This window comes from Acanthochromis polyacanthus, chromosome 5 (assembly GCF_021347895.1).
Source record: "Acanthochromis polyacanthus isolate Apoly-LR-REF ecotype Palm Island chromosome 5, KAUST_Apoly_ChrSc, whole genome shotgun sequence".
Lineage (NCBI taxonomy): Eukaryota > Metazoa > Chordata > Actinopteri > Pomacentridae > Acanthochromis > Acanthochromis polyacanthus.
The window spans coordinates 24,491,085-24,779,442 of NC_067117.1; the positions used below are offsets into that span (position 1 = coordinate 24,491,085).

At 40.0% G+C, this 288,358-nt stretch overlaps 6 protein-coding genes and 1 long non-coding RNA gene across 7 annotated transcripts; 1 reads left to right on the plus strand and 6 right to left on the minus strand.

The window, feature by feature from the left end:
- Window positions 1-30,069: 30,069 nt before the first annotated feature.
- arl8bb (ADP-ribosylation factor-like 8Bb) lies at window positions 30,070-37,579 on the minus strand. The gene is made up of 7 exons (XM_022188714.2): window positions 37,354-37,579; window positions 34,525-34,605; window positions 34,253-34,326; window positions 34,008-34,101; window positions 33,496-33,563; window positions 33,082-33,152; window positions 30,070-31,952 (listed from the first exon to the last, which is right to left on the minus strand). The coding sequence occupies exons 1-7, from the start codon at window positions 37,474-37,476 to the stop codon at window positions 31,903-31,905; spliced, it is 561 nt and encodes a 186-aa protein (XP_022044406.1). The 5' UTR covers window positions 37,477-37,579; the 3' UTR covers window positions 30,070-31,902.
- A 1,933-nt stretch (window positions 37,580-39,512) lies between these two features.
- LOC110947139 (N-acylethanolamine-hydrolyzing acid amidase) lies at window positions 39,513-49,733 on the minus strand. The gene is made up of 11 exons (XM_022188624.2): window positions 49,462-49,733; window positions 44,288-44,452; window positions 44,044-44,167; window positions 43,790-43,880; window positions 43,614-43,699; window positions 43,354-43,526; window positions 41,555-41,617; window positions 41,404-41,470; window positions 41,287-41,315; window positions 40,912-40,981; window positions 39,513-40,411 (listed from the first exon to the last, which is right to left on the minus strand). The coding sequence occupies exons 1-11, from the start codon at window positions 49,638-49,640 to the stop codon at window positions 40,376-40,378; spliced, it is 1,083 nt and encodes a 360-aa protein (XP_022044316.2). The 5' UTR covers window positions 49,641-49,733; the 3' UTR covers window positions 39,513-40,375.
- A 6,712-nt stretch (window positions 49,734-56,445) lies between these two features.
- bhlhe40 (basic helix-loop-helix family, member e40) lies at window positions 56,446-60,106 on the minus strand. The gene is made up of 5 exons (XM_022188530.2): window positions 59,644-60,106; window positions 59,468-59,531; window positions 59,267-59,374; window positions 58,762-58,885; window positions 56,446-58,605 (listed from the first exon to the last, which is right to left on the minus strand). The coding sequence occupies exons 1-5, from the start codon at window positions 59,721-59,723 to the stop codon at window positions 57,749-57,751; spliced, it is 1,233 nt and encodes a 410-aa protein (XP_022044222.2). The 5' UTR covers window positions 59,724-60,106; the 3' UTR covers window positions 56,446-57,748.
- Window positions 60,107-63,476: 3,370 nt separating this feature from the next.
- Window positions 63,477-151,729, minus strand: itpr1b (inositol 1,4,5-trisphosphate receptor, type 1b). The gene is given in 73 exon segments (XM_051947784.1): window positions 63,477-64,762; window positions 66,168-66,329; window positions 72,221-72,381; window positions 73,440-73,605; window positions 75,008-75,156; window positions 76,102-76,194; window positions 76,534-76,723; window positions 76,964-77,128; window positions 77,940-78,115; window positions 83,584-83,706; window positions 87,727-87,919; window positions 88,416-88,523; window positions 89,016-89,150; window positions 89,223-89,318; window positions 89,928-90,038; window positions 91,072-91,272; window positions 92,040-92,302; window positions 92,911-93,094; window positions 100,068-100,252; window positions 102,922-103,051; window positions 103,861-103,908; window positions 104,923-104,958; window positions 112,687-112,722; window positions 114,792-114,903; window positions 115,544-115,692; window positions 117,693-117,877; window positions 117,977-118,097; window positions 119,179-119,307; window positions 119,500-119,625; window positions 120,436-120,687; window positions 120,880-121,080; window positions 121,200-121,325; window positions 121,452-121,589; window positions 121,670-121,741; window positions 121,833-121,872; window positions 121,874-121,947; window positions 121,950-121,981; window positions 121,984-121,999; window positions 122,413-122,462; window positions 122,465-122,546; window positions 122,548-122,578; window positions 122,689-122,743; window positions 122,862-122,966; window positions 122,969-122,999; window positions 123,078-123,271; window positions 123,533-123,570; window positions 123,572-123,650; window positions 123,653-123,683; window positions 123,782-123,843; window positions 123,846-123,922; window positions 124,016-124,076; window positions 124,079-124,232; window positions 124,234-124,264; window positions 124,431-124,623; window positions 124,706-124,795; window positions 124,798-124,823; window positions 125,270-125,442; window positions 125,864-126,022; window positions 126,112-126,253; window positions 126,454-126,614; window positions 126,698-126,797; window positions 129,425-129,579; window positions 130,314-130,358; window positions 130,570-130,674; window positions 130,897-131,043; window positions 131,262-131,345; window positions 131,495-131,593; window positions 133,768-133,926; window positions 134,763-134,849; window positions 134,974-135,089; window positions 145,716-145,786; window positions 150,201-150,314; window positions 151,521-151,729. Coding segments are annotated over 72 exon segments (8,256 nt in total). The 5' UTR covers window positions 150,293-150,314; window positions 151,521-151,729; the 3' UTR covers window positions 63,477-64,675.
- A 10,842-nt stretch (window positions 151,730-162,571) lies between these two features.
- On the minus strand, window positions 162,572-168,192 carry setmar (SET domain and mariner transposase fusion gene). Its single transcript, XM_022188085.2, has 2 exons — window positions 168,023-168,192; window positions 162,572-163,453 (listed from the first exon to the last, which is right to left on the minus strand). Exons 1-2 carry the CDS (start codon window positions 168,113-168,115, stop codon window positions 162,656-162,658), a joined length of 891 nt encoding a protein of 296 aa, XP_022043777.1. The 5' UTR covers window positions 168,116-168,192; the 3' UTR covers window positions 162,572-162,655.
- A 16,798-nt stretch (window positions 168,193-184,990) lies between these two features.
- Window positions 184,991-198,594, minus strand: lrrn1 (leucine rich repeat neuronal 1). Its single transcript, XM_022187999.2, has 2 exons — window positions 198,125-198,594; window positions 184,991-188,145 (listed from the first exon to the last, which is right to left on the minus strand). The coding sequence occupies exon 2, from the start codon at window positions 187,979-187,981 to the stop codon at window positions 185,828-185,830; it is 2,154 nt and encodes a 717-aa protein (XP_022043691.2). The 5' UTR covers window positions 187,982-188,145; window positions 198,125-198,594; the 3' UTR covers window positions 184,991-185,827.
- A 78,533-nt stretch (window positions 198,595-277,127) lies between these two features.
- On the plus strand, window positions 277,128-278,554 carry LOC127534234 (uncharacterized). Its single transcript, XR_007942275.1, has 3 exons — window positions 277,128-277,347; window positions 278,076-278,184; window positions 278,344-278,554. It is a non-coding gene; the product is annotated as an uncharacterized LOC127534234 (long non-coding RNA).
- The last annotated feature ends 9,804 nt before the right edge of the window (window positions 278,555-288,358 follow it).

The following is a 288,358-nucleotide window of genomic DNA, read 5'->3' on the forward strand; positions in this document are numbered from 1 at the left end:
GTGATGTTATCAGCTGCTCCAACAGGAAACTGCTCCAAGCCCCTGGTCCCTGATATATATATATTTTACTTCAATAAATCTGCATAAATCCTCATGTCTCAGCTCTGATCTGAACTTAATGTCAAGCAGGGCTCGCTAAAATCAGAGCGATCTGCTGACATATGGTGAGCCTCCCCTCCGCATAATCTCTTACTTGGTGATGTTTAGTGGCCCAAATTCCACTTTCACACAATCAATATGTGTCAAATTTATTTATCTTTTACCAAGACCGCATTTCTTCCGATTACAGCGCGACAAACAGTGGTGCTTGAGTAGCGTTTTCAGCAATTCAACTGAACAGTTTTCCATGAGACGTGGTCAAACAGTAGAGTTTGATCAGAAACTGGGCTGTTTATTTGACAAACACAGCAAGTTTCAGATACTTCAAATGTTTTTACTTCTGTATCTCGATCAGCACCGTCTGTCAGGAATTGGGTGCATGTGGATCACTAATTTGAACTAAAAACTCTAATTCAATCAGCCACCTGCCCTGAATTTTGCCTGTGTACAACAGTAGTGTTCACTGTTTTGGTTCCATCCTCATCTCTCTCCAAATGTAAACACCAAACCTCAGCACAGTAAAGCCTTAGGAGTGACTGTAATAACCTCCCTTCTTGGAAGATATAGACTCCTACAGGTGGGAGTTTGGAATTAGGTGTTTAAATTTGTTCTAAAATAGCCTACTAAATGGACAGCAATGGTGGCAGAAGTAGCAGCAGAGCTTTCGCGTGAGCAGTGAGGCAGCAAAATAACAACTACAGAGGGCTTACTGCTTGAATATGGTGCCATAAAGCAAATGGTGTGTTGAAAATGAGTTGCAATGTAAAGATTACAGCTAAACAGTGGGGCTGATGTATCATTTCAGAGCTTAACACTGACCCAACAAGGGATCTAATGGTCCTCTTTGCAATATTTCTGTAATTCCCATGGCTTAAACTGGTGATGACTGCCAATGCATGGTTAAGCTCCTCTCTTCTCTGGATTGTTTGCGGACTGTCATCACATCAGCCTAATTTCACCATGTACAACAACATATAAAAAGATGTTCGGTGAACTTGTGGTCATGCTGCAACTTAATAATGATAAATACAGTGTGACTGTATTCTCATCATTTATCTCCATTGTTGCCCTGATGTTTCATTTAGTGATGATAGAAAGGTCGATTTCTTGCCAACTTTTACAAAATGCAGATAATTGTGAGGCAGTTTTTGTAAACACAGTTCGAAAATCCGTCCAAACAACGATGACATAACATCAGTTTGATGCACAAGCTCTCCTCTTTCAGAACAGCGTTCTCTCCTCTTCAGTCAGAGCCGGGTCTTTCCCTGATGATTCTGAACACCACTTGTGTGCACTGACATATTTACAACTGTTGTGGTAAAAGTTGTTTGAAGTGTTCTTGGAAGTTTGAAAGCGAAGGATTTTTTGGGACAAGGTGGAGTCTCTTCATAACTGGTTGTCAGCTGTCCCAAGCGGAAACACAAATCAAGCTTTCGCTCTCTGACCCGTGTTGAATTCTGCTCAACGGTTATGCAACATAGTTTGTGTCATGTTGGTGGCAGATATTGACTCCAGTTGGACTGTTCGCTTTCAAAGGCTGACCTCCAATTTTACTGCTTCATAGGAACAAATTTACATGCAGTTTGAATAAAGGTGCTTCTAATGCTTTTCTAATGACTCCCATGTGCTCTACAAACCCGAAACTAAATGGAAAAGCTTCCAACTCAATCATGCACACAGTGAGAATCTCCAAGAGTGTCAAGGACATATTTGCAAACATGTAAGCTACATTACAGGAGGAATATAACACTTAGTCCAGCGTGAATCCACTCAGTCGAACGGAAATTAATGTACGGAGGGACCTGAAAAGCTTTTTGCAGTTAGCTGTTGGGTCTCGGAGCAGCTGGAGACTTTCAGGGTAGATTAGTGTCAGCAGGTAACAGAGTGTGGAGCATCGAAACCTCCTGGGACTGACATCTGGAGGACGGACAGCAGTGGGCAATGAAACAAAAGGAAATACGGGAGAGAAAACATGCTAAACAGGAAGTGTAGTGGTAAAAAGACGTGGAAAATCCTGGTGCTTAACACTGGGTGGATCTCAAGAATGGATCTTTTTGTGGCTAATCTGAGATTAAGATCCAGAGCTTGGTCGCCAAAGATAAACAGGATTATATGTCCTGGAAAAAGAGCTAGCCACATTCCACTGCTCTCCTTATTTAAAACTGAAGTGTGCAGAAAGCCATGTATCCTAACAAGGAGAAGTCTGGAGGGCAGAAGGCGTGACTCCGTCCTGTCAATCACTCCGAGCCTATTAGCTGACCAGCAGGGGGCTGGGAGGGGAAGGCTTGGTTTGAATTTCTGGAAATTTAATTTCTCGTCCTCACAAACATTCTTTAAGCAGCTTTGAAAGGCAAAGAAAAATCTACTATCACAAAAGACCAAATCAAAGACTTGAATCAAGTCATAAATCCATCCTTTGTTGATGCTAGGAAGTTGTAATGCCATGTAAATTAGTAGATGTCAGATTAGCCCCAAAAACAGTGAGGCTGAAAGACCTAGCCAGTTTGAAAAGGTCAAGGTGACTTTTGTTTTGTATCAGAGAAATGAAAAATATTCTTTATCTTACAGTGACTGTTTTTTTAAACAAGCCTAATTTGGGTTTCAAAGAGAACACAAGTGCTTTGAGTTAGTAGAAGTAACACTGCCCTTGTGTGTGTGCATGCAACTTGTAGCATGTGCCAGACTGTACATGCCTACATGAGTGCGTATGTATGCTGAGCCAAATTCTAAAATGACCCTGTTAGTCATGCATGGAACTAAGAGGGAAATACTATCCGTCTTCTTCTCTAACTTTGAGGTTTAATAAAGGAAAATTGCAGTGGTCCTGTAGGTAATGAAAACAGGTCCTGTTCAGTGCCTCGCTCTGGAGTACATAATCACAGGTTACAAGGAACAAACAAAATAGCTTTTCATGTACCAAACTCTTAGCTTTTTGTCTTTGCTGGGGGATATTTCCTACTGAGACTCACATCACGGTGACTGGAGAGAAATAGTATGTCTCCTAACTACAATGGATTTTACTGCAACACTTTTTGGAGACTGAGATATTTCAACTACTATTGGTTCAAACTTTAAATTCTGCCAGGACGTTCATGGTTCTCAGGCTTTAAATGTTACTGACTGTCAGTTTGAGGACTATACAATATTGGTATGAAAACAGCTCAACCTCAAAGATAGAGTGAACATCCAGCAGAACAATTGAGTTTTGTATCTAGACCAGCAACAGCCAACAGCGCAACTGGAATATCCCAGTGAAAAGATTATCACCTCAGTTTTTTATTTCGTTTTCCCCTTCTGGCCTGCAGTGTGAGAGCTTCACAGTGTGTGTGAAGTTGACCAGCAGGAGCCCAAAAGCACTCATTTGTATGTAGCATGGCAAAGTGAGAAAGACAATCTACAGTGTAACCAATGCAAACTGCTCTCTAGGTCCATCCAGCAGTCATAAAACACAAAACGGCCAGTTTTATTCACGTCATTGTTGTTAATTTACGTTCTCATTTTTGGTAGTTATTCTCAATGACATCATGCAGGTTGTGAAAGACGGCAACCTATGGCTGGTTGTTAAAGAAGTTCCAGTGTTCCAAGAGTTTCTGACTCTCTTATTGCCTATTCTGACACAGTGACCTCCTTATCAGGATACATTGTGTAGCCTGAACCTTTATCCCTAACACAGTTATTAGGTTTACATTTGACAAATGTCATACCCGCTGTCATGACATTCCACATCCATGTTGGCCACATGATAAGTTTAATGACTTCGGTGATTCCCTCACTGTTCTAGTGCTTTTAGAAGGTCAAAGGCTTCACTAATCCTCTCAGATATCTCTGCATCTACATGGCGGATTGGCACTTCCCACGTGAAAAATCCTCCTGATCTCTTGACTTTTCCTATCGTTACACCATCAGGTTAGCATTTGTGGTTTGGAGAGAAATGTCCCAGCAATCACAGTGCAGATTAACATGAACTACAGTACTGATATGACAACCCTGTCTCTCCCAAAAAAGATGTTCCTATAAAACTAAGCAGCATTCTCATTTCCGTTTTGAAAGAAACCTATTTTTCTCCATGAAAGATAATATTGTGATGTATAAGCAAAGACATCCAGTTTGAAGGAGCCACAAAGTCCATGTAATCAGGTAGGATGGCAGCATAAGTCAGAAACGGGAATTTTACACAGGAAATGGTGGTGTGTCCTTTGTGGGACATTTATTCTTGAACTTTCAGTTTTAGCTTACTGTTTGGTTAGATTTAAGGACCAGAATGTTGTATTTTTCTATAGAATAGTATGCTTTCATTCACATTTTCTCAAGGATAGCTACTTTTTAGAAGCTTAGTTAGATTTTGGCAGCAAAACTGCTTGGTTAGGTTCAGGAAAATATCATTCATATCAAAATACAATGTTGTCACAACATGTTTGAAGCTTCTCCATTTTTTGAGTTATCAGGGAGGGTGAGCCTTATCCTATTTAATATCTGATTGGTTGGGGGGAAAGGAGCAACGATAAAGCAATAAAAAAAATAGCAAAGAGATGATGATTAGAACAAATTTGGGATGCATCACAAACAAAGACAATCAGGTAGAAAGCATGTCTCCATCAAAAACACAATTGAGAATACAGTTAAGTCAGTCTGCTATAAGTCTAGAAGGAGAGAAATCATGCACATTTTCATTATACACTGTAAAATGCCAATAAAACTGATCCTAATTCTGATTCTGAGTTATATATGATGTGGGAGACAGAACTGGACATTTTTGTGCCCCACAAGATCAGTTATAATAAATTTGAGGTTCACCATCATCAAGCCAACATGTCATCTTATCCAGTACTTTGGTTTGTAACACAAACTGGGCCATTAGTCTCAGTTTAACTTATATCTCCTGCTAATTACCATATTTGATGGTACATGGTCAACGTTACACTGGGCCTGCTTAACTTTAACAAGTTAATCCTTGTGGGTATCTTAGCATGCTGTTGTTAGCATTTAAGTCAAACTGTGCCCAGTGGCCTCACAGACCAGTCTGAGACAACACCGTATTATTTATTTATTATTATTTAATATTGGCAGTATTACATGTTTTTGTGCTTTATTTATCAAAACACCATAGTTTGAGAATGCCATAGGCCTACTATTTCTAACTATTCTTAAGCAGAACAAATGTCAAGCTCCATGTGTATGCAGAGACCATCGCTCAGACGCTACGTAACTCAGAGTTATTTGTTAAAACGTATCTTGTATTTTATCTGCATCCACTCCAAAGTGGTGACACGTTTAATCAGCAGTGGCGATCCAGAGAGCTATACAGTGTCGTGTAACGCACTCGACTGCTATGAGGGCAAGAGACGGAGAGATAAAATTTTAGTTAAACACACAAACACAAACACATTCAAACAGACAGGGTGAAACCTCCAGACCACTAGGGAGACCCTGATGATTTCAGCTCACGGTCTGTCATCACGCAACGCTGCCTGCTTCATATCAAAAACATGAAAAGGCTGAATTCTTCCTGTTTGTAATCAAGATCCACACTGAGATTTAAAATACATAACTTTTCTGTCTCCAGTGAGAAACTGAACAAAGTGGAGAGGTGTAATCAGCTTAGACTGCGATGAGATCATGAGAAGAAGATACGCATCTTTTGTTTTGTCTTATGAAAACAAACATGTTGAGTGAAAGCATCAGACAAAGTTGGATGGATGGGTCGGCGAGATGCTGGAACCAATTTAGGTGAATTCTGTATCTCACAATGGCACAACAAAAGCAGCAAGAGGCCCTTGAGCAGCTCTTTGTCCCGCCCTGATACCGTACACCAAAAATAAGCAGTTACACTACTGAGGTAAATGGATTAAAACAATGCTATTTGTGCTCATGTAATGCAAACTTAGTTAGGAGACACCAACATGGCGGCATTACATCGTCACGGTTGGCTTCCATGTGGTTGATGACATAATGTGCGCAGCATGTAGCACTGAAGAGAGACAAAGAAACATCTTAAACCACAATCTGATTACTGAGAGACAGACTGACATGGTGTAGCAATGCTGAAAAGCCCCTCTAAGAATCCACAGAGATAGAGTGGGTGGTCTTCTAAAACTTCATATCATCATAATGTCATGTTAAAGAGTGTCATTTTAGCTGTTTTGAACCACGGGGGGGTTCAGGCAGCAGCACAGAGTATCAACACTAGTAAAGCTGGAATGGTGCATTTAGGAATAAGCAGTTGCACTAAGGGCCCCACGTGAAGAAAGGCCCAAAGAACAAGGGACCTCTGGCATGTAATGCAACTCTTGGGTTCCAATAGTGATCCTGCAGCACATAATGGATGTACAGTAAGTACTCACATGCCACTAAGAGGGTAGAATTAGTGCCCCTAGGTCAGATCACCCACTGGGACCTCTTACAATTACAGGCTTATATTTCATGGGAAATGGCACTAAAAGATTTCATCAGCTTTATGACTATAAGATATATGAGGCTCCCGGTTCAAAGATATGAGGTTGTATTACACTCAGGTTAAATGCAGGTGATTCATACAGGCATTAGTTCATACACCCACTCCCTTCTCTGAGCTGTTTTTGTTTCACTACGTGGTGAGCGGCCTTTGCTCATGAGTCATGTGTAGGGTTTTCACTTAGTTTACTGTGTACATGTGAACATGTAGGTTGGACTCATATTCAAAAGGAATTCATTCTTTTTAATGATTTAGTTTGCATCAGCACTTTTCAGCAGATTGCATCACCATCAGAGACTGGACATGAAGACGGATAAGCTCTCTGTGGCGCACTCATAGGTTTCCTGAACTGTAGGTTTAAAGCTCAGTGTGGTGGCTCCTAACATTGACATCCTGGCAGCATGTGACTTCTCCTAACCTCAGCTAATCAAAAAATGAGCAAAGAGGTGCAGCATGCAGGCGTCTCTGGTTTCTTGTCCTTGTGATAGCACTCACCTGTCTATCAAAGCAGCCACAGCCTTAATAATGCAGAATTTTACACCTTAATACAAGTTAAACAGGCGAGTTATACAAAAATGTAGTCCTGTACAGTTATGTATAGGAACATTAGCCATAGAGGTCAGAACAATTCTTTATAGCAGACTAGAAGCAAGGCTATTTCTGCTGGAAAGTTGACTGACTTGCTTGGTTATATCTTTTGAAGCCAGCCTCAAATGGACATTCACGGAACTGCAAGTTTTGGATTGCTGCGTGATCACAGATAATTGGAAGAAAACCTTTTGATTTGAATTTTGAAAAGTTTAATTATTTATTTTTCTGCCTTTTTATTTTAGATATAACCAATGTAGATAGACAGGAAAAGTGAGGAAAGAAAGTTAGGGAATAACATGCATGAAAGATCTAGTAGGTCCAGCAGTCAAACTGGAAATCAACAGCTAAAGGCATTTTATAACAATCAGCCATCAGGTCGCTCTCTATTTTACAGTTATGACCATCACTGTTACAGGTAATAATATCACTGTACTTGCGAGGTTACTAAATGAAATTTTGGAACGTGAAGAGTTTACTTGGCGGAAAAATGATTGCATTGGTTTGAAAAAAAAACCCCTATATTAGCTAAACTAATATATTCAAAATTAAGGAATATTTCCAACAATTTTGGTGAGCTTACTTTTGGTTAGACCTCAGATAAAGACTAAACTGTTGGCTTGTTTGCAGTCTGTTGGGTCATCTGACATGTTGAGTTTAGTTCAATCAGAGGAGACTCCAGTAAGAGAGAGAGTCATCTTTCAACATTAAATGAACAGGTTTAGTGTTACAAAGCTTAAGATCTATGCGGAGAGATGAGAAGACTGACATTTAAAACATCTTGTTGCCCTTTTTTCTTCTGGTTTAATGACACCTGATGGGGGATAAAGCTCATCCTGATGAGCCTACAGCCCAGTATTCACTGAACAGTGGTGGATATAAGTGCAGATGAAGTATAAATAGTTCCACCAGTTTCTGTATGGCTTTTATCAGCATGTAGCATCTTACATTTAGCTTCCGTGATTTCCCTGACAACAGGTCTGACTTCAGCTCCACCCAGACACACCTAAAAGCCCACACAGGGCCCCAAACAGATTTTAACACAACTCAGCTTCAAATTCAACACTGTTTATCCACGGGGCCCCAGATATAAAAGCACCAGTTCTGAAGTAGATCAGATGTACAGTTTTCAGGATATATGAAGAACAGAAAGACAAACACACAGAGACAGAGATTTGAATTTATTAGTGAGATTTTCTTTCGCAGATTTCCAGGAAATTTGGTTGAAAATGTCCACTTTTCCATTTTCAAGAAAGATCAGATTATAGTACATGTGTAATTAAAGTGTCATGTACAATATGTTTGACGTTACAGTAACCAGGGGAATAAACACAGGCCCAGACTACTAGAGTTATGACCATCTGTGCTCCTGACATGAGAAAAAACTGACGAAATTCACATGATGACCACTGACTTATCCAACCCCTAATCATAACCACTACTTACCAATCCTAACCTTAAAGCAAGTCTTCACCCTGAAATTTAATAATTCACATTATGGGGACTTGCCTTTTGTCCCCAAAAGGGAGTCAGATACCCACAACATGCCTGCGCCCTCAGTCCTGACTTCTAGCAGCTACAGATCTGAACAGTATGCTCAGGCATCCTCTGGGGTCCACTTACTTTCATTGCTCTGCGCTCCAGTTACCTTTCTTCACTCCATAGACGCTCTCGGTCAGACGGCTGACTGCTGCCGGACCCTCACCCTGCCTTGCTCTGACCCCTCTTTCTCTGGACAATCCATTACTCACCTTTCTGCCTGCACACACGTTCACTCCCACCGTCTGACAGGCCTCGGGGCCCCAGATCACAACCTCCGTCTAATTTATGCTCAACTTTGCCGCGAGGCCACGTGCCTGTTCATGATGTTTATGTGGAAGCTGCCGACAAGAACCTCTTGGCTCTGAGGTCCTGCCTAGTGCAAGTTCAATTCTTAGAAAATAAAATAAAAGGTGTTTTGAACATCCTCCAGAACACAAATAGAAGCTAAGCGTAAAAGTTTGAGGTGTGTGTTACACAGAGAATAATTGAAGCAATGTTACTGATGGGTCATTCCGTGTGGTTTCACCAGATGGTGGTTGCCGCACCATTTTCAAATTAGTCCTAAATTTGTATGCCATTAGATAGTCACAAAAGTACTTTCTATGCAAAATTGTAGGCTTGTAGCTCAAATAGTTTCTGAGTTGTGGGGGTCTGAAATTTTCAGAATTTGGGCTATAAAAAGCCTCGCCTGCATTTTTTGCATCTTTAAGTGGTTATTTCTCAGCCTCTAGACATACCAGAGAGCTGTGAGTTGGTAAACAAGGCCTCTGCATGTAGCTAGTGCCCCACAAATATCCCCAGGTGTTTCCCTACACTCTGCAGGCCATGGGGGCTTGCTAAAAATGCAAAATGTCATTACACTTTTTGAAGGTACTCACCTTTAACAAGTAACATTTCAAAAAGAACAAAACATACATAATACTACCATTGGAATGACTACTAATACTTGTATCCCAATTTAAAGTACTGAAAAGCAAAAAAGTGTAATGCCCTTTTTGTGTCACAAGGTCTAGTTTAGAGCCATACCTGTAGATATCATGACATGTTGACACCCATTTGCAATGCATACATGTAATTATAACATACACATACAAATTACATGTACTAACTTGAATTCAGGGAGCTCTGTAGTAGTTTATGGTTGATTAATTTAAAAATACAACAATAATGTTGAATTTTACAGTATTAGTGCGGTGGGATTAAACATGTTAAGTTTAATTGTACAATGTCATGTTACAAGCAAAAGAACCTATACCTAAGTTATAAATTAGGTATACCTAAGTTATACCATTACACTTTTTGAAGGTAGTCACCTTTAACAACCAACATTTCAAAAATAACAAAACATACATAATACTACCATTGGAATGACTACTAATTCTTGTATCCCAATTTAAAGTACTGAAAAGCAATAAACGATTTAGACATTACCAATGCCATTTTGAGTAAGAATATCTCAGTAACTACAAATATAACCTTGCTGCTTTTTTGTACAGTGATAGACGACAGATAGAACTGTCTTGTAGAAAAATTTGGGGTCTCTGGTACCTGTCCCACATTGAGATTTTTGCCCCCCAAAATAGCCAATTTAAAATCTCGTCCAACTTTGGGAGCTCATATTTTCCAAACTGAGGTACCTAGAAAGCTCCAGTTTGCTAAGTTATCACACAAGTTTGTGTAGAATGGAACCCATGGGTGTTAGAACACTTCTGTGCAGTATTTCTAGTACTTTTAAGGTCCCAAACTCCACTCGTGAGTAGGTGTCTCTTAATTTTTTGCATTTTTAGCAAGCCCCCATGGCCTGCAGAGTGTAGGGAAACACCTGGGGATGTTTGTGGGGCACTAGCTACATGCAGAGGCCTTGTTTACCAACTCACAGCTCTCTGGTATGTCTAGAGGCTGAGAAATAACCACTTAAAGATGCAAAAAACGCTGGCAAGGCTTTTTATAGCCCAAATTCTGAAAATCTCAGACCCCCACAACTCAGAAACTATTTGAGCTACAGACCTACAATTTTGCATAGAAAGTACTTTTGTGACTATCTAATGGCATACAAATTTAGGACTAATTTGAAGATGGTGCAGCAACACCCCAAAGGAATATCTGGTCATTTCACCTGGAAAGACCCTGACATTAATTAGCACGGGATAACATTTTAAATGAGTTCAAATGTTTGTTCCAATGGGAAGAGGTTTGCAGAAAAGCAGTAAGACACTGGCTATAACTCATTGATACAAGGGCTTCTTGAGGCACATACCATAACTGTCATACGCCTCTATGTTTTATGTCTAAATATGACTCCTGGGCCCTTCGCTCTCTCTTGCTCACTTTTCTGTCCCATTCTGTCTTTTCAAGAGCCATAATTGCCTTCGACAGCAGCTGGAAAACTTGGAAGACAATTCAGAAAAAAAAATAAAATCTCTGTTTTGACATAATTACCTCTGTACAAAGAGCAACTCGGACCCCCTTTGAGACTCCCTCTCTACGTACACTTCCTGCTCTAGTAAACAAGCTCTTTCTGAAATTGCTGCGTGGAACATTTCAGCATCAAGTTGCAACATTTAGAAGAAGAAAAAAAAAATCAAAGTGTGAAAAGAAAATTGGAGTGACATCAACTTCTCAGTGAGGGATGTCAAAGCGGAGAACGGAAACTTCAGGGAGAAGTAGATGTCTGTTGAAATGACAATTATTCTGTCAAGTTTTTGTTACAAGATGGGTGTAGGGATTAAAATTAAATAAACAATGCATTGTTTGGGCTGTTCAGTGCTTTGGAATTTTAACTTGAAATACAGAAAATGAATTAAAGCCCAAAGAGCACACAGAATACATAACCACAGCTGTTTATTACTGTTTCTTTGTGAGCTTTCTAACTCTTATGACACATGATCATTACTATCAGTCTTCTCGATTTAGCACCGAGTGAAGCGCCACCCTCTGTCCCTACGCACATGCATAAGCAGTGATGATATTTTCATAACCCGGTTATGGTGAGGTAATCAGCTAAAAAGGAAGGCCTCCACCAACAGCTGCAGTGAGGATGACATTGGCCACAGATCCTGGAATTTAAAAAGGACTGCACCCTTTTCCTCTCACCTAAGCATTTTTTTTTTTTTTTTAACATGACCAGTAACCACAGAAGAGGGACAGAATTAATGCACCACTGTGACAGCAGCAAATAGTCTGGTTTAAAAGTTTTTGCACACAGGATAAACATCTGGCAACTGTCACCTGCAAAAATAGGAACCTTTTACCTGCTCATGATGTACAGAAAGTTGCCGATGTACAAAGAAAGGAACAAGGTGTGGTGGTTTAGAAAATGTGGTTTCATTTCCTCCTTAATAATACTTTCCAGAGAGACCCGTACACAGAAAAGAGCAGCGATGACAGAAAGATTAAATACATTGCCTTCTATGAAAAACGCACAGACTAATTATTCATTAAACTTGTAAGTGACTTTAAACTGGAAAAACAGCCAAACGGTCAGCCAACAATACACCCATAATTGAATTTGACAAACAGCTTAATGACACTGAGGCAATAAATAACAAAAGTCACTCAGGAAATCCGGCTTTGGTCTCCAGTCAGTCATCAAAATATACATTACTCAGGAGTGACGCTATAATCAGCCATCATGCATAAAATAAACACAGTGCACAGGCTTTATTTTGAAATGGAAACAATTGAGGTGTAGCTTCAGTGGCCTGAGGTTCTGCCTGCATCTCTATGTTGTCACGACTATAAAACAGGATTAGTACATGTGTGTTTATGTGTGTGTATACTGTCCCAGCCAGTCTATACTGTCGGACAAGAAGTATCAAAATCAACCCAGGACCACAGCTTTATCTTTTTATCCCATGCATTCTTCTTCCTTATTAACCCTCATGTTGTCCTTACCAAAAATGTTGTTGCCTTGTCTGAAAAAAAGTCCAAAAATTCAGAAAAAAAATCTCCCCAAATTTATAAAAATTTGCAAAATCTTTAGGAAGAAAACTCCTGAAAAGTTTCCCTCAAACGTTTTATTTTATTTTTTTTTTAAATCAAAAATGCTCAAATCTGAGAGCAAAATTCACTGGATATTGGTTGATTTTTTAAAAATGTTCTTGAACATTTTTTATTCGCTTTTTTCCACCCAAAAATGTTCAAAAACTTTCTAATATATATATACTTTTTTTTTTTTTTTTTCCCCACACATTTTTAAAACGGGTCAATTTGACCCGCAGGATGACAGGAAGGTTAAAGTCTAGCTTCTAAATCTACATAGAAATATATTCTGCATATCCTGATAAAAATATATCCATTCATAATAAAAGTAATCTCAACACACTGATCTTTCAACCAGTTTTGTGGCTGCTGTTGATTTGATATGCACGTTATGTATCAGTGTATTAGACTACTTTGTTAGATTTTCAATCCTCAAATACTTTAATTTCAGCATTTCTAATACTAGTCACAAAAATGTATTTGTTAGTCTCATAATACTCAATAGGCTCCTAATTAATGTGTAAATATATTTAGTTTTGCTGCACAGTAAAAAACCACTTTCACTATATATTTAGATTCATAATTTGAAAACACATGCAGGCTTAATAATAATTTAGACAATATTTTAGGGGGTTGCTCTAGGTGACTTTTGATATTTTTGGGGGTGGGAGAAGGTCATTTGAGGCACTGGCAATCATTAACAGAGGCAAAATTTTAAAAAATGAACAAAAATGTATTTTGATTTAGGAAACCAACTAAACTCAGACATCTTGCAATATCAAACCCACACTGAGTGAAAATCTACAACCTGAGGTCTACAGTGAACCACAGTGGTGTGTTCATTTTGTTTTGCTGCTCCTGTCAGTGTGTGTCTGTGGAAGTTGTGGTAGGAATGGGGGTCCTTGGGGACATTCGAGGCAGTCATCCCAGACCAGAAGGGAACAGGTGGCTATTTCTGTAGCCAGGCCTTTCTCTAATACCAGTTCTCCAAGTAAGCATGGTGTTAACACTTTTACAGCTCCCCTGGGCGACGCGAGCCCCATGGCAGGCCTGTGTAAAAGCCTGTGGTGACAGGTCACCTTGGCAGAGGGTGGCACTGTCTTCCTGGGCACTCAGCCAGGTCACACGGGTCAAATCTGTGGGCAGGCATGTAACCTCAGCGACGTGATGCTGCTGGAGAGAAACATACAAACAGGTGGTGTGTGTGTGTGTGTGTGTGTGTGTGTGTCTGGGGTTGTATACATTTCCACACACATTAAAAATTATTTGGCTCCTTGTTCAGTTTACTTATATTTTAGATAGCATGGACAGGCAGAAATGGAGCTCTGAAAAAATGGACAATCACTTTGCATTTAACTATAAATTAATATGAGTGATTCTTACAGTATCTGTTAACCACAGCTGCTTAAACTGAAAAGCTTCCTCTTTTATTCATTGCATTCATGCCGTCATCAAAGCAGCCGGATAGATATGTTGTCATATCATGTTTGGCCAAAAGCACCATATCAGTGCAAAAATCATAATGAACCAAATTGGTTTCTTTGATACAAACAATAAATAAATCAGTCAAAAAAGCAGACAAAGCTTCATATCCTTATCTTAAAGCACCTGCAGCTGCTTAAAAGCCTGACCTCATCCGTAAGGTGAATAAAATTAGCTTTGCTTCTATATTTCAGCCAAACTAATCCATCACCCCGAGGTGATCGATGTTTGTCCGTCATCATGAGGTTTGCGTTAAGAGCGACATTAAAGGCATTACAGGTTTAGAAATGCCGTTGCCTGCACCATTAATCCAATAACCCTTTAGCTCATCAGGACCGTGTTGCTTTCACAAGATAAAACCATCCTTGATTTATGTATCAGCCATAATCAAGAGAGGTTAGGATTTCACAGGGAAACACCATTAAGAACAAGCCGAAGCACAGAACACAGCAGTTAATGTTACAGGTCCAGAGATGCAGTGATGTATATGGGCTGTCACATGACATTACATGAAACATTCTCCTGGCTGCGCTCAACAGGCTGGCTTGGATTAAGTATGTTAAGTGCTTCATTTGTTCTTCTGAGAAAGCCAAGACCAGCTTGATCAAAGAAAGATACTGCAGCTTGCACATGCCAAGAAGAAGAAAATGAAAAACGGCTATCAGTGTATGGTAGCAACAGGGAGTGGACAAATTAACAGAAACACCGTTTTGATAAAACACTTGTTTAAAGCTAATTTGGTACAGATATTTGTATCCACCTCAGGATGGATTCACTTTGGAGACTGCCTTACTTCTCATGCAGCTGCATCATGTGGCAATTAAAAAAACAAAAACAATTGTCTGTACTTTGGCTAATGACCAAATACTTAAAGTTAACAGGCCTTCATCTGTAATTCTATTTAATGCTGAATGCTACATGTTAGCATGATAACACGTTACAATTAAACAGTGAATATGGTAAACATTAAAACTGATAAACATCAACATTTTAACAATAAGATTGCAAGCATAGTGACTGGCAATTTTTCTGTATAGCCAATATTTTTGGGTAAATTTACACCATAAACAGCACTGTGGGGTCTTAACGTAAATATTTAAACTTCTTTGGTTAATTTGTAAAGCCATCTAGAAAGCACTTTGGTGCTGCACCTTTTGCTTTAAATGTGTATATATAAACAATGACTGGACTTGACTGTTATTCTATTTTTCAAAATTTAAATTTGCCAAGTTCAGTTTTTGTAGGTACACTTAATTCTACATGTCTCATACCAATAAGATATTGAACTGTTTGCTTGGTTTATATTTGATTTTAAATCCCAGAGCTAATATGTGTGTTCACCCTGAGGCTGCGGTGACAAGGCAGCTTATTGAGGAACCGGCCAGTCTATCAAAATTATGAGCAATATCGACCCACCGGGGAGAGATATCATACATCAGCAGGCACATCGCCCTTTCACAAGTTTAACAAATGTGTATTGTCTCCGCACAAATTCCATCATCTAACACAATACCAAGTTTCACAGAACCATCACAGCAACAATTACAGGGAACAAAGTGGCACAATACAGCTATTGAGAATGGTTATATAAGCCGCAGGCTGATGGCCAAGCTATCCACATCTGGTACATTTTCTTTTTACCTGCGTAGTGTTATTTATAATCTGAAGGTCTTGGGGCAGGACATAAAAAACAGGAGAGGAAAAATGAAAAATGAGTTCACTTTAGAATCCTTACTAAATACAGCATATTAGTATAGAGGACATGTAGAACTATAAGTGCTTTGCTTTAAGTCTTTCTCACAAATTTAAAGAAGGTTGATCATTTCTTCCCGTAGGAGCATTTGCTCAGTCTTCCCAAATATCCCTGGCCCCGGCTCTTAGAGAAGGAGGACATAAATCTCACCCCTTAAGAGATTACACACTATTAAAGGCATATGATCCAGACTGGATGGAAAGCAGAGCTGTGGACGAGAGCCACAGGAAAGACTCCAGCTTGCCTGGAATGACTCTGGCTGACACACTGGCCCCATTCTGCACCCCATTCTCTGCCCTGTAGGCAGGTTTATTACCGAAGGCCTGTTAGTGCGTTTGATTGCTGATGGTCAAAATCCAATCCAATGTTGTGTATCAAATTTAATGGAAGAGTCATAGTGCATCTATAAATGTATGATAATGTAATGGCCCACTGACCCACATAGTGAGACAAGATTTAACACGAGAGGCAGTTTCTGTATCTGTGTTCTCAAATATCAGACACAAGTTGGATATATGGTATATCATTGTGCCAGTTGATAAAACAGCAACACAACTATGACCATGATTATAAATAGATTTAACACAGTTTGTTGCCCAAAAAAGCTTTTGTCATTACAGTTCGTACAACCTGCACTCATTTTCACTCTCAAAGGGGAAACCTCTTGGGGAAATTATAGTGAATGCATTTTGATGAGACGACATCTGGATAGACGATGCTGAGTGGTCCTAACGAGTCCCTTTTGTCTCAGTTTTGATGTAGTACTGATAAGCAGTGAGCTGCAGCCCCACAGCAGCAGAATAGTAAAGTGCTTGTAAGTTTAACTGTTTACTGGCTCTCTGCATGTCAAGCTCATAAACAAAACTACGGCTGTGAAATCCCTCAATTGTTTAAAGGATTACACCTTAATACAAAATCAAATGAAAATTTTAAATATGGCACAATATATTGTGAGATTTTATGTTTCATTGTGGAAGTTTTTAGGGCACTTGTTATGACCCAGCCTCTAGGGTCAGCTGGATGCAACAAAAACAAATGATGCTATTGGTTAGAGTAAAGCTATTTATGGCTTAGTGACAAAAATAACACAAAAGAATGGTGATAATACAAAGAAAACAGGACTGGTGAACACTACTAAATCAAAGAACCAAATAAAACCAAACAACGGCTAACAGCTGTGGAACTAGCAAAGCAAAAACAAGACAACTGAATTCCTTAGCTAAACATGTACATAATAGCAGCACCCACCCTCCCCCAAAAAAAGTATCAAACAAGGATTGAGCGCACAGAACTAACTAAATCAAAACAAGTCCCTCTAAACACACATTACGGAATACACGGTACGCAAATCACCACCCCTCAGTGGCTACAAAAGACACTAGTAACCTCTCACCAACCTATGCAGCCGCTAACTGAAGTTACAGTCTTCACCAAGACTTGGGTAACTTCTACACTAAGCTAACAGCAGCCAACAGAAGTTACAAATAACACACACAAGTAGCTTCTTCACAAAGTCAACAGAAGTTACCTTTTAGCAATAACACCAAGACAGGAGGCACCAGGGTAAACTGCACACAGCAACTCCCATCCCTCACTGTGAGGCAGGTTGTGGATTTATACTCTCCCTGTGATGATGACGACTGCAGGTGATTGGATGAAGGTAGAGGGAACCGGGCAGTGACCCAATCAAACAGGTCAGGAGGCGGGGAGAACAAGGGCTGGAGTGCAGGCTAATCAGCAGAGATGACTGGCAGCTGGAGTTCTGGAGCAAACTCTCAAAACCACCCCCAGCTGTGGATACACAGAGAATCTCTCTACACAAAGTCCATCAAAGTCCACCACAACAGACACCGCACAATCACTAGGGGCCTCAGCAGCACTTTATACAGTATAAATTTCATAGTGTAGTGTATATTGACTGTGTTAGAATGGAATAACGGTCTGACTGGACCTCATTTTCTTTCTACTAAAGGGGTACAAAAACACCTCAATGTTTTTAAACCAATCAAAATATTTTTGAGCAGTGCCAAAGACTTTTGTTCCAGGATGCAGCATTGGTGCTCCTGCAAAATAGTGATGGTGGAACATCTGCATGCAGGGAAGTGTTCAGTGTAATTAAATGGCTAATTGGCTGAAAAACCAAGCAGGCCTGAACTATTGCAAAAACCAGATATTGGACAAAATGTAAAATGTCGTTGTTGTCTCCCATAGCAAAAGGGATTTTGAAAACATATGCACACAGACAACAGAAAGGGAAGAAAGGTCAGGCTTAAAGTCAAGGTCAGGTTAAGTTAGTCAGACTACTACATAGTAAATGGGTAGTGAGTTTAATTATGTTACTTTGTGCTTTAAGCTAAATGAATGCTAACACGCTCACAGACGCAAGCCTACTGATGTTTAGCCAGTATACTGAACAGTTTTGGCTCAGAGACTGTTAAAAATGTGCTATATGAATAATATTCATTCTGTTCACATCATAGTATAGCATTGTAGCATAATAGCAGTTGTTTATTACCACAAAACATAAAAAAGTTGTTAGAAATCTGATTAATTTTGTAAGTATTTTGTCATAAACAAGAGTATTGGAAAAACTGAAAGTTTGATTTGACGATGGTGTTGCACAGGAAGAATGTAGTGCATGTAGCAGATTTCATGGCAGTCCATCAGAAAACTACAAATAGCAACCTAATAGTGGCATCATTAAAGTAAGTCATCATCTGGAGATAATGTCTGTGCATAATTCAATCCAGTCCATTGAAGTGTTAAGATTTTTCAGCTGAAAAGTGGTGGATAGACCACCTAACCAAATAATATCACCATTCTTAGCGTATAAGTTATCCACCACTGTGAAGAGATATGTCTATTGTATGGCTTTGTCTTAAAAGTATTACCCACGGGGTGTTGAATTTTGTTGACAGACAGAAGTCAAAGGTGAGATCTGAAGATGATAATCTCCAGTTGATCTTTAACCTCTAGCACATCCCTAAAGCCTGATGATAACTCTTTCATCTTAATCATACTTATTGGATACAGACATGGACATACACACATCTAAAAGCATCTATATAACCATGGTAAAATGTTAAAAAGAAAAATAAACACATGCCGTGTGTTTGTGGTTACTAAACACACTCCGACACACTGTCAATCCCTCCCTTTCCGACAGTTGAACAAAAGCTGCTCTGTTTGAAAAAAAGACTTCAGAATGTGCATGAGGCCCAGACTTCACTTGGCTTTCCCCCAAGCTCTCCAATGGCTCATCAAAGTGAGAATAAGGAAGGAACTCCACTGTGGTTTCATGGCAAGCTCAAACAAGGACTTAGCTTTTGAGAATATGTTTGAAAAATTGCCATCCTTTTCTCTTTTTTTCATCCAGGGTTTGTAGTGTGAACAGTAGATAAAGAGGCGTATCTGCTGTACTGTTGAAATGTGTTTGAAAATCGTGTGTTTTGAGCATGTAAGACGAGGACGATGCAACAAGGGTAAATGTCTGGTTAAATTGCATTGAAAGCAACTTGGACCTACACCCGAGGAATATCTATATCTAAAATATAAACATCCACGCCTCATCTGGAGTTAATACCACTTGGCAAAAGAGAGGCTGTTACAACAGGCTGTCCAACACCAGAAGGGTGGAGCTGATGGATCAAGACAAGTTTGTTAATGTATCTGTCCCTGGGTGGATGGGAGGCAGGCATAAGGCCAGGGAAGCAGGCAGTCATGCGGGCCAAGGTCTCTGGGTGGCAGCGTGACAGACAGGAGGGGGGAATGGCTGGACGAGGTGCCTGGGAACCTTGCTCTAAGAGGATGACAGCTCTATAAGTCAGGCCCTGATAAAGCAGTCAGGAGTGACAATCTCTGGGCCCCAGCCAACGCAGCGTCCGTCCTGCACAGATAAAGTCAGACAGGCCATCCATCAGTCCAGAGACAGAGAGCTCTCCCATGCTCTCCCGCCTCAATGGAAACGACTCAATGACCAGCCGCTGCAGGAATGCACGGAACCTCTTGCTCTCGAGAGGCAGCAGTGGGAGGAAACAAAGATGGCTGTGAACCCTCTCCGGAGGAATCGCGCATAGAGATTAGTGGGAGTGTGTGAAGCGTAGCCTGTTGAGAGGTAGAGGTGCCATGTCTCCGGGTGAAAGGGTGGAGATGGTGTTTGACAATGGCGGGGACACGACACGTCTTTAGCCGAGTAGACCACCACGGCTGCAGAGAGCGGGCCGACTCTGGAGAGCCTTCATACCATAATGAGAAAGCAATAAGCCATGGAAAACTGCAAATGTCGCACAATACATTCCACACGTCAAGCCTGCGCAAAGGCAGACAAAGCCAGTGTCACAGGGAAATTAAAGAAAATACCATCACTGAGTCCCCCTTTCAAAGCATGAACGGATACAACTGGATCTGAAATTTCAGATATAAAGGAAGATGCACTTTGAGATAAAAGACACAGGAATGGATGCATAAAGCATCTCTATTAAAATTAGAAACAGCCAAGAACACACTACTGTAAATGTAATTATTGAGTGCAAACATCCTCACATATAAAAGGCCTTTCTTTGGCTCTTCTGTATGGACGACCTCTCTCCTTCCCTCTGCTCTGTCTATACCCACACAGCCTTGTATTGTGGTCTCAAGCCAGGAACTTGTCTGTGTGTCGCTCCAAAGAAAATATAACCAATTTCAGAAGAACAAACAATAATTTCCCTCTCCTGTTTACTCAGAATTAGCTTCTTGCAGTTGCACGTGACAAGAGTAGAACAGGAGGTGTGCAGTGGTTAAGAACTAGTTCAGTTTTAATGCAGTCTTAAGATTTTCCATGCGTTAAATTAATTTGCATGCATCAAACATATTACAAAATATACCAATACTAATATTAAAAAATAATGTGTCTTCTTTGAGCCAGAGAGGAAGTGTTCCAATAAATGAGCTCATTGTTTGCCTCTGTGTTTGCAGTGGCTGGCTAGTGTTTCTGATAAGTTATGGAAGTATGAGCTAGGAGCTGGAAATGGCCTTTACAGTAACATCTGGAGTGTGTCATTGTGACTGTACTGAAAAATGATATTACACTGTTTTTCTACCATTATTTACATAATAAAGGAATAATTTAATATTTTAAAGGATGTGTGTTCGTCTCTCACAACGATTTAAATGAGAAAATTGATGCAACTTTCATGTCAGTGCATTAAAGCCAACAAGCTAAATATGGACATATAGCCAGTGCCTGGCTAGCTTTGGACAGAACAGGTAATTCTTTGTGCTAGCCTTAGCTGACCAGACACTTGTACTCAGATACAGGCAGTAATTACCTAACCAGTGCCTGGTTAGCCAGCCAAGCCGTACACCATATGCCTCGTTAGCTAAGGTTAACACAACCAGTCAGTGCATGGTTAGCTAAGGCTAGCACAAAGAACAAAATAGGCTATTTTTTGAGCTAACATTAGCAAAGCAGGCTAAACTAGGGTTAGTATAGCTAAGTTAAATTCATTTTCTATGTTTTGTTTAATCCCTTCAGATACTAAAGTGTAGGAACAACAAGTTTTGTGTTACAAATTGTAATTTCTACACAGTTTTTGCCTAGAACGGAGAGATAATTTGTCAATTAATATGCTTAATAATAAAGTTGCTATATATGTGAACTAGCTGTATCCCTGTATCCAGTATTTATCCCAAGCTAAGCTAGCCACCTGCTTGTTGTAGCTTCATATTTATTGGACATTTATCAGAGCAGTCTTGCCATCTAACTAACGGCAAGAATGTAAATGTTTCTCTAGATGAGAGCTTACTTCTCAAACAATTATATCAGAATACACAAATCAGCACAAAAACCCATCTGTGGTTTGAAGTTTAAGCTGGCTTTGACTTCTTTGTTATAACTGGCATCAAGGTTTAAGCTTTCCCATTGAGTCTCTGGCTTGCATAGCCAAGGACAGCAGGTTTTTGTTTACCACCAACCTCTATGAGGTGTCACCTTCAGAGGAGATTGTGCTCATTGTGGTCTGGCACAATGACTTGGAGTCATTCTCCACCAGAAATAGCAACTCGTCCTCATTTCAGAGTCAAATGCCAACAGCAAGGAAAGAACATTCCAGAAAAACAATAGCATTCCAGTCCTACTTCATCATGCTTCTTTGAGGAAGGACTCGGGGTTTGAAGACATACATATGCTGTGCTCCAGTGTTGTTCTGTGCACAAACTTTAATCGAGCACTCAGAAATGCTTTTAACCTGGCAGCAGAGTGGGTGTGAAGGACATGCTAACTATGTCAAAGAATGTTATTCTTTCTTCAGCAGTGATTGCCATGCCTCATCTCCTTTCCTGTGTACCTTTTCTTCAATCTTCTTTAATTACACCATAACACAGTGAGGTGGCTGGATAGGCAATCCTTCACACAGAGCATAGCAACAGAATTAATGACTGGAAAGTTTGCTTTGGAAATGTCTCAATGACAACATGCAAAACTGCCACTTGGAAACCAGTGCAGGCAAGTCAGTGAAATTAAAATGGACAATCCATTAAAGTCACACACTCAGAATACAGTGCGGAAAACATGAATGATTATAGTAAGGAAAAAAGACGTCATAAAGAAACTCAGTATCTAGTACTGTGTGTATCAATGAGCCTTCGCTGTCAAACTGCACACATTTCTGTGTTACTCTCTGCAGGCTGCTTGTAGCTAAAAATTATGTATGTTGAGGCAGGTGGTTGAAAGTTGCCAAGTTGCTCTTTTTCCTATTCCTTCCTGGGTCTGTGGAAGTTTATTCTACAGCTGTTTCTCATCAGCAAAACTTCAGCCTCTTTGCCGTTTATAATGGAGCACAAATCCACGGGGAAAACTGTTGCTTGTACTATATGAGCAAGAGTAAATCATGTTGCTCAAGACACGACACTGCAGATATTTCCCTCATGTAATAATAAAAAAAAAGAAAGAATTCAAACTAATGCAGCCAAGAGAATCAACCCCCGAAGAAGAGCCGCAGATCAGGGCCGGACTCTGAACATACTGGAGGCCTCTTCACAAGTCACTTTACATCTGGAGCTATGCTGCATATGCAACTAGATGTGCAATAAGGATGAATATGCAATAACCGTGTGTCTGCTCAGACTGTGGCAGAGTTGCAGGAGGTGTCCTGGCAGGGGATCAGACCAAGGTAAAGGCTGTTCCTCCATCTGATCGGCCGCATGTTGTCTGCCAAGGCCATCTACCTGCAGTCAAAAGGTTCTGCCAATATCAAAGGCAGGTTACCTGGTTCAAATCCAGCTGAGACAGGGTTTCCAAATCATCCGGCCTGAGGGAACATCTGTCCCTCTCATTGAACTGAGTCCAAAGTATCATCAAGGCCTTATTTAGATGAGTGGAGGTGGTAGAAATAACTCTTTCTAGCAGCCAGTCTCATCGCTTATAGGAAGACAGACATGGAAGTAATATACACTCTGTCTGTCTTTCAAAGTTTGAAAACAAAATACAAAACAATTCCTATCATATGAAAACGACATTCAAAACTGTGCTTTATGTTGCTCGTTGTCTGCACTACATTATTTTGCCCACCATTGTTAATCTTTTTTTCCCCAACATTCCTGCCTGAAGTACACCATTTGTCCTGTCAGATGCTCTATTCACAATCCACAGGGGTTTTCTGCCATTGTCAACCTGAAGCTACGGTGACTGGAGGACAAAGGATCTGCACGGCCCCTGAAAAAGTCCTCTTAACGCACTCATACCTGATGCCGCAAGCGAACAAAGAGCAGCAGATTCTTCGAGCCTCCAGCTATGAAAGCTGTGAGCACACAGTGAAGACATCCTTTGTAGGGATTTGGACAACATTTATCAGAAAAGACACATTTTAGTGACATGTTGCTTTTTTTCGCTCTTTAAGACTGTCTTTTGTAGTTTAAAGACCTCCCAGGGTCCAGTACGCATGTTAATGAATAATCCAGTCTAATTACACTGAATATGAGGGTCAGTTTTAGAGAATAATGATCCAGTCATCTTGTTGAATTGAGTGATTTTAGACAACATAAAGAAATGAAAGTTAATTGTTTCTACAAGATAAAGAATGCACACGATGTGTCCTTTATGAGCAATGCTGTAAGGTTTCTGATAGTGGACAAATAATTTAGTTACAGTACATATCATGATTTTTGCAATTATAAATCTGTCATTAGTGGTGTGTTTCATGTGGTCGTCTCCTCCTCAAATTCCCCCTAAGTCTGGGAAACAACAACAAACTCCAGTCTAGCAACCTTCCACTTTTGCAGAGATTTTGGATCACAATTTTTCAGTGAATTAGCCATTTTCACCTCCCCTTCATACAAATTTTCCACCAAGATATTTTGCCCGTCACTCTTTTAACCCATAAGAACCCACGGTGACACCAGTGTAACAAGCACGTTGAGTGCCCCAGTCTCTTCCTTGTAAAGCTTTATGTCTGACCTTAACCCATTAAGTCCTTTAAGGAAAATGGGTCTGGGTTCTTATGGGTTAAGGGGACACGTTGTTGTTTAGCTCCACCCACTACAATTACAATTGGTTTAAAGAAATTCTAGTAAGCCACAATATGTCTCCTCTATAGCAGAAGGATAATGAGGTGCTAAAGTCATTCTGGGCTGCAGAATGATCTGGCTATACAAGATTAATTTGTACATTAAGAAAACAGTTCATCCCTTTCTTGCAGAAGAAAAGTGAGCTCTTGAGTGCTTAAGTTTGTGAAATATGACTCTACGACCCTAGAGACCAGGAAGAGGGGAAAACAGTTAGCCTGGCTCTTTCCAAATGCAGTAAAATTAGCATACACAATTAACACATCTTTTTATATATACCATATATAGGTGGAAAGAGCAAACAATGTACGAAATCAGCAATAACAACATTTTTTTCGCAGTGTGTTATCCTCAAGAGTACTTCTTGACAAAGCACAACCAATTTAAACTAAAATCACAAAGAATTTTGTACTGTATGGGCAGTTTTTGTTCTATTTAGATAAAGGCAGAATTGATGTTCATGTATTCCTGGTCTATTTGCCATACTAAGCTAACTCCTTCCTGGTCATAGTTTTGTGACTGGCAAACAGAAAGGAAAGTGGGATTGATTGTTTAATCTGACTCTCAGCAAGAAAGATAATAAACATATTTCCTACCTGTTTGTGTTTCTGGAGGGACAACAACATCGCAAGTGAACTCAGGGAGACCAAAACAGCTCCAGCTTACATGGCTAATGACCCATTTTGCTTTATCCTGTTTGGACATCAGAATAAAGACATTGGAGACGGCAATTTTGCTTTCTTAATCACGTCATGTTGGTGGAACATGTTCATGTGCAGCTACTGAAAGCAGAGATGCAAAATAGACGATCATGTGAAACTGATCAAGCCTCACCAAAAAAATTTAAAGACTCAGATCCAAAGTTCAGTTGTGCACAGCCCATGCATTACTATTCACCACACATGCCAAGTATACTCCCTTGTTCAAAGAATTACACTCCCTACATCAACTTTTCATTAAATATACATAAATCCAACATGGTTTAATAAAGTGGACTACAGTGAATTTGCCTCAAAATGCAGACTGATAAATACTCAATCTATATGTAAATATGAGGTACATTGGAAAAAAAATCAAAACGCAGGGAAAATGCATTAGCTGCCCTATTTGATCAGAGCCCCAGGAGCTGAAGTTATGATTTTTAATGGAATATGAGGAGGGGAGAGTGTCAGAGCCGAGGCAGGGAGGTGAGAGTATGAAAGCGTTCACAGGGGAGCTGGCTATCTGAGAGGACACCGGATAACAGAATGGACCGCAAAGATTACTCTCACTGAGTGGAAATGGAATTATTGCATTTGGAGGTCTCAGCAGCTTTTCTGCACGGCCACAATCACAAAAAAGAAGAGAAAGTCATGGATTACGTCAAATCAAAAATAACTTTCTCATTTGCCGCTCAAGCAGCAGCTCACAACACTCAAGCTAGAGCTGTGACCAGCGACTATCTCAGTGTTCAAAGTACAAAACATGATTGGTATGAGTAGTTTCAACTACTTTAGGTACTACTATGTTTTTACTTAAGTAATTGATAAAAAAACATATAGTTGCTTCACCAAACTTCCTTAACCAGTATGTGACCAATACCATCCTTTAATTAGTTTATTTCAGCTGTACTTAAGCATAGCAGTGCTTGGCTCAGTGCTAATATTAGCATGCTAACATGGTTCCAATAAAAAATGCTAACATGCTAATGCTAAATAAATATAACTTTCATCTATGCATGCAGCAGTCTCATCAATAAGCTGCATCTCTGCAAGCCCTGGCCCCCACCATGTTGTCGTGATGTTCCTTCTGGTTTAATAGCAGAAAATGCTTAAATTTAGTTCTACTTTTGTTTGTACCACGAAAGCTGTCAAAACTAATTAGCAGTAAACAATTTTTCACAGCTGAAAAGTTGTGTCACATCATTTTGCATGTCAAATTTGATACATCACAGTAGATCTTTGCTTTAAAGTAATATGAATGAAGTCCTGGTGCATACTACGCTAAGTTAAGCTTACTATCGCATTAAGAGAAAATGCCATACATTTATCATTTTTGACTTCCTAGGTGGGCTATTGCTATTTAATCTTCTGAACTCTAAGCAGGTTCTGGGTTTGTTTTTTTTTTTTGTATTTTTCTTCTGTCAGGTTTTTGTTCACTGTAAGTTTATTTTTCACTGCAATATCCTGCAGCAGCACAACCTTTGCTAAAAGTAGAGAAAACTCAAAAAATGAATTCTGTGCACTGTGACAATTATAATGCCTTTCAAACCAGAATATATTTAAATTTTGGAATAACAACAAATCATAATTATGTAATCATGTTGAAAGTGCATCTTTAATGTTGTATTACAAAAAACTTTGCTATGTCTAAATATTTTTGGAATGAAAATCCACGTTTTTACTTTAAGTATCTGTTTCACTGATGCATAGGATAAAAATGGGATTTAGAATTATTTTAGTGGTAAATGGAACTGGTGCCCTTATAGACATACCATAGACCGTATACAGACAGATTTCCCAATACTAACAGAATTATCTACATGTATTTATCAGTGCTATGTAAGTGTAATATTTTTTTATGTTGGCATGAGCTATCCTCGAACAGCTTAGTTTCATTATTACATGTTTACCAAATGAAAGTTTTGACCTGATGATGGCACGAGGAAAAGACTGCATGGAGTCCTTATATAGTGACCATGAATGTCTTCAGAAAATTTCACAGATGTAATTGATGTCTCAGTCTGAACAAAAGTAAGGGACCAACCAAGAAAGACCTTAAATGACCATCCACAGTGCAGTGATGCCGGTACTATCTGCTGACCCTCAATGCAACGCTGCTTATCTTTAAAAGAGGATAAACAATAAGCACCAAACTAGACACAATTCTAATTGATTAAACACCGCTAGATTGAAATAACATTAACCCAAACACCCACTTGTGTGTCTGCACTAATAGCATCAGTAATGAATGGGGTACGCCAGTTAAATGGAGGAACATATTCATCCGTGGAGCCCCATTAAGCTGTGTTACTACAGGGTGTGTATGCACATAAACATCTGTCTTTTACAGGGTGTAGAGTACTAAAGGATGCTGATATGTGCCATGCAGCTCTGTATGAATCATGTGACATTCCACACATAGTGATTACTGCCAAATTATGGTCCGCACAGGGAACTGAATGAAGTGATTGCAGATGCCTGTCAATGCCGGGGCTCCAAACCTCTAATCCCAACTCTGTAGTTTAACAGCTTTGGAACACATTATTTATGTATCATAAAACAAGACGTTTTAGATCCCTGGACAAATTACCCCACAGTTAGCTCAGCTAAACACAGCAGTGCTCTGATGTCATCGCTGCCACGGGAACAAAGAGGATGTAGTGACAAACAGCTGAAAGTAAATAAAAGACAATGTGAAGTCATGTCTTAACTATGAATGGCTGCCTACAGGTCTGCCCAGTCAAAGAGGTGCTTCTCTCACAGGCTCACTCAATATGTGCCATTTGAATCTTGGTTGATTTATTTTGTCATTTTCATGCTGCACATTTTGAAATGAATTCTCTGCTGAATTTCAGATTTCATTTCTGACTGTTTAAAACCCAGGTGCTGTAAATCAGATATGAAGTGGCCTTCACCTGTGGAGCCACATGCTCTGAGCTTGGAGATTTACTGAGACGCTCCGTGGGCGCACTGCAAATGCTGTATATTGTAAACATTATGAGCTAAAAGTTCAAATGCTCTAAGTGAACTAAATATTATTTCAGGCCTGCCTGGAAGACATAAAAACTGTTTATAATGACGCCACAAAAGATCAAGCGGAGGAGGGAAATGAGGATGCTTTTGCCTTGATAGGGATAGCACAGCAGTCTCTAATGATTCCATGGTTCCTGCTAAATAAACTCAAAAGCACACACACCACGACATGAGATCATATGGCAGGAGGTGGCCGTTTTGGAATGGACAGAGATTTTCTCACTTCAGAAAATATATTTCTTAAGTTCCAAAGATAACAAAGTGACCTCTCCCTGTTTTCTCTGTGTAAAAAAAAAAAAAAAAAAAAAATTCTGTTGGATTCTCAACTAGGTGTGATGTGTTGCTCACTACAGCGCTGTCAGATGACTGAGTGAAAGTAAAGTGCAGGCTTCCTTCAACTACGGCGCTGAGTGAGACTGTCCAGGGCTGTTAGCTGCAAAGACAGAAGTGAAGCAGCTCGAATGAGTGGCAGCAGCTTCAATCTGGAAGCGTTTTTGTGCAGGGAGGCGTTTTATGGACAGACAGCTGTTTTATTTTGCTGTGGTTCGATATTCATTTAGACTGTGCTCAAACTTTGACATTACTTGGACCACAGTGGATTAGAATACTGAGCAGTATTCATAGTGCTATGCAGATGTGCGCATGATTATATCACGATGAGCAGTTTTGTTGAAAGTGGAGCTCCATCCTTATTATTTAAGACATCCATCAAGGTTTGAGAGGGAGGATATGTTAAGAGCTCAGGCTTGTAGCAGCTAAGTGGAGTGAAAGCTATGAGGGAGTGAATCACGTCTGGAGCGTTACTGAATAATTCAGCTCTTAAGAAACCCCGTAATTTTAGTAATGAATAGTCATTCATGGGACAGGCTGACGAGCTTGGACGCTTTACAAATGCAAACAGCGCAGTTGTGACAGGTGGTAGGCGTGAAGCATGTTGTATTATATAATGAGCGCATTGGTAATGGAGTGTAACTACATTAATAGTATGTTACGCCTTTGGGTCGTCTCCATGACCTTCTCTCTACATAAATCCCTATGGCGGGTTTGTAACCACTTCTTAATCGCACGTAGTCGCTGCACTTGTAAACCACACACACACACTCAAGGGCCCACATATTTAAGTTCCCATGTGGACGCACACATACTACGCTCTCCGCTGACCCATGGAATCCATCGGAAAACGCCTGGACCTGTCCACACCTTCTTACCACTGCCCCAGCATACAATAAATGCCAGCAGCTGTTCATTAAATGCTGCGTTTAAGAAATGAGATTAATTAAGGTGTTCCCGTTTAAACAGCACAGGTCTGCTCTGCAGCAGCTCTGTGCAGCTTCGGCCCACTTTATTGCCCCCCAGTTTGCACCACACTCCCTGCGTTTGCCTCGACACTCAGTGTGTTGCATTTCTGCATAATTGTCATTTCTCTGCCAAGAAACACTGAGAGGTGTTAGTCATCTATTAGGGGATCTGTAGGTAACAATAGCTGCTTAATGGGAAATACAGAACCAGATCTATCCACAAAGGTAGCACCGAGTTAAGTTTGTGTGATGAAAATTATGAGAACCAAGTGTTTTGGGAGTACCTGCCTTCCATATTCACTGTGGATGAAGGTGGTGTTTTTAAATGAGAACTCGAGCCAAAAACTGCTGGAATTAATGATCCTGCTAATATGCAATCTGTGCAATTCTAAATCTTGAAGAGAAATCCTGACTTCCAGTAATCACTCTGTAGACAGAAGAAAGCAGGTTCACGATGCACCAAAGCAACTTGAGATCAATCTGAGTCTGTACAGACCTCAAGCTGCTCTCTCTACTATTAGCTTTCCATAGTACTCTGCTTCCATCTAGTGGCGATAACCTGCACTGACATTCACAAAACATTTGATGCCAGACTTGGAATCCTTAAAAATAAAAACAAATTTATTAGCAATCACAGGGAGAGAATGCATGACATCTACAGGAGCATTTGTTGGAATAAAAATGCTAACTTTCTTATTTACAAAGTCTGCAATTGAATGTGAATAAGTTGAGCACATGCACATACAAATTGCAAATAGGCTATATTATTACACAGGTAACAAAGCTTTCCCCAAATTACCCACACAGTCACTCAATTATACAGCCCCTCACTGCTGCTGTGGTCCCAACAATCGACATTTATGATCACGACGATCACCCACAGACACAGAACAACGTGTGAGAGAGCAGGGATGGATCTGTGGACAGTATTATGCAGAAGTCATGTAGGCCTACATACAGTATTGGAGCAGAAGTGATAATTCACCCCGATCTGGGGTCACGCAAACAACCAAAAGAGAAAAAAGATACTCCATCGAGATGCGATTGGCCAAGCGAAGGGCAGATCGATATACAGTGGTCAAACCTGTGAGAAATCATTGTCTTTTCGCTGAAAGGGAATGGCATGTCAATCAATACGTCGTTTTTAGAGTAGACAGCTTCGACCTTGGACTATTACAAAAAGACATCCGGATTCAGATAAGGGTGTGGCAAAGCACAGATGACATCAGGCATCCAGCGCTTTAAACTAACCGACTGTCCTCTGTAAGCTCATTCATCATGACCAACACTGGCTTCCCGTTATCCAACTCAAGCAAACACAAAACGACTATGAGACACTTGGACACACTCATACCGCTTTCAGACTATTTTCTTTTTTAAATCCCTTCAAGCAGAAGTTATCCAAAGAGCTACATAGAGAAGAAGTCACAAGCTACAAAGTGAAACACCATTCAAATTACCCAGCAACCAAACACAATGTAACATTTTCTCATTCATCATCCATTTCTTCATTGCTCATTCTTCATCGTTGGTACAGTACTGTCTTTACCGTTTCTCAGATATAATAATGCATTTACATGATTACAAAGCATAACATGAGATTGTCAAGAGGTGGTGTTCAGTATAGTCAAAGGATTTATGCCGTGACTGTACCAAGAGTTTATTTAAAATAGTGGGATACAAACTGCGTTGGGCCATAACTGTCTGATTGGGACGCTCTCTTAGCCGAAGGCACTTAAAACTTTGCTTAGGATTTTTGCCTCAGACGCAACAGCCACTCAAAGTCTTACCTTCTATTGATCTTTGTGTTTTGTGTAAACTTTGATTCAAGTCACTTAATAAAACAGACACTTCCATACGCCAGCAAATAAAATGCAGGCTACATTGCTAAGAGTTTATCAGGAATTGAAGGCATTAGCACAAGCAACCATCGTCATTTGGCAAATAACTGTTAAAAATTACAATCACACAATGCCACGTAAACACCAAATGTTGACAGGCAACAGAACAGACGTTTGACTGTGGGATTAGAGGAGCTCCGTCCTAGTGTAGCTGGGGAACAGTACACCGCAATAGCATTAGATCCTGGAAACCAAAAAAGAAAAGAAAAAAGAAAAAAACTCCATGATGTACACAGACGCAGAGCGTGTCCGTAATGATGAGCGATAAGGCATGATGGGTATGGACAATCCACCTTCTAGCACAGTAGTGAGACAACTTTTCAAGACTCCAGATTGTTGGGGGTGGTGGTAGTGCTGTACAGGGGCTACACATCTATGGTAGTGTACTGGGTGGTGCAGGTGGCGACGGTAGTGAGCAGAGAGAGCTGGATTACTTCACAGAGGCAGTGGAAGGGATGACTGTCGAGGACCCATGACCGTAAGGGGGCTGAGGCCAGAGCTGCGACCAGGGGAGGAGGGCAGGGCTTCACTTTCAGCTTCTCCGAGACTTTGAATGCTGGATGAGCCACTGCAGTGTGATATCTGCAGGTGGGGAGAAACATTTAACATATCTAGAATCTCAACAGGTTCACATGGTTTTGTTTCCCTTCATGTCCGTGTCAGAAACTGTAGAACGCAGTTCTTTCTTCCAATGTAGGGTTTCTGCAGAAATCAGCCGGTCATATTTAATGTTTTTGAATGCCATTTTAATGCTATACTGTAAAAATTTGAACGCCATGAACGTGAACTCAACAAATTACACAGGTTTGCTTTTTTTTTAAAAGATGATTTTAATATGAAAACTGTCCCTACATTTCACTATTTTTGCGGCGGGGTGCGGCGAATTCCAATCACTGGTCTGTTTACAATCGTCGTTAACAAGCTATCGTTAACGTCGTTACCATTAACAAGCTATCGTTAACGTCGTTACCATCGCGTGGGAGTATCAGCGACAATAAAGTGTTCAAACTTGAAATGAAATCAGCGGATCCGCGGTAACTTCCCATCCCTGAAAAAAAGCGGAATTCCGCGAATTCGCGGAAAAATCACATCCCTGCACTGAGAATCAAATGTAATGATTTTTGATGCCATTTAAGGCCTTAATTTTCCCTGCAGAAACCCTACAATGTGAATTTAGCTCAGTTTGTTACAGAGCTCTGCAGCAATGTTGTCCTGGCTCAAGTCTGAATTTTCTTTGCCTTGTCAAGTTATTTTACTGGTCTTACAAGTTCTCAAAGGTCAAATAACATGTACAAAATGGAAGAAAATGAACACATGCTACAACATGACATTAAATAACAACTTAGAATGGTGGAATAAGGGCCTGTATTTTATAGCATGTTGCACAGGATTTGCATGTGCAACATGCTATAAAATACAGTAAAACAGCAGTATGCTCATCTTGATTTATATGCATTTACATCTTTTTTGTATTAAGCATACTTTAAATTAAAACCACACAAGTCGTGTGCAACACTGTGCTAATACTACAGTTTGGTTGATTAATCACAACACTGCTGAACCCTGGAAACTGGCCTGACTGGTTGTTGGCTGGTCTAGGTGGATGAGTTATCATGGTCATGATGCAACAACAGACTTTCCTGATTTACTGAAGTTATCCCGGCCTGACTTGTAATTTTGCTCTATTAAGCACCATTCAGATATTATTTACCTATGTTGTCTTTCTCTTTGCAGGAGACAGAGTAGCAGCAGATCTCTCGGTCCTGAATGGCAGATAGGTTCCTGCAAAGGGGAGTGGAAAACATTTATTGTGTAAGTAAGTATAGGCCTCCTATTTTTAAAAACATTACATCCACTCATAATGTCAGACTGTTGTATAACTACCAGCCAAGGGTTAACACTGCAGATTTAAATATTCAGATACTTCTGGGAACATATTGTGTAAGAAGACACATTATTCAAACATTCCTTATGTCAAATGGATGCTTCTTATCTAATAAACAAACCAGCCACAGGAAAAGCTGCTTGCTGTATCATATAAAGTAGGTTAGCTTTATGCAATCACCAAGTGTTTGTTTGAACGGGATTATTAATCAACAACAGAAGAAACAACAACATTCCTCACATTTTCTCAATGAGCTGCTTCTCATCGAGTGCGTTGGGTAGGTCTCGTTTGTTTCCAAGGACTAGAACCTAAAAAATGAGGAAAGAAATAGACAGGGCCGATCGATATCCAGTGCAGCAATGTATCAGCATTATCACGATACGATTAAACATTTTAAAGGATTCCTTTCAACCGCATTCCTGACAAATCCCAGAGTTCTTACAATTCGGACAAAATAAACTGCTTGTGTGTGTGGTGTCAAGGCAGAGCAGGAGAAAGCCCATCAATTTAGCACGTCAGACTCTGTCAAGTCAATTATCCTGTCAGCTCATTAAAAAACGTCCTGGCTTGGGTTCAAATGACCACTTAGTGGAACGTCATCAAGCCTGACTCACTGCAGCTAATGGGCTGGAGTGATCGCTAATTAGGAGTTTAATCACGGTTTGCGACCGGAATCACTGGACCCTCAGAAATCAATACCATGATCAGGTAGATGCTGTAAAAAGATTTCAAGATCACAAGCGGCTTCTTACAGGAATTCCTTGTAGTTGTGGTTTGTCTAAAAGGTTGTGCAGTTCGTTTCTGGAAGCTTCTATCTTCTCCCGGTCTGCTGCATCCACCATGTAACTACACAGAGAAGCGAAAAAAAAAGGACTTAATGTCGACTGAAAATCCACCACAAATGCTTTATTACGTGTAAGTGGTGTAAATTTAGTTTGGCTTTTCCAGTTTTCAGCCACAAAGGCAACATGCTGTACTCTTACGTCAGCACACTTACACAATAGCATTGACTCCTCTACAGTAGCGCTCCCACATGCTTCTGAAGCGGGGCTGTCCACCTATGTCCCATATCTGAGGGCAAGAGAGCACACAATCAAGTCAGAAGCAAAGAAAAAAAAAATAAAAACCTCTGTAACGTTTAACTTCCTTCATAAACGAATCACTGTGCCATTACTGCTGTGGAGCGCGGAGCATACAGCGCTGGGCAGTGCACAATTGATTTTGGTGAGAATGAAAGCAAGCAGCTACTAAGCCTCGTTGCTGGCTTACCTTTATTGTCACATTGCCTTTAGTGACCTTCCGCATGTTGAACCCCACTGTAGGAATCATGTCCTCACTGAACTGCCCTGACTGCACATGACAAATGTAAGACAAAAGGCGGCATGTTAGCAAATTAATTTCATCTGATACAACAGTCACATGAAAAGCACTGTGGATGTGAATCATTTGTGCGCTTGAGTAAATTAAGACATGATTTGATTACAAGGTTGTTGCTGAATATTTGTCCTTTTACTTCATGAATCATGTTCAGATGAGACCATGAATGCGTCAGAACACACATTTTTTGTTTTCCAAAATCTGTGCCTCATCACAGTCAACATGAAATACAGCAACGGATGCTACATTAAAGTGCAAAGTCTCAGGTGTAATTTGAGTGGGTCTACATGAATATAGAAAGAACTGTGTGGGAGGTGTAGCCTGTGTAATACAACGAGAACAAAGCTTAGGGGTTCAAAAGTGATCGTACAGACACACATGAAGTCACACAAATTCAATATATTTAATATTTTTGGAACAACCTTTTGCACTCGATGACTGCTTTAGGTCCTTTACTCATCGCTGACAGTAAATGCTTTGTGTGTTCCCTGGTGATGCTCACACCCACACCTTCACTGCAGTCACCTTCATCTCGTGATTGTTACTCAGATTGAGATCAGGTTAGTGACTCAGCCAGTCGAGGATATTCCACCTCCCTCACCATGAAAAGCTCTGTGGTTGCTTCGGCCGCATGCGTCGGAGCACTGTCTTGTCGAATGGTGAAATGTGGTCGAGTGAGTTTTGATAAATCTGGTTAAATCTGAGCTCCTGCAAACTGCAGCCGTCATGCTGCATCTGTCAGTGCTGAAATCATCAATAGATGCCAGTGGGTCAGTTCCATCGGCAGTCATAAATGTGCGAGACATGACAGCACCATGTTTGACAGATGAGGTGATGTCCTTTGGCTCATGACCTGTTGCTTTTGTTTCTCCACACTTTGCATCGTTGTGACAGAGGTTGGTTTTTCTCTGTTGAACTTTGTCCTACAGCTCCGCCTGGCCTTTCAGTTTTGAAAGGTTACCACAGTTTTGTACGTGACTTTGAGTCGTCTAATCTCGGGTGAGGAAATCCTCCTTCGTCATTGATAAGGAGACATGTACGCCTGCATCCTGGACAGTATAGTCTTGATTTGCTCTGCAGTAAATGGTGTAGCAGTCACAAATTGATATCTCTCTGAAAAATGTATGCTTTTTGAAAATCATTATCTTCCTCACTTGCATCATCACCTCTTTACTTCTCATACTGGCAGGCGAGAACCAGCTTTACTGGACGAGTACATGTACACATACAAGAAATCACTCAGTTTTATGTTCTTTCAGTACTTAGACACACCCAAAAAAAGCTAACAATAATGATCATCGGCAAATGCAACAGTTTAAAGAGGGGAAAATAAGCATGTTACAGTCTGAAAGTGAATCAGAAGTGTAGAGTAAATTGTGTCGATTCCAATGAAGCAACTCTGCTGAAATGAAAAATTCAACAGGTATGTAATTATACAGTATAGACAGGGGCTCAGGGCTAGTGACTGAGTTGTAGTGGTTGTTCAGTGACACAGCTTTAACATCCATCTAAGCGGTAATACTCAACTTAGTAGGCAAGTGTCTGATTACTTGTGAACCTACAAGCTCTGAGCACTGCTATGACTTGGCACTTTGATATAGCATCCATTAAATCACTGTAAACTGAGTGTGCCGGAAAACAGACCCTCTCAAACAAAAAAGCTTAACTATGTACTAATACACTTACACTTAGGGTCATAATCAAGCTTTCTGCTAGCAAGTGTGTCGTAACCAAACATTCCACAAGCTTAAATGGTTCCCATAGGCACAAAATATCTGAAAAACTAAAACATGCCAGATATTCCCTGCTTAACTGTCCTGCCCTGATTGTCTGATGGGGAAGGCTGCTTTGGTCAAACTTCAAAACAGATCACTTGACATAATCTCAACAGGAAAAAAAACATTCTCTTGTGTGAGAATGGGGAACTTGAAGAACTGAGGCTGTGGACGTGACCCTGTCATCTTAAAAATACAATATGGCCTATCACCTAGATTTCCCACATACACAGTCAAAGCGAAAACACTAAACAAGCTAAACAGCAACACACAGCTCCAATAAAAAGGGCAATCAGCATGAACCATTACAACTTTGACAGTGGAGGTTGGATGACATGTCATAAATCTAGACGTAAACAGAGGAGGATTTGGGTCAGAAGGAAACATAAACAGAGGCCAGTAACAACACTGCACTCAGTGCTATGAGTTGGGTACACAATAGGAAATCTATCTTCATTTATTATGAATTCTAGTGGTATCGAGAACTAGCAGCCTATGACTGCTCCAGGCGTCGTCTCCTCCAGTACACCCCACTAGCTATAAGAAGCAGACGACATGCCTGTTTTTAAAATGAAGCAGTGGCCTGTGCTTTCGACATATCGTTCATGTTGACACACCGGTAGCTATTACAAAGGACCAACAAGTCCGTTCACATGACCGGTTTCACAAGTAAGCGCACAGTCATACCAAGAACTCCGTCATTCCTGCTAGCTAAACAACAACTAAGTAAAATCACTACAGGCCTTAGCCCCGCGGGGATACTTGCACTTTTTATGCCATCGAAACAACCCATGTGTGCAGTCATGTCGCTTAACATTTACGACATTAGCAGGGAAAGGTTGCTGCGACTGGACCTAATCTGTCAGACACCTCCGTCCACAACCTCTCCCAGGTAGTAGCCGGGGCCCGCACTGACTGTGCGTCTTTGCTAACGTTGGCTACTTACTGCAATCACGTTGACGAATGTGGTTTTTCCGGAGTACTGAAGCCCCACTAATGTCAGCTCCATCTCCTCCTTCCAAAAGAGGGACCTGAACCAGTCCAGGAGCCTGTTTATGAGGGCCAGCATCTTGGATGACACGGTAGTCTCAGTCTGTGCAGCCGTCTGGATGTGACTAGGTTAGCAGTCTACAGGAAGCAGCTAGCTGCTTTGTCATATCATGTGATCTGCTGACAAGTGTTGCTGCTGCTGCGCGGCCCCGAGGAGCGCGTGAGCCGCACGGGAGCGCGCCCAGTGAAAGCAGAACCAAGAAGCTGACTGTTTTAGCTTCAGGGGGGCAATATGTTTTTAAACAATTACTTCATCAGTTTTTAGGTTCTTAAACTCGACAAGCAGCATAGGAAATTGTGCATCGTTCATTCCAGTCTTGTGATTCATAAATACTACAAATAAATCAAACACAGCAGCATGTGATCTTTGTCATTCACGTGAGATTGGACAGTGCATCAAGTGATGCATAATACGAAATAATGCAGTAATGAACAACGACTCCTACAAACAACAGGAAGCAACAAACTTTTAACAGGAAATTTTAATTTCCTCATTAGACTGTATATTTTTTTACTACAGTAAATTTGAGCATAGGTCTACTTGACACTTTACATGCATTTTTTGTTTTACTTTTGTACATTTTTACTCGCAGTATATTTTTACACGATTGTGCATTTTGAACTTTATTTTTTATTACCCTTACTTTATTGCATGTTCTTTTGTGCATTTTTTTGTACATTAACTGCAGACTCCTTTGTACATTTTCCCCTTATTTATCTTGAATTTAACATGTGTAAGATACTGGATACCCTGAATTTTCCCAAGGGAATGAATAAAGTATCTGTCTATACCTATCTTTACTAAATTCTTCTGCCAGTTTATGTGTATTTTGTTTTTATTTGTATCTGTGGTCATGGTCACTTCACTCTTTCTGCTTGCTACTGTAACAACAGAATTTCCCTTTGGGGATCTATTCTATTCTATTCTATTCTATTCTATTCTATTCTATTCTATGAACTTCAACTTCTCTTAAGATATTGTAAAAAAAATGATTGCATTTATTAGTGAGAAGTATTTATCAAGTATTTTTTATGACCTTTCATTTTATGGCCTAACAGATGCTAAACTGTAAAGCAAAGTGAAGGCGTTTTGTGATATTTCATACTTGTGTCGTGTTAAAAGTGAAGTGCTGATTGCTGCAGCAGCTTGTGCAAAAGAAAAAAGTGACCCCTGTGCTCATTTGGAAATGACACTGACAAGTTCAGATGCAACAAGATGCAACAAGTCTCATCGGGGTTATGCTTTTGCAATGTAGTCCTTAAACCCTAGCACATTTACTTTTAAATGCTCTTGGTATGTATACCATTGTGAATGTAAACAGGATCAATACATCTTTGAATAATACGGAATTTCATTCAAAATTCTAAACCATTAAACATAAGAAGCAACAATTATGTAACAGTCAAACCTAGTAATGAGAGTGCAAGACATAATTCTAGAATATGTCAGCCACAACATTAACCTTTGACAGGCGAAGTACATGTCGAAACACTGATCATCTCATTGCAAAGCTATAGTCTGCTGGAAAATCGTGGGTTCTGGTGGTCATGTGAACAAAGACCTACCACACACCTGAGGGCAATTCTTGCTTTCCACATTTGTATCCACAGACTGATGCAGAGTTTGAAAGTGTGAAGCTGTGACTTTGCACTTTTCACAGGATGTAGTGGAGAAATTGTCCCTGTTTCTACTTTTTGCAGTAAAATCTTTGAGTTTAAGGATGGAAAAAATGCTAAAGATGGAAAAATACAGTAGCTACTTCAATATGAATATTTAACGGCACATTAACTTACGAATGTGAAATCCTACTACCAGCTCTTGCTAATGTTTAAACGCTAATGATGTTGCACGTCTTTAATAAAAGATAAACCTCCATTAAACAGACATGAAAATGACATGAGCACACAACATCAAATTACCAATATTCATCCTAACATCTGCTCCGTTCCCCTCGACATCCATTGCTTTTGACAGTGAACTACTTGCTGTACAATTTCTGTTAAACTGCCACATCCCGGCTCTGCTGGGGCAAAAGGAAGAACATAAACCCACTGTTCTTGATTTGATAAAGTCATTTATTGCTCAGTGACATGATTATAAAAGAAAGGAGATAAAACTGCAAAGAAACAGTGCTGGTGGGTATTACAAAATCAACATACCAAATAAAAACAGTTTCAATCTAGATAAAACAAAATAGAAAAAGACTAAACTCCTTAGCCAAACTTAAAGCCAAGGTAGTAACATTCATGGCTAACAAAAGCAATTAAGAAACATGTGCAAGGTGCAAAGAATGAGTCAAACATACAAGTGCCTCAGAGTGAGTAACCATTTTTCATCGGCTACAAAAAACACAGAAGACGAGTAACATCGAACTCAGTCACAGAGCTGTTAGCAGGAGCTATCTATTACCACAAAGCACAAAAGACATGAGAGGCACAAAGGCAATCTGGTCATGTTAAATCCCAGCTGTCCTGACTGCGAGAGGAAGCGGGGCTGGAGTGCAGGACCGGAGCTCCAGACCAACCAGCTGAGATGACAGACAGGTGGGATCTGGAGCTCCTCTCAGAGACTTCAAAGAGTCTACCACAATAAAAGCACACAGGCACCTGGAACCATAACATCAACTCTCAAGTAAGATTTAATGACTCATATTTACAAAGTGATAGTGATATGAATTAGTCAGATTACAGCTGAGTCTCTTAGGTAATCAAAACATTTACTGAGCTTAAAATGCAAATTGCAGGTACATGATAAAAATTATTATAACACATTTTCTTGTCATAGAAGCACCGCTATCCCAAAAACTTTCTAATTCCCTTGTAAATCTCATTAATTCCACAATTTCCACATGGTCATGAATCCGTGTAAAACCATTGTGTGAAGTTCAAACAACGAGCAGGAGAAATCTGTGCGCTGTTTAGTGCTTCGTGTCTGTCAGTTGTTCTTCGCAGCCCTTGAAAAAGAACAGAATGTGAATATGAATGAGTGAGGGTTTCATGTTGTCTTCATTACTTCATTCTAGTAGAGCATGTATGTTGAAGATTGTTGAAGAAAATAGTACAAAGTGTGGCTGCATGCGATTTATAACGAGCAGGACATTTCTGGAGACACCCCAAAGTGTCAGTCCTTCACTCCATCACTCATTGTTATTGATAACTCCTTCCCCTTATGTTGTCTACCAGATCCATCAATTCAACTACCTTTTGTTATTGACAACTGTCTGAAAGAGCCCCGGTTTTCTTACCTTCTGTCGCTGATTAGCTACTATATGTAAACCACCCATTATCATCTGCATTTACTCCCAACTGTGTGACCATCGGGATAAAATGTTGTCCTTTGTAAATGCTTGGGCCGACTTACCTACACGGACTCATGTTCTGTGTTGGTAAGCCCACTCTATACCAGAATAGAGGACTTTGGGTACATTTCTTCAACAAGACGTCATTGAATTACCTGTGGCCTGACAAGTGTGCTGTACTTCTCGGGGGCTGCTGCACTCATTAGCGTCGTGTACACAGTAATGCTGGAGGGTTATCGAGAGAAGGGAAAATGTCAGATGAGACGAACGACATTAACTGTATTAAAGCAAGCTGAGTAATTCCTTAAAATATAAATGTAGTCAGCAGAATGTGTAAAACCCAGTCGGTGCTGGTTCATAGTCACTCTGTGCTGAAGTCTGGTGTCAAACAAGGACCTATTGGCATTCTTGCTGAATTGAGGCAAAGGGAACTGAAACTGGTATGCAAACAACAACCTCATCTGCAAGAACAGTCATGTCATGTGTTGAAAAAATAATGAGTGATAGCGCTCACGTATCTTCCTCCTTACCTATTACACACTGGAGGCAGCGACAGAACCTGCAAGACAAGACTTGGTTATAAGTCCATATGTTGTCGCTGGCTGACAGTTTCTCTCAGAATCACACGCACTTTGGTCCACACTTGCCTGATAGAGGGTCTCCATGTTGATGTGATCTTGGCCCGTAGCATTTAGTGCTTTGTTGGCTGCCTCTCTAAGAAGTGAACACAGCAGCAGCATAAGAATAGCAAGGACAACAAGATCATTATGGATGTGTTCATCATGCGAGATGAGTCACCTTCGATGATCTCTGGCTGGAGGAGGAAGCCAGTGGTCAAAGTTCGTCTCCACTCTGTACCAACTAAAACAGGAACACACGTTTACATGTTGGTTGAGCTGCATAAACGCACAACACACACTTTAATGCACCAGATTCTGCTCAAACTATTTGTGTGCACCAAAAAAAGTGCACCACTCCCTAAAACCAAATGAGAGTGAGGTTACAGGGAGAAGAGATCAAGAAGGTGGAGGATTTTAAGTACTTAGGGTCAACAGTACATTGGTAGAAGGATGCTGAGTTTCCCACTGCCAGGCAGGAGGCCTAGAGGAAGACCAAAGAGGAGGTTTATGGATGTGGTTAAAGAGGACATGAAGGTAGTTGGTGTGAGAGAACGGGATGCAGAAGACAGGGTTAGATGGAGGCAATTGATTCGCTGTGGCGACCCCTGAAGGGAAAAGCCGAAAGGAAAAGAAGAAGACTCCCTAAAACCAAATAAACAGCAATATTTCTTGCAGACTGTGTCAAACAATACTGAGATGGGCAGTGGCGATGTATTAAAGCATCAGCGGGTATTTTCAACTTCTAATTTGATTTTTCTCTTAAAATGATAAAGTGAAGCAACTTGTGGATTTCTGAAGAGATTTAAGTTAAAAATGTTCAGCAAACCTGTTGTATAAACATTGCAAATGTCACTTTTCAAATATTTCAAAAGCAACTGTGAATATTAGAGAGTTTTGCCCTCGGTGGCACCTCTAGAAATTTTTGATAGGGGTGGCCAGATGGAGTGACTGAAAATCTTGGGACAGCACATATAAATAAAATGCCATAACTGGATTTTAGGAATTCTACTTTGTTGTTATATAGAGAATAGTTGAAATGCGAATATAAATTAATATGAGAGTAAAGAAACCATGTACTTTGGTGTCCTATTTCTCAGTTAAAGCTACTGAGATAATTGACTAATACAGGTACAGTTTCATAGCATTTTAGTTATTAGGGTGACTACCGTCCAAATTAGCTCATGAGAAGAGAGGGTGGGAAGTATTCCAGGGAAAACGTTCACATGTAGGCATGATGTCTACAGTTTCTGATTTCAAAATCGAAATCTTTGTCCATGTGTGATGATAGTTTATTAAACTAAAGCAACTTATGGTATAAGAAATGTGATTTATTTGGATTTTAGTAAAAAGACCAGACTTTAGTATCTATATGTGAAGGAGTTCAGGACTCTATTGTGTAGCAGAAGATTTAAGTACAGCTGATAAACTGTGACTTGTCTGAGATGAGGAAACTTACAGTGTAATTTACCATTCGATCCTGATTGGTCCTGTCTCCATGACAGATACTTTATCATTCTAAATTAATTTAAAAAGTTAGCTGTGTTGTGTTGTTTGTGTGAATGCACACCACTTTCTCCTATGGATACCCGCTACTGTCCAATGCTGCAAATATTCAATAAAGTCAGAGGAAAGACTCCTACAAACAGCTGGTAAAAACAAACTGAACTGTGTGATGTTTATGCCAACTGACTGCTGCTAAATGTTGTATCTAACACTGCTTTCACTTACTTTTAGATACTGTACTTAGATGAACTGAAACTTGGACATTGACGTTACAGTGAATAAAGTTGGCATATGTTGGTGAATGAGATATCAGAGGTGGCTGTGGCCCCCTCTCGGCCCCCTTTTGGAGGCACCACTGTTAGCATTAACTTTACATTTCTATTTGAGATCCCAGTAATTAATGTGGCATACTGTGAAAAATGGTCAGATGAGAAAGTCAAGCATTTTCTTTGAACAGCAGTGGCTTTTGCTTACTTTCCATTCACAGGGTCGAGTGGCCAGATATCGGCGGGGCCTTCTCGATCTCTGGTGATCACGACACCTTCCCCTGCACGCACCCCGCCCACGATGTAATACACCTCAGCGATGAGGGGAGTTTTTGACAAACGCATCACTGCATCCTGAAAGTCCTTTGCTTCCTCCAGTGTCTGCATAGGTTACACACAATTACCTTAAGCTTTCATTTCCTCAAACGGTAACTTTCGGTATTATACTGACTTCTGTAACAGACTCACCTCCCTGAACAGCCAGCTGACTGGAGATCTCCGATACAGGAAAGCAGACACAAAATTCTTCCACCAGTTCCACCAATGTTCGGTGCCTGATGAATGCAAACAAATGGAGAAGCAAAAAAAAAAAAAAAAAAACCAAGAAGAAAGTAAAATCTTTCTACAACCATGAGCGCCCTTACCTCGCTGGTCACCTGAGATAGTGAACTTATGAGGGCTCTGTCCAGTCCACAAGCCAACGTAGCCAGCAAATGTTGTTCCAGTGTATGCCACCTGAAAGCACAGTTCAACGAGAAATTATTTTACTCTGATCATCATATCAACATAGCAGGACCACTGTGCAACTGATCAGGGTAAAGTGCGGCTAATGATTCTGCATAAACGATGGTGTACTTTAAGGAGGTACAATAATACATGCTTTGAATACATACTGTACCTTTCCATTCTTGAGGAACACTACGTTGACAGTCATATTCCTCAGAACAGGATGTGGATAATCAAGATTCCTGCCATGGTACAGGAGGCCATCTTTGTCCTGAGCTATGATGCTAGTGCAAAATCTAGAAATGCATAGAGTTTGTTGGCATGCATTAGCGGAGTTTCACCTTATTCCTGCGAGCTTGTTCAACATTGTGGGTCCCTGCATATGAACATCTACATAGAATAAAAGTCATACGTACGCAGACACTTCATAGGCAAAGTTGAGCATGACCGTATCGGCCAGACTTCCTCCCATGTGTGATGCTAAGCCGCGGATCTCCCCGGCATAAGGCTGAGGAATGTACTTCTCCAAGGACTTCACAATAGGTATGACTGCATGATGCACCCATTTGGGAATTGTAGAACTGAAGAAAAAGAAAGAAAAGATGATGACGCGCAATCTCTGTCAGCACAACAGAAGCCCACCATAATACGAACCACAGTGTACTTACTAAGCAAGGCTGGCACTGTCTGCTCACGTTAAGTTACCTATTTGTGTGCAGCTTGAACTCCTCCTCCATAAAACATTACACTACATTATACATTAAATGAATAACAAACTGTACTTGATAATAATTGTCAAAGATAAACAAAATAAGGCAAATAAACAATGCACATAAAATAAAAACCAAAGCTTGTTCATAGAGGATCCAGCAAATCCCTTGATTTGTTGGTTTTTCAAGCTTATTGTTTTTTTTAGAATACATTTTTTGGCCTTTATTATAGTGCACAGAGGAGAGAGAGACAGGTAACGTGGAGACAAGAAAGGGGAAAAGACATGCAGCAAATGGCCATAGGTCAGACTGGAACCCATAACCGCTGCATTGCGGACTATAGCCCCTGTTAATGAGTGACCCACTCAACCTGTTGAGCTACAGGGGAATCTGCAAGTTCATTTTTGTAGGGGCACAGCTTCAGTTCAATCTCTAAAATTGCTAATGCTGTAGGGTCTCAGCCTGAATATTTAAATTATTTAGGTTACGCTCCATAATTAATAATGCTAAAGTATCTCAGCTGTATTATTAAATTAATCAGGTTAATTTCCATAATTAATTAAACACTGCAGTATCTGAGCCTTAACATTTTATACTATAACACTATAGTCAGGTAAAGTATTGTATATCATTTTTGTAGGGTTTAAATCCCTAACACGTAAATCACTTTGATAAAAAAAAATAGCTGTATGGTCACAAAACCAATCTCTAAACCTGTTTTGTTAATTCATTAGACCAATTCTTTGTTTATTTTTTTTATTTTTTGCATCAAATCATTTTGACTCATCTGCTGTGGTTTTACATGTGCTATATATAAACTTTGACTTAACTTAATATTTGTGCAGTGCCCCTGTCACAGGCTTGGTAGCATCAGCAAAGGCATAAGTCACAGTCAGATGATGATGATGATAAAGATGGTGGGAGGGGTGATCCACAGGCAGCCGAAACTCAGGTCAAGGAGACCAAAAAAACACCAAAAATGGTGCCCTATGGTAGACTGATTTAATATATAATAGCAGAGATAGTCAACTGTTGATTGACTATCAACAATTATAATTACAGGTATCAACAAAGTCATTATTAGTCGTAATTACCCTGTGATTAGTCAGCTTTTTATTCCTAATATCTGTACTGTCATGCTCATTACTCAGAATGACAGAGAAATCTATCATTCTGTTTGATTTGTCAAAATAATAGTTGTAGATATTTGTAGCATCATTATGACGAGGCAGAATTATTGTGCATGGTGTTACTAATGTGAGGCCTCACATTGAATATAAATTCAGCAAAGCATGTGAACAGTATCAAGTGGTGACTGACCCATTTTATATAGTTTCTTTTAATTTTGGCAGACCATATTCACACAGACAGACACACTGATAGAAAATTTGTGGTTTAAATTTATTACAACTTTGGCTTTAGGCTGCTCTGACATGGTGGCAAAGAAATAGTTAAATGCAGTTGCAGTGCTACTGTATGTTTAAAAAGCAAGTGTACTAACTACAGATGTTGGCATTGCCGAGTCAAAACTCAAATTTTAGAGAACTGTAATTCCATCTGAACTAGGCAGAATTCCAGTTCAAGGTATTATTTTAACTCGCTCACAAATCATTGAAGATATCTAGAAAGAACAATGTAGTAAAATAATTCGACTACAATTAACAAAAGAAACTAAGCAAACAAGTGCCTCAAAATACATACCAGTGAGAGAAAGTAACTTCTAAACTAAGTTAATCAGCTCCTAACAGAAGTTACAGTTTGCACAAAACACAAAGATAACGTGATGCACCAAGCTGAACTTTTACATGAAATCACAGCCGCCCCAACTGAGAGGTTGGCTGTAAATTTCTACACTACAGGTGTGGTGATCAGCTGGATGGAGGAAGGGGGCCTGGGTAGTGGGCCAGTCAGACAGGTTGGAAGGCAGGGAGAACGAGAAGTGGAGTGCAGACTAATGAACAGAGAAGACTGGCAGCACTTTTGGAGCAAGCGTTCAAACCCGCCACAGCTGGGTCTACACAGGCCATCTCCCTACACAAAAGCCACAAAAGTCCACCACAACAGCAAGATGACACCCAAGCCCCAGTGGCTGTAGCAATATCTTGAACTGTGGGGAATTAAGAACATTCGGGGTCAGGTCACAGAAGCAGAGGTTCAGATATTTTTATCCTGAGCAACTCTTTCCAGTTCCTTCTGGGATCCCGAGGTGTTCCCAAACCAGAAGGAAGAGATGTATAATCCCTGCAGCAAGTTCTAGGTGTACCAGGGTCTCTTTCCAGACAGACATGTTCAGAAAACCTCTAAAGGAAGCTGTCCAGGAGGCATGAATCTGGACAGTGCTTTGTACTTCCTACTGGGAGAATCCTGAGGTGTTCCCTGGCCACATGAGATATATAGTCCCTCCAGTGAGTTCAGAGTCTACTCTGGGTCTCCTCACTGGCAGACGCGCTCAGAAAACCTCCACAGGAAGTTGATCAGGAGGCGTCTGAATCAGATGTACAAACCATCTCAACTCTACTCAAGCTAACTCAGGATGTCCATGCTCCTCACCCTATCTAAGGCTGAGTCCAGTCTCCCTAGAGACTCTTTACTCATTACTGCCACTTGTATCCGCAGTCTCTTTTAGTTCTTAGTATACAAATTACTCAGGTACAACCACACTGTAATTAAAATTATAGGGACGAAATCCAAAGGATGAAACTCACTTCTGCTGTTTGTACTGATCTCATTCTTTCAGTCACAACCCAGAGCTCATTAAAGTTGTAATGCAGATAGACTGGTAATTCAAGAGTGTCACCTTTCAAATCAGCTTACTTCTCACCATCATCTCCAGTACAACATCTATATTCCTGCTGATACTGCGCCAAGTAGCTTGTCCTTCTCACGCTACATTTTCCTGCCACTCATGAACAAAATCCAGAGTGACAAGAAAATGGAGATGGACAAGTGGACAAAATCAAGACTAGTCCAAAGTAAACTCCAGATATTCAAAACTGGAATCACAGCTGGTCATAATTCAGCTGGAAATATCTGTAACAACAATCCCCAAACACTTGAATGTTAAAAGTGATGGGGATGTCTGACATGTTCTTCATGACCAGGAAGAACTAAATCAGCAATACAAAGGACTGCACAGTGTCTAGTTGTTAGCGCCGTCACCTGACAGCTAAAAGATCCCCAGTTTGGATCTTTCTGCATGGAGTTTGCATGTTCTGCTTGTGCATGCATGAGGTTTTCTCTCGGTACTCCAGCTTCCTCCCACAGTCCAAACACATATCGAGGTTAACTGGTAATGTTCGTAGGTGTGAAAGTGAGTGTGCTTGTTTGCCTGTTTCTATGTGTAGCTCTGTGAGAGACTGGCGACCTGTCTAGGGTGTCCACTGCCTTCGCCCTGAGCCGGTTATGATAGGCTCTGGCCACCCTGCGACCCTGCAGAGGATTAAGCGGTGTATAGATAATGGATGGCTGGCTATACAGTCTAGCTATTAAATGTTAAAGATCCTTGCCATGGTCACTTCTCATCTGATATGGGCGACACTTCACTTCCTTGTTTGTGCTTTGTCATTAACTATGTGGTAAAAACAAGAAGTTTTCAGATCCTTAACTTATAAAGATCAATGACACTATGAAAATACTCAGAAATATCCATAACTGAAAGTATATATGAATCAGTAGCAAAATGATATGATTATTAAAGTACCATAAGTAAAATGCTCTCTGTCAGCTTTACTACCATGTTTTTGGCATATTCCATTAATAGATGTCTGAGTTTGACATAATTGTAACTATTTTATACACAGATGGGTGGTTTGATCACTAGAAATGCTTCTAGTGAGCTTGACCTTAAACACATACAGCAGTAAAATGCAACACTGATGCACATGCACATTAATGCAGAAGTAATATCAATCTAAAAACATCACAGTAAAACACCAACATAGACCATGTTACTGCAGAATAAGCACTTCTATTTTTGATATTTCCAGTACATGAAAATATCCAGAAATATCCATAACTAAATGTACACACGAATGACTAGCAAAATGATATGATCATTAAAGTACCATAAGTAAAATGCTCTCTGTCAGTTTTACTATTAAATATGATGTTTTTGACATATTCCTTCAATAGATGTTTAAGTTTGACTTTATTGTAACTACTTTATACACTGATGGGTAGTTTGATCACTAGAAATGCTTAATATTCCATAAGATTATCATATGATTGCAGTATTACTGTCGACTGAGAACCATTTACCTCTATAAAGTCAGCTAATACCAAGCACAGAAAAAGAGCCTTGCGTTCAGCTCTGTCATGATGCATTTTGTAGTCGATCCAAGAGAGTTATCAAACAGTTTATGTAAGTTCATGAAGGGATAGGTAACCACAAACTTCCAAAATCTCCACATTTATATAGAAAACAGTGAAAAAGACTATGTTGTTGCCAACAGTATATAGAGTGCTTAAAATTAGCTTGACCTTAAACACATATAGCAGTAAAAATGCAACATTAATGCATATGCACATTAATGCAGAAGTAATATCAATCCAAAAACATCACATTAACACCAAAATAGACCACGTTACTGCAAAAGAAGCACTTTTATTTTTGATATTTTAAGTACGTTTTACTGATAAGGCATGCATATTTTAAAATATGCAAGGTTTTCACTGGACAGAAAGGATATAATAAATTGTAATTTTGAGAAGTAACTAAAGCTGTGAGACAAATCCAGTGGAGAAGTGAGTAAAGTGGAGCAAAAGTATCAAGTTGCGTAACGTGGAAATAAAGTCCTGGAAGTGCCCCGAATTTGCAGTTCTTGGGTAACTGTACTTTGCTATATTCCGAGAAACGAGAGAGAGAAAGAAGGAAAACTTACTCTATGACCTCTGCGGCAGCTTTTTTCAGGTAGTCCAAGTCGAAGACGGTCAGAAGCGGCTTCCAGCGCACTTCTGCATCCTCATCCAGGTTGATGTTGACCGTAGGAGGGTGAAACTCTGCCCGGCACCACGCTGTCAGCCCGGGCAGCAGCAGCAGCAGCACCGCGCTACGCACCATCACGACCGCTCCCGTCCGAGAGAGCCGCAGCCTGACACCGGACACACCAGCGACACCGGAGAGACTCCACGACAATCACAGCCAGTCACACAACTGCTTCCGGTGTGTCACAATAAAAGCCTCGCCCAGCTCACCTCACACACATGTGGAAGCTTTAATAAAACAAACCGATGGATTTGAACTCGTTCATAACAATATTAACGTCAGCAATTATGACAGCTGGTTTATGCAGTGGTACAAATTTTTAGATCAGTTTACCAAGTAATGGAAGTCAGTTACGCAATAGATTAATGTCACTGCAGACACTGTGACTTGACACAAACACAGAAGTAAATGTAGGACTTCCCCCTCAGGAAATACCCTCATTCGTTCCTAGTGAGACAAGTCAAAATGTCTCCTGTGCAACTGGGCTGTTTACTACTAACATTACTAAAGCAAAACTGTAGATTTATTCTTTTTTTTCCTGTTTTTTTTTTCTTCTTAGCAAAATGTAGGCTACAAGTAGCTACAGTACAGAGAGTACAATATTCTCTGGTACAGAGTCTTACTGCAGCCTGGTGCTGTCAGGTGAATTTATTTTCAACTTTTTAATATGCAGAGTGACAGTTTATTCGATAACATTGTGCCGTTTGTGTTCCATATTTAAACTCTTTTCAAAACACTAAAGTTGCCACTACTGAATAACTAATAATTCTACTACTACTACTGTTGTTGCCAATACAGCATTTTCTAGTATTACTACTATTACTACTAATACTAATACTTTTACTGTTCCAAGTATTACTTCTACTATGACTACTGCTACTATTACTCTTACTTATACTAGTACTACTATTACTGCTACCAGTCTTACTTGTGTTACCACTCCTCCTCCTCCTCCTCCTACTGCTCCTTCTACTACTACTACTACTACTAATACTAATTTTTTTTCCAAAAAAATACCTCAGAGAGAACCATACTCCACCACGGCATTGTTAGAAGTACAGCATTTTATTTTATAGAAATGCAGCCTTTGTTTATTTGTTATTGATGATCAGAAATCCCAGAAACATAGAGCGTTCCCATTTAATACAGATGTACCCACAGACAAAATGACCTTGCACTAAGCACAGGTGTGTGAATCGCGTGACCTAAACGTGTACCTGGCGGCAGGAATTGATGGGACTCAGAAACACTCCCGCAATTTAATCAATTGTGCCTTGTGGGAGCCATGCCTTGGGGCGGCATGGCTCAGTGGGTAGAGTGGCCGTCTTGCAACCGAAAGGTTGCTGGTTCGATCCTCGCCCCATCGTGTTCAAGGTGTCCCTGAGCAAGACACCTAACCCTGAATTGCTCCTGATGGGGTCGTGGTTAGCGCCTTGCATGGCAGCTTCCGCCATCAGTGTGTGAATGTGTGTGTGTGAATGGGTGAATGTGATGTATCATGAAAAGCGCTTTGGGTACCTTGCAGGTATAGTAAAGCGCTATATAAAATACAGACCATTTGTATCTTTTATGACAGATAAGTCCCGGTAAGTTCGCATTTGTAGTAGGATTGCAATCATGTGATCGTCAGCAGGCAGCTGACATAGTGTTCACTTATCAGTGACGCCGTGCCACTATCTTGCACTGATACGGAAATCTTTAACAAATCCATGGATCCAGACTATAAGCTGCATCACTGCCTAAATCTAATCACTTGGTGCCTGTGTCATTTCTGACCTTCCCTGAAAATGTCATCGAAATCTAATCTAAGAAATGTTGAGAACACGAAGACAAACAGACAAATCAGTGCCGGTCGTCACATAACTCCGCCGCATTCATTGGTGGAGTAATAAAATACAATGTCAATGGTGAAACTGAAGAAGATAGAGGAACTTTTGTCTGCTTTGTTTATTCTACAGTTTTTGAGAGCATCATTGTTCTGCAGCTATCAGGTCTCTCTATAAGTGGGCTATTCCTGACAGTTCTTTCAAGTGTCAGTCAAAGTTGTACTTTGTTTTGTGATTTCCAGAAAGCATACTTTTATTATGGCAAATATCAGACCTAAAATCCAGTATGTTGAAGCATCTCTTTCAATGACATTGCTAAAATCTTATTACTGTTTTTGCCAGTGGAATGTGGTAAAACCAGTGTTCTAATCTTCAGGTCAGATATTTTTTTTCATGAGGTTGCTAGGACTACCATCTCAGTTTTAGTCAGCTTAACATTTTCATAGAACAGTAAAACTACACAAGTATGTTGGGAGAACATCAGAACCCTACAGTAAATTGACTTAATAAATAAAATTATCAACAGATTTGCAATAAATCAATGAGACTTGTGTTAATGTTCAGTATTAAGAGACACAGTCTTTGTATGGTTCAACCTTCCCCTTTAAAACAAAGTGACATTTGCTCCTAAGTTCAAAGATGAGCTGAGAATGTGGTGCTGCAAATTTTTTTTTTATCTCATCGCATGATCAATGATAGAGCAGGCAGAAGTCCAAAGTGTTCAAATAAAGTCATGTGATGCAGGATAACTAGAGTTTTATTTATTTTAAATGACTGTAGGCTTGTGTTGTTTTGAAAATGCTGAACTTGCCAGACTGACGACATTTACCACCTCTGTGGCAGTTTGATGCAAAGGTCACAGCATTAAAAACGTAATCTACAGTTTATTTTACCTCAGGTGAAAACCTTTAAATGAAAACTGTCCTTACTCCTTCTTGAAAATATATACAGTCAGAATAAATATGCTCAAGGTGCTCACTTAGTCTTTAGTACAAGACAATGTAAAAAAAAAAAAAGGTTGAAATTTTGAGACAAATATTCCTGTTTACTGAAGTAGTACAAAAATATGCACATGATCTGAAACTTTTGCTTGTAAATCTTCCTTTATGCCAAGTATTATATTCAGCTTTGGAAAGTCCCAGATCAGTGCCCCCTATAAAGATAATAAGGATATATGTGATTAGCTTTTACTGCCAATAAGACCATAAAATGTGGCTTATGAGTGAAACAATCTAAATTGCAATACGTCTCTACAGGCCATATATTTGAATGATGTCAAAGTATTTACTATAGGCAAAATCCATTCCCCAAAATTACTCATTTCTCCGATATACAGGTGGCAATATAATTACAAGAAATAAACATGTATCTCAAATTGACTCACAGTTTTTATAATTTTATATTTGATATACAATGTGACAGCTCGTGGGGTTTTTGCTGCTGCATCAGGTTCTTCTAAAAGCTTGTTGCTCTCATCTAGTCCATCATTTGTTTGGATGAAAGGATGTTTTTCAGACATTGCTATAAGGTAATCCTTGTCTGATATGACTGTTCATTATTAAATGCTGTTTTTTTTTTCAGCCCTTTGGCCATGACAGTCCTCTCAGCTGCCTCATTCACACAGCACACACTGTTCTCAGCGGTAATCACCACGGACACCACGAACCTTCAGTTCCACGGTTGTGTCATCGTACCAGCAGATTTCCAAGCTAAACATTTAACAGTCAGCTTCTCAATGACAAGGCAGTTGTTTGGATGTTATCTTTGCAGTCTCATGACAGTCTTAATATTGAGATTACTGTTGTCTGCATGACCTATAGGGTTTCCCATTTCAGGCAGCAAAAAATCAAAAGAGACCACATCTCACTGTGGCTAAGTTATGAATTTCCTTCCACAGTCAGATGAAATACATTCAGATAAGATTGTAAGCCAACTGAGGATGACAGGAAGCAAACAATAAATATATATATAGTTATAAAAAGAGAATTATTCAAGTATTGTTATGGGTGCAATCAGCATTGCCATTTGAGTTATGATTCCCACTGCTGCGGTCAAATGTTAAATTAAATAAATGATGACAACAAGGAACTGGAACACAGAACAGAGGCTTCCACAGGTCGTGTTCACGTAATCAGGCTCATCGGTGGATATAGTTAACCACGCCTGACGTACGTCAGCGGGGTTACTGCATTCGCTTCAGTATCTGGCTGGGTAAGTATGTATGTATGTGTGTGGGTATGTCCGGTCAGATATCGCTGCAACTGCTGAAGTCAGGATAATCAAACTTGGCACTGAACATCAGTCTAAGGTCCCCTGCTCAGTTGTGGAGTTAGAGGTCAGCAGATCAAGTAGGAAGGGATATACGTAGGATGATCAAAATTGATACAGAGTATCATGCATGGGCGTGGTTCTGCCCTCTACTGGGGGCTCGTCTAGTTTCCTCCTCTATCATGTTTTTCTGACCCAGAGGCAGTATAAAACAAATTTCTGGCCACTAGGAGGCAGAGAAAACATTTTATTAATATAACTGCTAAGAGTTGCTAATTTATACATCTAGCTGACACAAACAACAGTAGTTTCAATATGTATGAGAATGTCACTCACTGCCCTCTGTTTGGGAGCAGGTGTCCCACAAGGAGCGCTTTCAGGCCCATTGCTTTTTACATTATATATCAATCATTTCTATTTCTGCCAGTGTCTTGATGGCACATACACAATGTGAGGTCACCACATTACAATATACATTTTGCTGATTATGTTGCCTAGCAACAGCAGCGACTTCGGCTTTACCACAGGCCAAAGGTCAACTGAGGACCCTAAATATTGCCACTGCTCATCAAAATGACTTCAGAATTACTAAGCTTTAACCCAGATGTTAAGGTTGCACAAAAATTGAACTTTATCTCAGTTTGTATTGGAGAACTGGACACATATTATTAAGTAGTACCTTGCTGTTCACTGTTGCCTGTTGCCATCTTGTTGTTTCCAGTCTGTCCTCATGCCTGTCTTTACTTCGTCAGAGTGATTTGTACATTCAGTGTACTCTTTGTGCCACTTATGTCTGAATGTCTGACATGCGTTTTTGAGTTAGTGCCTAATGATGCAGGTTTTTTTAATCTACACTTCTATTTCTCCTCTCATTCTTTATTTTTTTTTGTTGCATAGTGTTGATAATGTAGCATCGAGGTACCTTGCACGATGTTTGTTTTTTCCAGGTTTGTTTCTACAAACCTTGAATTTTTTTGGGATAAATAACAGTAATAAAAACAGTGTCATTGCTCTACATTACATTTCTTATTATTCTGTCTTTCATGGTGATGTGGTAACGTCTGCCCAAGAACAGATGCCTTCAAAACTGCACCTTTAATTAAACCAGTATAATAAATATAATAAAACACCGTGGTAATTGCTGTTTGCTCTCTCTCTCTCTTTTTTTAACCTCTGGTGTTGTTCCCACCAATTGGATGTGTAGCTGCCAAACCAGCTAGTTGCAGTAACATCATTTATTTATTAGGATCCTTTTCACTTGAAACAGCTATCTGGTGTTGCTGGGAATTAGACTACTGGGAGGAGGAAGAGTGAAATAAAAACAATAAAGTCCTGGACAGAGGACCAAAACAATGAACTGAAAGATGCAGTTCGAGCTCAGAGGAACTGAGGAGTTTGGTGGAAATTTTCTGTGGATTATTTACTGCTAGCAACAGCTTTCACTTTACATGAAATAATCTTGTGTTGTTAATTTCATATTACTAGTTAATGCAGCTTTAAAATCTGCTTCAAATTCACGCAACAATGACCACAACAGTATTTCTTTTGAGAAAGCATTATGTTTTATGCGGCATAGCTCAGTGGGTAGAGTGGCCGTCTCACAACCAGAGGGTTGCGGTTCGATCCCCCGGCCTGTCGTGCTCATGTCGAGGTGTCCCTGAGCAAGACACCTAACCCCTAATTGCTCCTGGTGGGTCGTGGTTAGCACCTTGCATGGCAGCTCCCGCCATCAGTGTGTGAATGGGTGAATGTGATGTATCATGTCAAGCGCTTTGGATAAAAGCGCTATATAAATACAGCCATCTACCATTCTGACAGACTGCCTGTTACTGGCATATTCTCAGTTCCTTGAGGTGGTATCATACCAACTGTGATCTAATAAAGGTTTATGTCAGGTGTGAAAATGGAAGTCAGCATGGTGTGAAGCAGCAATTCCACAAGGTGGCGCTAGTGTTGCATGTCTGGACTGTCAGCAGACATGTGAAGAGTCTCTCTCAGACAGCTGGGATTATTTCACTGTTCAGCAGACCAAATTACAAAACTCTGTTGTGATTACAAGAAAAGCAAAATTGTCATTCCCACACATCGCAGGGAAACAGTGTAGGTGGTACGCAGTTCACAATACAGGCCTTTTTATTTTCACTATTACTACAGCAACACTAGTGTTACCACCCAGGAAACAGCGCCCAAACAAGCAGCAAAAGGTCGCTGGAGACTTGCATTCCATATAATTAAACAAGAAAGTAAATCAAAGACTTAAAAGTCATCTGCCCCGCAATCTCAAACACCATTTCCACTGCGGTGTTCTCAAGTTGCCAGACACATCTTATCTCAGGTGTGAATTATTAGACCAGTTTCATTGCTAAAACCACAAAAGCAAACTTCCGATAACCTAATGAATTTATAGTTTGCTTCTTCATTTCTACAGAAGTGACTATCAATGGTTTTTAAACTAATTCTGTAGTGAATATTTACGATACTGTAACATAAGCAAGGACTTCCCTTCTACTGAGACTAAACTATTATTGAGCAACAAGTTATACAGTTAAATAAAGCAAGCTGATTTGTAATAAATAAATGATATATATTTATAATATCTTGTGCAAAGTTACTTAGGAATCCCTTAGAATCTTAAATGTTTACAGCCTGTAATCTAAGACATGCTATTGATTTACAGAGGCTGCGCTGCTTTATGGGTTATGTAAGTGTTATGTAAGTATGTGTTGTTATGAGGAGCTGTCAGGTTGGCTGGCTAAAACATGTTTAAGTCAACAGTCAGACACCAATTCCACAGGGGGAAAAAAGCTTTATTAATATTTTAATATATATCAATAATACTTTATATACAAAATATGTACAACCTTGTGTTACATTTCAAAATAAAAATCCCAAGTACCTCTTTCTATACAAAACTATTATTTTTGTTTGAATTTTACATTCACTCTCTTTGCCACAGACTCAACATTTAAAGCAAATACATTGAACCACCTGCTATTGTTGTGTCTGCATTAAAACGAGTAAAGGCAACAGCATGAGAGCTAAGATCAGGCCTTAACTTGATCGGGAATTTGTGGGTAAGATGCAAATCTGGTTGATGCTAATATACTGTACACGGTCTGTCGGCATACAGCAAATCGCTACCTCAACCGTCCCCTGGCAACAAAACAAATACACTCAGTGGGTCATGTATCAAAAATAGAGATGTACAAGTAGCATAAGCAAAAAAAACAAATAATAGTTACATGACATTACTTCACAGGAACTCCATCTAAATACACAAATAGTCATGAATCACAAATGAAATTGTAAAAGCACGTACGGCCACCTCACTCTTCAAAAGAACTGAGTGACACACCTCGTACAGTGACAACGCCCTGAATTCTCTCAATGTCGTGAACTCCTGCGTTCATTTAGCTCTCGCATAACTGAAGGGTAAAAGGAGCAATGTCGTTCTGTGACGCGTATATATATATATATTTATATATATATAAATAGAATTTTTTGTTTTTGGTAACATTCTAGTCTACACGATGGTTTGTTGCAGTTACAAGAGCGACAAACACTGAAAGGTAGATCCCCCGTTCACAGATCTACAGCAGGTAATAATAATAATTCAAGCAGCATCTACAAGGGGCTTATGATAAATCTCTACATTCAATACAGACTGGTGTATGTGTGCAAAATGGTAGGTCCAAATCATTATGGGAAGGGGGAATGGGGGGTATCTGTGCCTTACATTCTGGATTTATCTCTGACATTCAATACCGAGTGCGAAGAACATCGCAGAAAAACCTTCTCGCGACCCTCTTGTGCATGCTATAAACTGACCATCTTCACAGTGTTTCAGAGCAACGCAACAGGTGTAATATGAGCCTTCACATGGTCCAAGTTACCCACAAAAGTCCTGCTTCAGACAAGCAGCTAGACACTGGTGACCATTTGGGGCCAATATGTCGTTGGGCCAAACTACCACTATGGTTTGAAGGGGTACTGGTGCGTTTTTTTCTTGTTTTGTCTTGTTTCAACCCTCTTCTTTATTAAACCGCATTGAACATTCAGAGGGCAGGATTTTGACAGAAACACAACTGCTCAGTCTTTGGTTTCCAAGTTCAAAGGGGGGACCTGCTTTAAAGCTTTGTGAAGAGTTGAGGAGTCCATGGGGGAGTGGTGGGGTACTGGGGACCCTGCCCTGGGGGACATCACCAGAGATGGGGGCAGTGTCTCTAGGGGAAGGCTCGCCGCAGAGCTGTTCATGCCGGGGTACATGACCGGCATGCCCCCGGGATACCAGCATTTCTCCAGCATGGGCAGATACGCTGCCGCCGCCGCTGCGGCTGTGGGAGGGATGAGGTAGAAGGGGAGGCAAAACGGGGGCTGGTTGGGGGAGAAGCTCATGTAGCTGCCAGGACCTCCTGCCGCGTGAAGCTCATCCTCCGAGGAGTCCGACCTCGACTTCTTGGCCCGAGGTTCGTCACCTTCCTGCTTGATGGCACCAGTCATCCGCTCGGACGTGGCATGCTTCAGGTCCCCCTCTCTTGTGTGATTTTCTGACCACTGAGCTTTGGGGTCACGCTTGTCCTGTTCTCCCCCATAGCCGCTGTCAGTGTCCGTGTCACTGCCGCTCTGCTCCCCAATCCCGTGTGGGTAAGTCCTCTGAATGACTGGGACACAGTTCTTAGCGGGACCCTCGGAGGCCCTCGGGGGCTGTCCGGCAGGTTTCTTCGCTTTCTCCGAAGCTTGGTGGGTGGACTCGTCTGGCTGTTGACTGCTTTGGTGCTGCAGGACTTCAGCTGCTACCTTTTGGATGTGACTGATGACGTGGGAAGGAGAGAGGTCCCTGCTGCTTTCTTGGGTGGCCAGATAATGCAGAACCTCTTTTGCGCACAAATGAAAGCCGGAGCGGAACATTTCCTCGCTGTTCTCTGCGTTGTCACCTCCACGATCACCTGGTGAATGAGAACCACAATATTAAAAATAAATCCATCTTTACTGCACATTTTCCTTGATAAATACAACAAAAACCCAAGTCCACAGACACGATGAAAAGCAGCTGTGGGTATTTCTTGCCTACACAACACTACGGCCCATAAAGTCAAACTTACTGATCTGCAGGTCCTTCTGCAGTGCGATGATTTTCTGTTGCTGCTGCTCCAGGACAGCACTCAGGGCTTTCACATGCTTCAGAGTGAGTTCCAGCACCACGGCTTTCTCCAAATGACCCAGCGTCTAAAACAGGAAGACCTTCGATAAGCATGTTGATCTTTCTTATGTAACACATTCTGCAGCTGAACAGAGGACAAGCCTCAAACGCCCGGGAAGTCGTGCAAATGTACGTAGATGCGCTCAATTCTTGACAACGAATTAAAATCCTGAAAAGAAAATGTCCAGAATTTGAAACCGCATAAATTGTAAAATTTAAAAGAAAATGCACTTTTTTCCCCAATAAGCTTTACTCTTTTAAAATCCCAAAATATTATTATAATTATTTTTTAAGACTTTCAAACTGAATCCAAAGTCTGAAGCAAACAAAATGCTCAGCAGAACCATGTGGTGTCTCAGATTCCCTGGCCGTTTGCAGACTTGCCATATGTAGAAGATAATACTCACTGTCAGCTTAAGATGTTCTGGCAGCAAGTCCTTCAGCTGGGCGATGCATTCGTTGATTCTATCGCGTCTTTTCTTTTCGATCAGTCGGTGTGGCAACTTGTACGTCTCCTGGAGAGGGTTGCAATGTTGTCAGTGAAATCGATGCTGCTCAGTTTTAAAGTGATTCATGTGGGAACATTGTGCATTTTAGCCTGAATTTACCTTGCTCTCATCCCCGCGCTTCATTCCCCTTCTGGGTTTGTACATATAAATGGGAAAATCCATTCTTTGGAGACAAAATTACTTTGATTAGAGTTCTGTTTAAAGTGATTTAAATAGCAGAACACCATAGAACAAAGCAGAATAAAGTTAAAAACGAGAGAAAAAGCTCCATTTACCCTTGCATGTCAGCTAGGTTATCCACTGACGCGTGTTTTGGCACACAGGGAGGTGGTTGCGCACTGGTAATCCTCTCCATATCGCTCAAATGTAAAGCCCGAAGAAATTACTTTTTCAAAGAGAAAAAAGCCTTCAAAACGATCCAAATGTGTCTCTGCAGTCGCGCGTCAAAACACAGGAAAAAATCACTTGAAAATGAGAAAAATAAAGTAAAAGTAATCTCCTGTTATCCAGTGTGAGAGTGTGATCTGCAGCTGAGCACGGCTGGAGTGTTGTCACCCTGAGGTCCGGACTCGGTAGTGTGCCTAGGGAGGCTCCACGCCCGACTCAATGTGTGAGAGCTGGGTGGGTTTGTGACTACGTGTTAAATAAACCCTGTGACTGCAGGCACGTCTCTCGGCTAGAGAGAGACTCACATGAGCCTCACGTGTTGGACGGCGCTTTCAACTCCTCACCCTCCCTGCACATACACACACACAGAGACACACACCGCCTCCCTCCCTCCCTCCCTGCTGTTCAGAGTACAACCCATTCGTGTAGTACTCCTCCACCGGGGCCGAGTCTCGTGTACCACCATGCTGCGGCTGTCGAGGCTTGCAAGAGCCGAGCGTGTTTACAAAGACAGAAAGTAGAGCAACAGTTCCCCCGTCGGCAGTTACGAAGAGGTGAATTATTATATATTAAACTGCAAATATGGCAGCGTTCATACCACACATTGGTTACAACAATACCGCACAGTGTAGTGACTGGAGTGACGCCTGTAACTTTAGTAGTGTAGCTAGCTTCTTTCATACACAACCCATAGTGTTTCACAGAGCGAGTTTAAAACAGCACAGATACAATGTAAAAATAGAATTTCAACAGAAGTTAAAGTATACAATTAAAACAACAGTATGTTTTAAAATATGGTAGTCTACAGAAAAAAAAATTGTGGGATACTTTTTTGTCGCAAGCTGCTAGCTTAAGGTCCCTGTGATTGGATTAAACTGCAACATAAATGCCGCACACCATACAGAAATTATCTTTAGTTTATTTTGAAAACGATTTCATTATTGCCTTTTAAATTAGAATTAATGGACTCAAGATTCTAATGTTGTTAGCACCATCATTTAAATTACTGCCAAAATCAATGTCACGTCACACAGGAAGTTACCTATGCTAGCGTTGGAGCTTAAAACAGCCAGCTAGTTAGCTGGTTGCTAGCTAATATGCTAACTTTCTCCGACACAGTCCCACCCACACCATCCCTACCACAACAACACTGCACACGCTTGCTTGTGTACACGGGCAATGGTTTGTGACTTCACTACGGACAAGCCTACACTAGCAAACAACTGAAACTAGTTAGCTGCAGCTACAGCAAACTAACATAAAGCCCTAGCTTCAAGCTAGCTAGGCTACTTGCAAGTTCATATTGCTAACTTCCCCCTACACACACACACACACACACGCACGATTGTGTACACAAGTAACAATTTGTCACAGTTCATCACTAGGGATGCTTAACCTACATGATCAAATAATTGAAGCTAAGTACCTAGTACTACAGCAAGCTAGTATAGCATAATGTTATTAGGTGAACATACAATTAGCTAGTTAGCTATTCTGACAGATTAATCTTGGACTGTTTTTACTGTTAGTTAGCTATTATTTATTGTATTACGTGATGCATGACTTATCAGAAATCTTACATCAGGAGGGCTAAAGTGCAAAAAAGTCCTATTCTCAAACTTTCACATACTACCAAGTATTAGTTATTTATTGCTCAATTTAATTGATCACCCTCTATATAATTCTAATGTTTAAATTTTAAAAATGTGTTTTATATTGTCAAAATTATGCATCAACTCACTTCCAAACCATTTTTCTTTTGATTTCCTCCCATCAGTAAAAGGTTATTTGAACATGAGCAAGTTTCTAAGAAAACACCGGAAATACAAACTGACTTTATCTAGTGGTCAGGAAGGAAATTATGTAAGCTGTATTTAAAATGTTTTTATAATTATTATTATTAATTAGACATATTAAGTAAGACATATTCTCTGTTAGCTATGAGAACTGAGGAGTAATGGCCAGTTAGTCAATTTTATTACACAAATTGTAATGTGCTTAACAATTAGTTAGACCTATATTACACTGGCATGTTCCCAGCCCGGTGTCACGCTCATCGTGGACATCGTGGTAATTTCACAGTGTACCCGTTGGCTGCGCGGCACGTGCACCTGCGGCAGGATGACACAGTGGCTGCAGTTGTGTTTTCTTGTTTATTCCTGCCGCCGCGCTGATACTGTGTATTCAGCCGCCTGTACCCAGCGCGCTGTCACGTTGAGCTCCTCATGGCCGGAGAGAGCCGAGCGGCACATCTCTGTCGCTGACGTCAGGCGCGCAGACAACCGAGTGTGCCCGACTGGTCGGTCGGTTCCACCCGCCGACGTCCCGAAGCAGACACGCTAAATATAGCAAGAGCTTGAAAACAACGGAGCGCCGGGCGGGAAAGAGGGTCTCTGTCAACAACTGGAGTTCGTGGAGAAAACGAAACTGGTGTCTGACACACATTTCTGCTTTTACTGTTGCTTCTGTGAAAATTAAACCAACATGTCGACAAAGTGTCAGTAATAATAATAATAATATGCATATGTGCTGAGGCTCCATTTCCCTCACAGCCTGCAATGTGTATCAATATTTTATACAAATGAGGACACTATTAACTCTACAAATGCCCTCTTTGTCCTGATAACATTAAGTAAGAATGCTGTTAAATCTGCTGTCTGCACCTCACAATTAAGCAGCAGTAGGATTGGATAATTAATCTACATAATAGCATACGGTCTAATGTTATTAGCTGATATTATGTGATTAAATGTTTAGGATATATATAAATGTATGAGCGTGTGGGGAAAATATTTTTGTAGAAACTGATGTTTAAATAGTTAGTGGAAGACTAAAAAAATCCCCCACCTCTTGAGTCATGCACTGGCTTTCTATATTGTAACACTGTTTCTGGTTTATTCTCATTTCATTTTAATCTTTTTAATGGCCCTTGCATGCTTCAGTGCTTAGTCTTAACTGTTGCATTTTGTTTTAATAGGATTTTGCCCAAAACTAAAATCTCAAACAATAATAAATAATAGACTAAAAACTAAATGTTGAGATGATCAAGTAGAAGAAAACACTAAACTAAAACTACTCTAAGTGGGACAGTGATTTTGACTGCACGTTATTTCACCGTCTGCGCTGAGAGTCGACGGCAGATCAAGAGGAGTGGAGCTTGATGAATACTTGGCTTGCAGAGAATCTTTCAGGAAAGTCCCTGATTAATGAGGATATATGCAATCTAAAACACACCCAATTACACACATTCCTGTCACAACTGCACACATCTGCTGCTTTCAGACAACAGAGGGTCTCATTTACATTTTACAAAGATAGTATCTCTAAAAGTCTAAAAAATAATTAAATTCATGTGCAACCCATTTCAGATTGTTAGCAAGTGGTATTTGTAGCTGCAACTATACTGCCTTTCAAGCTGTTCCCTCAATTTTCCTACATTAGAATGTGATCAACTTATACACACACAGACATATATATATATATATATATATATATATATATATATATATATATGTATATATATAAAATTAAATCAGTTATATTTACGTGCGGTATATGACTTGCTGATGACTTTTACTGCATTACCGAACAGAAAATGGTGAGTCATCTTAGAGTGCTCATCTGAGTGGAACACGTTTTTGAACAAAAAGCACATTAACTGTTTTCTTAGTGTAACCCTCTAACATCACACCAACAATAAACAAACACAGAATGCATCAAGTAAAGGATAATTACATCAATTTTAATAAATAATTCTAATTCAATATACAAATTGACAGTGCTTAGATTTGTATCTAATCTTAACATTCGGGATTTTTCCCCCTCATTTTTCTATACAAAAGCAAAGGTAAGCAACAAACTTTATGTACACATAGTAGTCCAAAAAAAAAAGAGAGATAAGTCTAAAAGTAGTGTGAAAACCAACTAATATGTTTGAGTGAGCATGAACATGAAAGTCAGTGACTTTAATTGAGGAGAAAAACAGGCAGAAATGGAACAAGTTTGCTGCAAAAAGAGATAAATTATATAGGCGGTGATTATTACGGTATAAATTACACAACTCCTGAGCAAACTGTAATAGCATGAGTGATGCTGAGGACAATTTAAACACTTTTCTAAATGTCCTTTACAACCCAGTTAAATAAGAAAGCAAAGTTATCATAAAATAAGTTAGCACTGAGATATGACACCATTGGATTTACAGAGGTGAAGGTAAACTATCTGTATATATTGCTCTCGCACAATATTCTATCTCTATTGAGTTGTCACTCAAGAAATATGCACATTTTCAAGAAATAAAAGAAAGTATAATTAAGAAGGCCAGCTTATTAAATATTTTATCTACGTAAATACAGATAGCCAACAACTCCCTAATTTATCCAGTGACAACAAAGTACAAACAAAAACATTGGCCCACGCTGTTAAATAAGACATAACTGATGGAACTTAAATGTACACACCAATGAGGTTGCATATTTAAGTTAAAATATTGCACAACATACAAAAATAAGACATTTAATACTGCCCATTATGCCAGTAATATGAATATAAAACATTAAAATTAAATAAAAAAAACAAGGAACAACAAAAAAGGGACTAATTCCTCCTGTCCAGTCAGCTTTGTCATGTTTCAAGTTCAACCAGTGAAGGCCATGTGTTGAGAAATGCAATTCATTTCTATACAGAGAACATTTGGCACCAATTCCGACTGGACTGAAACAGAACGAGGTGGGTGAGTGTTACAGTCTGGAGTAACACGTGCGTGGGGCAGAGCTACACATCGCCTTATGACTACCTATGTTACAGTGTTTCCCTACCGTTTTAAGATTCACTCAGTGCAGTTTACATCATGTGCAACCTCGGCTTGAGCACTTTGCGCTCCGTCCAGACGCAAAGCTGATGCTGAGCTGCCGGTCGACCTCACGCTGGCTGCTGAGGGTTGACGTTCATGTGCTGAGGGTGTCCCAACAGGCCGATCCGTTGCTTCTGCTTCCTCTGTTCTGTCATCTGAAGAACCACAGAAAGTAGAGATTTTTAAAGATCAATCCACCTGCTGGCATCGTCTTCTGCTGAATAACCTCTCAGGTCCTCCAATCTATCGTGGATTTCATCTTTTCTCTCACTTCACAGAAACAAATGCTGCAAAAACTGCACGCCGCTCCACTGAGAAAAAGATTCTTTTGAAATCCTGCGAGCCTCGTCATCCACTTTGCTGTGTTCTGACGAAAGCAGCAGAATACAAACTACTAATATGGAAACTCGGTCGATAGAAATTTCAGAGATCAAGCAAAGCGCGTGAGTCATAACATAAACGCTAACCTTTATACTAGAAGGAACAAGAATGGCTTTTCTGTGAAGAATTAAGTTTAAGTAACATAAGGGAGTGATTTGCACCTCAGCACTGAAACACTACAATATTAAAAGTGAGAAGACAAAGTGGTCTTGTAATGAGTGTTTCAGGAGAAATAATTGTGCGTAGATGGACGTGTTAGAGAAATATACCATTTCAGTGAAAGGTTAAACTCAGTTAGCAGGAGAATGCTGCCCTTTTTTTGAACTGTAATTTTCCAATAAAGCCAATTTTCTTTGGAATTACACATTATAGAAAATTCTTGTAACATAATTTTGCTATTTGCGCTTCCCTGTGAAAAGTAGAGCATTTATAATCATCAAGTGACGCTGAAATATATCTGAACAATCGTGCTTTTCGAGCTAAACGGAATAAAAGGCATTGTAAATGTTGACTCTGCAGTGAAATGTGACTGATGCCCTTCACAACATTCAACAACACTATAATCATTTCCCCCTGTCTGGGTCAAAATGTCATGGAAGCATTCACTTCCTCACACATACTTCTCATTTCAGGAGTAAAGACATTCTTACAATTGTGTTTACTAGAAACAGTCCACTGCAGCAATTGCACAATTTTATTCGGCTTTATATGCCATATCGGCAGAATGTATTCTTGCACAAGCACGAAGCACTGAAGTGTTTATTTATTGCAAAAGTACCAGTTTCATCCAAAGCAATCACTACGGAGAAAGGTACTTTTTTAAGTTAGAGCATTCTGATTTGTTTTGAATACTGAGAGAGATCAATAAGTAGACAAAAAGATTGTCAAAGTAGACTAATGGATGATAATTAAATTCACAGAAACTAAAGATAGATTGCTCTAAATGATGACAATAAAATCACCCCATAGTGAGCTGTGTTGTGAACTATGACTCATTGCCTTTTGCAGTTAGTAAGCTCTTCATCTAAAGGGCAACGAGCGGCAAACAAACAAACCTCAAGCAACGTCAGCTGTCCACATCTTTCAAACAAATGTCTCTTGCTCTTCATGTTTTCTCCCTGATGAAGTGACAGACATCAAAGGCCAATAATTCTTTGTCTCACACAAATTTGAACCCACCTGTTCTTTGAGCTCTGTTAGCTGCCCCGACAGGTTGGACACCAGCTTCATGGTGGACTCAAGCTTCTCCTGCAGGTTTCTGATCTCGTTCTGCTCCCCGTCTGCATCGCTGCTGACCAAGGACATGGCCCTCATCCGTGGAAACCAGTCCAAGTTGTGGTCCTGGTAAACAGAAGTCTGGATGTTAGATACATGAAAACATAATGAAATAGATTCATCACATTCTCTGTGGCACTCTGTTCAATGTCCAGTTTTCTAGGAAGTTACTAATTCACGTGTCTAAACTTAATCAGTTTAGCACGGTACAACACAAATGGCATCAATTCATATTTCAGTTTGTGTGTCATCTCAGACCCAGTTTTCTCTCTTTGGCTCTACGCAGCAATTTAAGGCTTATACTAGAAGCAGAATAAAGCTATTCATGATGGGACTTTCCATATTAGAATCACATGGGATATGCAGGCATTCTTGAAATCACTCATAAAAGGCCGCACACTTATCGGTGATATGTTTCCGTCACGCCTCGTCTCACCATACAGGCGACAGAACTGGCCGCCTTACAGAAATCTATAAGCTGACACGGAAAAACTTCCTTGTTTGATTCTACATGCATCGCCTGACGTGCAGTGCAGTCATAAACATAACTCTTGTATACTCTGTCAGTCACAGGCGATAAGCTGCTTCACCGAGCACTGAAATCAAATGTAGCATTCACAGCAGCTGGAGTCGAAGGACTGAGTCACTGGAGTTGCGTGTGTGATGACATTTTTTTAAAGTGGGGGCTTAGAATTTGTTTAACTTCAGAGTTCCTTCTGGAAAATTAGCCAGAGCAACGATGTTTACTGAAAACATGGTGTCATGAATGAGACTTTTGATACCGCTACTGGCACATTGCAACTACCGAGAATCATCCGGGTTTTATCAGTTCTTTCATACCTCAGAAGTAATTGTTGCAAAAAAATCTAAGAAGGCACCGGTGACTCTTAAACGGTAAATGTGTTTTCAAGGGCAGTCTGTTTATTGGGTTGTTTGGCTATTTGAAAACCACTACTGAGGACATTTTTGACTGAAATTTGAAGTTTTAATATTGCTGACAGATGGGTAAGCATATCAGTGATTATAGCAGTTGTGCATAGTGGGAAGTCTGGGTTTATTAAAAAATATCTGATTATTGCTTGATTTTTTTATGTATGTCAAATAAAGTAATAAAGTAATATGACTACACATGGTACTTTTCTTTAGCCACAGCAATATAACATACAGGACTGATATTTTAAGAACTTTAACTTTAAGGAAAGTGATACAAATTTGTAAAAATATCGTAAAATAAAAGTGATTTATAGAGTAAAGGTAAATATATTTCAATATACTTTTATGCACTTGATTTCACAAAGCAAAAGCTACCCAGCAGCCACCTTCGAGGCTGTTGTGCTCGACACATCCGAGGACACTGGGTTGCATTCTTTCACGCCTCTATCTCCTTTGGCACTCGACTCCGACATGCCACCGTTACTGTGCGCTCTCCAAAACAGGAGAAAGTCATGTGTTCATATTTACATTTTATTCTTCAGAAATAATGTATATAATAATATATTCATGTTGCCGCCATGTGCGTAAAATCAGAACAACTGTCCTCCCTGCATGAATGAAAAGGGAGGATGCTGGCTTAAAACGGCGCAGTGCCAAAGGAACAGGCAGAAAAAAGTCCCCAGGTTTCAGTGGTTTGTTCAGAGATGAAGGGCTGAGTGAGGTGGCCGTGCGCACCACAAACCAGTCCTGGGTCAGACGACAGGCCGAGGGGAATCACACAACACTAAGATAATGAGCAGCACACACTCATTCTGAAAGGAGGAGAGGACGGCTGTGAACAAGTTCCACTTCCTGAATGCAAAGAGGCAGGCTGTGTTTACCTAGTTCACCTGCCTGCACACCCCCCCATAGCACAACTTCTATATCTGATATATCTGAGTCTGTATTTTTTATTTTTTTTCCCTTTTTAAAGATTTTTTTACATGTAAAATGGAGCGAGAATGTGTTTTTATCGTTACGCTAGAAATAATTACAGATGTGATGTTTTGAACAACACGTTCTACCAACACCATTTCCCACAAGCAGTTCTGTTCACAACCAAGAAAAAAAGAAAAAAAAAAGCGAAACATGACAGAGGTCATTTCCCCATTCTGGATCCTGCCTGTCGGCCAAAGGCACACGAGTGTTTGACGCCTTTGTCACCTCTTTCCATCCCCAGTGTTTACAAATGAAAGCACTTCCAGTAAACTGATAAGCGCTGGCAGGGCTTCAGACTCTACAACACGCGCATTCAATGGTAATGACGGAAGTACATTTTTCATTATTAAAACCGCACGGGCCATGACAGAGAAACAGGATGCTCTGTGGTTAAAACAGCAACAGAAAACGTCACAGTCATGCCACAAACCACCTGACGAGCTGGTGGCCCCCTAACTCTACAAATATGCAAATAAGTGCCAAAAAGTATCTGAACGACCACAGACAGATCTGCACTCAGATAGCTGCTGTTTTGAATGCTTATTGGCTGTGGATGTTTGAAATCTGCTGGGGCTTTTTTTTTTTGAGTGCTGGACACAGTAACCCAGCCTCATCTTTTTACACCTTTGACGTGACATTTCACCCAGAGCCCTCCACTATTGACGTCAGTCCCAGTCATTGTCAGAGTTGTCTGAGTTCTACACCCCCTTCTGTCCTGTTGCGTCTTCTGTGTTACTGTAGCATCAAATAAATCGAAACACAGTGGGAGAGAGGCTGTACAGACTGAAAAAAAAATAGCCTCACACATTACATTTCTGATGCAAATCAGTGGTAACTACTGGGAAGTAAATCTGTAATAAAGTGTGTAACATACAACAGCAAGGTCTAACAACAAAAAAGTAATGTGGGTATTTATTAATAATTGATTGTCATATAATTAAGTCCTAATATTGGGAGAAATTATTTGTTGAAAAACTATTTCAGTAGTGTTTTGGTTTGTTTTATATCAACATTTTGCTCAAGTCAAACTCAAGCTGCAAATTTGAGGACGTGAAACTCACTTGACTAACACTGATAAAAAGACTAGAGTTGACTTAGTATTCATGACTTTAGACTTGACTAAGACTTGACAAAAATGACTAAAATGATTTAAAATGCCTGCAGTTGTTTTATATTCTAGGGGTCAGTTTATAGCCTACCAATGAATATGAGTTTGTAAACATTTATTTTGAATGTGTGGTATTCTTATAGCATTAGCTGCTATTACTTACTGTTAGTCACGACTAACCATCCTTAACTCAGTATTTTTAAGAGACACTTCAAGTGCAACTTTTCAAAAAATTGTGTGTCATGGTGAGCATCTGAATTGCTGTGAGCTCTGTAACCATCTTTAGATACCATTTTAGACAAATGCGTTGATAGGCCAATATGGTGTGATTCTCCTGAGAGGGAAGCTGAGCATTGGGGTGTTTTTTTTTGTATCCGTTTTGGCTTTAAAGCCATTTAGAGCTGTACTACAATATTATCATTTCAGAACCTGGCTCTCAGTAGTGTTCATTATTATTTTTTGTTACGAAATACCAGAAAGATTCATAAGTTGTAAGCATCCTGCAATGTGTCTGTTAAATTTAAAACTAATGTCTATCTTAATAATAATGTAAACATAAAACTGGGGCAGACAATCAGAATTGTGTATGATCTGACTTGTGACTGTCTTGACCTGAGCAGTGACTCAACTTGCTGATTTTCACAACGATAACTTGGGACGTGCTCGAGACTTGATGGTTAAGACTTGTGATTTAAACATGCACGACTTACTTCCACCTAAAATTAGTTACAAATGCTACTGTATGTTTTACTATTATGTTGTCTTGATCTGTCACTTTGCCACGCATTATATATGTACTACTTTATTTTGTAAATAAATAAATAAATCATGTATTATACACGTAGCCCTGCGACAGACTGGTGACCTGTCCTGGGTGTCCCTTGCCTTTGCCCGAGTCAGCTGGGATAGACTCCAGCACCCCCTGCGACCCCAGTGAGGATAAAGTGGTGTATAGAGAATGGATGGATGGATGGATGGATGTATTATACACTTTTGCATGCATTGTGTGTGGGTTTTTTATATCCTACAAAATAATCCTTCATTCTCCCTGTATTTTGGTCTGCATTTTCATCAAAATCTCCCAAAAAAAAAAACCTTTAAAAAAATGAAAGAGATTCCTTCCAAACACTCATCTTAACCTAAACCTTAATGTGACCTCCATGAAAACATGTTTATTGAGAGAAGCTCTCTGAACACTGATCTTTGAGGACAACTGAGACAACAACATGCGAAGGCTCTGCATTAAACACTTGCATGTGAAGCCGAGAGTGAATGTTAAGGATGACTGAGTCAGCTGATGGGTCATTGGGGTTATTCAGATAATGCGCACTTTCTTTGCTGGTCAGTATGCGCCCCTGACAAATAAATTTTGGCTTGGCAGGGTGCAAGGTTAATAGGAGACAGGATGGGGGTTAATCCCAAATCAGGTGGTTCCTCACAAGACTAAGTGTAGCAGATAAAGGCAATAGGCAGGAAAGTGGGCTAAATGGCACCTATTAAGAAACTGTGTCAGAAACTGACAGCAGCACAAGTGCGTCAGGGAAGCAACCACTTCAGAAGAAGGGGCTTTCCTTTGGCAGTTAAAATGCTTTCTAATTGCTCACAAGTTATGAGTGTGATGCGACAATCAAAACAATCAATTTTCGATCAGTTTTCTTGTTTTAATGTTTTCCACAGATGTATTTGGTTGAATCATTCTGGCCTAAAAAACTAGATGTGCAACACATCAGATGCAGGTTTTGCATCTGATGTGTTGCTCTGTTACACATTTGCAATGGCTGACATCCGTATTCATAAGTTGCCGTTTCAACATTTTCTTAAGATGGTAGAGCCTTTGTTAGATCTTGGAACACAAACAATCACGAGTATAAGACAGTTTTTAAACGGTTCCATGTCCTGGAACCTAAGTGCCAATTATGAGGAGATATGTAGGTTGAGACCTGTGTCTGTGTGTTTAATGATTAAAGCACAGCATGGCTGCTTCAGGGGATTAACACATTTTATGCCAATGGCAGACTCTGTCTGAATGTTAATTCTCCATTCACAAAGCTGACTGATGTGATAACACTTTGGAAGGATTCAAGGTCACGGAGGCAGGGATTACATAACACAGTCCTGGTACTTTGGTGCAAATGAGGTAAAAAAAAAAGAAAAAGAAAGAAGTGCAGGACACAAAAAGGCTGAAACGATCAGTTCTGTCCAAGCCCATATAAACCAGAACACCAGAGTGACAAAGTGCCTGCAGTGCTCTTCACGAGTGACAACAGTAGCTGGTATAATGTACAGTGCTTCTGATTGTGTAATCTTTGAGTCACATGTAGATACCTGTCACCTGTACTCGGAAAGGAATTGGGGAAGAGCTGTGTTTTGAAAGGAAGGGAGCTAGAATAAAGTTTCAGAGTTTCTGCAGTGTTTATCACATTATTTTTAATAGCAATGTATTTTAATGTAAAAATCGGCATGAATTTGTTGACATTTAACAGAAATATACAAGTGTATGTATGAAAAACTTGCATCATACCTTTAATATATTCAATGAATATCTGCTATCCAGACATGTGGCTGTAAATTGATGGATTTTTTTTTTATTTCATTTTTAAAAAAAAAAGAAGCTTCAAGTGTTATTTAACATCGACACTACCCACTATGAGTCACACATCCTCATATAATTACTGCTTCTATATCAGGCGAGATAGAGACTAAAGACCTTTGCTAATTGAAATTAAATACTTGCTAATATCTTTTACGGCTTTGTTTTGGGTAAGTAAATTCAAAGCCTCTCAGGGCTGCAGATGGCCTGGTGTTTGTTTTTTTTCTAACATGACCTTCTTTAGGTTTACATAAAATTCCCTGCTGTGTAAATGTAAGAGAAAAAATACGATTGTGGAAAGTGTGAGCAGTTAAAGAGAAAAATGTATGTGCGTGACAATAGCCTTACCCTGATCATTTCAGCCACATAGCTCTCTGGACCTGTGTACTCTGTTGAGTCCTTGACCTTCACCAGGACAATGAAGAACAAGTAGTGCCACATGTTGTGCTCAACTTTGATGTGCTCTTCAAAGGTAACCGTCTTATTGTCAAACTTGTCTCTCTCCAAACCTGAGAATGAAAAGCACACAACCCCCACATGTCAGGTGCGTGTGGGCACACACACACACACACACACACACACACACACACACACACACACACGACCCCAAATAAACACTATTCTCATTTCTAAAGAAGTGTGAGGAAATGGACTTTGTGTTGCAAGATGACATAATCATTCTTGTGACCTAAATGAGCATGACTGACTGAAAAAAAAAAAACGAGAAGAAAACAGGTCATGAGGGAATGGGCAGACAAAACGTCAGAAGTGGGATTTGCTATAAATGTTCACGTACTGCTTGTCACATCAAATCCCTGTAATCCTTGCACATTCTTGCATTGCAGTTGCAAAAGGGGAATAACCCTTAATAGTGTTTCACAACAGAAAGCTGACCAGAATTGACCACGGATTATTCAGATGAAATGCCCAAAAAGTGACTGTTCTGTAACAGATGAGGCCACCGTTTAAGTGTGTGTACAGTCTAACATGGTCAAGACCCATGTGGCAACAGGAAGAAACACTCCTCCTCCACAGCAGCACCTGCCATGACTAACTGTTCATTCTGGGAAGAGGAGGCGTTTGGTTGTTTACCCAGAAAAACAGCCCCCATTTTGCAAACAGCCCTGATGTGAATGTGCATCACAGCAGTCTCATGTTCGTACAAGAGCAGGCTGAGAGCAGACCACTCGTTTAATTTCTCCAAATTTCATCATCATCTGCAAGCATTGGCATTCACACCTGCTGATTTTGCCGCTCGGCTAAGTTTGCAGCGTGTGAAGTATCGATTGCAGCTTCGACTCAAATGAACCGAAAGGTTATTTTAAATTCTAAAAAGGGAGTATGAAAACTACATAGCAAAGATGGGAAAAGATAAGTCAAAGGTCATGAGTCAAATTCCCATAAGGCTGACAAACCATTGTGTCTGCTGAGCAGGCAAAATGATTAAATGGAAAGAAAAAATAAGCAGTGAACAGCCCACAATTTTGCATTTCCTCATGCTTTCTCTGAATTTTCTCAATTATCACACAGAACACCAATGAAAACATGTCCTAATTTATTTTCTCACCGCAGATAAAGCATGTTGTCTTCAGGATTTCCTCTTTCTTCTGCTTCTCACTCCTCAGGTCGGCAAAGGTATCAATGATGACACCAAAGATAAGGTTGAGGACAATAATGATGACCATGAAGAAGAAGAGCAGGTCGTAGATAACTCTGGCTGCAAACAGGGGCTCCTGTCAAGCCAAAGAGGGGAAATGTAGTCTGAGCTCATGAGCTGGTGTCACACTTAGTAGGAAGTCTGTTTTGAAGTTCAAGACACAGCAGGTTGCAGAGAGCACAAACCTCCAGATCAAGATTTAGAACTTTGTCAACTCATCGTACACGAATACAGACTTATTAAAATCTTGTAAGAACATATGAAAATATCTGTTTTCATACATATACGTCTATTCTTTCTCCTTGTTTCAAAAAATAAGAATCGATGAATACACTAACAATGTACTGCTGAGCACAGGTCTTTAGTGCATGCATAACAGAGATTTCAATTTCTTACATCATACCTAAAGGTGTTGCACGCTATACCACAAATCATGCTTGTTGGTGCATACTGAGATTTAAGCTAAGTTCTGCAAATTCATCATCATGCACAGCGAACCTAAGAATCCATGTGACGTAACAGTACGTAAAACATGTTTGAGTAGACAGGACTTCAAATTTTTTTGGCAAATCCGACAATGGAGCTCTAAACTGTTGAGTTTCATTGCTGCAATATATCAGATGTCACGTTCTATTTAAAAGTAGAACATGTCTAAATTATCCTATAGAGAAAAAGCTATATTTATGTAAATTCACTTTATATCTGTTTTTTTTTTTTTTGCACTCACTAGGATAACACGTAAAGCGCACTCTTTGAACGCAGGGTAGCATCCAGCTGTATATAAGTCATCCTTCTGTCAAACGTGAAAATTCATATGAATTTGAAGCTAAGTGAAGTTTATATAAGCATGTATGAGTCATGCCCTCATTCTGTGGGTCAAGCTGCAGATCTAAAGCATGTTGTGGCAGTGTACAAACTTGTCTTCATCCTGGATAAGCACCATTGATGCTTTTTCTGGCATATTTGGAGTTATGAAACTCCTCCATGCAACCTCTTTAACCTATGAGCAGGGCACAACTTTCAGTCACACAGAGCTTCTTCAAACATACTGTAACCTTTGCGCCATTTCTTAAATGGAATCTCACGGACAAGATATTAAATTTGCCAACAGTTCTATTTTTTGTTCACTGAGTCATATGTGTTTAGAACTTTTTGAAGTTGAAGAAAATCAAATAGCGGAGCCATTCATTGCCCCATTAAAACATAAATGCTCTTTTAAAAGCTCCTACCATTTTTCTAAATGTACTTTAATTTAATTTGACTAAATTTAATCTTCGTGTGAGTGATAAGGGGATGTGTTTGATGTATGACATGTGTTGGGGTCTGTTGTTATCAGTGTAAGGGCTTGAAGCAATTGCTATAATATAACAGACTATAAATAGTAGATTTTAAAAATGACTATTTTAGACATTTATTGAAAGTGACCTGAACACTATCAGAAGCATAGGTGTGATTTCTTCCATCGTTGCTCTTTGTACCTCTTTGGATGGCTTTCGCAGGACGTCCCCAACACCTCCTCCACTCCTGAGGCCGTGACTCAGTACTGTGACAATGCACATGAGTAGGGAGTCACACGTTCGCTCTTTGTCTTCAATCACCACCGCTGATGGCTGGATAGCAAGGGAAGCTATGGAGACATACCAAAAAGTTAACCATCAGATCTTGTTTAGGCTGAATGTAAACCTTTGTCTGCTCAACCAGCTGCATTGCCATGATTTGTCAATGATAACTTCAAAGACATTAATTTAAAACAGGAGGCCACGAACAGGAAAGCTACATTATAAACAGATTAATTTAAATACAATATATGCATTCAACCAATATTTTTGTATGTGAACACATAGTCTGTAATTGGCCTATTGACTCAGCCCCATCAGGGCTTTGTGAGACTTTAATGGAACTGGGAATTTTCTCAAACTATCCACACGAAAACAAGTCACCAGACTGCCATAATTAACCAGCCTGGTGATAATGGATCAGGAAGCCCAGACGAGGTCAGGCCCCAGGCAGTTTGAGGATTTAACATGGCTGGCTGATCAAATTTTGGGTGGTGCATGTATTCTTCTTTGAATGGTGGCTTTTCACATCAAGGTCAGTCGGTTTGCAGGAGCTCTTTGTTTTCAGTGAGAGGCTCTCTGCGCCATCACTGAGTGGACCCATTGACCTGCTTGTACCTGATGGTAATTAATCCTCGACCTTTAAACCCAGGGCCTCTACCACATCGGGTCTTAGGGTCAGTCCCCCGAGACCACAATGAGTCTAAACCCCTGGCATTTCACCCTGCTCCCTGAAAGCCCCGAGTTGGCCGAGCCGGTTTAAATCCCATGACCACCCAGCAGCCCACATGTGCAGCTCACTGGGATGAATCTACTGTGGGTGAGGCAGAAAAACCTTCACACACAGACACGACATTGGCACACAGTCGCACACAAACACCTGGGAATCCTTTCAGAAACATGTACGCACAAGCAAGTGATTTAAAACTTCGACTGAACTCTTCGACCCCGTCACCCCGCCCCCACACATGTGCTGTACATGTAAACACATTTCCCTTTCGCTTTCGTCAACCTACCATCCATCATGGCCTCTGCTGAACAGTTTTCTCCATTTTCTTTTTGACACGCTCCACCAGTAAAGAACTCTCCGACCATGCTGGCTCCGTGTTCTATGCAGTCAGAAACACAAGACATTATAACTGAACAAATTGTACACATTTGTGAATCAAACACTATGTTTTTCACAATGCATATTGATAGAGACAACCTTCATGTATTACACAGTGGAAGTGAGTAGTCTTAAAGTAAATGTATGTAAATAAACACTAAAAACTAGACTCACTTCTTGTATTCCTGAGATACAGTAGTGTCTTTCAGATATTCAGTGTGTATTTGTGATACAGGAAAACATTCCATGTTTTAGTCTCTTGAGTTTCTGGGTCAGAAAGGGCAAGAAATGTGTTTTTGTTCCAGTGAGAGAATGAGAAGACACCTGTATTTCAGCATACCGAGTGTTTTGTTGGGGATCCTGTCAACAGCCAAGATGAAGTCGTCTTTGAAGAAGATATAGCCCACAATGGAGAAGAGGTAGACGAGGATAAGAGCCAACACGGCTGTCAGAACAATGGAGCGACCATTGCGGGTGACGCTCTTTATTACGTTCAGCAAAGTTTCCTCTCGGTAAACCAGATCAAAGAGCTGGAAAGCGGAAAGACTGATGTTTGTAGAGTATTTGTTTGTGGAACATGTGCATTTAAATTAGAACATGTAGGCTAGTAAATCTTACATTTCTCTGGCTAACAATGCAAATGAACAACTGTACACTACACTGTCTTTATTTTCATTATGGAGAAGTTAAAATTAGTTTGTATTATTAGTATTATTATTTCAGTGCTAGTATATAGGGTTAACATATGTTTTGTGTGTGCGCTCACATACTAGCAGGCTGTAAAAGAAGACATGGACAAAGACCCCCAGGGAGCAGATAATCAGATAGAGCAGGTGGTAAAGGAACTCCACATCCATGATCATGGCTTTGTATCCACGCGTGAAGGTTCCTCGATTCCCGACAAAGCTCATCAGGAAGATGACCTTATTACATAACTGAGGAACATCAGAAAGCACACAGCATGTAGAAATATTATACAGCATGGTCAAAGTGAGCTTACTTGGGATCAATCAATCCATCGGACCTTATTTATACAGCACTTCTCATACAAATACAATGCAACACAAAGTGCTGTACAGAAATAAAAATGAAATAAATCAGTACAAGTAACCTCCCACCCCCATCCCCAAAGTCATGTTAGAAATAAAGGACCCTAAAACACAGAGACTAAGGAACTAAGGAAATGCTATAGTATTTAACACGAAATGAGCAAACATCAGATGAAATAAAATAAAAACAAGAAAGGTAAATAAAATGAAAAGAAAATATGTATTATTAAAATAGAGATAGATTGAAATAGAAGTCAAAGATTCTAAAAAACAGAATAAGAAATGATAAGAATGAAGTAATAAACAGATAAAACAGATTAAAATATGTGAATAAGCAAATAAATAAAAAGTAGTAAGATTTCCAAGTGGTCATTGTTGTGACTACTAAATGTAAAAGGGATGTGGTTGACTGCCAGAGTAGTGTGGAATCTCCCAGGGTTATGCATCAACACCTAATCACAATGAGTGACATTTCTATTAGCAAGCATAATGTTACATCAGAAACCAGTAAGTCTGCAAATCCACTAGAAGGCAATTGAATGATTTGATGTTGCAAACTGTGTTCACATTATTACTGCATGACAAAGTTTAATTATAGGTTAATTTTTGCCACGTGACTGTGTCAGTCGATCATATACTGGGAAGTATGGACTGTATGTTCTTACTATTTTTCTAAAACACACTGACGCATACTTACATTAAAACCCCCCAGCAGGAGCAACGTGGGCTCCAAGCCTACAGAGAAGATCAGGCGCAGGATGGTGGAGGCAATGAGGGCCCTGATGCCATGAGGCTGAGGCAAGACTATGACAATTGCCAGAGACACCAGCATGGCTATCCACAGCAGGGCAGACAGATGAGGCTCCAGAGTGCCTGAGGACAGAGGAGGTCCCGTTATAGAAAGACATGACACTTTCCATTCAGCCATTTCTATCGCTGCCAACTACTGTAAGTAAACACATTTTATTTCCTTTCTGTCATGCTGACCCAGTTACTCAGGAGAGATTTATGCCTCAGTCCTCTACACAGCACACTTCCCCAAGTCTTAAATATCAGAAGATTTATCAGTTTATCTTCTGTGACGACAATATGAATAAAACAGTTTCACAGATGCAGTAATGACTCTGTTCAGCCAGCAAACACATTCTTTCCATGAGGCACGCTTTTTTCAGAGAAGGAACAAGATTTGCTCTTTAGTTCTCCAGCTTCTCCACCTTTGATGTCAGCACAAATACACTTTAAACAATATATTTGTGTCACTACATGTTGTCATTAAGCAGAACCACACAGAACAAAGTGGATATCAAATGGATTGGCTGAAGTTCGCTTATTTACCATTTGTGAATATGATTGACTGGATCCAGATATCCCATCTTATCTTCATCCTTTATCTGTCTGTGTGTGTGTGTGTTTTTTTTTTACAAAACAGTTACGTACTCCACATCAATCATTGTAGGTCAGCAAAGCATTATCGTGAGCTCACCAGGCACAAGTTCAGTGCCAAGTCCTGACGAGCAGAGAAGCTGCATAACTTTGTTAATGCTAATGTAACGCAAAAATGCATTTATCAAGTTGAACGGGAGGACAGTTCGGCTCTCTTTTGTCTGAGTCACCAAGAAGACCACTGTCGATGTCTCCCTCCACTCTCCTCCATTCTGAGGCTTCCTTCTGCTTGACTCTCTATGTACAGATCACATGACAGGTACTTGTTACATAACGGCCTGTTGGCTAAAAATACACTCGGCTCGGGCCAAATTCATCAGGGATGGTCCTAGGTACTGCATCGTAACAGGTCGCCTGGGGCCTCGGATTTGGCAGCAAACCCAGACACAATAGCTCGGACGTCACACACCTACTGTCTAAGGCCATTCATCTCTCGCATTTGCTTACTCTGCAGCTATAAGAAGATAAAGAGATTGGCCTTTAAACTATCGACACTACACTTCACATACGGGCGACTGAGCTGAAGCTTCAGTGTCTACTTTGACTTGCATGGTCATATTTGAGCAGTGCCTCTGACAGCCTGGAAGCTCTGGCACTACAACTGGTCCACACAAACAACCCCATGTCCGGAACCACAGCACAAACCTGCACAAGATGTACAGCCTGGAGTTGTTTATTTCTAAGACTCTCACACTGCTACTGGAAAAAGTTTCCAACCGCAGTTTCACTTCAAACAAACCCCCTACAGGAAACCATCCATTGACAGAAATGTGAACAAGGTGTGAACTGATGTTTAGGGGGATTTTATGACTTTTATGTTGTCTATAAAATCTGCAAGTGAGGCTCACTGTGCCTCCATGTCACACTTGCAGTGAATGCCAGTCACGTCCTTGGAGTAGTTTGGTTATTTGAGAGTTGCAAGCAGTTGGCTTCAATATTACTAAGACACACATGAGCTCATATGAATACAAAACAGTTTGTGCACTTGCCTGTATGCAGCTGAACAGATTTATCTTTACATTTGATAACTGGCTCCACTCTAAAACAAAACCACTTAGCCTATCCTGCAGTGACTGGTGTGTCCAGGATGGACCTTCTAAGCCCTAGGAAGACCTTTAACACTGAAAACCCCATGGAGTTTCTAAAGCTATGCTAACAATCTCTTGGTTTTTTTTTTGTCTCTTTTATACCAATCCGAGGAAGTTCAAACAAAAGGGACCTCGCCGTTTGACCCCAGACAGAACAATTGAAAGTTTATGCGACTCACAATGTGTGTCTTCTCTTTGCACTAGAACAATGGAGGCCTTAATGGCTGCGGCTTTTCACATCCCTACAAATAGTGCCCTCAAGGAGAACTGAGAAAATAGGCGAGGAATACGGGACGGCAAAACAAAAAAAAAGAAAACTGAAACTGCACTTCAAAACCTGCTCAGATCTGTCACTTGTTCAGCTGATTTAGGTGAATTGTCTGTTATGTAGAAACTGGTATCACTTAGACATCTCTATTTGAATGAATAGGCTATCTCGAAGGTAATCTTGTGGCTTAGTGTTGCACAAATTTTGCCAACCAGAATCTGTAAATTAAGTCGACATGACAGAACCTGGCTAAAAAAAGCGTTCATATGATTGGTAACAAGGTCAAATACATAGATCCCATCAAAAAGATGAATTATTTGCTTTTTCCTCTTTCTCATTCATGGAAAAAAGGAAATTATAGATGAAGAATTCTTAGGTTTGCTTCTACGTTCTTTACACATACACAGTAAACTATACTTGGTAAAATATTGACATCAGATATGATTAACTCAATTACTAAAAATGTTATTTGTTCAAAATGGTATGATAAAAATCCAAAAATGAAAGCTGATCACATATCATAGTTAAACCAATTAATCCAGTATAGATTAGATTTTCTGTAGAGTTCTTAGGATTTTCAGATCGAGTATGTAGCTTCATGCCACATTCAAGCGAGACTGATTCTTGTGCTTTACAACTTATGGATGTTCACTAAAGTGGTAAGATGTACTGGACCCATGTGAGTGTTAAAAACACTGTGTACTGAAAGTGACATGCAGCATCGGAATAAAATGTAAATATGAGTAATTTTTTCAAAATTCAATTGCAAGTTAAGATGCCTAAGTTCTTTCAGCGATAGCAAACACAGCAGTAGGACTGAGAGGAGGATGGGACACAAGAAATACTGCAGTTAAGCAATGAATAATACTGCATGTAGTTAGTATTGAAATGAGCGGGAGTTCCTCAAATCAGGATAACCTGAATCGTAATATGTCTTGTCATTGTTTCAAAACATTAAGAAAGTTTAGATTTGAAACTGTGGAGTAATCTGCAGAAGCTCGGACAAAAAAATATTAAGGGATGCAATGTCTTGAAGAATTACACGGGAGCAAAGGGAAGTAAAGTAAGAGGTCTGACATCTGAATTCTTGCTGCATGTGCATTTGCCTCTTATCAGTTAGGTATCATTTTTAATGGTGTCTTGAGCACAGTCTGTGCTGTAGCATGGTATTGTGTTCCCTGCAAGACATGATGACCTTATGGGGTGATGACAGTAGTTACAGTAGTTACAGTCTGCTTGCACACAAACCCACACAGACCCACATCTAATTACAAGAAGTGACTACTCATTTAACATCAACAGTGTGAAAATGAGACCAGGAATTTGATAACATGTGAAGTCATGGTCGTTCCACGCTCAGTAAAGGTACTGCATCAACAAAGAGGTTAGGACCTAGTTAATGACAAATCTGTCTTGGTCTTTAGGGACAACAACGTAGTTCAAGGTCCAAATCTTCATCTAGGATTACATTCTCATCACACCTCCATTTGTGGTGAAACTTTCTTTGGTTAACGGAGGTGTGAGGCTACACCCAAACCACAGACAAATCCTAGAGAAGCTTTACACTAAAAATGCAGCTTAATGAATGTGACCTGATCACAATCACCAACTGCTTTAAATAAATATAAAAAGATTTTTCAAAAAAATTGCAACTGTTAGGGAAGATGACAGAAGTGTAACTGTGAGCCCCTAACCTCAAACAGAGATCAGGTGTCAGCACCAGTAACTGCAAAGATCAGTTCTTTTTACACTAAGATTGCTTTAAATTTGTATTCTTCAGCTCCAACAGACACAAACTTTTGGAACATCACTTGAGTTTGTAATCTGTAGAAGTGCAGGCCAGTTTTAATTTTACTATTACATTTTCAGGCAGGGGCAGAAGAGAAATAAGGCCTGTTAGAGATGAGTCAGACCAGTGATCACCACATAATGCATGCCAGCAAGATTTCTGGTCGACATAATCCAAATTTCTTCCTATGTCAAGCATATGTATGCAACAACAAAATGATGAGCTCTGGGAGGCTGCAGTCTACAGTGACTACACGGCCTCAGGGCATGATGAGAAATACCTGGTCCTCATCTGATCTAACAGCCGATTGGTTCAGATGATGGCTCGACAATATGAGTTTTTTCCACATTTACTTGTCTGATTTTAAATGTTTATTCTATGCATGGCATGAAGTTGTTGGTGATGTTTATTAGTCAGAGCACCTTCAGGTTACACATCATAAACTGAATACAATATGCAGTTCTTTTCTATTGCATATCAACACTGGGCTGATTTATTTCTAGAAGCATTTAGCAACATCATCTCCATCTTCACTGTCGACTTTCAACTCCACCCCTACTGCTGCCACCTTTTCTCGCCCATTTTTCTGGTGAGGCACAATTCATATCAAACGAGCCTCTATGCTGTAATAAGACTGCTCATTTACAGTAAACTGGTAAATACTGCGGAAAATGGGCGTGGTTGCTAATTTACTGTCTTCAAAAACTTACAAAAACTGGCTGACACAATATAATTTCCTCTGTAAATATCAGCAGGAAGCTTTCCGTGTCTTTTAGATGAATCTGAACTCCTGAAAGAGGGTACTTTGCTTTAACTCCTCATTCACCCTGGGGAAGAGAACTTCCAATGATCCAAACAGAGCTGACTGATGTTTCTTTTTACCTGGCAGCAGGAAGCTGCACCTGGTAGGTGTAAATGTGTTAAGGTGTCACAAACAACCCCTCAGACCCCAAAACTATGAGCTTAACAAGCCATAAACCAACATGTTTTCATGTTCACCACTGCCATTTAAGTTTCTGGTAATGCACAATACACACTATAGGCGTCCTGCCCCACCCCTGACCTCAGCAGTTAATGTTTGTGCCACTAACTCCCATTTCCTGTGTTGTAATAGTCACACTCAGTGTGTTAACCACAGCACACATATACACACATGTAGATCATAATCAGGGCTCTGTCGAACAATCTGTTGTTCTCCAAGTGTTAAACGGTAAAAGGAAAGGGAAGGGGTCGGTCCAATACCTGCACTTGCGGACTTGAGCACTTAAGCATGAACTCATGAGTATATAGGCAGTGCAGAAAAGAGTTCCACATCAGACAAACCCACAGTTCATTCAATCCCAACTTGGTGCACTCTTCTCCTAATACTGCTTAAAAGGGGCATTTAGAGCTATATGTATGTTACAGTTCACCTCAGACAGCTCTGCTGCGCCGGTTTCAGGATCTGTGAAATTTGAATAATATTTTCCATTCTTAACTGTTTTATCAGGCAGACACTATTCCAAAGTTAAATACAGAAACTGTTCTTCTTGATACCTAAATTTATTGTCTGTATTAAATGCATTTCTCTTGAATATGTCTTTCTGATTACATCCATTACTTATCACTCCAAGTATGCCCCAGAGAGCATTTTTTTTAACCACCACACACTTGTGATCTTAATAGGAACTTGGGCACTGTGGCAGTTACCACCCCAACAGTGAGTATTAGGATGAAACCAGAGTTTAAAGGATGAAGACCGGATGTGACTGACCTCCACGGACACCTTCCAGAGGGTAGAAGAAGGCCACGAGCAGGTTCATGAGCACAGCAAGGTTGAAGGAGATGCTGCTCCAGAAAGACATATTCCTGGAGCACCAGTACAGGATGGGCTGAGCTGGTGGACAGGGTAAGGAATCAAATCAACACAGGTCATTGTACTGCAGAGAGGAATTACAGCAAAATCCAAACATAATGCAGACATCTCTACAACTGTGCTACACACCAAATGCAGTTTAGCTAATGAAGCACGTCAGTACACAGCAAAATGACTAATCAGTGTTTCACACCAAGGACTATCTCAATGCACAGAACTTGTGCCATTGTTTCATGTTGAAGAAATATTCATCAAAGCTGCAACAACTATAGTAAAGATATACTTTATATAAAAGATACTGAACTCTACTGCCTGACAAAAACATCAATGTTGCTTAAAAAAAAACAAATTACATTCAGGGACAGCAATTTTTGACATCCATTGTCAACAGTTTGGAAATTCTCATTTTCTGCAAAAATTGAGCATTGCAGCTATAAAACTGTGCCCTGAACAATGCCAGCTTTAAAACACAGTCTCACGTGCTAAGGTTCTTTGCAGCAATAGATCATTTTAACATGTTTTTTCGTCAACAGATGTTAATATGAAATTTCCATCAATCAGTATTAGATTATTTTGGAACGTTTACAAATGTAGTAAACTTGGAATGAAACACATTAATCAAGCACATAAGAGTGGTTGTATTGCAAATATGAGTATCAAAAACTGTAAATAAAGGAATCTACACTACTAGTCAAAAAATGTGGACACACCTTCTCATTCAATGTTCTTTTTTATTTAATTATTTTGTAAATCACAGATTAATACTGAAGACATCAAAAGTATAAAAGAATACATATGGAATTATGTTATAAACAAAAAAGTGTTGATCTTCAGTATTAATCTAAAATGTATAAAATAATACAAATAAATTAAAAGCATTGAAAGAGAAGGCGTGTCCAAACTTTTGACTGGTAGTGTATGTGGGGGGAGTAAATAAGGAAAAGCTTAAATCCATTCAATTAGGCTGTAGCTATTGTCCTACATGTTTTACACACACAAAATGACTTTCTACTTCTAAAAGAGAGAATAACACATAACTTTGCATTCATATATCGCTCATGTACACACAGACACATTCATAAACTCAAATACGCCTACATAAACGTTGGTCAGGAGATCAGTGTCCATGACCAAAGCTATTTTGAGCCCAGTTGTTCATTAGAAAAGAACTGTGGGTGGGGATTTTTGGCAACAGAAGTCACTAAATTCACGGCAAGTGGTTAGCACCTGCGTAACAACATGGTCTCCATCTGTGCCAGTTCATTTACATAGGCAGTTCTCTTCACTTGTTGTGACGTTATAGACAAACCATACTCTTTCAGGCCTGGCCATGGGACAGGCCAGAACATGCTCCTCAACCAGAGGAGGAGAGAAATAAACAAAGCAAAAGCTGACATTAGTCAGAAGGTCAACAGAGAACTGCCCTCACCTCAAAGGGTGTTCTGGATGGGACAATTATGGTATTTAACATTAATGAAAAAGAAAAATACTATGAAGAGGACAAGACCGCTCATTACAACATATTCCAGCTTCTTGTGACTCAGCATCCTGTTCCTGATCTCGTCTATGCCGACGTGTTCTTTATAGTGCCTAAAAAAAGAATGAACCCACCTTGGAAGTTTTCCCCTTTAATTGCTTAAACACTGAATCACAGTGAATGTAATTTGTCTATCTGACAAGAATCTACAAAAAAGACTAACATGTCAAAGTGAAAACAGACTTCTACAAAGGAATTTTCATCAGCATTGAGCCTGTGTGAATAGTTCTAGTTCTATCAGCCTTGCACATCTGGACGCTGCAATTTTACCCCTTTCATCTTTGCAAAACTGTCAGGTTGCAAGAGGATCGCGCATTAACAATCCTTTTCAAGTCCAACCACAAATGCTCAGTTGAACTGAGATCTGGCCTCTGACATGGCCACTCCAGAACAATCACTTTGTACTTTATAAACCATTTCTGTGGAGCTGTGGTTTTATGCTTCGGGTCACTGTCTTGCTGAAAAAAAAGTGCCAAGTTGCAGTTCTCTGCAGACATATCATGACACCAGGTTGCTTCATGGTAGAGATGGTGTGTTTGTGATGATGTGCAGTGTTTGGTTCCCGCCAAACACAGCGTCTAATCTGATTGCCTAAAAGCTCAATTTTGGTCAAAGAAGAGTCTTCAAGTTTCCACATGCTGTCTGGTGAACTCTGGTGGACTTTTTTCAACATTGGCTTTCTCTTTGCCACTTTCCTAGAAAGCTTTGACTGATGAAGAACCCAGGAAGGAGTTATTGTATGCAATATCTCTTCAATCAGAACTGCTGAAGCCTTTAATCCCTTCAGAGGAATCATAGGTGTCTTGGTGGGTTCTGTCACTGGTCACTCTTTTACATAGTCTCTCACATTCTGAGACAGGGGGTGAATATGCAATCACTTTTTTTCACTTGTTTACATTTTCACTTTTTAAGAATTAAAATAATAATTATTCTCAAAATCCATTTTCACTTGGACATGAAAGAGTGCATTTGTGTAAATTATTGACAAACAGTAAAATAAAAAGAAGAAAACTTCCAAGGAGAGGGAATGTTTTTTATAGACTCTGTGCCCTGCTTTGGCTGGAGGGTTCTGGCTACTATGAGGTTGTGCCATGTCACAAGTAAAGAATCTCTGAGCAAGACCTCAAACTGGAAGGTAGATGAAGCAGGTGAACCCATTAATCCCATTAAGATGGAGAATCCTGCTAACTCGGTAGAGTTAAATCTAGCCAAATCCAGCTGTAATGTTTGCAGTACAACAAAGACACAGCAACTTGGCACTGTAATCTCATTACAATATATTGTATATGGAGGAAAACAATGAAAGAACCACATGTACATTCCAAAGTGAATTCCCATTTCTGTGAATGGGCTTGACACTTTCTCAAAAACGTTCATTATGTCTTCTTGTTAGTACACTGGTTATGTCTATGTCATAACCAGGGCTTGACACTTGTTTATCATCCACCGCGTCACATTGACAGAGCCAGCATCACTCTCTCATGGGTGAAAATCATCATTTTAAAACTTTACAACATATTTTTTTAATCCCATCTCAACCTTAAATAAATTACAAATACAATTTATTATTATTATCACTTAATTACTATACTGTAATGAGAATATAAACAACTTATCAAGATTTACAAGCTCTTTCCAATTTCATCTCTCCAGGGTTCAGTGGTAAGGGACCAGAGTGCAGCTTCTCTTAAAACATGAAGCCTGAAACATTTTTAAGTTGACATATGACAGTGAGTTAGTGGACTTTGCTTTTATACTACCAACAAAGTTGTGTAATAATTTCACCACTTTTCTGAGAAAAAAAACATTCTCATTGTTAATAAAACACATGTAGTATGTATTTGTGAAGCATGTCTATTGCACAACCAGTTATGCTTACAAGCTGTTGATTTTGAAATAAATGCCCTTAAGTTTTGTGGTTGACGCAACTTAAACTTGAAGCTCCAGGTTTGACCTGTCAGAGTACCTGATCTATCTGTGTGTGGTGTTTCTGTTCCATTCATGCCAACATCTGTTTGGCTGTGGCTGCTCTTGTTGCTGAGTTTTCAGTTTGTTATATTTAATTACAGCCAGCTGTCCATATTACTTTCAGTGTTGACATGTTTAATCCCACAGAAATAGCTTCAATGCACAGTGATTTAAATTTGCCGTCTGAAAGTTATTAAAAAAAATTCTTGAAATGTCAGAGACAGACTTGCCTTGGAGGCTGAGGTGTTGAGATGTAGGTTTTGATCACATTAGAGGTATGGAGGAACACGGGAAGGTGTAAGGAAATCTTAACTAAATACTGAGTTGGAAAAATGCCAGAATAAGACTCAGGGAAATTCTGCTCCTGCCAACATGTAAAATTCACCCAATGTTGAGGGAGTGAATATGGGAGAAAGAGGTTTGGGGCCTGGAGGGATGCAATAGGAAAGAATGTAAACCAGTCACTAGGAGATAAAGAGTTGAGGAGAAAAACGCACAGGGAACGGTGTTTGTGTTACCAGTGGCCTCTTGAGTACCTCGCAGCTTCTTCTGCCAATTCATTTCATTGAAGAGGTCCTCAGAGCGCAGGAAGAAGTCATTGATTTTGCTGCCTTGCTCATCTCGCTCTGTAGTGTAGTAGACACGCAGCTTCGACTCTTGGGTGAGGAACTCGCAGATGTTGGGCACAGGAAAGACTATCTGCTCCATAGTGCGGTCCAGCCGTACAATCTGGACACGACAACAGCAGCAGCAACCAATCACAAACTCTGTCACTGTCGTAGGCAAAGAATCCACCACTCACCCAAAAAGCACAGTGTTTATAGGTTGTTCCACCGATTCAAATGGCCTGATAGTTATATAAATTTTACTTTGCTGCAGAAATACAAGGAAATAAAATGATTTGTGTGTTTGCTTGTTTGTTCTTTTGTTTTGTTTTCATAACTTAGGTAATAAACTGAACCAACAACTTGAGCGTGGAACACTGCCAGCAGTCAGCATTCCTTCTGCTCACGGAGCGGAAACAAGAAAACGAGCCAACATACCAACGGTGCTCGTCATTCTGTCACGGGACACAATGGAGCTCAAAACACACAATCACAATAGTCTCAAACTAACACAGACATCTTGCATTAGACGTCAAAACAATGGACAGCATCAAAAATGAAAATACTAAAATTACACTGGCATCTGCAAAATAGTACAGTTAGGCTGAGACACGACTGACCTCAATCTGAGCCGTGTGTTTGGCATAGAACTCCAGGGCCTCGTCCCCCTCTCCATACGTGCCCCCTGGTTTCAACATAGCCTGCAGTTCCTTGTTGTGACGGGCTAACTGAAACAGATCAATGACAGATAATTACCACTGTTTGTACTATTACCAGGAAGGTTTGCCAATAAAGTGTAAATGCACCGATTTAGCATGTGCTCCACTTCTCTACCAAAATTACGGCCATTAGCAAGGTACAGTACATACTTTTTTTTTTTCCTTTCTGTGAAAGTAACATATTCCATCTATTCAACCACAAAGCTGCAGGGTGGAGACTGACAGTGGTTGTTGCATAACTATAATTATTGTTGTTAAATTGATGGTATGAACAGACTCTCTGCTATCGAGCAGTGCACAGCCTGAGGGCTTCTCAAGAGGACATGAGTGTAAATGACACTTATCACGTTATTAGTAGCGACAAGAAATGACAAAGACACACAGTAACTATAAGGTCGCTGATATTTCATATTTTATTTTGTGGCCATGCATGTGCCACAGCATTTGCTCACGGGTCTGTCTCTCTGTCCACACTGATTTTCTAGAAATTTAGTAGCTTACTTGATGTGCCAAGATGTAGATATTATGACCAACGTTGCGTGGAGATGCAGAATGTTCTTCCTCTCCATCCTCACCCTCCTGTGGCTCCTCCACCTCTATCTCACCCTGCATGTAGGCCTTTTTTATCACTTCCACCTGCAGTAACACAGACCGTCATAACAACATCCTCTTAACACCATGTGATGATTTTTATGGTGCCATACACACCAGCTCTTTAGGCCTCATATTATACAGTATCCTCTCAGCATTCTCACTGTCATGGCGACTCTCCATAATTGCAAGAAGAAGTTTGGAGGCATTATTCTGTGAAAAAAAAGAGAAAATAACATTAAGTAATCAAGTTAATTTAGTCGACCTGATATTCAGCATTCCAGACTGTACACAAGCAGTAAATCAAGACAACTGAGGCGGAAATCCAGCTGTAAAAATACTTACATTGCCAGGCGTCACTGTTATGTAATTTTGTGATGAAGCACTTTATGAGGAAGTGTGGTAACAGCATAATAACTAGTTTTGGTCCCGTCAACATTGCTTTCAAGATTGTTTTGAGATTTTTCTGCAATGACTTGATAATCTCTTGTGAATGGAGTGCCTCAACTTCAGTCAATGATCAGAGTCAACATGCTAGTGGCTGCATTACATTATGATTTTTACAGCTACTGTCACTGATGTATTTGGTACAGGAACTTTGCAGTAAAATTATTAAATTCTTCCTGTATAAATTACAATACCATGTCTAAATTTTTTAACCTTAATATTTTCAAGAAATCCAAATAAGTGGTTGTGTTTCTGACAGTACTGTCATGTGATGTTGTGGTGTATACATGCGACATCTGTATGAGGACCATTAAATCATCCAGCTTGAAATGTTTTCTCTCTTCAGAACCACTAAATAAACCAGTGAAGACTCACTTTGAGCTCCAACACCAGATCCATCCTCTTCTTGCCAAGAGGGTTGATGTCATTGAGGATGAGAGCGATGATGATGTCAATACCATTACATTCATGAGTGGCAATGCAGTTCTGAGAAACAAAGTAAAATAAATGGCAATATTATAGGTTAGAAAAGAAAAGTTATTTTAGGAACGAGGCAGAGCACTGATAGTCAAATATTACAAAAAAGGTACAACTTCTCACATTGACATCACCTCTAAACACAGCAGACCAGTATTTTCAGCTATGATCAGATAAGAAACAATCTGGTCAAGCTCTTCCCCATCACCACGGCGTTTACTGAAATAAAGTTAATAAGTCACAACACAGCTGCTAGCACCACTCAGATGTTTTTTAGGTCTGAAATGCTCCAAGACTATCTTCAGTGGCAAGATGAGTAAGGGGTTCTTCAATAGAGAGTGTCGTGTTCGCAGAATCATTAATTCAAAATCATGGAGTCAGAGACTGCATGAAAAAACAGAAGAACTGCAGTAAGTTCTCCAAGATGCTTGAAACAAGCTACCTATAAAGCACCTTCAAAACTAAGTGCAACTACCAAGCTGGTGCTATTGAAAAGGAAAAGTGCATTAACACCAAACATGCACTTGCTTTATTTTTTTTTCTGTTGACTGCATGCTGTATGAAGTTAATGGTCTGGAATGCCAAGATAGAATTTAACAAACAGAACCTATAACACACAAACAACAAGTCTTCCAGCACTTGCCCCTTTCCTTTCCCTCTCAGTAGATATGAACAAAGCTGTGTTTAGTCTGGCAATCCCCCTTCTAGCAATGTTCGAAGGAATTGAAATCGGTTCAGACAGTGAGTGCATTTAGCCAGTTGCTTGTTTAGTCATGCCAGTTTCACACTCGGCAGAAAATGACCCCACAGCAGCAGGAACAGAGGACGCCACAATCATGTGAGAAGAGCAAGCAATGCTAATCTATGCTAACTAACAAACGCAGGCACATTGCCCAGAGAAGGCTAGTGTTTGATTGTTGAAGGAAGATGAGAAACTAGACAGGTTTAGGCTAATTAGAATACTTCCTACAGAAAACCAACTGTATGATGACAGAAATGAAACATCATTCCAACTTTTGTCTCAGTGTGTGCATGTTATCACCTGATTCTCATGACATGGACCTTGGCAGTACTCAGTGAGGCTCTCCACAGTCTGGTTGATGAGTCCTACGTTCTTCTCATTGATGTAGAGTCCCAGTAATCCCAGTCCTCCGGTGGTGCTGCCACAGATACAGTCCAGGAACTGAAGAGTCTCACACACTAGATTATAGTTGTTCTTGTTATTCTGGTTGCGCAGAAAGTTCTGGAGGACAGGGAGAAAAAACAAAAATTCAACATGTCTCTTTATTTAGACTCATGAAATTACCATGAATGTGTCACCAAGAGAGTACCTTGTTTTAAACTATCAATTAGAAACTGTTAGATGAGACCTTGAGCAAAAGTCTTATGGAGTTAACACAAGCTGTTTTATCACCAAATGTCTCTGAGGAGACATTTGGTGGCAGAAACAATCTATAGGCTTCAACTAAAGTCATCCAAAATATTTTCTTTTTCTGAAGTAAAAATAACTGCAGATGGCAGTGAAACAATCACTGCAGCGATGTTGTAAGAAACAGGAACATCTCAATGAATTGATCGCCCGTGTAAGCATGTTTAGCAGCAAGTCACTATCTTGCACCCACATAGGGTGAGGATGGGTAAGATCCACTGATTTAGCACGTAGCCAAGTATCATTTAATGAAAGCTTGCCCTACTTTGAGGTGTAAACAGAATCAGTGCGAGAAGGAAGTCATCTGTCTGGGTTGCTGGAGCTTGCCATGACTAAACACTAACACACTCCTCATAGTGAAACCAGACCAAGACACACAAGATATGGAAACAGCTGCATCAGGAAGTTCTGCAACTGGTGCCTATTTTCAACATGGTTTCGTTTCTGTATAACTGAGCGTGGTGATTGAAATTCAGAACACAGGTCAGGAAACGTTAGCATGACATGGGCTGATGACAGGGCGGGACAATTCAGGCAAAACAAAAGCCCCACAGTCACAACAAGCTAGTTTAATGGCCGACCTGCAGATCTCTGTTGTGGTTCTCACAGAGCAGCTGCATGAGGCGTAGGATGGGCTGCATGATGGTGATAATAACGCTCATCTCGCCTTCTTCCTGGCTCTTATCTGCAGTCGGGACGGGAGTACCGTCAGCAGCCGCCTGGTGCTCTTCAGCTTCAGCCTCACGACGGTAGGTTGTGTAGGCCTTCTTGGTGACGGCAGAAGCCTCGACCAGCTGCTCCTTCACCTCCTCAGTCACTGTCGCCACCACTGGCACATCTTTCACTAACCACAGGTATAGAGGAGTGAGTCAAACACAGACCATTGGTGACAAAACAAATGTAACAGAGAATGTTAGTTTGAGAAACATCATGCACAGACTTTGTCCAAGGAAATATTATTCATTATCATTAATATTTATGTGTATAGAGACTTGTTCTACATGTGATTCAGTTTTGAACCTAAATATGAAAAATTAGATTGTATGACTAAATACTGCATTAAATAATAAATTAATGCCTACAAACAGTACAAAAATAAAAAAGAAAATAAGTGACATGGCAATTTGTGTTTCAATACATAATTTTTTGCAGTTGCTATGTATTTTGCACCTCCTCTGACACTATTTTTTGCTTTTTGTTATTGCTTATTTACAATAACATTACTAATATTGTAAAAAAAAAATAATACTAATAATAATGACAACTATGACAATAAAAACATCTTACATTTGAAGGCTGGATATTGAGACAGACTGAATATCATGTGCGCAGAAAGTTTACTTCTTGTTTGAATGTGTCACATGTGATTCTTGTGAGTAAGAGGTGCAGGATTTTTCCCTTCAGCTTGTTGTGCTCATGTTGTGTTGGTGACCTTAACTCCTGACCCCTAACCTTTCTTGCGCGCTGGCGTGTCTTTGTCAGGTGGTTCTTCATCCTTCTTCTTGCTGCCCAGGTCACTAGTATTGACTGTCACAGTGGCTTTGATCTCCTGCTGGGCCAACTTCATGCGCTCATAAAACACCTTGAAGAATTTCTCTGACTTGTTGTCCCCCGTTAACCGATGATAGAACGACCGCTGGGGAAAATCAATGAATGGCTAAGTGTCAGAAGGTCAAGATGGACGAGGTTACACATCACTTTGTGTTCTCTTCATGTGTTACAAACTAATGGTTAACCTCAATGCTGATTTAAGATGACTGCGCTTCAACTTAGCATCATAGTTTAAAACAAAATCTTAGTAGCATTGTTTCTTTTAAAAAAATCTACATACTCAAGGTGAAACTACATTTGTAATTTCTTGCAGCCACCTCTTACTACTGTCTCTTGTCGAGTTTCTGTGCGGTGTTGCGAGCCAAAGGTTTGGTTAGAAGCAGTTACATAAGCCTCCTCTCCCACAGTGGCAGGAAAGCACGCTCTAAGGTTTTCCCATGCTCACCTGATTTTACACTGTCTGCTCTTGGGCCCCTGAACACAAACAGATTCTGACCTCCTGTGGACTACGCTGGCTCTTAACACTTACAGACACACAGGCAAGAGCAAAAACAAAGACAAAATCTGGGACTATCATGCAGCCACATTCAAAAGCATGCATACACAAAGACACAGCCACATAATCAGTCTCCCAATCTGCTGAGGCCACATTTCGTTCATGTAAATCTATTTCAGAAGTGAGCACGCATATGTGTTACACATGCAAGCAAACACACACAGCTGTAGAAACTTGTTACCAGCCACGATAGTGAAGCTGGATTGTTTTCACCTTGTGACTGTCTGTCCATACACATGTCATCATTGTAAAACGTGGTCCTGGACACACCTTTTATAGCAGCAACTAACACAAAGTTAGTTTTGAGTGCTGTGGCAGGTGTTTAAGTCCGTCTGTGAACAGATTTTGTCAGTGTGAAACAACTATGCAAGACGCAGTCACGGAACTTTACAGGTGTGTAGTTCAGATAAAAAAAAAGGCTGAGCTCAAAGAAAGGTGTGGTCCAAGGGCTCACTGGGTATTCATCGGTCAGAATGTCAACATGCTGATGGGTGTCACAGCTGGTGTGATCCCATTGCTAGTTCATACAGTTAGGCTCACTGGTGCGGCAATAAAAACTACATTTCTGGGATGACAAATCTTTGCTTTTATGAGCTTTTCAGCTATGCAACAAAGAAGTTTGTTCCAGTATTTGTAAGCAGTTTATGAAGTCAGGGTGAGGGAGGAAATGCTCTGCCTGTAACCTAACTACACAAAGGGCAATCTTGTTTGAAAGCAGTCCATGCATGGGGCTGTTGTTTTTCTGCAACAGGCTCATATGTTCTGTCCCATTTTCCTCTCAACAATTCCTCCTTACATAAGACCTGTAATCAGCTGAGTGGTTACAGTGAGGGCACACAGCGCCTCGGCTCTAACACTGTTACATCAGCCCACAGAGGGTGAGCAGTGGAGGGAGAGAGAGAGGGAGTGGGAGAGGGAGAGAGGAAAACCCTGCCCTAGTTTTCACTGCCAGAACGGCACGAAGTGAGCGTGTGGTGTGAGAGAGAGGAGGACGGGTTCGAAAGTAGGAGGAGAGGTGGGGGATTCAATGCAAACAGGAGTTATCGCATACAGAGATTCTAGGGCAGTTTTGGAAGCCTGTTACATAAGACTCTTTCCAGGTTTCACTTAACTCAGTTACGTTTCTCAGAGGGGAAAGAAACATGTAAACGGTGAATCAACATACAAGTGCAGTGCATGGCGCTGAAGTAACAGATCTGTGCAGAAAATCTTAGAAAATATGATACAGTGAAGCCTATTGAATGAAAATCTCTGCAGAATCACCTGACTGAAGTCCTGAGGGAAGCAGAGCACTTAATATATTAAGTTGTTTTCCTTCTCCTTTATGCAACAGTTTTTTTCCTGCTTGTTTTTCAAGATGTTAACATCATGCTGTCTACAAGACTGGGTAATTCATTGATAGTGATCTGATTAACAGTCAGACTTATGCAAGCAGGCATACTTCTTCAGCCAGAAATAACAGCACCAGGACAGCAGCTTTACAAGATTAATATATTAAAACAGACCTCATGACCGCGGACATGAAATTCAGTTTCTTCACCAATGTGAAGGGGATAATATTGTCAACACTTTTCAGTCATATACGACAAAGGCAAAAAGAGCAACAGGCAACAACTGCTTGCTTAAAGTACTTACTGAGAGTGGTTCATTACAGGTTTAAATCACAGGTGTCCCAGTTTTAACTGAATATTTACCCTTTTACAAGTTTGACCGTTTTGCTGTTTGAGCAAGGCATTGAGAAAAAAAAATAGAATCCACATCAGCATCAGTATAAAATAACAAACTACAGTCATCTCTATTGCTGATATGAAAATACAATATTAGGTCTACTCATAGAACATGAGAATATAACTTTTTGGTAAGTCACTCAATGAGTTAATCTAATTTCCTTCACCATTTTTGGATCTCAAGCCTGAATTGAATTTATTATTAATGACATTAATAATCATGCAACAACAGTACATGACAAAGTCTGAGATATAACTTGATAGTCGGAGTGTTGAATGTGGGAGAAAAGGGGAGGATCCTTATCATTCCTTGTATTTGTATTTTCTGTGAAGTTTTACTGGAAAAGCTACGATCCCGGGTTACCTTGAAAACAATCAAATATACGCATTGGATGTGGAAAAAATGTACTTTACAAAGAGTGTTGTCTGGGTCCAGAACGTTCTGACCAGACAAATAAGTAGAAGGATCACTAAAATGGGTGGGTTTGCATGTGGTCAGCAGCAGATGCAGCAACTTACACAAGTCCAGACAACAACTTTGATACGAACCCCTTCGAACAATGCGTTTAACACCTGCTTCTCCTTATTAACTGCTGAGTCATTCTTTAAAGAAAATGGTCAGTCAGCCAATCAGCCTCAGCTTTTCCCCCTGAGGCAGATTAGCTCTCTATGTGTCCCACTATACAGCCATTAAGCCTCCTGGGAGCTGTGCTGATCCTGCTGCTGCCGTCATGTTCGGCGCAGCAGGTTTAAGTTGCCTCGTAATTCTGTCTCCTATTCTCCAGGATCAACATGGTGGCACAGCGGGGCCTCCTTTCTGATTATTCTGCACTTCTACTTTCTCTCCATTTCCCGTCAGCTGCCACCCCGGCTCCTGGCATAAACACGGGCCAGTTATGTAAGGCCTGTTTATACCACCAGCTCTCTCGTTCTTTTTATCCGTCTCCTGCCTTTGCAGCCTGACACCTTGGTGAGCGACAAAGCCATCTCTGTGCTTATTGGAGGGCTTCGGTTGCGCACTCTGCCACCGCCCAGCTGGCATCCACAGAGATCTACTCTTTGCTGCCTTGATGAGACTGGCAGATAGTAAGTTTAAATCAGAGCCAACTACACGTGAGTGGGTTTTCTCAGAATTCTGGAAGGGCAAACAGCCAAGCAAAAATGTATCAAGTGACAACTAAAATGAAACGCACTGATCTGACTAAAAAGGCGCACATGACAGGACTGAAATGAATAAACTTCCATAAACTGGGATGTAAAAACAAGAATCTCTTGCCCACTCTGTAGTTAAGAGAGCTGGCATGTTGATGGTGCCGATGCCTGGAAACTCACTTTGCAGAATCTTTTTAAAGCTTTCCAAGAGGTAGCTGTAAAGTGAACTTGAACTGAGCAGAGGTGGGGAGGTGGGGGGTAAATCATGCCCGGAAGGGGCTGAGGGTAGCGGCGTGCCACAACAAGCCTATCGAGTAAGAGCAGTGGCACCTGTTCGCTCCTGTGACAGTTGGGGATCTGAGGTCATGAAGCCAGTGTTGAGAAGATGGATGGTGGGCTGGGAGGAGCAGAGATTTTTACACTTCTTCACTTACATAACACATACAAGTGCACACTCTCTCTTTAAGGGCTGTTTTTGGAATAAGCTGTCTTGCCTCTAAGTATATCCTGCAGTGTATGTGCGTGTGTGCATGTGCTGATGGGGTGTACAGATGAGTATGCGGGAGTGCAGTTTCATGCGATGATACAGTGTGTTTGCAACGTGTCTACTTAAGTTACCCCAGAGTGCGCAGTATTTGCTTCTTATTACTAAATAACCTGGAGAGGGTGAGCATACGTGTCGTACAACATGTTACCTTGTCCATGGAGTCCATGTCCATGCAGACTTTGGTTATTTTTGGCAAGTTATGTAGGTCAATAACAACTGTTTGACATGTGTATGTAGCAAAGGATGAGTAGAGGATCATTTATTGTCAAATTTTTTCTTCTTAAAAGTCAAAATTTGCAAACAGGACAATAAATCATCCTAAAATTAATAGACATATTTAAATTTTTGTTGTCACTTTACAAGATCACAAGTGAAGAAATTGTTCTCACTACAGTTAACTATGCTGGGACTGCTATTACGTGACTGCTAGTAAGACTGCATGAGGGGGTCGGTTTTTACTGGTTTTAGCTTCACCCTTTGAATCATGACTGCATTTGAGTTATGATGTGTAAAGCAAACCACAAAAAGTTTCACGGTATCAGCAAATGCCTTACCAAGCAAATAAAAATAAGGCGTTAAATTCAGCTTTAAGTATTGAGATAGCATTGAAAATATTCCCTGTTCACTTATCATTGATTGCATATTAATGAGCTGCATTGATGACATCAGTGAGACTGATTCTTACTGCACAAGGTCAGCGGAAATCCGCACGGTTAGACACGTTTTCATGACTCAGTGAGTGGCATGCTGATTGAAATCTCTGGTTTATGAAACTACATTTTTAGCATTGACTAACATCATATGCACTCAGCCCAGGTGTCACTGTGACTGTTTCGGAAACCTAACGAAGGGTATTTTTAATTTTTTTTTTACACGTAACTGAAAAAGCAAGTCAAAAGTCTGAAAAAGCAAAAGCACAACCTAAATGTTAACACAGCTAAACTGAAGTTGTTGGACAACATGTTTGTAGCTATACAGGATGTCATCAGACAGTCCAACTAAATAAGAAAGGACTAAACATTGAGGTAATTCTGGGAGTCTTTAATATTCTTCACTTGGTGTTGCAGCATGTGGTGAGATGGCTAATTATGTTGTTCAACAGATAATCCTGGCTGGGGAAGAAAGTAGTGGTGGCTTGTTCAAAAACAAACAAACTGGAAAACAAGCTTTTAGGACTGATCTGACCCATTTCTTTTTGTGTTCACTAACACACTTACAATGTCCCTCTGGACTGCCACATCCAGTTCCAAGAGCACGGAGGCCTGGGCCCGGAATGAAATTTTTCAAAAGCCAACTTAGAACTTTCAATTTTCCTTGCCTCTTGCACTTGCTTTTCCCAGAAATTTTGTTGGCTTGGTTACAACTTCGGATTACCTTAAAAACAAACACGCAGACTGCTAGGAGAAATCTGTGGCCATGTTTTTGTCCTGCTTTTCATTTAGGCAACAAGAACTCTTCTGTCCTGAAAGGGGAGCAGGCAACCAATCGTTGTGTAAGACGGGGAAATGTGACGCATCTGCTGATATGTTGAAAATCACTCTGGACCATACGTAACTCTCCAACAAAGCTTACTTGTTCCTGTATCATGCCAAAGGAGCAGAAAAACACCTAACTTTATTTTCTAAGACAAGAAGCTCTTTTATAATAGTGTTCTTGTTAAAACCAATAAGTTTGTTTGCTTGTCAAGGTCAGTTTGAGTTTCTAACCAGCAAATGTAGGAAAATTTCTTGTCATCACAGGTGTCACAGGTAGACATTTACTGTAGATTCTCCATCATTGATGCAAATAACTTTATTACCATTTCCCTGCTTTGCAACATAAGCACACTGTGTTTAATTTGGAAAACCTGTGACTAACACAAGACAAAGGTCTTTACAATGGCTCAGAACAAACTAAAAACATCCACGCCCAGTTCAAAATGCATGCTACAATCAGCAGAATACACTGAAAGGCTTCATTATGCCCGAACCTCAAAAGGGTCATTTGGCACATGAAGTGACAGCTAAGTCAATAAGTTTGATGAGTGTATCTGCCCTATGGGAGGATTATAGGGAGCAGTGTTTCCTCAGGTAGCAGAGAATGTCTCAAATCCACGGGATCTCTCCTGAGGCCTCTGAGAGGTTGTGCCTTTTATTGCCCTCTTTTCACCAGCAAAGCATGACCCAGTTAGGAGTCTGATAGGAATGTTAGGAGGGCTGCAGCTCTGGGTGTGATTCACCCAGGCGGAGAGGCAGGCAGTACCTTATGTAACAGGAGTCATGTGAGCGTCTTTGTGTACACTTTGGGAAGTCAGGCCTTGTCAGGTAACGAACAGTACTATGCAAATAAGAGCCTATTATGCAATGGGCCTGTTTATGCAAGACAACACACAAGAGCACGCATGCACAAACCACAAAACCAGAATAAGCTGATAGATGCCTTACGTGCAGAATACACTCACACACTATGTGGCAAGAAAAAAATGCACACACAGACACACAGGCAACGCTGGAACAATGCAGTACCAAGCAGAGTGGCTCTCTCCCCTCTTAACCTGTGTTCTGTAAGGTTTGCAAGGAGTTACAGTTGCCTTAGCAACCCCTGGCTGCCTGTGGGAAGGTGATGACGTGTTTGGCTGCACAGTTTGGACCTTTCCCAGCAGACTACTGTTCCTCTTCCTTTCTGGTTCACGGACTGAGCTCACTTTCCCTTTTTTCACAACATAAAATGTCAATAAGTTCAAACATGTCAGGATGTTTTCTGCACCTCAGTGTGAAGTCTACCTCACAAAATATGACAAGACTGATACACTGACAACTGAGTATCTTTTCTTTTCCCTGACGACATCTTTGGTCCCTCTTTTTTTTCCTATTGACAGCAGTGTAGCAGATACACAGTGTTAACTCAAATTCTTGACCACAGCTTTGAACTCGGAGATAACATCTCCTTGTTGAGATTCTGCTCATGCCTCCCTAAAGGCAAGGCTTTTAGTACTCCTGTTTAATTGCAGGCTAGACGTGCAAGTGCTGAACCTTCACACCCACCTTCGGCTGCAGTGTTTGTGCTCTGTACTTTTGAACCCAGTAACCCCACTTACCTGGATGACCGTGTTTCCACCCTCCAGCAGTGCGATGGCTAACAATATGCTCTCCTGGAAGATCCGATCACTAGTGGCATTCATGATGAGGTCAATGACCAGATCAGAAGCTCCTTCTTTGTCCAGGTGGCACTGGACCTCTGCCAAACTCAGCTCCCCTCGACCTCCAACCCCCGAGCTGACAACTGGGGTCACAGAAGTGGAAATGATTATCTTCTACATTAATATTGATGCATTCACATTTCAGACAGGTTACATAATGGAACATGGGTCACAATGTATTATCATATTCGATTATCAAATGCATAATTTGATGTCAAACTTTATGCAGCTTGATGGATGTCTTTATCTAGATCCTAATTGAAAAATAAATGAGTGCAAAATGTTAATTGTAGAAATGCGCCAAGTTAGCTTAGCTAACAAAGACAGCAGGACACTAAACATGATGGCTGGGAGGTATTAGTGGTTGTACAATACCAATATTTCACGAGTACGGTGGTCAATATAAAAAAAGCGTCATCTTTTGCTTTTCTGCATCTAGCAAAATTCAATAATCATAACTAATGAGACCCACAACTGAAGAACTTAAATGAGCATTTGCATTATCTTTGTTGTAGCAGATCAGTGCTCCATCTATACACCGTTTGTTTAATTTAAAAAAAAAAAATGTATCATGGAAAACAATCCATTAATTGTCAAACTTAGGAAACCAAACGTAAAAAGTGCCATTTAATCAGGACAAAATCAAACTTCTGCAACTCAATAGCTGTATTTGCACATGGCAAGTATTACCCCCATAGTAATTTGCAATAATTGCAGAAGTCGTCTGTGATTTTAATCCCATTCATATCTGCCAGGTCTGTAATTTGTAAAGAAAGTTTTGTTTTCTTTGCAAAAAATTACAGCGGCTGCAATGGAAATTTGAAGATAAAACACAGGAAGCTCATGTTGCTACATGGCATGGACAACTATTCTCACAAAAGGACAGCCAAAAAACAATTACAAGATTAAAATCTCAAAGAAGGATGAGATGGTTGCAACCTTCTGCCGTCTGTCAATCGTCTCAACAGTTATTATGTGGCAACCTATAAATAGCATTATGTCTGTGAATAATGCCAGCGAATTCCGGTATAACACAGACATGGGTTATTCTGTGTGAATGCACCACATGAAACCTAGGTGTGGGAAAGTCATTCTGAAATCACACACGGTCACAGGTACTCCAGTCTCAAAAGAGCTATAGACTAGTTCAGTTTTGTCCAGAGTTGTTAAAATTTTCAATAAAACAAAGCCATAAGAAAAACCTGAGAAATGCTATGAATATGTTATAATGATACCTATGGTGGCTTTCATTAAAAAGGGTTGTTTAGATCAGGTTTATGTAAGATGCTGTCTGGTTAAGAGAAGGCTATGATGGATACATTGAGCAACCTGTGCCTGTGCTTCTTATACACCCACTGCAAATCATTAATAACACAACATTACATGCATCTCTAATCCCTGAAGGTCCTTTAACTCCTACTGCTACTGCCACTGCTGGCGACCACAGCCAGCCAGGGAAGAATTGGTGAGATTACGGCACCCATCAGAGCCATCGCTGGCTGGCAAGCCACTGAATCAACAACACATCTCATTCTAGATGGAGCTTGGCTCTCTGGTCGCCTGGCAACAACACGGCCGGCGTTATGCTGAGGTGAAGAGCCACTATGCTCAGTGACAGGGCCGAGGTCCAAGGGCTTAATGGTGTACAAGGCCACGACTGTGAATAAGATCTATTTTTTTTCTCTGTTCTAAGGTATTACAGACGAAATATGAGTCATCTCTGTGGTGAGAGACAGAGCGACTCACTGGAATAAATAAATGTCACTTACAAACTATCTATCAGATTTGTGAATGTCAGTCTCAAGTGAGCAAAGATTGAGAAAAGGAAGGATGGCAACATCGCTTTGGTTTGTAATAGCAACTGTTTTCTGTTACGGACTGCAAATGTGCAAATTGTGAAGACAGCACATACACAAAATATGTGTGCCCGACCCACGCTGTGTGTAATGCTACCCACTGGAAACTGTTGGTGACGTCTGACACTGGCTTTTCTTTAGAATCTGTGTAAGTAACAGGCAAACATTTCCAGCACAACAGAAACTTAAAACAATCTAATATCTGATTGGGAAGAGTTCATGAATAAATTTATCATATAAAAACAAATCCTAGATAATAAATAGGTAAACAGGGAAAGATTTTTTTGTGTAAAATTCAGTTCCAATTATTCCACACCATACTGGCATGTATGATCAGTCTGACTAGATTATCATGACATCGCAAAACTTACCAACTACAAAGATTTTTTCTAACTTATGCTAAAAACACATAAGCATTCTGGCAAAATCCAAAACAGATTTTTAAATACTGCTGGTGAATCTTATCCTTAAACTGATTTATAATTTGCAGCGGTCAAAACATTCCCTTCGGCGTGAAGGCAGCTAAAAAAATCCCAAAGCTTCGCAGAACTCACCAGAAGATTATTTCCTGACTGGCTGCTGCAACCATACAATACAACCATTTATGTAGGTTCTTTCATTTCGTTCTAGCTTTTGTAACATTTGAATTGGATGACTAAAGTTGAAAGGCTTCCTTCCTTTTTAAGAACAAAACTAATCTGTTCCTGGATGCTGCATACTCGGAAGCGTCACGTAAATCAAATTATTTTTATTTTGATCTAGTTTTTTGCACATTGTGTCGAGTCTGATGCAGCACTGACCCAGTTTCCCCAGCTTAATCATTTCAAAGTCATCTTACCTTATCTCTACGAGCATAATCATACTGATACAAAGGTACAGTGTTGTCACACACACACCTGTAGGTGATTTTCCCTGCGATCCAGATGTAAGAGGCCCGTTGCTGAAGGCTGTGAGGCTATCTCTCCTCGGGCCAGATTTGATGTTCCCATAGTATCGATTGACCAAAATCTGCCGCAGAGCCTCGCCCTAGCAGGAAAGAAAGATGTTAGGTGATGCAGTCCAGTTCCTGTTCTTACAGATGGAGCTGGAACCCAAAGTTACAATGACATTGATGTAGAACTTTCACGAATAGTTTAACATCATGTGCTCTATGTTGAGGGTTTTTCTAATTGGAATGCATTTATAAAAACCCTCAACACAGAACACACAAGTTTCCAAAGATATACATAATAAACAATAAAAATAAGAAATTATTTTTTGAAATCTTCATTATCACCTCTTAAGATTACAATTGCTTTACTTGAAAGTGTTTTATATTTTTCATCCAATTTTGGTCACTTATGAGTCTAATGAAATAGTTGTACCACAGAGAAATTTTGTATAAATTAAAATAAAGACACACAAAGGAAAAGCTACAAGTGTCTGAGTAATAAAGGCATTGCTTCATCAGATGTATATTTTGGAAGAACAAACAAACACACACAGTCTTCTTATTTGACCTCTGCCCTTCGACCTCAGTGACCAGTGATCAAAGGTGACCTCTCACATCTCAACTAATGCAGATATTCACAGCTGCTCTATGTTGGTTTGGTGTAAATCACAGCTGCACTGTCAACTACATGATCCCTTTTGTGGCAAACACGTCACCAGCCATCAAAGAAGAGATGGAAAACCAAAGTGAACGTCCTCCTGTTGATGTCCCTCACAGGTTACATATCGTATAACTGACGGGGGAGTGAGTGAGTGCCATGCTGTGGAAGCAGTCAGTCAGTTGTCGACCATCAATAAGGACGGAGGCCTGCACCAGACCACAGCAAACCAAACTCTTTACCTACCCTCCTTTGATCCTCCAGTTGCTTCAGTGGCTGGTTGGGATCAAGCTCCTTTAAGGTGAGGTGAGTTAGCAGAAAGCATTAAAATAAGAAAAATAATTAAATAAAAAATAATTAGAAAACAAAACAGGGTGTTAATACAGTGCAAATTAGTTACTTTAATATCATGCAGGAAATTTGGTGCAAATTTGATCGTGCAGTTAAGAGGGAAGTGGTTGTGTTGGGGAGGACGTGAGGTCGAGTCAAAGTCATGCAAAGCTTCATGCAAGGGAGGACTGATTTTTTTCGAGAGCATCTACAGAACAATTAATTTTACTGCTTGTTCGAAACATCTAAAATTTCATATCGCCACCAGGCTCTGCCGAGTCAAACGCCCACCGTCCAACATGGGTAATTTTAAGCTTTGCACTCTTTGGCATGCGGTGACTCCCTCATTACTTTATGCTCACAGCGGCAATAGTCCCTAAATTATTTACATAAGAGGACGACAAGTTGCCGGAGGGGGAGAAACACAAGCCATGAGCAAGAGAGGGGAAGAAAAAATAAAAAGAGTAGGGGTTACATAATGGAGCTGTGAGCTACTGACACACACTGTAAGCACCAATCTGGCATGGAAAAACACCTCAGCCATGACTTCAACCCCCCACCCCCCACTCCCTCACCATCGCCATCATCCCAATAAAAATAAAAATAAAAAAAAAGGTCAGGAAATTGGACTTTGCTCAAAAACCAAAGAGCTGGAAGGAAAGACGAACGAGAGGCAGGAAGGACGGCGAAAGGGAGGGAGGCAGGGATGGATGAGTGAAGAAGTGGGAGGCGGTGTGCAAACAAGGGCACACATGTAGCATAATAGTTCCACAGAGGCAGCATCGATGGGGGGTGATGCATGAAGGAGCCATCGAAAGAGGAAATGCATAACGGTGGGTCAGGACTCTTATCCGTTCAGATAAAGACATGTTAAACACCGAGCACAAATATAGTGGAATGGAGTTAGTGCATGATAATCTGTGATCAACGGTGACCCCATATTAGCGGACAGCGGGCCAATATGGATCTTAAACACACCTCAGCAGGGACATCAGGCTCTGGTGGAGGAGCCAGCTAATTCGGAAATAAAAGGATGGTGTTAGTTAAGGTTAGAAGGTGTTGAATTAGTCGTGTTGCTTCTGCCTCCCTAAAAACTCTATCTAGTCACCTTCTCATCCCTAAAGGCTGCTACTTACTGATGCATCTGTCTGTATCTAGCATTCTACCAAGAGCATGCACAGCTGGACATCATCAATGTGTGTGACTTAAAGAGCCAGAGGCAGAGAGAAAGCAGACAAGGAATGCTGTGGTGATTTGTTAAAATGTGTGTCTCATGTTATTAGTTTCATGGGGCTAGCCTGATGACACAGCACGGACGACAAGCAGCATTAACCTGATGCAGCAAGAAAGCAGAAGCTCTGTGTACTAAATAAAAAAAGAGAAAAAAACTTCTATGTCTTCACTAAACCATAGACGGCAGACTTAAATGCAGCACTGCGGTGTCTTTAGTATTCTGTGGTTCCCTTTTAACCTCCTGCAGCAAAGTGTTGCTGCCTATCCCCTGCATGACACTGCATTTAGTTTAAAAAGCAACAAGGAAAATACAACAGAAAGTTAAATATGCACACTCATTTGAGTACCAATGTGCACATTTGTATTCATAGCTATTTTACAAACGACACACAAGAATTATTTGTAATCCAGCAGCTATTCAACCTGTTTGATCATAGCAAGACAATACAGTTCAGTTTAACCACCGACACACTGCTGCTAATGGAAAGTTTTTGAACAAAAAGGATACAACAGTGTAATTTAAAAAAAAAAATCCTTGGTCATTAAATAACATATGATTTAGCAGCAGAATTCATTATGTCTGAACAGTAAATGTTGACTTTTATAGACAGAGGTGCAGTAAATTGCAAAAACAACTCATTTTCAGTAAATATTCAAAATTAATGGAACCAACAAGACAAAATCCATAGAAAAAATTGCTAGAAGTAAATCAATTGAAGTGGTTTGTTGTGTAGCTTTATTACTGCGAGCAAAGTACAATAAATGTAAATGGATTAAGATTATAATTCACAAAAATCGATTTTCCAAGCTAGTAATAAAATATGAATTAAATGATTTGATAGTTTCTTGGAACAATAATAGAAAGTTAATTCAGGACTACATATTCTAAATGAATTAAGACAGAAATACATTTAATTTGATTATAGCCTATAGTGTACAGAGACATTCATATTCCAGCTGTTTCAGTTAGCAACATCTCATTGAAATTACAAACAATATAAAAAATATCTATACACCCGCACACAAAGCCTCACTGCAAAGAGGGCAGCAAATGTCAGACACTAAATAACAAACATGCAAGCTAACACGGGCATTTGTCTCCCTCTGTTACTCAGTCATGCTGTTTAATGCTGATTAATTGTGCAACTGGACAGGAATTTCCCTCTATCAAGCCTCCTCTAGCGTCAACACATTGATTTCCACAGAAAAATGGTGATGCATCAAGCATGCAGCCGAAGCTATATTCAGCATCCATCACGGAGATCTTCTAATTTAGCACAAAATTTAACCGCCGTTTTGGTCAGTGGAACACAATTACTGTCATCTGTGTAATTTGACCTTGTTTGCTGTGTTAAATACTGTTAAGAGCTCAACTGTCACTTTTTTTTTGTCAGGTGGAAAAAGATGTGTCATGTGAACGGCTTGACCCCATAATTGCCAGCATCGGTTCCACTTGCGATATTTCCCAGAATATGTGATAAAATCTCAGCAGAGGTAACGCCAGACAATTAAACACAATGAGCTTCGGGGCATTTGGAGATACAGTGGCAGTCACACGATCTCAACGACCAAGAAAATGTGTTGTATCTTCTCTGGAAGGGCTGCCAGTAATCAAGCTATTTCTCGACTTAGAATAACACAGCTAAAAGCCTCAACTAATTTCCCCAAAATATAGTGAGCACTGCTTTCTCTACTCTCACCGGGAAGTCACACAAGTAAAGTCAAAGAAAGCCTTTGGGGTGTAGCAGTCTACAGAAAACTGGCCCAGTAACGGAGGCAGACCTCAAACAATCTACAGGTGCAATTTTGGCTTAAGTTCCCATTCACCACCCAAAGTAAATCCTTAATTTTCCCATGACCCTCCTTGTTTGCTCTGTGATGTCTAATTTGAGGTGCACCACTTGCTACTGTCTCCTGGAAGATGTGTCTGCTGCACTTTTATTGCCAATTACCACTGAAGGTCACACATCAGTGGAGAGTTTAAAATTCCAGGAAAACAGAGGGGGAAAAAAAAGGAAAAAAAAAAATGTTGGCTCTTATGTAACGGCTGCCTCAGAGCTGGCTGGAGCCCAAGAATCGTGCAGCATTAAGTTAAGGAAACTGGGACAGCGCTGTGTGTTGCTCAGAAACGTCCGCAGCTCCCCCTGTTGAGGAAAGAAAAACACAGCAGCCAGGATTCTCCAGATATTCACCTACGGTGGCAAAGCAGAAGGATAAACGAGGACATGAGATCTGAGGCAGTTTGGCAGAGGTAATGATGGGAGTGGCACTTAAAGTAAAGAGAAGACTGCAAGAGTTGAAAGCATGGCTGAAAAAGTAAAGGCGGGTTAGACAAAACAAGAATGTTTGCGAAAGGACTGACAGAGATGTGGTGAGAAAAATGCCCCCCAAATGGAGGAAACAGTAATCTAGAAAGCTCAAAGTAAACAAAGAGTAATTGGTCGGGATAATGAAAAGACTATGATGGGCTGAAACAGCACAAAACTTGATAAACAAGTGCACACAGAGAGATCTGCACGCTCTTCTTGCAGAGAATTTTCCCCTTATATAACCTTCACTTCACATATATGTTACATACTTGGTGAACCAGAATAAGACAGACATCATCTCAATCAAAGACACGTAAAGGAAACACAAACACATGAAGCATGATATGATCAGGCCTGACAATGAGTCTAGCAGGCTGGTCTAGTCTTGTTTTCCCCCGCCTTGCATTTTATCACGTTTCTATTTCTGGCAGAGTGAGATAACCTCTTGCTAATGGCTGAAAAGTCATTCCACTTTATCCCGCTCTCTCATCACCCTCACTGGATATGCAAAATCCAGCCCACAGACTGGGCATGCAGCAACAAGAAGCACGGTGGAGTCTGTCAGACAGTAGTGAAACTGACAGCCGCGCTCATTCCCAGAGATCTTTGGGTGAGTGTTTTTTTGGAGGGGTGTCGGGGTAGGTCAGGGAGCAGCAGCAGGCTAAACACTTGGGTTACATAACCGCTATAATGGCAGTTTATCTTGCTGCTGCAGAGGGGAAGTTGGGGTTTTGGCCTGCCTGATCTTCCTGCCATTCGTCTGAATATCCACAGACGGTGCTGCCCGCCTTCGGCCAGGGCGCTGCATGCTACTGTTAATGTGAAGTGTGTGCATGAGTGAGTGACACGCAGCATGTGCTGGTGGGTGAAGGGAGTATGTGCACATTCTTAAGATAGTGCATAAGGGAGGAGCTGATGAGACAAAGTGCTGCTCTGTGAGAACAGCCTCGTTTTTGTGGAAGCCGGGGATTTCCATTGCTTCAGTACCAAGCGGCGTGCACGAGGAGGGAGGGAAAGAGGGAAAATAAAACAGAGACACAACAGAGAAACTGAGAGCATGAAGCTTCCTGGTAACTCTGGAAAGACCCTTTCCGACAATTTCTCCATTTCCCCGCCCATCATCTTATTCACTTCCCCTGCACTCACCACATTCTTTATTAAGTGACTATTGTATCACTGGCCTGTTTTTCCCCCCTCAGTGTTTTTTTCCTGCTGGAACAGATTCGTCTTCTCTTGCGATGTGCAGTTTCACTTTTGATCAACTTAAGGACTTTGAGAGAAGCTACCAAGTAGGTCAAATATTTAATATGAGATCCCATGACAGGGGCAAGTTCCTGTCTACTGACATCTGAACTCACTATTATCTATAAAAAAAGCCACAGAAACAAGCCAAAAACTGGATGTTGAGTTTTCACTCGTTTATCAAACCTTTATTCACAGTCAAGAATCAACTTTTTTTTTATTACTAATAACATAGTTTGATTCACTAGATGTAGATTTTGGGTATAAGTTTGCTATTGGAAGCACTTTGAATGTGACTTTTTCTTCCCTTTCCACAAATTCACATTCTAGTTTTTTCAAAACCCTTTCACTCTGGGCAACTACAACTAAGCTTCAAGTTTAGCTAAGAATTTAGATCATGTAGTAAGGCAACCCTGGTAGCTCTTTGTCAGTGAATTAATTTTTCTAATGACAGTGTTAACCTCCTGTGTAAATGTTTCACCAAAACAGCTCCCTTGCCAGTATTTTAAGACGGTACCATCTCTGCGTCCTGGGCTTAGCAGGACCTAAGATGACTTTGACTGGTTTAAAGAAATACAAACAATCCAGTGGTTTTTACCTGAATTAATATAGCTAAATGATAATGCTGTGCAGTCAATGTGAGACTACTGAAAACATGGATTAGAAGTCCTGATGAAGACTTTTTGATATGGTTCCACAAAAAATAACAAATTTTGCCATAAGTTAAGATTGTTGTGTCAGTTTTTTTACATGAATTTGTAGATTCATTACTAAATAAAGCAACAAAGTGTTTTACAAATGTAAAAAAAAAACACACACATTAAGACAAGGAAAAATAGATCATTTAAAAAGAAAAGCAAAGCTTTAAAAAGTAAAAATGCCATGACTTGACCTAGGTATAAAAACATATTCTTGATTAATGTAAGTTTTAATTTTAAAATGAATCAGTCACATTAACCCAGACTCAAGGTGTTTATTACAGTGGTAATAAAATGAGTTACTAAAACAGCCAAAAGACTCTGGAAAACTTTCATGCCATGCTATGGCACATAAGGAAGCCAAACCATATGGTACCTTTAAATGTATCAATAAAGTTTTGAAACTGATCGTAAAAGTCACACACAGCTGTGATTAGAGCCAAGACTGAGGATAACGTGTTCTTGCCTTCTAGAAACGGTCAAAAGATGAGCAGCTGACTTCAGAGAGCTACAGGTGGGTGGACAGACATCTGGCATGAATAAAGAAAGCTGTAACAGTTCATGAGAAGAGGAAACAAAAGCCTGGACTTTTTGACTATAAAAGATTCGGGGATGTTGGAAGATATTTGGATCTGTTGATAGGAAACTACAAAGACAAAATCCACCAGTAGTTATAAGAATTGTCTGTTAAAAAAATATCCTGCAGAACACACTTAAAAAAAAAAACATTAGAGATAAGCTAAATGCTTCATAAACAAAATCCCTCACAAGCTATAGATTTGGCCTTTCCCATAATATTAGTCAGGAGTGGCATTTGAAACAGGCGTAACTGTAAAGACACTCAGAATCCCTGTGACTGTCAGTCGTTAACAGAAAGGAGAAGCCTGTTTTGTCCTCTTCTTTAAAGGCCACAAGTCAGGACCGCCACACACAGTTCAACCCCGTGTAAAGAGCCCGTTAGATGGAGTATCCCCAGCTATATATACACTCACACCTGCTCTAATGGTAGCAAAAGGCTTAGAGTGAAAATATGCTCCCTTGCCACCATCCATCATTGGGGGACATGCAGACTGAGCGACCGGAAACATAGAAAGAGCTCTATGATGTAACGCAGTGTAACACAATAACCTAAATAAATACCTTGTCCAGTTTTTATGGAGCCTACTTAGCTGTCTGTGTGTTGACTTTGTATGGTTGTGGAGTTGGACCACCACTGCACCAGTGGAGACACAGAGAACACATCCTTTGTATTTATTCTGATCATAAAATTCTAACTACTTCTGGACTAAATTAAAGAGAAAGAAATGTAATATCCGGAATGTGTGCCAATCTAATTAAATATATTAAAGATAAAATATCTAATTAGGCTGCATGATATTGGAAAAACTGTTCTTCTGCAGTACATATTGAGATGTAAAAATACCAGAATATTCCCCAGATAACTTGAATAACCGCATTTGTGGTGATTTTGAAGCACTGATTTAACGGTATTATGGAGGATGGTTGTTTTTTTTTAAATTTGTCTGATTCACATAAAATGAATATACTGACCTTTAGTGGACTTTAGTGGAAAAAAACAAAAAAAAACCAAAAATAACTGTGGACATGGCAGGACCTGAAAAACATCAGCCAATCAACGCGCTCGGACCGAGGCGTTTGGTTTGCTCCCTTTCCTGTCAATCAAAAATCTTCCGGCTCAGGCCTAGTTACGTAGATTACGTACGCCTTGGACTTACGTTTTTTCTGTATGTGTTGCTTTGGTATAGCTTCGTAGTTAGCTGGCGACTTGTTTTGCTCATCTTTTTTTTTACATAATGGCAGATAAAGATCCAGGGGACCCAGCCGTAAAAGACAACTTCACGAGTCCTACGCAAGTTTCTGGAGGGGGGCGTTTCTTCGTAAATGTTAAGAGGGGGGAGGTTAGAGGGGGGTGAGGGAGAGGTTGTATGTGCGCATGCGCATGCTACGTTCAAAGTCGTAGGAAATTAAATCTCCTCTAATGCCTTTAAATAGTCAAACAAACCAGCCACGTTGCTTTGCTTTGGCAACAACTGCAAGGTGCTTCTGGCAGAATAACACCTTTTCTGCGGCTGAAATATTTCCGATGTTGCATTTCTTTTGAGACCAACTCTTCAGTTCCGGTGTTTTTCTTCTGTTCCTCGCTCATTTCACTGTCTGTAAATCAACAAACTTTGTCTTTTAAGTGAAGCTGTCAATCTGAGCATCCTTTAGTCTGAGTAAATTTAGTTTTGTCAAAGAGTCTCTTAAAAAAATAAGAACTGTATGAGTTGTTTTTTTATATCAAGCAGTAAATAAAATTATAGCAAGATGTATTTGAGTTAAGTTGCTTTTCTTCACATTACATTTACTGTGACTATAGAGATGATGCCAATATATTGTGAAGCCCTGTGTTATACAGTTCTCAGCTTTATACAGAACGTGTGCGATTACATATAAATGCAATCCAGTGTCACAACATCCAGGATAAAAGCCTCAAACATGGGTGTTACTTGGTAGAAACAATAATTTAAACATATTGGATTCTGTTTTTTCTGGTCATTCAGTGTACACAGCCTCCTCATTCAATGACCCCCCTGTTTGGTTGTTTTCTCCTCCTGCAATTTCATTCATCTGTATTTGTCCATATCAGATTCAGATCAAGACAGTTAGAATACAGAAAATTAGATGGCTGAGAGGGGTGCAAATATGAACAGACAATGAATGTCAATTTTAAAAAGAAAAGATTACAAGAGATTTTTCTAGTATGAAAAATATGTGTTTGAGTTTAGATAAAAACTACTAATAATCCCCCTTTCACAGAATTGGTACACTAGGAACCCACACAGACAGTGAGAAAAGGCTTCAGCTGCCTAAAACTGCTGTTATAGTCAAGTTGCACAGCTGTCAAATGGAGCCAATAAAAGCAGTAACAGTGATACGTCGAAAATCACCTACAATCACTCAGGACTGTGCATTTCTTCTTAAACCTCGTTTGGTAAAAAAGTGAACTCCAACACACTCCAGCAAATACATACACCACCATGTACAGGCACAACAGACAAGCATTTTGCATAATGTGAGCTAGACATGTTAGCAGTATGCTACATTTCTACATGGACATCTCTAAACACAGCATGGATTAAGCTGCCGACACAGATGGGATTTTGCTGCTAGAAGGTCTACTTGGAGCACAAGCACGTCTACGTTGTTAGTGGGAGACAAATCAAATGGACATCACAATAGTAAGTAAAATGATCAACCTCAGCCACATCCATTTCATCATCAAAGGCAATCAGCTGCAAGAGAAGAAGTATAAGGGGCAGAGAGTTAGTAGAGGCAGATTAGTGAGTTAAAGCTCCGTCATGTCAAGTGTGCAAATGTTAAGCTCGTTGCAAACTCTCACACACGCAGCAAGTTAGTGAAAAAACAGTGGAAGGACAGAATGTAAAAGCTCAAAAACAGAAGGAAGGCATCATAGTAGAAACAAACCTGCACCATCATGTTTCATTGTTTTAGAACACTGAAGCACTGATGATATTAAGCTTGTCGGATCAACAGAAAGAGTTAGTGTTATGAGAAGTTTTTTGCCTTTCTTTGTTTAGCTTTGCACATATTTATTAATGCCTTCTGTCAAACACTAGCTGAGGAGTTCTGTGAGTGAACTCCATGAGATCAGAGGTTTTCACTTTGCCTAAAGCTGAATCAAAAGTCGTAAAATACACAGTATAATATCTCAGACATGGAATCATATAAATCTTATCTTTATAGCCTTCTTCAATAGTGCCTTTCTCACTTGTGTAGGTTTAGTGATCAGAGCCTCAACACATCTTTAACCTAAAATGATTTGCAACAAACATACACATTCATATATTTTAAATCTCATATGTGACTTATAAAACTTACTACACAATTCAGCTGATTAATTAAAAAAAAAATCATCTTTTGTGATTTGAGGTTGCTAAAGGATAAAACATCCAGTCAGTCCATGCAGGTGGATTCTCTTACAAGAAATATACATCAAGTTGAAGATAGAATACAAGCATCTGTCAACCTCCACTTAACTTTACAACAACCCTTTTCTGAACTTCTGTAAAAACAGACAAACATGTGAAACTCATTTTAAAGTGGGCTGAATCTGTGGTAATATGCAAAACAGACCGATAAAGTAATAAAGCAGCTGGAATATACCAACAAAAACCATTAAAGACACATTTTTGCTCTCCTATTGAATTATTGAGTTAGACTTTACATTATATTGACTATGTGGACTGAATTTGGCCTGAAAGCAAACGCTCTAAAATATTCTACCTCTATAAATGAAGTGAGAAGTGCTTTCTGTGTTTGTCACAGTTATCGACCATTCCGCATTTTTGTCTGTAAAGCAGAACAAAAACTAAGTTCCCTGGTTTTGAACTCACCACATGTGGATAATAATCTTTTATTTGTTGAAGTGCCTTCCAATCAGCAACTGGAGTCAAAACATAAAGGCCGATTTATTTTATGTTTTTCCTGGTTCCCACAGCTGCCCTGACCAAGCTGCAGGAGTTACTAGTAAAATGATGAGATGTGATCCCGCACTCGCCTTCCACCTGTGATCAATAGCACAAATGGCTAAAACATGAGTACCATCTCTGAAGAACTGAACTAACATCCCTGCAGTAGCAGCAGTCACACATGTTATGTGTTGATGGAGCGTTGTAGTCTATAATGTAGCTGCTTCCTTGTGGATGTATGTGCAACACAAACACAATGAGAACCTAGTGCTCACAGAAACAGTCCCATATAGTGGTCACAAACTCCACAAGGTAACTTTGAAGCACACTGTCAACCAGCGAATCACAAACAAAATCTTATAGCGTTTCCCAGAAAAGCAGACGTTAGACAGTTAGAAATTAGTTTAACAGATCATTGACAGCTACTGAATGGTGTGTAAAATGAATGACAGTGCTGGATGATGCACGATGTTAATAATGTTAATCTTTTAGATGTATTGTTTGCTCAAGTATTTTGGGAAGAAAGCAATGAGGGAATCTAAGAGTTTCAAAAACCCTACAAATCCATTAAAACTAGGCAAAATGATAGCATTCACAAACTGCTGAGACTCCTGCAATTTCATATGAAAGACTTGATGACAAACATATGGATTATTTCCTTTGAGTGTGCTATACAAGCACCAGAGACAACCAAGTTTCTTATATTATTCCTTTTTGATCTCTTGTCTTCCAGTAAGTTTGGTGCAGTGGGACAGGAACAGTATATCCTGAGATAAATGAAAGCATTTTAACTTGTTTCAACTCATGTGTGGGTGAATCTTGGGCACAGCTACAAACAGATGACGAGAAAGTGGAACACAGAAGGTACATACCTTCTCCCCATAGCCCCTGTCTTTTGTCATCATTTCCCTCAGTGTCTGCAGCACTTTGATGCACAGGCGCTCCTCGTTCTCCTCCAGCAACTGCTTGGTGTGTTTGATCAGTCTGGTCGAAGAGGAAAAAGGAAGAAGAGGAAAAAGTGAGTACATCCACATAAAAGCTGCAGTTCTCAAACCCCCACTACCTCCACAACTGAATACACCTCAAGTCCTGTTACAATCACAGCAAAGTATTTTAGCAGATATTCACCATACTGTGATGAGTCTTTTAGCCTAAAACAACAGATTTGGAAGTGCAGGAGTCCGATTGCATATTTTAGTGTCTTGGACATGAATGAAAACAAAAAAGTTGTTCAGCACTGTGGTATTTCGCCACAACACACAATTGTAGATGTTTAATGTGCTACTATTGTACTCCACAGCGACAATTTTAAATTGTAGGATAAGCTGTGCATTAACAATGTGTCTGTGTCCCGTCAGACTATCTGTAATCCAACCTGGGCTCATTCCAAGCACAACATAGCATTAAATAAATACGTATATATATATATATATATATATATATATATATATATATATATATAAATATGTGGTCGTGTATGTGTGTGTCTAGGTGTGCATATTTTTCTGGATAAAAAACTCCCTAAGTCCCAGCTATGACACAGGGGCAGAGAGAATAATAAAAGAAGCAATTTATGTGTTCAGGAAAATCCCTAACCCACCTTTGTGTGCAAGTTTAGACTCACCTTGATATGAATCCTCCACTTTCACATTTCTTGCGAGCGTCTGTGTTTTCAGGGAAAAGCAACTCCGGACGATGCAGGACATCAACCAGCACAGAGAGCTCAGCTTGGACCAGCGGCCTCAGACGGTCCTCCAGCGCAGACACTATGTCCTAACGAGCAAAGTGACAAAAGCAGAGGATGGGAAGGCTGAAGATTGTTCTTTCAAGATTTCACAGACTTACTTTCAAAAATAAATAAATATCAAAAAAGCAGATGAATGACTGAATCCACTGAAAAAATCAAAAGCGTAGGACATATACCTATCAGATATTTTCACATGATTAAGAAACTATTTAGAGTTTAGTAACACTAGTACAGGAGATTACTGGAAGTTCTAGCGTATGTCACATAGGCTAGACTGTCCTGTAGAGTTAAATGATTACTTTTACTCCTATATTTATCATAATCTGCTGTACATGCATCCAAATTCTATAATCGAAGACATCCAGTTGCAGTCAATCTCAAAATATTGTAAAGGCTGTTTTATGGGATTAATGTTAGAGGAACTGAAGTAGACAGAACCAGTGCATTAGACACATAACCAAATGAAACTATATGTATGATGCAACATCATGTCGTTTTACTATATGAACTTCCTGTCATATCTGGTGACAATGCAAATAAGTGAAGTAGCATCATAAAGCCTGCCAGTGTGGTGGTTATTGCAGAACTGTGTGGGCTGTACAGTGAGTGGCTGGCCAAAAGGGGTTCTTTAGAGGTGAAAAAACATAAGAGACAACAATAGACATTGAATCACGCAGCCTGAGAAATTCTATTCCCGAAATAAAGCCAAGAATAAGTGGGAAGGAAATCATTTTGAGCACCACTCACATTTCTCTGGGAATGGGTCAGTAATTAAAACAACCTTGGAAAACTTTGGCAGTTTTATCATAGATTGGTTTACTAACTGGAAATGCTTATCTCCTTCAAAATAGGATGAAGTTCTTCATCTGACCTTGACAGTGCTTTATACTGTAAGTAGAGATAACAGCTGAGCTGAACCAGCCATGTGAGTAAATTTTCAGACTTCCAGTGAACACTGAGTCACAAGTTACAAGAGAATAGGGCGTAACAGCTTAAGTCTTCTTTTCCTATTAGAAATCACTTCTGCAGTATTTTGTTTACTGTACAGTTACTGAAAGCATTAGGTCACACTTGGCATATTGCCAACTGTTAATGACCTAAATATTCACTCGTGATAGATTCATATAGATGTAATGGTAGACGGAGCTTTCTCTAAACATATTTTCTACCACAACAAGCCCAGACAAGAGTCGGAAATAAAGTGCTGCTCTCCAGCTGCCTGAGAGGTGAAAAATGTGGTTAAGAATTAAAAGACCAGCCAATCAGGTAGGAAAACCTTCAGGCAACTGTTGCTTTGATGGCAACAGAATAATCAGACTGAATGAAGTGGCCAAGGAGGAAAAACATGCCGACCCATTCACAAACATGAGGTGAAATAATAAGAGTAACACTGTCGAATCCTACTATCACTAATGCAATTAGGTTTTTGCAAATCGATTTAACTTGAGGAAAATTTGATTATTTTTAAGTGCTTCTCATTTGAGTCAAACACTAATTATGCCATAAAAGCAAACCTAATGCAACTGGAAAACATAATTATTTTTTAAAGATGTATGTAATTGCATGGCTAAATACAAATGCTCATTTAGCATAAACAAAGGCTAGCAGTCAGCCATTTATCTAAGCAAGCCAGTTGAAAAACAATAAAAACTGCCTGGGCCATTGCAAGTTTAGCAATTCATGGTATTTGCACCTTCTTTAGTCCATTTCCTCTCTGCCAGATTGACTATGGCACACGGTCTTACCACCACTGAAAGAAACTGATGTCCTGCACCACTCTGCTATCAGATGTGAGGTTTATGGATGATATAAAATCCATTACCGCCTTCTGTTCTTCATCATAAACTGGCCTTCTTTATACACACAGGTGACAGAGAATTACAGTACACACAAAAAACAAACAATTAACTGAACCAACAGCATTTTTATTAACATTTACAGCTGCCTTTCAATCATTCAAATCTAACCGGTATTTTTGGTTTTGTCAGCTTTTGTTGCGTTTACTTACTGACTCTGTTGTACTGACCTGTAGCCGCTCAATGATGTTTCTGTAGTCTTTTGAGGTAGTCAAGCCAGAGTCTCGTCTGGAGGTGTTCTTAGCAGATAGTCTCCAGCTGAGGATGCTCTTCTGCACAACATTATTGGACTTTACGAACAAGTTGTTCACCTGACTGTCTAGGTCCACAGGGATGGCAATTGCTCTGCTCTTAGCTAGACAGAGGAGACACAGAAAGTCGATGTAAAATGTGCCACAATGTCCTTTTAATGTCCCGAAATTGGTGGCTGGTGTTCCGTAGTTTAATATCTTACCCACGTCTGAGAGGACTTTAATGCAAGCCTCAACTGATGCCTTCTGAACAGGGTTAAGCCAGTTACAATGGTAAACCCTAAATACTCCCTGAAGCAGTTGGACAAATACTGGCTGACGAGTCTGCAAGACAGTAAAAGAAAATTAAACACAAGAGCTTAATGAAGAGGATAAAGGCGAAAAGGATTACACATACTTTATTAGACAGATTGAGCTGAAAATTGAAATATTATTCAGTAACCAACAGAGTGCCTATTGTGTTCCCTGACTAGGTGGCATTCATTAATGGTACACATGACGTTGAGAGGATACTATGGTCTCTATGGTGGGAGGGTTAACAGCTTCAGGCCTAGTAAACCAGCTGTTCATCATCAGATGCACTCCCAATACCACACACCAAACCAGTGCTCAACAGTGAGTACAACTGAGCTCTATCCGGCCACAGCCCTAAAGTACAATAAATACCTCAGTTATCTTTCCAAAAATGGTTGCCTGTTTCAAGAGAAAAAGCAAAGGGTTGCAGTGTCATCATGCATCGGTAAAACCTCAGCAAAGAATATTCTCAGAAACAATTACATAATGGGAAATCAACTATTTCTACTAAAACCAATTGGAAACAGCTCCACAACACAGACAGCAGGGTATCAAGGGGGGCAGCTGTAAATAATTCAAAAACACAAAGTAACTGTAGAGAGGGTTTTGAAATCTATAGAGGGTAGCGGTCATGATTTATTGGGAAAGTCGTGGGCGACGAGACACGGCTACAACGAGGTCTAGGAAACGGAGTGACCACATTGCATCAGTGCATCATCTGCACCGCGTCCCAGCAAAAGACATTGTGCAACACACCCACAGATCTGGGAAGAACAGAGTCTGTGTGCTGACTAAGCTATGAAAATGTGAAAACCCACACAGTCAATACTTCTTAACATTTGGACTCTGTTGATAAGGAACACACCCAAAGGATGGAAAACAACATTTGAGGGAGAGTCACTATTACTTACATACATGTGACGAGCCATCTATGCAAAGGGAAGAATGTCATATTTTATAGTATACGTGTGTGTGTGTGTGTGTGGACACGAGAAGCTTTCCTTTTTAAAAACTGATAAACTTGAGAATACACGTGATTGATAGACTATACAAAGAAATCACAATTGCAAGCCTGATTGTAACATGCATTTCAATAGCTAGTCATCATTACCTGCAGACTTGTGCTCTGGTCAGAGAAAGGAGAGCTGAAGAAACATGTGACAATGCTCATGACTGTCTCGGTTACATAACGCTCCAGCATGGTATCTGCATGCTTCCTGTCGCTGGTGTTGTTGCACACCTAAAAGAAGGACAAAGAAGCCATTAGCATGACGCACAGCCACTGGCTCACACTTCCTGCATGTGGGCGACAGGTAGTGTGTGTTCACTGCATGCTGGGTTGACAAAATCCTCTGAATACATGACCCAGTACAAAGCAGAACAGCATTTTCCATCAACTGATCAGTCACTTGTTGGATACATTGTGGCTTACCCTACAAATGTCCACCAGGAAGTTCTCAAACAGCTTCCACATGTGGTTGGAAGTATAAATCTCCTTCATCTCCACCTCTGTGTCCACATAACAGTGGTTTAGGAAGTTGATATAGGCAACCTTCACCTGTTAAAGTCCCAAAAAAATTTAATAAGCCACATTTACTAGAAATGGGCTGGCAATCATGGCAGTTTAAAAGAATTTATGTCCAATCCTGTGGAAAAGTAAAAGTGAAAACAGGGATGATCTTAACAAGTAAAACTATACTGTCATCCAGTACAGCTCTCCTCAATGATCTACAATGTTGTTTGTCGTTCTTAAGCTCCTCTTTGGTTTCTTGTTTTAAAAAAATACATGAGGCAGGAAATTTCTACTTATCCAATGACGTATTTTCATCCAATGGCTTCATGCAGGCCTACAGTGCCGTCAGACTCTACAACCAGCGCTGCTCCCAGTTAACCACTCACTGAAATTCTGTTTACAATCTAAATATTTTGCAATAAACAGGTGAAACATCTGTTTTTCTTCACATACGAGAAAATTGGCTATACTGTCAGTTTTCTACTTAGGCACTATCGGTGCATTACAAATACTCTCAGTATTTCTATTCATCAAACAATCCATGCATTATCACTGATATGTGCAATAATGGTATTTTTAGAACTAGTTCTTATGTATATAAATATTTTTGTACTACATTCCTTAAGCACTATTTTTGCTGCTGAAACACTGCAAATTTTCCTGCAGTGGGATAAATAAAGGATTACCTTAAATTATCTGATCTTAGCAAAGTGGCATCAAGTCTGACGCACCCTCAACTTTCACTGCATTTGACCAGTTTCATGTCAGTTAGTTTCAGTACACGACAAACCTGAATTCATCTAGAATATCAACACGCTTTACAATAAAATAGAAAACAGAAAAACCCATTCACACCTCAGGAATACAGTCCTCATGAGTCACGACCCGCACAATATCATCCAGCGGTAACAGTGAGTTGCACTTTATCTCAGTGTAGACGTTCTTGCCCTCAGTGCAGACAGCTAGCAGTTCAACCAGGTGGATGTGGTACATTAGAGGGCTATTTTCATCCATACGATCCCGCTCTGAACGCATCATCTGGACGAGGGTCTGGAAGGAGGCACGATCGTTGTAGAAGACCAGGACATCCTCGCCTGAGTTTACCAGCTGAGTGGGAAACAGTGGCATGTACAGTTTTATTACTGAAAGTTCTTGTAAGTACAGTTTGCTTAGAATCACCACTGATTTATCGATTATCAATATTATGAACACTTTGTCTTCCTGTTTTAATTGGAATCACTGTCTCCTCTGTGAAGTGTTACTATCATTACTAATTTAACTAAAGCTCACAGAACAGACCTCTGCCATGACAATGTCCTGACACTTCTTGATGAACTTGTTCTCAGCCTTGACAATAGTCTGCAGAAACTTCAGATACTGGACATGACGACCGTGTGTCTCGGTACAGTGGACAAAGTGCTGAACTACACGTTCGTTGATCTCACTGCACAGCTGGAAGTTATTCATGAAGATGTGCTGCATGGTGACTGCCTCCAGGATCTGAGTGAGAAAAAAGGAAGGGGAGATTAATTTTCCCAAGAATGGTAGTTTGGAAATTCAACTCTTGATTCATAGAAATCAGTCCCTCGAGGTAACCGTGGGATGCCGGAGATACTCACCCCTGGGTTAAGAAATAAGTTGATATGCTTGTGGAGAAGAGCTTGGTTCTGTTGGTTCCCTGCACAGAAATTCTGCAGAAACTCATGAGCCAACTTCATGATCTCCTGCATTCGAACATCTTCACCCTGATACAGATGATACAGATTTCTGTTAAATTACAATGGGCAACTGCAAACGAGCAGAATCTATGCAGATCTTTAAGCCTCCTAATTATTATACAAGCAATATAAGATTCGGTTTGAGTGTTGCACCTTCTCATAGGGGATCTGTAGTAGTTCCAGCACCACACTGTGAGCTCCCATGTTCCTCAGCAGCCTCTGTTGCTGTTTCTTGCTCTTCTTTCCTGAACTTCCCTCCTGAACGCACAGTTTACTGAGGCGCAGCAAGATCTGAACACAAACAGAAGGATTTCTATAACAAGCATTAAGTCACAGACATGAAACAAATATTTAAATCCAAACAGGTATACCTCTTTAACCACTCTGTAGTTGTAACTGCTGGTACTTTCAGTCTTCTTTTTGTCTGAACCAAGTGAATCTCCCTGTAAAACAGCAAGGATGAGACATTTAAATTGCATCACGTTGCATCTTAGACACATTTCTTCTTGTCAGTACACCAAACTTTCAGCATACCTTCTTTTTGTTGTCAGACTCTGAAGGCCCATCTCCATCATCCAATCTTCTCCTTGCTCTTGTAAACCCAAAGCTCAGACTTCTCCACAATAGAACGCAGCTGGTCCAGAATCTGACTTGGATCTGCTTGTAGTTATCAACATCCTGACTGTAACCAGCAGCTGGACCTACATTTAGGTGAAGGATGGCAGTATTCATGAGCAAGCAAGCTTATCTGTATTGCACATTTGACATAGGGAGGCATTTCAAAATGCAAATGCAAAGAAAGAAATCTGAATAAAATGAAAGAAAAAGTACAGACAGATTTAAATCAGAAATTACAGAATACTTAAAAGTGGCCCATTTCATACAAACTGAATAAAAGGACAGTCTTTACCTTAGTCTTAAAAATGGCTACTATTGAGGAACATCTCATTTCTAAGGGCAACCAATTCAAGCACTGGGCAGCATAAAGGCATTTTGCTTTAGCTTAAGTTTATTTTCAGAAATCCATGAGTTAGTCATTATATGTTGCTACAGTATCGTATTATCCTAGATGCATGTGTGGTCAGATATTAAATGATAATGTGGTATTCCTTACTTGTTTGAAGGCCATGAGGACCTCCTGCCTCTGGCTGAAGTGCCTGAAAGCAGGTGAAGTGCTCCAGACACGAGTGGTGGATAATCATGCATAGTCAGGTGCAGCAGGACCCTCAGGAAGGTGCGACCGCCATGGGTCATCCAGGTTCAGTGGAGTGTTCCTCCCACTAAACAAAAGCACTTTACCTCAGTTTTTCTATATTATAATGTTAACCTGCTTCAAGGTATCAACAGCCAAATAGAAAAGCTTTGAAAAGTTATACATTTATGGACTTACCTTCCTCCAAAGATCCCCTCTGCCTGTTCCTCAATGTTCTCAAAGTCAAAGTTGCCTAAAATAACAATTTAAGAAATATGAAGTTTAAATAAGTCAGACTTATCCTGCATAGGTTACAAAATGTAAATAATGACACATTTCACACGTTATTATTGAATTGTGTGGTTTCATACCTGGCATCTGACTTGTAATATTATTGCTTCCATTCTGACTGGAAGGACTGTCTCCCTGTGGGTTGTTTTCATCAAACTCACGTTTGAAAATGCAGAGTAGGCAGGTATCCTGTAGTCCAGCCGTACATTCAAAATGAACTGAGGAGAAAGAATAAAAAGTTACAGAAGGGACTGAGTGTCAGGCTTCAAGGAAGAACTAGCTTTCTGATGCCCTACCTGCAGAATCTCGATAACTTTCAGCTTTGTGTCCATGACCATAATGTCTTCTCTCTCCGGTTCAATCTGAGTTTTAACCACATCTCCCTCAGGCTCATGAGTTGGTGTGGCAGGCAGCAAGCCACCTCCTCGCAGCACCACCTGGGTCATCAGCTCCCCAACTCCATGGATGGACTTCATCACATTACTGCCAGCTGGAGTGCATGCAGAAACAACCAACGGGTAACACTCAGATCTACAGAAATGAGCAATATTAGTATGAAATGAACTTATTTTCTTTTACAAAGACAGTTAGAAAATCATTTCAAATTTTAAAATGTTTAGTTGTGATTGTGCATTGTGCTTTTTCTCTAAATAACTACTAATGTGTTCCTGCCAAGAAAAGTTTCAGATTAAAGGAAAATGATTCCCCAATGTATAGTAAAGCAAGTTAATTTCAGTGACTGGATGCCTACCTTTGGTTTCTTCTTCCTTCTCTATCTTATTGATGGATAATGGTGTTGACATGCACACAGTCTAAAATGTTCAGTAAGATCTTTGTCAGCCGAAGCAGGTCACTAAAGTTGTAGAACCAAAGTAAATGAGGTTCCTTGCCAGATTCACAACCTGCAACCAAAAAATTTCAGTTCAAGATTTAGAATTGAATAAACCAATGTAACTTCTAAGCTGTTATCTTCATCATACCATGCATAAAGATTCATTACCTCAAAGGTGAGTTTGTTTTTCTCCTTGTCAGAGAAGGGAATATTCTGCGACACCACCTCCTCAGGTAGTTCTCCACAAAGTCCATGGTGAGGCAGAAACGCTCTTTAATCTCATCTCGAGTGGTTCCATCGTTGTCATAGCTGGATAATTAGAGGAGAATCACATCTGAATTTCTGTGGCGCCTTTAGAAAACTTATACAACTCAATTAAAAGGATTCATGACATAAACTCACTCATCAATAGCGATTTTAGAGGAATCTCAGACCACAGGACGAGCATATTTCACAGGTGTGACTGCTCCTGAGGGTCACGATCCACATGCATGTGCAGCATCAGACGGCAGAAAGAAGCTCGCAAGGTCAAAAGGCAAGTCCTCATCGACATACAGCGGAGGATCAAGTCGACATCCAGCTGACCGGAAATCTTGTTTATGGCCAGATACTGACGTCCAGACACATCCGGCAAAGAGGTTCAACTGGCACCTGGGAGGAAATATGCAAGTTTGGAATTATTTCTATTTATAAAAATACAGCTTTACGCATTCATAAGCTTGAATATCTTTTGATGAATCATACTGCTGTTTGCAGGATATGTAAGGGCGTAAGTCTAAAGTAAACTTGTTTAAAAATGTATTCAAAGACATCTCACCTGTAGTAGCTGACCACCTCTTGGTCTTCTTTTTGACCCTCCTTTGCATCTTGAGCCAACTCCCGGACGCTCTTACTCCGGATTTCCTTGCAGTTGTCTTTCCAGAACAACCAAACTTCCTCTTCATCTTCTGCCTCCACTGGATTCTCCCCATTTGCCGACACCTCGACCTCAAACCTCGACAAAACCAATTCTGTTGAACAGAACGAAAGTTAGTTCTGAGGTCTCATTTCAGCTCAGTCAGTTCAAATGACTGATTAAAATGAACAGCTCACTTGGTTTCAATGAGAATGTCAGCGTTGCTGAGTCCAGCACAGCGTTGCAGATGAGCTCTTGCGTCACAGGGATGGATTTGTTCATGGACCACAAAGATCTGACAGGTAGTCCAGAAACCTGGACACAGATGACAATACATTAAATATTTCTGGATAAAAAGATACATGTGTACATTTTGATTAAATACAGAAGTAACCAAAGTAAAAAATTAAAAAGTATATTGAAATACTAATGACCATGGCCCTGTCTCAGTACTCTAACAGTTCAAAATGTGAAGGCCTTCATTATTCAAACTTCTGGATCAACCTGAGTCATATGTCGTAAACCGTATTTGACTTCAGCACAAATGTACACACCAAATGTCAGCAAATTACCTGCAGTGCCAAGGTCGTGCACAAGCAGCTCCAGTCATACTCATACTGCACTCATTTGAATACATTTACATAGATTTACATTCCTTCAGAGTGTTATACAAACAAATCTGACTGAAACTGGCCAGAGTAGCTCCTTTTATATCAGGTTTAAGATAGCAGCCAGGGCCTGTCTCTTCCTGTAAGCCTCACCTCGGCTCCCGGTTCTTCCTCACTAGAGTGACAAACGTGTCTATCTCAGCAGCTGTGATGTGTTTCTCCAGCAGTTTCCGGTTGTTGTGGAGCAGAGCTGTTATTGTGTCTTCTGCCAGCACGTCATATCCTATCTGCTTCTGCATAAAGCGGAATTGTTTGGCGATGTATTCCTGTAAATAGCAGAAAAGAAGGGCTAGTTGCTGGAAAGAAACGCCACAATATTAAGAGTTCAGAGTGCAGCTGTAATGTGAAGGTTGTTGCTAGAGGTACGGACCCGTACCCATAGCCTGTGGATACGGCACTTGCCATTTGCCAATCAGATACGCGAGATCTGGTCACGTGACTCCCTGTAGACGCTAGCGGTACGGACCGTAACATCGATACTACAGGTACGGACCCTAAACCTGACCCTAACACTAACCCTAACCTTAACCTTTGCTTACCTTTCAACAGTTTGCAGTGGTTAGCAGCTTCTTGACTCGCCGAGACTCGCGTACGGGTCCGTATCTGTCTGGCAAATGGAAAGTGCCGTATCCGTAGCCCACAGGCTACGGATCCGTATCTGTAGACACTACCTAATGGGAAACCTACTTGGTTCTTCCTGTAATCTTGCTGAGAATGGCGGAGCACTCTGTAGCAAAGCCTACAAATATGTCTAAACGGTGCGTGGCGCTGGTCTCCAAGCTCCTCCAGTCGTAGCATTGGACCATCACCGCTGTCTGTGAAAGGGGCTTGGAGAAGTTTGAAGATCTGCAAAGGCAACAGAAAATTTTAAAACCTAAAATTTTAGTTAAAAATGAATAGCATTGCAGAACCTGTCTCTGAGGTTTAAGGCCTACCTGTTTGAGGATATTCTGCTCTCTCATGAGTTTCTGTCTTTCTCTGTTCGGTTTGTTAACCATGATCTCCAAAACATCCTGTCCACTGTTGGGAATGTCTACCACAAAGAAAACCAGATCTTCCAAGAGCTTAGTCACAAACCTGGAGAGTGTACATATGAGGGGAAAAAATGTAGAAAAATTAAACAGCAAGACTTAAAAGCAGAATTAATTTGAGAAATTTAGTAAAATTCGTACATCTGGAACAATCATTCACAAACAGATAGTAATAGCAAACTATACATAATATGTGCATAAAAAGTAACAATGTATTTAATAATCCATAGATGATTTTGTGCATACCTCCTCTCATTTTGTGTAATAGTACCCTTTTCCAGCTTGCCAGCAATGGATGCCAACACTTTACTTGCATCATTAGCAAAGTCTAAATCACGCACTTCTGCAGGTGGCACTGGGACAATAGCAAAAGCTTCCTTGTCTTCTTTTACTCCTGATGTTCCAATCTGGAAAAATAAACGATTTACGTGTAAGTATTCAGGAAACTTCTGCCTTGTTGCACACGTTGGCCAACACATCAGCAACTCACCTTTAACATAACAGGCTTCTCCTCCTCTTTGTCAATAGGGTTGTTTGTGCTGTGGACCCATGTGTTTGTGCACAAGTGTCTTAGCCTCACATAGGAGCTCCTAGAAGTAACGGATGGAATTGCAATGAGAAAACAGAAAGAATAATTCAAATAGAAGAGGCTGCAATTGAAACTACAAATCATAATGGGATGTGATAATGCACAAAGGTGTTGTATAGCTTTGAAAATCTGACCAGTTATGGAGAAGTTAGACTGCTTGCCTCTTATTTAAACCTGAATGATGATCAGCATCACTAAAGCGTCTTTTTTTTAAGTAAACCTGCTTTGGACTCGATGTTTTCCTTTATTATTTTTAAACATAAATTTCAATGCCCTATTAGAGCTTTTAGAAAAAGTTTTAAGGAATGAGTTTTAGAAAGATTTCCACCTGTATTTGTAGGGAACAACTCAGAAGACAAATATTAGGGGGCATTGTCAGCTCAAGCTCAAGACTGGCAGCTTCGTTGTAAAGCTTGACACCCCAAACTCAGGATTTCTGCAACCTTTCATCTAAAGCCACTATCAGGCCAAGATATCAACTTCAGCACACGCAGCACATTTCACAATCTAAGGGCCGAAGACCATAAATCGAAATCTCCATGAAACAGTGCCAACGGAAACAGATGAGGATCAAAAGGACACGATTTATTGCAAATTGTCTCGTGATAACGGTTGGTATGTAAACAGGCTGTCTAGGTTTGAGCATGCTGCTTGCTCAGCCAAGTGTGTGGCATTCTTACAGATTAGCCAGTAGTAACCTGTACAGTATCATCTCTCCTCCATTAAGCACTAAACCTTTACACATAGTAAAGTCTGAGCCAACTACGTTGTTCATTCTCTAAGCGTCCAGCCTGCTCCACGTGTGTGTGTGAGTAAGAGTGTGTGTAGTTTGTCAGGCCTTCAGCACAGACAGTAGTCATATTCTCGGCAGGCATTACATAACTGCCTGCTGAACCTAACAGGCTTACCTTTGTGTACCGGTTCTTGCTGGTATTAATTAGTCCCCTGGCTAAAGTTTAAGGGACAGGGTTATTTCAGGTTGGGGCAGGAGGTGCTACCAGTAGGTGCTACCAGCAGTAGCCCGCATCATGCAGACACGCACCTGACGATGTGACACAATAGAGGCTTTTACACCAGGTGGGGAGGCTCTATTCTTATCTGATGGCATGGCAAGGACAATTACACTGTTGTGATTTTAGAACTACTCATTCTCTCTCACACAGGACTGCTAACAAGAATTAAGTAACAAATTGGGGGATGACTACAGACAATACAATCGCTCAGATCAGATAGCAACACCTGACAAAGACTATCTTTTATCTTAGCTTTCATTCACAAGTACTTGAAATATTGCATAATGTGTTGAGTTTTACTGATTTTGCTGCACTAGAACTATAATTCAGAAGGACTCACTTTAATCTAACCTGGGAGTAAAGAGTAGGTTTCCTTACAAAACATTTCTGCCAGATGATGTGTTTTGCGGCTCAAACACATAATAAGGACCTCAAAAAAAATTTTTGAAACTGAAAGTTTTTCCATTTTTGTGCACAAATGCCTGATTGATTTCCTGTTTCACTCCATATTGGGACTTTCCTTGGAAAGTATCACATCATGTTAAATTAACCAGCACACACACACATTCAGATTCTGGAGTCAGTGAAAGCACAATAAAATAAATAAATACTCAACACTCCAGACTTCCTAACAGTGTCTTAAAAATGTGATTCAACCAATGCAAAAGACTGGGAAAAAACTCTGCTGTAAGTGACCAGTCAGAAATTTACCCCTGGCCAAACAGACATAACAAACCACACATAGCAAAACTGGCCCTGGTCCATAATTGTGAAACCAACCACACTCATGACGTCAGAAATTGCCTTTACACTGATGCTCCAAAATTCCCCTTCAACAACACACATGAGTCAAATATTTACTTTTGTCACTGTTTGAACTGTTGCAGTCTTGACATCATTGTGGTCTTTTTGAAAAGACAATGTGATGCTGAGATATTTGCCATTCAACATTTTCCAGACAAATTGGACCTTCCTTCCTAATGTTATTTTTCCACTGAAGGGCTGGGCATGTTTCCACTTTAAAGGTCTCTGACATCAACTGTGTCTCAAATTGTTAACACTTCTTAGCCGTCTTGCTTGTACATCAGTGGTAGGGGCTTTTATTATCTTCTTCTGAATATGTGAACATTTCTATGTTTTGTACAAATATTCTACTTCTGTTTCAATACTGGGCTGCACAGTGACTTGGTGGTTAGCACTGTTGCATCACAGCTAGAAGGTCCCTGGTTGGTGTCCCGGCCTGGGATCTTTCTGCGTGGAGTTTGCATGTTCTCCCTGTGCATGTGTGGGTTTTTACCGGGTACTCCGGCTTCCTCCCACAGTCCAAAAACATGCTGAGTGCATTGGTGATTCTAAATTGTCTGTAGGTGTGAATATAAGTCTGATTTTTTGTCTCTATGTGTAGCCCTGTGATAGACTAGTGTCCAGGTGTCCCCTGCCTTCACCCTAAGTCAGCTGGGATAGGCTCAAGCCCTCCATGACCCTAATGAGGATTAAGTGGTGTATAGATAATGGATGGATGGATGTGTGGATATTATATGAACTGTAATGAATCCAGAAGTTACCGAAAAAGTACATCTGTTATTTGTTATTAGGCAAAGTTTTCTTTTTATACCTGGGCACCATGGAGTCCCCGCCTCTTAGAGTGGTAGGGTCCAGCTCAAAGATGGAGGAGATGTCCATACCATCAGGAACAGGCACCAGAGTGTACATGATTTTCTCCTGTGGAGCTCGCAGGCGGCCTCGCAAAGCTTCGTTATCTGCATCCAGCTAGCAAAAGAAAACATGCCGTAAGAAGGAGCAAACTACTGCTGAAAAACTACAACGAAGGAACAAAAATGTACTTAAACCGCTAACACAATGGGCTCAATCTTCAACCATAATGAGGCACAAGAGTTTCCAGGTTTTCACCATAACCTTTTGGTCATCACTGAAGCTGATTTCACATTTTGTTTTCACATTTACATTCTTGGTGAAAGTTGTACAAATTAGAGAAATCTGCTTCCATTATCACAACAAATTGCTGGAACTTGTTGTGTACTATAGATTCACACAACATCCCTAGTGTCATTGTTAGCAACATTGCCACCTAATGGTGATTTCCTTTGAGACGTGTATCTTGTGCGTAGTTGAGATGATGGCATGGTGACACCCTGTGGTAATGTAGTGCTAGTAAAATGAAAGCAAACACACACACACACACACACACACACACACACACACACACATCCTAAATGAAGAGTACTGTTAATCATTAAAAGTGCCAAAGGAGAGACTGGACAAGAAAGCAGCAAATACTGCCTGATCACATGACAATAGCAGATTTTTTTTAAAGCTACATTGCTGCAGCCAAGTAAAGACTTTATGACAGTACCTGGAAATTAAAGGGTGTAAAGTCCACCACCTAGAGCAGGAAGCAGATTTTAACAGATAAGATCAATCACAGTGAGGCAACTGGCATGACGTTGTGAGGCACTCAGAGGGAGGAGATCAGGCTTACTCACCGAGGACCGCTGTTCAGCACTCTCCTCCTCAAAGTCTTGATTCACCTGATAAATACACGTGACAAACATCCTCCTCAGCATTATTAGTTTCGTATTATGGTCCTTGCAACGTGTATTCATGAAATAATGTCTGTACCACATGGCTGTACACCAACCATGTCAGAGTTTCATGTTAAACATATAAAAGTACATTAACAGTATGCATGGGTACAAAGTGAAAAGTGTCAAATATGAAGTCAAAAATGCTGATACACACCTCACCCATCTCAGCAGCTAAATAACACCCTGTAGCCAAATGCTTAAACCTGAACAGGCTGTTCCAGTAGCCTGCACCTCCCCTGCATGGATCGTGGTGGACAACCTGGTAATGGCAAAAGTCATGGAAAGAATTTACAAATAGGTTGCATTACTAGTAGATATGATAACTCACATTGCACAGAAAGAATGTAAAGAACATTGTGTTCTCACTCCTACAGGGTTACAGCATGGTACTTTTGAGGTGAGTATGCATTTAGTTATTTACTCACTAAACAATGAAAGACAACGTGAATTAGCTTTGATCTGAGGAACATGTTGTACTAACCTCCACTTCCCACAGTGCTTTGCTGCTGGTGGCAGACGTTGCAGACTGCCGGCCGGTCGTTCTGAGAAAGACATATTGCTTCTTCCTGTGGTCGTCACAAGTTAGAAACTTCTCTTGCTCTGCGTGGAACAACCGAACTACATCACCCTGCAATGACATACAAATGCACACATGTATGAACAATGTCTCACACAAGTCAAAATCTGAGTCAAGAGACTAAAAAAACACTTTTTAAAAATCAAATATCACATTTTCAATGTTATAGCTTTAACACATTTACTGCCTAATTTGTCACAAGTCATGAAGTTGTAACAAATTGTGAAAAGTGCTTACTGCCAGTCACACAAAAAAGTGAGAGCACCAACCCCTTTGAGTATAGTTTCCTTGTTGTCACTCCATTTCATGAACAGAACGACTTTCCAACTTGTATTGCAATTCACAGAATTAACCTGGAAGAGACAGGAATGTGTGAGCATTTTAAAAGAACACATACTCTCATTTAGTAACGTTTAACCATGTGTTTTATATGTAATCATTTGAACATGGAATCTGTGTTGTGTCATATGTGCTGCACAGCTCTGTAAGACAGCAGGTTTACCTCGTTACACCCCGGGTTGTCGACTAGCTGGTGGCTGCTGGCATGCAGAGGCTGTCCTGCATTCACAGGGTTAAGGACTACTTTATCTCCAATCACCACCTGCAGGAGTAAAATAAATACACAGAACATGGAGCATTCAGATGAGAATTTGGTTTAGATAAATTCCAGAAATTCAAAAGTAACCTTATAAGTCAATGAAATGCAATGAAACAGAATGCAAATTTCTAACACTGAAACAAATAGCCTTTTTCTAAGGGAATCCCTGTGTGGAAGATGCCAATACAATAGATGATGCCAGCCTCTACATAAGCAGTAGGTGGAGCTGTAGGCTGCAATTTGTTTAAAAGAACTGGATCTGACAGAGACTAACACTGAACCCAGAGCATTTCCCATTTGCCACAAAGAAACATGAGCAGCCAACAACCATCAGTAAAATACATTTAATCTAACCAACATTTTGGTCATAGCGTTTTTGTATTTGCCTCCACAATGGATAAAATGAACTCTATAAGAAATCCACAGTGTGTTGGTTCAGATATTCAAAAAGCAGTGTCACACCAAGTTTCACAGTTTCAGTTTACTCATCTCTCCATTAAATCAATGCACCTGACTTTAAAGATGATGTTAAATGTCACTATGAATATGTGAAAATCAATCACTATTCTCTGTGCAGCAATTATTCCAGCTGACAGGTAGTGAGCAGCCTTCATGTTCCCTCAGAATCACAACACAGCTTATAGATTTAGCCCTTGTCACTGACAAAGACATTAGTGTCAGATTTAGAGTCTACAAACTCTGCACTGAAGCTGCCTCTTGTTCCTACACAGGTAGGATGGATCAAATGCAGAGGACAAATTTCCCCAAAGGGATTAATAAAGTGAAACTTAATTAGTCAATTAACCAGCCTAACTCTATCAGCTCCCATCAGCCACTAGAAGGAAGAAACCACAGCATGAGCACCAGAGGTTATGCCAATGTAGTGTGTGCTCTGTTTAGAGTGTCATCATTTATGACATTGGATAAGTAACATTGCTGGTTTATCAATCTATTAAAGTGACAGCATTCTGGCATTCAGACATAATGACCTTTACAATAATGTTCTTCATAGCTTCAGGCAAACATGGTCACAACAGTGATGGAGAGAGCAGCAGTATATACACCATATTCACCATATGCGGAGACTGAACAGTACTAATAAATGAAAGACTAAACATAAACTAATAGAAAGTTCATCAACACTCAGGACAGGATAATCCAGGATGAAACGGCACATTAAACTACAGACTGTTTTTTCTCTACTTTAGGCAGGTCAGCTGACACACACAAAGTCTCGGTTTATAAGTTATAGTTCATTTATTTGTTAAACAGATCCTGTCCTCAGATTGAGTCATGAGCTCCATGACAGCTTGTTGAATCAGTTAAAGTGACTGCATACAGTTCAGACTTGAGTCATATTGCACGTAATACAAAACTGTTACAAGCCTGTTGTCTTGACGTTTATGGAAAATTGACCAGGGTGATCATTCAGTCATGAATTTTCTGTTTGTCCCTGTTTATAGTCAAGTTAATGCAGCTTCATTTGGCAGCTACAAAAAGCTTTATGCAACCTTTGATATACACTGTAGCACTACCAAATACCTGCCAAGACTCTGATGTTTACAATTAGTAAAATCAAAATTACCTCCATAATAAGTGACCAAAATCAATCAAATCATATATTATTTACTACTACTATTTAATATTTAGTGTCATTTTTAATAAATGTAAATAATTTTTCATTATAGCAAATATGATCTTGATCCTGAAGCCTTATCTATTTATGCAACTGAGCTAGTAACATGGAAGTAACCCATCATGGCACTAACACAGTACTTTGGGTTATTCATAAGTCTGATGTTGCGCAGGTAATGGAAATGGAAGTCAGATTTGTGTATCTAAAAATGCACTTCTGTCTCAAGCAAACTGCTGCATGCTTTGTTGACAGTGAGGACACACTGTATCTTGTCCAACCCCGAAAAACAACTCTCAAACCCAGTCTTGAAAAGACAGATAGCTATCAGTTTGTCTACAGTTCATCATGCTTGGTAAGTGGAGCATTTCTATCTAAATAAAAGGTGCTCAGATGTGGCTATTTGCCCTCTTTTAATGAATCTTTCTTTGTTACATTGGAGTCCACGTGACTTCTGTTTTCAAACCCCCAAAGTCTAAAAATATATCCTTAATTTCTCCTACTGAGCACAATTAACTCCAATCCCACACCCAGCTCTACCCACACTGTCTCCCAGGGATCTGAGCTTGTAGAAAGGCTGGATGTAGAACCAGGATCCCTCGTTTCCTGCCGAGTCCAGAGTCACTCTCATGGCATTCTTCTCCAACAGTGCAGGTAGGCGCTTGTTCACTGTCAGGTATTTATTGCTTTTCAAGTGCAGCAACTGTTGGAAAAACAAGAAACAGAATCACACAATTACAAGCCACACTGCTACTAACAATTACATGAGACAGACAGTGGAAATAATTACAGAGCTTTGAATAAATAAAGAAAGACTGGCACAATGGGCCCCAAGGGAACACTTAAGTAAAAATATACATCTCTGGAAATATTTGCCGTCTTTATGTCTTCATTATATTATATAAGTACTTGACATTTCCTATCCAAAAAAAGGTTGTGGTGGGCACTGTTGCAGTTTATTTTCCCCCAACAATCAACAGTAAACCACATACCTGTTCAATGTAATTTATTACCCTCTAGAGTTCAATCATATAAGTTTATGTATGTACAAATGGGCAACTTGACTAAATCCTCAGCTCAATCCTACAGTGTGATACGCTTCATTTAAACCTCGGAGTTGGCAAAACAGCATAGACCTTTTACTTAAATGTATGCATAAAAATGTTTCCTATACAAACCAGGAGCCAAATACTGCAGACATTATTGCTGGAATGACAGATCACTGCAACTAGGACATCCTACACTGTACATACTGTCTCCCCTGTGCATGTCACAATGCAGGAATGCATTACTATTCTTGGTTTGTATTATCTCATACTTGGGTGCAAAATATTCCCGCACAAAGAGCAAAGCAAGATCAGACTTTATAGCAGATTATTTTATAGCACATCTCTGTGCCGTAGCAATTATTTAAAACTTCTCCCTGATTAAAACCGAATTATGGTCAACTTTATCAAGTGCACTGTGTCACATGTGGTGCTACGTTTTGCACCTGTGCTGTTAAGCAAATCACCTTATCGCACAGGTCCTTGAACATACCTGGATGACATTTCCATACTGGATGACTGTTCCCAGCAGCTTCCGGTTTTCAGACTCATTCTGCTTCTTCTCAAGATCAGCAGCATGCTAATACACAGAGACAGAGATGCTCAAGGAAACATGCATCATATTAGTTTTTTTTCACATTGACATCGGGAAACTTCTTTCGACTACAGCAATTAAGATTTAATTGAGCTTATGTTGGTCTTACATGAAGTTTATTGAGGAGGACTGTGTCCGTGGTGCTGTTGCCTCCTGGTTTTGCCGCCTTCCAGAACTGTTTCTGTGCGGAGTATCTGTTCATAGGACACAGTTTGAAAAGGCAATCTGGGGAAAGACAGCAAGAAAATAGAGAGGTAAAAAGTGAAACCTGATCATTTGGCATTAATTCTAGTCTTCACGCATACCTCTCTGGCTGACCTCAATAAACAAGGGAGTGTCTCAAATAAATAAAGCAGAGTTCTAGACGATGGCAGACTGACTGAAAATAGTGCATGTCATGTTAACAATTTGGCAATTTGACTATGTTTTCAGTAACAGCAGGGCATTAGCTTGATGACAACCCCATGACAAGATGTGAGTGTGGAACTACAATTCATTTTGACAGGCTGGGAATAGAGTACTTGCAACTGCATGCATTTTGATAAAATCAATCACACAGCTGGTTTTAGAAAACTAAATATATTTTACCCTTGACACTGTCTGCATAAATGGTACTGAACACTCCTCTCCAGGGTTTCTGCACAATTTGCTTTTGACGGTATCATACTAACGATACAAGCAGGAATGATAACATGTTTTCTCCACCAGCTGCAAGATTTGAGGATGAATGTTGGACAGTTAACCAACCCGACCTGGCAACTGTTCAGGTTTGCGACAGATATTCATGTTTTGCAGAGGCTAATTCGTTTTATACACTGTTTTCTAACCATGGACTTAACATATACGGTACTACTGTAAGCATATTTACAAAATAAATGAACAGACAACAGAATATCAAGCAAAATTTTGGTAGATTGTCAAGGACAGTTGCATTGCTGATGTTTTCAGACATACCATCTACAGTCAGTCCTCATCTCACCCACACAAACTTTAATGACAAAGAGTTGGTTAGTCAAAAAAAGACATTTGGTAATTTGTTTAACTTGCTCAATCCAACAATATAATGGTTTAAGAGCGTACAGGAATGGCTGGTATTACATACGCTAAAAGATAAAAGCTGCATGTTATGCTTCATCTCTGACAGGTTCAGTGCTTTTAAATGCTTAAAACCAGTCGTATGCGTCTACACTGACATGCTGCATGACAAGCACTCTGACAGCACCAGACAGTGTACAGCAGAAGTGAGCAAACTCCTCTGCAATATCACTTAAATGTCAAATGATTCCAAAGTGTGCTTCCTAACAGTAAGTATTTTTTTTTTCTGAATGGTCAAGCAGAATGTTTTATAGTCCCTAAAGTATAACAAAAGTAATACAACAAAAGTGAATATAAATGTGATCACTAACACACATGCAAGAAGATGAGATCACTCACTGAAATAAAAATCAGCAGATCTGTGATTTCCAATCAGCCTAACTGATTGCACATGACTCTAAAATGATCTGTGAACACCAGAACCTGCTCAGTTTTTGGACCTATTGGCTGTGTCTATCAGCACATCTGCTTCACGGCTCAACATGAAAAAGAATTTTCCCCCCCAAAAAAGAAAAGAAATATCTGATTGAGACTTCACAAAGATGTCAAGTGTACATAAAAATCAGTTGAAACAGTTGACAGTAATGCACACAACTGAAGTGAAGGGCCAGGGCTTCAGACTTGCCACAGGTGTTATCACTGGAATTCTGAGTTTTGTTGACAGCTAAGACATCGTACACTGTACAATGTCAACCTTGTTGTAGGGTATTCAAGAAAAAAAACTTTTGTTGACTCTTTGGCAACAAAATGAAAGATGAAACTTTGCTAAATGACATGAAGAGACACCTGGTGACTATTGGGAGCACATTTCCTTTCAGATGAGACCAAGATAAATTCAGCTTAGATGGAAAAGGTCTGCCACAGTGAACGCATAATCCCAGCAGTGAAGCACGGAGATAGGAGTGTGATAGTATGGGGCTGAATAAGATCAAAAACGTGTTTGGGGAAATGACATTTACAAATGTCGCCATGAACGTTTGTGGATATACTAAAACACTGACTGACAAAATGATTCCCAGTCTGTAGAAGCTGAGCAGATAAGGAACCTTCCAGCATGATAACGATCCAAAGCACACAAGAGTTCTGGCAGAAAAATGTTGCCTGACTTGAATCCAACAGAACCTATTCAGGGTATTTTAAAAAGACAGGTAAAACAACACCACCCTTGAGAAAAAGAACAAATAAGCATTATGGCCTCTAAAGGATGGCAAAACAAACAAAGAAAGTCGAGTATCCTCCCTACAGGGTAGGATTAAACCCGACATCAAAAATAATGGTGGAAAAGACCAGTAATTAGGTGTGTTGTCCTTAGTTGCATTCAGTTCCTACTACTGGGCCTGAATTTTTAATACACTAAATCTAAACTGTTAGTTTCTAATTTTGCAAAAGTGGAAAAACCTGCTGTTTGACTAAGGCTATTTTGATTTGATCTATATGACATTTAAGTGATATATTGCACTGGTTTATACAGTAGTTAATTGTTTCTGCAATGATTATTGAAAGCTAAATTGCCAAACAAAATCAGTTTCTCAAAAACAGAAAGTACTTCCATAATAGTATCTTTAACACGTAAATAAATTCAATTACAATAATAGCTGAGACAAAAATGAAACTCAATGGTTATGTTGAAACTTTAAACAAAGATAATGAATGTTATGGGGTTAGATCAGGTATTGAAACAAATACACTTCATCCTCTAGTATAGTAACTGTACTATATATGTTAGCTAGAACAGAGGACCTGAGGAACTAAAACAGTGATGATTAATTTAAAAAAAAAAACAAAACAAGAAAAAACAGAAAAAGCAAGTCCCTGCCTCTGTTGGAAATATGGGGCACGGAAGATGGAGGACAGGAAGAGGAGGTCAAGGACCAATAAAGAAAATGGGGCACTGGGAAAACATCTGTCTGACAAGGATGAGCAATTAGGGTTATGGAAAAAAAGAAGAAAATAAACTGGAGGACATTCCATGGGATGAGAGGCATTTGGCAGAGGATAAGTCTGTTAAGAGAATCATGTAGGTTAATTGATGTATTTGCTAAATGATGTTTTCCACAGCAAAAACAATTTAAAAAAGGAAAATAAAAACAATGCGTGATGTAAAACATGAACATGAGATACAAAATGCAACCCAATCTTTTAACCTCAAACTCTGTAGTCATTCCAGCACATCTATCATACATTTAACTAATTGATTGTGAAGTAGGCTGTTTTGGGACTGATTGGAATCACGTCCATTTAATACAGTATGTACGGCACTATGCAGTGTCCTGTAATTTATTATAGTGTACAAATTCTGAACAGTATACAAGTGTTTCGACACTTCACATTTTCTGTTTATCTGGATTTCTGCTTTGACACATTTCACTGGAAATTAAATAATGCAATTCGAGTAGTTTTGTGTTAGTATTGAAAGAACTGTGTGGGAGATAGTCCTTTTAACATCTGTTAGTCTCTTTATATGGGTAACTGTACAAATATTTAAGATCTGGTCTATATATAGTGACTTGAAAGATGTCCAACAGTTCTATATTATGCTGCATTTTATAGATGTGAGATTTACTGCCGAGTGTGAGCCAGCACTGGAGTTATTTCAACACAGCCAGGGTTTGTAAATCTAACGGCCAAGGCCCACCTGCCCTGTAAATTCTGACTCACGCTGGACACTTAACTGAAAGGAAGGCTGAGCATTTTGTTGAGTTATCATTACAGGAAAATTGCAGCTGGATCAAATACCAGATTGACTCAATCTACTGAACCATCATCGAGGGATATTATTGTGTTCAGGGCTTTGTAACACCTAAATGGGCAAATGAAATCACCCACTGTGTTAAAGATTCACTCTTATGGGAAAGATCTCATCCTCGTAAACAGATGTCATCACACAAATAATAATATTATAATATAAAACTACCTAATTGTGGAACATGATCTTTATGTTTTTCAAGTTTGACTTTAACCGACAGGTGCCTAGAAAGACAATATAAAAGTTTGTCGTTTCTTTCTTTACAGTGAACTGAGCCAGCGGTCTTCTCAGATTCACAAAAGATACTGTGGTATTTAGCATCATTGTACTATTACTTCAGTGTAATACTTTTTAATGTGGTGTAATAACTAATATACAACACACACTGAACAGCTAAAACATTAAAACCACGGACAGGGGACATTAATGATAGAGGTCATCTCATAACAACGACATGTTCAGCTGGGTAGTCTTGAGGGCTGGCATTCACCCACCCAAACAAAGACAGAACAGAACTCTCTCAGCAGGACAATGCACGATGCTCCAAAACAGCTTGAGAAACATGACAAACAGCTGCTTCCAAAACACCACCTTCAAGAACTGACTGTTTACTTGCTGCTGAATATATCCCACCCTTTGACAAGTGCAACTGAAAACAAGCTAATCAATGTTCTTTGCCTCACTTCTAAGTTGTTTTAAAGTTGTGGCTGATCAATGTAACTTAACCACTGTTCCACAAAAACTGTCTTCACCTCCTTTAGTGGTATGTAGTTATGAGAGTGGTTTGTCTGATTTTGGAGCATCTGTCTTTTATCATTTCTGCTATTACCTTCACAAAATGGAGATGAATAGAATTTTGTTCGCAGTACTAACATATTTATCTCGGAACAAATTGTCTTTCCAACTAATTCATAACAACTCAAAGTCCTCATCTTGTCTTTTTTTTAAAATTAAATCATTATTTCAACATTGTTTGTTAACCATTTCAAGTTGAGAAAAGTTTATTAGGTTTCCTGTTGTGCAAAACAAGCAGTGCACTCCTGCTCAACAACGAAGCAGCAAAGTACAACAATTGCAGTTTCATACACAGACATCACATAGCATTTAAGCAGCTGAATGAATGAATCCCTCAGCCTGTGTGCCTGTCTGTTCTTGGCTTTCTCAAAAAACATTCATGTGATCTACTGGCATGCATGTTTCTGGGGAACAGAAGAAAAACAATGCTGAGTTTTAGGGTATTCTGAAGAGCAGTGGTCATTTCTAGGTCTTTTTGGGGCCCTCAGTTGGCCTTTGGCTACCTGTGGGTGGAGCCTAACTCACCGCTATTGATAGGCGAATGTCTAAATGCACTGTGTGAGCTAATGTGGATACTGTGTTCTTAAATAAAAGTGTTTTTTAAAATATTAGCAAAGTGCCATTTGCAGTTGTGAATACTGTGCATTGTCACACAATAAGAGCTGCCATAGCTTGATATCACTGGCACATTTAGTCAGCGTACTTTAGTCTGTTTTTACTGCACTGTACAGCGTTGGACCACGGATTTGAATATGATTTGACTGGCTCAGTTAGAAGTGAGTAAGTGAGGTCATTTCTTTGCGTCCTCAACTTGAAATGCAGGGCCTTGTCTAAATCTATAGAACATTGCTAGCTATCTGCTGTCTAACCAATTTGTAGAATTTTTCCTGGTACAGGAGAGCCACACCTAACCCTCTGAATGTACAGGACTCCTAAGCAGCATCAACACAGAAAGCCATCAAACAGAATATAAAAACACAAACAGAATATAGATTGTTGATTAATAATGCAAATTCACAAGTAGCCATGGAGGGAGAGAGTAAAAATATCTTAGTTACACTTAATAGGACTTAATTCGTGAACTTGCTGAAATATTAAATGTGACTGGATGGCATGTTCTAGTTTGTACAAAAACCATATAAAGTATAGTATCCCAGAGAGGAAATTTACACTTTTCTATGGCTGTTGTGACTTCAGCAGATGGTCCCCACTAAGTTTTTACATCTTTCTAATAAGCCTCAAATGACAAATGTATGAAGTAGAGTGTGCACTAGTGACTCAGTTATTTTAAACACAAGGATAGATTTCCTTTGTTTTGTTTTTTTTTTTACAATTTTACTGACGCTACATAGCTCCACTGTGCTATTCCTTCAATCAGCTCTTGAATTTGCTGGTTTAGTAAAAATAGGTTACATTATGGATTTGTATAACTCCCTATATAATTGCTGAAAAGAATTGTATTCATATCTTTACAGCCACGCATTGATGAAGCTCCCATAGTGCACAATGTACTATTCAAACATCAGCATCGTATTTTGGTCTGGCGTAGGTCTTGGTATTGTCGCAGTTATAATCCGACTTTCGATGAACAGCCACATTCTGCACTTTGGAAATAATGAGCAATGTATTTGCAACCACATATACAAACATGCTGATATACTGTCTAGTAAACGGCAATACTGGATACAAAACATTCAATATAATAACTGTGCATTAACAACCATTTCTTTCCAGAAACAGACACAAAGACAGCAGAGACATCAGCAACACCTGAGACATGTAATGACATTCAGCGTATTAACTGAAAATAACAAAGCTTCTACAAATGCTCAGCTAATGCTCAGACTTATACAAATTACTTGAGCATTGACTCAGTTCTGTGGGATATTCTAAAGCTGTACATTGTGGTTGTGCTGTATTAAACCGCAGCAGAATGGAAAGCGAAATATAAACACCTTAAAATATGCAGGAATGACATAAAAGTGCAACAGAAATACACAATACAGCCTGCAAAATCAATACATTGATTGTCAAAAACAGTTGAAACCTGTATTGTTTATTGAGTCTTTGCTTTGACCTTGAGTTATGCAAGAGGAACTACTCAATAGGAATTACTTTTTGAATGCAGTAATACAGTCCCAGCTCAGAGTCACATAAGAGTCACATATAGAAAAGGCACTGCTTTGCTATACAGGGTCATGAGGCAAAACAGTTAAGAAACAGTGGTTCAAAGGAAATTTCAAGCAGCTGACATCCAAGCACAGTTTGTAAAGAAGGACATCATTCATTAAGATACACTTTCATTGCCAGCTATTACATTATCGAGTCACCAAGTCCTAAGAATTCACTCCTTTAAATTCGAATCGGTCAAAATATAACAGGACACACATATATCATGGAGTATCACAGTATAAATGCTCAGACAGCCTGAAGTCAAATTAACAATAGAACAACACTTGGGCTTCACAAAAGGAAAACATATTGTATTTTTAGACGCACTGCTGCTAGCTAATCTTTGCACATGTTCATGCTGTCGGGTTATTAGAAGTTAAGCTGCAGTGGCAGGATGATGGGCTTTGTGTTTAACTCAGCTTGGCATTGTGCCTAAAAGAAATTATTCATTCTGAATCAGAATCAGAACAACTTCATTAATCCTCGAAGAAGATCTAACAGCATCACATGTGCTAAACACAAATCTATCACATAAATCCACATAATAACACTGAGTCTTGTCAGTTGGATTGGGTTCCATCCATATAAAACATTCCACATATACAAACAATGTAAAGAAACTGCAGAGGACAAGAAACATATCTAAGAACGCTAGAATGAAATCCAAGGCAAGAATTAAATAGGAAAAAAACTATAATACAGAGATAGCACAGTGTGGTACTGCCACCAGAAAACAGTCAGTCATCAATCAATCAATCAATAAGTGACACATGGTTTCACGTGGTCATCCACTCCTCTTGTGTCAAACTGCATCTTCTCTGTCTTTTTAACATTCACACCAAGCTACAAATGTTTGCATATTCGAAACACAGCCTACAAGAGTACATATTAAAAATATGAGCCCAGTGTTTGGGAAACTGTTAACTCTGAGTATTAAATAAGTGTTCTGCCATTTCTCGCTCCCTGGTACTGACACATGGGTTGAGCAACTGGACAGATTTATATTTAACATACATGACCGGTCGCAACATCAAAAACACAATAAAGTGATTTTGCAGGTAAACACAGGTGAAGTGAATATGATTGACTATCTCATTAAATAACACCTGTCAACTAGTTGGATATACTAGACATGAAATGAAAAGTCACTTCTTGAAGCTGATGTTCTGGAACAAATAATTGGCAGCATAAGGATCTGAGTGACTTTGACTTGGGTCAGAGCCTCTCCAGAACAGCAGGTTGTTTCCAGGAGGCAGGGATTAGTACCAGACAGGGATAGACCGATCATCTGCCTGGCTGATTATTGTGGCCAATATTTGGTGCGTTTTTGATTATCGGTATCTGTATTTTCTAAGCTGTTGCCACAAACCAGGAAATTAGCTACTCTGACAGTGGACAAGGCTATGCTAACTGCTAGCAGCCAAACATCACCCTGAGACAGAGTCTGGTAAACATTAATGTATAGTGGTTTTAGGATATGCACCTTAGTGGACAATAAAAATGATAGAAGAGTGAAAGCTAAAAAAATAATAAATAAAGAAGAACAGCAGACGTAACTGCTGGAATCAGACCGATCAGCCTCAGTCGGTCCCACATAAACAGAGGACAGCGTCCTAATTTATTCACTCCCATTTCTTTTTTACATATTCAGTTATAGTCATGATTAATAATGAAGAAGCCTTGTAATGAATAACAGCTTCTCTGCTATCACATGGTGGTAAAACATTGCATTTAATGTATACAGGGTGACAAAAAAACGGGAACTTTTTAACAATCCAATAAAGCCAAGAGTGATGGAAGAAAAATATTTTATTCACAGTAATTGAAACCTTAAAACATGCCATTTAAGAAACAATGATAGAATTCTTTTTTTTTTTTTTTTTAAATACTTCCTGTAGATGGCGTGCTCCCGTACGAATGAATTCTTGAAATCTACCTGGAGCTATCTCAAGAGTAAAGTGTACACGACTCGACCAAGAACTCTGGATGAGTTAAAACAGAGAATTCAGATGAAATTCACAGTATCCCAGCTGAGATGTTGCAGCGGTCTATGAGGAATCTCAACAGCAGATTTCAAGAATGCATTCGTACAGGAGGACGCCATCTACAGGAAGTAATTACAAAAAATTAAAATTCCATCATTGTTTCTTAAATGGCATGTTTTAAGGTTTCAATTACTATGAAGAAAATATTTTTCTTCCATCACTCTTGGTTTTATTGGATTGTTAAAAAGTTCCCGTTTTTTTGTGTCACCCTGTATCAGTTCCAAATATCGAGTAGCGGCCTTTCTTGACTACGTATATACAGGATCAGGAATTGTCCAAAAAATTTAAAAAAAAAACTAGATTGACCCTAGTGTGGTCCCACTGACGAAACATGGTGTCAGAACTGGACCATAGAGCGCTGGGTGCATGTGCATATTTTACCTGGGGAAAAGACGGCAGCCGGATTCACCATGGGAAGAAAGCAAGCCGGCAGAGCCAGATTGAGGCTCTGGGCAAAGTTCTGTTGAAAAACTCTGGGTTCTCACCTCAGTTTATAGAATTCAAAGCAGCAGATGCTCAAGTGTTGCACTAATCTGATGGAGTGAATGCCAAGATGTGTGTGTGCACTATACTCCTCCTGGTAACTGCCAGTCAAAGATGACATATGACGGCATCAATTGTGACTTTACAGGAACATGTTAGATACGGCTCTGCAAGGCCAATTCAATCAGTTTGCAGGGAACACTATTCTAAGCAAATAGAAATCATTTTGGCAACTCAAGACCTGATTTAGAAGCCTGCCAAAACATCTCAAAGTGTTTTCAATTGCATAAAAGAAGCAGCCAATTTAAAAATACATTTAGTGGGTGAATTAGCGACACGACTTGTCTCCTAGTAAGATGTCCACTTCTGTAGTGACTGATGAGAGGGTCAGAATATGAAATAGAAACTGGACAAATTTATGGATGCATTAGTGTCAAACTGAGTTGGTTGTGTAATGGGGTGTCATGTTTTATTACTCCATAGAGAACATATCTGAATTCACTCTCAGGCACTGCCACAAACAAGGCGCTGGTGGCGACAGTCACTCCTTTTTCACAATTGTTTTTCAACAAGCTACTATACCAGCACATCACATGAACATCTTTGCATTGTTTCATTTCACTTATTTTTAGCCATTTGTGCCTTTATTAGATGGACAGTGGAGACAGACAAAGAACATAAGACAGAGAGGAGGGAAAGCTGGTGGGGAATCGAACTGGAGGCTCACTGGTTACGACATTTGGATTCCTATGATATGCGGCCTCCTCACTTTGCTATCAGGGCATCCCAAAACAAACTCAACTTAATTGAAATTAAGTATCCTAAAGAGCTTCCAAACTGTACTACAGTGCATCATCTATTGGTTGAACTGGAAGGTCACAGACTTAATGTGTGGTTTAAAATCTGTGAGCACGATTAAGTCAGCATGGAGCAATATCACTGCAGAGCATTTTGAATACCGTGTTAATAAAAAAGGCCTCAAAGAATTCAAGCTGTTCTGAACACAAAAGGGGCTATTACACAGCAGAGCCACTCACTCTGCGTCTTTTAAGTTGCTTGTTAGTAAAGATCAAACAGCATGAGAAACCAATACGAAGCAAAAACTTAGAAATACACTTCTTCATCAGGATCTTCTGACCAACCCTCGTTAAGCACAAAACAAATCACCCAAAAATGCTTATCCAAATTAAAAACAATGAACAAAACTATGCACAAACTACAAATGCTTATTGACAAGGGAGCCACAATGCAGTATTTATTTCTTGTGTAGTCATGGTTTGGACGATCATATTACACCCTGACGTGCAACAGGCTGGTGTTAGATTTCTTAAAAATAAAGAATAATGATGCTTATCTAGGTGCGTTCTATGTGTTGATACGGAATTTTTCAAATTTTATCAAAACAGCACTGTGATTAAACTTTCAGTCGTATATTGAATGCAATAGGCAGCAATGATTACAACTGACTTAAGACACCAGTTATCAAAGGAGAAGTGAGAGGTTTTCAGGCCTTACCTCTGAATTTCTTGGGTGGGTTGTTGAGGTCACCAGTGTCTGGTTGTACCACACACCGGTCGTCCACAAGCCTGTGAACACAGTCATCAATTTATTGAATCAATTAGTCAAGTAAATTTGAAACTAAACCTCCATATATGATTTAAAAGCTTCTAGTTTCTATGCATAAATCAAAGTGAAATTGGTGGGATAACAAAATTCAAATGGAATGAGGATGTAAGTTATATAAACAAGCACGCAATCTGGATTTTTTTTTTTTTTTTTTGCCAATTCATGCAGCTTGTGTATTAAATCGGCAAGTTCTTTTTTTTTTTAAATGTCAGTCAGGTTTTGGGTTTCTACCATCATTATATTTCTATAGTCAATAGTGCATTTAGTTACAGAAAAATAAACCGTTTCCAGGGCAGAGTTTGTGTAATAAAATTAAAATTAAATATAATGAATCAATCAAATATCTGCAGCAATGTGTGTGTGTGTGTGTGTGTGTGTGTGTGTGTGTGTCTTTGAACCACATAAATGCTGTATTTTTTCTACTTCACAATTGCCATAGCAAAAGATGTAATAGTTGAAGCTACAATGATGTCAGAGTTATAAAATTTTGTCCAAGTATTTTAGCATGTGACAAGCCTCCAGATTCTACAGGTCTTCTACTCAAACTGGAATTACTGGATCCTATTTCATTGTCTCACCAGCACATAAAACCCACACCAATGCAGACCCCCCTGCACTGTTTTAATACAAGACTTTTGGATTAAGACAGCCTTGTCTTCCCTTCCTTAACAGCATTTGTAACCTGTGACTTTGCAGCTGTGTTCGTTCATTTTCTTCTCTTTTTTTAACGTGAAGGTCAACTGTCATTGAGAAGTAAAGGTTTTAATGATATTTTATGAAACATTATAATGATCTTTAGGTTGAGGTTTGAAATCCGATGACCACACACCATTAGAATAAGCACAATATCTGGTTTAATTATATTAAATTAGTGTGATATATAAGTGATATATGTTTAACGAAATTGAAGACTAAAGACTAAATCTTATTGGCCCAGCCCTCAAAATGATCTGGATAAAGTAAATCTGAAAGCAAAAACATTGACCAAAAGTGCAAGAGTTGACTTAAATTCACCAACAGTGATGTTAACATATGATATTACAAACTCATTTAATCTGACATGTTATGCCCATTCCTCACATACACTTTACTGTAAAACTTAAAACAAACACTAGAGATGCAGGAAGTCTAAACTTCTATATTCCAAAGGATGTGAACAACCACACTGCAGAAAAAAAAAAAAAAAAACTTTCTCAACTTGAATTTAAATGTAGTGATGGCAAAATGACTCTGTTCACTCAACATACTTTATTTTAGCGCCATTATGGAGAATATGTTGATAAAACATTTTTTAAAACTCAAAAGCACTGTAATTTCAAGGAATTCAGGGGAACCTCTGGGAACACAGTGAGGTAGTAGATCAGCACAAAAAAACATTTCTGTATGATGCTATAGCTGGTCCAGTCAGTTCAATCTTTTTATAGCTCATGCAGTATACACAGCACCGCAGGAGCACTGTTATGATGAAGGAAGAAGTCACATGGCTGTGAGAATGTTTTCTGTAGGAAGGAAGAGCTATAGCCTTGATCACATTGATGCACTGATGGGCCAAGGTCCAAAAGGAATGAGAGTTTCATGAGTCATTGTTATCCAAGGTCAAGAAGAAACTTGCTCGTGCATTCAGGGACAGAAAACCACGGTTGCGTTCAGATGTTGGTTGCCAGCTGCTCTGTGCCAGCGGTGGTCCAGGTGCTTCCAACTGTCACTTAGGGGTCATTCAGGATGCTGACAGCAAAAGCAACACCCAATACAACGATGCTATTTATAGGAACGTCCTCTAAGCTCTCCTCTTTACCAGGGAGCGTTCACAGCAGTCGTGGGGGTGGGAGGGGGTGATTACTCGGCATGACAGCACAAGATGGGGAACTTGACAAATGAGCTCTGTCATGGTGGTAGCCTGTAAAGCTGCATACACCTTTGTATTCTGTGGTGTGTGATGCACAACACTAAACTGTGAAAGAGCTCAGTCTGAGAAAGCTGACAGAGAAGAGGGCTCGGCACAGCATCTGGTGAGTTGTAAATGGAGTGGTGACATGGCAAAAGGAGGGAGATTGCAGCACTTTAAAAGAAGAGGGAGGACAGGTAAATACAGATGCTGCACTAATTTTCACCTTAGGAGAAGAAAAATAAACTCCCTCGGGAAGAAAAAGAAGGGAAGCAAGGGGTAGAGAGAGAGGCTAAGTCTGGAATACAGAACCTAAAATGCCAGATTAACTAGGAAAGGACATCCACATCAGTGATCACCGTCTACTCTTCTTCTTTTAGCCCTCTCTTATTTCTGTGATTGTCTATTGTAAGTCAGGAATTGCTCACTTTTACATAATAAGATACACTTTTAACTCCTTGCCTACAATTAGGGAGGAGGAGAGATGTCAACTGCTTAAATAAATGCATGCAGCTGGAAGAGACCGAGTAAGTCAAGGCGCACGACACCAAGGAAATTAAAGGAAAGAGGCAGCTACAGGATCCAGCACTTCTCAAGTAATAACATTTGGCAGACATTGTTATTTAGATTCAGTACACTGCTGTGCAACCAAAAACAACAAAAAACACTTCAGATTAACTGATGTGTGTAGAATTTAAGGAACGACCAGTCGAATTAGAGCATAGTAGTAATCAACATGATTCCATTAATGCATTTTTTTCTGTTAGCTTAGAGTGAGCGCTTCATATCTGCACTATCAGAAATACTTTACTGATCCAGGAGGGGAAATTGCTTAAGAAAAGAACGTGTCCTCTTCCACTGAGCTCACCCCGTTCATCTCCACTCTCACCCCAACCAGTCAAGGCAGATGGCCGCCTTCCCTAAGCCTGGTTCTGTCAGACTTTTTCTTTTTCTCCCCGTTAAAGGGCTTCTTTTTTTGTTTGTTTGTTCCTTTCCACTTTCACCGACAGCTTGCTCATAGGGAATCCCAAGGTTCTCTGTTCAATATTCACAAGGTCGATGAGATGACATATGCTGTGAATTGGCGCTGTTTAAATAAAATGGGATTGAATCGAACTGAAGTGCACTGATACATTTCTGCAGTAGCCTAGAATGGATGAACTAAACCATGGCTCTTCAGAGGGACATTTTTGCATTGAGGTGAAAGCCACTGTACATTCCCCTGAACAGTTGTTAGCAATCTGCAGCCTTATTGCTAAGTGTCACAACATCCTACACACAGTTTTGTTTTGTTTTTCAAATGAAACTAGACATTTGAAGGCAAACAATCTTCTTCAGTCTGGACTGCGGTGACCATAACTGCAACCGGTACAGAAGTGGGTGTAAATAAATTTAAAGTAAAAAGGCAAAACAAACAAACAGACAAACAATCTGACCACCAACATAGAAATACAGCTAAAAATTGTATTCCTACTTAAAAAAAAAACAGTGAGACTTTGAAAAGCTGTTAAATGCAAAACTACAACAGAGCAAATACAGTAAGCTCTGCCTATTATACTGTTGTTACTTACACTTAAGTAGCTGATGGTCTCTAATAAAGGTCAGCTGATTATCAGCCTGGCTGATTATCAGATCTGACATTCAGCATTCTTCTGATTATCTGTATTGTTTATTTTGTTCTTTTTAAAGCACCAACGAGTATTGCCCTGCTGACAGCAGTATGTGAAGTCACAAGTGACAGGATATCAGCACTGCAGGATAAGTGTTGAAAAGAGAGTCTGTGTTGGTGCTGTTCCAAATTTTGACAACAAGATTTTCATTTCCCTGTAAATGTATATCGGTTCCAATCGGTTACTAATATTCAGCATTAATAATACTCTGCCGGAAGAAGAAAACATGTCGACCGCTCGTTACCACTGTAACTAAACAATGAGATATTTGAAAGTCTTAAGGGAGCTCAGGTCCACATAGCTTTTGGGGGTGGTGGGTTTTCAGTCTAATTAAAGATTGTCTGCAATCCTTCATTTCTCTCTCTAGTACAATTGTTATTTCTCTGCATACCTCATCTTATTTGGAAGCACCTAAAAACAACTTCTGTTTTTGCTAGAAATATTCTAAAAGATTCATGTGTTTCACTAAAATCACTTTATCACCAAAGAAATCCAAAGTGCTTATGTGGACAGTAACTGACACCAACCAAACATGGACATTAAATCCTTCCATTACATGAATCTATCCATCATGCTAGCCTGTCTGCACAACCATCCCTTTGGCTCCAAACAACAACTGTGTAAATCATTACATGGGTCACTGTGTTTGTTTTGTAGCCTGTACTCTGCAATAGCTGTGTGTTTTGCACACTGGGACAATGTTGTCTGAAGCTTCATCTAACCAGCAATCTAACCAGGAACGTTTCAAAATGAGGAAAGTGGAGAGTGGAGGTGGTGAGAGTCATGAAAACCCACATAAAAACCTAAAAGCAGACTTACCCTAAAGTGCTGATAAATCCACTGGTGGAGCCCTCCGCATAAAGGGAACAAATGTCCCCAATATGGAGGAAACTGGACATTTTGTCCGACATGGTCTCTCAGGGTTTACGGCACCTGCAAAAGATTTACAATAAAAGTTGTTTAAGTATCATTACATTTAGTAGAGCACAATCAAATCCTTGGATCATTATGAATTATTTGCCAAGCTGCTCTGAAATGACAAGCTGAATAACTGATCAACACAGAATTCAGCAATAGCACCGTGGAAATGTATTATGTTGTATGCCTCATTAATCAAGTAAAACTACATTTGGCTGATGATTTAGGTGAACAGCAGTGGATATAATCTCCAGATGAACCTCTGTGACTCTCCTAACACTGACTTTGCTACTGCTGCTCGTTTGTAAGTTCAGACTAGATGATTTTTTTAACCCATCCTCAGAGCACCACCTACTGTAAGATCGGTAACAATAGTCCAAAGTCAAAATTGTATACATGGCTGAGTAATAAAGCTAATCACTCTCCATTCTTCCTTTTTAATTTATATTTTAGATTTAAAACACATGCAGGATGACTCATAAGCTTTCCTGTACAACCAATTCGAGTCTGATACCTGATGAGGTGAAACGAAACAATGAGAAATACCTGAGATGAAAGAAAAATAAAGTTTCTGTGTGCACTGTGCTATAGTTAGCTGTGTGAAACCAAAACATCTTAAATTTAGGTCACAAATCTGTTTCCAGGTTGTAAAAATACCAGTCTGTGTGAAGGAAACACCACTGAGAAAGGGTAAAGTTGACTAATAGGTGTCTGTGTGTGGGTTTTTTTTTTTTTTTAGCTAGGAAGGAAGTTATTTTGGAAAAATAGACAACTAAACTCAATTTCACTGTTGTTTTATAGTGGAATGTGATACAAACTCAGTGTATGTAGCATTGTAGGATTTAACAATACTATATATATATATAATAACTATAGGTACAACACGAAGCTAAAGGTTCAGATGAGCCTCTCTTCTCCACACAGATACAAACTTTCCATTTTATTGTGTGCAGCATAATTTCAAACTATGACAAGTAATTTAATCGTCTAGTGGCGCTGTCTTCTGAGATACAAGCATTGCAGCTTAATTAAATATATCAAATATTTTCCATATTTTTCGCTTTTGTTTTTTTTTTCTCTTTTTTTAACCGCACGAGCTGCAGCAAAACAACAGAAACAAATGAGCGCGTGGGCTACTTCCTTGACAGGGATGCTCAGTGACAAAACGAACAAAGCTCGAGCTGAAAAAAACAAAACTACACACAGACACAAGGACTTTACCTGGCAGAAATGGAAAGAAGGCGTCAAAAGACACGCAGAGAGAGAAAGAAACGCGTGAAGAAGTGGGTCAGCACAGGATAATTTCCACAGCGCTATCCTCGGTTAAGTCCATGGCAGTGAAACTCCAGGTAAGAGCAGCCTGAGCGGCGTTATCTCTGACAGCTGAATGCGTCCTCGGCAACAATCCTCTTCTTACCTCCTCCACATGTCACTGCGGGAACGCCCATTTCGTTACTATTTATACTGCAGCAAAGCTCTCTGGGTAATGTAGTCCTTTAGGCATTGGATTCAAGATTTAAGAATTATTGTTTGCCAACATGCTCACACAGTATTGAAATGAAATGTAAAGTTGCCGTTCCTAAATGCGGTGCAAAACCAATCCGACAGTATAAACTCAGATTCTTTAACCCTTAGATACACAAGTGATTGGACCCCACACTCTTCTCTAAGTGGGTCAAAAATGACCCCTACATGAATCAATGAGCTTTTATGCTATTTTTTGTCATTATGGTTAAGAATAATAATTTGTACTATTGTTTGTATTATATTTTTGTTCCTCCAAGTTTGTGCACCTCCCCATTTCTTGTATATTATCAGTGATAAAGAGCTTGAGACAGTAATGCAAATATTACTTTGAAAGTATAACAGGTAACTTGGAAATTTAAATGGAATGATACTAAAAACATGTTTTTTGAGGAATATGCTGCAATATGAAAAGATAAAAATACACAAGAGACCACACACATGTAGTAAAATGGTAATATTTATAATATTTTTTATGTATTTACCACAGTAGAGTTTGCAAAATATTTCACAGGCAGGGTTAGGGTTAATCATAATTATTGCAATAGTAAATACATAAATACGCAAATAAATAAATGGTAAAAAGTATAATAAATGTTCTACTCATTTGTAGTAAGTTTTTAAAATCATAATAAAAAGAATAGAATTCTGCATTTTTATTTGACCCTCATTAGCTGACACTGTTCAGTAATTATAATGAAAATATAGTGAAATTATGATGAAAAGTGTTCATTACATTCTCATACCCACACACTCTAACTTTTACTGCTTACTTTTTTTTTTTACAAAGCTGACTTAAAGAAATGCACAAATAATTTCAATGTGCCAATATAATAAATATATAGAATTATACTGTTCATACTGTCATTTGTCTCCATATTTATATTTACATTTATGTATCTTTATACTGTTTTTATTTAATACATCTATATTATCTACACCTTATTGTATTCATATGCTTGGCATGTCCAGATCACTGTTTATACTCCTCATTCTGTTAATACTGCATCACATTGCATATACCTATGCTCTTTTACTCTATGCAGTGACAATAAAGTTGAATTAAATGTAATCCACTCTTATGTATGAATAGCATGTTGTGGTCTCTGAGTGATCAAATCCATGTGACTGCAGGTTTTTTGTCAGTGTCTACATTATTTCATGTATGTGATGTCAAAAACAGAAGCACACATACAGCCTTACAAACAGGGGAGTCGTGCTGTGCATGTCAAAGTGTGAAAGGACATGAGATAAAGACATCGGTTGTGTGGGCAGCGTCCTGTCAGAAACACTGATTCGGTCAGGGCACTCAGATTCCTGGGTTTGTAATGTATTTATTTATTTTACAGAGAGACTTTTGTCAGATTCTACGATCAATGCTCGGTGCTCATTCACACAGACATTATCTTTTTCTGATAGACCACCGGGTTTCCATATTTGTAAACTTCAGAAACCTTAATCTCACAACTTTGAGTGATCTGGTTTATTTGCAGTTGACCTATTAAAACCACAGAGTGACATTTTCAGCTACTAGAACTGGAACAGACTCTTCTGTGTATTGGATTCACAAACACCCCATCATTTTAAAAAAGGGACCGTAGGAGGGCAGTCCCCTTCTTCCAAAACAGTAAAGAAGCCTGCATGCAGTAGATGGTTACATTTTAAAATGTGTAAAAGTTTGATTATCCATATTTATTCCTCATTTCAATATGAATGGGGGACAGAGAGGCACATGGAGCGAAAGAGCACTTTCATCCCTAAATTGGGCCCACTGGCATTAAGCAAACCCATCGATTAGCTTTTAATTTGGTTTCTTAGCTGCAGGATCTACAGATAGCGAGAGTGGACTAAGTGGGGGGAGACAAGTGTCCATTACCATGAAAGAGCTTCTTTTCTGTTTCTGCATTCCACATCTGCTTTTCACCATGCTCATTCAGGTCTTTGAGATGTAAATGGACACAGATTGCTATGTTGTAGAGCACTGGGAGGCCAAAAAAAAAGTGTGATTCATGTTTTAATGATCGACACTCCTGGTGCTGACATGAAACACACGGCTGGCATGATGCAGAGGAAAAGCACTTAGCATGCATGTAAGCAAGGTCACTTTCTGTGCGGCTAGACACTCTAATTGGTTATGCAATCCATCATCATTATTGAATTATAAAACCAATTCTATCGGAAGTACATTCAAAACCACTTATGTAAAAACAGATGGTGCTAATTCATTCGCTAAAGGAAGGATCAAAGTCGGGTTTATGGCTCCGAGCATCATTGTCTGTGTGTCTGAATGTGATGATGTCAAATTCATGACATCACAGCGTTTGAGAGCTCACCCTTCTTTCCACTGAAAGTATCACCAGGCTCCGGTTAAATTTGACATTAAGTGAAGTTGAATACAAATCACCGAGTACTCAGTTGTCATGGTTACAGTGTACAGACGACTGGCTACCATTCTACCACAGAGAGAGAGAGAGAGAGAGGAGAAAAAGAAGGGTTATAAATATAAAACTGGACACAACTGCTGCTGTGTTTGTGAATTGCAGCAAGTCGGATGTCAGAAATGGTGATTTTGTAGCTCGGTGAACGTAATGCTCTCTTTATTCTCTCGGTAGTTTGGTTTTATTTTAGAACCCCTCTTTCACCTGAAGAGCTCATCTGCTGCCAGAAGGCTTTTTCCCCACACGATGCCTGAGCACAATAGAACCAGCGGTGTAGATAGAGATGAGAAGGGATGGGTGTAGAGATAAATTGATTTCTCGTGTTCTGCAGGGGTCATGAACAAGAGCCCAAGTTAGGTGGGAGGGAGAGGTGATGCATCTCGATCGGTAGTCTGACTTGCAGCCGCTGTGGAAACATTGGGCTGCTTTTTTTTTTTGTCAACCAAATACACAAATGACTAACAAATTAACGAATGCAACATCTGCATGCTTGGAATGCACCGGAGACAGTGGGATGACAAAATGCAGAGACCATCTGTGTGGGAGCACAGATTGTGAGATTCATCATTGTGCATGTGTTACAGCGAGTATTCTCATGTGCAGATTCAGGCCTTCCCTTAGCAGCGATGTGTGGGCACAATGGTTGGTGGCTCTCTTGTCTGAGGCGCAGATAGTCCTCTGTGTGGGCCAAGGCCTACAAAAAACTGAGCCTCACATTCATTACAAGTGTCAAAGTGGAGCAAAACGTATCGATTCCATATCAGAGATTAAGTTCATAAGTCTAGAAAAAGTCTAGCCGTGTTAAAGGGAGAAATGAAGGTCTCTTTAAACCTATAACTCTCAAACTTCTGTTGTGGATCTGGGACAGCAAACCGCTGAGGACATTAAGCCGCTGGGAGCAAGTACCATAGATAATGGCTTATTAGCAATTTCAAGTTAAATGTAGAATACTGATAGAACTTCTTGTAATTTCACAACCATTCTGACAGATTTGCTCTGTAAACTATTAGTGGATTAACTAAACCAATGAGTCATCTCAAGATCTGCATGCACAACTGCAGGACAGAGCTACATGGTGTGAACAAACGTGGCAAAAAAAAAAAACAAACAACACACACTTTGCTGTGACTAACTGAGCTCAGGATCTTCTGGCGCAGGGTGAAAAGAAACAACATTTCTCTCGCTGCTTTCCAGCCTTTTTCAATCAGTGACGTATACAGACAGCGAATGACATCACACTCCACTGCTGAGTCGAGTCTATCTGACGGATTACACACACAAAACCAGACGACGACAAGTGGATAGAGCATAGTTATCTGTCCCCTCCTCATAAACTTTGCATGAAAGCAGGCTGTTGGAAAGCAGCTGGACGAGAGAACATTTGCTGAGCCATCGTGCATAAGATAACACTGCGTTATGACCTTGCAGCCTTTTTAATTATTTGTGTCAAAGCTAACTCCCTGAAAAACAGAGATCTCCCATATTTTCTCGCCTTAAAGACAACAGGTATTGCTACGGCACCCTAGCATAAGGAAGAGATGTACCTCACTAAAAATAAAAGACAATTATGCTGGTATAATGGCCTGCATATCCCCAACGGAAATAGTCTGATTAGAGCAGCTGCAGAGATATTCTAATTAGGCCTTGTGATTTTGTCGTATAACTCGTTTCCAACGTAGGAAAAATAAGGTTCACATTTCATGCTGCATCTATATATTCAATACATACTACACGCCAGTCTACATAAAGAAGGGTTTTATGGTAATAGTGATAATTAGTGTGCATATTTTTCATGCCCAAGCAGAAATATTGAAATAGTCAGCTGCAGTCAGCTAATCTCCTCTTCATAAACACCATGCACAGAGCAGAGGACCACTTCACCACATCCCCTTAGTTACAGAATAATCAATATGACAGACTATATACATATGCCAGAGGGAACTGTCTGCCAAGTGTCTGATTTAAGCAGACAGACCTGAGTATATTTTTGCACACTGGTTTACAGACAAGACATTTTCCCATTTGAGCTAATCCCGCCGAAGGGAAACAATGTCCAAGTAGGCAGCGGTCTGAAGCCACCTATTTAACCTGTAGAACATGTTCTGTAAGCTGCTTTAACTGCAGGTAATCCAGGATCAGTAGGAAGGGTGGATTTCTCACCTCACTTTCACTGCATGTCATAAACTAGCTGGCCTGGCTAACTAAACAAGTCTGTGTGGATGTGTTCTAGTTACATTACAACTAGCAGACTCAATATGACAAACGTAGCTGCACTGTTGACATTAAAAGAGTAACACTACAATGACTAACACAAAATCTCTGCAAAACAAAGGTGGTACTGACCTTGATTTGGGATTGGGTGCCATTATTTGTCATTGCACTGTTGCACATTATTTAAAAATCTTCAAGTATAACTTTGCACATGATTAGTCTCAGTCTGACACTAGAGTCACACATTTACTGACTGCATGCCCAGCTGAGCATGAAGACTCTATGGGCTCATTTACTGTGAGACTGAGTCCTTGTTCTAGATTGTGATTGCAGTATATGTGTATTATATTCATGCTTACCAGAGTTTCTCTTTAAATTATGCCTTGCAATTTGCTTCTGAGTTCCAATCAGAAGGCTGAAGTAAACACACTCCAAAAAAATGCTTAGTTAGGAATTTGTCTGCTGTAAAACACAGTGTGGAGGTAGTTAAGATGCGCATGTATGTGCAGCTCTTGTCGTTATTGACAGCAGCTGTGGCGGCTGTGGAGGGCTCCAAAACTTCCTGCTGAGGCAGCTGCAGGTGTCTTGGGCTAAATTTAACTTAACATCTGTGACGGGAAGAGTCAACGTGAAAAAAAACTCCCAAAACTCTCCAGCAACCTTCCCCTTTATACAGACATTACATCACAACGAGACATACTGCACTGGGCAAAAACAGATTTGGTGTGAAGAGTATGTCGCTGTGGAAGCCATTTAAAAGCCACATGATGTTTAATCAGTGCATTTTTCATCAGTGTGACAGAAGCGGGAACAGATTTCAACTTGCATGACACCATGCGGTTCAAACTATTGATTTCATACATTTGCTGAGGTCATTATTTAAGCAGAAACATCTAATTAATGAGAGCAATGTTTTACACATTCTGCTCCAAACTGAGATCCTAATATATTCCCTGTCGTCAGGGTCTTCTCATATCAGAACCTTTAAACCATTGTTACCACCAGAAACAGCAACTTAGACCAGCCAACATCACAACAAAAGTCAAGAGTTCGAAGGAATGCTTCAAATTGGACTTTGAAATGTGTTTCCCAGCTGAGGCCCAGCAGATAGCTGCCATGTTTTCTCTTTTTTTCCTCATGATTTGGCTGCAGGATTCAAGGCAAGGACATCTGCTCCCTCATCAGAGAGGTGCTCCAGTTTTGTACAAATGGACTGCCAGTTGTAATTTCTCCACTGGTCACTCACCCTGAAATAGTGTCTCACTCTTTTATCAATGTGATGCATGGTTCTCATAAGCATCAAGGTGTATCTCATCTCTTGTCCTTTCAAGCTCCACTTGGCAAGGCGTTTAGGTACCAGACGAATTAGCCTAAATCAATTTGGGGCTGCAAAGAAGGGCAATGTGCAATGTTAATAACACACTCTATTTATAAGAACCAAAATCTGTCCTAAAGGGAGACTGTGTAACTTTGGTGGCAGCTATACGTGACACTTATAGGAAACACTACATTGTTTTCCCTTCAGTGTCAAGGTTATGACTCATTTCCTTTAGAGGATTAGTTCAACATTTGAAAATAGTTGTGAGAGCTGATTTAGAGGATAAATGCCATTGTATAGTAAATATGAAGCAGCTTGGCCTAAAGACTTGCAACGGAAGAAAACAGACAACTGTTTGTTCAAAGGGAACAAAAGTCCACCTACCAGCATCTAAACTACCAAGAAGATAACACAAACTATTAATCACAATAAAAAATTGACAACTTTTGTTTCATAAATGAGTTGGGAATTTACAGTGTAGTCTAGCATGTTAATACACACAATTAAGGATCAATCAAAACGACAGAATTCCTTAAATATTTAGGGAATTATACTGCAAATAAAGTACACAATTATTGAGTTTTAGAGGGGCTGGTAGGTGGTTCAGTCACCTCTTAGTATCTGTTTCCCTGCTTTCAGTCTATATTGCTGGTTGGGCTCTTATTCAACAGACAGATAAGTGGCCAAACTTGTCACCTAACTTTACATTTAAAAAAAAAAAGAAAACCTGAGAAGAAGTGGAGTAAAACCACAAGCAGGAAATAGCAATCATTTACTTTACATGCCTGCTTTAAAATATCTAAACTCCTTAGGCAATTTAGGTTCCTACTGTTTTTTTATAATTATATTTGATATATGAAATAATGTGTCATACCAAACCTACATATCAGTTTAGAGGACGTAATCAAGAAGCTAAATTAAAAAAAAGAATAAGTCTTGTATAAAAACAAGCAGGCCCTAAGCTGCACTGATCCAATCAGGTAGACAGGTGGGACATAATTGGGTGCCTAATCAATCAAACAGAACAATCAAATTAGAGGTCTTTAGAAGAGTTTGAGCAGCACTGATTAAGAGAGGGAAGAAACCAGGTCTTACCAAAGCGATCCATACAGAGAGGAGCCTTTAGAGGAGGTCAGGATGAGGGTAGTAAGAGCACATCATCCCAAACTAAACATCCAGAGATTTGCAGACTCGTTTTCCTGCATGCAGGACACAAATGCATGCTTCAACAATCTGAAGAAAACTGAATAGGAATGACATTCATGAGAGACTTTACTTTGCTCTCAGGGAACAAAACTAATTTCCGTCCCAACTTTTCCAAACAGCACCTGGACAAACTCAAATGTCACTTGAAGCACATTCTGTGGACAGGTGTGACATGGCAGCTCAGTCAAAGCCGCCATGTTTGGTGAGAAGACAATACCTGCACATCACCAAAAGACCCTTCACCTGGCAGTGAAGCATGACGGTAAGAATGTGAAGATCTGGGTCCAGTTTTCTTCCTTTGGACTCCACGTAATCAAGGGAACTGTTAATTCTGAGGCCTTTCAAGAAATTCTTCATGCAGGACCACACATGGGTCATACGATAGAATAATGATCAAAGCATTCCAGCAAAACCAACAAGAAATGCTGCGAGGAAAACTGTTTTGGTCAAGTCAGAGTTTGGGCCCGAGTCTGATCGAAATGTTGTGACTGGACTTGAATCACGCAGTTCATGCTGCACATACTGCGCATACTCCAACTTCACTAAATTGAGTTTTTCAAGGATTTGGCAAAAGTCCCCCAAAGAAGATGAGGATAGCCGATTAGCTGCTGTAGAAGACATTTGATTGAAGTAAATGCTGCTAAAGGAAGCCACAAGCTACTGACTGGAGGAGGTGGCATATTTTTGCATGTGCTGGAGTTTAAAGAAAAAAAAAACAACCTAAAGGAATATTTTTAAATCACATTTTTTTTACTGCATCCATAAATTGGAATTTCAGTTTCTATGATTAAAGTTATTTCAATATTTTTTATAAGAATAATGAGTATATCTGTAGGATTCTCAAATGACTTTTTGTTTTACTATAGTGATAACTCCTGCAATATTTACCAGTGACAGGCCAAATCAGCAGATACATAAAACAATCATAAAGTCTAAGAACTGGTTAATTTAACTGAAATAAAGGTGAGGTTTAAGAATAAAAGACTAAAGCTCAGTGAGCTCTGCCTGAAGAGGAGTGCCATTTTGTCCCTTTGGTATGAAACATCACATGATACATTTTTTTGGCTATTCCAATTGTTCAAACATTTTGGTATTGATTCAAGCTCTTGCACAAACAAATAAAACTCCACCACTACCAAACAATGAAGACAAACCATTTCCCTGCAGAGTGTTATTTTTGAAATGCATGACACACAGACTGCTGCCAACTCCAAAAATACACAACATGATACAGCAGCCTCCTGCATTGTAAAGCATCCTTCATGTGGTTGTTTTTCTGCTTGTGGTGGTGCTGTTGAGGGGGTTCGGCGGGGAAGTTCACCTCATGTGATTAACTGCTGGTTGCTAGGTGACGATCCTGGAAAGGAGCCATTCATTCGCAGCCCGGCTCTCCAACAGCCAGGATTTGAGATCAGCCGTCGTGCACCCCTGAACCAACCGCTGCTGTCCAAATCACCTCCTGTACACACAGCCGGTTGCCATAGGGACTCCAGGGACATCTGACTCAAAAATGACATGAGTCACGAATTCAAAGAAAGACTGTTTTTCTCGTTATACTCGCAGTAGATGAGTTGAATGGACAGTGGAATCTCTTTTATCAAATCAGTAGAATCTACTGTTAACAGAGGTAAAATACCACACTACTGTACAGATAAGAAGAAACCCAGATGTACCACTTCCTGTACATTTTTGTCCTTTTGGGGCATTTTTTCCTGTATAATCTCTGTCCTAGTTTTCTCCAAGGCCACAAGCAAGGCTAGTATCCAGCCATGTTTTGCCACATGGCTGTGCAGTATTTCTGACCATATATTATCCACTGGAAAATACTGCAGATGTCTACACCTGTTCTTCTATTCAAGGCATTTCAGTTTGGCTTATTGTTATAATACTGCTGTATGGTTTAGTAACGATGAGATTTGCTCAGCATAAAGAAATGTTTGGCACCATCTAAAGGTGCCAAACACTTAGACCCAAAATGATAAGAATTTTGAATTTGAAAATATAATTGTTTTGGAACCTTTGCTGTTAACTGGGGTTTCATGTACTCAAGCAAAATTTACATTTTGGATGAACAAATTGTCCAAAATAGTCACACAAGAAGGCACAGATTCATGTCAAATACGGTAAGACAGACTCATCGTGTTTATGATGTGCAGACTGATTATGCCTACTATTGTGCATATTTATCACTCCTCAAAGGTCAATTTTGAGTCAGGAAAAACCCACTATGCAGCTCTAAAGGTTGTTTTTGTTACCTCTGGACAGACCCACACAAGCCGTTTTACCTTCTTTTCAGTCTTTATGCTACATGATGCTAAGTGGTTGCTTCATATTTACATTGCACACCAGAGAAGTCACTACTCTTCTCGTTTAACCCTGGGAAAGAAAGTTAATACACACATTAACCAAAATGCCAAACTATTCCTTTGAGTTAAGATTTAAATCCTCAATGTGGACTAAATTGGGAGCAAAGAACTTCTCATCCTGAACAGAAACAATCTCAGGTAACCCTTCCAGAGGAGAAAATATAGGTTGATACAACACTCGCCTCTCCACCGGGTGACACAAAAAACCAATCAACTTGACAGCCATCTCCGATCAGCAGGAGGCTTCCATCTCCTCCCTCCTCCCATCCCCACCACCATTTAGTCTCTCTCAGCCCCAGTGTGGCTCGAGCACTGGTCCCATTTCTGGATGAAACATGGTCTCCATCCTAATTAACCCAGATGTGGATATTAATAAGATGAAAGCAGGTCTAGACTAGAAACGGGGCAGATTGAGTGGAGAAGGTCCTGATTTCAGAATGGTCACACTAAAGTGGGACACCTTCGCCCCTCCTTTGACAGGGGAATAAAGTCTGTTTCTATATAAACTATACCCCTTGGCCCTTTTTAATTGGTCCCACCTCTCTTGAGGTTTGAGTGCGATGAGAAGCCGAGAATATCTAAAAGAGGGGGCCGCATTGCATTCCAACAACAAAGTAATGTCAAGCTGACGGTGACATGACAGTTATTACTTTTTATATGAATTTTTCCTATTCCAGTGACATCAACATTCCCCTGAAAAGAGTTTGAGCAACTGTAAGGGTGTAAAGACCAATTTTGTCCTACGTGGCTATTAAAAGAAACCCATTAAACGTCCTTCCTTTCACATCTGCCTGTGCAAATGATTTTCCTTCTCTTTCCAGATTCATGTGTGATGTGAGAAATGGGACTGAACTGTGCCAGGGCGAGATGATAGCTGTAAACCCAGCGGGACACGTCCTATACAGAACAGACAAGAATGTCAACAAGTTTGCTCCCTCAGAAAAACAAAACTTGCGACTCTCCTTTTCATTGCATCATCTTACAGTGAGTGGGAGACGGCATTAAGACAGTGGCAGATCAAGAGACACTCGGGGGACCAAACAGGAAACAATGATGAGCGCAGACATGACTCATGCAGCTAATTGTCCTCATGGAGCCACCAACGTGTTGCATTGTTGTGTTCTAATGAGCGGCTGAATTAACCAAGATTTCAAGGAAACTGAAAACAGACCAACAGATAACTGAATAAAGAAAAACCACAGAAAAGGATTCAGGTTTGAGAAAAATCTTTAGAAACTAATCCATTCCTCAACATTTAGATAAAAAGAAACATGAAACGGAATGTATTTTAGATCAGTTGAGAATGGATAAATCAAGAGGAAGGAACTGTGTGCACTTCTTGGCACCACAGTGACATGCTTTCCTCTGGAGTCCATCTGTCCTACTGGCCTGTACGGCAGCGTCGCTCTGCGTGGACAGCAGCTCTGCAGGATTTTGGCTTGTGTGTCCTCCTGAATAGTCGAATGTCAACTCCTCTTGAGCATCAATGTCCCGTCCAGCGAACAGTGCCAGTCTGGGGATTACAGAGTGCACACGTACTGGCAACATGAACAGGTTGGGCAGGCAGGAGTGGTTGAGGAAGCGGCCTACGTTTCCCACCTGGGCCGGGTCCACAAACGTCTCAGTGATGGAGGCTGTCCCTGCATGCTCCCGTACGGCAATGATGTAATTATTTTCTTCAGATTTCTGGCCAAGTTGTCTGCGTCTGGCCTCCCCAAAGCTGATCACCTCCCCTGCATACTCGCACACAAATGTCCCACGAGGGATTTCCTCAAGGGTGCGAACTCCCCAGCCCCTGTTGCGGGTGTGAAAGACCTCCAATTTGAGGCGTAACCCTCTTTGCACCACTCGGTTAGAGCAGGTGTCACTGCAGGCGCAAAGGGCATTACATTCAAACACAGGTGAGCAGCAACCAAAGTCTGTTCTGCTGAGCTCCAGCAGCGTGCCGGTGCGGCTGTATGAATGGCCATGAGTCTGCAGGCAGGAGCAGCTCTCTGAGGAGCAGGAGTGTGAAAGGCAGGAGCATCCAGGCAGGGTGACTTCACTGGGGTCAACGGTGCATCCCAGTCCCTGAACATTATCTGGGGAATACTGTAAAACGACAGAGAAGTATAAGAAAACTGTGCGAGTCAAAAAGAAATTTAAAATAATTGAAATTCAACATAATTGTCAGTTCATCTCCTCTGCCATTTTCTTTCAGCAAAAATCAAATAATCACTTTTTTTCTGGCCTTCATTTGAGAGGTTTTACAACTTTTAAAATTTTTATTTTACATTAAAAAAAATTGAGTATATTTGGGCTTTGGACTGTTAGTCAGACAAAACATCTGAACACGTCACCTAGAGTTTTTGGAAATTCTGACAGGCTTTTTGCAAACTGTTGAATTTATCATGAAAATAAAGATGCACATGAATTGCCCATCAGTATTTGGAGCTGCAGCTCAAATTCCGATTGATCTAAGCAATTTCATAGGACATTTGCACCTGATTACGAGAAACTCATCTGTCTACATTACACAAGCAACCACAGTCTCATCACAGTCAGCGATGCCTGAATTATATGTTCTCGTCCTTCTAAAAAAAAATGTTGTCATGATATTGCGGTCAAGAAAGTCTTCTACAGCATCGCAGGAAATGAGTGTAAAGTAGGACGACTCCTTTGGTTCAAGAGAGGTGGCTATTTTTTGATTCCCTGCACTGCAGGGAGACGCTGGGGCTGTGATGATTTGCTGCTATCTGCTGGAAAGACTATGCATTTCTTTTAACAAAGGTGAGAACCACAAAACAGCAGTTTACAGGATTGTATTCTGATTTGTAGAACTTTTAGATTAATCCTTCAAAACAGCAATATATATACCGGGCTTTGCAAAAGTTCTGTTACACGGTTTCATGATCTTTAGAGACGTTTACATGTCGGAGTGAAAAATTCCATTAAATAAACTGAAAGTTCTACCTTATAGGCAGGTGTCATTACCACAAATTTGTTCTCCGGTGAAGTTGTATCAAGATGGAAGTCAAAGGAGTTGAGATATCTGCTCTCCTTCATGCTGGCCACAACAAGTCTGATAGAGCCAAGAAGCTGAACATCAGCCGGATGACCGTCCACAGAGTCGCGGAGAGGCTCAAGAATGGTGAAGATCTTTCAGTGATCTTTTAAGAATGGTGAAGACCTGAAACATCTTCACCATTCTTTAGCCTCTCCGCGACTCTGTGGACGGTCATCCGGCTGATGTTCAGCATAAAGGAGAGCAGATATCTCAACTCTTTTGACTTCCATCTTGATACAACTTCACCGGACAAAAAAATTTGTATTAAGGACACCTGCCTATAAGGTAGAACTTTCAGTTTATTTAATGGAATTTTTCACTTCAACATGTAAACGTCTCTAAAGATCATGAAACCGAGTGTAACAGAACTTTTGCAAAGCCCGGTATAATAAAATGTGCTTAATTATTAGCATGATTTCCTTTTTAAACAGAATTTCTCAAAATGCTTCCATTGAATCTTGTGCTGCACTGAATTTATGACATCCTTAAAGCTAAGGAATATGTGGCTGCTTGCATAGTGTTCGAACAATAAAGTGAAACTAAATTTGGAGAGATAACAGAATCAGAACACTGTCACAAGAGCTAGATATTGGTTAATATAACCTCCTAAATATAATGGTGTCTCTGTATATGTTGGTTGATACATAACAAAGAACCGCATTACAGAAATGTAAAAGAAATTAAAAGTTAGAAGTAATTGTCTCTCAAAGAGTGTGACATTAGGTATCAAGGAAACAGTTAGTTTTTAAAGTTGAAGTGGGAGCCGGAAAAATAGATGAGGGTGAGGATCTGGCTGACTTAGACAGCTGCTGAGTTGTGATGCTAGGCAGCTGCATCAACTATCTCATTTCATTTTTATTCATTTCATTTTTATTTGAGCAATTAACATTTCGTTAGCACAGTACTGTTCTCTTACATTGAGGTAATATGCTCAAAAGGAGTAGGCCGAAGCGAGATCGCTTATAAGCGCCTACCCCTCATTACAATTATTGTTTACCATGCATTCATTGTCCATTTCTTCATTGTTAGCATCTGACAATTTTTCAAACGCAATAAACAAGAATAATAATAATAATGATAACAATGATAACAGCAGAATCACATATAAATATGCATAAGTTCAGCTGCAAACTTTTCTTGTGTAGAATAACAGTTCCATTAATTATTTATAAATCTTAATCACTCTATCATTTTACAAAACAAGTGTGATATAGGCAATTTATGTTTTAATAGTTTCGATAACAATAATATTTTTAACACTGATGTATTTTAAACAAATACATATTACCAAACAAAATCAAAACTTATTCACTTATAGTTTTAAAGGAGAAAAAAAGAAAAACAACAAAATAGCAAAAAGAAAAAATGTATATATTTAAATAAATCAAAAAACGGCATCATATCGTTTTAACAATAACATTTTAACTCTTTTCTTAAAAATGTGAAGGGATTTGGATAATTTAATTTCATCTTCTAGTTTGTTCCATAAATTGACTCCTTGCACAGAAATACATCTTTCTTTTAATTTTGTCCTAAACTCTGGTTTAACAAAAGTTTCCTTTCCCCGTAAGTCATATGTACGTACACGTTTTTTAAAATGATTTTGCAAATTAACCGGTAGTAATTTTTTGTGTGCTTTGTACATAGTCCTAAGGATGTTATAATCTACCAATTCGCTAAATTTTAATGTTTGTAGTTGTTTAAAGATTGGATTTGTGTGGTCTCTATATGCATTGCCATTTATGACACGAATGGCACGTTTCTGTAGTAGAAAAATTGATTCAACATAGGTTTTACATGCATTTCCCCATACTTCAATGCAGTAGGTCAAATATGGAACAATTAGTGAATTATACAATAATAATAAAGCTCTCTTGTTTATACATCCTTTGACCTTTTGTAACACTGCAATAGTTTGTGATACCTTTGTTTTAAGATGTTCTATGTGGGATTTCCAGGTCAACTTTTCATCTATCAGAATACCTAAAAACATAATCTCATGTGTCCTTTCTATCTTAGATCCTTGTATAAACAATGCCATGTCAGTATCTACTTTTTTACAACTAAAGATCATAAATTTAGTCTTACTTATATTTAGAGATAATTTGTTGTTATAAAATCACTATCTCCAAAGCAGTATGGGTTGTGGGGTGTTTCCAATATGCAGTGGTTAGTACCTCCCAGAAGATGTTCAAGGAAAGACAAAAAGTGAACCAACAGCAGGGTCATGGGCATTCAAGGCTCACTGATAAACTTGTTGTGTAAAGAACTCCGTACCTACAAATCGGTAACAGTGCCCATGCTGACCTCTATCAATCATCAGATGTGTCTAATGGGAACATGAGTGCAAGAACTGGATGACGGAGCAATGGAAGAGGGTGGCTTGGTCTGAAGAATCAGATTTTCTTTAAAATCATGTGGAGAGCTAGGTGTGTTAGCATCAATTATAGAGAAGGAATGGCAGCAGGATGTACAATGGGAAGAAGACAAACTGACAGAGGAAGCTTGATCCTCTGAACAACGTTTCACTGGTAAACCTTGGGTCCTGGGATTCATTTAGATGTCACTAAACATTATTGTAGACCATGGACACCTAATCATGGTGAATGTATTTCCTAATGGCAGTCAGCCCTTTGGCAGGACAATGCTCCCTGCCTGTTTGAGAAACATAAATAGTTCAAAGTGTTAACTTTGTCTCCAAATTGTCCAGATCTCAATCAGACTGACATCCCGGGTTTTTCTGAAAAAAAGTCAGGTTCATGGATTCCCCATTTTGCAGTTCCCATGACCTATAACATCTTGGTGTTTGAAAGCAGTCAAAGTAGTTTAATTATTGTGGCCCATCTGTGTTTGTTTAAATTAGAAATATGTATCATGGATTATTCTTTAAAACCAGCAAGTTGTTTGTTTGTTTGGTTGGTTGGTTGGTCAGTCCACCCTAAAATAGCGATATTGATATCAACTCTAAAGATGCAGTTTAGCATTGCTTTAGCACATCATATCACACAGATGAACTGCAGCATCAGAAAGCAACTCTTAGGATGCATCTACTTTATGTCCATGTGTTCCCACAGTGTTTAAAGAAAAGGCAGACTGAGGAGTTATTATTTAAAATCAATTCTTACCCCAAGTTACAGTCTGATTGACTCAGTATGGTCAGTCAAGTATTACTGCCATGTAAAAATGGGATGAAATAAGACTGTTAGTTGACAAAGAAGCTTTTAAAACTATTTTAATGTGTCAAAACAGAGGTGTAAATTCATCAATTAGACTTTTGCTATGTGCATGTAAACTCTCTGGCACACAGTCCAGTAGCTTAGTGAGACACTTGGACAAAACAGAAGGACTTTAATTTTAGCATCTGTGCTTTGTTTGTCAGTATCCTGTGACATGTGTAAACATCGACTGTGAGGAAGACACACATTCATGTTTAACTTTGAAATATATCTAATCAAGATAATAGGTCTTCTACAGATATAAAACAGCAATTAATTGTAAATAAATAACAAAACAGCTAATACAGCAGGGATGAACAGTTACGTTGCTAAAATATCTGACTACAGTTAGCTTAAATGTGATTAGCTAAAGTTAGCGACAAGCTAAAGTAACATTACCTGAAACGTAGGTAATGTCAGCCCTTCAAATAAAACAGGAACGTCCTCCAAACCGCCGCTTAAATCCATAGCAGGTCTGACAGACGCGTCCATGCCTGAAGTTTCCGCTAAAACAACAGCAGAGCAGCAAGAAATGACAACAAACTCACCAACAGGGTAGCAGCAACTTCCGCTTGTTTTATTAGCAACTAGCTTCCCCTAGTGGCGTCTTTTAGTCATTACACTGCTGTGACTAAACCTCCTGCTACTGGTTTCACCATCTGGTCCAAACAGTGTTAGAGCCAGGCATTTTTTCCAGGTTTTGCCAAGCTGAAAACCAAATTGGGGTAGTATAATGGCTGAATTCCAATATCCACACTACCATACCATGTAACATGCCAGAAAAGGATTTATTATGTCTCAATATTATGCCAAATGCAGATTATGCAGTATGCAAGCCAACATGCTTTTTCCTGCTTTTCTGGCCAGTCCTCAGCGCAGAGTCATCACATATGTCAGTGTTTTATGCAACACATAAAAAAAGAAAATTTGAGCACACAAAGAGGTGGCAGCTCAGTTTACACCACAGACTGCAACAATCAAAGTCTGAAGTGCAATGTTATGATCATAATGCTCATAAAAGACAAAGTGTGCAGTTTTGAATGCAGCAAAAGTCTTGTTTTATTTCTTTCCCAAATTGGTATTGGCCAGGTAGTCAGTCGGTCAAGAGATGTTGTTTAAGAAATTATACAGACGACACTGGCATGTAGATGTACTTGAGAAGTCACACAAATGGTTTTAATGTAGCCCTCAATTAATTAAAAATCTTCCGTTTTAAAATTTTACTGTAAGATAGTTACTTAACTAACTGACTCACTTCAGCACTTCTGTTGTTCAAATAGTTCGAAGTCACTTTGTGAGCTGTGAAAGTGTAAAAGTAGCTAAGTTAAATAAACTAAACTTGACTCAATTAGTCATATAGACAATAGATACAGACAGACTTGCTTCCCTTTAGATTTTCTAAACTGAAAACATTGGTCCTTTAATTGACATTGAGAACATACAGTGTCAATAGTTGACCACAGTCAATACAGAAACAATCTGTGAGGCTGCTTCTGGTGACAGTGAGATAAACTACAACTCTAGCAGGGACTGAATTCAGTGCTGCTTGTCATGTGATTATAATCTAAATATATAATCATACCTAAACATGTAATAAAGACCCAGCAAAATTCTACTTTCATGTCTGCTTTCTTAAGCCACCGGGGAGTTTTAATTACTTATCAATGTATCCTGGAAAGTCGACTGATATGCTAATTTTGTTTCTTTTAAACTGAATTTCGTAAATCGTGTTAACTCTCAGCTGTTCATTTATTCACTTAACTCATCATTTTAAGTTACAAGAATTCTTGGAACACAAATATGCAATACCTAACCACAGCAGTGAGTATAGATGGATTTACCATCCATGATTTGCTTGTGTACATTTTGTGGAGGACAGGACAACTACCGGTACGTTTATTTGTCACTAGTTTCCCTATGAACCATGTTTAAGTCCCTTCGGAAAGTCTGCAGATACACACTAACTCATAGAAAGGGCACAAAACAGTGCTGAAAAGTCAACATTAGAGCCCACACGTGTTTGCTGATCTGACAGTGGGACAGCTCAGAGTCATTATGCACTTAGCTGGAACAAACCTCAAAGTCTTCTGAGTCCATTAGTGTGGAGATTAGGATTGGACCTATGTGGTTGAACAGTCACTGGTTGTGCTTTTAAAATGCTTCTGTGTGGAAACAGCTGCCATAGAAAAACAGATCTACTAAAAAGTTCTGAATTAATAGTCACTGTGTGCAACTCGAGTTCTATGAGATTGTGTGTAGCCCTCTAATGTCCTTGGCTGCGTGGTTTGGCCAGAAGAGCGGTCAGATAGTAGTCAGTGGTGACTGTGGCCACCCTTTAGCTTCATCTCCGAGTCTGTGGGTCATACCTGGAACAAGAGCTCCATTAGAAAATAACACAGCACAGGCACAGCATGAAACGATTGTTTTATCTAAATTACTGTCAGGGTTCCTCTTTAGTGCCCCACAATTGTCTAGTACTTCCAGTAGTAATACCATGTAGCCTGCAGGTGGCAGTACTTCATAAAGGAAATTCCAATATTCCCCTTTTAAATCCACAACTGAACTCCAGCAGAGTCAGCAAGATAAATGAAAAAACGAAACAAAAACATGGGCTTGATGACTAATAGGAGTTATTCGAAATCCCACAACAAACACTGTAAACTGTATTTAACTAGAACTTGTCCTGTTTTGCACTCTCGTCCTGGAAAAACCTTCAGAAGAGCCTAATGATTTTGTCTCACTGGGGTAGTTCAAAGCTCTGATCAAAAGAATGTAACTGAAAATTGCAATTGCTATTGCTAAGCTGGATTTTGTTTTGTGTGTCTTCACTTTTCCACTTGCTCCAGTTTTTTTTTTCTTATTTTGTTGTTGCCATGGTTGTTGTTTTAATTTTATAATGGTGTGCCTTCTTGACCAGGTCTCCCTGGATAATTCGATTTTAATTACAAAGGACTTCACATTTAGACAAAGCGTAAAAAAATAAATAAATAATGTGCTTTATGGGCTGTAACCAAAGGCTTTTATTTGGTGATGAAGCCCTTTGTTACCGCTCCATCTGTTGCTCTCTCCATCAAGATAAAGCCAGTTAAATGCAAAGACAACACTCTGGAAAACATGGTCTTTTGGTTCATAACGGTCCAGATAAAGAGGACCAGGGCTAGCTCAGTGAACCTGTATTTATTTTTTGTTGTTGTCTTTCTTTTTTCAGTCGACTCAACAAGCTGTGTTTCCCTGTCTATCCTTTCTGTGGAGTTACATTGTCGTCATGTGTAATTGATATGCAGCGGTTTACTCTGTGGTGGCCATCAGAGGCAGATGGGGGGAGGTCACATTGTCAGCTGGCATTTCTACGCTGCACACAAGTGACCGAGGATTTTCCTTTGAGAATCGGCCTTCATCTTTGTCCTTGGGCAAAATTAGTGCTGTCAGTTGTTAGCTCTGCATGCACAGCAGACCTCAGATTGAAAAGTGGATCACAAGCTGAAATACTGGAAGTTAACCAGAAATATCTGACAGTAAACTGATCGACAGATTGATTGATATGCCGACAACAAAGGTCAATGATAAAAAAGAAACATTTTTATGTCTTTTTTTAAATCAAGAAACTTATCAAGAATCTAGTAATAGAGCACAAACATTTACACAGACAGGCAAATTCAGTTTATTTCATCAAAGGAACTAACAAAGGCTTGTAATTCTTCCCATTTATACTAAAAATCCACACAATTTTAAGTTAAGAGTCTGCAGTCACCCTGTGTCTCTGTGGGGTTGTATAAAGGTATGGCAATGTTTTCAACTTACTGATAATATCTGCATGCTAACACGCTCACAATGATAATGAGCTAATGTATAGTAAAAGCACTATTTAAGCAGTTAACATCGTAGTTAACCAGTTAATTTTGCTCTACTTATACACCTGTTTAGTAGCTCTTTGGATTGAACTATTGAAAAGCTTTATTTTCGTTTGCACAGTCATGACGTACACAGGAATACTTATACGGTTTACTCAGTAATGTTAAATAAAATAAAATAAAAATTAGAGTAAGAGGTTTAAAACACCAAGAAGGTGTTAAACCAATGAAAATCTGACCAAATGATTAAACCAAATGAAAAGTACAGAGATCAAAAAGGCTGTTGTAATTCATACTCAGGAGGACATGAATGTTCTTACAATAGTATTTTTTAAAGACCTTTCACTAAAATCCACAAATGTCAACTTTATGGCTACTAAAGGCAAAAGTCAAGAAATGTGACTCATGAGGATACATCATCTTTGAACCATGAGCCCCAAATCTATCAAATTATTTGTCGGTCCATATCAAAGATGTTGAGATATTTCAAAGGATAAGAAAAAATAAAGTTTTGACTCTCTAGTGGTACAGGAGATAACGTAAAGTCATTAGGATTCACCCTCTAAGGACCATATGTGTACACAGATTCATGCCAGTTTCAAGCTGCTACAACCCAGATGAAACTTGACCAATCATAAACCTACACATTGTCATTGCAATTCTTGAATCTATGTAAGCACGGCTAAAAACAACGCTGGTTTAATGGGAGGTGCTGGTAAGATGGTGATAAAAGAGGAATCTGACTACAGGCCATATATGCAGAAACTCATACCTGAGAAATGCTGATAAAGCAGATCTGACTGTAAAATGTTAATAACTTCAGTTGTTAACAACCTAGACTGTCTGAATCAGAATCTCTAATCTGAAAATTAAAATGATTTCTCACCATCCCAAAGAAGACCTTTCCTCACTGAAAAGATAAATGTAAGTTTTCCCTCTAACCTTTAAAAGGGCCTCTCTTGGAGGACTTGATATGACTTGACGTTGTGGTTGTGTTGGCTGACAAAGGGCTGAAACAGCTTCCCTCGATCCAGATCAGGCAGGTTGTTGGGGGTCCTCAGTGGGCTCCATTGTCAGGAATCCTTTGACTTTAATGAGAACACACATGCACACCAACATAAAGGAGCTGAACACTGAGGCTGGACCACAATTGGTTGGAGAGTTAATGAACCAAAGCCATGACAGAGCACGTTCTCCAGGGAGATCATCAACAACAGTCCAGCTCTCCCTCTGATACTGTGCTGATTGACTTGGCCTCAAATTGGCTGCGATGCTTCTCCCAGCTTGTGAGGGAAACTGCACTGTGGCCTGCTGGATGCTCTCTTGTCGGGTCTGACAGTGGAGAACAAAGAAAATTTCAAAGGTTTTCCTCATCTGCCTGTGTCAGCTTGAGTAGGCATGATTGTGATGAGTTGACCGCTGAGATTTCAAAGGGGCTTTTTCCAACTGCTCCGCCAAGTTCCTCAAAGGCCATCAAAGGCAGTGAAACAAACAGGGAAGCAGACTTCACGAATTAGTTACAGAAACGTCTGAGAGAGGATTTTAAAATGCGGGTGAATGAAAACACGATTCTCAGATAAGTTTGGCCCGCATTCAGGCACCCTGCAGCAGTCATCCTAGGAGAATTGTGGGTGCCTTCCTCTGCTGCCTGGCAGCTGCAATGACAATATGATTCACTCACATGACAAGATTCTGCAAAGCAATTAAGCAAAGGAGTCAAAGGGGTTCATCAATCTCCTGAGGCGAGCATCATATTTAGCTCTTCACTCTGAAGTTAGGCAGAAATTCACAAAGAGACAAAAAGTTAGACAGTGAGAATCTGAACTAGATATCTAGATCTCCATTCCAGCTTTTGGGGTTTTTTGCTTGTTTTTGATTTACCAGCATCTCAGAGAAAAACACAACCAAGCTTCTCCTGTCGCCCTAAATGACACTCCAGACAGCAAAAAACAAAAGTTTAAAGATGTGTTCCATTTGTAAATTTTACCTCTGGGGTGTTTTTGCACTTCCTGTTTTGCTGCAAAACAGCCAAAACCAAAGTACTAACTGTATTGATGTTGGCTTGCTAGCAATATTTTCATCTGGTTTCATAGAACAAATTTGCACCTTTCTGTGTCCATTTGCAGCTTTGTAGTGGCTTTAAATTCAAATACCTCTGATGCATTCAATCTGAACACACCTTTAGAGTGTAATTCTGCCCAGACACTGAAACTTTTAATAAGACTTGTCTTCTTTCTGCTCCCTTTCATTCATGTTTGGTAATTGTTGTATTTACATGAAACATTTTTTTTAAAATTTTTTTAATTTTACAAATGAAATGAAATAAAACAAACAAACAAACAAACAGCTGGACTTTCTTGCATATATTTTATCTTTAACCTCATTTTGTATTCAACTGTATCATATTCTGCCAAAACCAAGTAGAACAAATAGAAAGATAAGATGTTTTCCAAGAATTGAGACAACATTTTCAGAAAAATGGGTAATGATGTAATTAGACCTTTTGGCCTCCATACTGATAGAGGTTGGAAAAGATATGTTTTTCAACAACATTTTTATACCTTCTTTTATATCAAAATACTAAAGAATCTTGTGTCCCAATGGTCGAGTGGCAAAAGCCCCAAAATTATTATGAAATACTGAAGAATTCAGGGCATTTTCTTTCTCACCTCTGGCAGCAGATGACTGTACTTTTAAAAGTAATTTACGGTTGTTAGCATGTACAGTAAAGTCATCCATTGTCTTTTTAGTCAGTTTGATACATAATCCACCCATCCATCCATCATCCATCCATCATCCATCCATCCATCCATCCATCATCCATCCATCATCCATCCATCCATCATCCATCCATCCATCCATCATCCATCCATCCATCCATCCATCCATCCATCCACCCACTATCCAGCTACTACTCCTGAGAGATCCCCAAGGGTTCCCAGGCGATGACATACAACCTCTCCAGCGAGTTTAGAGTCAACCCCAGGATCTCCTTCCAGCTGGATGTGCCTGGAAAACCTCTAAATGAAGGCAGCATCTAAATCAGATGCACGAACCACCACCAGTTGACTGCATTCAATGCAAAGTAGCTGCAACTCTACTCTAAGGTCCCTCCACATGTCTGACATCCTCGACTGATAAACCCAGATTTTGTCTACTTCCTTCGCTTCCTCTTCTCCACTACAGTCACTGTAGTCAACACCTGCATTACTGTTGATTTTTCACCAAGCAATCTGTCCATTTAGATTCCATTTTTTTCTGCGAGTTGTGAACAAGACACCAAGATCAGTAAACACCTTAACTTGAGGCAACAAGTCACCCCTAATCCAGATGGAGAAATCTACTGATTTCTGGTGGGGGAACATGTCCTCAGATTTGGAGGTGCTGACTGTCTTCCTTGCAACTTCACACTCAGCCTCAAATCACCCCAATACGCCTGAGGGTCATAGCTTGATGAAGCCAAAGGAATCATGCTTTTGATTTTCAGGTTTTGGATACCCTATTCACGCTGGCTGTGCCTTGAGGTCTTGTTTGTCAATATCACAAACAGAATTTGAAACAAGCCGCAACCATGGAGTCCAGTAGGACTTAATTTTATTGGGTTTCTGAATTAATACACAGTAGAATGCTTACAAGACATGATTACAAAAGTTACATGAGGGTTTTAATAATCACATCATGACAATAAAAAGTGACAACGACTGCATTCTTAAATTTGTAAGCTGCTTCACATTTTTACACATTAAACACCTGTAACGTTGTCTGGTTTTGTATTACATCACATTTCATGACTCAGTTTTATTTCACTCTACATGCAGAAACACAAGTCTTGTAATGTTTCATAGAGTAAAAAAGGAATAACAACAGTGCATAACCTCCAGCAATCAATGTGCAGCTTTCACAAATCAAGTCAGCCAGGCGTGTTCCCTGTAAAGATGTTGAATGTCTCACAAGGTTCCATTCTTCCAACCCAATCGATATTCTTTGTCTGTTTCCACTTAGCCGGCTATGGGTCAGTGAGTGTGTTTTAAATGGGGTGTAATAACCAGTGGACACTTTCTCAGCAGGACCTCTGATGCTGTGGAGAGACAAAAGAGTCTCTCACTGCAGACAATCTGTTTGCATCTAGCCTTGTTTAAAAGACACACTCACTGTTCATGTCAAACTCAAGCTGGTACTTGTGTTAAATAAGTGTTAAATAGCATGTTCAGTTAAATGTGGCCTCTCCGTTTCTATCCATTACTGCAGTAGGACAACATGAGTCCAACTGAAACATTACAATCATAGAGGTACAAAGGCACAGGTTTCATACCCCGTCATTTATATGTATATGTCCCATTTTCTCTGCCTCGGAAATTCCGTCAACTATGGTGACAGGAAACAGTGTGTGCACTCACTGTTCACTGCTAATGTTCAGCCCTTCATCGGTAATGATCGCACAACCAAACAGGCTCCATATTTCTCAGAGCCGTCATTGCATTCTGTCTTCAGCATGCACACAGGCATGAAATGGGCTGTCTGTGAGACGTCAGCTAGCACCAATCACAGCAGAGAAAGAATGCAGAAAACAGCAATGAACACTTTTTAATGTTGCGTCATCATTATGGAAAATGAAAAACGCTTTTCAACAATGGAAGGCAACTAACCATTGCTCCAGAAAGTCAAATAATAATGAGTGATGATCCTTTGAACACATTTCTGCTATTACGGCTGTGGCATCGATTTGTGGTCGAACTTATTTCTGCATGATTCTCTGCAAGCACTACCATGATCGTGTATCTACATAAACAGTGCTTTGGATGAAGTAATAAGCAAAAACCAATAACCATTCGAGCATGCGCACAGTGACAGTGTTAACACAGAGATGCTGCAATGGGACAAATAATGTTTTCTTTGTGTACATGTCAGTTTAGTGTTCGCATAGTGAGACATGATAGAGACATCCTGATAGAGACATCACTAAATCTATTAAAGAATCTATAAAATTGTGCCTTTTGGAAAGAAAAAATAGAGTAGAGATTTAAATCTACTTGGAGCTCTAAAGGAAATGTTAGAGCATCAGCAAAATTCATAATTGGCACCTTAAAATTTGTACAAGCTTTACCAGTTGTAGCTGCTAAAGTCTGAGTCCTGACAAATCTGTTCATAACCAAATACACGATGCTACATTTGTAAAATTAGGCTTTTTGTTTCAGGCCATTAGGACTTGACACTTTAAAAATGCCAGAGATTGTATATAAAAGATGAACATTGCCACTGTGATGTCACTCACTGGTTTGTGAACTGCTGTTTAGAAGCCCTGAGTTTGGCATTTAGCCATCGCTGTTTGGGTCTATTAAAAATGGATGTAATAAATAAGTGATCAGTGGATCTGAAAGAGGAACCTGAGTACACTACACGCAGTGACACGGCAACAGCCTGTCAATCACAAGGTAGTCAAGCCCTAAAACACATGCTGCTTTATTGTATGTTTTAACTCTAAATGGTACCAGAATTCACAAAATGAACATCATGTTTTATTCAGAAATTCTTAAAATTAGCAATTAGGACCATAAAGTGCACTGAGTTAACCAAACAAATAAAAAATAGGGTCATTTTCTAATATTATTCTATGAAATTTGACCTGTTTTTGCCACCAGAGGAATCGCCCCTGTAGGCTTTTGGAAAGAATATCCATCCATCCATTCTCTATACACCGCTTAATCCTCATTAGGGTTGCAGGGGGGCTGGACTCTATCCCAGCTGAATTAAGGCGAAGCCAGGGGACACCCTGGACCAGTCACCAGTCCATCACAGGGCCACGTACAGTATATAGACAAACAATCACACTCACATTCACACCTATGGGTAATTTAGAATCATCAGTTAACCTCAGCACATTTTTGGACTGTGGGAGGAACACAGAGTACCTGGAGAAAACCCACGCAGCACAGGGAGAACATGCAAACTCCATGCAGAAAGATCCTGGGAAAGATCTTCTAGCTGCAAGGTGAAAGTGCTATCCACTACTCCATTGTACAGCCTGGATAGAATTTTTAATTTATTTAATTATATTTTACTTAAATGGTGTCTCTCATATGCAGCCTATGGGAGATACTTGGCAGAATCATAAGAATTACACAGGGTTTCCCCAATAAAATAACAAAAGCTGCAAGAAATGCTTCACACTTTCATGGTTTAAATTAAATGAGGAGCTTCATAAAGGTGAGCCCTGTTTGGGCTTTGTTACTCATCAGATAGTTGACCTTTTCTAACCTGCTTTCTAATGCCACTGTTGAGCTGGAAGAAAAGTCAGAAGCAGCATAAGGTCAGGCTCAAATATTTTGAAAATGCTGCTATGCAAGAATGAAATCTGCTGGCTTTTGTATTATTGTACTATCAACAATGGCACAAGCGTCTGTACCGTCACATACTGCATGCACACATGCAGCAATCAATATAAGAGCACATTTTGCATTGTTTTGTTGATCTGGCAGTCAATAGAGGGATGGAGTGAGGCCACATTTGATTGTTTTATCCTATTATTGTTTATCCTTCATGACAGTGAGAGCAGAGTGTTGTCTTTAAAACTGTTGCCTTATTACAACAGAAAGGTGTGTGCTTTTCAATATTTCTCTTTGTTTCCTCGGTGCACATGCATATTCTGTTTCTGAATTTAGACTATTGTTCCCATGGATGTTGACTTTCATTACAGCAGAGCCCTTTATATTTCTGTTTGAATAAAGACACAACTGTATCCGTGGAAGCTACGTCTGAGAAGATGGAAATGAGCTTCAAGCCTCTGTGTCGGCACTGAGACTTAACATACATTCATGCTCACAGTATGCTGCAGGCAAAAAGCAAAGCTCTTTAATTGGGCCCTCGGAGAAAACACCAGAACAATCCGCCCCAACAATTCATTATGCATTTAACAGATGATTAGCATTACTGAAATGCATCATGTTCCACACTTTAAATGTGTTTCGTGTGTTATTATTTAGATAGTATAGTACAGACAAGACAGTCAGTCACAGCTGAGATTTACAAATATATGACAACAAGTGAAACTAACCTCTCCTCATGCTTGAGTCCACGGTATGAATATCTGTGTTTGGTTAACATCACATGTTGACACCAGTCTCAACTCTAATCTCTCAGCAGCATTCAGAGGGTGATCTTATGTTTTGTTAACACTGGTGGAGCTCATTGCTTCATTGGCTCCATACTGCAGAGTGTATTTGTTTGCCACCATATTCCCACTGGCTCCCTGTTCAGTTACCATTCCTGGAACAGGCCATTTGCATTCTGATAGAAAAACTAATGAAAGATGATGAAGGTGCATTGAGCACATACACCAGTCAGCAACAACATTAAAACCTCTGACAGGTGAAGTAAATAACATTGATGAAATTCCTACAATACCATGTTCTTGCTGGAAAACATTGGATCCTGGCATTCATGTGAATATAACTTTGACACATACTACCCAGCTAAACATTGCTTCAGGCAGTGGCCTCCCCCAGCGGGATAATGCGCCACACTGCAAAAACTGCTCAGGAACAGTTCAAGAACATTACTAAGAGCCTAAAGCACTGACCTGATCTCCAAACTATCCAGATCCCAATTCAGTCAAGCATCATCGGTCTGATCCACAGAGGTCCCATCCTGCAACCCACTGGCCCCAAAAGGTCCACTGGCAACATGACTGACACCAAGGTTTTCCATGTCTTCACAATGCACCACAAATAACATTCTGGAGACATCAACTCAGAGGTCTGAACTAATGCTAAAAAAAAATATATCAAAAAATGAGAATCCACGTGCTTTGAGCTAACGTACTTGTCAGGACATTGCCAACATGATGATGTTTAACAGTGTTTGCCATGTTCCCCATCATAGTTAGCATGCTAGCAGTTAGCATTAAACAAGCGTAGCGAGTGCTACGTGAAAAGCTGAGAAGTGAGTGAAGGACACATGAACGAATGAACAAAACGTCATAGCAATCAGTTCAGTTGGTGCTGAGACATTTCATTCAAAACCACATCTGGTGAAGCCAAAAGAAAGGTGAAAGAATCCCCATAGTTGGTAGGCTTCATCCCAAGGAAACTGTGGGCATCTGGTCAAAATTTAATGGCAATAGGCACTGAGAAGTTAACTAGAGAGCTTAGATAGGAGGAAGCAGTAGATCTCAAAATGCCTGTCCTCAGCAAAGAAATGTCTCTCAGGATGGAAGTTCTAGATGTTGCTAATACTGTATTATCATAGCAAATATGAATATAAAACATAAAAGTATCACAGAAACCATGGTACAATCATAAAACACACAGTTTCTCAGAACATAAATAGAAAGCAAGATCATTTCATTTCCATTTGCATCAGCGGTGTTTAGCGTTTAAATCCAGAAGCTTTGCTCTGCACAAACTGTTTGTTTACAATGTACTCACCCTTGGGGGACATGGAAGTCTTTTCCGTGCCCCAGAATTCTGGGGTGGAACTGATCCATGATTTACATTCATGTGACAATGTGACATACCAGGATTGTTAGTGTGAACAGCAGTCTTATATTCTGCAATCCTCCATTCTGGAGTTAATTTACTGTAGTTTAATTCACTTTTCTATGGATGTTCTGACAAATTAATCAGTTGTGCGTTTATAGTTGCTCTATTATGTTTCCAAAAAATGTGAGAGTGTGTACATCTTTAGTTAACTGATGTTTATTTTAAAAAATGATCTAAAAATATGGCATTGGCTAAGCATAAGTATTGCCCAGCATTCATAAGAGGTGGCTACGCGATAAATACAACATTTAAAACATATGTAACATAATTTAGTTGATTCACAGAGACTCCTTGGCTGTTGAGATCTTTCAGAATGAACCAGTGAGACCTATCAACTTCCACTGCTGTCCCAAGAGCTAGGATTCCATCAAAAGTGATAAAAATGTTAACACTGGAAAGAAAAGAAACTAATTTTTTTTTACACAATTATACACATTTTCCAAAGGTGCTTTTGAATGTTTCCTCCATGCAAGAATTTGATAGTGGTTATGCACACCTTTAAAATTCACCATCTTCTGCAGAGCATCAGCCATTAGATGCTATTTGGGTAACAGGCACGTTGTAAGTAGTAAAATTGTTCTTTGTACATGTGAGAATTTGGGAATGATATGAGAGCGGGCTCACAGGTGCTGTCTCTGCAGGACAGTCCGTTGCTTTCAGGAAGAGGCGCAAAGTCACACCCACACTCTCCCTGGAACAATAAAAATAGCCGAGGCAGTGCGATCTGCTCTCTCCAATGGGAGCGCTGCCTATGCATGCCTATGAGCTCTTCACATCGCCCAAATACTGGACAGATTGTGAGGAGCTCCCTGAACCATCACAAGCTGAGTGCTGTGTGGATTACAAAAGGCAGTGAAAAGTGCTCTTAGCTGCCTGTGACTGCACTCAGCTTTGGAGAAGCCTCCTGCATTTTTCTTAAAATAAAATAATAATTTCGCCTTCAGTGGTGAAACTGCAACTATGAGTGTGTGCTGAAGAAGTTTACATGCGATGCTTGTTTCCTTTTGCAGGGAATTTTCTTGTTACTGTGAATGTCAACAAGAAAAATTAGGGTGAAATGTATTTAGCCTGAAACAATGCAGACACAATGTTAAGACTGTTAATTTTGAATTATAAATACGCAAAAAAAAGTCATGAAAAGTCATGGCCATCAACTCATGAAATCTCACCACTGCCAAGAAAACAGAGTGCTGTCACTTCTTCACTTCATCCTCAGCCTGCACCTGACCCGAGGATGACAGCACCTGAGATAACACGAGCCCTGTTAATTCGAAAAATGGAGGAAATGACATCTGTTTTGCTGTCAAATGTTCTTATGTGGGGTGAATCTGGTGATACGTGTCATTAAGATAAGCACAGATTTAATTTTCATTCAGTGAACAGTGATCACGTTGAGTGGATGTTTTTGTTTCTCTGCTTTATTAGCGAATTAGAGTTGAGGCACAGGCTTTATAATCATCAGTGCCCACAGCTAAGATGAATTTGTAGATTATACAAAGACGGCAACTGATTAGTGTTTGAACTTTCGAGGTGCTGACAAATGAGTGCTAACACAGAGCTGATCAGAGAGTGGATGAGTGATGTCTGCTTTTTCCTCGCTTACTTTTCGTGCCTCTCAGTTATGTTTATAACAATTATCCAATCATAGCCTAGCAACCATAACTAGGAACAGCAGGCCAAATAACTTTAGGATTTTTCCACATGGTCAAGCGTTTTAGCTTAAGTGTAAAGTTTAGGAGATGAAGTCCTTTTTTAAATTTCAATACTTAGCTTTTACTTTCCAAAAAATACAAAAGTCAGAAGTGTAAAGAGCTGACACAACTAGCATATCAACTGTGGGCAAATGCGTTTTAACACATTGGCAAGTAATATTTCTAAAAAAAACCAAACAAACAATTAAACAATTCTTCTGTTTTACTGTTTGGAAGTATTGAAAGTGTAAGCAGTCTCAGTGGCTTATGTTTTAATTGCAGCCTAATAATTTTAGCCTCATCTAAAAGCTGTCTAATCACTGTGCATGTTTAAAACCACTTTTATAAGATTCCTGTCACCTTTTTAAAAATGTTGTCTTTCGCCTGCATTTGTCCTGAATATCAAGACCCATTCCTTCAGAACATTTTAGAAGGTTTTTAACTATCTCTGCTAATACTATAAACTGCCTCAAGATGAATGATTGATAGGATTACCATCGAGTAAAAGGAGAGCTAAAGTCACATTCTGGGAGATTATCACCTGAATCCAAGCACATCATCAGCATACTGCCAGCTTAGAAACTTAGTATGATGAAACTCGATGTAGGTCTGGTCATGATTCAACGCTCACATCTATTTGGTGCAGTATTTACAAGATTTCAGTGGGTTGAGATAATGCAGTTAAAAATAATTCAACTGTATGCTGAACCAGTGGCTCCACTCAAAATAATAAGCTTGTAAATATTCACACAATGACTTTTTTGTTCTTGCACAGTGTCCATCCTGGAGTTTTACATGGTTCACCTGAAACATGACAGAAGAAAAAAAGGAGCCAAGACAAAGACGCTTTGTGCCTTTCTGCTTCACCTTTGGTGCAAAGATGGAGCTTTTCTCCCTCCACACCTTTGAAAGTGTACATGATGTTTCAGTGGTTTCCCACCTGCGGGGTGTTGACCTTGTCAGTGGTATTTCAGGCTCTGGGGACTTCTCTCACTTGGCTGCCAGAGACCGCAGGTGGATGGAGGGAGGGGTTGTCATGGAAACAGGCCACTGGGATGGGACACGGTGCAGGCTCCAGCACACGCTTTGAAAAGCTCTCATTGATAGCTGTCCCAATGAGCTGATTTCCGGTCTGTTACTAGGCTACCCGCTGAGTCGGTATAAAGGCTCGCCAGTTTCCTGCAGATAAAAGGACAGCAGCGGATGTTTCAAAGTGGCAATTTCAATGTACAGGTTTAACAGATGCCAGACTGCTGCTGCTCTGCCGTCTTCTTGTGACATTCTCTGATTTTTTTTCTCTCAGCATCTCCTGACATCTCTATACAGAAAAGCAGTGGTATATGATAGTTACAATCTATGCGTAAGCATTTAACCCATTTCACCATTTGCATTTTTAGATGCACAGAAAACCAATTGAGTTACTGACAGCTGTATAAGACTTAAAAGAAGGAGCCTTATTTGAGATTCAGAATGTGTATTTTTACTGTTTTATGTGCTATGTATAGGTGAGGAAAGAGCCAACCTCTTAAAAGGAAAGCTCTATTGTATCATAACAGCTGTCATTTAGCCTTTACTATCAGTTTATAAGCATGCATAAGCATTACATAAATTGTTTATATCAGACTTGAAGGTGGCTTTAAGTAGGTATTTACATAATTTAAAAAAAACAATTATATTTCTCAACAATCATAAATCCTGGTTTCTGAATTTGTATGTGTCAAAAACTTCACTAATGATCTTCTTTCTGAACTATAACTCCTGGTCTTAATCAGCAGTTAGAGTTTAATTGTTTATAGGGAGAGTGAAGAAGGATTAAAATACATAAATACTTTCTTAAAATGTGAAAATATGATAAATGTATGCCTCGTATTTTATTTTCTGATAAAAAATATGGGCGCTTAGCTGAGTGTGTACCAGTAACAGATGCTTCAGAGGCGTTTTTGGCAAATACACCAGTAAACACACAACCACATTGCAGTGTTATAAAAAATCATTTCGGATTCATGTAAGCATTTTAAATGTTGTGTGTTTTACCAGTAATTGAAGAACTTAATCAAGGAGCTATTTCTGGTATAAAACACATAAATTCACTCACATACATTCCACATATATTCATATTTACGTAAAGCTATAAACTCACTGATAACAGTGGATGTTAACATGGACTCAGCTGTCACACGCAAAGTTACAAACGGTTGATGAACTGTCCATTTGCTTTTCCCCACGCTGAAAAATATTTGTCTGTATTCCAGCAATTATTGAGGAGAAGAGGGGCGGAGAGAGCATGCAGGAGAACGAGCACGTTGCCAGGGGAGACTAAACGGAGATGGTTTGATTGCACCACAAGCCTCAGAGCTGTCAGTCAACATCAGAGACAAACAGAGCTTCTGGGCTCCCACTGGAGATCCACTTCTTCTACACTGTGAGCCACTGCGATTTGCATTGTTACGGACCCCTGCAAAGACTGCATTGCAAGAAACTCAACGCATGACTGTCTCACTTGTTTTTGTAGACAGACCAGATGGTTGTTTCATGTTATTTTACTGAAGAGAGAAAAGAAAAGCTATTAATAATGCTACAGTAACAGAAAATCCTTATAGCACAGTAATGATTATTTTGCAGTCTGAGGCATGCTGTATGTTCCCCATCACAAACAGCAGAAAAATGCTGACAATATGAGACCTATGGTTGAGTATTGCAACGTTGTCTGGTGCCAAATAATACTGCAGTCTGTACTTGCTTTAACTGTCCATCATTCTACCTTGATCTTGTCTCGGCTGCGTTATACTTCTCCTGTTGTTTCCTTTCTGCAGACTTGGTGATGCAGAAGTAAGCCTGGTTTAATAAAACAGAGGGGGAACAAAAAATGGCAGGCACTACATCTAATGTCTTGGTTTTGACTGAGTAATTTCTTTGTTTTTGAAGTTACCGTATGTACTCGGAGGCATATTGTGCTGTAATTATATTCTACCGGGACTAGAATTTAAATTATTCCCTGATAATTGCTTTGCAGAGAGAAACACACTGCAGTCTGCATCTTCCGCTTTCTTTCTATCAACACTTAGACTGCAACCTAACACCTAAAGCTATGCTCAGCCTCCTGATATTAATAGAATCCTAATGTAAGAGATTAATACGAGATGAGTTTTCCCTACAACAATTTCAGCTTTTAAACATTTGCTTTCAACATATAAATGTCTGTTTTACCAACAAAACCCACATATATTGAATATATCCTCCACACCTGACTGTACCTATTGTATACAAAAATGACACTTGGTATTGAAATCATGGTTTAAAAAATATGAGGAAAGACGATTTTATTTATGTTGCTCCTCAATAAACAACATGTTTGTGTGTGTAAATCACAACAAAACCAGTGATTGTAGACATATTCTAGCAAAATAAGAAACAAAATATTTAAGAAATTTAAAAAGCCTTACATCTATTTACCTAGTTTTTAACATTCATATTCCTATTGCTGGTTTACAGTAGTTGCTCTGCAAACGTAAAGTCTAAATTAAACATACTGTTATTTTAATGTACAAAAAGTAAATTAAATCATAGCTGATACAACATTACAGAAGAATTTCTAACATTATTCAATAGACGGTATATCAAGTCTAAACGTACTTTGTCAGCTTACATTTGAGTTGATAGACAAATTAGTATATATATTTCAGTGCACAACAGTCAACAGTGAAACTGTTTTACAAGAGAAAGAAAGATTGCAGTCACTAACAGTTCTGCCAGAGAAACATGTCAAAAACGGATCAGATTTCAGCTTTTCCTTTGCTCGCACACACTGAATCCGTGACAATGCTCATGCTGTGTTCATCAAAACGAGTACTAAAAGTAAAGCACAGTGACTACTAAGTTCAGGAAGCTAAACAAAGCTGCCATATTGTTTGTCAAAATGGGCGAGAGGTAAAAAGGCAGTGAGCTAAACTAGAGATCCGAAAATGTCAGTTCATTGTTTGCTTCAGTCTGAGAGAGCTGAATAAAACAAAAAGGAAATATGAAAAGAAAAAAAAAAGCTTAGTTCACTCTTACACAAAGAAGCAAGTATGTATATTGTGCTCCTGAAACAAACATGTCTCTGCATCTTCCAGTGGAAAGCAGCCCTCACCACATGTAATAGCTGCGTGTGGTGTCCACCTGGCTGGGCTTGGCCTCGGAGGAGCCCTCCTTCTCCTTCTCACTGTCCGTCTCCCACAAGTTGATGAGAGGTGGGTACAACTCATTTAGTGGTATTGATGAGGTTTTCTGCATATACTTTTTTAGGGAATGGTGATAGTTTTTCCTCTTCCACCTCTTAGCAATATACACACCGAGAGAGGCCAGGCTGATGATTGCAAACATCGTTCCCATAACTGCAGCGAGAGCAGTGTTGGTCCCTTGATCCGATATTTCCACAGCAAAGGCTGCTTGCTTTGTTGTCACGTTCACGCATGACTTTTGGGTTTGTTGGTGGATGTTGGAGACGGTCAGGCACACCTCGTATTCAGTTGCTGGTTGTAAATGTGTAAGGTTGTACTCATGGACGTCCACAGGTACCCTGGCAGTGTAAGTAATATGTGGGTTGTCTATTTTCATGGTTGCCGACGACCACTTGAGGTTAGAGGTCATCACGTTTGAGTTTATTTTCCAGGAGACAAGTATCGAATGGGATTCTGTCTGTTTGACGTAGATCTTCATGAGCTGTGTGCTGTCTAACAGAGTGCCGTTCACCCGTATGGATGTTACTCTTGTATCAGCTCCCTCAGAGTTTTGAGCCACACAGGTGTATCTGCCAGAGTCTTCCACCTGGATATGAGAAATCCTCAGTGTCCCTTCATTGTTGAGGCTGTACTTGTCAGACAGGGTGTCAATCATTACCTTGTTCCCCATTGGCGTCACCCAGTAGATTTCAGGCTCAGGCTGGGACATCGCTCTGCAGTCCAAGTCCACGGTCATGCCAATGTCCAAACTGAGGTGGTTGGGGAAGGCATCATGGGAAATCATGGGCAAGCACTGGTTTGCTAAGTTGTTCTGCAACACCTCACGCACATGCATACCCCTGACCTCTGCCGGCATGGCGCAAAACATTGCTACTGGTTCCATAAAGCGTACTGTGGTTTTGTTGGAGCTCATCCACTGGATGACGCAGTCACAGCGGAGAGGGTTGCTGTGGATGCTGATCTCACGCAAGTTAGGGAGAGAGTCCACTGTGGACTGATAGAGGGCATTCAGGGCATTGTTGTTCAGCATCAGACTCTCCAAAGCTGGAACATCACGAAAGGCCTGACGGTTGATGTAGGAGAACTTGGGGTTGTTTGTAGCCTCCAGCTTAGTGAGCTCAGGAAGGTTGTCCAAAGCATAACGGTCGATAGAAACCAGCTCTCCCATGTTGTTTATACCCAGTTCCTTCAGTCTCAGCATGTTCTTGAAATCTCCTTCCTGAATCTTGTGCACTGGGTTTTTGTTCAAATCCAAGAACTTGAGGTTAGGTAGTTTCTGAAGGGCTCTCTGAGGAACTCGGACCAGCTTATTGTCATAGAAGGAGAGGCTCTCAAGATTGTCAAGTCCCACTAAGGCATTTCCAGGGACGTCCGTCAAATCCATCCCAGCCAAAACCAGGCTCCTCAGGTTGCCTAGTGGCTTGAAATTAAAGTCCATAATTCCAACAACAGGGTTCTCCCCAATCATGAGGATCTCTAGATTGGGTGTCGATTCAAACCATTGACTGTTGATGGTCTTCAGTTTGTTTGAGTTGAGGTGGAGCCTGAGCAGATTGTGGAGCCCAGAGAAGGCATTAGCGGAAATAGTGTTGATCTGATTGTGGTTGATGTAGAGTTCCTGCAGATTGCTGAGGTCCTGCAGACAGTAATCTGGCATTTCTGTGATCTGATTCTCCTCCAGATGAAGCGTGGTGAGCTGGGACATATTGGTAAGGCCAACATCTCGAATGCTACTGAAGTTGTTCTGGGACAAGTCCAGCTCAGTTAGATTGAAGAGCTGCTCCAGCTCCTCACTGGTTCTGGCAATATAATTGCTTTGTAGGAGGAGAACTTGAGTGTCACTGGAGAGGTTCCCAGGGATGCGTGTCAAGCGAAGGTCATTGCAGTCCACCGTAATGGCTTCTCTGTAGGTGGACTGGGGGGTAAACCAGGGCCGGATCTCGCACACACACAGCTGGGGGCACTCATTGCTCTGGACGAATGATAATGCTATTGACAGCAGGATCAGGCCAGCAAACATCTGGCCCAGAAGAAAGCAGTCTAACCTCCGTCTAGCCATGCTGAGGAGGGACAGGAGGAGGGTCAGATGACTTTGGAAGAGGGTGCGTTACAGTCATCAACCAGACCTTCAACTGATTACACTTTCAGTCGATGAAATCAGGTGGTCAGGAGGTGAAGCCAAGGGTAGAATTTTACGGCAGGATCTTGGAGTCACAGGATGATCTGGAAAAGAAAAGAAAAAACATACATATCATGAAATACAGAAACATTTGATATTGTATTAGATGTTAATAATCCTCCTGACTTTAGTGATGTCCTCCGCTTTCCTTAAGTTTTCTCAGCAACTATTATATTAAATCTGGTACACAAATTCAAGTGTCCTCCATGATGAATTGTCGTAACTTTGGCGATCTTTTCATAGTGCAACCACCAGATCAAAATTTTAATTCGTCTATAATTTGGTTTATGACCAAACACCAGCAAAAAAACCCACACCACCCTCAGCTGCAGTAGCAAACCTCTGAATACAAATGTGCTAAACTATGATGATGAACATGGATGGCATGCCTGCAAACTATCAATATATTGTTGTCACTGTGAGCATGTTAGGATGCTGAGTTAGGGATTTAGATCAAACCTCCACTGAGCCTCAGTACAGCCTCACAGACAGCATGTATGTTGCCTCTGCTTAGTCTTTGTATGTAACAATTATTGAGTTATCAAATAATCTTTCATGTTTCTTGTAAATGTAGCAATTATATAAGACAGCAGATCGACTAAGAAAAACAACTGCTCCTCCACTATCCTTGTGAGAATGTGGGTTATGTGCAGCATCAACAGTTTTGGAGAAAATGCAAGTTCAGCTCATTACAATGCATGCTCAAAACACTGCTCTGAACTACTTGGAAACAGATCAAATTCCATTGAGGGCTTTCATCTATCCAACAGGCCCATAAGGACATGATCATTAGCTCTTCCGAACATCATTAAACACTATGAGATATTAGTACGTGCCATGCCTCAAAGAAAGCAGGAAAAAAAAAGGACGCACGCCTTAATTTTTAATGCAACGTCTTCAGCATTCTGAATTTAGGGCAAACATAAAAAAAACTTTTTAGCACGCCTGGGATTTTTTGCAGGATGATTGGGAACAGAAAGAAGAATGTCAAAACTTTCTGCATCATTCTGTAACTCTAAGACTACAAATGGAGGGTGGAGGAAAGAGGGCTGAGAGAGGATGAGAGACCTTGATGTAGCCCGTGCAGTCATTCGTTTCAGGGAGCTCCTGAGAGGTGTAATGGGCATCTGCTTGCCCATATGGCGCTAACACTTACTCCACCGACTTGGAAGATAAAGCACTAATTCTGGCAGCTTTTACTTAAAAGCAGCTCCGCATTAAAACCCTTTAAACCCTTTACCGTGTATGAAGACGGGGGAAAGAGAGTCATCACGTTTTCATCTAGGGATTGGGAGTGATGATCAGTTTGCCACTTTGGTCCAGACTGCAATAGCTCATCTGGCTATTGGATGGATTACCATTAAATATCGCACAGAAGCTGGACTTTGGTTGTCTTGAATTTTCCATGAGTTTGATATGTGTAGCTTTCGTACGGACTTTCTGAAGATTTCGATGATCCCCAGGCATTTCTATGGCTCACCCATGAAGTTATCATTTATAGTTTAGTGTGAATTGCCTCAACAACCACTACATGGATCACCATCTTGGTAAACTTGGTGCAGATATTCATGCTCCCTACAGGATGAAGTGCGATACCTTTAATGAACTCAGACTATCTGGTATCATCATCAGGTTGTTATAATATGTTCAGTACTTGACATATAAAACCTGCAAAACCAACAACATTCCCCACCGCCTCAGCTGTTTTTTGTGTTTACTGCTAATTAACAAATCCTAGGATACTAAGGAGCTAAACTAATTTGGTAACCACAGTAAACAATGCATCAGTGTTCGAAGGATCACTGTAAGCACGTCAGCATGTTTAGCATTTAGCTCCGAGCAGCCCCACAGAGCTGCCGGCATTGTTAAACTTTTATATTCCTAATTCTTTCAACTCATTTACATCACACACGTGTTCCACTCACTTAATAATTGCTTTCCCATTCTGTGTATAGACACGGCGTATCTTTGCAACAATATTATCTCTTCCATTGCTTATTAACAAGATTAGGTTGCCAGCAGGTGTTTAACAAGCCTGTGCACTCGCAGTATACTACAACAACACCATCCCACATCCCATAACTCAATTAGGTCTATTTAGGAGGCACCCCACCCAGTGCAGAATCCTACAACAGCACCGCAATGCTTCCACCTTCTTTATGGTCAACACCAGCTTAAGGAGATAGCACTTAAGAGGCTTTCGAACAAGAGAGCTGAGTAATACAACTGGATGTAAACTGCCTGGCAACAGCACCAGGGAGACAGGAACGCGACTCTGCTCCTCCTATACCAGGGATTCCCTATGGGACAGGGCGGAGCATGGGTGAACCAGGGATGGTACAGCATCTTGTTTTTCAGCTAAAGCACAGTATATGGTGGCGATTGCTGCGCCAGGATTAGCAGATGGAGATGCTGAAGTGGAGATTAGCTGGGGGTAGCGTACTGGATTCAGACCCAGAGGAGAGAAACAGGTCACTTAGCACTTTAATTAAAAGCAACATATCAGTGGAATCTAACACTGCGGAGAGCAAGAGCAGTGTTGCATCGGTAATCTCATTACCAAAATAACTGCTTAAATGCCTGTTTGTAATTTTGTCAGTGGATAAATATTCTGATGCATTCTGTTCATACTACTGGTTCATAGTCATGAAGCCATTAAAATCACCTTCATAGATAGCTTCTGGCATGATTCTCTCAAAATCAAGAATAACGGCACAAAACAGTGAAATTCATCATTAAATTAGAGTGAATAATGGGCACTCTTACATTGTTAGAGCTGCATCACTAGCTTCTATCTTATAAAACATCCTATTGCAGGTTCTCAAATGCAATCTGTTGATGAGGTTACTGCAACTAGAACCTACAGTATGCACAGAATCACTTTTAAATATATGCAAAGATATGCGTCAAGCTTAAAAGGCATACTTAGTAATATGTGGTTATCTGCTCTCACATTCCTCCCTCTCTGTTTACACCAAATGGGGTTAATCTTAGATTCTCCTCATCTGGTAAATGCTGACAGCTTTGTCTGTGCTCCCTTTATGCAATGTAAGATTATGAAGTTTCTGATCTCATTTAATACTGGACACACAAAACATGCCACAGCTGTCAAAGTGAAAAAGTGGGTTAGCTGAGTCTTTTTTTTCCCAAATCTGATGTAACTATGAGCTCTTAAAAGACTGAAGTAAAATCAGCGTCAACATCCTGCTGGTTGGTTGTTTTCAGCAACAACAACAACAACTGAGAGATGTCTGGGACAACCTGACACAGGCTGGATGGGTCCATTGTGAGCTCAGAGCCACAGGAAAGCTAAAAACACACAGCAGGTGGAAGAAAATCAACAGCACAACAGCAAAGACAGGAAGGCAGGAAACAGAAAAACCCAGAGGTTTTAACTCCGACCACCTTTGAACCCACGAGGATACTTGAAATAAATAACTCAGTTTCACATACAAACTCTGAGACACGACTTATTTATACTTTGTTTCATGGGTGTGGCTCCTTAATTCCTAAATTTCTCAACTTTTAGATGAGGTCACACAGTTATTTTGTCTTCTTTTCTGCCACATGACCTTCAAATTGAACCTATTTAATCATATAGATCATGTACTCCCTTACACTAACCTAGTAATGATACATTATACTCATATTTATACTTTCGAAAGCTCTCACTGCTATTATAAGCAAAAAAAATCCCAAATTCCTTCTACCTGACACTGACTAATTTTCCTGCTGCTGATCCTCATCTGTGGGTTATTCCATTAGCGTCAATTAAGTTGACACAATTAGCAAGGGTGATCTTATAAGAGTCATTCTGGTCCTTGGAGTGATGACAGATGAATTTATTATGCTAATAGGGGCTTGTCACTTACTTTCTAAATTTCAGATCTTGGCAGTGCCCCCCAAAGATTCATTTCCTGCGGTTTGACAAAATGAATTAGGCTCATCTCGTGGTGGTGAAGGAACTTTTTCATGGTGCCAAAAGAAATTAACTGAATGAGCATTTTAATTATGGTGAGTGGGCCAAAACAGACACCTGTGAAAACAGCTGCGCGTTATGAAGGCCGATGTATGGAAGTCTAGATATTTATGCAACACTTTGGTGATGACATAGTGATACAACTTTATTAGGAGGAAATTTATGCATCTCAGTATGTATCAGCTTTGATTGTTGAATGGATTTTTAATGTCTGCAGTCACAGGACATCATCACCAGATTCAGAACATGAGGCAAAGTACCACACCAGATACTCAACCTCATCATCAGTCACTCATAGACGTCACACTACCTCACATTATGTAAAGGAGATTTTCACAACTTTGGCAAGTTTAGCTTGTTGGACGGGACGTACGGGGACATTTTCGTCCATTCAAGGACAGCGCAAACACTGAATGACATTCGCTTTGCTGAGAGTTAAGTATTGCAAAATACATAATCTACAAAGCTCACTGTAAAGATTTTTTAGAAGCATTGGCTCCAAACCGTTTCCTTTCCTTACACAGCAAATGAAAAAACACCTTTTCGCAACCCCTCGGCACAGCACCATTCACAGCTAGAATTATACAGCAAGTTATGAAAAATGAAAAATAAACAAAGATTAAAAGAGAATAGTGAATATTAGTCTATACGTATTGGCTGTAACCACTGCATATAAAACCCTGTTAGGAGGCCCAGTATTTCCTGCAAATATTCAGATTCCAGAATGCTGCTGTGTTTTTCTTTCTTTGTTTTTCTTGTTCAATCCATTCACTCTTATTGTTTTTTTGTGTTACTCTGAAAAATAACTTGCCAGTGTACGCATTGACTGCAACCACTGCATACAACACGGCGTAAGGATGTATTTCCTACAAAAACTCACTAATACTGCAAAAATTCTGATCTAACAAAGTTTTAGTTTAATTTCTTTACTCTCTTGTTTAATCATTTAATTATTTTTTGCTGTTTTAGTTACTCAGAAAACAACTTGCTAATGTTGCTAATAACTACAGTGGATCACAATTCAGTGGTCAAAGTTCTTTTTCGCTGCATGAAAAGCTACAGGTAATATGAGCACGTCGGCTGCCGGTTCAACTCCATTTGACAGCCATGAAATGCTCAGTTTCATTTCATGCTATAAAACCAGACTCCTGTCATTTCCATCCTAGAAACTGTCACTTGTGGAGCGATACTGGCATCACACTTGTTAATTGGCATCCAGATGTGTGGCGTTTTAAAGACGTCATCCAAGCTCGCACACACCTAAAAATATCCCCTCTGCAGATGGCACAGTGGGATTCTTTTCTCATTACTTGCCAGCACTATGTTCGGTGAGCGTCATTTTACTTGTTCAACATCAGGAGAAACTCTCTGATGAATACTTTTCTGTAAATTTACTTTCCTGATCCTGTGAACTGCTGAGTAATGGTTCATGTGTGCATCTCCAAAAGTCTCCTTCCGAAACGTTCCAAGTTCATACTCCTGTCCGAGTCTGTCTGAGGACACTTTTCTCTGAATGTGATAATGATCGAGATTGACGTGAAAATGAAAATGTGATATAAACTGGATAAAAACAGACTTGAATTAGTTTTCGCCTTCGGAACACCCTAACAGCTCCATCACCTCACCAGATTTGCCTTTCACGCTTTAGTTTATCCGTGTAGATACATTTAAACAAAAATACAGATAAAACAGAAATGAGGGGTGGAGGAAGGAACAAATTACAGGTGGAGCAAGTGATATAAACAACCCCGGAGAGCCCATAAACACATCTTGACACAAACAGAACAAAAATGAAGTGAAGAAACACTCCTAAATTAGATGACAGAACCTGAGCGACAAAGGAAGCTCAACAAAGAGGAATTTATAATGAGGGGAACAGAGTGATGCTGTGACATGAAGGCTGAATGAAAAGAAAAATCCACCTTCTTTGAAGACTCTTGTCATGTAAATGATATTTCTGACTAGAATGATGAAGAAATGCTTAGAGTTTTTCCTTCAATATGCCCAATATGGCTTATAAAATTAATAGCAAACATCATTTACGTAGAACTTTCAATCCTACAGCGTCCTTCACAGAGAAATATGTGGGTTTGTGAATATGCTGCAACACTAACAGCTCCCTTTCACATAAGGACACAACATGTGTTGGCTAATTATGCTACATAACACATATTTTGATATTTACATCACAATTTCCCAAGGTTTGCTGGATTTATTCCATTTGTGAACGTATGAGCAAGTGTGAGCGTTTCACACTAGGTGACTCACTTTGAGGTCTTCCCTGGCTGGAGACTTCTGGGCCACTTCGTCATCAGCAATCATTGATTTTTCAGCAGCTACGTTTCTGCACTTCTTAAAATAGTTTCACCTTCAGTCAGAAAGTGTGAGATTTCTGTGGACACTTCAGCCTCTCTACAAGCTGACTGATTAGATTTGTGGTCCGTTGAATTATACAGCTGTCTTGGTGGAGCGACTGCTAGTGTGGTGTTATGATAAGACGAACAGACTGTTGTCAGTTTACACAATGAACTTGATATCGCTCGAGATACAGACTCTCATTAAAGCTGAAATGACTGGTAATGAATGGCTACCTGACAGAAAATGAATCAACCACTATCATCAATGAGGGGATTTATAATAAAACACAATTATAGTAGATAACATTAAAACATTTTGGGTTTTAAGATGCTGGTTGGTCAAAGTTAGACTTTTTTTTTTTTTACATCTCTGAGGAGTGTATGGAGTTATATTTGCCTTTCTCTTCTTTTTTAAACCTACTTTTTAACATGAGTAATCAAAACAATGAATCAACAAATTAGGAGGCAAATAATTTAATTATGAAAATGCAGAGTTAATCTAATTATTTGGGGTATTTTCAGCACACAGGATGACATTTAATACCTTCGACAGCTATGCCAAGCAAAAAAAAAATCACAGAAATCAGTCATTTATATATATATTTAAATTTTGTTTACAGTTCAGAGCTGTATGTAACTTTAATTCTAATATCAGCTAATATTTATATTGATCCTGATCAGCAGTCAACTGAATAACTGAAGACTTTGCCACAGCTGATGAGCAAATATAACTGGATGAGCAACGTACAGCTACTGTAGCAGCAGCAATGACTGTGTTTGCTGCAGGTCTGATGGTTCTGACTGAAACTCCGCACAAAGGATTGAACTTTAAATTCTTGATTAGTAAACTTGCAGAGGCAAAAACAAACAACTGCAGACACCATGAACAGTGTTATACTGTCCATGTGCATGAGGGGATGGCAAACATGATAAATGTAATTTCTCCATCGAGCACTCTCCTCCTCACACGTTCACAAGTAACCCAAAATTTGAGTCTGGGTGGTGACTGCGCTACAAGGGCACAGGGGTCTATGTTTGGCAGTCATGTGCAGCCCATTATTTGGCAGGTCATATCTATGTATTCTGCATCTGCAAACTGTCACCGAGCATGTGATTGTTGCCCCTGTAACCTTGTCATCATGCAGACCGTCCATGTGGACACAAATTCTGGGCACTTATTGGCCTCGGAGTCGATGAAATTCACATTCAGTGGATCCAAACAGACCCTCATTGATGCCAGAAGTGTAACACTGAGGCTGTCTCCTGGCAGCCACAACCACAGACAGACAAACTGTTTAACAGCCAGCAAAAATTAAAATATTAAAAACTTTAGTCCGTAAACTTCAGAATCTTCTAACACCATTTCAGGCCTTTTTTCAGTCACTTGTATGTACCCTGTAGTCATAAGCTGCAGCCCTAATTAACATTTCCCAACACTTAAAATGACTGTTTTCATCAAATGTGCGTATATGTGTAAATGTACATGTCATTTATTTGGTCTGATTAGAACATTAATATTCATAAATACAGACAAATAAAATGTGATTCCTAACTAAAAAGGCTGAACTGTGTTTTGAGTGAATTTTGCACATGCAGTTCAGTTTACTCATTGGCCTGAACCTGCTGAGTCATGTCTTCTGTTGCTCTGGAGGAAGCTTTTCAGTGAAAATAACCTTGACGATGTCATCAGGTAGCACAAGTGTCAACGCTATCAAGGTGCATTGTGGGAAATGCATGGATCCGGTAGTTTTGAAAGTCAAGTCAGTTGTCTGTTTTTGTTGCTTCACTTTCGACTGCTCTTCTTGAAATTCCTGCAATACAGGAATCCCTCGACTTCTTGGCATCCTTTAAAATACAGCTTCATATATGTATTCATTTAGCAGATGCACTGCAAAAAGCCACTCATATTGGAAATGTGAGCTGCAGTCTACTGCTTTTCACTACAACACCTCCTTGCCTCAATCTAACCTTAATTAAGTTGACCAGTCTGCACTGATGACTATTCAAGCGACATCTGCAACATATCTGAGTTACCTGCCGATCTTCTGACATAAATATGATTCTAATGACATTTTAATCCTTCCCATGCAAAGCCAGCGTCTGCTAAGGATGCAGCTGGGCCTGATCACTCTTTCCTTTCCGACACCTGACTCAGTGAACGGACCCAGGAGGACGCGAGCACACAACTGCATGTGTTCCCCAGAGCTTAAAGTGCAGCACAGGTGTGTCAGTCTGAGCTGCACAGCACACTGGGCGCTGATGTCTTCCTTTTCTTCCTTCACGTGCACTTCCAAGCCATGAACACGTCACAACCGTGCAGGATAAATCCTTCCCTCTACACCGTCCCGGCTGCAGCTCTGATTTCTGTCTTGAGGTGTCTGTTTAGCCCTCCGAAGACAAAGGGGTTAACGCCTCAGCCCTTCTTACAGGAATAATGGTTCAGTCTTGAGCCGAGCAACTCCCCCTCCTCCTCACCCTGCTTTATACCCTCGGGACCTGAGTGCTGGTGGTGAGGTGGGTAGGTGGGGGGTTGGTTGGTTTGAAGAAGCCTTTTGCCCCCCTCCAATAAGCTCTGCCGTCTCCCAACAACACCGCCTACACACAAAGACACCTGCAACATACACTGGCACCCTATTAGAGGCCTTTGTCACACTCCAGTAAAAACACTAGACAGAAACGGTGACATTTGTGTGGGTCCATGTGAACCTTTAGGTCAAAAAGATCCATCAGGTGATCCGTGTAGAAAGTTTTGATACATGATTTCTGTCTGCTTAGAAATCTGCACTCTGCTAAAGCACCATGAAAATAAGTTTCCAAGCTCCTGAGACAATCTTTGCGCCTAATATTTTATGCAAGAGGCAATTACACACAGTAAGACTGAAGTGTTTAGTGCAAAACTGACCAGGCTTCACTCTTCGTGTCATTATGCTGTTAAGTTGCTGACTTTAAACCTGACCCACAGCTCCACATCAGGAAACGTGACTGTCAGCACTTTGTTCTCAAAAGAAGCCATAAACAGAGTCCTGCGGGCAGAAGCATTAAAAACAAACCCTCTCCACAGCACAGTCCCTTAAAGTTGAGTGATGCTAGTCAGCAGCAGTCTCCATCACAAAAGCGCAACAGCTGCAGCGACAGAAGCAGCGTTTGTGAGCCACAATAGACCCCCTGCTAATGCAACCCCATTCTCAGCGCAGCATCCCTTACAGGCCAGCCCGTCTTTATCCCCCCTGAAGAAGACTCAGCGACTTTTTCGCTCAGAGCGGAGGAATCGAGACATCTGCCGACATACTTTAACATTAATATGCAAATCACGTCCACAGCAGCGCCGCGCACGCAGCTCCCGCTGGCACGGCAAGTGCCGCAACGAGATCAAAGTTTGTCTTCTGTGGAATATTATTTTGACGAATTTTAAAGGCTTGATAGATGCACTGTGAGGTTAAATGTGCTGATATGGATTCAAATCAGACTGCAAAGCCTGAACTGATGGCTGCATGTATCTATATATGCATACATATGAAGAAAACATTGATTATGCCCTTGAGTGTGGCTGCACCCTAAATATATCTCAACTCATTGCCCTTGCAGGGAAATGCGTTTAAAGGTAAACATATTCGTATTCAGCACACAAAAAACATCACTACAGTTCTTATTTTCTGAAACTAACAGCAGCATTTCTCCTCCTCTCACCTTGTTGGCATTCCAGTCCGACGTTCCCAAAGCGCACAGCTCCTTTATCCAGAAACGCGTCAGTACGCAACAATAAATAAGACAAACGCTACAGAGGCATCACCAAAGAGCAGTAATAGAACATATTCCTGGATTCTAGTGGCTTTCTAGTGGAGGCTGTTTACAGAGATTTGTGTATCCGATCAGTCCCAGGGCGCCTGGGAGCGGAGAGAGGCATGGTGCGGTCTGCGGAGAGGATCTCCAACCTGCTGCAACCCACCACCGACCGATAATATTCCTCCGCTCTGCCACTATACGACCGCCTGCCTGCCTGCCTGCCTGCCGTCGCCGCCTGCTGCTCCTCCTCCTCCTACGGATGGAGAAGAAAAATGATAAAAACACCTGGCGCTGTCCAGACCGGTCAGCTGATTCTCCAGCAGGCTATTGGCTGAGAGCGCCTGTCTGTCACCGCCGGCCAAAGCAAAGCAGAGCACCATCTGCTCCGGGGCTTGTTGTGATGAGAACAAAGGCGAGGAGGAGGGCGGCGGGGGCATGGGGGCCGACGAGGGGTGGAGGTGGGGGGTAGCACATGGCATTACTGCTGGAAAAAAAAAACTCTCTTCTGGACCTCCTCCTCTGCGCATAAACCTTGAGGACAATAACAGTGTGTTCCTTGGATATTTGTCTTATTCCTACTAGTTTATTCTTATTAGTAGTAATAACAGGTGCTGTATCATCTCGCAAGGAAATAGCTCATTTGCTTTTACAGATTCTACATTCTAAGCAGGACGTCTGTTTTCCAAAGAGCTGAACTTTTGCTATTAATGTTCATGAGTCTGACATCTCCTTAAAGGGGAACTTCGGTTTTTTTTTTTAAACCTGGGGTCTGTTTTCATATATAATTTCATACATGTGAGTGATGGAGAAATGAATTTTCGACATAGCTCCAGTATTTAGCCAGGCAGGCAGCTTCGCAGCTCAGCTAGCAGCTCAGCTAGCAGCTCAGCTAGCGAAAAGTATGGGGCAACTTGCCCTCCCACATCAAAGTCCGCCCCAACGTGCTTTTTATCCCCACACTGACCAGCTCGGATAGTCTCAATGAGTGTCCCACAACATACTAGTTGTGGATTTCTCGTTCCGAAATCGTGCGATAGCTCGCGCCAAAACCGGTGTTTTCGATTTCGCGAGCTATCGCGCAATTTCGGAACGAGAGTTGCTTTCTAGCGTCCCGAGATTTGGATACAGACCACAACAAATAGCGATCACCAAGTAATGTGGAGGTTTTAAGATAAGATAAGATAGACTTTATTAATCTCACAAAGGAGAAATTTAACATTACAGGGCTCTTAGAAACAAAAACAAAAAACAGGAGTGCAAAAGTCACGAAAGTGCAAGAACAAGATAATAAATATTACACATAATAACAACTACACAGTAGTGTTATACAGTCTGATGGCAGTGGGGATGAAGGACCTGCGGTAGCGCTCCTTCTTGCACTGAGGGTGTCTGAGTCTCGTGCTAAAGGAGCTGCTCAGCTCCACTACAGTCCGGTGCAGTGGGTGGGAGCTGTTGTCCATGATGGATGAGAGCTTGGTCAACATCCTCCTCTCACCCACATCCATCACAGAGTCCAGTGGGCAGCCCAGGACAGAGCTGGCCCTCTTGGTCAGCTTGTTCAGTCTCTTCATGTCCCGCTCTGTGCTGCCCGGGGCCCAGCAGACGACAGCGTAGAGGAAAGCAGAGGCTACCACAGTGTCATAGAAAGTCCTTAGTAGAGGTCTGCACACTCCGAAGGACCTCAGCCTCCTCAGAAGGTGGAGGCGACTCTGGCCCTTCTTGTACAGAGCATCGGTGTTGTGGGACCAGTCCAGTTTATTGTTGAGGTGAACACCCAGGTACTTGAAACTGTCCACTGTTTCAATGTTTCAATGTTTTCAATGTTTTCATTCACTTCTCATCTCTAATATGTTGTGGGACACTGGTTGAGACTATCCGAGCCGGTCAGTGTGGGGAAAAAAGCACGTTGGGGCGGACTTTGACACGGGAGGGCAAGTTGCCCCATACTTTTCGCTAGCTGAGCTGCTAGCTGAGCTGCTAAGCTGCCTACCTGGCTAAATACTGGAGCTATGTCGAAAATTCATTTCTCCATCACTCACATGTATGAAATGACATATGAAAACAGACCCCAGGTTGAAAAAAACGAGGTTCCCCTTTAAAGCTTCTTAAGAGGAAAATAACTCTTAAAACTGATAAATTGGCCACTAAAGAATGTCCCAATGTCTGCAATATTTTGGACAATCATAAAATTAGTGACACTTCTACTTTTAGAGATTTACATGCCTCCCTTTTTAAGACAATACTACCCAGAAATCAGAAGGTCAGTGCTCTATAAAATGCACTAGAAAAGAAAAACTATAACCACAATGACAGCTACTACATTTCCTTCCTAAAAGAACTTACAAACTGCTTCTCAACTGATGCAGAATTCAAAACCCAACATACATTTTACTCATGAAATAATGAGATCACAGATTAGAAGAGACAAGAAGAACATTCACAGGCCAACAGAGCATTAATATCCTGTTTTAAATAAAAATTCAGCTGAATGCAGGATCGCATTAAACTGACACTCCGGCTGGGAAGCACCCTGGATCCATTAGCATTTGTGCGACCGTGTATGATGAAGCATTAACGCGATTTGAAGAATCCATTTGCTCACACGGTTGCAGCGAGACAAGGAGATTATGAACCCACTGTTTCTGTTACATGCCGCAACCGAATGTGCTCCCGCTCAGGCCTGTTGCCATGTCCCCAAAGTGCATGGCAACTGCAGCAGGGCAAAAATCAGTCGTGAAAGGGTTGAAGTGGAGGCCCTGAAGGATTAATTGCTCTTCTGTACACGGCCTCCAAAGACCTAATCCTCCCTTCAAATCCATCCACACATCATCATGACCTCTGGTAAAATATCTATCAAACATTTGTGTTTTTGTGGTTTAAAAAAAAGAACATCTTTCCTGGCTAATGCTCTTTTTCACTAGTTGGAGAAGTCCTCATTGAAAAGCTGCATGCTCTGTCCTCCAGAATCAATTTGCTCCATGAGTGTCCTTCACTTTGAAGCACCACCATCTTAATGCACCGCCTCACATGAGAGAGGACCATGTGCTCTTGAAATCTTGGGAGCAGGAGACAACTGCAAACCCTCATGTCAAGCGCTAATTTCACACATATTGTAGGTTTTTCATCCATGCCAGCATGCGCTCATCATTCTTCTTACATGAAACATTAGCCGAATGCCAATTCCCCTGTCGGGAAAGCAGACAACATCTAAGAGCACAGCGCTGGGGAGCTGCACAAGCACTCTGTGAGGTTGATTTTCAAACAGCTAACGCTGTCTACCAAGACTTGCATTATGTTGCAGACTGAACAGGAGTGTCTATTTTCAAAGCCACCCTTGGCGAGGTGAAAAGAAGGGTGGTGGAGGCAGGTGTGGAGAATAAGCTCTTATCTGTGCACCTCCTCCCTGGTTCTCATCCATGGAGAGATGAAGACAGATGGACTGCTCTGGCCGTGTCAGGCTGTGGATATGAGCCGTGTGCAGCTGGATCCTCACATTCATTCAGTAAAGTCAGATGCAAATGTCATGGTGGATGCATGCTTTCTTACAATGCTCTACTGTGCAGAAGTGAAAGCAAGTTTATGTTTTATGTATTGTCCTACATGAAGCTACAGGGGTCATATTAAAAGGATCTTTGAATTATGAGTCAATCAGGTTCTGCAGCATGTTTCATCGTATTTGAAATGTTATCTTCTGTCTCATGATGTGCCAGTTAAAGAAAATGTACTTTTGAGTGTCTCAATGTGACATTGTCAGTACAAAACCAACTTTGAAGCTTAAAGCATGTTAAGCAATTTTAATAGTTTGATAGTTATGGTTATTTCACAGGTGTGAGTCACAACAAATTTTTAAAATTTGTACAACTAAATTAAAACTAGAGTCATACTCTGATCTGAATACTCCTCCATTGCTGATTATGACCCATGTTCATGTTCTTTTTGTCATTTGATACCCCTGATATCTCTGTCACTGACTGATATTATGAAAATGTCTTTGCTCAGAGTTAGCCTGGTCGTGGTTTGACTCACCAAATGTAGGCTGCAGGTATCTGTCCACCATTTCTTCTCCCCTCCTGCTATCTGTATGTTACTGTTTCTTAAAAAACACTTTGCTACAGGAAGCAACAGCAACAACCTTCGGGGAGCAACCTACCACACTTAAAGTTTCAAAACTTCCCCAAGGATTTGGATCATGCAGGAAGGCAGCCCTAGTAGTTTTTTTGGTGAATTATCTAGTTTAATGCTCGTCTCCTTGCATGCAAATATCTGTATAAGTTTCTACTTCTGACCACTTCATCTCAGCAACCAGTTCAGCACCATGGAGAGCTCACAGGCAGCCACTCACCTGTAGCCGCACTGCATTACATCAAAGAACAGCCTTCTCGTTTTAATCAAATATGGCAAATTTCATAACTGCATAGCCTCTGTTAATGACCCTTATAAAACAATGTTTCAACCTGAGACCCCAAAATCTGATCCAAAGAATAAATTGCTCCCACCGCCAAAATATTATTTGTGTAGCTCAAAATTTACTGAGTTCTTCTATGACATAAAGCTGCATTGTTTCCAAAAGCTATTAAAAACACAAATGAGCCACACTGTTGCACAGCGTGACATGTTTCTTCACTGGCACAAACACAGCCAGTGTAGTCTATTATGAGCCAATTCTACATGCACCATCCTGCTCAGTAGTACCGTATTACTCTACAGATCTGCCGAGTCACCGACAAATGCTTCCGTTTAATAAAAACTACAACTTGTTTCAGGAAACACATTAGGCAGTTTGTCAAGATTTAAATCTTCACAAATGAGACAGGACTGGGAACTACACAGAGACAGGCTTGTACACTGAGACTTTCATGAGCTGACAGTAATATAAATAGTATATGCATGGCTACAATTAATAATTGTTTTCATTTTTTCCCTCAATCATTTGTTTGATTTGCAGAAATTCTGAAAATAGTAAAAAAAATGTCCTCATCATTACTCAGAACCCAAAATGACACAAAAAAGTTCTTGTTTTGTCCAAACTGCATTTCAAACCAAATCAAAGAAATGCAAAAAAGGGAGCAAATCTTTACATTTGCAAACCAGAAAGTATTTTTACATTAAAAATGATCTAAACATACAGCAAAATAGCTGCCAGATTTTCTGTCAAATTTCTTCATGATTAAACAACCGATTGCTTCGATGTTTTTAATTACAAAACAACATATGTTATAAGCTTTTTGTGTTTTCTATGTGCAAAAATCTTTAATTGTAAAGCAACAATAGTTAAAGCTTTAAAATTCGTAAGTATTAGACCCAGACTATAGGACACAGCCTCCATAGCCCACATTCTGGACATCCACCAGGTATCGCTTCATCTTTTCTCACTCAGTACTTTCAGACATTTGATGTGTTCCTCTTCCGAATTTCATGTGTGGGTAGTTGAGTGCCTGCATAACAACTCAAGAGTGGCAAAGAGTACTTCTGCACTGGTCTAACAGTTTTTAAGAAGCCCTGACACATGTCCTTTGTGTTTGGTGGTGACTCTGCTTCAGTGATGCTCTGGAACAAGCTTCACAAGCATGACACCGACAGGCCATGAGATCACAAACTTCCAAACCCACACTCCCTCAGGAGAAGATGAACAGAGTCAGCCTGTATAGACTACGTGATGCAACAAGCGTGTCGCATTTCCTTTGAATTCATGCAAGCATGAAAGGGATCGATGGCACACCAAATACGAACATCTGGCAAGGCACCAATATAGAGTCTTGATATGAAGGAAATATTCATCTACGGGAGTCGACAAGCAGATTGCATTTCCTTTGAATTGCAAAACCCAGGGAAAACATGCAAACGACACACAGAAACACCCAAAGACCTTCAAGCTGTGAAGCGACAATGCATACCACTGCACCAGCGTAGTAAACCCCTTCCTGCTATCCCCTATACCCCTCACCCTCACCCCAACCAGTCGAGGCAGATGGCCACCTTCCCTGAGCCTGGATTCTATCAAAGGTTTTGTTCCCCTTCCCCATAGAAAAGGGTGCTTTTTGGTTCTTTCCCATGGTCGCTGACTACTTGCTCATGAGGAATCCAAAAGAAAACTTTGAACTGTTGGGCTTTCTGTTCTTTGTTTAAATTCTTAAAGTCTTCACCTTACTATGTTACGATCTATGAGCTCACATATGTTATGAGGTGGTGCTATGTAAATAAAAGTGAAATCAAAATGAATCTGTGCCACATTAATGCGAGCTTTATCTACCTAAAACACAGTTACGGTAACATTCTTTGACGGTATTGAATCACGATCTTGAGAATAAGTGATATTTTTTTCAATGACCACCAAGACTTTGTCTCCACAGCCTGATTCAGATGAACTAAAAAGGATGTAAATACGATGGCATAATCACCTGCTCATATCTTGGTACAGGGGGTGAGGGCAGAGCTGCAGCTAGAGGACAAGGTCCACACCGGCAGATGGCGCTGGAGCTTCAGGATCACGGTGCTCCAGTGGCTCTGCTCTGACGTCACTCGGTGGGCGGAGATAGCCGACTTGAACCCGGAAGTTGTACGACAGTTAACAGGAGCGGAGGAAAACTTCAAATTTGGGGCTTGAATAGGGGGTTCGTGGTGTATAGAGGATATATTGGTGGACGCCTGAGAGAGGAGTTCAGGTGCAAGGTCTTCCGGAGCTAGAACGGGATGTAAGGCGGCCGGAGATGGAGCCGGTGGACCGACGGGATGGGCGGAGCTGGGGCGCCCAACGTTTCCTGGTGTGGATTTGACACAAATCTAAAGTTCTTGATGACTTATGCTGCTTGGATTTTGGATTTGACTGCTGAGGATTTTAAAAACGATCTAACCTGCAATCTGGAGAGGAGATGATCAGCAGCTTTTGCAGATCTGTGGACCCTGGTGTGGCAGTGATGGTGGAGTGGGCAGAACGAATGAAGTGCCTGCTTATAAAGCAAGGTAAGTGGGTGGGCTGGACTAAAGTAGTAAACGATTGGACAGAAAATGGCCCCTGTGACTAAGCCCATGCTCCATTAAGATGACGATATGCAACTGAGGAAGATATTGATTGATACAGGTAGTCAATAAACTCTGCCAGGAAGCAGTAAATTAATCCTGTTTGGTGGTAAAACCCAAAAAAGTAAAAATGTTTCTGTTTGTGTCAGTTTCATTTTATATAAATGGTGCTCATTTTCACTCTGGCTATTGTCTTTGGGGTCTTCAGTCAGATCCACCACATTATACCCAGTGTCAAAACACTAACAATAGTCACACACAAACAAACAAGCAAGCAATATAGTCTCTATGTCCATCTTTTATATACACAAATATGTGTTTAAAGTCATGCAACTAAAAGAAGACAAATTTTTTTAAGGTATGATATGATAAAACTTTATTCTTCCCAAAGTAAACTCTTTTGCCAGATATTGCTCAGAAAAAAACAAAGTTACATAACATAAGAAATTCAGCACCTAAAAGTAGAAAAGCAATAAGATATAAGTGTGATGCATTACTGTAATAAAATAAGTAAGATAGAATAAGGCTGGAACAGAACAGTTAAAAGTAATGCTTGCAATTACTGAGGTTACAGGGAATATCACGCATGATAATGAAACAATGAAATCAAGTATTGCACCTGAAAAATAATCTGAAAATTCAGATTGAATGGAAGTGAAATATTGTACATGTAATCAAAATGTTGCAAATGATAAATGAAATGTTGCACATGATAGTGAAACATTACACTTGAGAAATGAGAATATGACATGTTGCACATTCGATGAAATGCTACACATAGTAGAGACACTGATGTTGAGGCAGATTAGAAGCTTTGTTCCATCTGTGCATAAAGATTCAAATGCATTTTTTGCTTTTACGATTTAGGTCAGTTTTTTTTTGTCAGAAAATGTGATGTGCTTAATATCTGGGTCCTCGTGTCTGTTTTCTCTTTATTTGTCCTTCCAACAGTAGCATGTCGATTAATGAAAGGAATTTCTATTTTCAGAAAACCTTTGTTTTTATTCTTGTCTGTTCATTAGGCCTGTTTTTCGAAGAGCTCGCCTCCTCACCATTTCCTCAGGTGATGATACTCTCCTGCCTCAGCCGTTCTGTATTCTGGGTATCCAGTGCAGCTATTGATTGCCTCAGTTAACTTTTGCAGTAAACACTGTGGTTTATCAGGCCTTGTCATCTTCTCACAGGATGAGACACAGCGCCTGCTAAGCTTTAGATAACATAACCAGCTTCAAAAGAGGCCTTGAGTTGCAGCTGGAGACACATCTAGCACTGTGTCTGTGTCTCTCAGTTTCCAGCAAACTTCAATCTCCTTGGAGCTGGATTGAACAAAAACTTTTGCTCTGATGACTGCCAGGTGCAATCAAATAATCATTTTGTTTTATGGCAACTTAGAGAGAAGTGTACATCAATTCAGTTACCCCGTGTGATGAGAATATGCAGCTGTAGAACTTCTTGTTTCTAGACAGATTACAAATATGGATGATCTTCCAGCGGAGGCAGTGTAAAATAATGGCGTTACATTGTTTAATATTAGCCTTTCCACTCGCAGCCTCCACTGCAGAAACAGAGAGCTGTAAATATAAAGAAACAAACAAATGGGTCTCATTTTCAGGTAGAGTCAAGTGGACGGGGGAGGGAGAGAGGATGGTGTGAGAGGTGGATGTAGGTGTGAAAATGATTGAGGGCCAGAGCCGGGCGATGCCGAGCCTGGTGTGACGTGGCATTTGGCTGCGCGAACCTCCGGGAGGTCAGGCTGTCAGGACAACTGACAGTCAGCTGAGCACGAGCCAAGTGATGCTGCTGGGGGGAGGCAGCAGCAGACGGAGGCACTTTCCAGCTGGAGTCTGAGTGAAACACAACTCCCAGCACTCGTCTAGTGTGACTCTTTGTGCAGCGAGACTGATTTGCACCCGTTTGAGAAAGTGAAAACAGTGTGACATACTTTGCATTTTTCAAAACAGCCCCCCCAAGTGCCAAACCATTTTGCCAATCAAGTTCCTGAGGCTGAATTCTTTTATAAAAAATCTGCCTCAAGACGATGATCTCTTCATCTCTTGCCCAACCCTGCCTCCCTCTCCCCTCATTCTCCTCTGTTTATCCCCTGTTAGTCTCAGAGCTCACGCTGCTGTTTCCTCCGGCAAGGCAGACTATCCTCCCAGGGCTTATTCAAGTGTCTGTTTTTCTGCTTCGTGAGAGTTTCTTCTTTATGAAGTGCCAAAACAGAGGTTAAAATGTACCTCATTGACTGGAGGAGGGTTTTTTTTTCTGCTTTGATTAAATTTCCAGAGGACAGACGAGTGAGATGGAGCATTGTCCAGCAGCAGACGGAGGAGCCACTAAAGGATGCAGGGACCACTTAGTCCTCTCATCTGTTACCGGAGGCTGTGCTGCTGCAAATCAGAGTTTTACTTTCATGTCTTTGCTACTCAGGCCCCTTAAAATTGACTCTCTATTCTATCATCAGAAGCTTCAAAATGACAACTGATGCACTCATTAGAAGAACCTAAAAAATTACTGACCGTGACCCCAATGGGTTATGGGAACAAATGTTTTTTGAATGGTGCCAGGATCTAGTGGGTGTTTAGTCTCGCTTAGCCAGTCCATTCTGCAGTACAGGATGTCACTGTCGTTCTGCTATGAGGGGGTAAAAGCTCCAGCTTGTTTGGATTTATATAAAACAATCACATTTGCATTGGGTGAAGCTAAGCTGAGGATCTAGTGACTGTATTTGTTCAAAATAGTGATGGAGGATAACTTGTTTTGGTAGAACATTTTCGTGAACCGACTCAAAAGTTTTTCACTACGATGGCTGATTCTGTGGAAAAGAAAGTACAAAAACCAATAAAAAACATCTGTAAACGTGATAAGGCTTCTACCAAGAAAAAATACAGACATAATGTGACAACCAGGCGTAAACTAACCGTGACGTCACCCGTCAATGAAGCCCGGATTTTGCTACTTCCTGGTCGCCATTTTGGATTTTTTGGAGCCAGTGACGTAAAAAGCGTCATCAATCAGACTGGACCGGAGAGCAACTAGGGGCAGGATTGGCTGAGGACTCTCTTATCCTGCCCACATTTTAGGCTTCTGTTGCTGTCTATCAAGTATAACCACGCCCCCTGGCTCCGCCAACTTTAACGATTTATTTAAAATTCAGTATTGATTTATTTTAAGATCGGCCACCTGATCTCTCATTTTGACCATGAAAACTAACGGGGAAAAAATCCTGAGCTGTAGAAAATCATTCTATCAAATTTTATTTTTTCCAAAAATGAATTGGGGTCTATGGAGAAAAAGCTTTTTGGAGCCAACCCTAGCGGACGGCGTGATATTGCAAGTTTTTGACACTTCCGGGTTGGCTTCAATTCTGGAGCCAGATGCTACGTCCACTATTTATACAGTCTATGGTGACAACTGGTGCCCAATAGATGAAGTCTGCTTTACTCAGAGGTCACTGGACAAGTTCAAACCACAGACAAGCCCTATGTGGCTCTTGTAGAACTTCACATCAAATCCACAAAAGCTCATGTGAGCAGATCAGATCCCTACATTCCTGAAGCCAGTGTCGATGGATGCCTGGGTAAAAAGATGTGACAAATTAACTTTGACAGATGATGAGTGTCAAAAATCTGATTGACTCTGGGAAGTCTGTGATTTTCTGAGATTTGTCCACAACTGTAGTAAAATTGAGTCACTTTTGATTAAATAATTACTGACTAGGTATTCAAAAGTTTTGTCCTTGATATTTTTGAACAATTGCTTTTCCTGTTAGTGTCTGGAAACCAAAGCTATGCTGTCCAGAGACATATTGAAGTTCCTGTCATTATTTAACTTCCATGTGGAGATCTGAGGAGAAGCTAACTCTGTAGTTCTCAACTTGTCATTTTCAGCATGTCGGTTGCTACTTGGAGGTCACTTTTGTTTTTCAAGAAAGATGAAAGAGAGGATAAAGCTGTCTGAAATGAGCGGCCAATGTCAGGCTCATACCCGCAGCCTATATCCTGTGAGTCAAACTAGCTGTCAGTAGCATTGCTCTTTATTTTTGCAATGGCTTCAGATCAAGTGCTAGTTGAGCTAGGCAGTGGGTAGGTCTATGAATATTCCCTTAATATGGCACCAGTCATTAATACACAATCTTTTAACAGTCTGTGTCCGACCTTTGTTTCATGTCAACCTGTTAAATCCTTGTGTGTGTGCGTATATGTTTTGCTTCCCTGACACGCTGGAGGTCACTCAGAGATCTTTTAGCTGCTTATGGTGCATCTCTTTGCAGTCAATAATCAGGATGTGCATGCATGGGCATGTTCTTTGAATGAGCTCTCCGACTGTCCTCTCTCCCCTTTGCATGAATATACCCCGGCAGTATGACTTACAGTCTGATACACAGTGCAGTGTGTCCACATCAAGCTCCTGAAGCTAATGCAGCGGCTTTTAACAGCTACACAGAAGCTGCAGGTTGGAAAGGTCAAAGGGGGCAACAGAGCTCCCAGTAAGTCAGCTGACGGTTGCTGTTGCCAGGCAGATTTGCCACTTTCATAATGATTACACAGTCTGATGATCTTCTCACTTATTCTTTTTTTGTCCTGTTTTAGTTTTTTCATCACCTCCTTCCCTCCCCGTGTCGCTGCCTTCTCACCACGTAACAGATTTAAAAGGTGTTTCATTACTCAGGCACTTCAGTCACGCACCTCAGCGATACAGCATCCATATCCAGCTCTCCATACCCACCTGTAAGACTTCAGACTTCTAGCATAAATACAAAAAACATGCCCCACCATAAGCAGAACGGTATATTTTTCCGTCTGCTGGGAGGTCATGGGTTTTATAATATGAATAAGCAAATACAAAGTAAGTGGGTTTCTCTGTATTCTGTCAGCTGTGTGTGACAGTGGCAGAGGAACAATCCTGCATCCGGAGGAGTCTGCCCATCTCATCCCAAGAGAGCGCACAGCTTTTGCACCACTGAAGAGGTGAATTTACACCACAACATGCACAAGAACACTGTCTTTAAATATTAATAACATCTGCCTAGTAACCAGGCACGAGCTCTCCATGGAAATATTCTCCTGCCCAGGGAGCAGAGAAAACATGTCAAGCTTGAGAGAGAGGTCAGCCGTTCAGTCCAATGGATGGTTTTATGGATGGAAAATCGGAAGGTGGAGAATGTAGGAGAAAACATCAAAGACAGATCAAAAGCTAACTGATAATCTGCTCCTGCCTCCTCTGCTGTAGCCCCCATTTCTTGGCACATACAGTGGTGGAAATCCTCCTGTGATCACTGAGCCCCTGCAGGGTAAAGTTGGGAGTGAAACTGATGTGTGAATGGATGGATCCATTTCCTGGGACACTCTGGAGGGAATCGCTTCTCGGATTCATAATCAGGTTCCAGCAGCCTGAGAGCGCTGAGGTGATTTCTGCACCTTGGAAAGAGCTGCTGGTTGAATTTCCCACAAGGAACTTTGCACAGTCTGAGAAGTCTTCTCACACAACTCGGCATTATTTTTCCTACTTACGTATTCTGTATCCCAGATATAACAGAGATCTTTCTGAATCTTCTTCTTCTGTGGAGTTTAAAAGGTTCAAAAAAGGATTTCTGCTCTGCCAACGGCATCATTGTATGTTCATGCATATTTGTATCATTGTATTTATATAAAAAAGAAGAAATCCTCTTTTGTATTCAAAAACATTTATGTTAATCCCTATAATCTGATCAGTGTCTGCTGAGACTCCAGCTGTAAATGTTGCTTTGTTTAACATTATTGCATGGTGTTACTTTTTGGCACTGTCACGCGCTGTTGTTGCATCCTTGAGTTGTGTGGTTCAAAGACAGTTTGTTGTTTTAGAGGGAGACACTGCAGGTGAATAGAAAAAAACATTTTAATAGCTATCACCATTAGAAAACATTAGTTTATTACTTTTGTTAAGACAATTACATTTTGTGTCACACATTTACTAGAATTTTATGTTAAAATATGCAAACTAGGTATTGTTCCGTTAAGAATGCACTGATTTGCATAAATTGCATGAAGCGTAATAAAATGAACACCTAAATGTGTATTTTGGATGTTTTCCTTCCATTAGTCTGAAAAAAAAAACACTGCAAAAATGTAAAAATCATAAAGTCTGGATGCTGGTTTTAGGCCTGATCTATTTTGATTTTAAATTATCTGTACTGAATCTAGTCAAGGGAAATAAAAAATTGTGGAACAAAGGGAGTTACTGGAAAATCCCTAAAGAGACTATAGACAGTATTTTTAGATATAAAACAATAGACAACGTGTGAAATGGGTCACTTGTAGCGATTAAGTCAAAGCGAATAGTCACTCGTCTCTGTTGTTTCCCTCATCACTACAGAGCTCTACATCTTTCACCTTGTTGTTTTAGTTTTCTTCCCATAACTTTTGCTTTGGTTTGTTTTCAGTATTGACTACAAAGATGGACGAACCCTCCGTGATGTCACCTGTAGGTTTTCTGAAGAGTGGTTGTAGAAGTTCAGTAATTATTTTGAATTATTATACTTACAATTTAAGAACAAAATACAGACTCTGGAGACAAAGTGAAAGTAGCCATGTCACACTAGTCAAGTCATTTTGCAGCATGCCAAATAAATGTTTATTAACACCATCCCATATTAAGAAACAAGGGCTGTATAAACAATGAACAAACTGCCTTTAACACATAATAAGCATTTTATGGTTTGTTACAAAAATCCCGGCAAAGGCCCTCATATTAATGTGTGCTATACAATAAACGCTAAAAAATAGACATAAACCAAAGTGTTATTCCCACTGCAGTGCATAATCATGCTTACAGGCCGGATTATGCAAAAAGCAGACCAAAGTTGAAAATGGCTTACCAACTTTCAGCTCAAAGTTATAAAGTGACATTCAGATTTTCTCAAGGCTATGCAGATTTGCACTTGCAATAAGTCTAAAGTTAAGGGAAAGGACACGTTATCTCCTCATCTACCTTTATCTACCCTCACCCTGGGGATTTTTGTCCTTCTCTGGGCCTGGATCTCACTGTCCTGAGCCTATTATCATCACCTGACTGCAAATGACATTCATTCAGAGTCAACATGTCATCTTTACTGTCATTTTCTCCTACACTGAACATTCCTTATTCAGACTTGGTCATTACAGAATCCCTGGGAATGACAGCACGGACTCGTTTAATGAATCCTTACTTCTGACTGAATGTCTTTACCCCTCCTCACTACCACCCACCAGAGCCAGAAAAAAAAAAAAAAAAACAAAGTCAAAAACTCATTTACTCACTGGATCTCATGTGAAAACAGGTAAGCGTGTTCAGCCATGTGTGGTGCCGGTTGCATATCGTATCATATGAATAGTAAATCCCTGCTGCCTTTAAGCAGGCTGGAAATGCTACGCAAAAGTGGTGATTACACCTGCTGGCCTTTGGTAGGCAGAGCGTAATGCTGCTCTTTTAAACACATCAGGGTGACATTTGCAAAAGAGGATTGTGTATATGTTCAGCCCACCCCCACCCCCACAGCCCCTCCGTGACTGGCACTTCAGACAGAAGGAGCTTAAAGGCTGACCACATGGGGATCAAACAGAGTCCGTAGACCGAGAAGCAGCCCGGCTAACAGCAGGAAGTCTCACCATTAAATACGGTCTTGATTACTAAAGTCGGATTGCTTTAAAAAAAAAAAAAGACACCATTCTTCTTTTTTGCTCTTTTTTGGTCCGTGGATATTGTTGGGGCTTGACCTGATCTCACAATCCATGCCGCCACTTTGACCTCCAGACCCCACCTTTATGCCATCGTCCTACACCACCCGTCTGCACAAAACATGGCCGTCTATCCTGCTTCCCTCAGTTTAGCACTGAAGGGTGTGAAAAGCTGTGGACCAGATTAGCTGGTGTCAAACAAACTCAAATTTAGACCCAATGAGGGCAATCAGACATGTCTGAAGTGGTGCAAAAGCCAAAACACTGCATCCATAAACCTCAAAATGTGCAGTTGTGCATTGTTTTATGCTGTAGGACCGAGAGCTCAAAGCATGATTCTGTTCTTCATATATTGTATTTCTTTGGTGAAGTTCTGTTTCTGCAAAGCCAAATTCACATGATTGTACTTTACAGCAACATAGTGTTGCAAATGAGCAATTCACTTAACCTCTAACTACTGGAGTAGTTACATGTTATAAAAAAAAGAAAGATCAAATTGTACTTGGCAGCTTTCAAATGTGAATGAACAGCAGAGTGTACCTGGAAAAGAGCATTTGTGCTTGATTCTATCATGCTTTAAAATAAAAAGAGAGAGACTGGCAGTGTGAAGCACAGTGGTTAGTGTTACTCAGCTGCAGAATATGTCAAGGTAAAGAAAAATATATTTTCTTCTTGCATGCTTTGACTACAAATCAATATGAAATACTTATCTGTTAATGGACCTTACAGGCTTTATTCAGAGTAAATGTAGAAATAGAACACAATAGAATAAAAATTATGCTGCCTGGCTTTAATTTGCAGAAATGAAAATAAATGTTATCAGGCAGTAAAGTGTGAGAGTTGGCTGTGCTGGAGCTGGGGGCGGAGGGCCTCTGGGACTTTGTGTGGCAATGACTTGCATTTCTATTATGGTTTTGCATAAATCGTCACTCTGCGACCAACAAGTGGAACTGATGCCATGTAAGGTCTGGCAGGGTTGCCCTTTGAGGCAGAAAAAGAGAGCAGAGAAAGAGGCCTGCGCATTTGCATTCTGCAGCGGAGCAGATGGAGCGTTTGTCATCCATATGCATGAGGCAGACGGCTGCCAGCCTATCACCTTGACCCTTGCTATGGGACTGTGACCTTGGGGCTCAATGGAAGAGAATGGGACCAGTCTTCACGGTGGTGTTAAGGCTTTATCCTGTAGATGGGAAAAGTGCCTGATCCTCGTGACTCCAGTATTCCAGGCTGTGATTGAGCCTGTGGAGGAATGCCACTTTGCTCTGCAGCACCTGCCTGGCTGCATGCAATTCATGTTAGTAAATGATGGATTGAGGAGGAGGAGACATGAGAAAATGTCACAAAGACACTTCTGTATTGGAGGCAGATGCCTTGGAGAAGAAAACAGCTTTGAGCGAGAGATGGAGGCTGAAAGACAACTGGAATCATTGTGTCTTTTCCCAAAAAGACACACTGAGAAGACCCAGTATTTGTTATATTCAACAAGTTCATGTAATGTAACAATGGCTGCTTAAATGCATGTAAAAATGTGCTTTAGTTCCATATATGCCGCATTATCTGTGCTTAAATTTAGTTGAATTTGAACAATGGTGCAATACTTGCTCATAATTTGGTTTCCTTCTTGACATGCAGACAATAGGGAAAGCAGTAGCAGCCACTTAATTATACAATTAACCTTTACACTGTTCCAGGAAAACTGAAAACAATCACAGAGACAAATGCAACCGAAATGACTGCAATCCATAATTTAAATGAACTTTTCACAGGGCTGTCTCTGCCCTGTTTGGTCCCTTGTGTGGAAACTGATTTCTCTCACAGTGATGAGAATTTAATTCTGTCTCCGAATACCACTGGAGGTGACCTTTGCACAAAAAAGATGGAGCCACAGTGACATGCCATTTTGTAACAACACAGCGATATCTATCAAAACATGTCAGCTGATGGATTTCCATGAAATCTGCTGATGATAAAACATTCATCTAGACATGGAATTTGCACCTCTGTGTAGCTGTCACTTAATCACTAATTTTATTGATCTTTTCAACGTCAGTTTTAGGTGATTTTTTATTTATACTGTACAGTCTTGACCATAGACTTTATATAAAAGATGGCAGCCTCCGGGTCTGAAAAGTGAAATTAATGCCTACCTTAGTGCCTGAAACCTGCATTCTTTCTAATGACCAGCAGGGGGTGACCAATCTGGTTGCAAAAAGAAGTCTGACTGCATAAAAGTCAATGAGAAAATCATCCTATTTCTGACTTGATTTGTTTCCTCAGCAAATGCTTCTCAAATGAGTTTATGGTCTTAATTGCTAGTTTTCAGACTTTTTAGTCCAGCATGGTATTTATTTTGTAAATGGTGGTGCCTTTTGGAGTAAAATAGCTGACAATGAAGGGTATGTTTTCAAGTGGGGCTACCTTCCCAATGATGGGTCACTACTGCATGGACGTCTTCAAATTCTCAGTCAATGAACAGCTTATTTGTTAGATCTAGTTTCAAAAGACAAAGATAGCAATGTGCAATTCTAAAATTAAGGCTTCGAAACAGAAGTCACCAAATCAATAGGCTGATATTTTAAAGATATTTTTGTATACAGTTAATGGTCTTGACTTGACTTGTTGTGGAGTGATGCTGTGTAAATTAAACTGAACTAAACAGCAAATGGTAATGCACCTAATGAATGTGGTGGCTTGACCAGCAATGCTTAGGTGGGTGATACATGTCAAACATCCACATGAATGTCAGGAATCAAAGTTTCCCTGCAGAATGTAGCATTATAACAAGATGATGGATGCTATTCACTTCACCTGTCACTGGTCATAATGTTGTGGCTGATGGGTGTATTTTTTCAGTTGCCTACAGATGCACAAATCTCACAATTGATACTTTTTCCTTCGCTGGAAACAGCTCTCAAAGGGGTCTACAGGAGGCAAAAGGGTTCAGGTCCTTGCAAATTCCAGCAGTGGACAACAGCCTTATATTTAGCAGCAAATGGTTTCAACATAAGAAAAGCTAAAGTTTTAGCTTAACAGGGTCAGGTTTCTAACTAGACTGATCCAGAAATTCAGCTCTCAGCTGCAGTGAACCAAACCGACAATAAGTCTGATATCCCTGAGGATTATTCTACATATTCTTTACACAGCACTCCAGAGATCTGCTGTGATTAATGAAGACCTATAGCTTTCCTCTGAGACGCTTATATGGGATATAAGCTCCCCTTCCGATTCATACACTTAACTTTATTTAACTGCGGTAGTACATCACTTTTTTGACTGCACCATATTTGTCAGTATTCCCAGCACAGACACAGGCAACACATTAGTCACTGTAACCGAGGGATTCCCATGTGGAAGGGGGGAGAATTTCTGCGTGTACAGGCATCCTTCTGCAAGGGGAAGCTGGCTGGGAAAACCAGGGCATGCTGCCATTGTGCTGCACACCCAAAACAAGAAGTTTGCCTAGCAGCCAGCATGGGGGAGAAGTTCTCTGTGGAGAGACAGCCGGAGTGTGTCTCCTTGAAAACTCACGTTGCTGAGGCAAGCATTAAAAAAAAAAAGACAGCACACATACGCTCGAGTATGACACTGAGAATTATGTGCATGTGTGGGTTTGGGTGTGCAGGATGGATCTTGAAGACAAACGCATTCAGAAGCTGCTTCTACATGGTGCATAAGCTCACTCAACTCATAATACTAAGCCTGGACAGGTTAGCAAACCTAGTCTGCTATACATTTCTCCCCCAGTGAATGTAGTTGGCGATATACTGGAATCCCAAATCCGGCTTCATTCCTGGAATTACCGACACATTGTTTACTGTAATCATCTAATTCAATTTTCTACTCTGCACAAGCCTTATTAATTAAAGCCCCCACACAATTCTGTGACAAATAGGATTTTCAGTGTCTGCATGCGGCAGGAGGTCTGAATGTCTGCCTGTGTGTGTTCACATGCTCGTCTCTCCCGGCACAGTCGGTCTCATCATGCTCCCGTCGTCACCACACCCCACAGGAGTCTGGGTCATGTACGTAGCTCATCTATCACCACTGTCTCAGGTGTCTGTGCGTAATGAAAATATTATTGAGTAAATAACACAATGAAAAGGGGTGTTATTGGGATTCTTTTTTTTCTTACAGGCATAATTGCATCATTTAAAGGTGGGCCTGCCTGTCAAAAATTAAATTAAAACAGCAATCAAATTAAATTATTATGACAGTACTCTTGAGATGCTATTCCGCCTGTTGGGGAGAGAACCAGCCTCTGTATTATGTTGAATGCTGTGTAATTGAGGCTGACATAAGCTGAAAAAGGTATTTATATATTTTTTAATTTGAGTTGGTATCAGTAATGATTAATTATTTCCAATGACCCGTTTTATAATTAAGAGAAAAAGGGTTAATTTGAATTTTTAAGACTATTCATTTTAACATTAACACAAAAAATGTTGGGATCAAAATTGATTAAAAAAAGATTATATTCAACATTACAAAAGTATTTTTGTGCAAAAAAAAAATCAGTGTAAAAATGCATCTTAAAAGAGCATTTCCTATTTCAGTGACAGAAGTATGCATAAATATTGACCAAACTGTTAAAAATTGATATTGTTTAAGGAGGTTATCCTTCATGTTGTGATTTCATTGACATCTCAGATTCTTCCTTGTCTGCAAAACAGAAAACCTACCCAGGAATTAGCCTGATTCTTAAAGCGTTTGAGCATTTACAATGAAAAACACACATAAATTTACACACAAAAATTAAAAGAAACAGGCATATATCACATCAGACCTCACCTCGATACACCTTAAAGAAAGAAACCGAGTTGGTCATTGGTATCTATTGCTATTGTTTTTTTTATCACCCAGCCCTAGTATATTTCATATAAACATGTAGATATGCAGTAGATTCGGCACAGGTTAAACTAGGAAGTTGAATAGGAGTTTAAACTCTCTATACAATCTGTCCATTATGTAAACTTTTTCAGCTCAGTGTTGCAGGGTGGGGAAGCCCATACGAGCATGCAACGGGTAAGTGGAATGGTAAAACCTGGAAATATCCCTCTGTCTAGTCTTTCACCGAACTAACATATTAAATGCAGCACAGTAGAGTGTTTGGATCCTCAAAAGTCTCCGTTTCTAATCCAAGCACATCAGAGAAACACATGTCAAAAATAAATTAGGTTGAAAAGACTTGTCGCATTTGGTTGGATGTGAGAATGAAACCGGGGCATCTTGTTAATACAGAAAACATGTCCCCAGTGTTTCTACAAATACACATTGTTGTTGAATTGTATAAACTGGTGTGGTGCCAGTTCAAAATGTGCCTGCTTGAAATGTGCTGATTGCTTGGCAACAGGACGGTGCCGTCTGTCGCTGCAGCATCAACAAAGTGCTCTGGGACGCTTCCGCTTCAAGTGCTCATGCGGAGCAGTTGTACTGGTGTGATAAGCCATTTCCAGGCTGCACCACATTGTGGATTCGATGTCTAAAATATTCCCCATCTTAAATTGATTGTGGATAAGGTTTTAGCTGCAGCTTGTTCTCTGGGGGAACCCATGCTTTGAGCAGGCTCAGCCATCCTTGTGTCGGTGTTGTCATCAGTGACGTCATTACATTGATGAGTTGCCCCAGCCCTAACTTAGTCATCGACAGCTTCACACTCAACACTGACCTTCATCATGTCCCTAGCAATACACCCACACTGATACAAACACATACAGAGACATTTATTAGTGAAATGTCATTTTTTAGTAGCACGATTGCCACAAATAATTCAGCTCATTTGTTTTGGGGTGCACCGCTGGCACTATTGTGAGAATAATTTTTGTGAACAGATCTTCTAAGTTGTAACTGACTGAGAAGTCTATGGACATAGAACATACATCTTTACTGTCAGCATTAATAGGATGCACCCATCTTATCTGCATTATGCACACATCATAGATACATAATGACAAAAGAGTCCAAGGACAGAGTACAGGCTGAAGAGCTGCATTAGCACCGAATAGCAATTATTCCATCACAGATAGACACGAGGTAAGTGCAGTGATAATCAATAGTATCACTGTCAGCTCCTCCTTACCTGGGGGAAGGACATACTGTAATCACTACTCGTCTGTTGACTGTCCTACTTTCCAGATCCCATGTTAGTTTTTTCTTTCCCTAAAGGAAGAACTATTGTTTGGTGGTATTTAAGAGACTGGATGATCTCACTGTAGATTGAACTAAACTAGGGGATTAGAGCAGTTAGTTTGTACTAACCTCCTCCTTCCTTTAGGTTATCTTTTAGTTTGCCTCATTTCTTCCCCTGCAGATCCACCACATTTCCTCACACACTATCTAAGCAGCCACAGGTGGCGAGTATGTCCAGCTCCTGTTCTGCCACAATCACTCAAATACTGGGCGCGAGAAATGCAAATGGCATCATCAGTGCAGGTGGCCTTGGAGAGATGCAACCCGTGAGCGTGTCCAAAGGAAACAAATTATGAGGGTAAAAATATCTGGTAATTAGTCTGCTGCAGACATGAGCAGATGTCGTCATATTTTCTCGTTCAAGGAAGTTGAACTCATCAGATTCATATACAGTTGTGTGAAACAACAACAACAACAACAAACAAGTACATAATGGTTTGCTTTTATGGTATTTTTAGACAAGTAAACATTCCATTCACTTTTAAACAGTGTCTGGTGATAAAGATGATATACTTTGACAGTAGCGTGCACAGATAGACACCAGGTGGTGCTAGATCACCTGCCCTTTGCCCTCAGTATCAAGCAGGTTCCCTCCCATCTCAACTTTAAAAAAAAAATTAAAGCTGCAAGCAGCGATGGACGGGTCCTCGCATCCTTGCTGGTCAGCGAATCCACGCATGTCCACCAGGTGGTGCTTTGACTGAGCGTGTATGTTGGCCTATGGATGGCATGAGGAGAGGACTCTGATCACACATGCAAAATTTCAGGCAGATTGGAGCATGTTCAGGCTAGTTTAACAGCTTTTCCAGTCCATCCAGCAGGTGGTGCTGCAACGGAGAGTGTATATTGGTCCATGGATGTGATCAGAACTGGAACTTTGATGACACATGTAAAGTGTCAGGAAGATCAAGTAAGTGGAGGCCAGTTATAGAGCATATCCTTCCATCCAGTAGGTGGCGCTATGACTATGACTGTATATCGGCATATAGATGTGATCAGGGCAGGACCGTGATCATACACGTAAAGTTTGATGCAGATTGGAGCATGTACGGGACAGTCACACAGTATTTCCTGTGTCATGGCGAATTGTCAAATTCCAGGGATCGCCATTTCCATGCCCTTAAACTTTTGTGGAGCATTTTGATAACTTTTGCTCACCCATGCCTGCTGTACATCCTGGCCAAATTTCAGCTCTCTCAGTGTTACCCTGTTTGAGTATATAGCTTTTGAAAATAGTCAAAAACCCAAAACCGTAAATACATCTGACACATAATTCAAAATGGCCGACTTCCTATTGGATTTGGAGCATGGGTGTCATTACATTTTTGTTACTCTTTATGAGCTACATATGCCTACCAAATGTCATAGCTGTAGGTTACACGTACTGACCGTCGTAAATGTTTGAAATTTTCTTGGTGGTGCTATGGAGCCATTTTGCCACAATCGGGTGAAATTGCCCTAAAACATCAAATGGTCTGCGAGTCCCGATATGTGTGTTAACTTTGGTGAGCGTTTGAGCATTTTTAACCTGTTAATACGCACTTTGTTCTTTATGGCAACAATGCATTGCCACGGCAAAAGCGTTTTTTGAATAGTTAAAATCTTCACACCGTGGCATCGTCAAGGTGCGAACACTGATCTGTCCAATTTTTAGTATGATGTGACAAAGTATCGGGCAATGGTACATGCAAATGTAATGAGAAATACTTGTGATTGCAAATAGGTGGTGCTATAAGAATTTTCAAGTTTATGATTGTGGATCTGTTCAGACCCTGACTGGTGTCCATCACATAAAGTTTGGTCCAGATTGGACCATTTTCACCTGAGATATCAATAATTTTATTTTCACGAAATTCGCCACGCCGCCATGGCCACGCCCATTGACGACGAGTCACCATTTTCTCTGTGAATAATCATCAACGTGTCTAGGCTTATGTCCAGCCCGGTCTCACGGGGATTCGTGAAACTGTCACGTCAGTTTTTGTTTCGGTTTCGTGCGCACCAACACGATGTCGTCATGTTTTTCGTGCCGCTCACCACGAGCGAAACCCGCTGTGGTAATCACATCTGAAAGTGGTTTATACCGGCGGATTCGTGACGATTTAAGCTGTCCATCGGCGTTTGCGTCCGCCGCCGCGGCCGCCATTGCGGCCGCCAGACATCCAACCACAGCTGCGGCCGTGGTGGCGGCCGCAAACGCCGATGGACAGCTTAAATCGTCATGAATCCGCCGGTATAAACCACTTTCAGATGTGATCTGGCCGCCGCGGTGGCTGGATGTCCGGCGGCCGCAATGGCGGCCGCAGTGGTGGCCGCAGCGGCGGCCGCGGCGGCGGCTGCAAACGCGGATGGACAGCTTAGATCGTCATGAATCCGCCGAATTTGCATAGGAATTTAAAGAATGTCCGGCGGCCGAAGCGGCGGCCGCAGTGGCGGCCGCAAACGCCAATGGACAGCTTAGATCGTCATGAATCCGCCGGTATAAACCACTTTCAGATGTGATTACCACAGCGGGTTTCGCTCATGGTGAGCGGCACGAAAAACATGACGACATCGTGTTGGTGCGCACGAAACCGAAACAAAAACTGACGTGACAGTTTCACGAATCCCCGTGAGACCGTGTTGTTATGTCAAAATTTGAGGTGAATCTGATCAACTGAGTAAGAATAGTACATGAAAGTGTAAAAAATGTGTACTTCCTGATACCACAAGGTTGCGCTATGACTGGGAAAGTATCTGACCACATGGATGTCGTCAGGGCGGGACACTGATCATACATGTAAAGTTTCAGACAGATTGGAGTATGTTCAGAGGAGTTACACACTACTTCCTGTTTCATGGCGAAGGATCAATATTTTGGGGGCTGCCATAGCCACGCCCTATGACTTTTGCGAAGCATTTTGATAAATTTTCATCAGGAAGGACTGCTGCATATACTGGCCAAATTTGAGGTCTCTGGGACTTACCCCCGATGAGTTATTAGTCTCCAAAAATATAATTCAAGATGGCCGACTTCCTGTTGGGTTTACAGTATGGATAAACCCTAGGGTTTCAATAGGGTCCTAGGTACCGCTGGTGCCTTGGACAGTCGGTGCCCTAGCACCGCCTGTCCTTGGCATCCTTGGTGCTCGGACCCTAATAACATTAAACACACACACAGACCCACACACACAAACGACCTGTGCCGCTACTCTCCCCGCCTCGTCTCGTAGCGTGAACACGAGGAGCGGACATGCGTGTGGCAGCAGCTGCACAGTCCACAGCATCTCCACACTGACTGTAGCCACCAACCAGGTAACACCTAAATTAATCAAGTGTATAGTTTATACGCTTTGGTTGCCAAGCCACACGATGAATTTATTTGTCTCTGTTGTAAAGTAGCCTGTCTCATGCGGCGCTAAACAGCCACGCCTAAATTAGCCAACTGCCCGTGTTAGAATGCCTTCATGTTTCGATAGGAATATTGTCTGGGTTGTGTTTTATATGTGCATAATGTCCCTGAATGCACCTCGAGTGCCGTGTTTTTCTTTATAGCTGCAGTTTGTTGACTCGTTTCTCCTGTGCACATGTTCGGACTGAATACATGTTGGATTTTCCTTTACTTGCTGTGTGTAAATGACCAAAGATGAGTGGTCTTGTGTTCCCCCAGTGTAGAGCGCTCACTGTTCATTGTTACCTGTTGATTGTTATTGATACTTTATGTGACGAACATTAGCTTAGCTATTAGCGTATCATGTTGTCAATTGTCAGCGCATGTCTGGTTGCCTTGCTAATGTTATATGAGTTATTGTTATTTAAATGCTAAGCCATACACAGTATTTTGCAGTTTGTGCTATTGTGTTTATGTGCATTTTGTTATTTTTCAGTATAATTACCGTATTATTTTATGTGGCTGTACTTATGGCAAATGTGTCACTGACTTAATATTCCTGTTTGTTTGTAATATTTCAGAACCACAGCTATCACAGCACAGCCTTCTGCCACAGCTGTCTATAGTACAACAGCCTTTTGAGTTATCCAGCAATACATACCAATAACCTGGAAAGTCTGGCTCTCTGGTTCTCTAACCAGAACACCTCATACCTTGTGCTACTCTGAAACCACCCACCTGGAGAACCTCTCTCCTTTTTAGCTGGCCTGCTTAACAAGCCCCAGGCTACCCATAATAATATTCAATTAACCGACAAAATATGATGATGATGACCACACAACCAATGTTATTTGGTGAACTGGTACAGCAGACAGTATGGTCAGTATGCTATAACTGAATATTTAGTTGGTGTAGGTTTATTATTAGTCTACATTAGGTGGAGGTAACACTTGTTGTGATTTATTTGCTAAATGACAAAAGAAAAAGTAGCTTTCTGCCTTGTTGTAGCCTAATGTCAGGAATCAGTCTTGATATTGTCAATCTCTTTTCATTTACCAATTGCAGCATGCCCAGAAATGAAAGGATCATGAAAGACAAAGAAAGGGAGTTACATGTCATTTACAATGTTACGGTACAAGGTTTTATTGACCCTTTGTGTGTTATTATTAAGATATTAAAATAAATGACATTACAGAAAATGATTTTTTAATTTTTTTTTCAAATCTCACCCTGTTATATTAAGGCAGCCAGTGGTTTTACACACCGCACAAGGTGCCCTTTTTTTCCATAGAGCACCTGTCCCTCAAAATGTTTGTGCACGCCACTGTACTGATAAAAGCACAAGGAAAATGTGTCTTTTCAATCATTTATTGAACTGAAATATCAATAGATGTAACATTCTTATTAGGAAGGAGTAAGTACAACCTTGGTATTTAGAGATTAGAATTGCTTCCTGTAGCAGAAATTGGATCATTTGCCATGTTTGTCCATGTACATCTTGATATTTTTGACCATTTTATCATGCAAAATTCCTAAAGTTACAAGACAAGCTTTCTTTCATGTGCTGTGCCTTTTATATCCCCTCACAACATTTTAACAGCAGCAAAATGTGGTTTTGACTGGGCTATCCAATAACCCTCTGTTTCTTCTTTTTGAGACAGTCCTTGGTGGATTTGCTATTGTTCTTATCATCATAGGTCTACTTCTGGTTTAACTTCAGTTTTTTTTTAGAAGGAGGGCCTAATGACTTCTTGGACAGCAAGGGCTTTTTTTTCCTTCTCTTTGTTTTTCTCAAGGCCTCCTATGCAGGTCACGTTTGTGTGATCTCTTTCCATTTGTAAATGGAAAGCTTTCAATCCAACAGTTAAAGAGTCATCTGCATAACCTTTGATGAAACTTTATTGCTCTTGGAGATTTTTGTTATTCTAGCATAGCGTAACATGAATACAGATTATTGCAATTCTTTTTTTTTGTTTGTTTTTTACTCCTTGTAACTGGTTTTACGTTTCTTTTCACATTATATTTAAAGTTGCTGAGCACATGCTATTGCTACACAAACCATAACTACCACTATTAGAGCCTAGTTTCATCAGCCTATGACCTGAGGCTTTACATTTCCTTAGAGACCTAAGTCCACTTGATTTTGCTTCTAATGTTCACATTATCGCCTCCTAGCAACTCATGAACTGCTGATGTTGCGCTCTCTACGCTGAAAGGATCCCATTGTCTACCTATTCACAACCCAAATAGCATAAATTAATAAAATCTGCATACTACATGTAAGACTACTGGCCTTTTAAATTTTTAATATCAAAGACATTTCCATTTAAAGCGATGGTCTTTCTACTACTGATATGCAATCAAAGATAAATGAAGCTCCGCTCCCTCCATATTAATCACAAACTGCGAGTATACTTAGAGTGTGAACACGAAGCAAACATGCTCATTGATTTTACATTTCCTGTTCCTGAGTTGCTCTTGTATAGTTCTTCGTCTTTGTTAGGTTAAAGTGTTTTACTTTGCCCTTTACTTAGATTTTTTTACTGATACAAAACTGCAAATTAGCTTTGGTTACATTTTCCACATCTGATTACTGAGTTTTAATCCAGTTGTAGTCAATAAAAACCAAACACTTCAAGTTTCCATCAGTTACATTGCAATCTCATTCAAAAGCTTTAGTCATTTTCACATTCTTCTTCTTCTTCTTTTCCTTTCAGCTTTTCCCTTCAGGGCTCTCCACAGCGAATCAATTGCCTCCATCTAACCCTGTCTGCTGCATCCTCTTCTCTCACACCAACTACCTTCATGTCCTCTTTAACCACATCCATAAACCTCCTCTTTGGTCTTCCTCAAGGCCTCCTGCCTGGCAGTGGGAAACTCAGCATCCTTCTACCAATATATTCACTCTCTCTCCTCTGGACATGTCCGAACCATCTCAGTCTGGCCTCTCTGACTTCATCTCCAAAGCCTCTAACATGTGCTGTCCCTCTGATGTACTCATTCCTGATCCTATCCATCCTGGTCACTCCCAAAGAGAACTTCAGCATCTTCAGTTCTGCTACCTCCAGCTCTGCCTCCTGTCTTTTCCTCAGGGACACTGTCTCCAGACCAAACAACATGACTGGTCTCACCACAGTTTTGTACACCTTTCCTTTCATTTTAGCTGAAACTCTTCTATCACACATCACACCTGACACTTTTCTCCAGCCGTTCCACCCTGCCTGTACGCACTTTTTCACCTCTTTTCCACACTCTCCATTGCTCTGTACTGTTGACCCTAAGTACTTAAAATCCTCCACCTTCTTGATCTCTTCTCCCTGTAACCTCACTCTTCCACTTGGATCCCTCTCATTCACACACAGATACTCCGTCTTGCTGCGGCTAACCTTCATTCCTCTCCTTTCCAGGGCAAACCTCCACGCCTCTAGCTTCTCCTCCACCTGTTCCCTGCTCTCACGACAGATCACAATGTCATCTGCAAACATCATAGTCCATGGAGACTCCTGTCTAACCTCGTCTGTCATCCTGTCCATGACCATAGCAAACAAGAAGGGGCTCAGAGCTGATCCCTGATGTAGTCCCACCTCCACCTTGAACTCCTCTGTCACACCTACAGCACACCTCACCACTGTCTTACAGTCCTCATCCATGTCCTGCACCACTCTAACATACTTCTCTGCCACTCCAGACTTCCTCATACAAAACCACAGTTCCTCTCTGGGCACCCTGTCATAAGCTTTCTCCAGATCTACAGAGACACAATGCAGCTCCTTCTGACCTTCTCTGTACTTCTCTATTAACATCCTCAAAGCAAATATTGCATCTGTTGTACTCTTTCTTGGCATGAAACCATACTGCTGCTCACAGATGTTCACCTCTGCCCTTAGTCTAGCTTCAACTACTCTTTCCCATAGCTTCATCGTGTGGCTCATCAGCTTTATTCCTCTGTAGTTGCCACAACTCTGCACATCTCCCTTGTTCTTAAAGATGGGCACCAGCACACTTCTCCTCCATTCCTCGGGCATCTTCTCACTATCTAAGATCCTGTTGAACAACCCAGTCAGAAACTCTACTGCTACCTCTCCGAGACACTTCCACACCTCCACAGGTATATCATCAGGACCAAGTGCCTTTCCACTCTTCATCCTCTTCAATGCCCTCCTCACTTCATCCTTATTAATTTTTGCTACTTCCTGGTCCACAACAGTCACCTCTTCTACTCTTCGTTCTCTCTCATTTTCCTCGTTCATCAACTCTTCAAAGTACTCTTTCCATCTTCCCATCACACTATTGGCATCTGTCAACACACTTCCATCCTTATCCTTTATCACCCTAACCTGCTGCACGTCCTTCCCATCTCTGTCTCTCCTCCTTGCCAACCTATACAGGTCAGTCTCTCCCTCCTTACTGTCCAACCTAGAATACAAGTCATCGTAAGCCCCTTGTTTGGCCTTTGTCACCTCTACTTTCACCATACGCTGCATCTACCTGTACTCCTGTTTACTCTCTTCAGTCCTCTCAGTGTCCCACTTCTTCTTAGCTAACCTCTTTCTCTGGATCCACTCCTGCACCTCCTCATGCCACCACCAAGTCTCCTTATCTCCTTTCCTTCCAGATGACACACCAAGTACTCTCCGACCTGTCTCCCTGATCACATTTGCTGTAGTTGTCCAGTCATCTGGAAGCACCTCCTGACCATCCAAAGCCTGTCTCAACTCTTTCCTGAAAGTCATACAACACTCTTCCTTTTTCAAATTCCACCATTTGGTCCTCTGCTCTGCCTTTGCCCTCTTCATCTTCTTCACCACCAGGGTCATCCTACACACCACCGTCTTATGCTGTTTGGCTACACTCTCACCTACCACTACTTTGCAGTCACTGATCTCCTTCAGATTACACCGTCTACACAAGATGTAGTCTACCTGTGTGCTCCTACCTCCACTCTTATGTTCCTGCCTCTTCTGGAAGAAAGTATTCACTACAGCCATTTCCATCCTTTTTGCAAAGTCAACCACCATCTGTCCTTCTGCGTTCCTCTCCTGGATACCAAACCTGCCCATGACCTCCTCATCATCTCTGTTTCCTGCACCAACATGTCCATTGAAGTCTGCACCAATGACAACTCTCTCACTTCTAGGGATGCTCTGCATCACTTCATCAAGGTCCAACCAGAATTTCTGCTTCTCCTCCAGCTCACATCCTACCTGTGGAGCATACCCACTAACAACATTGAACATCACACTTTTGATTTCTAGCTTCGGGCTCATCACTCGATCTGACACTCTTTTTACCTCCAGGACATTCCTAACAAACTCTTCCTTCAAGATAACTCCTACTCCATTTCTCTTCCTATCCACACCATGATAGAACAACTTGAACCCTGCTCCTAAACTTCTAGCTTTACTACATTTCCACCTGGTCTCCTGGACACACAGTATGTTCACCTTCCTCCTCTGCATCATGTCAACCAGCTCTCTATCTTTTCCTGTCATAGTTCCAACATTCAAAGTCCCTACTCTCAGTCCTAGACTCTTGGTGTTCCTCTTCTCTCTCTTCCTATGAACACACCTTCCTCCCCTCCTTCTTCGACCAACAGTCCATTTTCCACCGGCACCCTGTAGGTCGACAGCACCGATGGCGGTCGTTGTTAACTCGGGTCTCGACCGATCCGGTATGGAAGTCATACATTTGATTCGCATGATTGATTTGGCCAAAGTTTTACGTCGGATGCCCTTCCTGACAAAACCCTCTCTATTTATCCGGGCTTGAGACCGGCACAATAAGACACTGGCTTGTGTCCCCTACTGTTTACTTCTGTTAGTTACTGTTTGAAACAAGCAGCAGCACAACTGGATGACGTTGATGCTAAAAGATTGTGTCAGCAAACTTCCAGAAGAAGATGTAGATGGCTGACAGCAAACTAATCCTTGGCTCATTTCTGACACCTCAATGAAAATTAGTCAATTGCAAGGTAAGTTAATTTATCAGAGTAATGTGATGCTAATGTTAGATTAACGTATTGTAGATCTTGATGTACTGGGCTTAATCACGTGATGCTGTCTTGCTGTGTAATTTTTAGAGGAATAGATTTATACTCCTTGAACCAGTAGCATTTGCTGACATTACTGGCAGAGAAGTAACGTTATCTGCTTTATCCAGCACAGACTAAAAAAGCCCTGTATACTACACTATATTATGCAAACCTTGTTAAAGGAGACAAAGCGGTTGCAATAGTTAGAGGTCAATTTATGGTTTATGCATGCAGTTGTGGACTCAAACTCATAACGGCAGAAAACACTATTTTCAATAATGTCATTAACGTGTATTTATTGCATCTTATTGATATTTGGTCGGTTTACGCGATCTCAGTTAAAGTTAGTTGTTGTCTTTATATGTTGCGAATTAAGGTAAGAACATTACATTCTTCCTATTTCTATGTGTAGGTGCATTTAATTAATTAGGTTTTCACTGTATTAACATTAAATTATTGCTTGTGTGAATTGATAAGGAGGCTAAATTCAAAGCAAAGTCTTTCAAATGTGCAGTTGACACATTTGCTGAGTCAACAATCTGAGCTGTCTCATGTTTTAGGCATCACAAGGACATTTGCAGTGGGATTATAACGGATTGTTGTCAGCAGGGTCAAATGAAGAAATCCACTTTAAGTGCACATTTTTGGACGCATGGATGCAGACTGAAGCCAAGAACTGGGGTGAATACTGCGATTTTAAGCGACAAATTTGTCCTTCTTTGCATTAAAATGGTAGATAATCCTTCAACCTGCCTTTCACATGTTCAGTTTTTCAGTGTTGCCTTTCATTTAGCTTTTATACAAAGCTGTCAAAGAATATCTTTTGTTACAGGGCTCGCTAATGAAATAACTCTGCATGTTTTATACGAGCCTTGGTGACCATATTCGAGCATGTTTCGACTTTATTTTTAGGCTTGGCACGCTGTAGTTGGCTCTTTTTATGCATCTTTGATTCCTGTAGAGGTGGCTTTTTGTCCAAGCCAATAAACGATGGTGGCCAACCACTAGCAGACTGCGGGTGACACGGTTCCCCTTCTCTGCTGTCCGTGGGCGGATATAATGAAGAAAAATGGGACTACAAGGGGGCGCATAGCGCTCTACTGATTGTGCTGGATTCGGGATCAAAGTTAGTGGCTCTGTGGATCTTTGTGTACAGATAGAGCCCAACACAGCTGCTACTTGTGCTGCTTTCTGGCCTCTGGCCTGCCACCATCTCTGATAAGCATTTAGTATTCAGCTGGGGTTCATGGACTGCTGCCCATAAACAGAGGAACACTCGGAAGCAAAGACTGCTCTCTGATTACTTGCACCAAATCAAGCAGGTTGCCTCACATAAAATAAAATATTCATCTTTTTTAAAATCCATCTTGGCTCTCAATTTCAAAAAATTATGCAGCTGTTGAAGGTCCCTTCCCTTACTGACAAGTGGAGTGTAAAAAAAGTCGTCTTTACAGTGGATGTCAAGGTGTGATATGGGGAGTCCCCTCACGTCCACAGTTTAAAGATTCTTGAAATGCTGCTTTCAAAGTCACCAGGGTGGAAATGTTGAGGGATCAAATGATTCTAAAAATGATTATCTACTCTCCCCCCAGATGGGTTGTAGGAACGCCACATGTATTAGATGAGTTGCAGGCTTGAGAGAATGAAAAGTTCATTGGAATTAAACAGCAAATTAGATTTAGGATCAGCTGACAAGCAGCGACTGGCTGAATACCAGGTTGTCTGAATTATCAGCAGCTGTTCATTGTTCACTGCCTCCCAGCAAGAGATCTCACCAGGCGTTCAGGTTGTGATCAGTGCCGAATGATTACCCCAATAACTGCTTTCCCATTAACGTTGAGGGATAGATATCTTCAGACGGAGAGAGAGAAAGAAGTGGAACTACTGGTGGTTTAAGCATTTTTTTTTTAAATTTTACAAGTTGAGCAGAACAAAAATGGTGGAGACGTGCTGACAGGGCCTTGGCTGTGATGGAGAGACCCCATCACTCCTCTTCCCCGTCTTGTCACGCACTCCTCCCATCATCGCAGGGCTTACCGTCAGGAGGCTGAGTGTGTGAGGGATGGCTGCTGTGTCATTCCTCTCCTCCCCTGTTCCTGTAGATTGATTCCCCTGGCATGACATCCTCCCCTCTAGAACTAAAAAGAGAGAATAATGAGAAGGATAAAAAAGTCGGTGTTTGGTTCAGCTGAAAGAACAAAAGTCTTTCGGACTTCTAAGAGATCTCCACAAGGTTAAACACACCTGTAGTCAGAGTAGATGGTGGTTCATCAATGTTGTGCACATGATAGTCTAAAGCTCTACTTCTGACATTTTGAAAACACTGATACATGCATAGTAGAGTTTTGTGAGACGTATCTGAAAGGTGGCTGAAGATAGGAATGAGCATTTCTCACAACATGGCACTGACAAATCATTTGAGTAGCTCTGTAAAAGCACACAGCAGAAAAATGAACTGCAAATAGCTCCCTCTGCTCATTAGGTTGCCTGATTTTTTTATATTAATTCACAGGCTTTTGTTTTTATTAAAATGTGACAAACCTCACAACAGCAGTGGGAACATTTAACAGAATCCAACAGACCAAAGTGGAAGAAACAACTAATTAGAGTGCAATAGACAATTAAACACTAATTGTGCAACTAAACAACATGTAGCAGGACAACTTTTTTTTGTCATTTCAACATTGTTAATAGCCTGAAAGATCACTGATCTGGATATGGGATGATTAGTTGGCTTGTTAGAAATGCTGGTCAGCTGTCTCTCCACTGAGCTTTCAGACGTGGCTGCAGACAGAACAATGTCCTGTCTGTGTCTGTAATATTACTGTATACTGTAATGTTGACCGTGGAACTGCACAAAATGAAGTTGCGCTTCTCTCTAAGAGAACTGTTGGTTTGTTTGAATAAAATATATTGCAATTGTCAAAGCAGTAACTCAAATGTGGGGTTTTCTTTTTATGTAGTGTGAATTAACATAGACTAGCAAATATGTGCCCAGATGTAGACGAGCACATTTTTGTTGTGTGTAAGAAACAAAACTTGAAGGTAGCAATACAAAATAGCAATAGAGTTTGATCCTTAAGTCATGTCAGAATTCAGTGATAATTTACCATCAAAGGTTGAGTTATGCCAGTATAAAAATTAAATCAAATTGGTTCCATTAAGTTCAGGTGTAAAAAAAGAAAAATCGAAATTTGCAAGTCAAAAATATCCAAAATTAGCACCATTACTGCTCAAAGTCTCTGTTTTTCATTCTCCGGACAACTGTTTATTCCCATCACTATCACAAAGTGCTTCATGAATGCCTGCAACTGTTTTAAAATGGGTGCTCTTACTGTCTTTTGTGTGATCTCATTTGCACTCTGAGACAGAAGCAACTTTGACAGCTCACTGGACTGAAACCTGCTTGGAGAAAGAGCTCAGTCACATTCAGCTTGATGTTTAGAAAATGCTAATACTGTGACAATGACTGCCAAAATAAAGGCTTTCACCTCTGAGCTCATCTTCTGGGCCAAAGCACCATGAGGACATCTGATCCCAGTACACAGGACCCTCCTCCAAGAGGTGACATGTGATAATAAGCAGCCATAAATGCTGTTTTATGGTATCATTTAGTGCACAGAGGCCAAAACAGTCCATAAAGACGACATTGTCTCCATGGAGATTGTAATGGGGACGGGCCCTGTAAATCAAAGGGAGTAAAAATGGAAGTTCGCTCACATTAGTGATGGCTAATTAGCTGAGAGCAGTGACGACTGGAGGCTGTCTGCTGCTTGCTGCTGTCGTATGTCTCACAAACAGGACCTCTGGAGGCTCAGGAGAAGCTCCAGCTTTGTGTTTTCATGGGTCATTTTACTTCTCCCCAGGGTGCTTTCAAAATGACACAATATGAGACCTGTTTTTGCAAAGCAGAAGAGATACGCTGATGTGAGTGAAGAGCACAAATGAGAACAAGTTGACCTCATGCTGTTTGCCCCATAAAAACATGTTGGGTCCCTGTCAGAACGGCAGCTAGCGGGGTGGGAGGGTTTCAGCTCTTTTCTCATCAAATCTGCCTGCGACTTCCTGCGCTCTCCACAAACTGGCTGTTTGCCTCGCTGGCAGAGGAAGCAGCATCCAGGAGGACTCTCAGCGTGGATGATTAATTTTGAAGGCACTTTCTTGTCAAGAGGACCTTTACTCTGCTGATAGAGGCAATGTGTTCTGTCAGGCCTTTGAAATTCAAATGATGTCTTCCACTTTATGTCCCATTGACGGCTTTAAAAGTTCTCATAAAAGGAGAGCAACCGAGATGGGGCCGACACGAGCTGAAGGAGAACAGAAAGACAAAATCAACTTCATCCCAAAAATAGATGACAGCGACAGCCAAACTGAAAAGATGCAAATAGATAATCAAAAAGATACTTGACTGAAGTGTCTGAGGTTTTGAAATGTATAGGAATGGGGCTATTTTTGTAACGGCACTGCTATTTTTCACACAGTGTTGTCTGCCAAAGGCCTACTTTACAGTTGTATAAAAACTACAGTGAAAAAGTCACATGAAGATTTATTTGTCTTTTTTTTTGACCAAATGATTTAATGCACTTGTTCAAGCACTGGATTTAATTGTTACTTTATTGCATTGCTGGTACACGAGTGACCAACAAGGCCAAAAACTTACAGATGTCTGCATTCCAACAGGCTCATCATTACAGTGTTAACCCATTAATGTTTAAGAGACATAAGGTTTTCAGTGTTCACAAGCTTGGTTTACTGTGTTAGCAAGTTGATGTTTGCTATTTCAGTTGAATACAGTTTTATGAAACAATAGAAGTCAGTAGGAATGTCATTAGTTTACAGGCGCAACAATCAGAGTGACATGATTGTTGCACGAGATGAAACTTTAAAGGTGAAATCTGCAATTCTGGAGAAAGATTGTTGATATTTAGCATGTTTGGATCATACACTGTATACATGAACATCATCCATTGGCTTGTGGATTACGCTTTTAAAGCCTCATTTGAAAATTAATCGTCACCATCTTGGTCTAACCAGACAAAATGAGCAAATAAGGGATTTGACTGGACAACACAAGGACACATTGATTCATGAGTGACCTCTCAAGATGGCCCCGCCCTAAAACATACCCTGTTTTATCTATATATTTATGGACTATATATTGCAAAATGAAATATTTAAAAAGTCTCGAAAGTAGTGATTGAGACCATTCACTCAGGTAACAATTCAAATGAGAAGCGGTGATATTTTCTCATAGACTTCTATACAGTTGAAGTCTATTTTGCGATCACAAGAGCTGCTCCCTGCTGGCCATTGGGAAAGACTGCAGGTTTAAGGCTTCCCTTTTCAAACCTGAAGAATACATCCATCTTTTATACACAGTCTATAGTTTAGACAGTTACCAGATACTAGATTTACCATCCCTCTCGCTCTCACTGCTCCCATTCCCCCTATTCCCTACCCTTTCGCTATCCTGACCTGTGCACAAACAGGAACATACACAAGCATGAATTTGCATAGGGTATGATGGAATATTATTGTGCCGATTAGTCCAAACCAGTTAGTTCGCTTCCAATTTACAGAGCCAGGGCTGAGTATGAACACAGACAGCTAGAATTTCACTGAAAGTGATAAAAAGTGAACTGGATTAATATTGCTGACTCTACCTTTAAGGGATCAAAGTTATGTACAATTTATCCTGAGGGGATGAATTATAATTGAGTTGGGATGCAGCACTTTGGTTGTAGCGGTTCAGTCAATTTACTGAGAACCACGGATGTGATTTTCCTGTAGGCATGACATGAAGATTTTGCCTAAATTTCATGGAAATCCATCCAGAGATACTTCAGTAGGAACAACGTGTTGGACCAATAAATGAATAAGCAGACAGAAACTGCCATCCCTGTGACTGCACAAACCCATAATTTAGGAAAATTATACCTACTGGCCCTAAAATTAAACCAGTATTTTCAGTTTGCAGTTCAATTATGATATGATTTAGTAAAGAATTGTATAGAGCAAATGTCAACACAACCCCTACTTCTGTTCAAGGATTATCTTTGGCATTAAATGCAAATTATCCTCTTGATCTTTCTGCAACTATCCACTCATATTTGATGACTTGGACTTTATCCTTTTTGCCTTCATTTAGCAGTGTGAGTCCTGGTCTTAAATCAAAGCAATCATCCTTTCCTTCTACTATTAAAATCATGAAATTCTGATTGATGTGCTGGCCATTTTTAAGCAAAAACACATCTTCACAGAATTCCACATCAAACACAAACCACAATCTGCAGCTTCATATCCTCATACAGTTTAAGTGCAGTCACATCACGTAGTTATTTTTACACTTCTGCAGTTTCGTTTAGCTGATGCTTTTATCCAAAATGACAGACATGTGAGAGTAGATACAACCCAAGCAAGGATCTAGTCAGGAGAAAACAACTTGGACATGAGCCATAAAAAAGTTCAAGTGTGATAATAGGACCGTGGTGTGGGAGGTAATAGGAATCTTTTTTTTTTTCTTTTTTTTTTGCAGTCTGCAAAGGTGTTCAGTGAAGAGCAGGGTTTTAGTCTTTTCTTAAAGACTTAGAGGGACTCTGCAGATCGAACAGTTTGGTAACTCATTCCACCAGAGGAGAAGAGTCTAGCTATGGACCGGCCCTGTTTGGTGGTTGTATCAGGCACCTTTTGTTGGCCGAGCATAGAGAGCAGGAGGGAGTGTAGACCTGAATGATAGAGTTCAGGTAGGAGGGAGCTGTTTTTGCTGTAGTTTTATAGACAAGTGTCAGAGTTTAGAATTTTATGCAGGCAGCAACTGGAAGTCAGTGAAGTGACTGTTCTGTACTGTTTCATTTTCATTTCTCATCCCTGTACAGGGCTGCACAGTGGAGTAAGTGGTTAGCACTTCGCCTTGCAGCAAGAAGATCCCCGATTCGAATCCCGGGGTGGGCCTGGGATCTTTCTGCATGGAGTTTGCATGTTCTCCCTGTGCATGCGTGGGTTTTCTCCGGGCACTCCGGCTTCCTCCCACAGTCCAAAAACATGCTGAGATTAATTGATTACTCTAAATTGCCCATAGGTGTGAATGTGAGTGTGATTGTTCATCTGTATATGTAGCCCTGTGACAGACTGGCGACCTGTCCAGGGTGTCCCCTGCCTTCACCCAAATCAGCTGGGATAGGCTCCAGCACCCCCCGCGACCCTAGTGAGGATAAAGCGGTCTATAGAGGATGGATGGATGGATCCCTGTACAGGTTGTAAATATTGTTACGACTATTTTATTATTACTTTATTACTATTACTAACTTTACTGCTACAAAAGCTGCTGTAATAATGTGAATTTCCCCTGGCTTGGGGAGATATAAAGAACTATCCTATTTTATTTAAACAGTGGGGTGACGTGCTGTTTTTGGCTGATTGAAAACCAGACGTTCTGCTGCATTCTGGATCATCTATAGAGGTTTGACCATGCATGTGGGGAGACCTGCCAGTAAGAAGTTGCAGTAGTTGTTATGTGACTTTGTGAGAGACTGTACCAGGAGTTTTACTGCATGTTCAGACAAGAATGCTATGATCTTCCTGATGTATAGGGCAAATTGACACGACCGAGCAAGAGAGGTCACATGAGCCCTGAAGGTTAGTTGGTTATCGATCATGACACTCAAGTTTCTGGCCAGCTTCATTGGTTTGAGTTGGGTTGAGTCAAGCTGGGTGTTGATTTCTTGTTGAAACAGCTTTGTTGAATAGTTGTCATTTTCCAAGTCTGAATAAAATTATTTGACATCTATCTGTGCAGCCAGGAGCAAGTGGAGGCAGTCAGTGAGCTGGAGGATGAAGATAAATATTCACAAAAAAATGGAGCCAGTGAACAGCTAGTAGCTGCACTCATGAGAAGTCAGCAGAGCTGTAACAGGAATTCTACTAAGAACACGTCATCCACACAATCATCTGGTTGTGGTGACGTCAACTGTAAACGGGTAAAAATGGGACAAGTAGCAGGAAGCTGTCTGGTGCTCTTTGTTTTGACTTTCATACACAAATGAAGAAAAATTCCAGCTATTAGGTCCTGGCTTTGCAGTGAGAAAATGGCAGCTTTGTGCTGTAAGTGGAAGATGTTGATTAGCGCAGAGAGATAGAAGCAGCATGTGTCTTAAAAGCTCCCTCACGGAGGCTGTAATGGTGCATAGTTTGTCAGGCAGACCACATGACCGTATTCCTGGAAAAGCTTAAATATATCCCTTTCTGAATACACTCAGGCAGTTTTAGACTCCATTAACATCAAGAGGAAGGAAACTTTGGGGTTTTATGGATCCTAAATGACGAACAATTATACCAAACACATTTGACATTATGATTCTTGCAGAATGCACCCCAATGAGGAATCAGCAGATACTGAAGATGCCTCATTGTGAGTCAAGCTGTGAGCAAAGAGGAAGATAAAGCCTGAGATCTGTGAAAAGTAACCTGAAAGACTTCCTCTGTGCTAACAGATTCCACCAAACAACAGTGGCGATCAACAGTCTCAAATCCGTATGCCATTTTCAAGAGCTGTGCATAATTACTGACAGCTTTGCAATGATGCTAGCTTCTTGTTACAGTAAATACAATAAATCTTCTCTTCAGTAAGTTTATTTAGAGGAAAAACTGCAACAGTTATGTCATGAAGAAATTCAAATTCACTGTCTCTGTATTAGTGCTTGGCATTCTCCATAATCTCTAATGCTTGACAAAAGGATTAAAAGTGTCACATTTTTGAGAGATACTGTATGTGGAAGGAGCTGAAACATGCCATTTGGAGAAGACACCCATCAAACCTGAGACAACTGGAGCTGTTTGCTCATGAGGAGTGGGCCAAAATACCTGTTGACAGCTGCAGAACGCTCATTGACAAATACAGAAGTCGTTTAATTGCAGTGATTGCCTCAAAAGGTTGTGCAACAAAATATTAAGTTATGGGTACCATCATTTTTGTCCAGCCCTATTTCATTAGTTTGTTTTTTTAAATAATTATGTTAATCAACAATTCAAAAGTGATGGCTGATTTTGATTATTTAATTTTCAATAATTTTTTATTTATTGTTACTTTTGTGAGTTTCAAGTGATTTCAGTGAGAATTGTGGGTTTTTCCTTCTTTAACTGAGGGGTACCAACAATTTTGTCCACGTGTGTATGTTCCCTCATTTGTACAAAATCCACTGAAATTTGTTTTGCTATAATGAAATATAATCTGCAATTTAGTGTTTGGAATCCTCTATAAGTCTAAAACTCTGCTGAGTGAGAAAATAACCGCACATTTGAACAGTTATGACATAACAGAGATGAATATAACATGCCAAAGCAAAGCAAAAAACATTTTTCCTGGAGTCTGAGAAACACACCGACATAAAAGTATCAGCAAGATTACCAAAAAAAGCCAAAGCAATTTGAAAAAGAGATCATTATTTACAGCAAAGGCCTCGACAACAGCTGCAGGGGATGAAGTGTTACATTTATACACACAATTACACCGGCAAATGGCCAGTTCACTCCCTGATGCAAAAACTGAGAAATGAGAGATCAGTCCGCACCTTTTATATCCAGAGAATTAAACTTAAAAAAAGTATTGTAACAAATCTAAAAACTGTACAATGGAGAGGCAATGGTAGTTGACCACCCTGTGTGACTTTTATTGCATACTAAGAACCTGAATGCTGGGAAAATATTAGATATTCCCCTTTTTGCTTGACTCTCTTTGTTAGTGTGTCCATGTTTGACTGACTGAACCCTGTGGCACTAAAAATGAGAAACAAAAGGTAGTTTTCCGCTGCAGAAACTCAGGACAGGTGCAAAGTGGCACCTCAGAAGCCTATAGGCCTTGATCAAGAGCCCAACAGTGGCAACCTGATCAGTAGCCTAAACCCTTCTTCGATAAGCCACTAAATCATGCTTTGGGCAACGTTCTGCTTGCTTTTGGGTCCTGCCATCCATGTGGATGTTACTTTGACACGTACCACCTACTTAAGCACTGTTACACCCTTTCATGGCAACGGTATCCCCTGATGGCTGTGGCTTCTTTCAGCAGGATAATGCGCCGTACCACAAAGCAAGAATGGTTCAGGAATGGTTTGAGGAGCATAAGTTTGACATGTTGGCTTGGCTTCCAAACTCCCCAGATCTCAATCCAATCGGGCATCTGTGGGATGTGCTGGACAAACAAGTCCGATCCACTGAGACCCCACCTCTCAACTTACAGGACTTACAGAATCTGCTGCAAACATCTTGCCAGATACCACAGCACACCTTCAGAGGTGGAGTCCAGGGTGACCAACGCAATATTAGGCACGTGGTCAAAATGTTATGCCTGATTGGAGTATGTTTGCAAATACTGAGAATATTATGGTGTTGATGGAGATGTGAGAGCTAAGAAGACTAATTGACACCGACAAGAGGACCAAAAAATTGTGCTTTTTGGCCACTTCAAGTTTAATGAATGGGCTCTTGGTATCTATGAGTTTAACTCATTCGTGCACCAGTTTTTGTGGGCTGCTCAGACTTACATACATACCCTGGTTTAGGTACTTCTTTCTCACCTGGAAATGTGTCAGAACATGCACAAAAAGGACTGAAAACATTGTGTTAGTGGTGCATTGAAGAATAAGGATAACAGTACAGTATTAGGCATCTCTACTGAGCGCTCGTGATATGGTTGGGAAGTTTTCAAGCTACTTAACGTTGATACAGCTAGTCTGCTAATTAGCAATGTAGCTCGCAAGCTGATTTTGGCTGCACTTAATGTCAGTAGATGTTAGTTCTTCATTTAGCGTGTCCAAGTTCATCACAGCACTTGTGTGAATGTTACTTTTTGTAGACAGGAAATTGATATTAGCTTGAAAGATAATGTGGGTTTTTGTGGTTCATATTTATGACTTTTGGTGTCTGAAAAATCATTTACCTGTCTACTTATGCTGCTCTCAAAGCAGCCTGAGCTTTGTGGCTTCCTGGATCGCACACGTCGTTGGAAACATCCCATTTCCTGTTTGAGTTTTTCTATATGAAGAATTGCATCAAATTGACTGACTGGCCTTTAGTGGGTCATTATAAATTGTCTGATTGGGGCAGCCGTGAAAATAGATTCCACCCCTCTGGAAGCATTTTATTATACCATAAATCCACAGAACAGAAACGAGTCTTCGCACTTGGCGAGCTTCCAAGTAGACTGCATTTGTTACTATGTGATTGGTGAGCCAGGAAATTATGCACACAGTGACAGTGTCGTTTGCTGAATCATCAGGATGATAGTTCAACAAAAAATATACATATGCACACACACAGTTTCTCTTTCGACGGGAATGTGACTCAAAATAAAGAGCTTTTAGTCATGTACATTTGGATTAGAGCCAGACAGCTCAGAATGCATCACATTATCAACAAATATGGTCTCATAAAGCACTTTACTGTGGAACAGCTGTTGCAGTGACTGATAACTGAAAGAGGCAGAATTAAACATTTGTGCTATAAGACAGCAGTCATAACATGACTGTAAGGCAAATTTCATAGACAGCGTCACTTAATTAGACATTGGAAAGTGTTGAAATGAACTGTAAAACGATGTGCGAGAACCTGTCAGCTGCCCAGCACTTTTCCCCTCAATCTCTTAGTAATCTAAAAACACGGCACTGCAACTCGCTGTCACCTTCCCACTGAGAAACTCTCACATACACAGCTGTTTTTTTCTTTCACCCACAAAGAGCTGATTCTATTCCTCTTTGTGTACCTAGTTTTTACCTGTTTAGAGAATTTCTACCAAAAATACAGAGCTTTGGAGCCTGAAAAGTTCTATGCCAGTCGGACCATCAGCGGCCATATTCTACAGGTTGAAGTAAGAGCGTGCTACAGGCAACAGTGGAAAGGTCAAGTGAGAAATCTTAAAAAATAAAACATGCAATTATGTGCAGATGAAACATAAGGCTTGGTGACAATTTGATTACAGCAGATAAACAGTAATCTGTATGCTGAAATCATCATTAGATACCTGACCTGCTATTAAATATTCAGAAACTATATTGTCCCCATTTGCAGTCATTAATACAAAGTTATTTATGTAAAGAATAATGAAAGTTTTCTTGCAAACCAAAGCTGTTTTACTCAGGGATAAGGAGGAGACAAGACGTCCAGGATGTCCTTCAGTGTATGTATATATATAGAGAGAATTAGGGAGCTGAGGAGAGAGCAGAGGATGCTACAACACATTCAGCGATATATTATTCAGCTGGGACTAGCTGAAAGGACGGTCACTGCCACAGAGGGAACAAACAATCTGCACCAAGAACAGATTCAGAAGCAAGAATTACTTTTTTTGCGACAGTTGTTTGAAATTTGGGGTGAATTTGTTAAGATTTAGACAAATATATTGTCTTGGTGTTTCTTTGTTTGCATTTCTGTTCTTGTACATATGATACTTGCAATTCAGTGACTTATGCTTTTGATAAAGAGCTTTCACAGCATTGTATAAAATGTTGGTCAGAAACACCATTGCTCTCTAAACTGTGCTGCATAAAAAGTGCACACATATAATAAAACCCTCATGTCATCCTGCGGGTCAAAATTGACCTATTTTAAAATTTGAAAATGTGGGGGAAAAAAATCTATTTTCTCAGTGAAACTTCTGATGTCCACATTTTCAACATTTTTGGGAAATCTTTGAATATTTTTTGGTGGAAAAAGAGAAGTGTTAAAAATGTTTCTTTAAGAACACTCACAAAAAAAATCAACTGATTTTTATGTGAATGTTCTTATAGAAAATATTAGGAATTTTACTGATATATATGTAATCACTTGAGATATTTTGAAGATTTTTTTTAAGATTTTTACTCATTTTTTGAAAATATTCATAAGAATTTTCTTGCCAAATTTGGGTGACTTTTTAAAAAAAATAAAACTTTTAAGGGAAACTTCTAAGGAATTATTGGAATTTTCTTCCTGAAGGTTTTGCAAATTTTCAGAAATTTGGGGATTTTTTTTTTTTTGCTGAATTCGTTTGGGTGCACATAAGTGAAGACAACAGGAGGGTTAAAAATGTACAATACAGTTCTGATCAATCAGAGTTGGAATACTCCTCCAATGCAGCTCATGCATCTGCTCTATTCTGCTGTTGATGTTCTTGTAATGGCAAACTGGAGGCTGCATATTCACATGTATTTGCTGGAATATGTTCAAAGCACCGATCCTCAAGCTCTTCACAAATGTTGTGCATCACATTCAAAACAGGTCCAATTGGCAGTCATTTCTCTCCGGGAGACACCTCCATCTACCTTTTAATCTTGCGAAGGTCGTCTCCACAATTGCCCCGACAGTGTTTAATCTGGCGTTGTTCCTCTGTAGCTGCAGGGACGATCCACCTGTATCAGAAAAAGGCTTCATCAGCCAAGTTTGTAATGAGTACACCGTGTCTCCAATTAGGCAGTGTCCTATGCCATGGCCAGAAATATTGACAGTGTGTTGCTGGAAAAAAAAACAGTCCGTCTCTCACCACTCCCCACCAATGTGACTGTTTCTGCACTTGTGCATCATGCGCCCTCCAGGGATGGCCAACAGACACATCCTAGAACAGACCTTTTCCATCAACAACAGCCTGTAGTATGATGAAATGCCATCCTGTCCTGTTGTTACCGTCGTGTGGGTACAGTTCTGGTGCTATTATGGGAATACCGTGGCCTCTTGTTGCTCCAGTACATAGAGATGCTCTCTATCTACTGCTGAAAAAAGAAGCTGTCATCTCCATCAACGTTCTGACAGCACGGATCTTGACATGTTCAGGAAGTAGCACTTAAACAACAGCAAAAATCCTGCACAAAATGGCAAGCAGATGCAATCCTAATGCCAGAGAGATAAAGCAAAGATGACACATTAAAACAAGCCTGATAATACCAAGCATTTGGAAATGAATGAAATCATTGATCTCTCAAGGAAAACAAAAAATTATTTACGCTAAAATAAGGTATTATGACTTTTTAGAATTTCCTTCTTTGTAGGGCATACACAGTTTTCAGTAAAGTTATGTTAGATTTTGTTTATTTCAGTTCAAAATTTTGACTGATGCAAAATAAATTTGCATAAGATATATCCAGATGTGTCTCCCATTTGTCTGCTTTTCCCTGGAGTTTGCTGGTACGTTGTTTCTGTCTGTCAATCAGAGAAACCGTGAAAAGCTGGAAGAAGACCGTATATTATCCCACTTAATCCAAAAAGATGCATCAAGGTACGATAAAATCACACAAAGTACCGCAATAATTGTAAAAGATGTGCTGATTAGAAAGGAGATATGCCACAAACAAATGTAATCCAGGACAAAGTAGTTCATTGCAAGCACAGTTTAGATGTACAGGAATGTAATGTTGAGGAGATAGGCCTTTTTATTTTTCTGCTTTGTGTTTGAATTTGCTGGTAGGTTTTTGTTTTCTGTTGGTGAAATAGTGTTGAATCCAGTACCCTCCTGTTCCATAGTGCTGCTAGTGATTCAAATGTTTACAGAAGATTGTTGGAATGCCTTTGTCTGGCATCTTCAGCATTATCTTCAAAGAAACCAACTTTAATGGATCCTGTAACACAACTTGATAAAAATGGAACTTCAACTCAGAACTTTTTTCTTTTACCGTCACAGCAGAGAGAAGAAACAAAACGTATGTCTAAACCGTGAAGGCCCAGTTGGAGCCAATTAATTGTCTTGACAAGCTGCAAAATGCTCCACAAGAAAGATTCTCGCGATGCTGTACGATCTACCAAACCTACCGAACCCTCATTAACACATACATCACAGCTCGAAGCTACAAGATCAAGATCATGCAAATCTAAGGAAAACACAAAGGCGAAGAGAGACGTCTGACACGCAGGTCACATCAGGCTTTGCAGCTGGGGTGAAGTTGATCATCTGGAAGCTTGTTCAGACCTTTGTTTTTGTCTCATTCTGAAAGATCGTCTCATGCCACGTTACCTTATCCGACCCGTTCTCATTCACAGAACGGGTCTGTTGTGGCTGCGGCAGTGATGTAACTCTGCCCAGCTGGGAGGCGCCCTTTAATCCCAAACACTGGTCTCCTTGTTGTAACTGGTGCTTAGAAATGTAAAACATCTCCATCCGCTGTAGGGCAGCAGGAACCCCGGGGTGCCCCAGAAGATAACAATTCTCCCCTCAATTATTCAACACAGAGAAGAACTGAAAGTATATGAAGTGTGTGATCAATTATTCACCCAGCTCTATGCATTATTGACTTGGCAAGCTGGAGCATTTATTGGGACTTTGTTTTTCCTTGTTTGCGTGATGAAAAACAGGACACACCTGCAGATATCGTATTTCCTTAAATGACCGCCATATTTGTGGCAATACATTCAAGGCCTTCAATTATGCATATTATGCATTTTGTGAAGCAAATTTACTTCCCTCCTCCCATTGATTAGCCCTTTGCTCTGGGGTAAATGCAACGCATGGGACAGCCCATTATCTCCGTTATCAATATGGATGTCTGACTCCTGACCTTCAGAGGGTGGAGAGACGAGACGACAGCAAAAACAACTTCCTGGGCTCATTTCCTCATTTGTTCCCCAAGGCTTAGGTTATGATAAATAGCTCTTCCCCTGCGCGCAGTAGGTGTAGTCATACTGTAACTGTGTGAGGTTGCATCACCAGGGATTCTGCCATGCTCGGCTAATGCGATTTGAGGCTGCGAGTTTAAAGAATTTCTAATGAGAGCAGCGTCTTCATAGCAAATCAGTGTAAGCTTCAGGCACATCAAAAGGGGCGTCAGATTTGAGGCAAACTGATGAATATTCTGCACGGCAACTACGACTTTGACAAAGGCGAAAAGAGGGGGAAAAAAAGCAGTGCGTTTTCAAGTGAGTTATGCCCGCTGCGCGTCAGCTTCACAGCAAAGCACATTCTCTATTTATTACCAAAGAAGACAGGAGTTTAAGCACGCTGGAACAGCTACTCATACATTTTGGAGAAGCTTGCAGAAGATGTGCGGCTGAGTTATTTTCTGCCAGGTTAAGACTGTCATTTCATAACAGTCTGACTTCTCATTTTGTCTCTTCTCTTAACTTTGTCCAAAATTCACTGTAATTGCAAAGTGGTGATGCAGAGCTGCATGACAGGCAGTGAAATCTAAGGGGGATAGAAATGTTTTTACCTGGCAGTTTGACTGAGAGCAGCACATTCAGACACACACACACACTAGTCTGACTCACCAGATGCAGACTTTCAGTATAAACCTGCAATGTTAACAGCATATTTCACAAAGTCTTCACTTCCCCTTGTGCTATCCACATGTTACTGTTCTAAAAATCCACTTTGCTGCAGAAAACAATAACAAGCTCAAGTTTTATGCTGAAAATGGTAAATTCTGATGATGGATTGTGCAATCTGAGAGGCTTGCTCCGTTTTGCAGTAGTATTAGTCATTTTTTTACATCACTTTCCTCCCTACAAATGTGCTAAAGGGGCACCAGAGCTACATCATGGGCTTGGCACCTCCCATGATGACTGTGATTGGATTAAAGCAACATAAACAAGATACAGCATTTTTTTTCTCTTGTGGCAGAATGATAATGAGGTGCAGTCAGGCCATTCTGCAGCACCGATTACACATGCAAACAATCATACTAATACGATAGCGTTTGATCAAAATTACATCACTGCAAAACTTTGTAAAGTGTAAGTATAATGAGGATTCAGTTATTGCAAAACAAATTCATGCATCCTATCAAATTTGCCATTTGGATGGATGGATGGATGGATGGATGGATGGATGGATGGATGGATGGATGGATGGATGGATGGATGGATTGATGGATGGATGAAAGAAAGGATTGATGGATTATTGGATGGATGGATGGATGGATGGATGGATGGATGGATGGATGGATGGATGGATGGATGGATGGATGGATGGATGGATGGATGGACGGATGGATGAAAGGAAAGATGGATGGACAAAAGAATGGAAGGATGAAAGGATGGATGGATGGATAAAAGAAAGGATAGATGGATGGATGGATGGATGAATAATTCATTCATCCCCTAGGGGAAATTCAAGGTATCCAGTACCTCACGTTGCATTAAAAAGGAAAATTAACATTCAAAATAACATGCAAATTGTACTAGTAGAAGAAATACGGTGCATAATCATGCTGTTATTTTACAATAAGAAAGAGTGTTAAAAAGTCTAACTACAGTATGACAATAAACACATTTTAATATAACTACTATATACATAATTCATTGTTTTATTAGAATTTTTTCTAAATAGATATTATGCTAGTTTGACTGGTGCAAGATATGCGTAAGAGGGCACCTAAAACTAACATGTCACATTAGTTGCTCTTTGTTAGCCATTGTTTTGAAGCACCTGTGATTTGTCTGTGTTAAAATCCTTAAATAACATATATAACAGATTGCTGAGGGTTACAGAGGTCTGAAATCTCTGAGATTTGCTTTTAAGAGGCTTTCTCTACAGATTTCTGCAAGCAGCCTGCAACACGATACAATATTCACCTCCCTCGTCTGGCAGGCAGCCCAGGGTTGTGAAATATCGGTGTCCTGTGGGAGGTAATCTCTGCTGGGAGCCCAGTCAGAAATCACACTGTCAATTTCATACATGTCGTGTGGGCCACATTGAATCACACCAGGCAATTTCAGAGTTGACTCCCTCGTAACCGGTGTTTCTGTGGCTGTAATTGGATAAACTGTCAGCCGGGGCTTCATGAATGGAGATAGGCCTTACTGTACCTCCTGGTGTGTGTTACATGTGTGTATATTTGTATGTACTGTATCTGCTTGTGATCACACATCCACTACATGGATCATTCCTGCTCTATTGTAAATCACTACTTCTCAGGGGTTTTTTCTCGAAGGTGACGTCGTTTTTAGTGAGGTATTATTTTCCTAACCTCTTTCTATTGTCAACTTTTTTGAAAGCTGGCACAGGCAGGTCACACATTCTATTAAATCCCAACAAAGTCAAATCATCGTTTCAAAAGTGAGGTGTAAAAGAGGGTTTCTCTGTTTATTCTGCTGTCAAACTCTAAAAATGGCTCATGGTTATCTTTTTATCTCCCATAAAAACATGAACAACATCATTAGCGGAATGTGTGCAGTCGGTTTTTGATGGGTTGCAAACAACAATACAGCTTAGCTCCATTATTTACTATGTCATTTTGAGGTAAAAACTAATTGAAATGTTGCAAATACAGTTGTTCAAAGCGGAAAGGTGGTCTGTAAACCGTGTTGGATGCTTACCAGTAATGATTTTACCAATCAGCATTTGTTGTTGCTTTCAAATAAGTCAGTGAATTGAAAGATTACATCCAAACTTTAATAAACTTCTGTTTAAAGCATAAATTAAGATTGAACCCCATAAAAGATTACTGCAAAATACATTTACCGTAATTGCCTTCCTGCCAAGAATTAGTCAAGATGATTGATACCCATGTTGTCTCTATGCCGGTCGACTTCAGGAAGTCACTACCATGAAGTAACTGCCCTGCCCCGCCCACACCGAGTTATTTATTGGTCTGATATCCTGCTGTAGATCACCAATCAGCTCCAGGGCACATTACTCAAAGAGTTACTGCTCTGATAAAAGCAAACTGTGGAGGGAGAGACTGTCCTCCTGAGAAAAATGACATTACAGCAAATGACAAATATTACAACATGTGTTTATGTTGCGTGACAAAGTGGCAAAGACCTCTGAGGGAGAATTATGTCGTGAGAATTGTTAGAGAGCCACAAAAGGCAGAGTTCAAAACGATCAACAATGTTCACTTTGAAGCCACAACCACCATCAGAACAGTTCCCTAACCTAACTTGAAAAAAATGTTTTAATTAAAATCATGATCTTTCCCTCAAAAGAAGTTGGTTTTGTGCCAAAACAGGCCTGCAGCTTTTGGAACAGCATTTTGAAGACACCAAGGGGTGATGTTGTCCATCTAACATTGGCATCACATCGTAAAATACTTGTTTTGTGGTGAGTAGTTAATGTTTAATTTGGAGGCCGGTCAGTTTCAGGTACGTTTCTCCTGATTGGACCAGTGTTCAGTCAGCTGAAAATGTGCATGTTTCCACTGGGGTAATAAAAACCTAATGGAGAGTTGAAGAGGTTTTAAATGTGAGTTTTATTCTCAATCTTTTGGCAGATGTTCTTCACCAAGGCAGTTAATGTTCTGTGTCTGATCCTTGTTTTTCCCTCCATGTTCATCTAAGTGGATGAATAGCGGGTACATTCATAATCAAATGAAGTTGATTAATATATTCAGCAGATGTGATCCATGTTGGCAATTTTCATCTTTGCAGGGTGGCGCACTGTTGAAGTGAGGGAGCACTTTGTTAAAAATTCTAATGCGATATGACAGCATTTTTCTGAAATCTTGGTGAACAAATGTTCATTCCATGTGAAGCAATAAATACTGCAGGCCTCCCACAATTTTCAATGACTGAAACAGCTTTGTTCAAACTTTGCGGCTGTGTAATTACTTAGATCCTGCAAATGCTATTTTAAAAACAGATCTTTGATGTGGATCTTCAGAGACCTGAAAGACGAGAACCTATGTGAAAATGAAACACCAACCTTTCTATAATTAGAAGTGATATATACTTGGTGTTCTGCTCTGTTCTTGCTTCCTGTGACTCATTAAGATGAACTGTGAACTTAAGAAACGATTTAAAACACTCCTCATTGAATTGTTTGTGTGCCTTTCATCAGCTTTTTATTTGACTCTACCAAATGTTAGTTAAATGTGTCAAAACATTTGACACTTTTGTGCACACTTCGGTGATCAAAAGGAAAATATTTCACTGTCAACACAATGGGAGTCAACACCAAATGAAGGTAACATCAGTTGACAGGCATTCAAAGAAAATAAAGCGCACAAATAAACCATCAACGTCCTGAAAATGAAACCATCTTATTATTGTTATTTGTCTGTTTTCACTTTTCTCAAACTTTGTTGTGTGTGCAGATGTACGGAGGCTACAGCATTGTTGTAGGTTGCAAATCTGATGTATTTTCTTAATAATGTATGGAGAGAATTGAGAAAAAAAAATCCTGAAATGAGTGTTGAAGAGGCAAGGGAGTCATATGACAGCATTCAACGTATCCCCAGATGGTGACCTTAAAGTGGAGGCGAGGGTGTGAGCACACCTTCATGCTACGCTCACACTCTCACCTCTTTTGCTATCTGTGACCAAAAACACTGTTTGTCAGATCTACATAGAAACAATATTAGCAAAATGTTGCCGCAGCCATGGAGCACCATTAGCATTCATTTGTAATCACCCCTTCTGGGTTCTCGATGAATTAAGTCCAATATTAACTCTTATTTTTAGCTCTATTTTGGTCTCCACTAACTCTTGAGAAAAGTATCTCTGTTAAGTGGCAACATGCTCCACTTTGTTGACCAGCGAGTTGCTAATTTTGTTGGTTGTCGGTTGTTTGGCATTGGACAAGTAACATAAGCGGGTTTATAGTTTTGATAAAAAGCTTTCAAGGAAATTTTGTGAACTGATCTCATTCACATAACCAAATGTTGTTTAGTGCACCTTAAAGGACAAGTCCATTGTAATATTGGCTTGTCTTGCTCTATTCATGCTCTATTTATCAAAAATAAGGTACAAACTGTTATTTTTGTGTATGGTTTGAAAAGGCACTAAATCATCTGCTGGACTAATTAATACAAAACCTGCTTAGATTTGTAGGATTTTGTACAAAACAATTACAATGAGATGTATATGGTAATCCAAATGGTTAAGGAGTGGATAACTATGGCATTATAAGGATACTATAAGTAGCTACATGATGGTTAACAATAGAATTTAAAGAAAGAAAAACATATGTAAGAGTTTCAGACTACCTTTAGAAATGGGTCAGCTCATTATTTTAGGCCTTAAATTCCTGCTGGATGATTCTGCAGGTGGTGATTTTCTACCAGTGCAAATGTTAAGCGTTTATGCAGGAAAAATGTTCTGTATTAAGGTAGAAAAAAGTGAGGTTGTGAAGGTCAAGCCAAAAAGTAGACTTTGTGTCCCATGACAGAGCTGATATTAATTCTTTTTAAACTGTGAACACAAGTTTTCCTAACCTTACACCAGAGTTCCCTAATTACACACTACAATAACCACATTGCCTCAGAAAGGAGGAGAGCAGTAACTATAGAAATAGTGAAGCCAAAGCCTGGCAATTAATCGCTGCCACTGACCTCACATAAAACCTCAAATATTACTTAAATATCACTTTTTCAGTTCTGAGGCCGGAGGGAAAACTGTGAAGAAGCTACAAACAAACTGTTCTCTTTTACCTCTTCCCTTCTTAGATGACCTAGTGAAATAGTTTAATAAATCTGTTTTTAATTAACCAGATTTAAATATATGTTTTAAAGGTAGCTTTATCAAATAAAAATACACAGATTTTATATTTTTTAACTTGTAAGATGCTTTTGTTCCTCAGTTATAATTAGATGTAGCTGCTGCATTTTTTTTGTGGGATTAAAGAACTGAAATTGCTTAAATATTTTAGCACATGAATTTATATTTGAAATGCATAAAAACAAGGGAAAATTGTTAATTTGGCTTTAGCTAATCACAAACTGTGGAGTGTGGTCACTATTACTGGATTTTTATACATGCTGTTTTATTGTTTAGTTTTTTCACAAAGACCACACATTTCTGTGGCATCCAGTTGTGTGTATAGAAAACTAAAGTGTCCAAAAAGGTAGATTCAGGTCTTTCCATCAAGGTAATCATTTTTGGCTTTGTTGTTGAGCTTAGTTTGTTTCAAAAGAACTCAAACTTTCACTTTCTTTGGCAATACTATATATATATATATATATATATATATATATATATATATATATATATATATACACATACTTTTTTAAAAGGTTGTTAGTAAATGTTTTAATCAAAATATTATAATTTGGTGTTTGCAGAATTTAAGGATCTGGTGAGCAAGCACTAATTTTACAGTCTCAAGCCAAAATACTGGGAACTCTGCCTTAAACTAAGCTTGCCTTTAAATACGTGTTTACTGTTCATTACCTACTGAACTGTATTGGACCAGATCTCATAAGCAAATCGGATAATTTAATTCTTTGTACAAGAAAAACTTAATATAATCAATTGGTTTACATAAGTTCTCTGCATCTCTTGGCATCCGTATGGATAAGTTTCCTTCATTGTCTCTTCATACCTTGCAGCAAAACAAATTATTAGCCACAGTCCCTCCAAGCAAATCACACAGGCATCAAAACAGAGCCCTGGGCCTGAGTCACGTACATCCGGGCTTTGTTATTGCACCCAACTCAGATGACATCCCACAGCGCATGGAGACAATAATCGGATTAGCTGTGGTCTTGAGAAGACAAACATAACGTGCTGTGCTCTATCCCAAGACTTCGCCTTTAGCCATCATCTTCATCAGGTGCCATTGTCCCTTATCTCCTTCCCTCAGCGTCTGTCCTCCAGCTCCGCTCGGAGGACACAACACTCGCAGCCAAACCAATTTACCCACATCCAACAATCCAATCACTTCCACAATGTATCTGTGTCAATGTCAGACGGAAGAGAAACTGTTGTCCAATGATCTTTGAAATGCAATGGATTTCTTGGAGGAAGTAATTGAATTGCACACTATAAACAGCTAATGTGACTGATGGCGGTAAACAGCAGTGAAACAGCGATTTCATCACCTGCTCTGAACTAACCACCACATTGGTGTTTTAAGAACATCTCTTTTTCACAGCTCATCCTCCCCGTATTGCTTTAGAAGCCGAGTAAAACCCTGCTGGGGAGAGACTGTATCGATCGCCATGATGGCTGCCTGAGGAGTGCTATGTTGTAATAACAGCTTGAAGGCATGTCCTGGCCTGACTTTGCTACCCCGCTATGCCATGCCGAGATGAGCAGGGCACAGGCCAGGAAGCACATAAATAATTCACTGTAAACTCTCTCTGGCCCACATGTAATTTAGCTTGTATCCCCAATGGCTCCACCAAAAGACAGAAAGTGTTCTGTTTTACTCATCCAAAGGGGACCCTCCACGGTGATTTCAACGGGAAGCTGCTCTACCTGTCTCCAGACCAGAGGTGGGTTAGAGCAAGAAAAAGGTAAGAAAACTGCTGGACTCATCAATATTCATGCAATACACGAGACACGGTGCTGCAGGAGGGGAAACACAGCATAACTGAACAATTAAAGTGGGAAATCATGTCTGGGAACCAAATAATCTTTCCCTAAACTGGTGCAGTGCTGACTACCTATCATTACTGGAACGTTTACCTCTGCACATACTGTATATGTACATACTGTGCTTGCAAGTTGGAAGTAATAACAATTACACTCGTGTGGCAACAGTGGATACATTTGTGTGTTGCTAAAATAGTTATTGTAATACTTGTTCCTAGTGGAGCCTTCAGGGCCTGTTTTCTCGACTTCTATTTATTTATTTTTACAAGAGTATCTGCACTTCATGTTACATAACTTAGGATGAGTACATTGCATGCTTCTTTAAAATGAATGTAACATAATCCTGAATTTTCTGCTCTGAAACTACAAGTAAATTTTGATGTGTCCTGAAAATCCACTGAAAATGTGATCTAGGTTTATCACCACAGCCACCAAATATCCCTTGAGCAGCTTCCAAACCAGTGAAGATGAAGAAAACAATCTGCAAAGTCATTTGACATGTAAAAAGAGAACTACATGAAGCAGATACATTGATATTTGTTAGCTTGTATCCATTAGGAATAACTTATGTCATCCAGAAGTCCTGTGAACAATTTCTGGCTTCATACTAGTACAATATGATGTTGAACATTATTCTTAATCTACATATCCCAGTTAACAGAGTAAAGTTCTTGTTCAGCGTCTGACTGAGTTCACTTGGAGCACACTGGGGTTGAGGCAGAGTACTACATAGTATTTCAACACGGTCTCACGGGGATTCGTGAAACTGTCACGTCAGTTTTTGTTTCGGTTTCGTGCGCACCAACACGATGTCGTCATGTTTTTCGTGCCGCTCACCACGAGCGAAACCCGCTGTGGTAATCACATCTGAAAGTGGTTTATACCAGTGGATTCATGACGATTTAAGCTGTCCATCGGCGTTTGCGGCCGCCGCTGCAGCCAGATGTCTGGCAGCCGCAATGGCGGCGCGGAAGCGGCCGCAAACGCTGATGGACAGCTTAGATCGTCATGAATCCGCCGAATTTGCATAGGAATTTAAAGAATGTGTGGCGGCCGAAGTGGCGGCCGCAGCGGCGGCCGCAAACGCTGATGGACAGCTTAGATCGTCATGAATCCGCCGGTATAAACCACTTTCAGATGTGATTACCACAGCGGGTTTCGCTCGTGGTGAGCGGCACGAAAAACATGACGACATCGTGTTGGTGCGCACGAAACCGAAACAAAAACTGACGTGACAGTTTCACGAATCCCCGTGAGACCGGGCTGAGTATTTGTACGTACAGTATAATGGATGCATCTGACAGAACTGGATGCTAGATTACAAGATGAAACCTCATTTACTCTGCGGTGCATATGCAGATTTTTCAAGCTGAAGCTCCATCATAACTCCTCCAGCTTTCCGAGAAGCTTTGTCATGGAGGAAGTTTAAAAAAAAAAGCTAAAATTTTGGCCCCGTCGAGCATTCACACTGGTTCCCTTCTTATCTGACTCAGTATAGAGCATAAACAACCAAGAGTCTAGTTGTGGGAACTAGCCCTTCTAGATTTTCAATATGTGTGTGAACCAATTTGATCAAACTCTGATCATGTGTATCAGGTAATGTGTTACAGCTGCTTCTTTTCCACTCAGTATGAATGGGGAAAATGCACACAAGGAAACAATTCTTAGGGCCTTAATAAATACAAAGCATGTGCAAGTGTGTGTAAAATACATGCCACAATACATCAAGTATCATTGACAGTCCAAACGTAATGTAAAATTATCTTCATTACGAGCAGCCAAATGTAGTGATTTCTGTACCCGTGTTTGGATCCTGATCCTGTTGTTTGTAATTCAGTTCTACCCCCAAACAAGTCTCAGTCGTCTGCAGCAGCTCCTCAGTCCACTGGATCACGGACGTTCTCACTCAGCAGGACACTGTATAATGCTGCTGATGGTCGACCTCCTGCTGTTTGTTTGTGTCTTGGTGAGGCAGAGTTATTAACCGCCTCTCCTCACCCCCCCTTTGTGAAAATTCCTAATTTAATTACATGACTCTGGCTGACCGGGTGCCACATCAAGGTGCTATCAGAGACCTTGATCATAGAGCAGCACTGAGCCATTTCACATGTTTTTTTTGGATCCAGATGACATTGAGAGATGCAGAAAATTGTACACTGCTAATGTGTCTGAATTGGCAATGGCTTGCAGTGAAATTAAATTTGGTAGTAAATCAGGTAAACTGTCATGTCCACTTACAAGTACATGGTGCTGTTTTGTTTACTTACAAGATGGCACAGCGACTGACTTATGCAAGTTCCTAGAGTGAGTTTTCCCATGGCAATCAGCAACTCTATTGGGAACATAGTAAAGTCATTTAGTAGCCATCTGCATGTGCTACAAATCTAATCAGCAGAGCCCAGCAGAAAGTTGTTCTTTCAACCTCAGCTGCTCAATTTGTCAGATCCAATCTCTGTCCAATATTGCTCATCTTTCACAGAAAGTCAGAGGTGCTGCTGTGAAACTGCAGACATGCCTGTACTGCCGAGTCAAACAATTACTGGGTCCTTATTGTGTCATCTTGGTGGTTATGTTGCATCTCTTGTCACACATCTCAAGCAGAGTCTGACACATATCTGGCAGCAAAATTAATCTTAAACAGAAAAAAAAGCACACGAAGAGCAGGAGTCTTGTTTGAGCATGTTCTCTCTGGTATAAACAGGCTTAAAGACCTTTATCGTATGATGCTTATCTGTTGAACGCAGCTCTTACTTTGGGGTTTTGGATTTCAGAAATGTTAATGTGCCCACCATGCGGTGTTTTTCAATATAGAAAGTGCTCCGTGAGGTTTTGCAGAGAGGAAACTGGTCCTCCCAAAGGCAGAGTGAAGTACAGTATAGATGCGATTATGCAAAAGAAGCTCATCTGAGCAAATGGGACTTAAGACTGTGAGAGGAAGGATGGATGGGCTTGAAACTTTTTGTATCTTCCTCTGCCAAGGGGCATCTATCATAACAATATACAAGATATTCAGTGTCCATTACTTTTAATGTTAATTTCATTTACTATATATTGAATATGCTGGTTTTTTTTAATAAATATATTTGTTAAAGCTGCAATTATGGATTAGTGACAGACTGTGTTTCTATGTAAACAGGTAAAACATTGACATTAATGTATTGTTGGGCTTCTATATACTAAATTTAGATCCAAAATTTATTTCAGTTGCTCTGTGGTGGACCCCATCAGCTGCTGAGAAAAATATCTAGTCTTTATTTTTTTGCTAAGTGTTATCCGTGCTTATGTGCTGTTAAATCCTGGTCAGGTATTATATATATATATATATATATATATATATATATATATATATATATATATATATATATATATACATATATATATATATATATATATCGTAGAATGGATACCATCTGTTGGAGTGTTTTCTACAAAAACAAGCTTATAAGAGCAACAGGAGTGAACCTAAATGGCAAAGTTGTGAGATATAAAACCAAAACAAAGAGCCAAGAGATGCTAAAATCTGTGAAAAGGCAGAGCAGCACCATAATAGCTGTGTGATTAATTTTTTGGTCACCAAACATTGATCTCTTTGATATGATGTCATTCAAACTCAATTCAGAGAATGCCCCACAACTGACCGTGATTGGGTTTTTTTTAATGGTTTGAAGCGCTATCAATTGGAAAACCATGATTTTTCTTTCAGTCCAGTAACAATATTATATAACCCATCCATTTGGAACCACTGTTGGACTGGTTTCACTTATTATACCCGCTCAATCTATGTTCAACTTTTTTTTGCCATAAATGTAAAAAAACTTCATATTTATTTTATTCTTATAAAGTATGCCTCTGACTGGCACCATATTCTACATTTTTAAAAGTTCCTATTGTTGCCCATCACAAGAAAAAACAATCAACCATTTGGGATGAAACGTAAAGGTGATATGGTTGGTGAAATATTGCAGTAGACACAAACATGGACTTTTTTTAATCAAAGTTTCACCATCATATAACTGGTTTATATTATTTTCTTAAAACAGGGCTGTGCTGTTAAAGACCATATTTACATATGAACTAGCCTGAAAAATTTCAGGACTATAGTTGCATTGTTTGTCAAGTTATGGCACTTCAAACCTTGATCCACAAATTGGTGTGAAGAAAACCATACAGAAATTGACATGGCCCAATCTTTTAAAAAAATATTCAACTCAAAAACTAATGTTCTCTATGTGCCCAGATTTTGCACTTCTTGTAATTAATATTATATGAATGCACAGAAACAAAATTCTGCCAAATATGAGATGGCCAGGTGTGAACCTTTTTTAAAAAAATGGTGATTTACTCGGAAAGACCCAACACAGGTAATAATTTAGTCGACTGTCAGGATGAAAATGTCAAACCACGCAGCTTTACTGATTTATTCAGGCTATAAATCAAATTGACGCCATGTTATCAAACAGACTATCTGAACATTCCCCACTCTTCTCTGCTAACAGGTCTTCAACTGCCACATCAGCCATCAGTAAAACAAAAATATTAATGCAATAAAGTCTCCCAGTTGGAAATTAAATCAAATCATCAACTCATCAGATAATCGGCGGTAATAGAAGCGCATCAATAATTAAGTGTGATAGCACTGCAGGAGCCAATCTAATACACAATGCTAATGTGAGCACATATATGCAGCTCAGTGTTATTATGAAGGTGGGAGGGAAATCATAGTTTATGGATAAATGAGTCTAATCTTAGCTCGGCTGCACGTTATTACACAACAACTCTGAAAATCCTGGAAATTAGTTTATTCATGTGGGTTCACAGCAGGGAGAGCTGCTTGACATGTTCACTGGAGGAGAGCGAACTTTTGCAATATTTTTATCTGATCAGCTTTGTTGTGGTTAAAAAAAAATCCCCTGTAATTGATGACAGAGACATGTTCTCTCTGGCAAATCAGTTTAAAAGGAGATGACGGATGGAGACAGGGGTTGCTGGGAAAAAGCGTCTCATCAGTCTTCCCTCAGCTTGGGTGACGGGGGCATGAAGCTGTCATTTTCATTCGCTCCGCTACTTGCTCTTCGCCTCCATTCACAACTCAATCCGCAGCAGCCCCCAGCTCAAGCGCACTCTAATGCTGGATGTGTATCCGAATCCTCAGAGAGATTTGAAATTCATATTACATGTGATTCATGCACTGCATTGTTGTAGTTGGATAGTTGTCGGCTAATTTTGTGACTTGGAGATCAGTATTTTAGGAAGCTAAAATGATTGATGGTTTCTATCTGGGTGAATCACATGGTTGTTTAAAGCTTTTTGCTCTCATTTTCTCTGCTGCGAGCCTGGCTGACTTACCAGATTAGCTAAGGATCTCGACTGGAACAGGGTACAGTTTGCTTGACTCCTTGCAAAGTTAACAAAATCACCTTTTGCAATTTGATAAATCTGAAAAAAAAAACTGCAGAAAATGTAAAACTCCTGGACACATAAGACTAGAAAAACTGATGCATGATCTCTTGTAAAATCATGTGCCGTTTTTGAACTTTGGCATGTGCATGGATTAAAGAAATTAACAAAAATGTGATAACTGTTGTATTTGAAGGTGATTTTTTTGGGAAACAGCCAGGCTTGCCATTTCCCCTAGTGTTTCCAGTTCTTATGCTAAGTTAAACTAGCTACAACTGCACAACTGTGAGTGAATCTGAGTTAACTCTTTAATGGGCAGACAGGATTACACCATCACTACACTGATTGCGCAACATATGTGGATTGTTTGCAGATCATAGGGGTTCACTGAGGTTATGAAGCCAACCTGTGGAAGTTGACATATCAGCAACCATTGGCAAAAAAAAAAAAAAATGCAGACGGGGACGAGGTGATCAAGACTTCAAAATGCACTCTGGGTTTGATGCAAAGCAGTCATTTGGTGTTTAATAAAGCAAACATTTTATGACCTCTACCTGTGTAAAAGGGCCTTGCAGACCTTTCATATAAATATACCTTTTTCATTTGCAACAAAGATCTCTTTGGTGCATACCACTTACAAGCTGCTCTCAGGCCTTCAACCACTTTCACTGATCATAATGGAAATGTAATGTTGCTGCAACTGCCCCACGTACAGTTCACATAAATTAAATGTGCATTTCATGTGAAATTTATTTATCAGAGAGAAAGCTCAGGTAGGTCAGTTTGGGACAGTGTAAAAGAGGCCAGATTGAGCTGATTTGGACATTTGTGAAAGGTATACTGGGAGAAGGAGCTGCCGGGCTACAGGCTGGGCAAGGAGAGGTGTATGGATGTGTTAGGAGAGGACATCAAGGTGGCCGGCCTGACAAAGGACGATGCAGAGGACAGGAAATGATGGAAACAGATGTCTTGCTGTGGTGACCTCTAAGAGGAGTAGCCAAAAGAAGAGGACATTTAAGAGTGTCATCGATCCTTTCAAGGAACTAACCATCACTATTGATTTATATCTTCAATATTTAAAATGTAAAATCATACATGTTGCAAGGAGGGGTGTAGGGAGCCATGTGAGGCATGTGAGAGAAAAACATTACAACTCCAAAAGAATGAATAAGTAGTGAAAACAGCAAACTTTCAAATAAAGAACCTTCATAACTTATATCCAACAGTTACTGCTGCATTGCACTGCCATCTGAGCAAATCATTCCCTCCCTTCTTTCCCAGTACCCTCCATAGACTGTATATATAGTGGACGTAGCATCTGGCTCCAGAATTGAAGCCAACCCGGAAGTGTCAAAAACTTGCAATATCACACCGTCCGCTAGGGTTGGCTCCAAGAAGCTTTTTCTCCATAGACCCCAATTCATTTTTGGAGAAAGTAAAATTTGATAGACTGATTTTCTACAGCTCAGGATTTTTTTAACGTTAGTTTTCATGGTCAAAATGAGAGATCAGGTGGCCGATCTTAAAATAAATCAATACTGAATTTTAAATAAATTGTTAAAGTTGGCGGAGCCAGGGGGCGTGGCTATACTTGATAGACAGCAACAGAAGCCTCTGCGGTAAAATGTGGGAGGGATAAGAGAGTCCTCAGCCAATCATGCCCCTAGTTGCTCTCCGGTCCAGCCTTTGTGATGACGCTTTTTACGTCACTGGCTCCAAAAAATCCAAAACGGCGACCAGGAAGTAGCAAAATCCGGGCTTCATTTTCTCAGCGTTGAAACCAACGGGTGACGTCACGGTTAGTTTACGCCTGGTACCCTCATATATTTAGGGAAAGGAGTTTACCTTTCAAATTTAAACTGGCCAATCAGGACACATCTATAATCCAATCATATCTGAGAACCCACCTACTCAGTGAACCAATAAGAGAGCTGCTTTAAAGGTGTGGCCTCTGTTTCACCTGTTTGAAAATGGAACCCACAAAAAGGAACCTCACTTCTACAAACTTAATCTCCTTTAAACAGGCTACTCACTTTAATCAGGCAAGTAAACTGAACTTTAAAAAATTTCTCTGTAGCCACTGGACTAGATAAACAGAAAGACAAAATGATGTTTTTTTTTCATGTCTACCTAAAAGGTCGACGTGGTCTGGTAGAAAGGTTGTGCTTCCTATCAATACAATGCACATCGTTAAAATTGCATTACATTCCCTCCTACTGCTCATTTGCTGTGTCTCTAACTACTGTATGTTGCTACCATTAGCCTAAACTTTGTAATGTAAATGGTGCTGACTATTTCTCTTGAGTTCTCAAACCAATAAACCATCTTCTTCCTGTTTGCATTTACCCCTGCAGTGTCTACAGCACTGCGCAGCTCCATCTTCAGTTCTTTCCTCTTGCTCTCATTTGCCTTCCAGGCTCTGCAAGCTTTCCGTAGCTGGGGAATAGTATTGACAGCCTAATATGTTGATATTAGACGATTTAACTTGATAAGAACTTAATGCTTTTGGACCCTTGCTTGGCTTTATTGGAGTTTATCAAGATACTCTCTGGAAATCGAGTTTTCCAGTAGAAATGTGGTGTAAACGCGACATTAAAACACTGTGCTGTTAGTGGGTCAGCATCTGTGTTAAGGAAAATAGTTGTGGGGTTTAGCAGCTTCCAGGATAGAGATAGTTTAACAATGATGGACAGCTGAGGAGAGATTACTAGGGAGGCAGGAGACGCATCTGAGGGAGGATGTCGATGTGAAACGTGACCTTCTCTAAAGGTCAAACCTCATCACCCTGCCACAGTTCCTAACAATGGATATAGAAATATACTACTGCGTGCATCCAGGCACACATCACTTGTTTACTTTGCAGCCATTGCCTAATTACAGAAATAGAACATGCAGCTTCATCACGCTCTTTGTCACTGTGCTGCAGGATGACTAGGAGGATGCCAGAGGTTTTGGAGAACAGCTGTGAGACTCCCAGACACCAAAGATTCGCCACATCCTGCAGTCCCTCTGTTACTGCCAAGTCTATGACCACTGATGTCTGTATCAATCTTCCCGAAATATCCTGAACGCAGTCGACTTTGACTTTTGCAGTGATGAAAAAAATCAGAGGCTTATTTGGGCAAAGAAATTATCTGCAGCACATCCACCCCACCCCCCCCCAAAAAAAACAGAATCACTTAATGACTGCGGAATAAGAAGCTTTTCTGTACTGGGTTTTGTCTGCATGTACTGTAATATAAATTTGGCACAGTCAGCAAAGGATCAGCGCAAGTTTCCTTACTGGCGTCTGTGACCGGCTGAAAGCAGCCCTGTGAATAATCTGGATAAATAATGTACACTAAGTGGCAGCCGCTGCCTGCCAGCTGCAGCAGAAACCTCCTCTGCATCCGTCCAAGCAGCTGATTATTCTGAGCCTCTGCATCCAGGTCCACAGTTCAGACACTAGATAACACTTGCTTTAAACCGAACTTGACCTTTTTTTTTTTCTTTTGGTAAATACATTACTTTATCTGTCAACCACAGTGCATCATTGCGGTAGGATAAATATGTATCTGATGGAGACACACTGGTGTTTCTGTTGACAAAGTGCTGAATCATGTCTAGTATTGACAGCCTGGGCTCTGACCTTGGGAGGTGTCTACCGCTGCCTGATTGATGGCAGATAGATGCCAAGCACAACAAAGATAGAGGGGTTGATCCGGCCAGGACTCACTGAATCCTCACTGATCCCCCACCAGGACCCTCACTTACTAAACTATAGCAGTCAGGGGGAAGTTTTATATCACAGTGGCTCGTCTTGGGTTATTTTTGTGTTTTTCTGTAATGTTCTTTTATTATCCCCGAGATACAAGCATTAAAGTTTGCAAACTGCAGTATAAGTAAGAGTAATTGTGTGATTTTGCAGCAGGGCCTGTAGCAGGTGCAAAAATGATCCCATTATGTAACATATTATAAATAAACATTAAAAATGTGCTTGCAGTGTGCAGCTTCCCACACAGCCTGTCGGAGGTGGATATCAAACTTAAGTTGTTCAGTTGTTCCTGCGCCCTTTGTTGCACCGAAGACTGCGACAAAAGCTCAGGAGGGCCAATTATCATACTTTCCGATCCATTTTCCACACAATTATCCACAGCTCCTATCTAAGTGATCATCATCACCCCTCATCACCAGCCTAATCCACAGCCGCACGCCAATTGTGATCCTTGTTTCTAAAAGTACTGCGCTGACATCTGCTGGACAAAAAGAAAACCTGCAAGAGTGAAGATCAAAATGTAAGGATCCAAGAACAATCTATTAAAACAGGTGTAAGTTGTTAGATCAACAGTGTACTTCCTCTTGAACTGGTTTATAATTAGTCAATAATCTCCCTTTATTATGCTTTTTGTTTTTATTAATGGTAGGATTGAAGCCAGTGTCCCTGTCATAGTATGTGAGTAATACAGGCTCCAAACTGTAGAAAATGATCTGATATTATAAAAACAGTTTGATGCAGATGAAAGAAGGTTTAACATTTAGTGGTAACGGCCAGCAATTTCCCCTAGAGGGCGCTCTTTTCTTTTGCACAGCAGAGTACAGTAACATATATTCACCAGCCACTTTAGTAGGTACAGCGGTGCACTCTAATGTGATTTGCTGCAGCAGCTCTGTCAGAAATTCTGCGTTAACAAAGCTTCTGTTGATGCCGGTATAAATGTATTGTTAAGGTTGCAGTGGGTGATGGTCGTCCACTCTTCTGCATTAGATTTGAAAGTGTTGCTAGTATTTTGTCCACTCACATGAGGGGGCCAAAAACGTAACCATCATCTGCTCGAACCCTAATAACAAATATGCAGTAGAGTCATGTAGAAGTCTAATGAAAGTAGAATTTATAGTGGAGGGTGTGCTCATATCAGATGTCACAAGTTTACCTTATAAAGTGGTTTTTAAGTGTGCTTTATACAAGGCTTTGCCACTTCAGCAGATGTTCTACAGAGCCGATAAAAGCATTCACCTCCCTTGGAAGTTTTCCCTCCTCCTTTGGTTTTCAGTAGTGAATCACGGTCAATTTAATTTGTCTTTTTTTTTTTTTTAATTTACAAAAAAAAAGACTTTCTGGCCAAATTGAAAAGTGATGTAACAAAGTAATGACAAGTAATTAAAGTATAAACCATAAAGTGGGTGATTGCATTAGTCTTCACCCCCTTCTAATCAGTATTTTGTGGATGCATCTTTGAGCCTGTGAGATTTTGTGACAATCAGCCTTTACACTGTGATTTCCTCCCATTCGTCTTTGCCAGTCTGTTCATGCTCTGTCAGGTTACATGGGGATCATTATAGCTGAAACACATTCTTATCAGGAGTCAATATGCTGCCATTAATGAGTAAATGTAAAACAAGCTATGTCCATTTAAGCTCCTGATCACATACACTATATTGCCAAACGTATTCGCTCACCCATCCAAAATATCAGAATCAGGTGTTCCAATCACTTCCATGGCCACAGGTGTTTAAAATCAAGTACCTAATCATGCAGACTGCTTTTACAAACATTTGTGAAAGAATGGCTCGCTCTCAGGAGCTCAGTGAATTCCAGCGTGGAAATGTGACAGGATGCCACCTATGCAACAAATCCAGTCGGGACGTTTCCTCGCTCCTAAATATTCCACAGTCAACTGTCAGCTGTATTATAAGAAAGTGGAAGTGTATGGGAACAACAGCAAGTCAGTCAAAAAGTGGTCGGCCACGTAAACTGATGGAGCGGGGTCAGTGGATGCTGAGGCGCATAGTGCCAAGAGGTCACCAACGTTCTGTAGAGTCAATCGCTACAAACCTTCAAACTTCATGTGACCTTCAGATTAGCTCAAGAACAGTGCTTCAGCAGAGAGCTTCATGGAATGGGTTTCCATGGCCGAGCAGCTGCATCCAAGCCGTACATCACCAAGTGCAATGCAAAGCGTGGGGTGCGGTGGTGTAAAGCACGCCGCCACTGGACTCTAGAGCAGTGGAGATGCATTCTCTGGAGTGACGAATCACGCTTCTCCATCTGGCAATCTAATATACCAGCTGCTGCTGGGTTTGGCGCTTGACAGGAGAGCCGTACTCGTCGGACTGCATTGTGCCAAGTGTAAAGTTTGGTGTGGGCTTGTTTTTCAGGAGCTGGGCTTCGCCCCTTAGTTCCAGTGAAAGAAACTCTGAATGCTTCAGCATACCAAGACATTTTGCAAATTCTATGCTGCCAACTTTGTGGGAACAGTTTGGAGCTGGCTCCTTCCTCTTCGAACATGACTGTGCACCAGTGCACAAAGCAAGGTCCATAAAGACATGGATGACATGGAGGCTGGTGTGGATGAACTTGACTGGCCTGCACAGAGTCCTGACCTTAACCTGACAGAACACTTTTGGGATGAATTAGAGCGAAGACTGAGAGCCAGGCCTTCTGGTCCAACATCAGTGTTTGACCTCACAAATGTGCTTCTGGAAGAATGGTCAAAAATTCCCATAGACACACTCCTAAACCTTGTGGACAGCCTTCCCAAAAGAGTTGAAACTATTATAGCTGCAAAGGGTGGACCGACGTCATATTGAACCCCATGGATTAGGAATGGGATGTCACTTACGTTCGCATGCGAGTCAAGGCAGGTGAGTGAATACTTTTGGCAATATAGTGTACATTAATGCTAACAACATTCCAACACAAGTGCTGTAGTGTTTTGTTTTGTAAAAGCATTATTCAACCTTGAGGTTTTCAATTGCAAGGCTGTACGGTATGAAAACCGTCAGTACAGTGATTGCATTCACACTAAACCCTGATTGCTAACCCAGTTGTAAGAGCGGACTGATCAGAATAGACAGCATGGCCTCGTCAAACAATGTCAGTTTGTGAAATTCATGTGAAGAGCGAATTGCATGGAGTCACTTTTCAAGGGCGGACACTGTACTATGTTGTTGATGGTACAGGTTCTTCCCGTACCTTAAAACTGCTGCAGCTGTGTTACAACTTCCACTCAGTATCCCACAAATGCTCTTCTTCCCTTAATGCAGTCACATGCAGCCATGCTGCATTAGACACACCAAAGGCAACACCTGATTTTCATGTAATTAGCTTTGACTGGAAATCAAACGTAATCTTTTGTGTTGCAGTGCAAGAAGTACTGGGCACTGGTCCTGTATGTTGAATGTAGTGTACATGATTCACACTACATGTCATTTTACTGATGCTGAAACAGGATATGCTCAATATAGTTGTGTACTGTATTAATTGATTGATTAATTGCCATTACTAGAAACCAGAAGTAAGGGTCAGCCTGGTAGAGATTCACGTTCAGCTTTCAGGCAGCTGAGGTTTGATACTTCAGTTTTCACTAATCCGATGTCTTTGTCTCCCTACAGTGTGTTTGGTCTGTTAAATATCAGCAATCTAAATGTGAAACGTCCCTATTTCTCAGTTCTGTTGCTCTGCTGCTGCCGTTGCTGGAATGTGCTGGAAATTCAGTTTATTATAAGGTCATTGGAGTTGTATTGTATCTATAGTAAGACAATAGTAGGCTGTGAATTATGTGGATTTTTATTTATTTTCAGTGAGATTGCCACATAGATTACAAATTTTAAAAAGCAGCAATAACAAAAAAAAAACTAGATTTGATCTGTATGTGAATAAAAATGTCACAACTCATCTGTGAATGCCAGATTCCCCAACAGATATGACTGTGCTGCTTCATTCCTGTCAGATGTAGTGTGAAATCCATCACTCAAAACATTTATTTAAAAAAATAAACCTGATTCTTTGTTTTTCCTCATTTTGTGAGACTAGAAGAATTTTCCTTTTGCTTAGAAAATAATTGCATCTCATGTAATTTTGCAGGGAAAGTGTTTGTGGTTAAGAAATGGCACAAGAGATGTGGGATTTTTGTATTGAATTCAAAAACATCCTCCTCTTTTCTACTGTACTGTGCAGCTCCTCAGCCAGGTCAGTTCCTCTGGTGCTCTTAATATTAAAGGACATAAAGCATCTCACGTGTCTGCGGCAGGGTGCACATCACAGTGAGACGGCTTTGTATCAGGAACATTGTTACATGAAATATTCGTTGTTGATCTCTGCTTCTTCAGAAAGATCAGGAATGATGACTTCAGACCTCAATCACAGCCATAGTGATGACTGTGAACATCTTGTAGGGCCAGAGTACTTATGAGTAGGAGGACTGCAATTTTCTCTGTGATGCTCGAAGCACCAAAATGACATTTGAGCCAGAGCTGTATGTAAGCACATTTGTTGCAAATGCTAACACCAACATGCTGCTGCTCAATAAACATGTAAATATGCTGTTGTTAAGCTTGCACACTTTTCTTAGTCATAAGCTTGTTCACCTTTCACAATTTGCACAAAACATAAGTAAATCTGGAGCTAATGGAAATTAATTTTTCAGGTATTGAACTAATTCACATTTTAGCCTGATGAAAAGTTTTATTTATTTCAGTGCAGTCACTCTTCCTCTGAGAGACATGAGTCGTTTTATATATCTGCCAGATAGATCAATCAATCAAGTAGATGTAGAGATAATTCACTGCATAGGTGAAAACTTTGCTGGTGCCTCCAGAGGAACAGTGAAAGAGTCATGAGAGACCTGTTTTTTTTTTTCCCAACATGTGATGTCGGTCTGCCCCCTAATAACATGAGGAAATTCGCTGACCGACTAAATGGTTTTAAAAAATACATTTCCGGGGAGGTAACATAATTCCTAATATTGCTATTGCTGACAGTTTTGCTCAAGGGAGCTTGTATTCTCTTTGCAGGTGGAGGAAAATGGGAAGAATTAGCATTTTAATGCTCCGTGTAGCGTGATCAAGCACGGCTGAAAATCAAGGAAGCATGAAGAAGTGTCATCTAGTACAGAAGGTGAAAGTTCTCAGCTACACTTCTACTCTCCTTTCTGAAGTCTAACAGAAAGGATCCCTTTAAATGCATGCAAATGTGGTTAAAATAAGATGTGTGAGATAGTATGAGAGCAGGGTGTGTGCAGACGATAGAATTTACTATGACTCAGTGTTTTCCAGGAAATGCTCGAAAGACTGTTAGAAATAAGAAGTAACTATCATCTTCAAACTAATTCTCCTGTTCCTGACTTTTTTGTCTTTACACCAGTTTTTCTCTTTGGCTTTAAATCTTTGGTGGAACAGTGTTTTTTTCTTGCAGTTCACATAACAGCTGCCTTTAAATGTGTCTTTTACTGACTTTCTTTTGTTGAGTTTTGCACGTTTCGTCATGGTCAAAGGTGAGGCACCTTAAAGTCACAAAGCATGTTTCATGAGATTCTATTTCTCAGATTTCTACAAACCTTGAGGTCACTATAATGCTTTCTCTGATTGCTATAGCAACGCTGTGCAAAAGGTGTCAGCGCTGTTAGTCAGTTCATGTTCAGGTCTGTCATGTGTCACAAACAAGGTCTAGAATATGAATACAGGTTCAAGGTGAAATCATATTTAGGAGATAAAGAGCATTGATGTGAGGTATCAGTCATGATTGTGAAGTGTGCTTGAGTTGGATTTGAAACGAGTGAACAAGATGAAAAAGATTCTGCTGACACTAACTGTAAAGTGGTGCTTTGAGCTAAATGCTAATTTAATGACTTAATGGTTTTAAGAGCATGTGATGTGTAGGAATGTTTCACAGAAGACATTTTGATAGCACTTAGAGTTAGTCAACTAATTTCTAGAACCTGTCCCCAAATATCTCAAAAATGTTAAGTCACTTGATCCTGTAAATGTGCTAACCTGCCCCTCGTTCCCCTAAAGGAGCCCTTGCCCCGGTGCTAGACATGGTTGCTCTTGGTCCCTTCAACACCACATTGAGCCTAACCAGTCATTTCTGGACACTGACAGGACACTTTGTTGACATTGTCTTAAAAATTGGTGTAATTTAGTCTCAGCTTTGACATGTGACAAACAGATTCTGCTGTTAAAAGAGGAAAATTGTCGAACTGAAATCCATCCTCTGTCTCAGTAACATGAAATCTGTGACCACTGCTTTCATTTCCTCACATTGCTGTAACTCTGTGTACTTTGGATCTGGCTGGTCCTCTCTGTTTTGTCTGCTGCAAGACTCCAAACTGGGACCACAAAAATGAAAAAAGTGACTCGTGTGCTTGTCTCCTGTTCTGCCTGCCTGTTAAACACGGACTTAATTTTAAGGTTGGCACATGCTGCATTACACAAATTCTCTGCCTTTGCTTTACCTCTACACCTCTTAGAGCCTCAGAGCAGCAGCTGCTATCTGATCCTTGATGGAGAAGAGAGATTGAGCCTTTCCAGTGGCAACTCCAAAGCTTTGGAATAGCTGTCTGTTTCAATCAAAAGTTCCTCTGTTTACATTTTTGAAGAAAAATCATAAGACGTACATGTTTCCAATAGCTTTTAGCTGCTCTTAGTGTTCGTTATGTTTTACAATTTTAAGAAATTGATTGTACAAGTGGTTTTCCTGTTTGTCCTGCTTTTGTTTTTGTTTTGATTTTACATGTTTTATCCCAGTCAGCTGGGATAGGCTCCAGCACCCCCCGCGACCCTAGTGAGGATAAAGCGGTGTAGAGAGGATGTTTTATCCCGTTTCTGTCCGGCTTTTTGAACATATTTATTTCTTCCTTGTCTTATAACATGTACAACACTTTTGTCAACTCAGGTTATTTTAAAATATATAAAATATATATAAATATATAAAGGAACTGGATTTGATTTGATGAAGCCCTAAACACACACATTCCCCTTTTAAAGCTACTTCCAGCATGTTTTCTGTTTTTCTCTTTGTTAGACTGAGTTGCCTCTTTGTAGTGACTTGAAGGTGTCACGATCGACAAAATCATAGTTATTTTTTTGTAATTCAAACACCTCTGCAAGCTTCTGCATTCGGATTGTCCTTTGTGTTGGCTTTGCCTGATGCATGACGAGAATGTCCCACTGATGTAGGTGACATGGAAGGTCGAATCACTGTCCATGCTGTAATACACGGAGCTGCTCAAAGCAAAATGTCATCTCCGGGTTAATAAAGGGCTCAGGCTTGGCTAATTGAAACGAACCGCAAACCACACAAGAATAAAATTGCATTTGAAGTGGGTCCAGCAGAATGACACGAACAACTAAAAGAAAAAAACAAGTGATTATCCAAAATCACTTTTCAAATGGATTCTGAGGTGTTTATAACCTCGAGGACACAATTACAGTGTCAGTCGTTGCTGGTCTCCACTCTGCTCTTATTTATTTGTTTCATTGTTAATTGACACTCCAACTTTGGCTTTCCAGTCTGCTTCAAAGCCACGACCCCCCATTTATATTCATCTGAGGGCGAATCCACCCATTGAAAATCCAGTGTTGTTTTTTCTAGAGTACGTGATAATCATCAATGGTTTTGTTTTTATCGAAGCTGTACATTCAATTGTTGTATTCATGGATTTGAAAGGGCTTTAATTGGTAATTCTGCCTCTTGTTGATGCTTCAGAAACCCAATTATCAAAGCCATACGTATGTCCTAGGGCAGAAACCGAGCAGAAGCAATCAAGTTCACAACAATAAAATAATCACCTTGCTCCTTTCTAAGAAATCGTTTACACTGCTCTGCTTTTTTCAGAGGATGTCAGTAATTATGGGCTCCATCATACAGTCTTTCAATCATTCTCCTTTGCCAGGTTCAGAAATGATAAACACATACGACTCGTCGGCTTTGTTTTATGCTTTCAAATCGTTTACTGTTGTCACAATCTATCATAGTGACACGGTAAATAGTTTCCCCAGCACGGTGTTGTTTATCTTTCCAAAATGACCATTTAAAAAGAAACGGGTGTGATGGGGCTGGTTTACCTTGAAGCAACATTTCTCAGCCCATCATGTAGCAACAAGTAGGAGAGCAAAATCTGATTGACAGTGGGCAAATCACTGATAATCAATGTGTGCGAATGTTCTGCGTCTGTTTAATTATATGTTCAAGGTGAATCATCAGGCTGCGTAGTTTTGTACTGATGCTTGTCGTCACAGCTGACTTTTGCTGCTGTCACAGTTTCTATTGTACAGTCTGATGGCAGTGTCAGTCTTTCTTTATTCAAACGTTCTGGGAGGAGTGTGTTGTCACCACTTCACTAGCAGTTTATTGTCTTCTTTTTTCACTTTATGTTTCAGCACAGTGAGAATGTGTAGAAATGGTACAATACTGTAATGTTTATCATAAGCTGAAAGGAAAAAAACTGAAAATACCGTGTGTAACTGTGAAGTAGCTGAGAAATAATGAGATTTTAAGCTGATATAAATATAGTAAACCAGTGTAATTTTACAGTTACACATTTTAAAAGAACAAAGTACTTTCTGTAGACAGATATTTTACTATGTTTTGCTTTATGTTCTCTGTACATTTACTGTATAATGAACCAGACTTTGACTCCTAGTCTGAAACATACAACCATCCAAACTTATTTATGTTATTTATTAAGGTTGGATCACCTTCGCTAACAGCTTGCTCATAGGTGATCCAACTTTCTACCTTAATATGTTAAGTGCTGTGAGATGACATGTTGTAAACTGAATATATAAACCTATCATTTAATTGAACCAAACTTAAATTGAATTGAAAAACAAATGCATTGCACTGCTAAAACTACCAACCTGAAACATACAATAGAAACATAGGTAGCAGGTATATAATGCATTTCTAATATTACTTAAACCATTTTGGGTGAGAGTGAAGAGATTGACGAAGTGTTTTGGTACAGATTTAGACATACTCTCTGTCATGTCTAGCTCTCGCTCTTAGTTCTTGCTTCGTGTGTTTCCTGTTCTCTTTTGTCGTTACAGCTGTCTTTACACTCTCAGTGGGCCTCATTCATGAAGTGTTCTTAAGAACAAATCTGTTCTTAGAGCCTTTTTAAGAAGATTTTTGACATTCACAAACATGTTCTTAACTGACCTGTTCTTAAAAGTAAGAACAAATTCTAAGAACACTCAGGAGGACTCTTACACACAAAAAATCTGTACTTTTGGAATTTTGTTACAGTCAAAACTGATCCAAAAATTTGAATTTCTTTCTTAAAATGATTCAAATATTACCACAAATTATTTAATTTAAAACTAGATTTATTCAAGTGAATTTTAGTGATCAATGGTTTTATAGTTCAGTGCCAGTTAAACTCAAAATCAGATTTTAGATCTGAAGCTGCACTTGGTCACATTAACGTGTTTGGAGGTCTGTGGGAGGTGACCGCCGCCACGTGCACACGCCCGGGTGTGCACGCGCGCACTGACCGGGGAGACAAGGCGGACATGGCCTGGGCAGTTTTACCTGTCACTGCAGCAGAGGCAGAGGGCGTTTTATTACAACAGACACCCTTTCTGAGTATAACAGTTTAGCTGTCTCAGGTCAGACTTTATTGGCTGTTTGAAGCTCTGTCATCTGCAGAAATGACCATCACTCTGGTGGGCGGAGTTTCACCTGCACTCCAGTGCTCACGTGTCTCAAACACGCTCTTGCTGCTGCCTTATAAGGAAGTTTAGAGGGTGTACCTTTTATATTTACAAGTCAATACAATGTAAATGTCATGTTAATGAGAGGGGAGGGTGTTCGTAGAGACTGTTCTTGAATCCGGCGCATCTCCCTCCTAAGAACAGATTTGGCTTGTCAAGAACGCTTCGTGAATCCGACGTACTTTTCTCTTGGGAGTTCTTAAAGCCGTTCTTTCGAACGCTTTTCTACGAACACGTTCATGAATGAGGCCCAGTGTTTGTGTGCTTGATTACCCACAACGCCCTACATATACTCACATTTATCCTCTGGTTCAGCATCACAATCTTTATTTTGTGATCTTTCTAGTGCTTCTTTTTGTCACTAAGACTGATTTTCCCTTCTTCTGCCACCCTACTGGATACCTGCCTGTTTCCTTGCCTGTCTGACCTCCTGTTTGGCTTCCCTTATCTGAGACCACCTGACTGAGTTCTCCCCTGTGTTCAGTTTCTACCTTTTTGGTTTTCCAATGTTTTGTGTTTCTTTATTTCTTGGAGTCTTGATTCATTCTTGCCGGCTCCCCATGCTTTTGCTTAATCTGGACTGTGGTTGGTGGTTTTGCGGTCGCTTTTGATTAAAACTTCGCCAATTGCTCATTTTATACCTGTTGGTGGTGTCTGCATTTGAGTCTTTTTACTCACTCAGTCCTGATACTTTCTTTTTCTGGTTTAGATAGCAAAGTTTTTCTAAAGCGGACTTGGCCGACATTTCCTCCCAGACAGCCGCAGCATCTTCTTGTGGTTCCACATCCACTTTCTTGGAGTGCTGATGATGGGAGGCAGAGATTACAGGGATTAAGATCTTAACTGCGGTCGATTCCGTCAAAAAATGGTCTTGAGATACTAGTGTTTGAGCCATTTCTAAAGGTCACCAGAGGAGTGCTGTGGGGTGAGTAGAGTGTGCTTTGAAGGGCCACTAATTAGTTCAGGTGTGGAGAGGAGTGCACATATAAGGAGCCACTGATTTAATTCAGGTGTGGCGCACAAGAGATGCATTGTTTGTGACCGCATGCTGCTGCAGGCTAGCGTGTTCTTTGAGTTAGAATTTGGACATTTAATTGTTGTTTTTTGTTTTCTGTTACAATTTGCAACCTTGCTGCTAGACATGATAAAATCTGACACACTATACCTTTAGAAAAGATGGTGAATAAGGCAAACAGTACACTGGATAAAACAGACATCAGCATGTTAGTTAGTGTTGCAGTTGATGTGTTAGTGTTTTGCTCAAAGCACCACTGAACATTTTATGCGTCAGTCGAGTCTTTTTGTCTCGCTCGCTGACGTTTTACATCCAACCTGGCACACTTGACAATCAAGGCTGATACCTCTGATCAATACTTTTAAAGTCTTTACATGTTGGATTCCACTTTGAGCCTTTATTCATGTGTTGCTTACACAACACTTGCTTGAGGCCATATCTGCCACATGAACATCAGATTGACCTCAATATAAGTTGACAAACAGCCCTAATACCTCTTGCACATTGTTTCTATAGCAGTGACGGGAAGCATTATGAGTTATTGACCTTAGGGTAAAGCAAATCAGTGAACCAGAATCTCATAAAAACATTATGTAAGCTTTGGGTTGCACATGCTTGTCTGTAACAGCATCCCTTATTGACAACAACCTGCACTGCTCCCATGGGGGATTACGCCCATCTCCGTCAATAAAGACAACGTCTGTAAGTGTCAAGTTAATGAAGAATAAGTTAGTTAACTGTGCTCGGGTGATTCATTGGCAAAGCGCTGCCAAATTCTTGAAATAATGGTTATGCTGGGTGCCTTAAAACAGACATTTAATCTGTGGAGCACTCTTTTGCAGCATTACCATAAATGAGCTTTTAAAACCAACAGATTGCTGTTTGCCAGTCTTAATTTTTCACCTCCGTAACCGTAAATAACCTAGTATGAATAATTTAGCAGAAAGATATGCCCGGCCACAGATTAATTTGAAAGGAGTCGGCTTGACTAATGAAGCTGTCATCAAGTCCTGTGTCTGCCTGTTCCAGATAGACAGCGGAAGCATGGAAACAAGCCAAACTCATCTGAGGAAATCGATGGACTGCTTTTCAAGCCCGCACTTTGCTTTCAAGCCAGCGATTCTGTGCCGGCAAATAGTCTCAGAGCAGAGCCCGTGAAAATCAATAAAAGACACAATTCAGGCAGGTGCCACATGTGACACCTGCGCTGGAACAAAAACACACTGCTGCACCATTAACTGCCATTAAACCCTGCAGATGACGGCGTGTCACTTGGCAAGACATAATATACAGATTTATTTTAGGCAAGATTTTAAAAAAAGAAAAAACCTCGCACACACAAACAAGATAATGATGGAAAAATCACTTAAATCAGGAACAGGAAAGTCAGACTAAAGAAAATAGTCGCTAGTTCTTTCTAACGATCTTTCTGATAGGTCGGAGTAAAACACTACATCATGTTAAACACTAGTGTCTGCAGATATCCTGTTCTAAACCCACATCAGTAACACAGACATCATGTGTCTAAAGTGTTATTTATCAATGCACAATATGCTACTTCACTAATGTGATCAGTAAATGCCATAAAAGTGTACAAATGCTAGAAAAAAAAAGGTGTCAGTCCTCACTGACCTCCGATATATCTATATATATATATATATATATATATATATATATATATATATATTTATATAGATATTATGGCATGCCTATGGCATGCCGTTTAGGAAATTATATATATAATGAAAGTCGATATATATATAATGAAAGTTGATATATATATAATGAAACTTGATATATATATAATGAAACTTGATATATATATAATGAAACTTGATATATATATAATGAAAGTCGATATATATATAATGAAACTTGATATATATATAATGAAAGTTGATATATATATAATGAAAGTTGATATATATATAATGAAACTTGATATATATATAATGAAAGTCGATATATATATAATGAAAGTCGATATATATATAATGAAACTTGATATATATATAATGAAAGTTGATATATATATAATGAAACTTGATATATATATAATGAAAGTCGATATATATATAATGAAAGTTGATATATATATAATGAAAGTTGATATATATATAATGAAAGTCGATATATATATAATGAAACTTGATATATATATAATGAAACTTGATATATATATAATGAAACTTGATATATATATAATGAAAGTTGATATATATATAATGAAAGTTGAGATATATATATAATGAAAGTCGGAATATAGAATGTTCAGATTTTCATTCCATCTATTCAAAGTTTCATTCCATATATTCAGACTTTTTCCTACTGAGCCCTGGAAGGACATGGCAAACAAAAACAGGAACCTTATTGGACATTTGCTCTTCAGATGAGCTCTTCTGTGATTATCTGTCTTCATGGTTGTCACAGGGAACGGTGACTACGTTTGAGAAAACAGGTAATTTTTAGAGATGTTTTGATTCTGAACACTGAACGTGTTAGCATTAGCTTAGCTACTTAGCTTCGACTACATTTGCATCCCTACATAGCTTAAAGGTTAAACACATGCACCATATGTTGATGATAATGATAATATCTATGTTTATCTTTATAGCTGGTCTTAAGGCTAATTACGAGGCAGAGGTCAGCTGCTGCCTGGACACATCCATGATCATGCCACTGGTGGGACACAATTGTACTGGATTTCAGCTGAAGGCTGCTGTTCTGTCCAAACTGAGACATTTTTATTGTGACATACCCTCCACTGTTGTTAGCTTCTGATTCAATAAATTTTTTGGAGATGAGGAAATCACTATTGCATGTTTCTAGTTAAATACCCTACTTTTATGATATATCAATACAGCATGCACTTTTTATATTTTCCATCAATTTCACCCAAAAGTTGAATAACTATTTGTGAGCAGTGTATGTAGACACATAATAGAAGCACATTTCAATAATATGTCTGCTGCAGTAGTGCAGTTTATCTACCTAGATTGGTGTAACAGTAAAAAAAAACATATGCTACTGATGTTTCTGACTAAAATCTGCTTGAAAAGCACAACTGCTTATCTGTCAAAATGTGTGTAACAAAAGTGTGCACTGAACACTGAATAAAGTCTCTGTAGATTATAGACAAAATTTGCATCTCTCATCACAAATTTCTGTTTATTCACCCAAAGTGCATGGGTAAAATACAAAACAGGTGAAGTACTAAAAAAGATTTATTTTCTAGAAAAGCCAATAGTCAACAATGCAGTTTAATTCTGGGACAGTTGCTCCAGCACCGACGCCATGCGTCCCATCAGTGCAACCAAGGTTTTCATTCATCTTCTGGATGTTCTGGAGAATGGCAGAGGTCACGTCTTGGTGTCTTCCGATCTGTTCCAAGAACCGTTCCTCTGACCTCTCCAGATACTGCAGAGGATCCAAAGCAGCTTCCTGGTTCCCTTTTCCTGCATAAAAGCACCAAAAAGTACTAGTTGTCAGTAATTATTTTCTATTTTCATAAACACAGTTAACTTAAAGTAAATGTTCTATTTTGTGATTTTAGGATGGGTCAAAAGATAACATACTGATCATGTTGATGTCTGCATAGTCTAAACAGATCTTACTTGATTTGGTCTGTAGAGAGGAGGACGGCGTGGAGGAGCTGCAGGACGGAACCAGTAAGCTGCAGACTAGTGCTCCTGGTAACTGGACCTCATCATCCAAGGCCGACAACTAAATAAAATGAACAAGACATGCTGTTGATAGCATCTGTAATACAAATGATTTTATCCATTAACTGATTTATTGCTTTGTCCATACAATGTTAGAAAGTGTTACAAATAATACCTGTAATAATTTCCAACAGTGATAAATGCCTTGTTTTATTTTACAACAAAAAACACCAAAAGCATCTGTGTATAAGAAATCAGTGCATTGGATTTCCACATCTGCAAAGCTAGAAAATCACACATCAGAATTTTACCTTGAAATTATGAAAATAGCTGCAGATTACCAGTACTCTTTACTTCATTGTGTTAACTTGATCATTTGAATCAGTTTTTTAGACTTGTATTACTGATACGAAACATAATCAACACATAAATTAAAATGTGTTCGCAAAGAGTTCACTGGTTCTTCAAGGAAAATTTCAATGATAACCATATAGTTCAGTAATATGATTAATGGGTCATTGTGTAACAGCGTGGGAGGTTCTGAATACAGGTCTTGGACTGAAATATTGCTGCTGCTTTCCTCCGGTTTTAAAAGGAGTTGTTTCATAGCTTGTTAGCTTACCAGCGGCTAACTGGCTGGCAAACAATAGTTCAACGCCAACCTCTAATCAGTGATCCGGTGTCCGGACCGCGTTAGCTGGCGGAACGTTCATAATACTGATGTGGGACTGTTGTAGCTAGCGTATTCATAGTAGGATAACAGCAGGATGTTGGAGAAATAAAACTTACCATTATCAGGATCGCTGGTCCGCATGGCAGACTGTTAGCGCATCGCACTGCTTGAATGTCTGTGTATTTCAGGCCGATTTCAAAATAAAACTCAATAAAATTCTCGTCCGGGTGAGTGTCCTTCATTGTCGCTTCGCCATACGGACATGTCCCTTCCGGGGCTCGGTAGGAAAAAAAGATTTGATATATATATAATGAAAGTTGATATATATATATATAATGAAAGTCGATATATATATATAATGAAACTTGATATATATATATATAATGAAAGTTGATATATATATAATGAAAGTCGATATATATATAATGAAAGTTGATATATATATAATGAAAGTCGATATATATATAATGAAAGTCGATATATATATAATGAAAGTTGATATATATATAATGAAAGTCGATATATATATATATATATATATATATCAAGTTTCATTATATATATATCAAGTTTCATTATATATATATCGACTTTCATTATATATATATATCAAGTTTCATTATATATATATCAAGTTTCGTTATATATATATCGACTTTCATTATATATATATCAAGTTTCATTATATATATATCAAGTTTCATTATATATATAATTTCCTAAACGGCATGCCATACATGCCGTTTAGGAAATTATATATATAATGAAAGTCGATATATATATAATGAAACTTGATATATATATAATGAAACTTGATATATATATAATGAAAGTCGATATATATATAATGAAACTTGATATATATATAATGAAAGTTGATATATATATAATGAAAGTCGATATATATATAATGAAACTTGATATATATATATATATATATCAACTTTCATTATATATATATCAACTTTCATTATATATATATCGACTTTCATTATATATATATCAACTTTCATTATATATATATCTCGACTTTCATTATATATATATATATCGACTTTCATTATATATATATCGACTTTCACTATATATATATCAACTTTCATTATATATATATCAAGTTTCATTATATATATATATCAACTTTCATTATATATATATCAAGTTTCATTATATATATATCGACTTTCATTATATATATGTCAACTTTCATTATATATATATCAAATCTTTTTTTCCTACCGAGCCCCGGAAGGGACATGTCCGTATGGCGAAGCGACAACGAAGGACACTCACCCGGACGAGAATTTTATTGAGTTTTATTTTAAAATCGGCCTGAAACACACAGACATTCAAGCAGTGCGATGCGCTAAGAGTCTGCCATGCAGACCAGCGATCCTGATAATGGTAAGTTTTATTTCTCCAACATCCTGCTGTTATCCTACTATGAATATGCTAGCTACAACAGTCCCACATCAGTATTATGAACGTTCCGCCAGCTAACGCGGTCCGGACACCGGATCAGTGATTAGAGGTTGGCGTTCAACTATTGTTTGCCAGCCAGTTAGCCGCTGGTAAGCTAACAAGCTATGAAACAACTCCTTATAAAACCGGAGGAAAGCAGCAGCAATATTTCAGTCCAAGACCTGTATTCAGAACCTCCCACGCTGTTACACAATGACCCATTATTCATATTACTGAACTATATGGTTATCATGGAAATTTTCCTTGAAGAACCAGTGAACTCTTTGCGAACACATTTTAATTTATGTGTTGATTATGTTTCGTATCAGTAATACAAGTCTAAAAAACTGATTGAAATGATCAAGTTAACACAATGAAGTAAAGAGTACTGGTAATCTGCAGCTATTTTCATAATTTCAAGGTGAAATTCTGATGTGTGATTTTCTAGCTTTGCAGATGTGGAAATCCAATGCACTGATTTCTTATACACAGATGCTTTTGGTGTTTTTTGTTGTAAAATAAAACAAGGCATTTATCACTGTTGGAAATTATTACAGGTATTATTTGTAACACTTTCTAACATTGTATGGACAAAGCAATAAATCAGTTAATGGATAAAATCATTTGTATTACAGATGCTATCAACAGCATGTCTTGTTCATTTTATTTAGTTGTCGGCCTTGGATGATGAGGTCCAGTTACCAGGAGCACTAGTCTGCAGCTTACTGGTTCCGTCTTGCAGCTCCTCCACGCTGTCCTCCTCTCTACAGACCAAATCAAGTAAGATCTGTTTAGACTATGCAGACATCAACATGATCAGTATGTTATCTTTTGACCCATCCTAAAATCACAAAATAGAACATTTACTTTAAGTTAACTGTGTTTATGAAAATAGAAAATAATTACTGACAACTAGTACTTTTTGGTGCTTTTATGCAGGAAAAGGGAACCAGGAAGCTGCTGTGGATCCTCTGCAGTATCTGGAGAGGTCAGAGGAACGGTTCTTGGAACAGATCGGAAGACACCAAGACGTGACCTCTGCCATTCTCCAGAACATCCAGAAGATGAATGAAAACCTTGGTTGCACTGATGGGATGCATGGTGTCGGTGCTGGAGCAACTGTCCCAGAATTAAACTGCATTGTTGACTATTGGCTTTTCTAGAAAATAAATCTTTTTTAGTACTTCACCTGTTTTGTATTTTACCCATGCACTTTGGATGAATGAACAGAAATTTGTGATGAGAGATGCAAATTTTGTCTATAATCTACAGAGACTTTATTCAGTGTTCAGTGCACACTTTTGTTACACACATTTTGACAGATAAGCAGTTGTGCTTTTCAAGCAGATTTTAGTCAGAAACATCAGTAGCATATATTGTTGTTTTTTTACTGTTACACCAATCTAGGTAGATAAACTGCACTACTGCAGCAGACATATTATTGAAATGTGCTTCTATTATGTGTCTACATACACTGCTCACAAATAGTTATTCAACTTTTGGGTGAAATTGATGGAAAATATAAAAAGTGCATGCTGTAGTGATATATCATAAAAGTAGGGTATTTAACTAGAAACATGCAATAGTGATTTCCTCATCTCAAAAAAAATTATTGAATCAAAAGCTAACAACAGTGGAGGGTATGTCACAATAAAAATGTCTCAGTTTGGACAGAACAGCAGCCTTCAGCTGAAATCCAGTACAATTGTGTCCCACCAGTGGCGTGATCATGGATGTGTCCAGGCAGCAGCTGACCTCTGCCTCGTAATCAGCCTTAAGACCAACTATAAAGATAAACATAGATATTATCATTATCATCAACATATGGTGCATGTGTTTAACCTTTAAGCTATGTAGGGATGCAAATGTAGTCGAAGCTAAGTAGCTAAGCTAATGCTAACACGTTCAGTGTTCAGAATCAAAACATCTCTAAAAATTACCTGTTTTCTCAAACGTAGTCGCCGTTCCCTGTGACAACCATGAAGACAGATAGATAATCACAGAAGAGCTCATCTGAAGAGCAAATGTCCAATAAGGTTCCTGTTTTTGTTTGCCATGTCCTTCCAGGGCTCAGTAGGAAAAAGTCTGAATATATGGAATGAAACTTTGAATAGATGGAATGAAAATCTGAACATTCTATATTCCGACTTTCATTATATATATATCAAGTTTCATTATATATATATCAACTTTCATTATATATATATATATCAACTTTCATTATATATATATCAATTTTCATTATATATATATCAAGTTTCATTATATATATATCGACTTTCATTATATATATATATCAACTTTCATTATATATATATCAACTTTCATTATATATATATATATCAACTTTCATTATATATATATCAATTTTCATTATATATATATCAAGTTTCATTATATATATATCGACTTTCATTATATATATATATCAACTTTCATTATATATATATCAACTTTCATTATATATATATCAATTTTCATTATATATATATCAAGTTTCATTATATATATATCGACTTTCATTATATATATATATCAACTTTCATTATATATATATCAACTTTCATTATATATATATATCAACTTTCATTATATATATATCAAGTTTCATTATATATATATCAAGTTTCATTATATATATATATCAACTTTCATTATATATATATCAATTTTCATTATATATATATCAAGTTTCATTATATATATATCGAGTTTCATTATATATATATCGAGTTTCATTATATATATATCGAGTTTCATTATATATATATCAAGTTTCATTATATATATAATTTCCTAAACGGCATGCCATAGATATAGATATATATACATATATGTAAGATGGTGATGTATTGATGTAGTTTTTACAACTTATTTATGTGACCTATAAATTGCAAAAAAAAATCTGTTATTAAAGGAAAGAGAGAGGCATTCTTTGATGTGGACTGTGCATCTATCAGCTCTCTCCAAGTTATCATTTTTAAAATCTTCCTTGCTATGGGAAATGGCAACTACAATCCGGTCAGCAACCTGTCACTGAAAATTTCACGTTTTGCAGAGGATTTGGATCATTCTGTAAGGCAGCTTTGTCATGTTTTTTAGGGGAATTATTCATTTCAATGTTTTCCTGTACGCAAATGTTCCACCAAAACAAAGACCTCCGCCACTACTTTTTGGGAACACCGTCAGTTTAGAGGTGGTGATCATGGCTACTATGATGAACTCCATTGCATTGAAAACTGTAGTATTCAAATATTCCGTATGTTTTTTTCCAGCAAGTTGGCCCTTTAAGATGTTGACAGTGGTTATTATGGCAGGTCTACACTCTTTATTCCTGATCCTTCTTTCTTTGGGATCAAAAGAAGCAGAGCTTATTGAAGAGTATTGCATGTCAACAGTAGGTTTGATTTAAAGCAACCCTGCTGTGATGTGCACATTGCCTCGGACACCTGTGATGTTGGATTTACTTTATTATTTTGAGTGTCACAAGACTGACATGGTCTTCTGGGAACAGTAGAAAAGACATGTTTCTGAATTGGCCTCTAATAACTCAGTTGTTGTGAGAATGCTGAGGCGTACATCAATAGCACAACCACGCAGACTGGATCCTTCTGATTTCCTGCCATTTCTTTAAAACACGTGCAAAATTCAACGCATGCAAACAACATATTTAAGCAAAAATCTAAAAAAGAAATGTCTTGTAGGACACCTAATCGCAGATGCATCCATAAAGTATTCTCCAGCCTTAGAAGTTTTTCCCTGTGATTGCTTTTCAGCACTGAGTCATGGTCAATTTAATTTGGCGTCTTTCACGAGAATTTGCAAAAAACCAAAAAGGACTAAGTGAAAATAATTTGTCAATTAATTAAAAATATAAAATGTAAAATAAGTGAATGCATCAATATTCACCTCTTTTAAAGTGATACCTAATTCAACACAGGTGCAGCTAACTGGTGCTAGAAGTCAGAAAGTTAGTGAAATGAGGCTCATCTGAGTGCAGTGAAGGTGTCTTAAGTCATTGCAGCATAAAGACTGTGGAAGGTCCAGTCACTAGTGAACCAGTAGTCCTGGTTATAACTACTCCATGACGACAAAGTAACTTTCCAAGCAACTCCCTTGGAAATAAATTAAATAGTAGTAAATAATTTCCCCGTTCATGGCAACAGGGGTAATTTCTTTTCCAAATGTTGCCACGATATCATGAGCAGAGCTACCACACTGCACCTTGAAAAGCTCCTCAGAAAACGAAAGGGTGAGGTCATACAGAGTTCATCCATCTCTCTGTCGATAGGTAGATAGATAGATAGATAGATAGATAGATAGATAGATAGATAGATAGATAGATAGATAGATAGATAGATAGATAGATAGATAGATATCCCATTAGTCTGGTGCCTATGTTAATAGCAGCTAAAGATACATTGAGATCACTCGTTCTCCTCGTCAGCTTTAGTACACGTGATGATATTGAAGTTAATACAAGCTGTTTGCAGCATTTACCTCATCTCGGACTAGTTTCACCGCTTAGTTGGTTATGGAGCAACGTGAATGACGGCACACAAGGAGAAGAAACTTTCCTCCCATGCATCGTTTTCACTAAATTACTCAAATGTAGGAGTACTACTTATTTTTTGGCATTTCTTAAATCTCATCTGGAGATATTTGGAAAGCTATATGACATATCAAAGCAGGAAAGCACATGAAAGAAATAACAAAATGTGGCCAAATTCCATGTAGCTGTTATTTGTTTCAGGGCTCAGATGTTGCACATGCTTGAACACCGACTGGAAGGGAAAGAAAGGCACACAGAGTAAAAGATATGAAGTCACAATTCAATATTTTCAAGGCCGAGAGTGAGTCCCTCATATTCTCCATACCCACAGACCAAACAATCCTGTTGTTCTCGTGATGTGTGCTTTTGCTGGTGGAACAAAAACTCTAAACAACATAAAGATTATCAAAGAATTATCATTGTAGGATCCATCAGCCATTAACAATGGTGAAACAGAACAAGAGCAGATTTTAATCTCCCTCCTGTAGCTCTGAACTTTTTCACCCCCTATCAGGCACAGGTTGAAAACGGGGCTCCCTGTGATTAATGGAGCCGAGAAACGAAGACACCCCCAAGCAAGATGCCATCCCGATCTGGCAGGATAGTGTACAGTCTGAATCAGCAGAAGGAGAGCGCAAGAGCAAATTTTAAAGGATTTCAGAACAAAAACCCATCAGACAAGACCAATAAAACACTGTGTACAGGGGTCACAGATGAACCACATGGCTGATGTTGGGACAAAGACCACACCGTGGCCCCAGTAAACTCTGTGACCAACTGCTGACCCTGCAGGAAGCGGGGTCAAAATCTTGACAGCAACTTCAAAGACATTCCATTTCACTGACAGAGCTGCAAAGCACACTGGTCAACATAAAGAACAAAGGAAAACGATTTCTCCACAACCCTGGATTTAACCATTCTTTATGTATACTCATTTAACGGAACTATTGATCATTAACTTCAAGAATCTTATCCTGATCCACCATCACACCACAATCTCTCTTGAAATCTGTTCTTTTATGTTTCAGTTCATTTGACACACTGAATGTCTCATGTCATATAACGGGCTTTGCAAAAGTTCTGTTACACTCGGTTTCATGATCTTTAGAGACGTTTACATGGCGGAGTGAAAAATTCCATTAAATAAACTGAAAGTTCTACCTTACAGGCAGGTGTCCTTAATACAAATTTTTTTCTCCGGTGAAGTTGTATCAAGATGAAAGTCAAAAGAGTTGAGATATCTGCTCTCCTCCTTTTTTTGTTTTTTAAATTTAATATTTTTATTTCTTTGTTTATTTCATTTTTAAGGTTTGGATATCCTTGAACACTTTTTTGAACAGAATATAGATTCTGATATTGTTGTAAAGAATAATGTTGGAGATGTGCACTCATGTTGGAATAAATCCTCATTGTGAAGCCGAGCAGCCCTTACTTGCACTGAATTGGCAATATTTTAGAAAAACACACTGAATTACAAGAGAAGGCTAGAATTATATGATTTTAATAGTAATAGGTCGTGATCTAAAGCGGGCCGGTCTGAAGCATGACCGGGCCAGACTAGCATCAGATGGTTGGAGATTGTGTAAACTAATATGAATTACATGTTAAAGACAATACTGACAAAGTAAAGAACACTCACATTCAGTTTCAGTGGGAACAGTGTTGGTGGTCACCCTTTTTTGCCAGTGCATCAAAGTCTGGTGTCAGTTTGGTTGTGGCAATTCTCAGGATGGATCTGAGGTGTTCATCAGTTAACTGGGATCTGTGGTGTGCTTTGTTGATGTTCATCACGCTAAACGTCTGCTCACACACGTAGGTAGATCCGAACAACACCAGCATCCTCTGTGCCATCTTCTGAAACTTGGAAACTTGGCTTCACTGAGTGAAGCGTAAAAGTCATTCAGTTTAAGGGAGCTGAACTTCTTCTTTAAGACAGGCTCACTTTGACGATCAATCAGTTCCAACTGCAACTCCTGAGGTGCTGTTTCTGGGTCTTGTGACAAGGGACATGATATCAGCTGAAGTTCCCAATTTTTTCAAAATCAGAGAACCGACGGCAGAATTCTCCGTGTAGGTCTTCTAGTGATTCCTTATATTTCATCACATGTGGACTGGTCTCTATCAGCGTGGCCAGTGTAGGGAAATGAGCGAAGGATTTTTTTTTTGACATTTTGTATTGAGAATAAAGTCAGTTTGGCTTTGAAGGCTGTCACATTTGTGTACATTTCGTGCACAAATTGATCTTTCCCTTGCAGCTTCATGTTCAGCTCATTCATGTGTGTCAGTATGTCCACGGTAAAAACAAAATCACAGAGCCAATCAGCTCAGTAAAATCATCGGTTTTCCCGATTAACTGCAAAAATGAGCCAAAAATTTCCCCAGACTTAACCAACGGACATGAGAGTGGTAAAGCAAGTCCTGGTGATCAGCATCAGTTTCTTCTAGAAACTTAATGGACTGATGATGCTGAAGACCTCTCGCTGTATAAAGTTAACGAGTTTTACGACTGGTTTCACGACATGATCAAGATGCAAAACAGACTTATAGAGCGCTTCCTGATGGATTATCCAGTGTAGGAAAATCACATCCAGCTCAGGGTTTTCCTCCTTCACCTTATCCTGGATTCTTTTCAGCAGCCCGACGTTTTTTCCTGTCCAGTTTGGGGATCCATCCGTGGTGACATTGGCGAGTTTCCACCATGGCAGCTTCATCCTCTGGATGACCCCAGACACCCTGTCCTACAGTCCTCTCCACGTGTTTTCCCCTGCATTGATTCCATGGTCAAAAATTCCTCCGTCGTCTCAAAATGTTCATTAATCCCTCTAATAAAAATTATAAGCTCAGCAGTGTCTTTTACGTCATTACTTTCGTCCAGTGCTAATGAATATAGCTGGAAGGATTCCGCTTTTTCGTTCAGTGAGCTGGCTAAGTCTTCGTCGATTATTTCAACACAGCAGGTAACTGTCCTGCTGATAAACTAATTTTTTCAAATTTGTTTTTGCTCTCTGGACACAGGAGACCTGCTGTCTCTACCATGCATTCTTTCAAAAACTCCCCTTTGGAGAAAGGCTTGCTAGCCTTTGCTATTTTGAATGTCAGCAAATAACTTGCCTTCATGCTTGGCTCTTGAATCGTAGTTTGCAGAAAAAACATGTTTTGCTGAGTCTGTAAACTGGCTGCCAGCCTCTGAGCCGTAGCTGTCCTTTCATGCACTGAATGGTTGCTAGCGTAGTTAGCATGATTCGTGGAAAAGTGCCGGCTGATATTGTATTCTTTAAAAAATGGTTTCATTGCAAATAAGACATACAGCCTTTGAACAGATTTCAGTGAAAAAATATTTAGTAGTCCACTCCTTCTGAAACACTCCATTCTCATTGTCGACTTTTCTTTTCTTTGATCCACTCATTGTTACAGCAGGGCTCAGTGCAGTTGCAACGTAGAAGAAGAGAAAACAACAAAGGTCACTTGTATCTGGAGCACGCCATCTCGTGGTGACAACAGAAACGTTGGGTGCTGCAGGGGAAGGCCAAATGAATGTGGTCTTTATCGTAGTTTTCTCATGCCTTGAGTTTGACAGATACAAAGACAGAATTCGAAGGAGGGAATTCATTCATATTCATCTGGTGTAGTATCTTTCTCCACACTTTATCTCTTCTCTGTCTGGAGAGGATGTTGGCTTTGTCCTGTGAAATATCCATATCTATTACAGACCGTATATTGTGATGATGAAAATGTCAGCCAGAGAGATAAGCTTATTGATAGCAGAGTGCAATAAATATTTCATTTTCCACCTCTTTCTGCATTGTGGAACCCATCAGCATTGGGCTTATCACTGCCAGCCACAACATCAAAACTCTTTGATGGCCTCTGACCCCTGAAACTCAGTCTGGATGACAGTAAAGTTCGAGCAAACTTTACTGAACAGACATTTAATACGCAAGTTTCATTTTGTTGACTTTTTATTTTCCAATCATACACACACATATATATGTATATGTATATATATATATATATATATATATATATATATATATATAGTTAACCCAACACCACTACATTCTTTTAGAAATCGTTCTTCTATTTACTGTGGATATCTATTTATTAGTATTGCAGTAACTATATTTTTAGTTTTGTTGTAGGTACATGGAGGTTATTTTCCATATTTTCCTTTTTGCCTGTCTGTCCATCTGTATGGATGGATGGATAGATGGCCTCTTTTTTTAACCCACCCCTCAATCATTGTAAAGCTAGAATGGCAAGAAAAGTATGGAATAAAGTAAGTCCAAATAAGAATGACGATACAGAAGCCTCACAATGCAAGTTTACAGGATTGATTCTTTAGGTTTGCTGCCCCAGAAGTCTGAATTTGTATTTCTGAGACTGTTGTCTGTAAACTACAATATCCAGGGGGAAATGCTCAGCCATGCTAGTGACAATTTATTTTGCTCATGCTCCTAAAGAAATAGTATTTCATTCAGCAAACTGACTGATGGCATGACTCATACCTGAATATTACCTCCTTTTAACAAGAGGAAGAACAGATCCATACGCTCCCTTCTGCCTCGAGCTGCTTCTTCTATCCCAGTGCTTTGCAGAAGTTTAGACTGCAGTGGATACATGAGGATGTCTTAAATTTCACAATTATGTCCAGCAGTCCAAACCCATGTGCATTTCTGCTTACGAATGAGAAGAATAGAGGGTTCCCGTGAGATGTCAGGGGAAGAAGCTGTGCTAATGCATCACTATTTAAGGTGTCAGCTACAGTTACACAACTCTGAGATAGGTCAAGAAACTCATAACTTGTGTTTTTTAAGTTCATGTGTGTACATGTGCAAGGGGAGCATGATGATTTTATTTGAAAAATGAAAAACTTATCAAGGCCAACATCTCATATCATATTCAAACCCTGCTACAAGCGCTCATCTCATAATGTTAGCAGACGGATAGAAGGATTCCATGGGGAGAATGCCCTTCACCACTCTATCCACCTTTATTATTTATTTTTTAAAATTGGCCTCATGTTCTGAAATGTTATCCTTGACACAGGTGCCATTTTGTTGTTGGGAGATTTCCTGGTATTGCTCCTGTGGTCTTTTTCCGCGTGTTTCCATTCTTCCTGTCAGTCTCCTGCCATGCTCTGTTAGACCATTTTCTACTGAGGATGTTTCAAAAGATGATTCATCCTTGTGTGGAGAGTTTCCCCTCCCTCTTTTCTGTAACTATATTGATTTTTTTTCTATACCATAAGGTAATTTAAAGCAGGCAAACAGACGAGTACCTTTTCACTTTTTCCGTCATCTACACGGATCAGTGTGCTTGTAATGTAAATGACACCCATGGGCCTGCATAAATGTGAACCGTGCTGCTTACGTTCAGGCTGGAAGTTCAGCAATGTTTAACGATAAACGAGCACCTGCAGAAACATTCATTTTCTATTCACAGAGCGCTGGCACGTGGGAGGAGGGGGCTTCATCCAGTAGCCATGCCAACCACATACATCTCTGGGGATGTGTCTTTCAAAGTGAATGACACATGTATTAGCATGCAGGATAATCCCTGGAGGAAGACGACGATGTTTCTGTTTGTAACACACACATAATTGGACACATTCTGTATAATGAACTGAACTGGTCATGTAAAACCACCAAGCTGAAATGTATGAAAATCATGTATGATTTATTTGTTGCATGTTCAAGACATATATCTTCTCAAGCTTTAAACGTGTGAGGTCTGTGGATCGGCTGCACAGAAGCGTTTGATGATCCTCACTAATGAACCTGTGCTCACAGGGTGCACACTGTTCATTTATATGTAGCAGCAGCTATTTCAACCCTGCCTCTGCTCAGGCTTCAGGTTGGTGTGTGCTGTTTCCCGTCGAGAGCAGTTTAGTTTGACCTTTGTGCAGTGAAGAAATTAAGCAACAAGTTAAGCAGATTAACTGACATCACAGCCAGAAACAATGTCTGGACTGTTTAATGCTGACAGCTAAATGCTTTGTTAACATATAAGTCCAGTATTTACACAAAAATCTCGATTTCCATTTTTAAAAAATACATACACACTAACAGTTCAGCATTGTCAATTCTCTCTGCACACTTGCCAAGAATCCAGATCATGGCAGTTCAGCAATGTTGCTTTCATACTTACTGTCCCTGATGACCACAGTCAGGAACTTGACAAAATACTGAATGTATATGGGGGTGTAACTGGCCACCTAGGTTCGAAAAAAATGACAGAAGTGACACACGAAAAAACTAAAGGGAGACACCAAATGACAAGAATCAAGACAAAAGGGCCAAAATGAGACACAAAATGACAAAAAATAGGCACTGAACAACACAAAATAAAACAAAACGACACAAAAAATCCAGAATGTGGCACAATGTGACAAAAAAGTACATT

Coding starts and splice junctions, on each gene's coding strand:
- arl8bb (XM_022188714.2), bottom strand. CDS start 37,476: ATGCTGGCCCTCATAAACAGGCTCCTGGACTGGTTCAGGTCCCTCTTT. Junction 33,564..34,007: donor CACAACTACAAGGAATTCCT/GTAAGAAGCCGC, acceptor CTCATTTTTTAG/GTTCTAGTCCTTGGAAACAA. Junction 33,153..33,495: donor AAGCAGCTCATTGAGAAAAT/GTGAGGAATGTT, acceptor TCCCCTTTGCAG/GAACCTATCTGCCATTCAGG.
- LOC110947139 (XM_022188624.2), bottom strand. CDS start 49,640: ATGGTGCGTAGCGCGGTGCTGCTGCTGCTGCTGCCCGGGCTGACAGCG. Junction 44,168..44,287: donor TTTGCCTATGAAGTGTCTGC/GTACGTATGACT, acceptor ATGCATTTCTAG/ATTTTGCACTAGCATCATAG. Junction 43,527..43,613: donor TCAGCTGGCTGTTCAGGGAG/GTGAGTCTGTTA, acceptor TAACCTATGCAG/ACACTGGAGGAAGCAAAGGA.
- setmar (XM_022188085.2), bottom strand. CDS start 168,115: ATGGACGCGTCTGTCAGACCTGCTATGGATTTAAGCGGCGGTTTGGAG. Junction 163,454..168,022: donor TGACATTACCTACGTTTCAG/GTAATGTTACTT, acceptor GTCGTTTTACAG/TATTCCCCAGATAATGTTCA.
- bhlhe40 (XM_022188530.2), bottom strand. CDS start 59,723: ATGGAGAGGATTACCAGTGCGCAACCACCTCCCTGTGTGCCAAAACAC. Junction 58,886..59,266: donor CAGAACATCTTAAGCTGACA/GTGAGTATTATC, acceptor TTCCTGTTTTAG/ACGCTGGGTCATTTGGAGAA. Junction 58,606..58,761: donor GCAGAAGGACCTGCAGATCA/GTAAGTTTGACT, acceptor CTCATTCACCAG/GTGATCGTGGAGGTGACAAC.
- lrrn1 (XM_022187999.2), bottom strand. CDS start 187,981: ATGGCTAGACGGAGGTTAGACTGCTTTCTTCTGGGCCAGATGTTTGCT.